The sequence below is a fragment of the Agelaius phoeniceus genome, chromosome 24, assembly GCF_051311805.1.
Source record: "Agelaius phoeniceus isolate bAgePho1 chromosome 24, bAgePho1.hap1, whole genome shotgun sequence".
Lineage (NCBI taxonomy): Eukaryota > Metazoa > Chordata > Aves > Passeriformes > Icteridae > Agelaius > Agelaius phoeniceus.
Genome location: NC_135288.1, coordinates 741,006 through 1,016,280, shown reverse-complemented (window position 1 = coordinate 1,016,280; position 275,275 = coordinate 741,006). Strand labels below are relative to the sequence as shown.

Below are 275,275 nucleotides of genomic sequence, written 5' to 3'. Positions count from 1 at the left end.
CAGGCACCCCCAGCCCTTCCCTCCAGGGTGACCCCAGGTCTGGGGGATGGCCTTTGCCCAGCCATGCCTGGCCAGGGTTTGGGAAGCTGGAATGCATTCCCATGTGGATCTGCTCTCTCTGGTGAGGCATTATCCCAGCTGTTTGCTGTTGGGAAGGATGAAATTTTGACAAGAAAGTCTCACAGATATGTGTGCTTAGCAGAAAGATTTTTGAATGTAGAGTCTGATGAAGGAATAGAGATGGAAGCAAGTTTTGATATAGAAGAAAAGAATTGCTGAGCCAGTCTCACTGGATAACCAAGGAGGCAAAGGGTGTGTTAGTTAGAAGGGGTTTTTATGGCTTAGAGCAAAGGATAAACCCACCCCAAACAAGAAGATGTTTTTACCAAGCTGAAAGAGAGCACAGGCAAACAAGCCTGCCAATGTGGCAAGTAGAAAAAAGGTCTCAGAATTTTCCACTGCAAGAAAACTGAAAAACAACTTCTGGTTTAAACTGTAATGTACTAACTTTTAGTGATTGGAGAACAGTAACATGAATATGGTAATTATAGCAGTTATGATGGGCTATAGATAATAGTTATGGTATAGATTGTTTCTACTGTATTGAGATGCTCAGCAAAAAAAAGTATATAATGCAATGTAACCAAAAGAAAAGTATAGAATGCATTGTGACCAAAAGAAAAGTCTATAATGCAATGTAACCAAAACCAAAGGGTCTCCAGGCCTGCCTGCAGCTGGAGCTCACAGCTGTAGGCACAGCTCTGTCACCCACAACCCTGGGCTGCTGTAACATCTTGGATACAATAAACTGCATTTGGGAGAGCCACCTGGAGTCCTGCATCCCTCATTTGGGCTCTTCCAGGTTGCCATCTCAGTGCAGGGCAGGATGTCCTTACACTGATTGATGGGCAGCAGGGAAGAGGCAGGAGCCTTTCCAAGCACCTGGACCCAGCTTGTTCCTGACAACCCATGAGAGGGAAAATCTCCTTCAGTGACCAGGAGAGGACTGTTTGGAGTCAGTGGGACAGAGATGGGGATGTTCTCTCATTTTCCCCCTCATAAAACATTGTTGCCATGCCAGGAGATGGTATTTTTAAGTCACAGGTGAAATATTTCATTATTTGTAGCTGTGTTCACTATTAACTGTAAACCACCAATCTAATCAAGTACCTGAGTTGTGTAATCAAACTCCTGAGGAAAACCTGAAGATTGCTCCAAACTTGGCGTGTAAATAAACGCCAGCAGAAAGAGGTGAGGCCCTCTGAGCCAGGATTTCCTTCTGAGCCAGGGGAGTTCTGAGCAAGGGGAGCTCAGGCTCTTGGAGAAGCTGAGGATGGAGTGGGATGATCCTGATGGATCAGTTATCTACTGATCCTATTGCTAAATACTCAAGTTTTAGCTACAAACAATATATAACTGATGTTTAGAGTTAGTTTGTCAAGCTGTATCTCTTAATTAGCAATTTACTCTGCGGTTTTTAAAACTCTAGGAGGGCAAACTGTAAATATGATCTCCAGCCAAGAAGAACAGCCCTATTCACCCTTCAAAAGCCATTCCTCCTGCTTCTCTGGAATCAGACTTTTTTGGATTTGGCCTTTTTTTCTCATTTCACCTGCAGATTTGCTCAGGTTTTCAGTAGTTTGCTGCCTTGCCTTGTGCACTGCACAGCAGGCAGTGCAGCAAGAAGGGTTAAACAAGCCTGGGAGTGTGCAGAGGATATGCTTGACTTTCATTACTGGTTATGGCACATAAGACAGAGAACCCAGCATGCTCTCTTTAAAGGAAAATTGTGTTCCTCTGCCTTCTTTGAGTGTGTCAGCAAAGCAGTTTTGAAGGATGCAATTTACTGAGTCTTTCAAAAGCCTTTGTCAAAGTTCTTCCCAAAAGTCACTGAGAACTGAAAGCATCTCATGAAACTCTGGCATATGAGAAAGTCCAGCCAGGCAGGGGCTGAGCAGGGATTCCCCTGGTGTGGTCTGGGGCTCACAGGTGAGCCAAGAAAATGAGAGGCTGCTCTTCAAATTAAATATTTCCTTCTGGGGTTGTTCAGCCTGGAGTAAAAGAGGCTCGGGGGGACCTTCTGGGTCTCCACAACTCCCTGGCAGGAGGGAAGAGCTGGGACTGGGGGGTTGGTTGGGCTCTGTTCCCAAGGGACAAGAGGAAATGGTTGGATGCCAAGGAAAAATCCTTCACTGAAAGGGTGCTCAGGCACTGGCACAGGCTGCCCAGGGCAGTGGTGGAGTCACGATTCCTGGAAGTGTTCAAAAACCAATAGACCTTTGTGCTGTGGTTTGGTGGCCATGGGAGTTTGTCAGAGTGTCGGGGGGTAGGAGGGTCAGGATGGATGGAGACCAGAGATCTCTGAAGCCAGGGCTGGGAACTTGGGGTTTATTGCAAAGGGCCTGGGTGCAGGCCCTGCTGGGAGCTGCCAGGCACAGCTGGAGCAGGGCTGAGAGAAGAGAGGGGGAGAGAGGATGAGAGGGTGAGAGAGTAAAAGTGCAAGAGAGCGAGGTTCCCATTCCAATATAATAAATCTTCTTCTGTGTTGAATATTCTATTTCTCACTAACCAATCCAGTACAAGATACAAATCCTACAGCATTTACATACAGCCTGTAAGAATCATTACATTACCATCCTGTGTTACATTTTAAACCCTAAAAACTCCTCTTTGGGCCCCTTCTGCCAAGCTGTAGGTTCTGCTCTGCCCCTTGGGCCTGTCTGCAAGCAGAGGATGTTGTTCCATCAAAAGGGGATCACCTTCAGCTGGCCACACCATTGTTTTCCAGTTGTTCGGTAACTGAGGGATCTCAAAGCTTGCTTTCATTTTAGTCTTGCTTATAGTTTCCATATTCTCAAAATCTTTTGCCAGACAATCATATTTATAAGGCTTTCCTGTTTCATCTTCCCCAACAGAAGTTAAGTGGTGTGAAAGTTGGACTTGATGATCTTGGAGGTCTTTTCCAGCCCTAATAATTCCCTGATTCTGTGAGATGCACCACCACCATGGTGTTCATCCTCCCTGGGCTCACAGAACGGTGGGGGCTGTCTCCAGGTGAGCACAGGCTGACTGAGGGGACGTGAGTGACAGCACAAGAGAAGAGTGTTGCTTGTACAAAGCCCAAGGCCCAGGTGACTTGGCAGCAGAAACCTGCCTCCCAGCAGCTCTGGCAGCCAAACACCACCTCATCTGTGCTATTTCTCATCACGTTATCCCAACAAACACACCAGATCCACCAGGGGCCCAAACAAGGAAACACAGGCAACAGAAATCAATCTCACTTAAGACTTACTGAGGGTGAGGCAAGAAAAAGTCCAAAGCAAAAGATCACACTGCAATAAATGTTGACTTCGGGGTCAAAACTACTTCCCAAAACCCCTCTTATCCTTGACAATCATGAGCACCCAGGGAGGGACTGTCAGGACACAGCAGCTGACACCCTTTTTGTGCTGCATTTGGAAAGTTGCTGTGTCCTGACAGTGCCTCCCTGCGTGCCTGTATTAGTGTGGAAAATGGATTTTGGATAACAATTTATTGCAGTGTGCCCCACCCAGGCACACATCCTGGTGTTTGTGCATGTGCATGTGAGGATGCAGGGGGGCAGGATCACTTCAGATCCTTCCAATTTTAATCGCAGTAACTTATGCTAGTAGAGCACAAAATCCTAAGCTACATACAAGGCCAAAAGGGCCCAAACATTGTTGGCTCTTTCGGGCTCCTGCAACCCCTGGCAGATGGGGTAAAACTATTTATCAAAGAGCCTATTTGACCATCAGCATCCTCCCCAATCTTATTCATCACAACCCCAATACTAGCCTTACTCCTAGCAATCTCAATCTAAACCCCACTGCCCCTTCCATTTTCCTTAGCAGACCTCAACCTAGGAAAGTTAAATTAAATCAACCCCTTTTCTGCTTCCTGACAGTTTCTCACTGAGTTTTGGTACACTCACACAGTCAGTCCAGACTCTTCCCTTGTGGGACAGAACCTTTCTCCTGCATTCCTGCAAAAGCTCCTCAGGGCTACTTTGCATGGCTGAATGGAGAGATTTCCTGCATCAAGAGCTCTGTCCCTCTTCCCTGAACCAGGGGGTGCCTGTCCCAGCTTGCATGTGAATCTCAGGGAAGATGTATTTCTGCAGCTGTTTTCTGTGCAAAGTGAGGAGTGAGCAGCCCCAGAGCTCCCCAGGGCATAGGGGAAGGCCTGGCTGTCTGGTCTGCAGCTCCCTGGCAGCACAGGGGGAAGGACTCAGCCCCTAGGGGGAAAAAAAAATTAAAAAGAGGAAAAAAAATCCCAATTCCAAGCTTCTATTTGCCTTTCTCTGCAGACAGCAAGTGTCTTTTGGGAGAGATGGGAAACAAGGACTTGGGGAGCAGGGAGGGAGGCAGAGGGCTTGTGAAGGAGGGAAACACTGCCAAAAATCTGTGTCTGCAGGCATCAGGAAGGGACAAGTTGAGACCTGAGGATGACACATCATTTTCTGTGATAAGTTGGTAGCTTGTGAAGGGGCCAAAGGCTGTAAGTCACAGACCTGGAGGTGTTTAATTGTGCTTCCCAAAGCTCCAGCAGTGCTCAGCTCCCTGGGGAGCTGGGTCTGCTCACCCCAGCTCAGCAGGCCTTTATGTATGCCCTCACCACCGTGCCCATCACTGGACAAAACCTGTCTTGGGATTCCAGGATGGCTTGGGGTTCCCTGGTGATGAAGTGGGGCCATGGGGATCCATACAATCCTCCCTCTGCACCCCTGAGCACATGATTTTGGGCATCTGAGCCCTCCTTCCTGCAAGATCCTGTGTGTTCTGCTTTGTTTCACTTGTGCAAAAAGGGCAAGGGAGCCGATGGTGGTGGGAGATTCAGCAGTGCTGTGATTAAATTACAGCCAAATGCAGCTTTGGTTCCTGCTCTGCTGTACCTTCCTTTCTCCCCTCAGGGCCAGAGGGAACCAGCACGTGAATGGAGTTCAGCTGCAGGGACAGGCTATGGCATCCCACCCAAATACCCTGCCCAGAGGCTCCAACTACCCCCTGTCTCCTCCAGACAGAGAATTCCAGTGCCCCAGATGTGGTACTGGGCACAGAGCAGTGTCCAAGCAGCAGCCAAGGCCCCTCCCAGCAGGGCATCCCTGACAGACATTCCTGGCTGAGCCCAGTGCCTGTGGCAAGAGGCAGCCCAGGAGGACCTGACATGGAAAATGCCTTTACCAGACCAGCACTGGTGGAAGGAACTCACAGAATCCATGGAATGACAGAATGGTTTGGGTGGGAAGGGACTTAAAACCCTTCTCATCTCACCCCCTGCCATGGCAGGGACACCTCCCACTGTCCCAGGGTGCTCCAGGTCCTGTCCAGCCTGGCCTTGGGCACTTCCAGGGATCCAGGGGCAGCCACAGCTTCACCCTGTGCCAGGGCCTGCCCACCCTCACAGCCAGGAATGCCTTCCCAATATCCCACCTAACCCTTCCCTCTGCCCATTTGAAGCCATTCCCTGTGTCCTGTCCCTCCATCCCCTGTCCCCAGTCCCTCTCCAGCTCTCCTGGAGCCCCTTTAGTCTCTGGCAGGGGCTCTGAGTTCTCCCTGAAGTCTTCTCCTCTCCAGGCTGAACAACCCCAGCTCTCCCAGCCTTTCCTCATAGCAGAGGAGTTCCAGCTCTCACCTCATGTCCCCTTTCCCTCTCTGGACTTACTCCTTACTTGTGGAATAATCCCAGAAGCCAGAACAAGGAGCACAGTGCTCTCTGAAGGAGGAGGAAGCTGCTGTGGGAAGCCCTCAATGGTGGCAATCAAGAGAGTTGAGCCCCAGTTATCCCAGTTATGTCACTAAATCCTCCCACAGTGGCGCACAGTGGTGAGGGGGCTGGAGGATATAATCACAGAATATCAGTAATGCCAGTCTGGCTGCACCCTGGGAATGCCACCTTGAATGTTCCCTATCCTGGCACAGGTGCCCAGAGCAGCTGGGGCTGCCCCTGCATCCCTGGCAGTGCCCAAGGCCAGGCTGGATGGGGCTGGGAGCAGCCTGGGATAGTTGGAGGTGTCCCTGCCGGATTGGAATGAGATTCACTTTGAGGTCCCTTCCAACCAAACCAGTCTGGGATTCTGTGATTTTCTGATTCTGTGGTTTTCTGACGGTGATTTTCTGACTCTGTGCTTCAGCCCCAAATCCCCATTTTCTCTGTGCTGGGTGATTTTGGACACACAGTGATGCCTGACCACAGATGCTCACCAGCTGCTCACCCAGTTCAATGGGAGCCAACTCTGATTTTTGTCTCTGTGCTGAGCTTCCCTCCTGGAGTGGGAAAACACTGACCTGTCACAAGATGCTTTCACCTGGGCTTGAGGCATCTGGGAACTGCATTTTCAGGACCGGGCAGAGCACTCTGATAAAGGCCACCTCAGTCTTTCCCACTGACTCAGATGCTCCTTATTGTGAAACACTTCCTTCTTTCCCAACACTGCAGTCCCAGCCAAGAGGATCATGCAAGAGCCAGGGAAAACACTGAGGAAAAAACAGGGTGTAAAAGAGTGTGTCTAAACAAGTTCCCATCACAAATCCTGATCCTTAGTTCAGTGGCAGTGAAAATAAAAATACAATTTCCTTCAGAGGTGAGATGATGGTGAGACATCCCACTGCTCAGCACCACTGTGAGACCAAGAGAGAACAAATCCCTGGAGGGGAGGGGGTAAGGGGGGGCAGAACGGCCAATAGATCCAAATTCAGCTGTTACCCAAGAGCAGGAGGCTCAGAACAATGACCTGCAATTGGGAACAGGTGAATATCTCACCCAGCCATCAGTGCTGCCAGCCAGGCTCAGCACCAGGGAGCAGGGAAGACAAAGAATTCCTGTGTGCAGCAATAAAGAGATCGGTGCTGAGGAAGGAGCTGCATCCATTCACACCTGGGATTACCCAAGTGCCCCACCAGGGCCAGCTGATTGCTCAGGTCCAGGTGAGGGGTTTCCCAGGCAGCCCAGAAAAGCTGCTCAGAAACATTTTGATGTGCTCTCAATTACTTCTGGAGTCAATCAATGAGGGTTTGGGGTCAGCTGGGAATCTGTGGGAATTTTCACAGCACCACTAATGGCAGCAGAGGGGCTGGAGCCTCCACTGTCTGTGAGTGCTGCTGCTCCTCCTGACCCTTTCTGGTCATTGTCCAGCTGCATTGTGTTTGCACAGAACTTCAAGATCCCCTCCCTCCTGTACAGGCCCTTTAAACACCTGTTTAACCTGAATACTCCCCCAGACCCCACTGTGTTTCTTGCATAGAGTCCCTCCCACCCCTTCTTGCACAAGCTCTAATATTCATCACCGAGCTCAGAAGTGCCTTATGGCTTAATAAAATCTGTCTCAGTCAAGGGAAAAGATTTAGACAGGAATCAGCTCACTCAGCAGAGGAAACTGTTCTCCTAACAAACTCATCAAGCCATTTCCCATAGGAAACCAGTTCCAAAGGCACTTTGGCAAGCAGCAGCCTAAGACAAAAGGAGATCAATTTGCTGGATAAATTGCACACTGCAGACAGGAGGGTGACATAATTGTGGGTTTTCTTCTTGTGACAGGTGAATTTCAGACCCAGGGCACCTTAGATCATACAAAATAATTTGTTAAGGAAATAAAGTTTTATGCTGCCTTACCAAACCCTAGACAATGTGGAAAAGAAGGGGATTTGCTGTCAGATGCCTCAGAGCTGCAAGGAGTTAATTGATTTATAAGCACCCTCTCTGCAAGGGACTCAGTGAGTTTGTGGAAGGTACCTCACAGATAACTCACTGTGCACACAGAGTCTGGAGCTGCCCAGCACATCCCAGTGCTGCCAGGGTCGGGGCTGAGGGCTGGGAAGTGATGGTCTCGTGGGGGATGTGAGGGAGCTGTGATAGCTGAGAGCAGAGATTTTGCCAGTGCTGGGTTTCAGCCCATGTCCTTTGGTCATTTGTAAATTGGTAATCAATATTAATGTTTACTGGAGCTTTCTGTGAGTGCAGAGGCTGCTGAGCATCATCATCAGAGCACCCTGGGGTCCTTCTCATGGCTCAGCCCTGGCTCTGCCTGGCTGCTGCAGAGGCTGGTACTTCCCACAACTGATTGTTCACAGCTCAGGAAAATACTGCACTTGGCACTGATGATTTCTTTGGTTTTGCTTTTACAAGGAGGTACCCAGAGCAGCTGTGGCTGCCCCATCCTTGAAAGTGTCCAAAGCCAGGCTGGATGGGGCTCTGAGCAACCTGGGGTGTCCCTACCCAGGAACTGGATGGGCTTTAAGGATCCTTCCAACCCAAACCATCCTCTGTTTCTGTGAATATGTTATTTCCAGCCTTGCTGTCTCTCACATAATCAAACTGTAAGTTAAAGTCACTGCTAGAGGCACCACAGAAATTCTGTGTAAGTACCTGAAAATCAGGCACTTATCTCAACAAATTTCCCCTGTGGCTTCCTGCTCGTGCTCTGCCGGTGAAATCTCTCCCTGTGTTTCCTGACACATTTTCATGCAAAGCCCCTGCTGCTCCAGCTCTTCCCCTGGAGACAGACCTGCAGCCTGGGGGCCTTTCATCCCCAAAGGACTGAAGAGAGGTTTTTAGTGGGGAGCTGTGCCCTGCAGCCCTGGCCCTCAGTGCTCCTGCTCTGTCCCTGCTGCCAGGGCTGCCAGGGCTGCTGGCACAGGCACCAGCCCCTGCCTGAGTGGCACTTCAGCCAAGGCAGGGTCACACGTGGTCATTGTAATTAAGGTCTATATTTTCCAACATGTTTCCCTGTCAGCCATGCTCCTGAACTCTTGAACTTCCCTGTCACTGGGCTGGGGCTCCTGGGGATGCCTTGCTGCCACGTTTTTATCCAATGTTGTTCCCATTTACCCCATCACCCTGGTGCTAATGGATACCCAAACCCCACAGCTGGTGGCTTTGGGCAGTGAGGTGGAAGCTCTGATCCTGGTGTCACACACAGACTCCTGGAGCTGGGCCTGGGATTTTTTATTCCCAGGATCACCCTCAGCCACAGGCAGCTGCATCCCACAGGTCCAGTCTAACCTGCCCTGCAGCCATGGGATTGCAGCCCCCAAGGGGTTAAATGCATCCAGAGCTGCACCTGGGCACATCTGCTGCTCCCACTCTGGATTTCTCCCCGCTAATGGCAAGGACTTGGCACTTTGCACTGAACAGCTGCCCAGGGAAGTTGTGGAATCTCCATCCTTGGAGATAACCAAAAGTAACCTGGAAATTGTCCTGGGCAACTAGGTGGCCCTGCTTTAGCAGGGGGCTTGGAATCACCTCCAGAAATCCAAAAGATTTCCAGAGATTCCTCCCTGCCCCAACCAGTCTGACATTCTGTGATTTTCTGCTGTTTCACTGGGGCTTTGCCAGCCCAGCCCTGTGTACAGATGTGCTGGTTGGGGCTCACCTCAGCAAGCCTGAGTGGCCCAGAGCCACATGGGACTAATTCAGCTGCAGAATTAACACCACAGGGTGCCTTTGTGCTGCAAGTTTTCTTGGGTTAAAAACACCATTAGGTGGGCTAATAAAATAATTTTAAAAAATTATTTTAAATAATTTAACAATATTTTTAAATATGCATAAACTATTTTTTAAAATATGCATTTAAAAATATGCATAAACTGCAGATACTGAGGGGAGGTTTAAAGAACAGTTTTATTCTGTTCTTGCATCCACCCCAAGGCCTCCCCTCCTGGTCTTGGTGGGAGTTGTGTGGGCATCTGGAATGTTCCTGCAGGACAGCAGGGCTGGAAGTTGGACTGAAGGGTGTCTACCCAAACCACTCATCTGGAAATTAGACTTCTCAGGGAAGAGTAGGAATAAAACATCTTCTTCCATATCAATAGTTCAGCTCCAGCAGAGCGAGCTGAAGCCCCGGGTTCTGTTGAGATTTCCCAGTGCTCCACCCTTTCCCTGAGGGATTTTCTGGACACTTTGTTCTGTGGCCTGGTCTCTCACTCTGAGCACTGCTGGAGGAGGATTCTCCCAGTTCTTCCCACCTGAGGCTGCATCTGCTCTGCCCTCTCCCTCCAGGAGTTCCCACACGCTGGGAGTACCCCTGAGCCTTCTCTCCACAGCCTTCCTCCACAAAGAGCCTCCAGGCCCTTCAGCATCCTCAGGGCTTTTTGCTGGCCTCCCCAGTGTGTCTGTGTGTCCTTTGGGTGGCCATGAGCAAGGGCTGGGCTCAGGAAGGGCCAGGGCCGTGTCCCAGGAGAACAGTGGTGCCCCTGGCATTCCCCCCCAGCTCACACCCCCAGCCATGGGCACCGTGCCCGGCCTGCGCTGGCTCTGGGGCCTGGCACCACCTCCAGGGTCCCCATGGCACCCACAGGGGGGTCCTGCCTCTCACTCAGGGGTGCGTCCTGTGCGAAATGCCTCCATTTGTGCAGTGTAACCTGTGAGTAACGTGCCTGGCAGCTCAATGCATCCTGGCAGTAATGCACCCTGGGAATAATGCAGCCCACTGCATGCAGTGCATCCTGTGAGTAATGCACCCCACTGTGTTACTATGAGTAATGTCACCCGCTGTGTGCAATGCAACCTCAGAGTGATGCCTCTCACTGTGTGCAGTGTATCCTGGGAGTAATGCAGCCCACTGCATGCAGTGCATCCTATGAGTAATGTACCTTGCTGCACACGGTGTATCTTCTAAGTAATGCAACTCACTGTGTACAGTGAAAGGTGTGCACCTCCCTGGGTGCATCCTGTGAGTACCACATCTCCCTGTGTGCATTCCTTGCGTACCACACCTGCCTGTGTGCATCCTGTGAGTACCACACCTCCCTGTGTGCATCCCTTGAGTAGCACACCCCCTGTGTGCATTGTATCCTGTGAGTACCACACCTTCCTGTACGTGTTGTATCTGTGAGTACCACAAATCCCTGGGTGTATCCTGTGAGTACCACACCTCCTGTGTGCATTGTATCCTGTGAGTACCACACCTCCCTGTGTGCATCCCTTGAGTACCAGCCCTCCTGTGTGAATCCCTTGAGTACCACACCTCCTGTGTGCACTGTATCCTCTGTGTGAGTACCACACCTCGCTGTGTGCGTTGTATCCTGTAAGTACCACCCCTCCTGTGTGCATCCCGCGAGTACCACACCTCCTGTGTGCTTCCTGTGAGTACCACACCTCCTGTGTGTGTTGTATCCTGTGAGTATCACACTTCCTGTGTGCATCCTCTGAGTACCACACCTCCCTGGGTATATCCTGTGAGTACCACACCTCCTGTGTGAATCCCTTGAGTACCACACCTCCTGTGTGTAGCCTGTAAGTACCACACCTCCTGTGTGAATCCCTTGAGTACCACCCCTGCTGTGGGCATCCTGTGAGTACCACCCCTCCTGTGTGCATCCCGTGAGTACCACCCCTGCTGTGTATATCCTGTGAGTACCACCCCTGCTGTGTGTATCCTGTGAGTACCACACCTCCTGTGTGTATCCTGTGAGTACCACCCCTGCTGTGTGTATCCTGTGAGTACCACCCCCGCTGTGTGCATCCTGTGAGTACCACCCCTGCTGTGTGTATCCTGTGAGTACCACCCCTGCTGTGTGCATCCTGTGAGTACCACCCCTGCTGTGTGTATCCTGTGAGTACCACCCCTGCTGTGTGCATCCTGTGAGTACCACCCCCGCTGTGTGTATCCTGTGAGTACCACCCCTGCTGTGTGCATCCTGTGAGTACCACCCCTGCTGTGTGTATCCTGTGAGTACCACCCCCGCTGTGTGTATCCTGTGAGTACCACCCCTGCTGTGTGTATCCTGTGAGTACCACCCCCGCTGTGTGTATCCTGTGAGTACCACCCCCGCTGTGTGTATCCTGTGAGTACCACCCCTCGCTGCGGGCAGCCCTGCCTCCCGCGGGGCCGGTCCCTGGGCCGGGCTCATTCCCGGCGGAGGCTCCGCAGCCCGGCCGCACCCCGCGGGTCCCTGCGCCTCCCGGGCGCACCCGTGATCCCGCCCCGCTCCCTGCGGCGGGGAGGGGAGGGGATCCGCAGCTCTGGCGCCCCCAGCCCGTGCTCCAGCCCGGGAAGGAGCCGGGGCTGCCCAGCCGAGCCGTGCTTGGGGCTGGCACCGCCGGCAGGCCCAGTCCTGGCCCGGTGTGACGAGCCCTGCTCGCCCCTTTCATCGCCTGGGTCAGGGCTGCTTCTCCCTGCTCAGCTTCTCAAAGGCTCCACATCAAAGTCAGCCCGTGGGTTCCTCAGTTTCTTTCATATATCCCACAATGGCCTTGTTAAATCACAGAAACCTTTGCAGCTTTTCTCCTTTCTTTCCTTTCTTTCTCTGCTATTTTTTAAAAAGAATCTTTTCATTTGGGGGGAATTGATAAGGGAGAGTGATTGTTGGGGGAAGGAAATTTCTTCTGTAGCATTTCTTTAAGAGTCTTGCTTATCAAAGCACTGGAAAAGAAGCACCAAGGAAAATGCAAGCAGATGGATGAAATGCTTTCCTTTTAGATATATATATATATATTTATTTATTTATTTATTTATTTATTTATTTATTTATGTAGCTTTGGAGATGTGCCTTTCATTTTCTCATTCTTCTCCTATTTGCCCCCAATATGAATCTACAAATTTCAGCTGGGGAACTGGCCAGAATCACCCCAGTGACCCGTGGAATATCCCTTTCATTTTCCTTGCCTTAAACTCCCACGTTACAGGATCAGAGAAAACTGTTAAACTCCAAATTCCCATATTTGCTGGGTCCCTTGAGCCCACAGGAACGTGATGCAGCTCCAAGAAGACCAAGTAATCCAGGGGCTCACACTTCTGTGTGAAAGGTGTGAGCAACTTGGGCCAAATGGGGCACACTGGGTTCTGTTAAGCCATCTGGGTGTCTGTCAGGAAATCCTGCCAGCTCCCACTCACCCATGACAACCCTGCCCAAATTCTCCAGGGTACCACCCTGCTTCCAGGTCCAAATCTCTTTGGAATTTACCATCCTTTTTTTTAACCTTCTCAGAATTTTCCTCCCTCCTGACATGAAAGTGGAGGTTTTCTCTAGGCTGTTACTACCACTGCACCTTCTACCACCTCAAGTTTTCAGTCTAAACTTACTCTGTGAATCCATCTCTATCTTTCCTTGCACCACTACCATCCAATTGCTTCAAACATCTGCTCTCCAGGCAGTCTGAGTGACCCAAAATATTTACAGAGAGTGATCTGATCTCCTTCAGATCACTATTAAATATTTACAGAGAGTGAGCTGATCTCCTTCAGATCCCTGTTTTGCTTCTGGGCCATGTCCTGCAGTCTGCTCCCTGGGTGTCAGCCCAGCTCTGGTGACAGCCCTTCCAAGGGAAGTCTCCTGGGTGGGAGATGCACTGGGAATGCTGATGGGCTGGACAGGTACAGCAGATCACAAAAACAGATTTATGTGCAACAGAGGCCCCTTCCCTTGGATCCCCAAAGGGCAGCGCAGCCCCAGCTGTGTCAGCAAGAGCTCAGCTGGAGGGATGGGGTTGTTCCCTCCTGCTCAGCATTCCTGGGGCTGCATCTGGAGAGCTGTGGGCAGTTTGAGGACACTCTAAGGAGGCCAGAAAAGCCTGCAAAGTCCAGTGGAGCATCACTGAAACATCCCAAAGTACTGAGTGTGTGGTGTGGGAGGGAACTGGGGCTGCTTGGTCAGGCTGGGGAAGGTCTGTGGCAAAGGTTTGATCAAAAATCTCTGGCCCTGGGAATTTTCAAAATTTGACTGGACAAGGTAATGAGAAATCACAGAATCAGAGAAAGGCTTGCACTGTAAGGGAGCTTAAAGATTATGCACTTCCAACCCACTTGCCATGGTACCCCCTACATGAAGGTTGCTTCAAGCTCCATCCAGCCTGGCCTTGGACACTTCCAGAGATGGAGCAACCACAGCTTCTCTGAGCAACCTGCTTTGACTTTGGAGTTAGCCCTGAGGACAGATCAGGATGTTAAAGGTCCCCAAAGGGTTTTTCCACCTTTCTGTGACTCCAAGAAAGTCAAAGCCAAGGTTTAGGGCACACTGTACTCCTCAGCCCCTTGCAAACTCACCTTCCCAGATCTTGCTCCCAGCTGCTTCACCACCATGTGCCACCCCGAGTGTGCCTGGCTGGAGGTGTGACACAGCACTGCTCCAGAGCTCCTGTTTCCTTACAGGTGTCTGGCCCTGGGCTGGCAGGAGTGGGAGGATTGCACCAGTCCTGGTCATTTCTCATACAAGTTCAGCCAAAGGAAGGCAGCAGGTGATCACCCTCTGGGAACAAGATTCCCTGTTTCCTACAAGATGTGCTGCTTGCATTCCTCTCCTGAACTCTCCCAGTGGCTCCTGCCAAGGTTCCTGTGCCAGCAGCAATTGCCACATCATGCAGGGACCATCCCTAGCTCTGCCTACACACCACACCTTTGCCTGACCCTGTTTTCCCTCCTAATAGGAGAGGCCATGCTGGGAAGAACACCCATGTCTTCCTCTGGTTCCAAGAGTCATGCCAAAAGAAGGAGCAGATGGACTGAAAGCAAAGCTTGGCAGGGCAGATGACAAGAATATTCTGTCTTTCTGTGCCATCTTGGGTCAGTTCTTGTGTCTGCACACATCAAGCAGCTGCTGGGGGCTCAGGGGTGGGGATCCTCAGAGTCTGTCTGAAGGGTCTGGGTTTTAAATCAGGTATCTCCAGGCTTGTGAGGCATTGCTGGATGTGGTGTGAGAGCAGAACAGTGTCTGCAAGCTTTCAGGAGGTGGGGGGATGTTATCACCTCCTTTGCTCATCACAAACTGCCTGCAGTGTCCTCCTGGTGTTCCCACCTGCAGGAACACAGCCTCTGGGTCTCCAAGTACAGCCCCAGAGGCTGGTCTGGATCCAGACTGGCTCTGTTTGTTCAGATATGCCCTCGAGCAATTGCTCTAAACTTGTCTTGGCCCTGGATCAAGCCCTGTGACAGCACATCCCAATCTCACAGCTCACCCCAGCCCAAACTGGTCCTGGCAGCAGAGACACCCCAGTGCTCCCTGCCCAGCACCCACCCAGCCCCTCAGTGTCCCCTGATAACCTGCTCTATCAGAGATCAAATGTTCTCACAGGTACACCAAGTATTTCAGAAGTAATAACCACTAGAGAAGGGTTTGGCAGGAATTGCCCAGCCCACTCAGACCTTCCTTCTCCAGGGCAGAAGCCAAGCACTGATTTCCCCATCCTGCCTGTTGTCACTGTCATATTTTCTGAAAAATCCCTTTGCCAGGATTTCTTCTCCTGGGAAGCTGAGAAGCCTCAGAGAAAAAATGAAAATAAGAATGATCTGATTGCTTCTCCTGTGTTGTGCTGCTTTGGAATGTGGTTGGAGATTGTTTATCCAAGAGGTGGTTGCTTGATTGGTTTCATATGAATTGTTTTGACTTAATGACCAATCACAGCCAGCTGTGTCAGGACTGGAGGGTCATGAGTTTTTCATTGGTATCTTGTTAAGCCTTTTGTATGTATCCTTTCTCTATTCTTTAGTATAGCTTTAGTATAGTATGATATGATATGATATTATTGATATAATATAATTAATATAATATAATACAATATAATATAATATAATATAATATAATATAATATAATATAATATAATATAAGCCTTCTAAGAACATGGAGTCAGATTCTCAATTCCTCCTTTGTCCTGGGGACCCAGCAAACACCACAGCCTGTGGCTGTTGTGCTGCCACTGCTGCTGCCATTCCCAGGGCTCTCACCCTGTGGCTGCAGTTTGCAGAGTCCATGGAATCATCACCAAAGAGTTTCCTCAGGCTGATCCCTGCAGGGGCTCCATGCTGGGGGCCATCCCCAGGCTGCCATGGACAGCATGGAGCAAGGACAGGCACCTCACTGTCCTCAGGGTCTGTGAAGGAACAAGAGAGATGGAGAGGGACTTGGGACAAGGGCATGTATTGATAGGACAAGGAGGAATGGCTTCCACTGCCAGAGGGCAGGGTTAGATGGGATATTGGGAAAAAATTCCTCCCTGTGAGGGTGGGCAGGCCCTGGCACAGGGTGCCCAGAGCAGCTGTGGCTGCCCCTGGATCCCTGTGAGTGCCCAAGGCCAGGCTGGATGGGGCTGGGAGCAGCCTGGGACAGTGGAAGGGGTCCCTGACCATGGCAGGGGTGGAACAAAAAGACCTTTAAGGTCCCTCCCAACCCAAACCATTCTGTGATTCTCTGTGTCTGTGATCCAGGAAAGTGAGTTGTGTGGGATGGAGTCACATGGGGAGTGTGGGGGTGGCACAACCTGCCAGTTGTAAGCACAAAAATGGCTCAAATTCTTTTCTGCCTGGATCTTAGATATCCCCCTGAAGCTGGAGTTCTCCAGTCCCAGGGCTTGGTTCTGTGCCTCACTGAAGTTGAGCTGGAGGTGGGGACAACACCCAGTGCCTTGTAGAAAAGCCCAGTGGAGAGAATATGTGAAAGAACACCAAAAAGCTGTGTGTGAGCCCCAAATCCAGAGCTGCCCTTCCCCAGGACAGTCCCCACCTACAAGGAGGGTGCAGTGATGGGGCTGATGCAGGGCTCCCCTGGGAATGCTTTGCTGGCAGGCTGGGAATTCACAGTGCCCCTGTGCAGGAGGACACAGGAACACAGCCCTGGGATGGTAAATATGAGTAAAATGCAGCATGGAAACCTTCCAGAGGCAGAAAGCAGAGGGAACAGCAGTGGGCTGGCAGCAGCATGGGAGGGTGAGGGGTGCTCTGAGGGAAGCTCATGCATATTCCCTCTCCAGAGCTGGAAAAGAGGCTCCAGCCTGGCCACCCCTGCTGCTGCAGCAGCCACAGCCACAGAGCAGAGGAGGCTCTCCTGCCCTCAGCCACCTTCCTGGGGAGAGCACCATCAAAAGCAAGGGATTCTTGTGCTCAAATGCTCAAATAGCATTTCCTATCAAAAAGGTTTCCTTGATTATTTCCCAGCAAAGTGCAAACCTTTGCAGTAGCCCAAACATCACAGGAGGAGACGGAGGGACTGGCTGTGAGGCCAGCTCAGGGCAGCCCCATCTCCTCAGGGTTGAGCTTAAATTGTTCCTCTCCCAGCACCAGCCCAGAGCACGAGGGAATCATCAAACACCCCCTGCCCTCCATCCATGGTCCCCCACCTGATCAGCTCCTCCACAGCAGTGTGGACAACACAGTGCTGCTTTGTGCTATTCCTGTGTCATGTGCCTCAGTTTCCCAATTCCAGCATGCTGAGGAACAAGTGGGATAACATGCTCCTGCTCCAGGAGATAACAAGCAGTGGCTGCTGGGCACACAGGACTCCAGATCCCCAAACAAGGCACAATCAAAAACCTTCTTTGGCATCAGTGTGTGCTCCAAAGCTGGGAACAGGAACTCCTCTGCCTTTCACAGAGCCATGGAATCATTGAAGTTGGAAAAGCCCTTTAAGATCATGGAGTCCAACCCTTCCCCCAGCACAGCCAAGGCCATCACTAGATGATGTCCCCAAGTGCCATACCCATGTGTTTTAACACTTCCCCACTGCCCTGGCAGCCTGTGCCAATACCTGACCACCCTTTGTGTGCTGAAATTTTCTCCAATATCCAACCTAATCCTCCCTTCTGCAACTTCCTGACACCTGTTGTAGATTCCATGTGGTTTAGAGCTTTTTTATGGAGATCTCACATCCAAATGAAGAAGAAACAGGAAATAGGATGAGATATTTCACAGAATCACACAATCATTTAGGTGGAAAAAGCTCTCTAAGACCATTTAATTCAACCATTATCCCAGCACTGCCAGGGCCACCACTAAGAAAAGAAGACATTGATGATTCAAAACTTTCAGGAGACATGGTCAGTGGGAATGAAGAATGAATTTGTTTATAGCCAGCCTTTCCCACCAGCTGTTACTGATGGCACCTGTGTCCTTGTGCTCTATCTCATCCTGCCACGTGTCTCTCCAGCACTCCTGCCTATGGATAATTTGGGTTTCCCTAATGCTGTGCCCCACTGGACATTTCTAGAGTCCAGTCTTCCTCCTTCCAGACTATCTGCCTTACAGCAAAGCTCTGGCTCTCACTCACTCTGGCACTGGTTTTTGAAGCAGATCTCTGGAGATGTCCAGAGGGGGCACAGCATTAGGGAAACCCAAATTATCCATAGGCAGGAGTGCTGGAGAGACACGTGGCAGGATGAGATAGAGCACAAGGACACAGGTGCCATCAGTAACAGCTGGTGGGAAAGGCTGGGGAATGGCTATAAACAAATTCATTCTTCATTCCCACTGACCATGTCTCCTGAAAGTTTTGAATCATCAAATTTGGAATATCCTGAGCTAGAAAGGAACTCACAAGGATCATCAAATCCAGCTTCTGGCCATGCACAGGACAGCCACCATTTGCCTGACTGAGCATCTTGCCTGTTATTAAAGCTCTTTTTTTAACCCTTATGGTTGCGTGTGATCCTTCTGTGATGGGGGTAAGGAGCCAGGGCAGGATCCAGCAGCAGGGTATGGAATTGCCAGTCCCATGAGCTGTCAGGAGTTAGGGAACTGGGACAGTGTGGCCAGTGGATCAGCCAGTGGAGAGACACACACAGGAGCAGAGTGCAGGAATGTGTAAGGAAAAGTTACCAGAAGAATTCCCTGGGAAGGACAGAGAATCAGAAAACTTCATGCCTAGCCCAGAAAATGAGGGAAAAAGAACAACTGAACAAGAAAGAAGGAATGCTCAAAGTAAGGAGAGCCAGTCACATGCAGGGCTCAGAATACAGGGAAATCATGTTGGCTGGGGTCAATATTCCAGCAGGAGCCTGGGCAGAGCTCTGAGAATTCAGCATTTCTGATCAGAGAGGAGACCAGGCTCTTCTCAGGTTTGGCTTTGCAGCTCATCACCCGTGGAGGGAGAGAGGGAAGGGGGGATGGATGGGAGTCAGGGATGGGAGCCCCTCTCCTGCACTGGGACCAAGGCAGGGCTGGCAGGAATCACCTTGGCCCAGGAATATGAGGGGTTCTCACATTAATGTGCTTCCCCAAGGTCTCTGTGAAGGTGTCAAGGTGAATATCAAACAGTCCTGAGGAGCCCCAGGAATTGGGCTAAGGATGCAGTTGCCATGGCAACAGAGTGGCTTTTGGTCGAGGATATTGAGTGATGTGTCACATTCATAAAGGCACAGAGCTGAGGCAGAGCCTCCCAGGAGCCTTCAGAGCAGCCCAGGAGGGAGCAGAGAGACCCAGGGCTGGGAATGGGGCTGGGAATGGGGCTGGGAATGGGACTGGGAATGGGAGTGGGAATGGGACTGGAATGGGACTGGGAATGAGAGTGGGAGTGGGAATGGGACTGGGAATGGGGCTGGGAATGGGGCTGGGAATGGGAATGGGAATGGGGCTGGGAATGGGAATGGGAATGGGAGTGGGAGTGGGAATGGGAGTGGGAATGGGACTGCTAGGACTGGGACTGGGACTGGGAGTGGAACTATGGCTGGGGCTGGGACTCGACTGGAGCTGAGGATGGGGCTGGGTCTGGAATTGGGAGTGGGATTGGAAGCTGGACAGGGACAGGGGCTGGAGCTGGGACTGGGGTTGGAGCTGGGGCTGGGACTGCTTTACCTCTTTCCACATGAAAGCTGTCAACTTCCATTGTTATTCCATACCATGTGGCATGTGAAGAGGTAGGGAAGTTGAAAAGCCAACAGATGGATCCAAACCACAATGTCCTATTTTACATTCACGCCATGACCTCACTCAAGATCAGCCTTTAGGACAAACCTTCCTGAAAATAGCTGAGTAGGGGCATTTTCTTGTGTTAATAGGAGGTGATAGAATTGTGGAATGTGCTGAGGAAGGGATCCACTGGGGTCATTGAGTCTAACTTCTGACCCTGCACAGACACCCCAGCAATCCCACCCTGTGCCTCAGAGCCTCGTCCAAATGCTCCGGGAGCTCTGGCAGCCTCGGGGCTGTGCCCATTCCCTGGGGAGCCTATTCAGTGCTCGACCACCCTCTGGGGGAAGAACCTTTTCCTAAATCCAGCCTAACCCTGCCCTGACACAGCTCCAGCCGTTCCCTGGTCCTGTCGCTGTCACCAGAGCAGAGATCAGGGTCTGTCTCTCCTGTAGCCCTCAGAGGAAGGTGTAACTGGGATGAGTCTCCCCTCAGTCTCCTCCAGCTGAACAGACCAAGTGCCCCCAGCCACTCCTTACAAGGCTTCTCCTACACATTCTTTGGACACTCTCTAAGAGCTGAAATGATACTTTAATGTACTTACCATGTTCCTGTTTCTCCTCCCCTCCTGGAGGGTTCAGGTGTTGGTTCCCTGAAGCCCTGGTTTCATTCACTACATGAGTCCAGAGCCTCTCTGAGCTGCAGCTGAGCCTGGCCCTGGACAAGTGAGCAGCCACACACAGAGATCCCATGGCACATCCTCCACTCTCAGCTTCCCTGGACCCAAACTGGGGAGCTGGTGCTGCTGGGCATAGATCTGGCAATGCAGAACCTGTCTTGCTCTCAGCCTACAGCACAGAACTGAGCTGAGTGCATCCTAGAAATCGGCTGTTGAGTCTCTGCCCTTTGGATGTTGTGGTTTTTTTCCTTACCCAGTAAATGTCAGATGTAAAACACCTAACAGTCAGAGCAGAACCTCACGGCATAGTTTTTTTCCAGCAGGTCCCACAGAAGAGATTTCCCACCTGCTTGTTCCATAACATGTGGATTTTATGCTCAGTTTCAAAACACACACACAATGTATTGATGCTCCTTTCCCAACTTTAAATGCTCACAGAGAGTGAGGGTGGTGGGGAGGTGCTGCTGTTCTCCCTTTCCCAAATGCTTGCAGTGATCCCCCAGGCCCCAGCAGGGATGGAGGATTTGCCCTCTGTCTCTCAAGCAGGTGCTCTCACCACAGGGTACAACACAGCCGTACGTGTTTTATGAGAAGACAGAGGTCTAAGTGTCTAAACATAGGAATAAGTTTCATGCTCCAAATCCCAATTTCACAAGTTGCCTAAGTGCTGCTCTTGGATAGACACATGAACTCATGTGGAAGAAGCTCCACACAACCTGTGTCATTGTCATCTCCAGGGCCATGGATATCCCTGTGCTCAGCATCATCCCTGCCACAAGCCCTGCTCTCTGTCCCCCCAACTCAGCATTGCAAATTCCATCCCTGGAACTGGGCTGCTGTTCCTCAGTTTGGGAAGAGCTGCACACCACAGAGCAGGAGTCCATCATGAATTCAGCCAGAAGAGCGTTGTCATGATGAGGGATGAGCGTGGAGGAAGAAGGAGTTGAACATTAATAACAGTGGACAAGACTTGTCTGCATTGATGGATGGTTCTAGTACCAGGAAATCAAAACAGATTTAGCCTGGACTTAAGATAATTTGCAAACTGGGCCAAAGCAAATGAACCCATGAGGACCTTTTTGTTTCTCTGTGCCCTCAAAACAGCATTTCAGAAACATGAAAGGAGACTTTTCCCCACTTGGATCCCAAATTGCTGTTTCAGATGACAGACCCCCTTTAAACAGGTGTCTGTGGGTGTTTGTGACAAGGTTTTGATGGGGAGAACTCCATGGCAGACCAGAGGTTCCCTGCTGCCCGTGCAGGACCTGCCCTGGAGCAGATGGAGGTTCCTGGCAGGAAGCACAGCCTGTGGAGGAGCCAGGCCAGAGCAGAGGAAGAGAATGAGAGAGAAAGGTCTGCAGCTGGGCTCCAGAGCTGCTCTGGCCTCTCGGGAGCTCAGCAGCTTGTGGGGCTGGGGACACATTGTAAACTCACTGATCAAGGCAAAGCTGGCTGGCCGCAGGGAGGGGAGGCAAAACACGGGGATGGAGGAGAGGGAATGGAGAAAGATGCTCAAGGAGCAATAAAATAAGTGCTGGACACAAAGAGAGAAGACAGGAAAACACAAAACACTCATTAAGAGGAGAAATATCCAGAGGTTAAAGAAAGTAAAGTGAAGCACAAGCAGCATGAGGTGTGAGAGGGTCTGGGATCTGGGAGAAAACACAATTCCAGCAACGGTGTCCTTCCCATCTCCCAAACATTCTTCAAATTGAGAATGATGAATGCCCCCATTTAATGAGAGAATGAGGTGAGGAACTCCTGCACAATCCCCCTGCCCTCGCTGGGTTTCTGGAGCACATTCCCTTTCCCTGCCCCACAAAGGAATTGTCTTTGCAGCCTATTGTAGACGATGAAAAGCCTCAGCCCGAATCCAGAGAAGGCATTGCAGCACTTTGTGCAATATGTGGAACACATCCCTGTGGATCCCAGAGCTCCAATCCCCCTATTCCCGTACTGAAAGATGGAATTTGTGCTCTAAGGCCAGTGCCTGCCCTGTTCCCTAATGTCTTCCCCTCCTTAGAGCCACAGAATCCCAGACTGGTTTGGGTTGGAAGGGACAGCAAAGCTCAACTCATTCCATGCCCTGCCATGGCCAGGGACACCTTCCACTATCCCAGGCTGCTTCAAAGTTGGTTGATCCAACCTGGCCTTGGACAATTCCAGGGATGCAACAGCTTCTCTAACATTCTTGTAGTGCTCTGCTGTCCTGCACAGATCCCCTTCCTTGGTCAACCTATGTTCTTCACCCTTTTCCCCCACTACCTAACATCCCTCTGCAATTTTCCTTACAAAAGATTATGAGAGGAACACCAACATCTGAGCCTGTCAGGGCAGTGGTGAGCCTCCAGCAAAGCAACCTGTCACAGACAGACACCTCTGGCCAGGAAATCCTGCTTGAAATGTGGCACACCTGGAACTGAGCCAGAAATTGGAACTTGCAACCAAAACCTGTGGGTCCAGAGTTGTTCCAGCTGCACCTGCTTCCCGTTGTGCCTGGTTCTGCACAGCTCCACACACAGCGAGTTATGCAAATTATACCTCCAGCTACTTCTATGTTTTCAGACTGTTTATCCACAGCTTTAAGCATAAAATTGTGGAAATGGGAAATGGGAAAGTTTCAGTTGGTTCATGGAACATCTGGATTCTGCACATGTTGCTCCTGTCTCATTTCTTAGGATGAGGACCCACTGCAGATAACAAGGAGCAGGACAAGAGGAAGCGACCCCAAGTTGTGTCAGAGGAGGTTCAGATTGCATAATAAGAAATTTTTTTTTCATGGAAAGAGTGGTCAGGCATTGGCACAGGCTGCCCAGGGCAGTGGTGCAGTCACCATCCAAAGCGCAAAAAATTTGCAAAACAATTTATAACTGTGGCATTTGGGGACATTTAAAAATGACCATGGCAGTGCTGGGACAATGGACTTGATCTTATAGGGCTTTTCCTACCTCAGTGATTCCACAATCCTGCAAATTCCAGAAGACAGCATATGCACAGGATAGCAAACATTCACATTCCATGTGGGAAAACACACACAGAAGGCTGTATCCCATCCCCTGACTGGTAGGGTGTGCAGGGTGTTTGGTCTCCTTTTTTGGATATTTAGTCCCAAAATCCCTGTGCATTTTGAAAAGTAGGACAAGGAAGAGACTTCTGCAAACAAAAGGTGCATCTGGAGAGAGGGAAGGGAAGAGGAACATGGAAAACAGTCACCCAGTCCATAGGAGGAATAATAAGTGTAATTGCCCTTTGCAAGCAGAACTTTCTGGGTTTTTTGAGGTCTGTGTTCATTGTTTTAGGTCTTTTTGTGTGGGTTTTTGTTGGTTAGTTTGGGGTTTTTTGTTGCTCTTGTCCTGGTTTGTTTGTTTTAATTTTGTGGTTTTGTTCCAAAAAGATGAACATGACCTTGAAAGAACTTTCAACCATTAAAACCAAAGCTATGGAGCTGTGAAAGGAGCTGCTAACCAGGAGCAATAGATATTTCCAGATGGGTTTTCAAGTAGTTCCTGAGGCTGCTTTACCAGTGGACTTTGCATCAGCCCTTGTATCCGAACCTGCAGCAATTACCAAGATTAGAAAGTTGCCCATTGGTGTCAGGAACAGCAGTCCCAGAGAAACAGTCTAATTAAGAATCAAATAATCCAGCATTTAGATAAACCCAGAGTAGCTTGATTGGGTCAAACCATCAGAGCTGCTGAAGGGAGAAGTGTGTCTTGTTAACCTGGAAAAGTTAATAAAATCAGAGAGAAAGGTGACCCAAGTGCGTGTCATTTCCTTGGATTTTGAAAACACTTTTTATAAGGTTCCTCATAAAAGACATAAGGAAAATAAATAAGTATAGGAGAGAGGGAAATGAGTCATAATAACTGATTTCATTAAAAGATACAAATCAAAGAACTGCAGTGGAAGTTTGCTCCCCAGAGGAGCAGAAGTTTTCTCAGCGTTGTTTTTTATGGTCTTTAATTAAATATTAAAACCAATGTTAATTATATTGTCAATGGAAAAGATGAATTTAAAATATAGGAAATACCAAACATCCAGCTGTCTTTTGTAACAAGACTCTGAACTGTCCCTGCCTTTCAAATGGATTTCATTGGTCCTTTTCCATAAACACCCAAAGAAACTTCTCTTAAAAGCAAAACCAACAACAAACCACAGAGATTTTATCTGAGAAAGGATAAGAACAAGGAGGATTATTTTTTTTTACAGTCTGCCTGCCAGATCCAACAACCTGATGCTGTTCTGGGCTGGAATATCCCTGCTCAGGAAAAGTCATGGCAGACACTGAGTCTGATGTCCCCTTTTGGCTTCTGGAGCTCTGAGGAATGAGGACTGTCCATGAATTCACACATTAAAAAAGTTGAAAGACACACACACACAGAAGTGTCCTGGGTAGTGCAGTTTCTCGTGGGTTCACCTAAGCAAACAGAATATTCTGAATATTGGGAAAAGAGGAAAGAAGATGTGTGGTTATCTGTGCTCTGGTCACTCATGGAGAAAAGCAGAATTCAAAGAGGGGCTGGTATGTGAGTGTTTCCTTTTACCTTCATTGAAGATTGTGAGATGTTGAAGCACAGCATCTTTTATGGCAAATAACAAAAGCCCAATGAGTCTGAAGTATTTCAGCTATCCCATCCAGGTGGGTGTTGTGCAACTTTTGGAATTCCTGGGGGAAGAAATGCAACAAAACCAAAACAACAAAAAATGAATCCCATAATGGTTTGGGTTGGAGGGGAACTTAAAGTTCATCCCATTCCACCCCCTGCCATGGGCAGGGACACCTTCCACTGTCCCAGGCTGCCCCAGCCCCATCCAGCCTGGCCTTGGGCACTGCCAGGGATCCAGGGGCAGCCACAGCTGCTCTGGGCACCCTGTGCCAGGGCCTCAGCACCTCACAGGAAAGAACTAGGAAATGACAGATATATCTCAGAAATTTTTCAGTAGAAATAGTGTAAATATGAGGCCCCTGCCTTCTCCATGAAGCTTGTCAACACTGTAATAACCATTCCCAGGCCACGAATGTTTCCTGAGACAGGAATAATGACAAATGGTCAATCTATTTTCATTTTGTATAATAATAGACAAATCCAGGGTTGGAAAGGACCCATGGAGATCTCGTGGTCACCCCAAAGTCTGAGCAGGTCTTTAAAGACCCATCCTGCTGCTCGAGTCCTGTCCAGCCATACTTTGACCACTCCCAGTGACAGAGATCCCACAGCCTTGCTGAACCCCCGTCCTGGTGTCTGGCCAGAGTTTGCTTGCCCCACTGCTCCTGGCAGGCTGCAATGGCAGGGATTTAGAGAAACCAGAGGTTTATGTGATTGGATGAAGTATCTGCTGTTCCTGCCCCTTTGCAGTGATGTTTTTACAGGAAGTTTCATGTCTGAATCCATCTGCAGAGTGACTGATACCAGCATGATCCCAATATTAGATTGTTGCAGTGTGATGCCATTTCCTGTTTCACCTATCCCAGTCCCCCAGGTGTGCCAACCTCTCCTTTCCCCTCCCCCTTTGCCCTCCTGCTAAGTGCTGTCAGTCAATCTCATCATTCCAGCAGGGTCATCGTGTGATTGGCAAAAGTTCAAAAGATGCCCCTCAGCCCTGGGCTCATTGGCCTGTCCAAGTGTCACTGTCCCCTGAGCCTTACCCCCCTCCCACCTGGTTGGTGGCTCACCTGTGCCTTCCCTCCCCCTGTCCCCGAGCTTAAAAGACACGGGGACCATGCGGTGGGAATTCTGTGGAGCTGTTACCAAGATTCAGACGAATGTGACTCTGGAACAAACTCTGGATTAAACCCTCTGCAGAATCCTCTCCTTTTCCTCTCCACCTAGCCCGGAGCCTTTCCACCAGAGGTAAACTGAGTTTCTACCATGCCTGGATTTGTTCCAAGTGCCTAACTGCAACTTCCAGCCGGCCAAAGGTGTCTCTGAGGTGAAACACCACAGCTGCTGCCTTTGGCCCAGCAGCAAGGGTCAGACAAGCCCAGGCATGTCCTACCCGGCAATATTGGGATTTTATTCCAATATTAGATGATAAAGAGGATAAAAAGGATAAAGAGACTGGTAACTTCCTCAAGTGCTCTCGGGAGATGTAACACAATTGCAGAACCAAACCCAACCAAACTAAGCTTCAGCTGAGAGAGAACCAAGAGAATGGAGCAGCCTGGGAGCCAAGAATGAGGGAACAAAACCTTCTGCAGGTGGCAGATTTTCAAGCATTCTGCTCTTGAGGGATGGACCACAGGAGACCTGGTGAGACACTGCCCTGCTGCCCTAGCACCAGGAGTCACAGGGCCTGCCATGGTGTTTCTAATCAAGCAGCATGAAGGAGTTTGTCAGATCTCCAGTGACAGTGAGGGAAGGCACAGCTGATGCCTCAGACAGATTAAAAGGTTCTTTTTCTCAGGGCACAGCTAATGATGCAGGGCTGCAGCAGTTTGACTGTAAGAATTACACTCACCATCACTGCTCGTTGTTTGTGGGGTGGGGATGCCTTGGAGGGGCCTGGGACCACATTGTGATGGTGCTGCATGGACATGTCTAAAACACTTTGAGTAACAGGGATATAAAGAGACAGGGAGACAGGGAGAGTGGGAGGAGAAACCGAGGCACAGAGGAAAGAAGAGCTTCCCATCGGTCCTTCAGGCTTTCAGCTGTGAGCTGGAGCCATCCAGGTGCCCACCCTCCTGGGGGTGATGCCTGAGTTTTTAGCCTTTATATTTTTCAGATTCTGTGCTGCTTTAGTTTGTGGGTCTGGGTTTCATATAAAGAGATGGTGAGCTCTTTTCACAGAGTAGGGAGACAAAACAATTCCTTTCCTAGCTTGGGACCAAGGACAACCGACCCAAATTTCAGACCCAAGAGCATAAACCATGTGAACTGAAGAGAGAAAAACAAGAAGGATTGGACTTCATGGGGTAAACCTGTAATTGGACAATTAGCTCCAATATGCAAATGGAACAGAACTTATAAAAGTGAGAGACCCTGTGACTGGTTGTGCATTTTGGGACCATTTTGGTTCATCTTGGGTGTAGCCCTGGCTGGGCTCTTGTGCTGCCCAAGGTGGATCTATTTGAGGCCTCCTAATAAATCCCTACTTTATTCTTTAGCTCCATCTAGTCTCTGTTCTAGGTCAGCCTTCACAAGACATCAGGGGAATGGACAACATCCCAGCTTTGAAAAAATTGCCAATTCTCCTAATTCTTTGGCCATGATTCTGGCATTTTAGGGCTTAGAATGTTGGTTTGGGGTTTTTTTGTTAGTTCTGACTGGAAAAGAACAATTTTTATATCCATTCTACATCAAAATACCATTTTAACGATCGTGTTTCTGGTTCTTTGACACTATTCATGGTGGCTTGTGCACTGGAAATAAGAATATAACACACCATGAAATTGCTAAAGATTGCACAGAATTTCTGAGCTTTGCTAGAAAGCTGAGGAAAATCCTTCCCTGTTCCAAGTGAGAAGAGTATGAAAAGATAAAAGTTCTTTAATTTTGTATGATGTTCTAAAGCCAAGGGCAATTTAAGGCATGGAAGTTGTCTTTCAGAGAGGATGGGTGGTTGGAGAGATGGAACACCCCGCTTGTGAGGAAAGGCTGGGAATGCTGGGGATGTCCAGCATGGAGAAGCGAAGGGATACTGTCCTGGATTGCCAAGCAAATTGTATTCTATTTGCCATCTGTATAGCAGTTGTCTTCTGTTCAGTGGACAAATTTCCTTATCTCTTCCACAACCACTCCTCTCTCAGGGGAGACATCTGCTGATAACAGGCTATTGAATGTCACTGCGTGACTGATAAGAACTACAGTATCCCATTGGGTGCTCCACCCAGAAGGAGGAGCCAAGCATTCCTACCCAGATATAATCTGGAGGTTCTGAAACACTAACAGGGCTTTCTCCACTGGATTTCCCAGAGGAACAGCTGCCTCTTCCCCTGGCTCTTCAGAGGAAGATGACACCTTTCTCCAGTATCCCTGCTCCAGCAGAACCACACCTGACACTGCAGGAGGGCTGAGCCACAATTCCAATGGGACTGCTACCAACACCCTGACCCACAGGGTGTCAGGTTGTATTCTGACTCTGTCACTGTTGTTTTGGTTTACTGTATTGTTTATTTTATCTTTTTATTTTCTTCCCTAAGAAAGAACTATTATTTTCTGCTCCCATATTTTTGCCTGAGAGCCCCTTAATTTCAAATTTATAACAATTCAGAGGGAGGGGGTTTACATCTTTCCATTTCAGGGGAGGCTCCTGCCTTTCCAAACCAAAACAGATCTTTCAGAGTCCCTTCCAGAGCCTAAAGGGGCTCCAACAGAGCATGAGAAGGACTTGGGACAAGGGCCTGGAGTTCCAGAACAAGGGGGAATGGCTTCCCACTGCCAGAGGGCAGAGTTAGATGGGATATTGGGCAGAAATCCTTTCCTGTGAGGGTGGGGAATGAGATTAGAGCACATGAGAGCCTTGCTTTCAGGAGGTTCCAATACCTCAGTAGAGTCTCCTGAGCTCCACGAGGCCCCACTGCATCACCCTGGAGTGTTGGTTCCATGAGGTTCCATGCTCTCACTATGAAATCCTTGGTTCAGCGAGGCTTTTCTGAGTCACACTAGATCCCTGGTTCCATTGGGTTCCATAACCTCACAGTGCTCTCCTGGGTTCCAAGAGGCTGTGATGTGTCACATCAGAGCCTTTGTTGCAAGAGATTGCATGGCCTCACCATTCTCCTTGGTTCTATAAGGCCTCCCTGACACAGAAGAGCCTTGGTTCCCTGGATGAGCAGAACGTCACAGCATCTCCTGGGTTCCCTGAGTGCCTGCTGTGTCCATTTAGAGCCCTGGTTCCTTGAGATTCCATACCCTCACTCTGGCTTTGGGTTCCATAAAGGCCCCTGATGTGTCACTTTTACATTTTGGTTCCTTGAGACTCCATAGTGTCAGTGTGGTCTCCTGGGTTCCATGACGCCCCACTGTGTCACACTGGAGCCCTGGTTCCGTGAGGTTCCAAAACCACACCATGGGCTCTTGGTTCCCTGAAGCTCCTCCGTGTCACATTTGACACAGAAGGTGTCACATTTGAACCCATTGGGTTCCATAACCTCACAGCAGTCTCCTGCATTCCATGGGTTTCAAATTTCAGCCCCAGTTTCATGAGGTTCCATATCCTCCTTGAGGTTGCCTGGCCCCCATGAGGCCCTGCTGTGTCACATCAGAGCCTGGGCCCCGTGAGGCCCCATAAGGCCCCGCTGTGTCACATCAGAGCCTTAGGCCCAAGAGATTCCATGGCCTCAGAATTGACTCCTGGGCCCCATGAGGCCCTGCTGTTGCCCAGAGGAGCTGTGGCTGCCCAGGATTTCTGGAAGTATCCAGGGCCACGTTGGACAGGCCTTGGAGTGACCTGAGATAGTGGAAGGTGTCCCTGACCATGGCAGGGGTGGAAGTGGATTGACTTTAAGACCCCTCTAACCCAAACCATTTAATGACTTGTAGGATTCTGATTTCTGGGAAGTAAATGGGCAGAATGAGGCCTCAGGCAATGGCCAAGGTGTGGACTGAGCAAATAATGGACCCCTGGCACAAAAGCCAATGTCAAGAAGTGAACCCAACATCCCAGGACGGCTTAAAGTTACACTTAGTGACAATTTAAGAAAGACCCAGCTCTGAGGGACACTTTGATCAGCTCCTGTACAGGACTTTGCAGGAGTCTAAACCCCAGTGAGGGTCGGTTTGGAAGTGACCACAGTGGTGTCCTCTGGGCCAAGCTCCCTCTAAGCAGGGTCATTCTACACCATGGCCTGTCCCAGCCATGGTGTGACCACAGGACCCGGGCAGTGATTGTCCCCTGTGCTGGGCACTTGAATCCTGGGTCAGTTCTGGATTCCTCATGACAGGAAAGACCCTGAGGGGCTGGAGCATGTCCAGAGAAGGGAATGGAGCTGGGGAAGGGTCTGGGACACCAGGAGAGGCTGAGAGAGCTCCTGGAGCAAAGGAGGCTCAGGAGGGACCTTGTGGCTCTGCAGAACTCCTGACAGGAGGGGACAGCCAGGGGTGTCGGGTTCTGCTCCCAGGGAACAGAGGCAGGAGGAGAGGGAACGGCCTCAGGCTGGGCCAGGTTTATATGGAATATTAGGGAGAATCTTTTCATTGGAAAGGGCTGTCAGGCCCTGGCACAGGCTGCCCAGGGCCATTCTGGAGTCACCATCCCTGGAAGCGTTCAAAGGGGTGTGACACTTGGGGACATGGTTTTGTGGTGGTGCTGTGGCAGTGCTCGATGATCTTCGAGGTCTTTTCCAGCCTTCATGGCTCTGTGATCCTGTGAGTTCCTCCTTGAGGGAAGCTGGCAGTAATCCTGCAATCCCTGTGCCTTGTGGGACACAGATGGGTTGGTGTCCCTTCCCTCTGCATCTCTTCATCCTTCTGCCCCACCTGCCTCACGTGGAACAATTAGTGCCTTTTTTCATGGGAACCTCAGGGGTGCTGGAAACCAGAGGATGGAGGGAGCTGGTGCCTTCTGTCAACAAGAAGAGTTTGGGGAAATGAAATGTTGAGCTGTGGCAGGGGCACAGCAGGGCCAGGGAGGAAGGCTGGACAGGGCAGGAAGGTCTCAACAGCCTCCTCTGCACCCCGAGCTCCAGCCTGATCTTGATTAGTCCCCTACAGTTACCAAATGCATGGGCATTGATGGGAATTACGGGAGCCTTTAGCGTTTCAAAAATGGATTGAAGGGTAATTACTGCTTATATTGGCTCAGATATTTTAGGTGATGGATTTCTTTGCAAAAGTCAAGTATAACACTGCTTTAAACCTTGTTCCTGTGTGGTTATAAAAGTAGTAAAATTTGAATAAAGTGCAATCTTGAGATGCCTTTTCTCACTTTAACTTTCAAAATGGGCAAAAGTAGGTCTAGAATAGGATTGGAAGCTTAGAAAGGCAAACTTTGAAATCTAAGGAAATGAATTATTGAGTCTGACTAAGCAGCTCTGGGATCTGTGAGCAGAGAAGGCACAGGTACTTAAAATTCAAAATTCAAAAGGGAGAGAGAGAGCAGTGAGAAGAGGAATGTTTGAGACGTTGAAACTGAAAAAGAAAGTTAGAATGACCAAAAAACCACCTCACATAGGAAATTAAAATTAATAATAGTAAATGGCACTTAAACCATAGAAACCAAGAGAAGCCAAGAGAAAATTAGGACAGGTGCACACTTGAGACAAAAATAGATCAGAAGTTACCTGTTGGCAAGCCCGAAAATCTTATTTACTACAACTAACAGCAGCACCAAGGTGGTATCAAGGGCATTAACAAAAATCCCAGGGTAAATTAGGGCGGTAATGAGGCCTGACATCATCTGAGGAGAAGCCACAATTTGGGCTGATTCAAGTGAAAAATAAACCACTTATTTCTACCTGGACCAGTAACAGCACTGTCTGAATAACAGATCGAGCAAGGACCATGGATAATGATTCTGGAAATCAGGGATAGTCCCCATAGTGGGGTAGCAGATAAAACATCTCTGTCAAGAACAGGGTGAAGCATGGTTCACACAAGTACAGACTCTTAGTTGGAAATCAAAGTTATGGAAGAAGAACAGATAAAGCCAGGGGAGCAGGGAGAAATATATAAAGTACAAGATAATTTAACAAAGCTAAATTGTTTCTGGATAATTTAGCAGCATTTCCTGGTAGGATCAGTGCTGCCATGCATAGGACATACATGAACTAAATCCCTCTTACTTTCTGTGATATCCTAATAAATTAGCCATGGATTTGGGCTCTGGAGCTGAAAGTGAATAAAAGGAGTCTGCAAATGTTCCCACTGAAGAGGGAATTACCACAGAAGGGAATGGGGGTGCTCAGAGACAGTTCTGAATCCAACAGGATGTGGACTCATAGGAAAAATTCTCTTGGGAGAGATCTCTGGAGAGAAAACTCCTCTTAGGGCATAGCTGACTGCAAAGGGAAATCTCTTTAGTACAGGATGGTGAGCAAAGACTAAAAATTGGTTCTGAGCTTCATCACTGGAATGTGGCGCAAACTGGGAGCTGCTACCAAGACTGGCAGAAGAGCTAGATCTCACTCTTTGAATGAGGAGACATTCAGGAACACAAAGCAGACTCGCGTCCTTAGAGTGTCTCAACCAAGGCTATTTTTTTTGATATCTGCTGAAAAATCGGGGGCCAAGAGTTAAGAAATAAAAATTCATGAACTACAGGCATAAAGCAGGTGGAAAAGTTTTAAGCATTTATAGGTTGCATATGGCTTTTTATTTTTAACACTGGACCAACCAGCTCTGACACTCATTTGAAACTTCTTGTACAGTTAAAGAATCCCAGAATGGTTTGTGTTGGAAGGACCTTAAAGCCCATCTCATTCCACCCCCTTCCACAGTGAGAGACACCTTCCACCAGGTTGTTCTGTCCCTTGTGTTCATAATTCCTCCAGGGGGAAGTGCTGGTGTGACAGACAGAACATAAATCCCATGTGTGCATCAGTAGGAACTGAGACGTGGGTCTGCAGCGATGGCTGGAGGTGGATCAGAGCCAGTTTGGACCGAAGGAGAACTTTCCCATTTCAGGAATAAAGTGCATCATGCATCATGCATGTCAAGTCAGCATTCACCTAAAATCCAGAGGCAGTTCATCATAGCCCAGTGGCAAACATTGGGATCAGAGTCACAGAGAATTTCCCAACTCCCTCAGCAGCTGCAGAGGTCTGAGAGCAGTCCCTGAAGCACCTGGGTGTTCTTGCAGCATGGTCTTTGTTACATGGCTAAAATATTACAACAGCATTGGCCAGGAAGGTCAAGGGCACCTGGCCTGTCCCAGCCATGGGGTGGCACCAGGACCAGGGCAGTGATTGCCACTGCTGAGGCCCCACCTCAAATCCTGGGGTCAGTTCTGGGCTCCTCATGACAGGAAAGACCCTGAGGGGCTGGAGCGTGTCCAGAGAAGGGAATGGAGCTGGGGAAGGGTCTGGGACACCAGGAGCAGCTGAGGGAGCTCCTGGAGCAAAGGAGGCTCAGGAGGGACCTTGTGGGTCTGCAGAACTCCTGACAGGAGGGGACAGCCAGGGGGGGCTGGGTTCTGCTCCCAGGGAACAGGGACAGGAGGAGAGGGAACGGCCTCAGGCTGGGCCAGGGGAGGTTTATATGGAATATTAGGGAGAATTTTTGCATTGGAAAGGGCTGTCAGGCCCTGGCACAGGCTGCCCAGGGCCATTCTGGAGTCACCATCCCTGGAAGTGTTCAAAGGGGGTGTGACACTTGGGGACATGGTTTTGTGGTGGTGCTGTGGCAGTGCTCGATGATCTTCGAGGTCTTTTCCAGCCTTCATGACTCTGTGATCCTGTGAGTTCCTCCTTGAGGGAAGCTGGCAGTAATCCTGCAATCCCTGTGCCTTGTGGGACACAGATGGTTTGGTGTCCCTTCCCTCTGCATCTCTTCATCCTTCTGCCCCACCTGCCTCATGTGGAACAATTAGTGCCTTTTTTAATGAATCATAGTCCTGTGGCTCAGTCATCCTCAGTGCCACACATGATACCAGGGAAGCAGAGCTCCTGGTGGAGCTGCTGGCAAAGATGGAATAAAAACCTTTCATTTTGATACTGGAGCATTTTCTGAAGCTTTTATAATTCAGCATCACTGTGAAACTGCTACAGGAGCTGCTCTGCTCAACCCATCAACCTGGAGAAAATGCTTTTCCCTCTTGAGTCACTTTTAGTGTCACGAAGCAGGAGCAAATGTTTGAGTGAAAATGCTCACAATAATAGAAAGGCATTTTATCTACTAGAAAGAGGTACAAGGTGGTTAGGCCATTATCAAGTTCTTAATGTAAAAAATGCTTTAGATAGAGGAAAACTGGCAAAAATGGGAAAATTACTCTTTATCAAGATTATGAAATGCTTTCCATTAACTGAATCCAACATATGCTCCTTGTTCTACACAATCTATCAGATTTAAAGGAAGATTTCTTCTAAAGCTAATAAAACCATTTTTGAAATATTCACTCTTTGCTCATTTGCATTTGCTTACAGAAAATTGTGTCTACTGTAAAGACAGCAAAGCAGTAATTATTTAAATTAGTTTGATAGATGTTTAGTAATGCTTTGATTAAAATATCAATTTTAGATACCAGTAAGTTTGTGAAAAGCAGAGGGTTTAAATGATAATGAACTTTTCTTCAAGAAATAGTTTCATTCTGCACAAATGATTTGGAATGAAAAGCCCTTTTCATATAAAAATTTCAGGCACTCAAACAATGGAACCAGAGCAGAACTGAGGTCAATCTGGTGACCCAGCTGGATCATTATAAGACAGAAAAGGGGCCCATCTCTGTCAGATGAAATATGGGTGGATCCCCCTCCACAAGAGAAGAGTTTTATTATGTGGGTGATGCCCAAGTAACACAAACTTGCCTGGAAAATTGTCCTGTAGGACTGAGCGGCTTTGCTCAGGGATGGAGCTGAAGGTCACTGGCAAAAGGCAAAGACAAACCAAGACATCCCTGGGAGCATTTCCTTTCCCAGGACACCCCAGGGCTCCTGTTCCAGCCTGCAAGGGATTGGTGAGCTCTCGAGTCAGAGAGCAGGAATTTGCAGGGATCTGCAGCCTGTTGGTCCAGCTCTGCACATTCATCTCCCCGGATAAATATTCATCTAATCTCTACATCATAATTTTCCACAATCTCCCTGCTGACTCTGACCTAAATCCTGTTATGCAAATGAAACTGAGTCGTTTCTGTCCTATCCATAATGGGTTTGGAACCAAGGCTATTTGTGTAAATCAGCTCTTCTCTGGATAAACATCTCAAATCCTTTTCCCCCCCTTGTAGTTCTCTATCCCAGTGCTCTGCCTCCCCCCAGCTCCCTAAACTGGCAGTATCATTCCCACTGTGATCCTGCCCTCTCTGAGCACAGCACCATGAGTACTGCACAAGCTGAAAGAAAGGCAGAGAGATATTTACCCTGAGCAGCTGTGGCTGCCCCTGGATCCCTGGAATTGTCCAAGGCCAGGCTGGACAGGGCTTGGAGAAAGCTGGGACAGTGGAAGGTGGCCCTGCCCATAGCTGGGAGTGGAATCAGATGGATTTTAAGTTCTTTTCCAACCCAAACCTTCTATGGGTTCATGATTCTAAGATATATAAATGGTTTTTTCCCCTGTGTTCTCTTCCAGCAGCAAGATGTTCATGCACCTCAGGACACACTACTGCTTCCCACGTCTCTTCTACAGTGTTGGCACCAAGCTGCATTTTTCCTGCCCAATGTTTTATGGAATATTGATTCTTACTTGGAAAGAACAGCATGTTGAATTGGTTGTATCAAACCATACCTATATTTTTCAGGGCCTTTTCTCATTTTCTCAGGTTTTGCTGAATTTTATGCTTTTTTCCCCACCTTCAAAAGGAGTGGGCAGAGGAAGAAGATATGGCGACACTGGTAAAATTCTCATTTGGAAAATGTAAGGCTTTGGTGGGAGATTTGAACTGCAAATGGGCAGCCAGGGGTAGATTTTGTCTCTGAATTAAAACAATTATGATTTGAAGTTCAGAAATGTTGTGAATGACAAACCAGGAGTGACCCCATCCTCCCACCTGGAATGACTTTAATGTAGAGGGACACAAGCCCTGTTACCTATTGCAGCCTGAGGAGTCAGCCTGGGAGCAGTAAAATAGATGTGGAGCTGGCCAGAAAAGCAAGATTTCTATCTTTTCTCAATAAAACTGTGCTTCTGAGACAATAAATTTCTGAGCAAACAGGAGCAGTAAAGGTGATGTAGGTGTCTGCTGCACTAATGAGCAACATGCCAGGCTCTGTGCCATGATCATGAACCCAGGCAGGGGTGCACCACGTCCTCACCAGAGATTTAGTGCAGCAAGCCTCAGATCCTCCTCAGCAAAACCCAAAATGGAAATATTTAGAGCTTAGTAGAGGATTTTTTGCTAACCAGACTTCATTTAATTAGCAAATCTGTGAGCAGGGCTGATCAGCTCAGAAAATCCTGTTTGGCTCTCACTGTGCTGATGTTTGCTGTCGGGTAGGAACACCAGGGAAGTGAAGCAAGCCCACAGCCAAGCTGCAGTAATCACTGAAAACTGTCTGAAAAACTGTCTTTGCCTGAGAAAAAGATGGGGAAATAAAATTCAGCTGTCTCCCACGCCAGTTTTCAAGTGAGGGCTGAGCAACATTTCACTGTTTGATCCTCCACAAACCAGCACCTTCAATATTTCTTTCACTGCACAGCTAAAGGCAACCTTCCTGCATCAGATTGCACCAAACAATTGTGGAACAGAGAGGAGCAGACAGATGCTAAAATGAAAATAATTCAGCAACAGCAAAGCCATTCCCATTGCCATGAGCTCGTTGTGAACCACTGGGAGTTTGTGCCAGCAGCTCATGTCTGCACAGTCCCAACCACAGCAGAGTGAGACTCTAAAGCCATTCAAGGGGAAATACCTCTATGGTGATAAAGGGCAGATTTAGATGGGATATTGGGAAGGAATTGTTCCCTGTGAGGGTGGCCCTGGCACAGGGTGCCCAGAGCAGCTGTGGCTGCCCCTGGATCCCTGGCAGTGCCCAAGGCCGGGCTGGAAGGGGCTTGGAGCACTCTGGGCTATGGAAGGTGTCCCGGCCCATGGCAGGGGTGGAAGGAGATGAGCTCTAAGGTCACTTCCAACCCAAATCATTCTGTGATTCTGTGACTCTAAGAGACGTCAGTGCTACACCATCCTCACAAAGGGCATCACCATGGAACATGGTAAGGGATTAATCACTGCTCTGTCTCAGAGATCAACTCCCACTGATTTGTCCTGGTTTTTTTTTCCTAGTGAGCTTTGCATTCTCCAGAAAAATCCATGCTGACGTTTTATTACCAAATCCACCATCTCTTGTTTCAGCTGTTGTTTGAAAGAGGCAAATTGGCTTTAACAGGCTCATTATCACAGCTGAGGAGAGGAAAGAAAGTCCAGCTTGTGATGGTGGAGCGAGACAACATATCTCCTCTTGACCTTCAGCCCCCTTCACCCCTCCACCCTCTGTCCCTGGAAAAATCCCCACCCATCATGCCATGGTGTGAATCAGCACCTTTCTCTGGAGCTCTCCAATTAAGATTCAGCAACGCTTGGAGAGCAGCAGTCGGCCCACACTGGACTAATTAATTTTTCCTGCCTGAGTAATTACAGTCCAGAGGTGACCATGAAAGCCAAGCAAATCAATTTGTGTTTTACTGAGATCCTCATCAGTCACGGAGCACTAACCAAGAAGAAAAAAAATGACCAGGCTGGCCCCTGAACAGCAACCAAAAAAGGTTGCTCTGAAACTGCTAAACTTTAGTGCTGGCAAATGCACTCTTCAAAACATTTGTTTTGTTTTCTCTTGTTTTGTTTTGCTTTTTGTTTTTGTTTTGATTTGGTTTGGGTTTTTTTTGCCCAATCACTCCGCTGCTCAAAAAATTTAAACTCCATCTCCCTCACTGGCACTCACATTCCCTGCAACTGGCTCATTCCAGCCAAAAATCCTTCAAAGCTCAGTTTATGAAGATGAGCACAATCGTTTTGCAAATGTCTCCGCAAGTGTTGGGAGTGAGTTTCCCACTTTCCAAACAGAGGCAATCTGCTGCTCTGCTGAGCCAGTGCGGTACCACCAGCAGCTGAACCTATCTCCCAGGAAAAGCTTTCCCAAATGTGCCAGGGATGCAAACAGACAGCTGCTCCACACACCACTTGTTGATACCCTTGTGAAATGTCTTTCTCAGCCACAACAGAGAACATCCCAGAGAAATCTTGTCTCCTGAAGCCAAAGATTCCCATCTAAATGTTTCCACAGGGTTCATGCAATCCTAGATGAGTGGTTTGACTGGTGGTATGATGGGGAAGATCAAGTTTTTCCCACACTGCAAAGAACTGGGACACAGGGCTCTCCCAGGGGTGTGAGGATTTGTGGATAGGAGATGTCTCACCTGGAATGGTGCAGATGGAGTGGAAGTGCCAGCTAAGAATGACCTTTAAGGTCTCTTCCAACTCAAACCATTTCATGATTCTGTGATTGTGGGATTCTTCTGCCCAAGCCAAAGCAGGTGGAGGAGTTCAATGGGGTGCACATGTCCCAGAATCACTCCTGAACATCCACTCAATCTGTGTTTTCATGGCCAGCTGTGGCAAGGACAGTCCTGCTGACCTGGTGTGTTTGGGCTGCCCTGAAGGCTGTCCAGGATGCCTCATCCCTCGATGGAGCCAAGAAAGGAGTAACAGCAGCTGATGTAGGGAGAGTTACTGTGGAAGGCAAATGTTCCAGCTCTTCTCCAAGAGAAGCAGCACCAGCAAACACAGAAGCAGCATCCAACCAGTGTCCCTTTTCCTGAAACCCTTGGGTACCAGCAGATACCTGCAGACCCTCCAATGAACATCGTTGCAAAAAGATTCATATCAAGGGAGATGTGAAGGTCCCTGAGGAACTGTGCTGGAGCCTATGACCTGTGCCAGGTCCAAGTGCAACCCCTTGAGCTCAGAAGGGGCTGTGAGGGCTCTCTGAGACACAGCACAAAGAGAACAAACTCAGAGAAGGGAGCAGGAGCCACCCTTTGTCCTGGGGAAGATTTGGGTCTGCCTGGCTGCACAGATGTTCTTGGTGATCTGACAGGAGCTGAGGTGTTGTCCAAACAACATCCCTGTTACTGTTGGTGTCCCTGTTGCTGTCACTGAAGGAGGGTTTGTTTGCAGGTATTGTGACCTGGAAGTAGAAATTTAGGAATGTGCTATCCCTAAGGAGCAGCACAGTCTCTTCAGGAGCACTCACAGAGGGAGAATGATTTAGATAAACACAAGGAGCTGCTGTGCTCCCAGTCAGAACTCTGTGATGTGGATGGTACTGCAAAGAGCCCAGCAGAAATCCCTGTTTCCAATACAGTGGTCAAGGCACATTCACCTGGGTCCAGAGGATACTGCAGGTGTGTTAAAGAAAATCTGATTGAAGAATAGGCCACAGACTGCAGAGATAGCCAAGTGAGAGATACAAGGCCTGGGTAATTGCATGGGATTGCATTGGGGAAGTTAAAAAGAGAAGTGCAAAACAGAAGATGGGATGAAATGGTGAATTTGGCACAAATGTGGCATTCTGGACTTTTCAGGGAGAAAGAGGGGACTGGAATGGGAGTCAAAGTGTTGGAAGAGAGTAGCAGGACAAAGCTTTGTCACACCAGATCTATGAGTAGCCAAAGGAAGATTTTGATGATCAAAGTTTTTGCCTGTCATGAGGGTGAGGCCCCACCTGCAGTGCAGGGGCTGCTATTGGTGTCCAAAGTGAACCACCTCAGCTCAGAACCACCTCAGTTTGGGCACTGCCCCTTGCTGTGTTGTTTAGCATCACTGAGAACTGGGCTCCATCCTCTCTGTAATAGCTTTGGGGTTGCTGCAGCTGCTCCTTGGAGTCCCCCTGGTTAACCCAACCCAGCTCTGTGCCTGCCTGTGGGCCTGGAACCTGGGTCTGACCCTTTTCATCACCCTCTGGCCTCTCCTTTTTCTCCATATCCCTCTGGAAGCTTGGGACAGTTCCTAAAACTGGCCACAGTAAGTCCAATTTGTCTTCCCCAGCAGTGGTCAGAGAGGAAGTTACTTTCCCTTAGTCGGCTGGGCACTTCCCTCTGATGTTGCCCAGGCCATGGTTTGCCTCATCTGCAATGGGATCAGGCTCTTGGCACACATCCCACACGAGGAGCACAGCTCCCTCAGCAGGACCTGTGACCTTCCAGCAAGACTGAGAGAATCCAGCACTGTCTGAACAGGGAGCTGGCCTGATTCCCCTCTGCCATGCTGCAGTGCATGGACAGACCTGAGCACATGGGCAAGGCTGCTCAAGGGCATCTGGCTTTACCTTCCCCTTTAAAATAAATGTGTGTGCCTGCAAACACGTCTGTGTGGTGTGGGATGAGCCTCACTCCCAGCCCCTCATGCAGGGGCAGATGGTTGTCTCTGCCAGTTACTTCAAGGTTTTGAGGGTGCTCAGATGTGGCATCAGCTGCATGTTTTATTTGGGCTGGAAGCAGAGCGCCTTTGAGCTGTTGTACACAGGACAATTGCTGCCAAGGCTTTCCAGGATGCTCCTGTCTCAAGCAATCCAGCTTCAGCCATTTCCATCAGGACTCATCAAAGGTCAGTGGCAGGGCTCTCAAAGCCAGAGTCAGTCAGGAGAGAACAGGATGGAGTGGGAAGAACACTTCTGCCCCAATACTGATCTCCACATTCCCTTGTCCAACAGGTATTGGGCAGTGGAGCAGCATTGGCCTGACAGATATCACTGGACAAAACCACCCTACTACACCCTGAACATGGACTGGTTCATGGAGAAAATGCCTCGGGTTTGTTGCTGAGGTCCCATAATGGGGCTAGATGATGATCAAAGTGACTATCAGGGGTTCTCTGCCCAGATTTGCACAGCATGATGGGGATTGCTTCATCCCTGGAAGTGTCCAAGGCCGGCTGGATGGAGCTTGAGCAACCTGGGATAGTGACAGGTGTCCCTGCCCATGGCAGGGCATGGAACAAGATGGGCTTTAAAGTCCCTTTCTAACTCAAACTGATCTGGGATTCTATGATGCTCTTTAATTCCGTGGCCCATCATCCAGAGAAGCCACCTTCTATAAAAAGCTGATCCTATTAACTACACTGCAGTCGGCACTTGGGTTTTTTGTTGGTGTTTTTTTTCTCCCCATGCACGGAATCTGCTTGGGCTTTTATTTGGCCACCCAAAATGATGGCTTTTTTCCAGAATGGACTTTTCCTGCCAACACATTTATTTTTAGATATAATTGCTCTTCAGTTCCTCCCGATGAGCGTGCTTTGAGGAAACGCTGCCTTTGGAAAGGCCCAAGCCCCAAGTTCGGCAAGAATTTGCAGAGAGAGATGGAATTGTTGGGGTTTTTTGCTCTGCTCTTTCTCCATGCTTCCTTCCCATCATGCCCGCTGCTGTCAAGGCAAAGACCTTGTTGTTTTGACTCTCCCAACCTCAGCAAAGCACAGACTGAGGGACCCCGAGGCGCTCTTACCGCAATGAATGGCGCACCAAGAGCTCTTTGTCCTTCAACGCAAGCGACTCTGAGCATGGCCGACCCACCCCGTGGGTCATGGAGGGTGATAAAAACATGACAAATAATTCATCAACATAGTCTTGTGAAAGCCAATTGGTGGTGACAATTACCAAAATTGCACCCCAGAATAATTATCTCTCACTGTAAGACAAAAATCTCCCCAAAATTCGCCCGCCCCTCACGCAATGGCGCCAAGAAGATGATTTCTCTTGACGCGCTGAACTTTTGAACCCGATGAAAAAAATCTTTTTTTTTTTACAAGAGAGTCATCGAAAGTTCATTGCCCTTTCTCACATTTGCACCACCAAAGGGACATAAGGAAAAACATCAAGTGTAATATCCGTCAATGTTAGTGAGGCATTCAGAATATATCACCGATGCATAAATAACCCCCATGAAACTCCAGTGGCAGGGGGAGGTTCTGGAAGAACGGAGATACACAACAATATTTAATTATAAATTGCATCAAAATTATTGTCTCTACTCATCAAAGGGCGTCTCACAAGCATTCCTTTGGTTCAGATGTGAGCCTGAAATCCTGGATGCCCCCATCCAAAAGCTCGGGATTTTTCTTGGTTGACTGGCTACTTTTTCCTGCCAAAGCTCATAAAAATCCAGACACCAATTTACTTAACACGAGGGGTGTGAAATCCCCACTTAGGGAAGGTGAATTTAATTGGAAAAGAAAAAAAATCATAAATCCAGGCCACTGAGCACTTTGAATTGGCAAACTCTCTCGTGACCTCGATTTGTTGTGGTTTTATTTTCCTGAAATGTTTTTCCCAACACATGTTGGGTGGAAAAATCCACTGGAATCACCAAACATTGGGTTTTCCTACCTTTTGTACAGAGCAGCGGGTGTGTTCTCTTTGTCCAAGGCAAAGGCTGATGGAAAAACTTCCTGGTAGGAGCACAGGACGAAGCGGGTGGGAGGAACCCCAACCCTCTCTAGGGATTAAAGACTTGGAAGCCTTTTGTTCTCTTCAAAGTAACATCTCCCACTGTCTTTTCTTGACTTGAGGCTGTCAGGGTCATCTGATCCTTAGTGCAAGACCAGTCCATGGCCACCATCCTCCCGTGCTCCCCTCAGCCTCCCCGGCGCTGTCTGTGTCTGGAATTGCTGCCCCACTGGGGTCTCTGGGGTGTGGAATCACAGAGTGGTTTGAGGGCACCTTAGAGATCATCATTCCCATTCCATCCATGTCTCCATGGGCCATATCTCTACAGCAGTTTTGTCTGAGAGTCTCCAGAGTCTCCCACCACAGACAATGTTGGCACCCAGGGTGTCACCCAGCTGCTGCTGCCAATTCCTGTGCAAGGAAAATTCTCTGGAGCACTTCCACGGCTATCCTAGGAGCTCTGTCAGGGATGACCCACACCATGGGCAAGGAAGAAGTTCAGGCTGCCAGGCCCAGTGCTGTCTGTGGTGGGAGCCTCTAGAGACCCTCAGACAAACCTGCTGCCCACAAGGCTGTGCATGGAATGGGAATGATGATTTTTAAGGTCTCTTCCAACTCAAACCCCTCTGTGATCCTACACCACAGACACCCCAGCAGAGCAGAGATTCCAGTCACAGACAGCTCTGGGGAGACTGAGGGAAGCCCAGGAGGATGCTGACCATGGTCTTGCACTAAGGATGAGATCACTCTGACAGCCTCTAGTCTAAAACAGACTGGGAGATGTTAATTTTTAGAAAGCTAAAGGCTTCCTAGTCTTCAATCCCTAGAGAGACTCTTCTATTCCTTTCAAACACACACACATGTTAAACCATGTGGGTAAAGCACCATCACATGGAACATGGAGGAAGCTGAAATTACTGCACCCCCCATTTCTGTACCACTGCTTGGACTGTTTGGGGAGGGACCCCTTCACTGCTTCCATGTCCTCACTGCCAGCAGCAGCTCCTACTCTTGCTGCTGAAATTGCACATGTGCTCTTTGCACAGCAACTTCCCTCCCTTGAACCTGTGAAAGGGAAAGGAGGAAAGAAACTGTCCCAGCTGGAGAAAGCCCCACGTTCCTGCCTTGTTGACAGACCCAGCTCCCAAGTCTTGTCAAAATATACCTGGATGGGGAAGATAAAAGTCAACATGGAAATCTTACCCACAAGGTGAGAATACTCCACTCTCTGGGAGTCAGGCACCACCTCCACGGCTTTCAGAGGGAGACTGTCTGGAAAAGGGGCAGGAGCAGCTCCAGGCTGTTTCCTGTGGGAGTATCCATGTGCTGGCCTGAGGCTGTGATCAGAAATCCTGTGGGGTCATTAAACCCCCCCTTATCCCCATCTTTGTGTCAGTCTGGGCCAGGCAGCTCTGACAAGGATCTGCTGTGGGAGAGGGGCCACCAGCACATTCACAGAATCAGCCTGGGATACCCAGCTGACATTCACAGCTCCATAATGAAGATAGGCAGTGCAAAAAAAGGGAAATAGAAAAGGACACAAATGCAGCAGAAAGAAAGCTGAGGCTCAGTGTGGAACACTGAATGATTAGAGAATTATCTGGCAGATGTGCAACAAGCAAAGTACTGAAATGGAGAAGCTGTGCTTGGATAGGGATGTACAGCAGAAGGCACAGGACAGGTAACACAGAGCCTTGAATAAACTCAATATTTTGATATAAAGAGCAAGACACCTTAAATCATTATATCTGATTGAGAGAGGTAAAACAAGTGAGAAGGAGAGTTCCAAACAGGAAAACCAGCTTCTTTCTAAGTGATACAGAATGTAACACCTTTTTTGGTGTTTTGAAAAGTTGCAGAATTTAAGTTAGGAAGGAAATAAAGTCAGAGCAGCGTCTCCAGACACCAAGGCAGCAAAAAAACCCAGAAATGTACACAAATAATTATTTCCTTTTTCCAGGTGTTTTAGACATCTTTTGTTTACTGAAAATCAAGTGCAAATTCAAACTTTCTTTCCATGTACCAGTGAAAAAATGAATTAGGTTTACATCTTTCCAATGAAAGAAATTAATTATTGTTTAATCTCCCTCCTCTTTTCCCCATCCCAAATAAATAGCTATAAAAAGGACATTTTAATCTGAACAAAAGGGTTTCCCATATTTAGTCCCTCCTGCCATTTTCACTCCAGCAGGCTGTGCTGTCCATGTGGATTTATTGTCACCCCACAGCTCACTGAGACTCGCTGGCTGTTACCAGGGTTTGGAGCATGTTTTCTTTGTAATAATCCACTGCCATTTTCTACACCATCCCTGGATTTATGACATTATTTATTCTCTATAAATTCCCATTGCTCTTTTTTCTAATGGCAATTTCACCCTTTGTTTCCCCCCAGCAGTCGCCCAGAACTGGGGGTGCAGCACTGGGGGCCTGTTGCACTCAGTAAATGCAATTATTGACACACCCAGCACACACATCCATATGTGTCCAGATTTGCTGCTGAAAATGCATTTTAAAAGGAAAAAGGAGGAGCTCAGGAAGGATGGAAATTAGTAAAAAAATTGCATTGTGTGGCAAATCTTTTCAACCAGAAAAAACCGAATTTTTTTGAAGTCCAACCAATCCTCCTCCAACCATTGCACAGAGAATCATCTGCCTGACCAGCCAGACCAGTGACTTGTGACATTTTCACATGAAATGATCTTACCCTTGACTCAGAATAACATCTGTAAGATATTTACATTTGGAAAACAAGAAGAAGAAATTACACTTGGAATTTTTTATTTTATTCTACTCTTACTCATGGGATACATGGATTTGTGGAACAAAAAAGGGTCCTTTTCAGCCTCGTTAAATTCTTCAGGGATGGTATGCATGGTTTTATTTTTAAAATTTTATTTAACAAAATAAATCTAGCAATATTTTAAAATCTTATTTAACAAAACCAACAAAACCCAGCCAAAAAAAAGGATTTAATTTTGATTTGAACATCCTGCCCTCTCCCCTTGGTTTGGAAAATGAACAATTGATTATTCTCTTTCTGCTGCACGACCACTGACACTGCATTTATTTCCCTCTCTGCAAACCTTCCCATTGAGAGCATTCCCAGCTCCATAAATTCTCATGAATAATGTACTAACCAGCATAAATGTGACACTTTCATATATGTGGCCTGATCTGATTAATTGAGAACCATAACATCCTATTATCTATGTTACCTCATCCTGGCAGTTTATATATATTAGATTGACCTGAAATACACTTTTAATTGATTTTTATCAACAAATCCAAAGAGCTATGGTTTGATTTTACTGTGCTTGTGGTGAGCCTGGATCTTCACTTAAGTTGAGCTGCATTTCATACTTTGATGGATTTTCTATTAAGATCACAAGAAAGAACCTTATTTAGATATTAAAATGTTAAACAAAACATGGCATAAAGGACTAAGAGAGGAGAATGCAAACCAATACAGTTAAAATTCTTACTAAAATAAATATATAACGACTAAAAGCAGTTTGATGCAACAGAAAATAATAATAGTCAGAACTGTGAAACAGCTAGGCTAGGAATTAAATAAAAAACAAGAAAAAAAGTCCAAATTCAGTGCTAATATTCAGTGAAAGTGTGGAAGGAAGAGGTTTGATAGAACACTACAATTCCTCGAGTCCCTCTAAAGAAAAATATTTATGTCTATTTATGTGAAGGCTGGTGGCCAAGGAGTGAAGGCTCAGAATCTGTGGTTGGAGTTGGGAAAGGGTCATTTCTGAGGGGGTGCTGCAGCCCCAGGGAGGGGGGTGTCCCCATTTGGGCTCCCAGCCTCACCTGCACAAAGCCACCACTGCCCTGGGGTGCCTGGGAACCTGTGGGAATTCATATTCACCATAAGGGAATTGCAGATCCCCTTGCAGATGTGCTTGGGAAGACCTGAGGAGTCAAAATTTCATCGTGTTTTGCCACCAAAAGTGCATTGGAAAGGAGTTACAGCTCCTAAGGCTGCTGTAGGAAATCCATGTGCACTTGGTCTTTAAGCAAAAACATCATGGAAAGGGTGAGCTCGTGGTGGAAATGGCCCAACAATGAGCCAAGATGCTCCTGGTATTTGGTTTGGCTGCTGAATGTCTTGAAAGCAAAGAATAAAGGACAAAAAAGCCTTGCTGAGAACATCCAAGGCCTTGATGAGAAGACCTGAGGCTCTCAGTGACTTCTCTGGGTGGCAGGGGGATGATGGAGGCTGGGGAGCACAAGGTAAAGGGGGCAGACCCAGAGTGAGCTGGAGAAAGCATGAAAATATCGGATGTCAGGAAGGAATTGCTATTCCTGTGAGGGTGGGCAGGCCCTGGCACAGGTGCCCAGAGCAGCTGGGGCTGCCCCTGGATCCCTGGCAGTGCCCAAGGCCAGGCTGGACAGGGCTTGGAGCAGCCTGGGACAGTGGAAGGTGTCCCTGCCATGGCAGGGGTGGCACGGGGTGGGCTTCAAGGTCCCTTCCCACCCAAACCAGTCTGGGATTCTACGCAGCAAAAAAAAGTGTCAAAACTCTGAAAAGCAAATAAGAAAATATACAAGAGGGGAGATAAATATGCAAAGAAGGAACAGTGCAGACAATGGATAAACTGCCTTAAGAAAAACGCCTTGTATCTAATAATAATTGGAAAATCAACTGTTACACAGGAGGCTGCAGACCAGAAAAAGCCAAGGAAAGAAAGCACAATAGAAGCAGTGCCTCAAAATATCAGATTTTGTACATTTATGACACCAGCACATTCCAAAAAGGCAGACATTTTTTTTTACAGCTCTGACTAGCACCAGATAAGGAAAAAAAACAGGCAGAGGAACACAAACAAGCAGGAAATTGCATGGGAAGTCAACATCAATGCTCTGTGAACGAGCAGAGCTACAAAGGCTTCACTGCATTGTGCTGAGGGAGAAAGCAAACCCAGAGCTAAGCAAACAGAAATTAAAATTTTATGCAGAGTCTAGGGCAGTGTAAGACACAAACACACCAGAAAGGATATTTATCAGCCAAACAACACAGGAATCGTTACTTTCAGCAGTAAATTAAAGGATTGCTGACATGAAATCAGAGAGAAATATTCCATACAAACCCACAGGAGTGAAATGGGTAAGCAAACATAAAATATTCAGTCAGGATGATGCATCTACAGCAAGGGAGAAATCCTTTCTGCTACCCAGAACTGCAGCTATTGGTGTAACTTCAGAACCAAGAGTTCCAAAAGGGAACCAATCCCCCACACTTCCCTTTGCACTAAGAGAACCCTGAATGAGGCTGTGAAAATCTTGAATTGATGTCACAGAGCATCAACCACAGCAGCTGGGGCACAGGGGGCCTGGGAAACCCACCAGGAGCATTGCTGGGATCTTTCCAGGGAACTGTGGAACTGGGAAAGCACTGAGAGAGGTGCCCAGGGCTGCCCCAGTCCTGGCAGTGCCCAAGGCCAGGCTGGACAGGGCTTGGAACACCCTGGGATACTGGAAGGTGTCCTGCCCATGGCAGGGGTGGAACAAGATGGGCTTTAAGGTCTCTTCCAACCCAAACCAGTCTGGCACTCTCTGCTTCCATGGTTATTGGTGATTCCACGTCTCAGCACAAATACCAGGACTGGAGGGTTCACTGCTGGCCTTGCAGGTGAGAGCAAACTGATCCCCTGATCCCAGAGAGGGGAAGAGGAACTCAGTCAGGAGCACAGGAAAACCACCCCAAGCTGCAGGCTGACCCTCAGGGTGGACTTGGTTATGAGAGGTAAAAGTGACCCCAGCAGTGGCTTCGTACTGGCTGGAGCTGAAGTCTCCAAATCAAGGCTCTCCTGGGGCAGAAATCTGGGTGCTTGAACTGCAGTTTTGGGGCTCGTGACTCAGCCCTTGGGGCCTGAGCTCACATGTAGGTGTCAAGCAGGGATTGCCGAGACCTAGAGCTGGATCCCCTTCAAATTCACTCTTTAGGTCTCTGTAACTTCTGGAAATTGCATCCCTACACTCCCAGGATAGATTCTGATTACACAGCAGTTTCCTCTCAGTGTTTTTCCACCCATTCCCACTGAGTTCTGCCTGACTTGCATCAGTGTGATGGGAGGGAATTCTCAACTACTCAGCACTCACTGCTGTGCCTTCCTGGGGTGTAGCAGAGAAGCTTGGGGGGGGATTTGGAGCTGCTGTTGGCACTTTTCAAAGCAGATCAGTTACTGGGGGAATGCATGGTAGGGGCCAGAACAGCACTGTGCTGTCACCTTCCCTTCCTGGAACAGGAAAGGAAAAGCTTACAGCCTGGGAAGTTTAAGATTTTACACCAGACCCATCCAGCTGAGATTCCTTTTTTAATGGTTTGCTCTGAGAGCAAGGAAGCAGTCTGGAAACAGCCCAGGCAAGAGCAGTTTCACATTTGGACAGCAGCAAATCCCCTCCCCAGTGTCACAGTACCACAGAATCATGGAATCTTCAGAGCTGGGATGGACCCACAAGGATCACAGAGCCCAGTTTCTGATCCTGCACAGGACAACCCAGTGATCCCACCCTGTGCCCAAGACAAGAGCTTTGTCCAAACACTCCTTGATCTCTGTGCCAGATATTTTGCCTGTAGCTACATGAAAGATCCATTGCTCTGTTTTTATTACCAGCTTTGAGTACAAGTGTTCCTCTGGGCTCAGGAGCCTCCCTGAACTGTTTGCAGGTTCTTTCCCCACTCAGTGCAGATGGAGGAAGGTGTGCAGGGCCTTGCAGCCCTGGACATCACAAAGGCACCTGGGAGAGGGAGTGACCAGGTGCTCAGGTAGGGCTGGGAGGAGAAATGGGGAGCTGGGAGGGCTCCTGGTCCACCAGGAGAGCCAGGAAAAACTGCCTGCCCCAGGCCAACGTGGCACCACCATTGCTGGATATGTGGCTTCCTTGGGAAGCATTTCAGGTGTGCCCAGAGCAGTCCTTGGGAGCTGATCCTGACCCCATCATCTGTTCAGTAGGTTTCCAACAGAGATCAGGTCTTACCCCAGATGAAGACAACACTGTTCCCTCATAAACTGGAGTGGCCAGTAGGGTGGGAGGTGAGCTTTAATTCAATTTAAGGCAATGAATGCCCTTAGTGCCTTCCTAGGCCCTCCTCTGTGCTTGTTCTGCTTGCAGGCCCAGGGTCAGTGTCAGGGGGGCAAACACCAGCTGCACCCACTTCCTACAGCTCAGAACCACCTGGTCCCTCTCAGGGATCCTTTGTCCCCAGCTCCTGCCCCTTGTACCCCTTGCTGCTCACCGAGGGCTCTTGGGAAGAGCTGTCCCTGCAGGAAATAAGGCTCCCTCCCTCCCCAGGCACCTTTAGGGCCTATCCAGGACCCCATGAAAAAGGAAGAACCCATGCCCTGCCCAGCTGCACGCAGCTGTGTGGTGCCAGCCCTGGGGCTGGTGCACAGCCAGAGAAAAGCCTTGCTGGGCTCACTGGTTTCACTCCAAGGCTTCCCATCCTTCTCTCCTGCTGCCATTTTGGGGCTGTGTGGGCTGGTCCTGAGCAGAGATCAGAGCTGGCACATTCAGGCCCTGACCCAAGAGCCAGGAGGAGCCCCCAGCTCCAGCTGTGCAGAAATATTTGCCTCAATTGCAAAATCAAACCCAAGCTTCTTCTGACAAATCCATGCAGAAATTCCTTTTTCCTTTGGAAAAGAAGTAGGAGGGTGACAGAACCAGACACACGGATCTGTGACTATAAACTAAATTATTGATGTTCTCTTCTTGTGAGTCAAACTCTTTATTGCAGCTGAATGTTGGATTATGACAGCCAATGGTCTGTGCAGACTGTTCACTGCATTATTTATATCAATCATCTGAGCTACACCTTGTTCTCTTGATGGGGGCTCTTTCAGGGTTGAAAGATCACTGCAGAGATGTTTGCGGATAGTAATTAAAATAAAAATTCAATAATGAATAAAACAATAAGTAAAATATAAAAATAATAAATATAAAATATATAAAATCATTAATAAACTAAAATTAATTTCCATAGGACTTGATCCTTTCAAGGATCCTAATTTACAATAAATCCTTATATATGTGATTTTCCTTTTTTTTTTTTTTTGGTTGTTTTGTTTTGGGGTTTTTTTGGGTTTTTTTGTTTTTTTTTTTTTTTTACACACAGAATTGTCAAGGGATCAAGATTCCCATGAAAACAGCTGTGATTTACTCCCAATATGGAGTTCAAGCTGGGGGTTGGTTGCTTAGACACTGAAATGCCTTGAATTTCCTTCTCCTCTTTACAATTGCTTGTCAATCCATTGGGCACTGATACCTCCATGAATAATGAAGAAAAGGAAGATCATCACTGAAGTTCCAAGCTAAAATACTCAAACATGTACACATATAAATTTGCAGCATATTTTAACTAAATAACAAGTTAGTGACAAAGAGAGTGGGTAATTTATTGCTACACTTGAGGGTTAATTATTCAGATTAAATGGTTTAAGTGGGGTAACAATGGTATCTGTTTATTTGCAGTCATTTACCAGGCACTAGACAAGTTCTGGGCATGTTTTCTTCCTTTTAAGTAATCAATACCTCTCTTCTTTCTTTACCTTCATATTTACACCCAAGCCGGATTATTGGGAAGGGGGAAAGTTGGATAAAGCACCTAGAAAGGAAAGCCACAAGCAAATGCTTCAAACTTTACAATTCACATTTATTTTGAAAAAATGTTTTGTTAAAAATACTCCTACAAAGGCATTGGAGCAGCAGGTTTCTGTTTCCTTTATAAATACATCTGATTTATTTATTTATTTATTTCTTCTCAGTAACATCGAAAGACATCTGACAAAGCCAGGGAAGCCCTGGGCTGAATGGAAGACACATCCCTGTGTAACAAGGACCTGCACATGATCTCCCCATTCACAATTAAAAAAAAATACAAATACTGTCATGAAAAGTGTTCTGTTGTCCTCAGGGTCACGGCCAACACACAGAGAGAGCAGGAAGCCAGGGCTGGGGACACCCAGCTGATGGATCCTGGCACTGGTGGCAGGGCAGGGCAGGACACAGTGCTGACACCCCTGAATTTGGGTGGCTGCAGGACTCACCATTTCCCCCTCCCACTCTGCAATTCCTTCCAGAGCCCTGACCACGAGGCCAGAGCCTGGCAAAGGCTCCTCTCCCTGCAAACCTTCCCTGTGCCATCAGCAGCTCCCCCACAAACCTTCCAGGGAGGGACATTTTCCAGCAGATGCTGCCACATCATGTTCTGTGGGAGGACCCCATGAGCAGGTCACAGGAGCCAATGCCCTGATGGACAAGAGAATTCCCTGCCACATCTCCCCCAGCACCTCACTGTCACCTCACTGTCACCCCTCCCTTCCCTCTGGGACCTGCTTGGGATTTGTTATCTGAGCCAGGAAAAGATATTCCCTGCAAGGAGTCCTTTGGAATGGGAGCATGGACAGCTACCTTGGCTCTTCAGTTCCTCAGAAGCCCATGGGTAGATGTTGGCACAGGAAGGAAGTTTGGATACCTGTGCCCAGCTCATCCCCAGAGGAGGTCTCTGAGCTCCCAAACTCTTGTTTCCTGCTCCCCAGTGCTCTCAGACCACGGCTTGGGAAAGTGAGAAGGGTCATGCCTTTCTTTGGGACATGCTTGGAAGCACCAGGCTCATTTATCCATCAAGAACTGTGACTCCTCAGCTCTGGCTTCAGGGGCTGGAACACCCCCAGGCTCCCCAAACTTAAACCAAGGTCTCAAAGCACTCCCTGGGTAGACTGAGCTCCCATCAATCCAAAGAGCATGGCAGGGAGTGACACAAGGTCAGCAAAGCCCTTCCAAAGCAAGCCAGGAAGTACAAACTGTGTTCTAACACTGATGGATGTGCTCCTTCTCCCGTGGCAGGGCTGGAGCCTTTCCCCTGAATGTCCCAGGGAACACTGCCCAGGGGTCCTGACACACCAGACCTGCTCTCATACAACTTTCTGCTGCTTTATCCAGGAAGATCGGTGATGTGAGGTGGATGTTGCCAGAAAGAAAGGGAGGCAAAGGGGGGATTTTTAATGGGGACAGATGTAGCTAAGCAGAGGTTCCCTGCAGAGATGTGCTGGGCCAGCTCCAAGGAAGAGAATCCCTGGCCTTGGCCAAACCTGAACAAGCCATGGAGCCCTTCCATACTGGGGAGGGGACAAAGGGAGAGAAGCAGCAGAGACAGAGCGAGCTGAAGGTGGAGGACAAGCAGTGACAAAGAAAAGGGTGCAAGAGTCACAGGCTAAACAGTGAATGGAGAATTCACTGGAGGAGGGCACCCAACAGAAATCTCCAGTGCAGGGGCTGCGGATCCACAAAAGAAGCAGCAGATGCAAACCCCCATCTCTGATCCTTGATTTCTCCCCCTCCATCTCCAGCAGGATGGCAGGGGATGTGCTGTGATGTGGGGTCCTGGAGGATCATTCTGAAAAGGGGAGAAGCAAAGCCAGGACCCAGGCAGGAGAACCTGGGTGATCCAGGATGATACCCACAGGGATTGCTCTCCTTGGCAGGGCATCCACAGCAGCTCCTGCTTAGTGTCTCCAACTCTCACCCTCCAAGGGGGCTTTCCTTCCTCCCCTGCTCAAACCAGGCTTTTCTCTGCTCAGATCCCACTGTTGGATGGGACAGGAATGACCACACGTGCCTGTCCCTCTGCCCATGGCCGATCCTGGGCAGGGGGAGCTGGGCTGTTTCATTTGCCTCCACTGTTGAACAGCTTGAAAGAAAACTCTGGAGCTTGAGGGATGGATGGTCAGTGCTCCTACAGACCTGAGGGACCCAGCCACACCTGACAGCCTCACCCTGAGCAAGTCCTCACTTCAGAACCCTGGAGGATTTTGGGAACTCCTGCAATCTGAACTTTATTTCTCTGTACTTCAGAGAATGGCCAACATGAAACCCGCAGCCCTGAACCTTGGCTGTCTCACATGAGAGCTGGACTGTCCTTCACTAGAAGCTGGGATTTTTCTATGATCCCAATGCTCCTGGCATCCTAGACACAGAAACTGGGACTTTTAGAGGAAAAAAGAACCATGAGGGAGCTCATAAACCCATCCCTTCCTCCTGGAGACCAGATCCCAGGTGGGGCCAAGCAAGAAGCACTGATGCACCAACCTGTCCCTTCCCTGGTCCCCTACAGCTCACAAGGGTCTGCAAGGGCCAGAAATCCCTGCCCGTGCCAGAGACCTCTTCACTCATGGCAGACCAAGCAACGAAGGCTTTTAATGTCTGCATCTAAGTTGTCCCCAGGATATAAAGAACAAATTCATCTTCAGAGTTGGGCCAGCACTCAAAACCAAACCTTGCACGTAATCCCTGCCTGGATCTTGTGCTGGAGCACTCAACACTCAGTGTCTGCTCTGGGGCCACTCTGGGATTTCCCTGCACTCCTCCATCCAGCCCTGAGTTCCTCCATTGCACCAAGAGCTTTTTGCCCAGTTTAGAAGCTTGTGCCAGTCTCCTTTCCTGCATTTTAACCCTTGAGGAAGCTCTGACACGTCCATTTGGACTCATGGTGAGATTCCCACCCAACCAGCAGGTCACAAGGCTGAGCCAGCCAAGGCAGAGGGACAAATCTCAGTGTCAGAAACCTCTCTAGAGCAGGGGAAGGGAAGGACAGGCATCTCTCATACCCAGCACTCCTAAGGTTCTCCGGGTCATGAAAGAAGGTTTGAGGTAAGAATACTTCCACAGAGAGCTTCCACACCCAACACATGATGGATCACTCAGTCAATCTCTCTTTTTTTGTGCTTTTCCGGTTTGAGGCACTGATGTCCCACTGCACCCCTGAGCCCCAGGGATGCCTTGGGATACACAAGAAATTGGGAGGAGGAAGGAAGTGGTTTCCTCTGACATGGGAAGCCCTCTGGCCCCACACAGAAATCCTTCCCCAGAAACAGTGAAAATGGAAAATCAATGATGCTTGATGGAATGCTTGGGCTTTTAAGAGATGTAGAATGTGTCAGTCCCAAGAATACGATCAAATAAAAGAATTTCTGCAAGAATCCTGTTATACACCCTGTGCCCCCAGGCATCTGTGACCCAGAGAAACTGGAAGAGTTATTTTTGTGTCAAGATTAGTCTTTTAGCAGTTTGTCCAGTCACCTTTTGAATCCCAGAATGTTTTGGGTTGGAAAGGACCTCAAAGCTCATCCAGTCCCACCCCCTGCCATGGCAGGGACACCTTCCACTATCCCAGGCTGCTCCAAGCCCCATCCAGCCTGGCCTTGGGCACTGCCAGGGATCCAGGGGCAGCCCCAGCTGCTCTGGGCACCCTGTGCTGGGTCTCCCCTCTCTCACAGGGAAGAATTTCTTCCTAAAATCCAATCTAAACTTATCCTCCTTTAGCTTAAAGTCATCTCTCCTTTTCCTATCAATCCATCCAGTGCTGGCTATCCATGTTCCAGCCATGAGTTCCACCCTCCAACCACTGTGCCCTGTGCCAAGGAATATTCTGCTTCCCCTGCCTTCGAGCTGTTACTGTCAGAAACAGTGACTGCTGCTTTCTCACCTTTCTCACATCTTTTCTGATTTAAGGGCATGAAATTTTTATCATTGGGGTTTACCTCTGCCAGAGGTAACCAAGAATCAAAATCTATTTATCTTTTATACCTCACACAGACTTCTGGCTGTTACAGAAGCCCTGATCTGGCTGCACCTATCTGTATATTTAGTTCTTCATGTCTGTGTATCCCTTTTGAGTGGAGGAGAACAAAAGCATCTCCAGCATTTGCAGAGCCAGCACATCAAAAATTCACTGGCTCGTGACCTTGTGTGAAGGCTCCTGAATGCCAATATTTGATGGCAATCAGAGATTTCACATTTATTCTCCACCAGCAAAGGCCAAGCCAGGCTGTGGGTTTGCCACACCATCTGTCCCAGACTGGTGATTTTATCAACCTCCATCTCCCAACCCAGCCCACTCAGCCTGGAATCAGTGAGCTGGAAGTGCAGACCAAAGGCATTTTAGGGAAAAGGGGGATCTGACTGCCAGCTTCATCCTCAGGTAGAGTAATAACACACTTCCCCCAGTCCTCCTGGAATCCTGGGATGGTTTGGGTCAGAAGGGACCTTAAAGATCATCTTGTTCCAACTCCCTGCCATGGGCACAACTCTTCCTTGAACCCCTCCCATTAGTTTTTCATAACACAGCTGTTTGGCTCTTAAAGACAACATTTATTCCTTCCCTCCCAGACTTAGTTGGAATAACCAAAGGATATGGCACAACATCTGTGCAAGAGCTCCAGACCAACCCCAGAGGTAGAAGTTGAAGCTACAGTTGAGGCAAGTGAAGAATTCCTGAAGTTTACTGGAACGAAAGAGCTGGAATGGATCAACCAAGTGTTTGTTGTTCTTTTTTCATGAAGGCAAAATGGAGTTCCTGATAAAAAATGAGGCACGCAAGGCTGAGTGTGGTTTGTTTGCAGGGCTGGCAATGGGGCCACTGGGATGTCCCAAGGAATCAGACACAGTGGCACTGCTGCTGCACTCCTGCAGAGCTCACAGAGGAATTTCTTGCAGAATTTTAAAAGGAGAAAAAAAAGGGAGAGATACTGCTGAATAGGTTTTAAGACAGCAGGAATGCAGATTCAGGAAAAGATTTGTGGGGAGAGAGGACTTCTTGCTTCCAGTCCCAAATTTCTGCAAATAACATTTGTCAGTGGAGTTGGCAGGAGTTTACACAGGGACAGCAAGGAGGTAAATTCCAGGAAATATTTGGAGAGTGCAGGGAGTTTTCTAGGAGAGCACTGGAAGATTGGAACACATATGGAAGCAAACACAGGCCAAGGTTGTGTCCTGGGAAGGGCAAAGAATTACAAGAAGCAAAGACATCCTGAACAAGTTTAAATAAAAAAAGCCAAAACGTGACTGTAGATTAAAAAAGTTGAATCCTGTATGTGAAGAACTTGCAAATATGTCACATTTTTGAGGATGGAAAAAGACCTACATTAAATCAGCCTCGAGTTAGACATGCAGGAAAGAAGATGATTTACATTAAAACAATAAACTCCACTAAACCAAACCAGACAGCAGTGACACTTCCAGGACTCTGTTGTACATCCAAGGCAGTCCCAGATTTATTGCATCATCAGAGGATACAACTGTTAACGATGCAGCAGAGTTCAAGCCCTGACTCCAGGGTTTATATAAATCAGCCTGGCAAATATAACAAGAAGTTTCCTCAGCTGCTCAAACCCTCCAAGAGGTTCTCTCTCCAGGCCACTGCTAATCCACAGCCTGGGTGAGGATTCCTGGGAAAGAACCTTTCCTTCAACCCAAATTCCAAGAACAGTTCAGGGAGTGTGGGAAAAGCCCTGTAGTCCAGCCAGCAGCTGATGCTGATGAAGGTCCCTCAGCTCAGCTCAGCTCAGGCCAGGAGGGAGTTGCTCTGGGTAGTGCTCATTAGCCAATGCAGGGAGCAGGATCCTGCTTTGGGGAAGGGCTCACAGGAGCCAGCAGTCCCTGTGGGCTGATCTTGCAAGGCAGAGCTCACAAGGATGAAGCTCTGCTGTGTCCCCAGCCCCTGCCCTGCACGTGGCTCTCCCTCACCATGAGCTGACCCTGCTGGCCAACTGCAGTGGAGCCACGGGATGGATCCCAGTCCCCCCTGGGATTAGAGCACTAAAGGAAGCCTGCAGCAGGGGGGAACCCTGGGACAGCCACGTTTATCTGGGGCACATGGAAGCCCCAACACGGGTTGCTGCCTTTGGGAGCTGCTGCTTGGCAGTGAGGATGTTATGGAGAGGAGAAGCTCCTCAGCTGCTGCAAAGCACAAATCCCCACTAATTCATGAAAGGCAGTTCTGAGGGTTTGCTGGGGAGGAGAGCAGATCCTTTAGGGATCCTTTAGGGAGGGGATGTGCAGCTCACAGTGCCCTGTTTTGTGTCCCCACAGCCACTAGGACAAGTGACTCCTCATGGCACTGCTGTGTCTTACAGGGCTGTTTTTCCTCTCTCCTTCACAGCCCTGGGCTGTAACTCCAGCAAATGGGCTGGTGGCAACAGCTGGAAATGACCCACAAAACATATTTTAACTTTTTACTGTCCACATATGCTTTGCTTCCTCTGCTCTGCCCTGTCATGCTCTGCAAGATTTGAACTTATCACTGTCCAACCCACTGAGAACTTCCAAGCTGCTCAGCATTCCCACTGAATGCCATCCACAGGCTGATCCTCAGCAGGAAATGGGAAGGGGAGAAGGGAAGGGCTGGGAGGTAGCTTGAAAGGTACAGGTGAAATGTGAAAATTGCAATAAGCTGCCTGAAAATCTCCATGTGATGATTTTTGTTACGTACCCACACATGCACACATGCACATGCACAACAGCATTTCACAGTGTCAATGTTAGCAAGTGCCTTTTCCCCTTTTCCCCTTGGAACACGCCGAGTTTTCCATCAGACCCCATTTGGTAGCAGTACATTGGAGACCCATGAAATAAATATGTCATTGTCACTCCAGTGCTCTGCCCTCACTCTGCAGCATGTGCCAGAGGCGTTTACAACCAAAGCACTTGACAGGAACTCGGTTCCTCGTGCTCCCAGGAGAGCTGAAGGATACAGAAAACTGCAGTGTTTTCTGGACCATGCCTGTTATAGCCCAGCTCTCCATTAGTCCTACACAGCCAAACACAGATGTCACAGCTGTGTCTGGTACAGACAGATGGGAAGGTGTTACTTTTAGTACCACCACCACCGTGTGATTTTTGGTCAGAAGAAGAGACAAGGATGTGCTTTCTCTGTCCTGCAGATGGCTGCCACAGCTCTGGGGCTGTGGCACTGGGACCTGTCCTTCACAGTGGGCTGGGTCTGGCAGGTAGATGTGTCTGAAGCAGCCAGCGAGGAGATTCAGTGCATTGAGACAAAATGTCTCCAAATGAAGAAGACCTGAAGTGCCCTTCCAAGGCCTGGGTGGCTCTGCAGGGATGCTGCCTGGGCATTGCTCCTCCTTAGTGTCTGCAGAAATGGAGGGGGTGGCAGAGAACAGTCAGGAATTGTCTGGGGAGGACAAGTGAGGGGCATCATGTGCTCCTTCCACATGGCTGCCCCACAGGAATCTGCTGGTGAGTTTTGTAGGCAGAGCTGTCCTGGCAGAGCTCTGGGGCACGAGGTCACTCCTGGCTGTGGCTGGACATTGGCACAGCACCATCCTGCCCCCACCCTGCACTGCCATCAGAGAGCTTCACTTGCCTTTGGGGCACTGACAACTGCTCCTTGTCAAAGCACAGCAGCCACAGTGTGGGACAGACACCAGGGGAGGCTCCCACACCACACTGGGACTGGGCACACCTGGGAGCTCCTGGTTTCCCTGTGTGCCCTCTGCAAACACTTCCTGTGGTTTAGTCAACTCCAGTGATTTTTTATGTCCTTTCAAAGCTGAGCCCATCACCTGACCTGGAGCAAGTGCTTTTTGGATACAAAGGCATTCCAAGTATCCCTTTGGATACACAGGCTAAACCAGGCTGGATTTGGGGCAGAGCTGCCCATCCAGGTACCACCTGCACAGCCCAAGCCCCTCTCTCCACACCACTCTGTGCCACCTGCCAGCCATGCAGGGAGATGCTGGGGCTGTCCCAGGGGATGCCCTGTGGGCACTGAGCTCAGGACAGGACCCTGGCACCCAGCACACACCTCCTGCCAGGTTCCCATCACTACAGGCAAGCCCAGAGCTGCAAACCCAGGGCTGGGCTGGATGCAAATATAAACACAACACTGCACTAGAGATTTGGATTAACAGGGGCTGGAGGGACAATTGAAAAGCCCCTGGGCTGGAGCACCTAACCCTGGGACAGGGCAAGAGCTCAGGAGAGAAGTCTCACTTGCAGGGACTGCTCTGATGCCACTCACAAGGGCTTTGTTGGATCTGGTCTGGCAGCAGAAAATGCTAGAAGTATTTAATAAAGGGCCTCGTATTTTACAAGCAGTCTGGGGAGATGATGTCTGGCCACAGAGGTCTAGACAGCTTGGGATTTTCATCCACAGCAGACACACTTCCTCTTGGATTCAGCTCCTGGAAAATACAGCCAGGCAGCTCCCAGTGAACGTGCCTTCAACACTCCTTGCTGCCAAAAACAAGAGGAGGAGCCCAGGAACGACATGGCAATGGCAGACAAGGGCTTGTAAACACCAGTCCTGAGGCCATGCCCAGGACATGGGTGGGAAAATGCCACGTGTGGAATGCTTCAAAGGATGCAAGGTGGTGCTGGGCACAGAGAACAACCCCATTCTCATCTGCACCTCCCTGCGCTCAGCTGGTGGCATTCACACATCCCAAAGACCTGGTCAGTAACTAAAGAATTTTTTTTCAGTTATTTACAAACCCATTGATTGATTCAGCTTCACCCACAGCATTTTGCCTCTGGAGAGCTGGGATTGGAGTTTTTGCTGTCCCAGGCTCTCTTTGACGTGAGGGGCTGAGCCTGAAGCTGCATCACCCAACGAAGAGACAGAGTCCCCAAGGCACAGGGCCCACCTGCACAGCCTGGCACCTGCAGGGACCCATCCCCACCTGGACATAACACAATCCCCTCTCCAAAATGCTGTGCCATGAGCTCCTCTGAGAGGGCTGGGCTTGCCCTGCCTTTCCCATGCACCAATCCAACACCTTCCTCAGCAGCCAGACACTTGCAAAGGGCTCTGAAGCCACCTGTGGAGTCATCATTCCCTCACAAAACCCCTCCACCCTCCCACATTTCCCTCCCAACCCCCTTGTGATGCTGCTCACCCCCGAGTTGAGCTGGTGGCCATTTCACTTTGGCAAACACCTGGAACCCCAACAGCCACAAACATCTGTCATGCCATGACCAATTGGAAAGAACAAATAAGCAAACGGGAGGAAATGTGCATATAAAAAACCTTTTTCTCCTGGCATATGGTCAATAAGCTGCAATTTTTCCTTCCAGAGGGAAGGGATTTGAGTTCTTGGATGATATGATGCTTGGAGATGTCATTTCTTTTTCATTAAAAAAAACCAAACCCCCAACCAACCGCAAATTTCCAACCCCAAACTCACAAACTGATGTTAACAAAACAATGTAAAAGGACAAATCTCCCAACAATGACAACCGAAAAATAAAGGTACACGTCAGCATTTGTAATCAAAAACTACTACATACTGTACTTGGGAAGTCTTCTGGGAAAAGATCATTGGCATCTAGAAAGGATATCACTAAAGTCTTGAGCAATGATATGTATGAGACACGATGCCATTGGAGGGTGGATGGACGGACCCTTAGGAAACTGTCACTCACAAAACTGTTCCATGACAAGAGAAAATAAGAGATGTAAAAAGGATTGGTTTTCCCCATCCCCACCCCCCCAGGCGTTACAGATTCCTTCTCATTTGTCGGAAACAGCCTCCTCTAGTCTTAGTTTATTTGTTGTGGTTTTGTTTTTTTTTTTAAAAAAAAAAAGTCTTCAGCTTTTGAAAGAGTCCATCAGTTTCTGAGATGCACTTGGTTTCACAGCACCAAAGAGCTTCAGCTCTCCCCCTCTGATCTGCTCACAGGAGCTCTGGGGAAGGGCCTGGCTCACAGCATTCCCAGAGCCCAGGGGAGGAAGAGATGTGCTTCTCGTGGCCTTTCCTTGCATTCCTCTTCCTGGAGAAGTCCCACTGCTCCAGAGGTGCCTGGGTCCAGCTGCAGCAGCCTTGTGCAAGAGGAAACACGAAGCTGCTCTTTTCTCTTCCTTTGGAGACTCCCATTGGTCTTGGAGCCCTTTTCAAGAATGCAATTGCTTTATTATTATTTAAAAATATTTTGTAGTTTGTTTGTTTTTTTCAAAATAGTTGTCTTTTTTTTTGTTCCCTTTTTCCATTGCTTAAATTCTAGAAGCTCTTGGCAACTTCTCATTGTTGAGGACGGGGTGTTCCCTCCTGCTGCCGTGATCCTCAGAGCAGCTGCCTGTCTCTGGTCCATGCAGAACACTCAGGAACTGGAGCTTGGACATACAGGGGCAAAGGGGGGCAGGGCCTTGAGGAGGAGGAGGACAGGCAGCTATCAAACCTCCACAGACTGGATTTGGTTCATCTGTGCTCTCATCACCTGGATACTGTTCAGAATTTTCTTCTGGTGTCCTGCTAAAGTGACCCCGACTCGCAGAATGTCCCTTTGGGAGGAAAGGAAACAAAAACAAATATCAGGAGGTATTTTCTCAAAGCAGAACAAGATCATAGACGGTATTTAAAATTATCTTTAAGGTCCCTTTCAACCCAAACCATTCTGGAATTCTGTGATTCTATGATTCCCTGATTCTGTGAGTCCATGAGAATGGTATTTAGAGAGCTGAAGTATCCACAGATTTCTTTCATGAATGCAACAAACAGATGCCAACCTTGTGAAATCTCTACTCTTTCACTTTTTCCTGCTTATTGTCCAATCTTTGCACTTTCTACCTACCTGCAGCACCCTCAGAGTCCTGAACCTCAACAGAGTGTGAAACAAAATGCCACAGGCTCTGCTTTCTGCTTCTGAGTCAATTTGTCTTAAAATTTTTACCCATGTACTGTTTTGGATTTTCTTTCATTTTGTGACACACTAACCCGTTTTTCCTACCCCTGGAGACACAGGACAGGGATGTGCTGCCCCTCTTCAGTGTAGATCTGACTCCCATGTGCAGATGATGCTGTTCTTGATGCTTTTCCTTTGAGCTGATAAGACCATGAAGTGATCAATTTTTGCACTTATCCTTTTGTTAAATCATGGTGATCTCATTTTTGGACAGCTTCTATTTTTTATAGATTTAGACATCTGAGAGAGATCAAAGTCATGCCGAGAGCAGGAGTGTGGCACTAAATTGGTCCTGTCTGTGTCTCCAGCTGAGTTTGCTCTCATCTCCCCCTTGGCAAATAAACCTCAGTCATGAAATCTTCAGATCTTCCTCTTCCCATCAGGGGATGGGAGGCCACGTGACCCAAACCTGACTTGGAGGAATTTCAGGTGCCTTTTGTCCTTGAGTGTTAGGAACAGACGTTTAAGGGGAAGAGTAGCAAAATCTTTGCCATGTTTGGAGTGGAGGTTATTGGACAAAGAAGGGTAAAGGAGAGCTCCAAAGGGTGGAAAAAATTCTTCACTCATGTCTATAAACCAGAATAAGACTGTAGCTCTGCACAACCCCATGATTCCAAGCCTTCTGCCCTGGACATTAAATATTTGATTGGATACTGGGAGGGAATTCTTTGCTCAGAGGATGAACAAAGAATTCCCTCCCAATGGTGAGGATGGTGAGGATGGTGAGGATGGTGAGGGCCTGGCTCAGGCTGCCCAGAGAAACTGTGACTGGCCCTTTCCTGGAAGTGTCCAAGGCCAGGCTGGATGGGGTTTGGAGCAAGCTGGGATACTGGAAAGTGTCTTAAAGCCCACGGCTTTAAGAGGAGCTTTAAGGTCCCTTCCAACTCAAATGGATCTCTTGAAAGATAATTGGATGTCCCAGGTGTCCCAGCCTGCAGACAAGCCAGTGAGAACCCTTTCCAGCAGGTCAGTGTTGAGACCATGTGGATTTGGGGAACTGAGTCAGTTTTCAGGAAACATTCACACTCTCCTGGCTCTCCAAATTTGGATGAACCAGCAGCTCCACTGACATTCCAATCAGCTTCTGCAAAGGCCAGTGAACATCAGGGAGTGGTGTCAAGTCCTGTTACACCACAATTTTCCAAGGAAAAAGGAGTTGGACTGTCCTTTCCATTGTACATTCAGCCAAGCAGGTGAGGAATGTGGAATGGAAGTCTGCCAAAACTAGTGGGACATGAGCTGAGGATGCCCTTGGAATTGTGGTGAAGGCTCTTGGAGAGGACTTGAGGGACATGGTAAGGGATTGGGAGAATTGGCATTTAAGGGACACCGAGGATGTCTGTGAAAGAACAGCCAGCATTAGCTGGATTGTCTGCATCCTGCCTGCTGTCAGATATTGCAAAGAGCAGAACTCAGGCAGGGGTGGGTTGTGGTCTGATACCTCTCTTTGATCTAAGTTCTTCCCTACCCTTCAGATTTTGTGGACTCTCTCTCTTTCTGTTGTATAAACCCAGCCAATACTGTGACAAAATCATCCCCAGGGCCTTGGGATTGCACCACAGATGTCCCCAAACAGTCAGAACTGCCATGGGAACTTCCCAGCAGCAAACAAGAACAAAAAGCCAGAGAAAGTCATAGTGGCTGTTTGAGTGAATGGATTCTGACTCACTGGTAAATTTAAGCATCTGGATTTAAGCACAAATCCAAAAACCTCCCTGGCCACCAGGCTCAGAGACATTGCAGCCCTTACAGATGGCTCTAATGCTTGGCCCTTTCTGAGGGCTTCTGGAGATACCTGCAGCCAGCCACAAATCTTTCAGTAGAGGCATCAAAGTCCCAGCCAGCCCCAAGGGATTTCAAAACCCTCCAGAAGTGGGATTTCAGCTGCCTGATTTCTCTGAAGAACTTGCTACGGATCAGGTGCTGATTGTCACTTGTCAATTGTCACTGCAGGATAATTTTTGTAGATGCAGGACATTTTTAGTGGATGCAGCACAAATTGAAACCACCCCCCACAAGGGGATCTTATCAAGGTGTGTGAGGAGATGTGGCAGAGGCTGCAGCCAGGCTCTGCTCCACGTGGCACAGCAACAGGATGAGAGGCAATGGGAAGAAATGAATGCCCAGAAAGATCCACCAGAACATGAGGAAGAACTTCTTTACTGTGGGGGTGGAACAGACTTCCCAGAGAGGGTGTGAAATCTCTTTCCACAGAAGTAATTCTGAGTGAGGAGCTCTAGAAGCTGAGCAGGAAGGTTGGACTGGATGACCTCCAGTGGTCCCTTTCAACTGTAACCACGCTGTGATTCTGCCTTTCTAAGGCAGAACTTTGCACCATGCTTGTCTCCATCAATACATCAGCCATCCAAGAGGAGTGCAGAGTTCAGAAGTGCTCTGGAGAGTTGTGTGATGCCAGTCTGAAATCTCAGTTTGTCCCATGAAGGGGTTTGGACACCCTTGGCGGGGGTGTTCATTTTCACAGAGTGGTAGTGGGGAGAGGAATTCTGCAGGTGCAGAGTGACAGACACATGGTCTGGAGACTGAATAGATTAGAAGTGGCTCCACAAAGCAACAATTCTATAAAAATAAAACTACATCATATGAAAATAAAATCGAATTCAATACCAATTGTTGCAAAACTGCTGGGACTTTTCCTTGTGCTTTGGGACTCAAAGCCTGGGCACTTACTCTACAGTCATCTGAGATACTACATCAAAGGTGGTGAAACCAGCACTGGCAAAGCTCTCCTTGTACTGGCTCATCTTGATGGCATCCAGCCATTCATCCACAGTGTTGAAGCTGGTGTAATCCGGGATTGTGCGGTCAAGGAGGGGGAGGTTCATCCTGAAACACAGAAATGGGCAGTGACAGACCAAGAGCTGCAAGCACAACTGTTCCTGACCCTCCAGCAGCTGAGGCACAGCATCAGCATCACTCACAGTGCAGACACTGCCCTGTAGTGTGGAATTCCACCCAGAAATCACTGTTCTGCCAGGGAAGGATTGTGCAGAACATCAGGGAAGCCCTTCTGGATCAGTTCCTGCAGGAGAGTCAGGAGCCATCAGAGATGATGGGATGCAGCTTTAAATCCTGGCTGCTCACAGGGAGAAAGCTCATTCTTGTACAGGGGCAGTGCTTCCCACAAACTGGTGCAACCCACCCAGCCCAGGGAAACTCCACATTGCCTCAGGGGCCTTATCTGCTCCCAGTGCAGTGGGACTGGAATACCAGAACAATCCCACCACCCCAGCATCCCCATGTACATGAAACCAAGGTGCTTCTCTATGTGCAGAATGCACTATCCAAGAGCTGCCTGTGCCCACCAGAGCAGCCCAAGAAGAGAGACCTTGACATCTGTATCCCTGTTCTGTGGATGTCCCAAGCCTGGAAGTGTCCAAGGCCAGCTTGGATGGGGCTTGCAGCAACCTGGGATAGTGGAAGCTGAGCCTGCCCATGGGAGGGGTTGAATGAGGTGGGCTTTAAGGTCTCTTCCGCCCCGAATTGTGATTCTATGATCTTTTAATACTCTCCCTATAAAGGATCAAACACAGGCCAAGCTCTAAAGAAGCTCCTGAGAGGTGCAGGGATGGTGCCACCAGGACCCAGAGGACACCAGACCTGTTCAGAGGAGCCAAAGGACAAGGGGAGGACAGAGACACATACCCAGAGGAGAGAGGTGCCATGGCTTTCAGGCTGTTTGGATTTCGGATCATTTTATCCAAGGTGTTGACAATTTGCCCAAATTTGGGCCTATGGTTCCGATCCTTCTGCCAGCAGTCAAGCATCAGCTGGTGAAGGGCATTTGGGCAGTCCATGGGTGGTGGCAGCCGATAGTCCTGCTCAATGGCATTTATCACCTGCAGGAAGAGAAAGAGGCATCAGTACAGCTGTAATAAAACCTATTTAATTCATAATGTGCCTTTTCTTGGATCCTGAGGGTGACTGACATGACTGATCCTGCAGCCTGTACTCACTGCTGCCTTCCCATCTCGTGCCCACCTCACACTGTAACTTCCACCCCTCAGCAGGTCAGGTGAGGTGTGAGGTGTCCTGGGAGGTGCCACCAGCTTTGGTCAGTACTCCAGCCTGGGTGGCTGATTGTCAGGAGCAGTGTCCTGATCTGGGGAAAGGAGCATCCCTGTTGCCCTGACAGGATGTGTGATCCCACAGCTGCAGGCAGGGGAGTCAGAGATGGCATCATGCTTTCCTTGGACACAGCATAACAGCTTGCTGGGAAAACATCTCCATCCAAAGAAGGGGGGTGAGTTACAGACAGGGAGCCTGTTCCTGTGTTTTCCATCCCCCAGTGGTGTTTTGTGCTCCTGACACAAACCAGCTCGTCCAGGTGACAGGGTTGTGCCTTGGCGTGGGTGGCTCAGTCAGCAGAAACAGATGGATCTTTCTGCAGGCCTGTGCAAGTGCAAAACAGCATGGGGAGGACTCAGACCCCAGTCAGCAGAGCCAGGCCCAGGAGAACTCGGTTGCAGTGTGCACAGAAGAGCTGCAGCACACCTTGACAAAGCTACATTACACCTCCAGGCTCATCCAAAAAGGCTTTGGTCAATCCTTACTGCTCCACACAATCCCGGAAAATGTCTGGTCTTGCAATGTCCACAAGGACTGGGGGATCTTCTGGAATGGAACAAGGGCTGGAGAATCTTCTTCAAGGGGAACTCCACCTCCCTGCCACTCTGCACCTGCAGCCCTCAATCCTCTCCTGGGTGACAAACGAGGATGAAGCTGCTCCACTTCTTCCAGGAACATCTGTTCCTCTGACAGGGGCCTGTATAGGCAGGATTCTCCTGCCTCCTTGGCCACACACAGCACAGGCACTGAAGGATGAGCAGAAGGAGCCTTGAACACCAGAGATGGGCTCGTGCATGGCAACAAAACCCAGAAGGACGGACAAAAACCAGAACTCAGGATACTGCAGAAATCAGGAGCAGATCTCAAAATGACAAAGTCTCCATGGGAATGATGGACAAGGGAAGGAAGAGTGCCAGAACCTCCCTCAGGAATCCTGAGGAAGAACCTCCATGTCTCTGGCTATTCTCACCATGGGAACAAGGCTGCCATGGCTTTGTCCAGCCATGTCTTGCACAATTCCAAAGAGAGATATTCCTGGTGGGATTCCCTAGGGCTGTGCCCCCATCCTGGTGAAGTCTAGACATACTCGTGGTGGTGGACATATTGTTGAGTAGGGACACTACACAGAGAAAATTAAGGATACTGGGAATGGGAACGGGAGAGAAGCAGGGAAGAGCTGGTGGCTGATCCATGCCAAACAATCCAGTGTGTGAGATGGGCATCTGGCAGGGCTTGAGATGGTCTGTGGCTCCAGGCAGAGAATGGACTGGGAGGTGCTGCAGGCACTGTTGTGTATGACCAAGGTGCTGGACAGGCTGACCTGAGACACGGGGCTGGCACTGCAGCTGCCAAAATTTGCCAGATGGAAGAGACCTCCCCCAGTTCTGCTGCCCTGGCTGGACATAGTGGTGGCCCCATGGGGCCTGTGAAGGTCTGACCAAAGGTAACTCCTCTACAAATCCCTGACAGGAGGGTGGAGCTGGGGAGTGCTGGTCTCTTCTCCCAGGTAACAAGTGGCAGGACTAGAGTAAATGGCCTCAAGTTGTACCAGGGAAAGTTTGGATTCAACAGGAGAGAAAGGGCTGTCAAGCATTGAAACAGGCTGTGCAGGGAAATCATAGGGAGTCACCATCCCTGGAAGGCTTCAAAAGGTGTATGGATGTAGCACTTGGGCATGTGTTTAGGGTGAATATGGCACCCAATGATGGCATCTAATTGATGGTTGGACCCAATGAACTCAGAGCCTTTTCCAGCCTCAAGGATTTCATGGCTACTGATGTGCTTTGTGCAGCTCAGGGAACCTCCCAAGGGGTGCTGAGCCCCAGCCCAGCTCCCTGGGTTCAGGTCTGCCCCGACCAGTGGCAGGGGAGGCACAGGGTGGGCACCAGTACCACACAAACACCAAGCACTCCTCTCTGTTCCCAGCGAGTCCTGCTGCCATCAGCCTCATCCCAGAGGCAGCCCCAGCTCTCTCCAAGTCAGCCACATCCAGAGGCAGCCCCAGCTCTCTCCATGTCCTTCCCAGCCGCCGCCCCAGGCGCTCACACCCGAGGGTCAGGAGGGTAATCTGCCCTCAATATCCGCCACGCTCCTCCACAGCAGGACCAGCTGTGCTTAAGTGGTGACAGCTTCTGGAGCACCGTGTCCTGCGGCACGGAAAGGGAGCAGGGGCTGGGGACAGCGACGCGCAGCGGGAGGTGCCAGGGACAGGCACAGCTCTGCCATCCCCAGGGCAGTGAGCAGTGCCAGGGACAGGCACAGCTCTGCCATCCCCAGGGCAGTGAGCAGTGCCAGGGACAGGCACAGCTCTGCCATCCCTGGGGCAGCAGGAGGTGCCAGGGACAGGCACAGCTCTGCCATCATTGGCACAGTGGGAGGTGCCAGGGACAGGCACAGCTCTGCCATCCCTGGGGCAGCAGGAGGTGCCAGGGATAGGCACAGCTCTGCCATCCCCGGGGCAGCAAGCAGTGCCAGGGATAGGCACAGCTCTGCCATCCCTGGCACAGTGAGCAGTGCTGCCACAGCAGTGCAGCTGTGGCAGGAGAAACCTCTGAGGGAAGAGCTCCCAGAGAAGGACAAGGGACAGGGAAGGTACAGAACATCTGGTGCAGGACATGCTTGAAACTCAGGTGACAGCAATGGCTTAGCAGGAAGGGAATTGTCCTTGCTGAGAAAGGCAGACCCCTAAGTCCCACCCCTCTGCCTCCAAGAACTGATGGAAACATTTTCGTGGTGTAGCAGAGGCTGTGAACAGCCAAAAGTTCTAAAGCATCATCCCCCTGCTCCAGGCTTAGGAATTCCTATTAATAAATTTCCCACCAGGCATTAGGGAGGAACTATCCCCACTCTGGAGAAACCTGATGTGGCACAGATGGAGATCTATTGAGATGGAAAGGTCTGATCTGCCATAGGGACAGGAGGAGGGACAGGAGGGGCAGGGAGCTTGGCTCTCGCTCTCTCCCTGTAAGACAAAGCCTTAGGAGCCCACAGCATGGTGGAGATGAAGTGCATGTCTGAAGGCTTCCAAGGGACTCCCCAGAGCTGCTCTGAGACTCACTGGAAGCCAGGCAGATACTGCAAGAGCCAGGACAAGCTTTCTGCATCCCCTAGGTCCACCCAGGACCTTGGTGTTACATCCTGAGTATTGATGACGTGAGGAAGGGCAGCTGTTCTGAGAGACAGACACAGGCCACAAAGGGGCCTTCTGACACACACATGCAGGTGCAGCATCCTCACAGCACTCACTGCCACTGGCCAGATGGGCTTTGAGCCCCAGGTACCACACCAAGAGGACCAGGGAGCATGGAAATGGCATTGCTGTGCTGAGGGCAGGGACTGCAGCCAGGGGCCATCCTTGCAGGAAACATCCCTGGAGCAAGGAGTGCATGTAACTGTTTGACCTGAATTTAGAGCAGAGGAATGAAATATTTAAAGTTGAGCATGTTATGAAGTATCTCATGGTTTTGGTTTCTAGCTGTGTCTAAGTTACTTGTGGTTCTTACAGACCACAGTTCAAGCTTCCCATGGGGGATTTAATGACCATCTAGCAGATGTCCTTGACCATGGCTGGGAGTTGGAAGGAGATGATCTTTAAAGGTCTCTTCCAACCCAAGCCATTGTGTGGCTTTGTAACAGACTTTCCTGGAGTGTCTGTGCTCCCAGCAGATGAAGCTCTGCTCCAGAGGCTCTCAGCTCAGGGACATCTCCTTTTTCACCCACCTGCTCCTTCCCTTCCTTGGCACCTGCCAACACCCCTGGGGTGCTCCCCTTAACCCTGTGCAGTGGGTGCTGTGCCATCCTCAATCTCTGCCACAGCAGCACCACGGGGCCAGAATAAATCCCCAAATTATTCCCATTACTGCTTCTAAAGGTGTTGACCTTGGACACATCTGCCACAACAGAGAAGGCTCTGGACATGCCATGGGCTGGGACAGGCTGTGGACACTCTTTGGCCTCGCAATGCTCCCCACTGCAGTGTTCCTGTCCCTTGTTTCCCAAGAACTCACATCCTGGTTGGTCATGTCCCAGTAGGGCCGCTCTCCATAGGACATCACCTCCCACATGACAATTCCATAGCTCCACACGTCACTGGCTGAGGTGAACTTTCGGTACTGAATGGCCTCAGGTGCCGTCCATCGGATCGGGATCTTCCCACCCTGCAGGACAAAACCAGGATGGTAACAGAGAGAGCAGGAACAACTGAAAAATAGCAGTGTCCACAACATTTGCCTGTGATATTCTAGTAAAATCCCAGAAGGAAGGAAGCACAGGACTGTCTGTCCCTCAGGGTGGAAGTGGACTGTCCAGCCACACTGGAAGCCTTCAATGATGATGATGATGATTCTCCCCATTTGGTGACCTGTCCCAACACCCTCCTGAGCAAGGAGCTTTTCCTGTTGCTCACCTTGAACCTCCCTAGCCATGTATTTGTCTATCACCTAGCTGATTTATTGTATCATCTGGTGCCACTGCAAAGAGTTTGGCTCTGTCTCTTCATTACTGCCCTGAAGGTCACTCAGAGGTTCCACTCAGTCTCCTTGTCACCATCTTAACCAAGGCCAACTCCTTCCCCTGCCTCCTGCTCCTGCATGGCAAAATGCCCATGTGCTAAGAGGGTCTTTGGTAGAAAGTGAATGGCCAGGAATGTAAAAAAACCAAACTGATCTCCCTCTATCCTTTTGCTGTCACCTGGCTACCTGCAGAGCAGAATAAAGGGAATTAGAACACCTTCCTCTTCAGCCATCTACAGCTTCCACTCTTTGAAGTCAGCAAGAGACCATTTCTGGCCTGAGTCCTGGTGTCCCACTCTGTCTGTGGATCTACACCTGATCCAGCAGGTTCTGATCCTTCAGTATGGGATGAGGGGGTCACTGGTGGGAAATGGGATAAGACTGGGTGGGAACTGTCATCCAGCTCTGGAGCAATCAGGATTCTCCACTCCCACGGAGGAGTTAAGCACAGGAATAGCACACACAAATGGGGACACGGGGATTGAAGGCTCTGCTTAAGCCCTTCCTGCCTCCTGATTTTCTACCAGGGGCTTTGGACTTGAGCCATTCACTCAAGGGACCTTCTGAAGGGAAAATCCTCCCCTGTGCTGAAAAAATAAGCAGAAGTGTCTGTGTTTTGTGGCTGAGAGAAGATTAAAAAACATTATATTTTGTCAATGAACAACTGCCATGTCTTATTAAGGGTCTCTCAGGACTTCATAGGACTCAGCCCCAGTACATGCCAGAATAATGAAAAAAGATAATGTTTCTTAATCTTTTCACAGCCACAAACCTCAGACAAAATATTGTTTTCTACAAAAGGGGAAGACGAAGGAATCCATACCAAACAGGATGTCCTCTCCATCAGGCAAACTCCTGACAGAACTCCTGGCAAGCAGTGGATTTTAAAAAGAAGTCCTAAAGCAGAAATTCAACTTTGGAAGATTCTTGTGGGAACTCACTTCAGTGAGACCTCCCATCTCTGTGGGGTCTGATCTGGAGCTTCACCACTCCAAAGACTTTCCTAAGGTCCAGCATGAACCTCCCAGGCCAGAACTTGTGGCTTCTGCTCACCTATGGACACAAGGTCACTGGGAGAATGATGATAAAAACCATTTTGCAGAGGAAGATACTTCTGATACAGTAGGTGCACATAATCTGTCATTATGGATAATAAATATCCTGCCCCAGTGCCCACAGTTCAAGGAGAATAAATGAGGGATGACAAATTTATTATTAGAGAGAAAAGCTACAGGCATAAAAACCAGGGATAGAGAACAGCAGTAAACACCATGTATTTAGTTAACAAAGGGAAATTTAATTGCCTGTAAGGGATATGAAAAATAAATGTTATTAGTGTTTGTAAAAACCATTGATGGCTGTGTGAGATGGATGAGTTGATGTCTGAAGCTACATGGATGAGAATAAACCCACACATTTTTAGGTGTTTGTTAGGTATTTAGCTACTGATAAAATTTACTAAGAGCTATGCCAGACATCTCATCACTGCCAGCTTCAAAAGACCCAGGAGAGGTGATTTCCTACAGGTCATGCCCCAGCTCTATCAGCACTGATTTCCAAGGATTCCTGACATGGGCATTGATCCTGATGCACTGTGCAGAGCATTTCTGTGTGGTATTTATGAGAACTCCTGGCTGAGCTCTCACTGAGCAAAACCAAATAATCCTCTGGTCCTGGGGCACCTTCTGCAGCCTGACATGAGCTACAAGTTCTTGGTGGCACTTGCATCTATGGCACCAAGGTATTCCTGGGAAGTTGTTACATGAACATGAAGTCATTTTTAGGAGTGTTTTTCTGTTTAAATTGGATACTCCCTGGAAGATCAGTATCTAGTACCTGGCACCCACCCACACTTCCTACACTTTCAGTCTATCCTTCCTGGGGCTGAGCCAGTGAGATGACATGAGGAAGGACAGCAGGGCAGCATGACTGGACAGTGATGGTAAGAGACCCAGACTTGCTGCCTTGGCAACAAATCTGTCAGGGCAGGTCACATCTCAAAGGATCCCAGGTGAATCATACGGGGAGGTGCAGAGCATGATCCCAACCAAGGGCTCTTCAGGGACATGTGTGTGTTTGCAGACATGTTTGGAGGAAGGCTCAACTATCCACAGGAATGACAGGACCTTGCAAGGGAAAATCTTCTTCAGTTTATTTCATTGTTCTTTCTCATCTGGAACCTTTCCACTGCTGACACCCTGAAAAGGTGCTCCCTGCTGTCAAGGGGGAGGTCCCTCCTTCCCTCTCCCACGCCTTGCTCCACCCCTGCCCCTCCTGGTTGAAGAGCAGCATTACCAGAGCACTGGTGTAGGTGGGGTCGGAGGTGTCGTCCTCCAGGAAGCGGGAGAGGCCGAAGTCAGACACCTTGCACACCAGGTTGCTGTTGACCAGGATGTTGCGGGCAGCCAGGTCCCGGTGCACGTAGTTCATGTCCGCCAGGTACTTCATGCCCGCGGCGATGCCCCGCAGCATCCCCACCAGCTGGATCACCGTGAACTGCCCGTCGTTTTGCTGAGGGACACACGGACACGGGTCACAGGAGCAGATTCACAGCCCAGGCAAAAGCCAGGAGCCTCTTTCCACACCCATGGCAGGATATGCCATGAGTACATTCCCTATGAGGGAGGGTGGGGAGTGCAGAGCTCACAGGGGTTGGGAGTCACCTCACACATCCCAAGGGCACCACTACGGCAGCTGCTGTCACTTCAAAATGCACCCACCCTGCACAGCAGAGCTCAGAAGGGACAATCTATTCCCATTGACCAGGTTACTTCCCTTCAACAGAGTCAATGACCCACTTCAAACCCAGAACTAGAAATATTTAGACAGAGCAGCTGGAGGTGGGGTCCTGGTGGGTTAAAGCTGTGTTAGACTGTCCCTCCATGGGTGTCCATGGGTCAGTCTGGACATGCACCTGTGGGCAGGCAGGCACAGCCTCTTGCTAGGATGAGTGGACAGACACATAAGAAATGACAGCCCTGGTGCTGCCAGCCCCAGCTCTGTTCCCAAAACACAGACCTCTGCACAATGCAGCAGCTGCCCCAGTGACAGGGAATGCCAGGCTGGAAGGCCACTGGAAAGGGAACCTTCCCCCCAAATCCCCTCTGTGCTAGCACAGCCTCTAAAGCTGCACACTCCCAGATCTCATACCCGCAGGAAGGAGTCCAGTGAGCCATTCTCCATGAACTCAGTGATGATCATGACTGGAGAGCTCTTGGTGACCACCCCCTCCAGGTGGATGACGTTGGGGTGGTCGAACTGCCCCATGATGCTGGCCTCACTCAGGAAGTCCCGTCTCTGCTTCTCCGTGTAGCCAGACTTGAGGGTCTTGATGGCCACAAAGATCTCCCTTTTGCCTGGAAGCTTGAGATGCCCACTGCACACCTCACCAAACTCCCCTGTGAACACAAGTAGGGCCTATGAGCCTTCCCCACCCCTGCTGTGCCCCCTGAGGGACCCCTGGCCCCAGCTGTGCCCACCCTGCCTGTCCCTGAGCTGAGCACCCACCCCCTGTCCCTGAGCTGAGCACCCACCCCAGACCCTGAGCTGAGCACCCCCCCCAGACCCTGAGCCAAGCACCCACCCCATCCCTGAGCCAAGCACCCACCCCAGACCCTGAGCTGAGCACCCACCCCAGACCCTGAGCTGAGCACCCCCCCCAGACCCTGAGCCAAGCACCCCCCCCAGACCCTGAGCTGAGCACCCACCTCCTGTCCCTGAGCTGAGCACCCACCCCCAGACCCTGAGCTGAGCACCCACCCCCTGTCCCTGAGCCAAGCACCCACCCCATCCCTGAGCCAAGCACCCACCCCATCCCTGAGCCAAGCACCCACCCCCAGACCCTGAGCTGAGCACCCACCCCAGACCCTGAGCTGAGCACCCACCTCCTGACCTGCATTCCCTCCTTCTCCACCCCTCCAGCTGCACTCATCTGTGAGGAGCACTGCCCGTGGGATCATATGCACATGGGAACTGATGGTTTTGATTCTCCTGCACTGGACTCCCCTACTCCTTTAGTGCAGCCTGGGGCTAAGTAAGGTCTTAATGGCATCAGTCCTAGTGGCATCAAGCTAAACCCTCCCAAATCCTGGCACTGTGAAGGAGCCTGTGCTGCTGAGGGCCAGCCAGCCATTCCCAGGTCACCTACCTGCCCCAATCACCTGCTCGATTTTGACACAAGAGATATCAATTTCTTTTGCAAATTCCCTGACAGCCTCATTGGGATCTTCGTAGGTGAAAGGATCAATATAAATCTTCATCCCTGGAGTCACTGCAGAAAGGTGAGGGAGAGAGTCAGAGAGATGGATGCAACTGGAATGGTTGGAATCAAGGAAAAGAGAAAACAGTTTGAGTGACTTGAGGTCTTTTACCTCGGCAAGTTGCATAAACAAGGCATGAAGCAGACAGAGAGAAACAGTTTGAGAAAGAACATGCAGAGCCAAGCTCCACAAGACTGTTAAAACAGATTTTCACGAACACTGGCCCACAGGTCATTGTTGGGGCAGTAAGGAGCTACATCATGAGCTTGGACTACAAACTACAGACTCCTCCATGGGGGATCTGTGACCCTTCCAGGAGCTGTGCAAGCAGGAGGGACAGACCAGTCTGCTCTGTTCTCCTGACTGGCATCCCTGCCCAAGGCTGGGTTCCCTCTTGGGAGCCAAGAGAAGTAGTGGGACATACAAGGAAAATCACAAAAGACAGTTTCCTCTTGCTAGGCCCAGCAGGGGACACAGTGACACATCATGGGAAAGGCAAGGGCCAAGGGATCTGGTGAGGCTGGACTGCTGCTGCCACATCCCAGCCACCTGCACTGTGGGACAGCCCTCACCTGTGCTTCTCCCCTTTCTGTACTCATTTTCTGGCCCCTGGCTCACTCCAAAATGGGCTATTTGGAGAGCAGAGCTCACAGCTCCCTAAATAAGGAGTCCCACAGAGCACCAGACTGATTCCCAGCTCCAGGATGCTGGTTGTGTTCAGGGGGTTCTGCAGGGCTCACAGGCAATTTGCTGCAGTGTCTGCACAGCAATCACTGCTGGGGATGGAGCAGGGACTGAGCCCTGGCCAGGTGTGTTGGGTGAGGAAGGGTCTAAAGGGCAGCCAGGCTCTATCAGCTCTGCTGCATCTCGTGGCACCAGGCCTGTTCTGAGTGGTGCAGGCACAATGATTAAACCCATCCCAGCCTGGAGCTGTCACATCCCACACCAGGCCCCGGGAGAACGTGTGAATGTGTGTTTGCAGCCCAGACTGACAAACAACTGAGAGCTGCATTTACATAATGTCTCCTGAAAAGTGTCATTTTTCCTGGTAAGTGATAGCGAGGCAGCCAGCACAGGCTGCTGGGGCACAGGGCTGCAGCTCTGCCTTTTGGGACATGTTTCCCAGGTAAAAGCAGGAGCAACAGAGAATCCTGAGTGGAAACACTACTGTGTTTTCCATGCTCTGAGCAAGGCCTGGATTTGTACAGGAATAAGGTATTAAAAGGGTAGAAATCCTGAAGCTGCAAGTAGAACATGAGGAAAATCACAACTGAGATTGGAATAAAGCAAGATTAGAACAGGTCTCCAGTGAGGGGGGAGAAAGGAATTTAAGGGATATGAAGGCAGGGGTTAATCATAGAATCATGGAATGGTTTGGGTTGAAAGGAATCTTAAATAACCTTATCTCATTCCACCCCCTGCCATGGGCAGGGACACCTGACATTATCCCAGGTTGCTCCAAGCCCTGTCTGACCTAGCCCTGGACACTTCCAGGGATGGGGGAAGAAGGATGCACTGGGGTGAGGCAGGGTGTGCAGTGAGGCTGAGCAGGAATGCTGGATGTGAGGGAGTGCCTTGCACAGGGATGTTGGAAGAGGGAGGCTACAAGAGAGGGCATGTTAGTTATTGTATTATATACCTATACATAGATATATCTCATATCTGCTGGCAATCTGGGAGCACTGGGATGGGCTCTGGAAAAGGTCTGTGGGTTCCTGCAGGGGGACAGCACTCTGCAGGACTGGGACAGGTCAGGGAAGGGGATGCCCAGGAGATGGGCAAAGCGCAGGAGCTGGAGGAGCAAGACGTGCTGTGGTGGCAGATGCTGCAGCACAGAAGACAGTGATGTTTCAGGGGGTGTTGGTTGTCACAGAGGTCTGGAGGACACGCTCAGGCAGCTGACAGCATGCAGGGCTGAGAGCAGGGCAGGGATCAGGGGCAGGGGGGATCTGGAGCTGCCCTGCCCACACACACGCCCACCCTGCCCGGAGCCCTCCCCCAAGGCCCGAGTGAACAGGAGCACGAACCGAGCAGCGAGCGGCCCCCCAGGGCCGGGGCGGGCCCCCGGTACGTACTGTGGCCACTGGTGTAGTGCTGCAGCTTGTCCGTGTACTCCGAGTCAGCCCGCTCGAAGCCCCGTCTTCTGGAAGGGAAGGGAGACCTGAGCACAGCATGGGCCCCTCGGGGCTGGGGCTGCGCTGTGGGGACACCTCTGTCCCCTCCCTGCCATTCCCTGTCCCCAGTGCCCTGCCCTGGGTGTCTCAGCCTGCCCTACCTGTTGCACACGATGCCGATGACCACCACGGCGATGAGGAACACCAGCCCCGCTGCCGAGGAGCCGATGATGAGCGGCAGCTTCTCCTGCACGCTGGTCTGGTACTCGGCTGGCACAGGGGAAAAGGGAAGAGGTTACTGTGGCACGGGATGTGCCATCCCTCACAAGGTCATTGAGGCCACAGCCCTGAGCATGGCCCATGTTTGATTCCTGGCATGGCTTTGGTCTTGGACAGTCGGGACTCCCCTCTGGCTGGGGGATGTGTCCCAGAAGGAAGGGTGGATGGAGCTATTCCTTTTGGGAGGAAGGTTTAGTCCTGTGGATGTGTACTGTGCCTTGTCCTTGGCCCCAGGACCAGAAAACTGGCTTGGTCTGTTTTATTTAGCAGCACAAATTTAGAAAAGTAAGACATGGCTCTGCGTTTGTCATCAGCAGCAGTGCAGGTAGAAAACATAAATTTTGCTTCCTCTACATCCAGCTGAGCAGACACATCCCCACAACATAAAGGCTGGGCAGAAACTGGGGCCTTCCCTGCATGGAACAAGCACCAGGCCTCTCTCCAGGCCTTGAATGTGATTTCTCAACACACCCTTGAAGGGACTGACAGCAAGGGGACCAGCTGCTAGTCTATCTCCACATCTCTCTAGACCCTGAGTCCCCTTCACAGAGCAGCTGCAGACTCACCTTCAGTCATGGTCTGGAAATACATCTTCCCACTGTAGCGGCCGTAGCCGGCCACGGTGCGCGCCCGCACCTGGAACACGTAGATGGTGCCAGCCTTGAGGTTCTGCACTGCCACAGTGTTGGTGGGGCTCTTCACTGTGGTCGAGTTCAACTCACTCAGATCCTGCCAAGGAAAAACAAATCCATCATCAGAAAAACCAGTCCAGAATCAGGCATTGTGCTTCTGGAAGGAGGAAGGGCAGGAGACCAGGGTGGAGAGACCACCAAGGTCTGAACAAAAAGGTCCTTCCTCCTGGCAGGGAGACACAGACTCAGGGATGTGAGTATGGATATCCCTGGGCTATTCACCACCTCTCAGGAAAGGCTCTAGAGAAGACAGTAGCTACAAAACTCACGTTGCTTCTCTAAGCCTTGAGGTCAATGGAGATGGGAAGATGGGAACTTTTTCCCTCTTCTGTGCTTTTCCCTTAGCACTTTCCTCCTCCCCCTACCCCTCCTGCTGTGCCTTAGCCAGCCTCAGCACAGTCCATCTGCTCTTCCCCAACTCCCATCTCCCTTTGCCAGGAGGTAAAGCCTACCTGAACACTGGGTTTTGGACCTCAGGAGAAGTTCTGCTTGCACCCCACTGCCCAGAGCCTGCTTCTCCAGGGGCCACAGCCAAGTTTCCAAGGCTGGGGACCCCAAGAGCACATTTCAAAGTGATAATGAGACTATATCCAAACTTTTGTTCTGCCCCTTGTCTCCAGTTTTCTAGCTGAGGACTGGAGCAGTCACATAGTGGTGCAGGTGATGGCTCCATCGAAGACCTTAGGAATTGTGCCCTTCATCCAGAAGCACTGGTGGATGGACAGGATTTCCTCATACAAGAGAACAGGTAGTCCCTGTCTGCCAGGGACATGGAGTCAACAGAGGATAATGACAGAGGGTCCTGAATATGGCCAGAGAAAGTGGCTGGGAGCCTGGCTGCCATGAAGTCCCAAAGTCAGAGCAAAACAGCAATGCCAACAGCACAACGCTTCTGGAAAACAAAGAGCTCTTAGGAAAGCCCAGCTGTGAGCAAGCACCCAAGAAAAGGAGGTGCAGGCACAAATTTTAGAATCCAGTGGCTGTAGTGACACTGAAGGTGCTCATCCTTCCTGGCTGCACGTCGGGTCTGGCAGGTCAGGCTGCCCTGGCAGATCACCAGATGCAACAGAGGAGCAGCAGCTTAAAATCTGAGCTGGCAAGTTCCCAGTGAGTCCCTGACTTCAAGTCACTGCACAGGACACCCCTGCACCCTCAGTGAGGAGGGGTCACCTTGCGAGACTCTGGCAGGGACTGGCAGAAAATGAGACATGAGGTTTGGGGAACTCCCTAAGTGTGACTGAGGGTGTGACCAAGGGACTGATCTCTGCCCCAGCTCTGAAATGACATGGAGATGGAGATGGAGGCATGGAGACATTTCTGCTTTTCCCATGGGAACAAGAGGTCAGTGTGAAACTCCCAGAAAAGAGAAAGCACCTCCTCACCAACTTCTGCAGTGGAGTGCTGATGGACAGAGGGTAATGAAGGGGCAATCAGGAAGAAGGAAGATCCCACAGAATCACAGAATCATTAAGATCAGAAAAGTCCTTCAAAATCAAGTCCAACCTTTGACTGATGCCCACCTGTCACCAGCCCAGAGCACTGAGTGCCATGTCCAGTATTTCCTGAACACCTCTGGGATGGTGGCTCCACAACCTCCTTGGGCAGCCCTTTCTAATGTCTGAGCACCCTTCCCATGAAGAAAGAAATTCTTCCTGCTGTCCAACCTGAACCTCCCCTGGCACAGCTTGAGACTATGTCCTCTTGTCCTGCTGCTTTTTCCCCAGAGGAAGAGACTGACACTCACCTGGCTGTACCTTCCTGTCAGGGATCTTGTGGTCATAGAATCATGCAACAGCTTCAGATGGAAGGGGACCTTAAAGCTCATCCAGTTCTACCCCCTGCCACAGGCAGGGACACCTTCCACTAGGCAAAGTGTCCAACCTGGCCTTGATGCTTCCAGGGATGAGGCAGCCACAGCTTCTCTGGGCAGCCTGTGCCAGGGCCTCCCCACACCATCCAACCTGGCCTTGAATGGAGTGAATTTCGTGTCTCAAGCTGTTGAGTTGAGCAGTGCTCTGGTGTGGTTGGTGGTAAGACAGGGGCCTGTCAGGAATGTGTTCCCTCAAGTGTGTGGCCAAACCCAAGGAGTGGAGATGCTGATGGCAAATCCCTCTGCAGGGAGTGCAGGGGAGCTCTGTGTTACATGTAGGGGCATGGAGGAATATGAGAAGGATGAATCGCTTTAGACTGAAGGAGAGCAGGGCTAGATGAGATATTGGGGAGAAATTTCTCTCTGTGATGAGGCCCTGGCACAGGGTGCCCAGAGCAGCTGTGGCTGCCCCTGGATTCCTGTCAGTGTCCAAGGCCAGGCTGGACGGGGTTTGGAGCAGCCTGGGCCATGTCAGGGGTGGAATGAGATGGGCTTTGAGTCCCTTCCAGCCCAACCATCCTAAGATTCTGTGAAACACCTGGGAGATCTCAACTATTAACCCTGTTCAGGAACACTTTTCCCTTCTAAAAACTACAATATCTGTTTTATGCATCTGGACTTGGTGCTGAAGGTTCTTGATGGTCACTGGGGTCTCTGGTAATTAGACTGATGACAGTGAAAAGCTCAAGTACAGATACACACACCCCAAGGAAAGATGAGCACACAGAAAACCCATGGCCTCGTTTGTCTGATCAGGCTCAGCACTCCCTTGGACCTTTCCCAGGCAGGCGAGGAGAGAAATAGGTCAGGAAATGTTTACAGTTTTAGAACTCAAGGGCTTGGCTGAATCCTCCCAGGCCCTTGGAGGGCACTAACAACACAGTTGTTTAAAAATCATTTGTCCAACTCTTTTGGAGAACTTCATCCCTGCTCCTGGAGGACTTTAAATGGAATGTAATGGCCAAGCCTACAAGGTGGTTGATAGCCTGGGAAATTGATGTCTGCCTGGCTGAGGAAGGTGTGCTTGTGATGTGCTCTCCTCTAAACCCAGACCACAAGGAAAAACCATTTACACCTCTCCACCCTCCCTTATCAAACTTGTTCTTCCTCTTTGGCATCACCTCTCCAGAACCTGCACATTCACCTCAAACACTTCTCCCCTTTCACCTCTCTGGGCTCCTCCAGCCAAGTGCATCCCAGGTGATTTAAAGCCCAAGTCCAAGCAGAGGTTTGTGGTGTTTGGGAGTTTTTTCCCTGCTGATTTTCTTTTGAGTTTGGAGATCCTAATTCAAAATAACACACTGGTTTGATTTTGAGTCCTCATCTGATTCTCCCTCCCATGAGTCAAGCTGAAGCTGAAAACAAAGTCTGATCAACAAAGAAAGAGTCTCTTGAAACATGGGTAGGCTGCGAGACACCCAAAGGATTTACAAAAATTGCTTCTAAAAAGTTGCATTTATAAAAAAAGAAAATTGAAAGTGAAAAAGCCAAGAAAAAAATGTCAACTGACTGAATTTGGCAGAGTTCCTATGAGCCTGCACAGTGACATCTGCCATGGCCCTGGGGGCAAACACAGCTGGACACAGACACGCCAGGGCCCGGTGCCAAACCATCACACAGCTGCATTTTGGGATGCCCACGTCTGGGAGCAGGGTCCTGCCAGCCACACTGGGGCTGCATCTGTGGCATCCACAGCACCTGGACACCCATAGGGATCCACCCTTGTGGGGGCAGCCCAAGAAGATTTGTGCCCCCAGCCAGGTATCCCATCCAATGGGACAAGGAGAAATGGCCTCAAGTTGTGCCAAGGGAAGTGCAAGCTAGATATAAGGAAACATTTCTTCATTAAAAGGGTTTTCAGGCATTGGCACAGGCTGCCCAGGGCAGTTGTGGAGTCCCTATATCTGGAAGTGGTCAAAAAATGAGATGCTGCACTTGGCAATGTAGCTTGGTGAAGGTTGGGCTGACCGATCTTGGAGGGCTTTTCCAGCTTTAATTATTCTCTGAGTGTTTGAATGCCTCTCCCAAGCCACTGAGTCCTGGACAGTGCCCAGTCCCAGTGTGGCCCTGGGCAGGGACTGGGACTGCAGGTGGACTATCCCAGGGCTTCCTGGCAGGGTTTCCTCTCCATGTCCTTGAACTCCCAGTTTTCTTGGGACAGAGACCCCTCCAAGGGTTTGGGCAGCACTGGGTGAAGGGGCAGCCCCACCTCACAATAGATGAGAAACACAGAAACACCAGGCAGCAGCTTTGGCTCCAGGCTTGTTGTGGTGTGTTTAATGCTTGTTCAGTTTTCCCCCCATTGTTCTCTCAGAAGGTCCTGCCCTGTTACCAGTTTGTCAATCCCCAAACCCCTCCCCAGTTGTCTTGGTTATCTTTCTTGTTCCCCACCCCTGGCAGCCTGCCTGTCACTCGACACCCCTGCCTCTTTTTCTAGAGAGTTCGGGCCAGGGTGTCGAGTGATTGGGTTAGGGGCCAGGGTCCCTCCCACAACTGTGTTTGATGGGTTCTCCGATCACGCCAATCCTTAATGTATCCCTCTCTGATTTGCTATCTTTCACCCCTCCCACCCTCTGTAAAACCGAGGCTTTCCCTGCCTCGGGGCCCTCAGCTCCTTCTACCTGAACCTGCACGTTTCCCTACCAATAAAACCGCCCCCCCCGAAGAAACTGAGGGTCGCCTCTTCATTTCATCCTGCGACGTCGGAGCTCTCTACTGCGGCCACACGTCCGCAAGGCTTGACATCGCCTTGGGCACAAAGCCCTGACTCCGGGTTGGGGAAGTGCCTGACTGGCTGGAGGTTGGCTGGACACTTATCTAGCCTGGGCGTTTCACTTTCCACCGGCCACTGCTCCACAGGCTCAGGGATTCTGGTGTCCTGCACTGCAGGACAGATTCTGAAAAGTCAGAGAATCATTGAACCCCAGGATGGTTTGGGTTGGAAGGGACCTTAAAGTCCATCTTTTTCCAACCCCCTGACATGGGCAGAGATGTCCCCTGAGTCAGCCTGGCAGCAGCACCTCCAGCATCCATGGGCCAAGTCCTGGGGACACCCTGTCCTGGGGTGCTGGGCTCTGGCCAGAAGCTACTGGACACCAGGAGAGCTCTGCTTCCACCTCCACTTCCACATCCACCTTCACAGGTCCTCTCCCTTCATGCCCCAGCCAGCCCATGCCCCTACTCCAGCACTGGCTGGAGACATCAAAGGGCTCCTTTGCCTCCTAAAGTCCTGCACTGGTGACCAAATTGGGCTGAATGTCTTCAAACAATTACAAAATGGGTGACTTTTAGCATCATCAAACCCAATCATTTTGCATAATGAGGAGGGCTAATTGCTCTGCTATGTCTGACACTGCAGTGGGTCTCCAGTTCCCACACTGCAGGATGAGTTTGGCAACTTTGGATAAAAACTGCTACGCCCTTTGTAAATGAAGACAATACAGACTTTTTAAATAAGACAAACACTGGCAGGTACCTCTTGGAAGTGAAAAAACAACACATTAAAGTGAGGGCTCCAGAGAGCAGCCACGTCAGGCAGTGTTTGTGCAACAATCTGCACAGATTTGCTCCAACTCCGTGTGAAAGAAACTCATAATGTTGCCTTTGTACAGGCATTTTTAATGGCATCTAAGAATAGCAGTGTTATAAATAATCTGTGAAAGGGAAACAAAAACACACCTTTGTTTCAGGTATTGTGAACTGTGCTTTTCTGTCAATGCTAAAATAAGTTCTTCTATTTTTTTAATTTAATGTCTGTATATAGAAGAGAATCCATTAAAAATGAAGAGTCAAGGTGCTTTTTATACACAATGTGTATGGTGCTTTTCTTCATTTGAGCTGTTTGCATGAAAATAAAATATAATTTTCTACTGGGGGAAAAAAACTCCACCAGAAAAAACTTAACCAGCTCCAGAGACCTTTGCTGAGCATTCAGAAGCACGTGGGACAGTTTTTAATGAAATATTTGGAAGGAAATCACCTCTGCACAGACTGGCAGTGCAGTGAGAACACACCTGGAATGTGTCACACACCACATCCAACTGCTGGATTGATGGGAAGCAGGAGAGGAGCGTGGCAGGGCCAAAGCCCTGGCACAGGGTGCCCAGAGCAGCTGTGGCTGCCCCTGGATCCCTGGAAGAGTCCAAGGCCAGGATGGATGGGGCTTGGAGCAACCTGAGACAGTGGCAGGTGGCCCTGGCCATGGCAGGGGGTGGCACTGGATGAGCTTTAAGGTCCCTTCCAACCCAAACCATTCTGGGATGCTTCTATGGTTCTCTGAAACCAGGACAGGGAGAACCTCAGCCCAGCTCTGCCCTCTGTGCCAGGCTTAGTGCTCCATGAACAGCACTGCCTGAGAGTGGGGCCACTTGTCCCCATCATCAGAGACATGTTGTGCCCTAACTCTGACAATGGGACAGGCAGATGTGCCTGCCTGCAAAGACTGGCCATCACCAGCAGCACTATGTTTTTTAGACAAAAATTCCCTTTATTTACAGCCTCCCTCAGAAAACAGAGGAGAGGGAAGAAAGAAAGAGGGTGAGAGACTAAGATAAAGTAAGAGGAGGAGAATGCACTCCCTGAGATCTTCTGCCTCTACACAGAGGGTCCCCAGGGAAAGGACCCCTCTTGCTTCCCAGATCTGTCTTGTTATCTACTTATCCATCCTGCCACGTATTCTGGGATAATTTCCAAGGGTCAAAATAAATGGCTGTGATTTATGCAATATAGGTCAGGACCTATTTAACAGCTTACAAAGGAGCCCCCCCTCCTCCCCATTCTCCCTCTGGCTCTTGGTGATGAGAAAATAGGTCACAGGCAGTGGGGGGGATTAATCATTTCTTCCGGCAACTGCTGGGAAAAATATTTTCAGTTCCATTTAATCATAAAGCTTTTTAATTAGTTAGTTTGCAATTTATAATGTATAGTTTATAAGCTCTTGTGCAAGGGGGCAGATTCCTGGAAGGAGAAGTCTCCTGCTCCCCATCTCCCCTGGGCTGCACAGATGAAGTTCAGTCTGGCAGGGCCTGGCAGGTCCTGGGACCAACCTCCACGTGGTCCTCAGGTCTCTGAGCAGCCACTGGTGGGATGGACACCCTGGCACAGTCCAGATGAAATTCCCGTCTTCCTGGACAGGGAGGTTATGGAAGGAGCAGGTTCCTCAGGGATGACAGGGCCAGAGCTGCAGGACCCCTTCACACTGACTCCATAGTGCAGCATGAACCCTCCATGGGAGCATGGGACACCTTCTCCCTGTACAACATCTGGGTTCAGGATGCTGAAGGGATGCCAAACTCACCTTTGGTGTAGATGCACCCATGGACAGCACTCCAGAATATCTCGAGGACTGGACACCCACTGAGTGTTTTCCAGCCTGGGACTGGATGTTCCCTTTCATTCCCATTTCCTACTGATGCCACAGTACACAAAAAGGAAAAATAGACCCTGGCTACCCTGCTCTCCCTGCAATGGGTCCACTTGCCACCAGTTCTGTGGAGGTGACAGGAGAAGCTCCTGAATGACCAGTGGATTTTCTACACTTGGGCCACTGGAACCATCACTGGACCCCAAGGATTGATGGCCACTGTCACCCACGTGACCAAATGCAGCAAGAGAAGTTTCCTACTGAACAACCACTGTGCACCCTTAAACAAAGTCTGCACCCCTCCTCTCCCCAAAAGCTGTGGGTGACCCCCATGAAGGTCCCTCAGTACCTTCTCGTAGTACTGCAGCTCATAGTCCAGGATGACTCCATTGGGCTGGTCAGGCTGGGACCAGGACAGGGTGATGCTGTCCACAGTGCGGCTCACCTGGTGCATGATGGACACGGCAGAAGGGGCTGGAAGAGAGAGGGGGGACAGACAGTCAGACACCTGCACAGGTAGGACCCTCACCCTGGCAGGAGGGTTATTGCTCTTTGGAGCTTTGGAATTCACCTCCTGCACTGGGAGAGCTGTGCAGCAGTCAGGAGATCCTGGATTCTGCTGTTTGTAGAGAGCAGTGAGGGGAAAAAAATGGTTCTGCTGAATTGGTAGTTAGAAAACATGTAGGACAGTGCCTCAAGCAGGAAAATGGCAAAAGGAGCCCACGTTGGAGGAGGGACAGCACTGTTCCACCGCAAAGAGCCCCACCAGCCCCACAGCATGCACTCCTCCCTGCCTGCCATGGGGAAATGGGTGGTTTTTACTTTTCCATTCGCACAGAGCAGCTTCCCAAGGCCCGGGCAGGCTGGGGCTGCACGCTGCACATGCCAATCACGGGAGGCGCATCCAGCGCTGAGCAGGCAGCACAAAGCTGACCTGACACGCTGACAATGGAGAGCAGCCGGGCCGGCCCCCGCTCCTCGCAGCGAGCACAAAGGGCCCCGCCGGCCGCACACACCCGGGCCGCTCCCGCTGCCGGGACCCTCGGCCGGGAAAGCCGCCCCGGGAGCTGGGCTGGACAGGCCCACGGGCAGGGACCGGAGCGGGGAGCTGGGCTGGCAGCCCCACGGGCACGGACCGGAGCGGGGAGCTGGGCTGGCAGCCCCACGGGCACGGACCGGAGCGGGGAGCTGGGCTGGCAGCCCCACGGGCAGGGACCGGAGCGGGGAGACCCTGGGAAAGGCCGAGCGGCCCCGGCCCGGCGGGCTGGAGAGCCAACAGCCCGGGCTGCCTCAGTCCTGAGGGGCAGGAAACTCCTCGGAGCCTGCAGCTTCCCCTGAGGGCAGCTCCCATCTCTGCTCTGTGAGCAGGAACAGCTCCCAGGGAATGGCTGGAGCTCTGCCAGGGGGTTTAGGCTGGATATCAGGGAAAGGTTCTTCCCCCAGAGCGTGCAGGCACTGCCCAGGCTCCCCAGGGAATGGGCACAGCCCCAAGGCTGCCAGAGCTCCAGGAGTGCTCAGACAACGCTCTCAGGGATGCACAGATGGGATTGGTGGGGTGTCTGTGCAGGGCCAGGAGTGGGACTCGATGATCCCTGTGGGCCCATTCCAAGTGGGGATATTCTTTGATTCCAGGTGCTGACAGCTGATACCCCTATTTCACAGCCCTGCTGCAGGGCTGACACCCACAGCTGCCTGTGCTGGCTCCTCTCCCCACATCCCAGAGCAGTGAGAGGAGCCCTCCCCGTGCCCAGCCTGCTGCTGGCACTGCCAGCACATCCACCTCAGTGCAGGGCTACCCCAGACTTCCCCTAGTGCCAGCCCAGCCCTGGAGACAGAGCTTGAGCTGCAGTCAGCGTTAGCCCTGGCACAGCTGCCAGCACAGGCTCACCACTGCAGCAGCTGCAGGGCACAGGAGAAGCCTCAGGGCTAGGAGAGGACTGGAGAGTGGTAGCATGAAAGTTTTCCCATCACTTGCATGCCAGGCCAAATGGATGCAGAGTGGTTTGCACTCAGATGGGCTTTTCCCAAGTCCAACCCTTACAATATTTCATGGAAGAACAACTCATTTGGCAGCTCTGAGAAACAGCCTGGAGGAGCAGCACCCAGAGGAAGGCACCTCTCACCCATCTCTAGGCTGGCTCCTCTTGGCATCAGGGGCAGTGACAGGAGCTATGCCAGCTGGGGTTGCAGTGGCAGGACCGCAGTGCTTGGACAAGCATGGCCCCAGCATGTTCCTGCACATCACAATAAATTACCACTGAGCAACTCCTCTCCAACACACCAACAAAAGCCATTTTTCTGGTCCGCCGTCTGCCTCTTCACTGCTGCTTTTCTGACTCAGAGCACCGCAGTTCCCAGGATGCTCAATGTCTGGGTGCCAAGGGGCTGGGTTTGGCTAACACAAGACCTGCACCACACTGCTGCACCATTTTCCTTCACCTGCCTGGGTTCCCCCACTCCTGAAGGAAGGTGTGATGTGGATTAGCCTCAGCAGTGTTGTTGAGCTCCAGTTTTGTCCAGGAGAACAAAACTAGAAGGACAGCAGAGAACTTCATCCCTGGAAGTGTCCCAGGCCAGGCTGGATGGGGCTTGGAGCAACCTGGTCTGGTGGAAGGTGTCCCAGCCCATGGCAGGGGGTGGGACGAGATAATCTTTAAAGGCCCTTCCAACCCAAACCACGCCATGATTCCAACAGATCCTGAGGCCACTCCTTCCATCCATTTCTGCTTGAGCAAAGCCCCATTACCCAACAGTCAGAAACCCTCTGTGTCACCTCAGCCCTCCCCTCACTCCATGGCACTGCTCCCCTCCCACCTTGACATCCCTGTCCCACTGCTTCAGGCCACATCTTTCCAAACTCCTGGGAAGAGTTTCTCACGCTGGCGTGAAGATAAAACACAGGTAATGTTTCTGGAGCCTGTCAGCTCTTGCCAGAGCTCACTGCTTCCTTGTTCAAACAGATTCTGTAGGACATCTGCAATTTTCAAGACAAACATCTCTGTCTCTAGAGACCAGGCTCAGAAGGAAGATGTGCTGCAGATGCCCTGTGGCAGGGATGGCACCGGACTGAGGGAAGCACACAGCCCACAGTGTCTCTGCCAGCTGCTCTGGGAACTGATCCCACATTTACACACTGGGCTTTTCCAGGACAGGGGCCATGTACAGCCAGAGCTGTCCCACCACAACACCAGGATGTGGCAACATCCCATGATTCAGGCACAGCTTCAGTGGCCTTGCAGCTGGAGAAGCTCCTCAGCTCCAGGTTCCTCCTGGTAGGAGTGAGGTCTCTGGGATGTTCTTCCAGTTCCATGCACTGCACCCCAGCCTGGGAGTACAGGACCTCCCCAAGGCATCTCCTGCCTCTCCTGAGGGAGATGTACCAGACAACAGCAACAGCAGGACGTGTGAGACTCATGTGCTGCTGGTACCTGGTGAACCTGCTCTTGTTTGGCTCAGCAAAAAACCCAAATGAATGAGGTGGGGCTCATCAAACATGAGGCAAATGTGTTGCATGGTGGGAGGAGGAAGGGGGATGAATGACTACAGCAACCTCAGTGCCTTTCCTGCACCTGGGGCAAGGGAGGGGCTCTGGAAGAGCAGGAACCTCCCCAGTGCATGTCCTCAGTAACTGCTGCTCTTATCACAGACACCAGGGGAGTGCACAGCAATGAAATCACAGCAAGGCCTAGCTCAGAAGTGACCTCTGGATGTTTCTGGTCCCACAGGCTGGCAGAGTAATCTCAAAATCAAATAATTTTGCTCAGGACTGTGTCCAGATGAGACCTAGTGATCCCTATGGATGGGGCTCCCACAGGCTCTGAGCAGCAGCCCCCAGCTGCCTTGCTCTTAGGGGCAGAAACTTTCCCTCACATTCCACTGGGATTTTGCTGGTTGTGCCTTGTGGACGTTGCCACCATTCTCCCCCTCAATGCCCCTCAGCCTCCTCCTCTCCAGGCTGATCAGACCCAGCTCTCAGCTGCCCTCACCTCTGATGCTCCAGCCCCAGCCTCAGGGTAACCTCCTTGTCCTGCTGGACTGCTCCAGTTTGTCCATGAGTGTGATACTGGGAGCCCCAGAGGACACAGGAGCCCAGGTGTGGCCCTGAGACTGCTGAGCAGATGGAAACAATCAATCTCTCTCCAGGACTTTTTGCTAACAGAGCACAGCACTCTGCAGTGCCACAAAACATAGTCCTTTGTCACACCCTTTATGCCAGGTGAGGGCCTGAGGTGCACAGAGAGGCTCCCAGGCCTGTGAATCAGGGATGGGCTGGCACTGGATATATGAGCTTGAAACCAGTTTAGAGGAGCCAGCCAGACTCAGAGTGACTTTCCCAGGTCCAGTCAGCAGGAACAGCTTCAGCTGTATTCTGACACGATGCCCAGGCAGCTGACTGTGCCCTGTGACACACAGAGGAGATCAGATATGGAGAGTCCCCACTCTCAGAGCCTTGATCACCCCGTGATGTCACCAGGAAGGTGTGAACAGAGGTGGATTTATCCCGATGGGGCATCCAGAGGTAGGTGTGTCCCAAAAGTGCAAAAAACAAACAGATCTTCCTTCATTCCATAGCTGATGGAAACACTGCTCCTGACTGAATCCCTTAAGCCTCAATGCCATTTGATTGCACAGATTTCACAGAATATTTTGAGTTGGAAAGGATGCACAAAGATCACTAGTCCATCTCTGAAGTGAATGGTCCATATGGGGATCAAACCCACACCCTTGGCATTATCAGCACGGGGCACTGAGGCAAACCCAACTACTGCAGTCCTTGAAAGGCACTTTCTGCATCCTCTTGATCAGAGATGGCCTCAGATTCCTCACAGTGCAGCGCTGTGGCTTCCTTGAATTGCTGGAGAAATAAACCACACCAAAACCACCACTGGAGTGTAAAACAAGCTTAATGAAAATCCACTGATGTACAAAGCCAACACATCCCACACGGTGACCCCTCTGGGGCAGAGGCACGGGAAGGATGCCAGGGACACTTCGGTGGTCACCACCCTGAGCCCTGCATGGCCACACAGCACTGCTCACAGCCAGCCCCCGGCCCAGGCTGGGCATTTGGCAGTTTATCTCAATCCAGGGAGCAGAGCAGACTTCTGTGGCTGGGGCAGCTCTGCAGGATCAGCATGGGGGTGCTGACAGCTCTGCAGCACACACAGAGCACTGCCTGGGCTCAGGAGCTGGAAACCCTTGGGAAGGATGGGGTTCAGGAGGTCCCACCATGCTCAGGTCTTGCCAGCAGAGCTGCATGGCCATCACCTCCCTGAAGGGATCACCCCTGAGCTTTGCCAGGGCTGGACTGGCAGAACACCATCTGTGTCCTGGGCTGATCCCACAGCGTGGGCAGCAGCTCCAGGGAGGGGATTCTGCTCCTCTGCTTGGCTCTGGAGAGACCACCCTGCACTTCTGCCTCCAGCCCTGGGGTCCCAGCACAGAAAGGATGTGGAGGAGTTGGAGCAAGTCCAGAGGAGGCTGTGGAGATGCTCCAAGGGCTGGAGCCCCTCTGCCCTGGAGCCAGGCTGGGAGAGCTGGGGGGGTTCAGCCTGGAGAGGAGAAGGCTTCAGGGAGAGCTCAGAGCCCCTTGCAGGCCTAAAGGGCCTCCAGGAGAGCTGCAGAGGGACTGGGGACAGGGGATGGAAGGACAGGACACAGGGAATGGCTCCCACTGCCAGAGAGCAAGGCTGGATGGGATATTGGGAAGGAATTGTTCCCTGTGAGGGTGGGCAGGCCCTGGCACAGGGTGCCCAGAGCAGCTGTGGCTGCCCCTGGATCCCTGGCGGTGTCCAAGGCCAGGCTGGATGGGGCTGGGAGCAGCCTGGGACAGTGGAAGGTGTCCCTGCCATGGCAGGGGATGGAATGGGATGTGCTTTAAGGTCCCTTCCAACCAATCATTCTGGGATTTGAAGACATCTCAAGACATTGTCCTTTCAAACCAGGATGGCTCAGTGTCACAAGGTGGACATAGCGAGGCAGGTCTCAAATCCCACTACACACATATTTTCCATTAAGGCATCCTTAAGGAACACCTGGGATCTTAGGTCCTGCTTGACTGACTGTCTCCCAGAAGGCTCCCATACCCACTGGGGAGGAAATGTCTGGTCCCAGTGGGGTTTGGCAAGGGAAGCACCAAAGCCACTAGGCTGGTTCTGACCTGCCCAGAATTAGTGTAGCAGCTTCAGCCTCACAGAGGCCAATGCTTCTGGTACCACGAGGTGGGTCTAGCCCGTGTCAGGGCAGGGCTGACATATCCTGATGCTCTCACCTAACAAAAGGGTAACAGCCAAGGAAATGCATCCTGTGCTCTTGGCTTGGTCCCAGAGCCATGCTGTGGAGTCAGTACCAGCAGGACACACACAGCCCAGGCTGTGCTGCTCTGACCTCTCTCCATGGCTAGGTGAAGCAGCTGGACTAGATGATTGTTGTAGGTGTTTCCAACTGAAATATTCTATATTCCATTCCATTCCACAGACTGTGCTGAGGAAAGGGATGACCCAAGAGGCCCAGGTGCCTCCACACAGAGCAGAGAAGAGCTGTGAAGGCTGACAAGACTGAGCCCTCCTCTCCCACTGCCCCCTTCAGTTCCCTAGAGCACCCAATCCCAGGAATGATACTGGGATGGGACTCCCAGAGCTTCTGGTCCACCACCACACCAAGGAAGGGAAGCTGTATTAGGTGAATCTTTAAACCTCCAAGGATGGGGCTTCCCTCAGTAGCCCCTCTGTATCAGCAGCTCTTAGCCTTTCTGATTAGCTCTAGATACAATCCCAATTTTTGGTCATAAATCACATTCCTTCTCTGCCACATCCCTGTAAATGAGCCCCACATGTCCTGCCTCACAGGCACTGTAGCTGAGGCACATCCAGAATTTAAAATATATCTTCTAAAGGAAAAAAAAAAAAAGAGATCACAAGTGATGGTCTGGGTCCTGATTATGAAGCTGAAGCCACCTTTATGAAAGAGCTTCTTTTTTTTTTTTTTTTTTGAAAGAGCTTTTGCTAAAGATCCCATCCAGGCACATCTCTCTTTACAGCTTTACATCTTTGACTGAAAGCATGTCCAGGCCTCCCTGTGGCAGAGCTGCTCTCGGAGGATGCTGTGACATGAGGATAACACCTCCCTGAGCATGGAACCAGGGAGCTCCATGGCTCCAGAGCAGTACCTCAAGGCTGCTTCAGCAGCCTGTGCTAAAGGAAACCAAACCCCAGGTGGCACAGATCCATCACACAAAGGCAGCTTAACCTGCACTGATCCTCCACAAGAGGCTTTGGGTTCTGTGAGTAAGGATTTGCCTGATCTCCTGAAGGGACAAAGGGGGGTGTTGGTTGCACCATGAAGCCTCAGGATTGGCATAGCCAGAATCTGACTTTCATAAAAATATTTGCTTCTTTGGGACTTGCTGGAAATGATGAAAAGTATTAAGGGAAAGAAGGAAATGGAAGTAGGAAGGAACAAAATGTGAGTTTTCCAGGAGAAACAATCACTTTTTAATCACAGGAAAACCTGAAGAAGGTCACACCAAACCCAGGGCAGCACGATGAGACAGCACAAGAGCAGAGCAATTTAGCAGAGAATTGGGAAAAGCTCCATAACACCCAGGTCTGAACATCTGCACAAACCCAGGCAGAGCTAAAAATAGCTGAAACACTTGTGTTTGACCCCCTGAGTATGCTACAGACACACCCCCTGCTTCCTTTGAGGACTTCAGATGATGCTGAGCCCATCATGCCCCTGGGGAGGTTTCCCTCAGGCTCTCTTTTAAAATGCACCTTTTATTTTCAGGTTAAAGTTTATGGACTTCAGTTTCCAACTGCAGAAACTTTTCTGGGTTTTGTAACTAAATGGAGGAGGAGTCTTGAAGAAGAATATTGTCATCATGGACAAGCTGAAAAATAGTGAAAGTATTTCCTTCTTGTCTGTGGAGTGTCGGAACTGGAAGATCTTTAAGGTCCCTTGCAGCACAAATCAGCCAATGATTCTGTGATCCCTTTCTGTTTCTCAAGTAGTTTCCTGAGCACTTCACACATTTATCAGCCTGATGACTCCCTCCTCTACCTTTTCTAATTTTTTGTTAATCTCCTTTTCAAACATAAACCTCAAAACTGAGTTCAGTACCCAGGATCCATCTCTCCAGAGATAGCATCCATCTCCTGGCTGAGGTTTGATATTCCTCTGAGTGTGTCCAAGGTGACATTTCCCTGCCTCAGCTCAGCCCTGCAGAGCTGCTCTTCCCTCTCCCCTGGGCACTTCCACGGGGTATTTTTGGCTGTGCCCCCAGCTCAGGGAGGGGAGGAGACTGTTCCTGCATTTCCTATCATCCCAGTTCTGCTGGGAGCGGGGTGAGAGATCCTCGATGCATCCAAAGTTCATGTGATTGGTAAAACTCTCTCTAAAGCTCAGGGAAATTCATTAGGAGAAAGCTGACAAATAGCAGCAGGAGGGCATCACACAATGAAGAATTGTTTTGGGGCAATGAGAAAGAAATAGGTCCATTTCCCCCCTTGCTTCTATGTCTCTGAGATGATTTGAGGGTTCTTAGGCAGCTCACGTGTTTGTCTCTCTGAACCATCCCCACAACACCGCAACTCTGAGCAGTTCCAGGAGCCCCAGGACATCTCCTAGGACATCTTCCTCTTTTATTCAACAAGAGCTTCCATCTGGGAGCTGTTCCTTTCTCCCAGCCCTGCTTTTTCAACATCCTGAGCTCACCTCCCTCCTATCCCACCTCTATCTGCCTCACCCCTGGAAGAGTCTAAGGCCAGATTGGATGGGGCTTGGAGCAGCCTGGGATAGTGGAAGGTGTCCCTACCCATGGGAGGGGGTGGAATAAAATGATCTTCAAGGTCCCTTTCAACCCAACCCAGTCTGGGATTCTGTGATTTTATGATTCAGTGTATTCTGGTTAATCCCATCCCAAAGGACCCATCAGGGCATCTTTGTCTAATAGACTTTGATAGCAGAGGCCAATTTTCTGTGTCAGGTCCTGACTCTTGGGCCACCACCACTGCCAGTGTTTTTTAGGAAGTCTGGCTCCAATAAACCAAGCCCACATCCAGCTACACAAATATCCATGGCACTCCAGGGCCACTTTGCAGCCTTGGTGCTGCTGTGACCTGGAAGGTCACAGTGTGCAGGCTGGGAAGCTGGACCACTGCTGTAAAGGGAATAAAATGGGAAAAGACCCTGCCACCAGCCAGGGCAGCACTGCAGGGAGCAGCCCAGGGGCTCAGACTCTGCTGGCAGCATCTTCTGGGAGTGTCTGGTGGGACTGTGTGGCTCCAGCCTGCAGGGGGGACACGAGGATCTTTCCACAGCTTCTCTTTCATCATCTTTAGACCCATTTAAAAGGCTGCCATGCAATCTTCCTCCCAGTCTGCAGCCAGCCCCCCCTCACCTGCCAGGCCCAAGGCTGAGCCCCTACTCCTGGCTAGTGGGGCAGCGCTGTCGAGATCCCGGTAAAATCAAAGCATCCATTCCTCTGCTGGCTTAGCTGGGAGAATCAGGTTACAGGCAGCAAACCCCCTATCTCTGATCACTTTAATTCCACTAACCCATGTCATGTCAGACAGAGTCAACATTTGCTCTGGAAAACACTCACGACTCAGAGAGAGCAAAGCCAGCCCAGCCCCTGGCCTCTCCCTGGCAACACTTTGAAATCACCCAGGGGAAAAGGCGAGGTGAACAGCTGGGAGCTTTCCAGCATCTCCTCGGAGCCCTCCTGACAGATCTCGGTCCCCGGAGTGTCAGGTTACTGGACGGGGTGGGGGGGGGGACGGACTGCTTTTATTATAGGAAGGTCAGCAGGGAATTCTGGCATTTTCAATTACCCCGTGCAGCAGCGGCTGTGATCGGGGTCAGGATTAACTGCCTGACCCGCGGCTGAAGAGAGAGTGGCAGGGAAATGCACCATGATGCTGCAAGGCACCAGCCAGTCCAGAGGCCACAGGACAGGGCAGGGAATGGGGAGATGTGGGGCAGAAGGCTCTGTCAGGGCAGAATTTCTGTCAGAGCATCTGGCAGGGGATGCCTGTGACTGTCCTGCCACTGTGTGAAGGGGGAGACTTGGAAAGCCTTGGGGGAAGGGGGCAAGCTCCCCTCTCACTGCCTTCACCCAGGGACTCAGTCTGAGTGGGAGACCCAGGCAGCTCCAACATGTGGGAAGCAGGATTCCCTGTGGGTCCAGAGCATTCCCTGTGGGTCCAGAGCAGGGCATTCCCCAGGACAGCGTTCCCACACCCTGTGCAGTGAGGCTGGAGGTGATGCTCTGCAGCAGCCAGGGCAGTGCTGTGATCAGTCACAGAGCAGGCACAGGGGTGGGGGTGAGCACTTTTTCTCCAGCATGGGCAGAGGGGACAGACAGGACAACTGACCCCCACATTCCCAGAGACCTGGAAGTCTCTCACCACTGTCTCACCTGCAGGACACCCAATCCAAAGCAGCCCTCCCTCCTTGCCCCATGGCACCCCAGTCCCACACAGTCCCCAGCAGGTGGGACAGTACAGCCTGTCACTGTACAATGGTCCAACTGTCCCCACTCCAGCTGCCACCACTGACCCCAAGGATCCTGTTTTTTGTGCTCCTGTTCAGCTCAGAGTCCAAACACATCCAGGTATTGAACTGAAAATCAGTTTCTCTGGTTAAAACCTCCCTCATTTTTTGCTTTTCTGGGTAAAACTCCCTCTGGCCATTTAAGCATCACAGGCTTTCAGACCATGGGCCCTCCTGGAGAATGCATTTGAACTCAGATGCCTTCCTCCAGCACGAGCACTGAATGCACCACAGTGAGGAATACCTGGATGAAGAAGGGAAGAAGGGAGGATTCTTCACCTGCCCTCCATGGTGACCCTGGTGACCCTGTTTTGCATGGGAGATGAGGCCCTCCAGAAGCCCCTCCACCAGCACTTGTGTGTCTGTGACCCTCCTGCTGAAAGGGTTCATTATTCCTTGGACTATTACAATATTTGTCCCCCCAGTTCCTTTCCCAGTTCAGCCCCTGTGATGCCATGTTCAGGAGCCACACACTTTTGGAGCCAATTGTCTCCAGCAGAAGCTGAGGAAAGCAAGGAATGGCAGCACTGGGGCTCTTTAATAAGCAACATTTGCCCTTAAAGGAGTAAAAATTCTCAGGTCTGGGATATTCCTGGACTTGCTGGAGCTCTGGAAAATTGGTGTTTCACAGTGTGTGAGGTTTTTGTTCCGAGGTGGCCCCATCAGTGGTACCCATGCTGTGTCAAGTGTCTGGAAAACTTCCCAGTGGGCCCAGCCTGCAGCTCCTTGAGTCTGTAACTACAAACGCTGGAAAATCTTAAAAACATGGCAAAGCAGCCCAAAGCTGGTCCTGGCTGCAGCCCCACTTAAATCAAGGCAGGCTTTGGTGTAGATTACAGCCTTAAAAGCAGTTGCTAATGCCACAAGCCCAGCGACTTGGCCCAGGCAGCCGAGGGTTTGGCTGTGTTTGAGCTCTTTGTTCAGTGGGGTTTGCAGTCGCATTTGCATGTGTCACCCGGCCTGCAGGGCTTTGTTCCCACACACAGGAGCTGCTCCAGAGGCTCCTGGCACTCCCCACACTGCTGCCAGAGCTGCTTTGGGGTCACAAGGTGCCAAGGGTGTCCCCACCTCCTGGACCCCACTGCACGTGGAAAACTCCTCTGCTCCAGATCATGGCATGTCCCCAGCAAAAGGCTGCAGGGACGCAGGAACACAGAGGGAGCCAGACCCCCCCCCCCTCCAACCTACCCCCCAGATTTTCCATAAAAATATACTTTCCCAAAAAGTGCCAATTAATTGCTGGCATTAATTGCATTAATTGCAATGATAACTGCCCTTAGGAACAACCTGACTTCAAAATTTCAAACATAGAAAGCTTAGAGCTATAGTCCTTGAAAGAAAGAGTGATGTCTGCTGCAGAGCATTCCTGGAATCACAGAATGGTTCAGGTTGGAAGGGACCTTTCCACCCCTGCCATGGCAGGGACACCTTCCACTGTCCCAGGCTGCTCCCAGCCCCATCCAGCCTGGCCTTGGACACTGCCAGGGATCCAGGGGCAGCCACAGCTGCTCTGGGCACCTGTGCCAGGGCCTGCCCACCCTCACAGAGGGGAATTCCTTCCCAATATCCCACCTAACCCTGCCTTCTGGCAGTGGAAGCCATTCCCTGTGTCCTGTCCCTCCATCCCCTGTCCCCAGTCCCTCTGCAGCTCTCCTGGAGCCCCTTCAGGCCCTGCAAGGGGCTCTGAGCTCTCCCTGGAGCCTTCTCCTCTCCAGGTGAACACCCCCAGCTCTCCCAGCCTGGCTCTGGAGGGGCTCCAGCCCTTGCAGCATCACTAAGTCTTGCTAATTTGTGACTGAACCTTTTCCCTTGCTCTCTTGCATGGCAAACTCCACCAGTTTCCCTGTGTAGGGGAAAGTTTTGGAAATCCCATTTTCTCTTGGGAAGAGCATTCCCTGCCCAGCCCCAGAGATGCAGCTGCCTCCTGCACCCTGCCAGGGCGGGGATGGCCATGGACCAGCCTGCGGAGGGCCAGGCACTGTGAGCATCTTCCTGCTTGCACAGGGGCACACAGAGACTCATCCCTTCCCACAGGGACCCCAAGAAGGACTGAAGGACACCCAGCCAGGAAGCTGCAGTAACCCCTTTGGAACAACTGCCAGCTTCCCCACCTGCCCCAGGGCACTGCCCCAGGGCTGTGTTTGCCAAGGGCAGCAGGAGACATGAATCAGCCATCTGGAACACAGGAGGAAAGGAGAGCCCTGGAGCCATCCCATCAGCTCCCAGCACAGCACAGAGCAGGGATGGTGGCACACTGAGGGAGCCCCTGATTTAGCAGAAGGGACTTTCCACCCCATCCATCATGGACAGACTGTTGTTTCTGACCAAAGTCAGCTCCAGCATTAGAATAGGTTTCTGAAGCCCCAGGCAGGTGTGGAAAAACAGTCCTCAAACTCATGGTGTAATTTATGCAACAGGGAAGCCTGGGAGTGAGCAGGAGGAGGAGCCCACAGAGATGGTGGTGGCAGGGAAGGGCATCTGCTCGGGAAGCTCCAGCAGTGCTGCCCATCCCCTGCTCTGCCAACATCCCCCAACTGCCCACCACAGGAGAGGGAAGAGGCTCCTGAAGAGCCAGCAGCTGACAAAGCTCCTGCCATCTGCTGCAGATGGTCTCCAGGGGCAGAGGAGAAGGGATTTGGGCACGGCAGGATCCCTCCTGGGCACTCGCTGCCAGCTGCTGCAGGCTGGGGGATGCAGTGAAGGCAACAGGCTGGGGCAACAAGAGAGGGGAGGAGGGCAGCAAAAGCAAAGCCACATCACATTTTGGTGGCCATCAGGGTGAAGATGGGAGCTGTGGGTGAGTGGAAGAGGGAGAGAAGATAGATGACAGAACCAGGATGGTGACACGGGTCCATGGAAGGCAAGGTCTGGAACTTTACTGGTGGAAGAGAAGCAGCCATGAGGATGTCAAGGTTTCAGGAGGTTTGGAGTGTGGGAGCAGGCTGAATTGTGACAGAAACACATCCAGGGAAGTCTCCAAAAGATGAAACCCGGGATTTAAGTGACCTCAGGACAGCAGCCCAGCAGATCCTCCAGTTTGCTCAGAGGAACAGGCTTTGTCCTGGCTCCTCCATGTGTGAGATGGCTCCAAAGCTCAGGAAATTTCTGCTTTTCCCACTTCTGTGTCAGTTTTCTGCACAAGAAGTACCCTACCAGGTCTTGAAACATCAAGAAGTATGAAAGTGCTTCTCATGGACCTCAGTCACCTCAGCTCAGCTGAGGCTTCCCCACTCGGGTCATTGTGGTCTCCCATTTCTGCAGTTCCTGGACAGACTTCACAGAACCACTTCCAGCTTGCAGTTTCCCAAATCAAATGTTTTACTGCTGTCCTGACAGAGTCTCCTGTATTTCCATAGAAAATCAGTGATTTCATTGGGAAAAAAGGCAATGATCTACATAGGCTCATGTACAAAGACCTGATGTGCTGCCTGTCTCTTGATGGCTCAGGACTAATTCTCTTCCTGAAAGGTGTTTTAGCTAAAGCCAGGACTGAATTAGAGGAAAATTCCCATCCCTAGAAGTGTCCCAAGGCCAGGCTGGACAGAGCTTGGAGCAGCCTGGTCTAGTGGAAGATGTCTCTGCCCATGAGAGGGAGTAGAATGAGCTGAGCTTTAAGGTCCCTCCAGCACAAACCAGATTCTGGGATTCTGGGATTTGAACTGGTATTCAGGCTGATCTAACACATCTCTGGGCTAGAACCTTTGAAACTTAGTCAAATGAAGAGCAATGGGCATAAATCATAGCTTGGGAGGGTCAGGTTGGCCATCAGAAGTTGTTCCCTCCCTAGGAGGGTGGTGCAGATCTGGGACAAGTCAGTGGGACATGGGGAGAGTTCTGCCTTTGGAGATAACCAACAACTGTCTACCCAAAGCCATGACTTTGCTTATGTACTGTTGGCAGCAGCCCTGCTGTAAGTGGGAAGTTGGATGAGGAATCTGAGATACTCAAATGTTACAACTTCCTGCCTTTTATTCTGGAACAAACAGGAAAGTGGAGTGTCAAAATCTTGTTGAAGTTCAAGGCCAGCTTGGATGGGGCTTGGAGCAACCTGTGCTAGTGGAAGGTGGCCCTAGCCATGGCAGGGGGTGGGACTGGGTGATCTTTAAAGTCCCTTCCAACCCAAACCATTCTGGGATTCTATTATAAACAAATACTCAGAGCTTTGAAGCTCTGGAAAGCTCATTCCAGCCCTTTGAGGTAATTTCTGCACTTTCCCAGGTTCTGGTTTCACAGACACTAACTCCTGGCTGCAGCAGGGCCCAGCTGAGCAGCACAAGAGAGAACAGGAGGAGCCACTGCTCCTGCTTGTGTCCAGAGCCACTGCTCCTGCTTGTGTCCACGGGCTCTCCTGTGCCTCCCTCCCAAGAAGGGAGCCAGACACATCCTCTGACACAGCGAAAGTGAGAAGATAAAAGCAAGGCTCCCTGTGCCCCAGGCAGTACAAGTCGCCTGTCCCTGTCTAGCCAGCAGCATCACTAATGTGACAAGCAAACAGCAGGCTGGGATGGCTGGTGAGAAGGTCTGGTCCTGCCCAGCTCCTCCCTTCACCTCACCTGCTCCCCGAGCTCTCCATGCCCCTCCTGCCTCTGCCAGCAGAGCTCCAGGGCCGTGGCTGCAAGGGAATTGTTTTGCTTGAAGGTGAGGGGGAAAAACCCCTCCTTTCTGCACAACCTGGGATCTGTCTCACCTGTGCTCCATCGCTCATGGATCAACTCCTCAAGGTTTGTAGCAGGATCAGGCTGGGCTCAGTCCAGTGCTAGGAGACCCCAGCAGAGCAGGGCCATGGCCCATGTCCTCACTTTGGACCGTGGTCACCTGTCCTTGAGCTCAGGGGCTCCTCCAAGGCCTGGCAGGACAGCCCTCCCCAAAAGACCCTGCGTGGCTGGGACACAACCTGGGCTGTGCCAGCCACTGAAATTCAAACCAGACTGATGCCTGGCATGCACCTGGGACAGAGCTGTGAGCTGCACATCTTCCTGGCCAAGAGACCTAGAGACATGGAAGGTTGGAAAAAACCTCCAAGATCATCAAGTCCAACCTTTGACTGAATGCCATTTTGTCCACTAAGCCATATCACCATGTTGTGACATACTGCTGGAAAATGCCACCCAGAATAATAATGCAAATAATCATAACAACTTTTCTGGATCTATAGAGGGGCAGAAATCATCTTGATGGGTTTATCAGGACAGTGGATTGATTTCCTTCACCACACACTCCTTGTATTCCCTCTGTAAGGGCCCTTTATGGCTCTCTGTGGCTCTGTTTGCAGCCAAGAGCCTCTGACATCAGCACTAATCCTCCCTCCTTATCCCCTGTGACAAGAGTTGCTCACAAAAGGGACACATTCCCAAGAGCCTGGATGCTCTCTTACCCCCACCACTGGGAGGTCTTGAATTTGTCTCTGGATACTCCAGAGCCCAAGGCTTCTTCCTCCCTCCTCAGGTCAGAGAAGCCAGTTACCAAGAAGTGCTCTTGCCACTGCTATTAACTCATCCCTGACCATGGAGCCCTTGCCTTCAGCTGTCCCAGGGCACTCAGCCTGTCCAAGGTGTGGACAGAGCCTGCCAATCCTCACAGCACCAAGACTCTCCCCACTCCCCAGCAGTCCCAAAGAAAGGCCACAAATTAGTAGTCAGGGGCTGCCAGCAAGAGCTGGTGCCTGGCAAGGCTCTCAATTAGTCAAGTGTTGTTATCCAGAGCCCTGGGCTCAGCTCCTTGACCCCTTGGGATGCTGGCACGGCTCTCAGCCACCCTCTTGGCACAGATCATTTGTTGAGGAATGGCTGGGAAAGGACTTTTGGTGGCACCCAGGCTCTGTCATGGTCCCTGCAGACAGGACTGTGGCACATGGACAGTCCTGGATTTCACTCCTGAAGGGATGCTGGGCTTTGGAGGACGAGGTACTGCTCAGCTGCAGGGTGTGAGAAGCAGCAGTGCAGGTGAGCTGCAGATGCACAGTGTGGAGCTGGAGGTTGAGGAGAGCCTGCTGGGAAGAGCAGAGAGAAAACCCAGCCTGGGCTCAGAGGTGACAGAAGGCATTGCCCAGGAAGGCAGGTGGATCATGTTTATGGGGATGCAGTTTGCTGGAAGGGGTCATGGCCATGGGATGATGGTCACCCAACCATCACCCAGCATGTGCCGCCCACCTGGCCACACTCAGGACCTTCCTTCCCTCTGGCTGCTCTACAGGGGTTGTTTTCTTACTCTCACAGGAGATTTCTCCTGGGATCCCAGAATGGTTTGGATTGCAAGGGATATAAAACCTCATCACCCCTTGCCATGGGCTGGGACAGCTTCTGCTATCCCAGGGTGCTCCAAGCCACATCCAACCTGGTTTTGGGCAATTCCAGGGATGGGACAGCTACAGCTTCTCTGGGCAACCTATGCCAGGGCCTCCTCACCTTCCCAGGGAAGAATTCCTTCCCAATATTCCATCTAGTCCTGTCCTCTGGCAGTGGGGAGCCATCCCCCCTTGTCCTGGCACTCTATGCCCTTATAAAATGTGGGTGCTGAAGAACTGGTGACCCCTGAAGGTTTTGGATGCTGTTGGTGATGGGGCATCTCTCCTCAGTCCTGCAGCACAGAGGGTCCCCAGCACACACCCTGTGTCCCTTGGGGAACCAGGGGGATTTTCCTTGCTTCCTGCAGGGCTGCAGGACCCCGAGGGGTGGTGGGCACTTTGCTTTGTCCAGCTGTGGCAGGAGCATGACCCCATCACACATTCAACAATGGAGCCCCAGCTGGCTCCTCCATGCAGAGCCAAGGCAGAAGGAGGCTCATCCTCCCTCTGCTCCCTCTCCTCTCCCCCAGCACCCCCCATTCTCCTGTCCCAGCTCTGCCTTTGTGTCTGCAGTTTCTGTTACCAACTGTTAATGATCTACATCAAGGCTGCCAGGCAGTGCCGGTGCGAGTGTAAGCAGAAGAATCCAGAGCCTCTAATTACAGAGGAATTAGCAAGCAGACAGTTAGTGTTTACTGCTAATGAATAGATACATTAAGAGAGACATCACACAGGCTGAGAAGTGTGAGCCCTGATAATAAAGGAGTGTCAAACCAGGAAAACACAAGGAGGAGGATGCAGGGGACTGAAAAGGATTTGCCTTCGACTCAGCTCGCTGGTTTTGCTCAGGTGGGAGCAGCCACGGGTGATCCATGAAGGTTCAAGCACAGCAGAGAAATGCAAGTATGAAATATGAGCATCAAATGATTAATCCATAGTACAGAACCACGGTGGGAGGGTGCAGAGCCCCTTCCCAGCTCCAGGCAGCATTACAGCCACCCCATCTCCATCAGGTAAAGGAAGCTCATCATCCAGACCCATTCCTCTCTCCTCCTTGGGGCAGCCCTGTCTCTGCCTGGAGCCAAACCATGGCTCAGCCTGTGTCAGACCTGCCTCCAGGGCTTCAAAAACACCCTGGCCCCACTCCCAAGCTAGCCCCAGATCACAGGGCACCATAAGAATTCCCCCAGACATTTCTGCAGGTTCCCTCTGTCCTCACACTCTGGAAGTGATGCCCAAGTGATGCCCACCTGCCCTTCTGCTGTTTTACCCCACCCACCACCCCTGGCATCCAGGACACACCATGGCCTCCAGGTGATTCACCCATGGCTGCCAAATTCAGCCCTGGGGGTCAGGTAGTGTCCAGGGCACTTCAGAGGGACCAGAATCTCTCCTGCTCCCAGCAGGGCTGTGCCTCACTGGCATCCTTCCAGCTCAATCCCATTCAGCCAAGCCGCAGCCCCGGCTGTGCCCAGCTCCAGATGGCTTCCAGGTGGGCTGGGAAGGCAGCCCCTGGCCAGCAGCTCAGTGGGGCTCCCTGCCACCAGCACAGCTGCCAGGGGGCTGCTGGGGACCCTCCTGGGAGCAGCACTAGCAGCCACTCTGACCATCCCTCCCCCAGCAAACACACCCTGCACAGAGCTGGAGACCCTGACTGAAACCCTCCCAGCTCTGTGCTTCAGCTGCTTCACCAGGTGACTCTGCAGTGGCACAGGAACTGGAGCAGATTCCCAGACCATTATCCCAAATATTCATCTCCCAGCCCCTCTCCTGTGCAGCTCTCCTTTGCTTTCTCAGTCTGGCCTGGCTCTCTTTATAGTCCAAGCAGGGACTGCAGCTCCCATCAAAATGCTGGAGCCACCTCACCTTCCCTCCCCAGGAACCAGGAGTGTGTCTGCAACACTCTGATGGTGCCTGCAATGATGCTTGGAGGCAACAGCCTCAGGCCCAGCCACACCCAGTGCTGGAGAGTGATGCTGTGACACCAGGGGACAGTGCCACCAGCTGTTCTGCTGCCATGATGGGGAGGCAGCTCTGCCTTGGGACATGCTTCAGATTTTCACTGAAATAAGGGATATTTTGACACCCAGGGCTTGGAATTCACTCTGGAATTGCCAGGCACTCATCACCACCAACATTATGGAATAAGCAACACCTCACCCCATTCTTGTCCCCTTCCAGCCCACAGGGGCTCAGCCAGCACTGCCCAGGGACACTGCCCACCCCTGATGCCTCAGGTTTTAGCTTTTATATTTTTCAGATTCTATTCTGCTTTAGTATGTAAGTCTGGGCTTCATATTAGGGGATGGTGAGCTCTCTTTACAGAATAGGTAGATAAAACAATTCCTGCTCTAGCTGGGGAACAAGGACAGCTGATCCAGATCTCAGGCCAAAGAGCATAAACTGTGGACCAAAGAGAGAAAACAAGAAGGATGGGACTGCATGGGCTAAAGCTGACAATTAGCTCCAATATGCTAATGGACCAAAACTTACAAAAGTGAGAGACCCTGTGACCTGTCATCCATTATTGTGGCCATTTTGGGTAGTGCTGCCCAAGGTGGATCTATTTGAGGCCTCTCAATAAATCCCTACTTTATTCTTTAGCTCTGTGTTCTAGCTCAGCCTTCACAGGGCATGCCCCCACGCCACCGTGGTGTGGGAGCTCTGAGGGAGGGCACTGGGCCTTACCGGCCTGGTTGGTGGTGATGTTCACGGAGGCAAACTGCGGGGAGAAGGGGCTCTGGTCGGTGACGCCGTTGACGGCCTGGATCTCGAAGGTGTACTGGGTGTGGGCCAGCAGGTCGCTGATGTAGATGCGGGGCTCGGTGAGGCCCAGCTGGCGCGGGGCGAACTGCACGTTGTCCCCGCAGCGCGTGCAGGCCCCGCGCCCGGCCCCGCAGCTCTTGCAGATGATGTTGTACACCAGGTCCTCGCGGCCCCCCGAGTCCCGCGGGGGGCTCCACTCCAGCATCAGCGACGTCTCGTTCACGCTGGAGATCACGGCCTGCGGGGCGGACGGGATGGCTGCAAAGGGAGCACACGGGAAGGTGTGAGCAGCTGCCCCTCTCCTCCTCCCCATCCCTGGGCAGGGCTCTGTGTGAGCCGAGCCCACAGGGGCTCACCCCAGAGGGGCTTCCAGCCCACAGGGGCTCAGCCAGCACTGCCCAGGGACACTGCCCACCCCTGATGCCTCAGGTTTTAGCTTTTATATTTTTCAGATTCTATTCTGCTTTAGTGTGTAAGTCTGGGCTTCATATTAGGGGATGGTGAGCTCTCTTCACAGAATAGGTAGATAAAACAATTCCTGCTCTAGCTGGGGACCCAAGGACAGCTGATCCAGACCTCACACCCAAGAGCATAAACTGTGGACCAAAGAGAGAAAACAAGAAGGATGGGACTGCATGGGCTAAAGCTGTAATTGGACAATTAGCTCCAATATGCTAATGGACCAAAACTTATAAAAGTATGAGACCTTGTGACCTGTCATCCATTTTTGTGGCCATTTTGAGTTGTGCTGCCCTAGGTAGATCCATTTGAGGCCTCTTAATAAATCCCTACTTCTGTTGGTGTCAGGGATGTGTGCAGCAAGCTAGACATCCAAATCAAAGAGGGGGAATGAAATCAGTTCTATTACCACAGGCTAATTTGGTTGTGTAAAAGTCCTGGCAAAATTTACCAGCTAGTTTGTGTAGTGTCCCCCAAAACCCCACTGGGACAGACACCTTTGTCAAGCATCCCTCAGTGCTTTGACTGAGGACCATGTCCTTTCCCCACCTCGTGGTTCCCTCCCAGCTGCCCAGACCCACATACTGGTGCACGGCATGTCCACGGGGTCGGCGTCTGCCCGGTAATATCCATTCCGGCACACGCAGTTTGTGGCCCCTTCCGAGGTTGTCCGGCTGTTGATGGGGCAGTGGACGCACCCTTCATCCCCCTGGCTGGCCTTGAATGTTCCTGAGGGGCAGCCTGGAAGAGAAGAGAGCAGTGGTGAGCAGTGAGAAGGGGGCTGGGGAGATGCTGGAGCCCAGCACTGATGCCCAAACGATCCCTGAGGCTCTGCAGAGTCCACAGAAAATCCTGACAACTGCAGGTGGGCACTGTAGAGAAGGAGCAGCTGGTGGGAAGGCCCTGAGAAGGCACCTGCAGAGATGGGTCCCTGTGTAGACACCTCTGTCCCTGTTCCCCAACCACGAGTGCAGAACAGGGACTTTAGGAGTGCAGAGGGAAATTTTAGCCACTGCCACATAAGAAGATGTCAGTGGCTGTACCAGGTGAGACCATGGACACCAGGATCCTCCCCCCAGTAGCGACTGTCGGGGGGTTAAGGCTGGATATCAGGGAAAGGTTCTTCCCCCAGAGGGTGCAGGCACTGCCCAGGCTCCCCAGGGAATGGGCACAGCCCCGAGGCTGCCAGAGCTCCAGGAGCATTTGGACACTGCTCCAGGGACACACAGGGTGGGATTGTTGGGGTGTCTGTGCAGGGTCAAGGGTTGGATTTGATCCCTGTGGGTCTCATCCAAGTCAGGATATTCCATGATTCCATTACTACCCAAGGAGCAGGGCATGAACCACCATGTTGCTGTTGCGTTGCCCACAACACTTCCCCACTCCCTTCTGAGATGCAGCTCCTTGCACTCAATACCCCACGTGGGTGTTTCTCCACGTTACCCACTCAGTTTTTTATTCCCTGCAGATGTCCTGCACCTGTTTTACCCCTAAAGAGCCCTGTGCTGTAACCACATGCTGCAGGAAGAAACTGCTGCTCTCTGCTTCGAAGCCAAGCTGCCATTCTTGATGCCATCCCACATTTCCATTGCTGATGGACACTCAGTCACCATCTGCCTTGTCCACAACCTCTAGAGTTGTCCAAATCTCTGTCATGTCCCACACTGCATAACAACATTCACTGTTATTCTCTTCTTTTTTCAGAAATGCCCACATTATTTTTTAACCACTGGACATTGGGCCAGCTCCCAGCTCATCTCTGTGCAGGTGTGTGGGAATTGGTCTGCTGGAAGATGCCCCATGGTCTTTAAGGCACCTCCAAACCCAAACCATTCTGTGATTGCACCGTTCCATGAACCTGGGGTTGTTTTCTCCCATTTGTATTGCCTCAATTCTTTTGAATTCCAATTGCCTTCTCACTCCCTGGTCACACTGTCTCATAGGGTCCTTTTGCAACTCTCCACAGAGTTATGTCTTCATGACTTTGTACATGTGGCACCTGGGGACATGGCAGTGCTGGGCTGATGATCCTAGGGGACATTGCCAACCTTAATGATTTTATGACTCAATATTACAAATAAAGTGCTGGTTCTGCTGAGCAGTAGCAGAGGGCTGGGCCCTCCCTCCAGGCTCTGAACCCCCCACAGGTGAAGAAGATGCTCCATAAGCAGCAGCCACTCAACCCCACGTGTGTGCAGCCCCACAGGGTGGGTGAGGGTGTGTGTGGTGCCCACAGCAGACTGGTGAAGACTGGACCACACTGTGATCCAGCACTAACAGATTCAGCACTGGATAAAAGCTTTCAACACCAGAAAGTCCCTTCCAAGCCCAGGGATCAGCAGTGCCCAAGGAAAGGCTCAGCTCAGACTGTTCCTCTGTGGTTACTCCTGTTGTGACTTTCTGTTGCTGTTAGTTCTTACACAGCCTGAAGAGCCTGGGGGGAGGCAGGTGGTTCCTGTGCTGAAACAAGTTTAACAAACTTCTCCTTCAGTCACCTGCCAAGGCTCCCAGGAATGAGGCAGATCAGAAAACAGCCTGGGACAAACATTCACTGGGGTTGCTGTGAGCAAGAGCCATTGCTAAGAAGTACCTATTTCTTATTTGGGAAAAAAGGAAAAAAAGAAGGTTGGTTTTTTTCTTCAGTTGTCATCTCCTTTCCTCCAGAATTAGCCTGAGTTTCCAATGAGAAAAGCTTGACAGAGAAATTCCATCAGCCTTCCTGCTTGCACTGTCCCTCCTTCCTCTTATGGCCAAAGGAGCTGTGGAGAACCAGGATCCTCCTCATGTTCCTGATCTTTCCATCGATCCCTCACCTGTTCCATTGCATTCCTGACCCCCTTCCCTCAGGACCAGCCCATCTCAGAGGGTGTTAAACTGTTGGGAGAGGCGATGGCTGGGCAGTTCTGCATTCACCAGAAGCAACGGGGACATGATAACAGGTTTCCTGCACTAATACCAATATTTGAGACACACAAAAGACCAAGAGATAAAATTGTTCTCATCTGACAGCCCAGGTGAAATACAGGGTCATTCCAGCAAGGATAGTTTCAGACAGGGGCCTCTTTCACCTTCCTGAGGTTTATTTTAAAAATTTGTACTTTCCTATAATGCTTCTTCTGCATCAAGACAGAGAGACATCCAAAAGTGCCCAGGCTGTGGAGTGTAGTGACTACTCCAAGGGATAAAAACATTCCCCACATTGGCCCTGGCACAGGTCAATGGCTGGAGAGGGATAAAAACTGAGGCTCAGTGGTTGTTTCTCAAAAATGCCAAGCTGGGACACTGAAACTCTTTGCATGAGCCACCAAAACACAGCCAGGAGTTTTGGCAAGTCCCTTCCTCCCCAGCAGGTCCCACAAGGGATAAAATAATCTGGAAAAAATCAGAACTTCTCCCAAGTTAAATGTTCTGAAATCACGTGTAAAGACAGGAAAATCACTGAAATTGGATGCAAAGTCCATTTTTCCTATTGATTAATTTTTCTCCAGTAATGAAAACCTCCAGGAGTAAAATAAATGAACATTGTCCTCAAAACTGTTCTGCTTCCTCCATGTCTTCCCCTGGGTGAGAAAACAGATTTTCTTTAGGAATTTCTTGTTTCCAGAATAAACACCAAATCAAAAGTGAAATCTTCACATAGGGGCTAAAACCTCTCCTGCCTGAACAATGGGAATGTTCTCACCATGTGCTGGAAGCATCACAGAATCATGGAATATCCTGAGCTGGGAGGGACCCACAGGGATCATCCAGCCCAGCTCCTGGCCCTGCACACACACTCCAACAATCCCATCCTGTGCTTCCTTCAGAGCCTTGTCCAAATGCTGCTGTGGAAGCCTCGGGGCTGTGCCCATTCCCTGGGGAGCCTGGGCACTGCCTGCACCCTCTGGGGGAAGAACCTTTCCCTGATATCCAGCCTGACACAGACATAAGGACACCCCAGTTTTCTGCCCTGGGAGGTGACAGCAGCTTTGGGACATTGCTGCTTTTCCTTAGGCTTGCAGCAAGGACATCCATAGAAATTCATGCTTGCAAAGAGGGAAATTAACCAGTGAAAGCACAGAAATTTCTACTTTATCCAAGCATCCTTCATCCCTGGAGGGTGATTTCGGTGCCAGTGGCTCTGGCCCCATCACTGCAGCAGTTTCCCCACCTCCAGCAGTGATGGGATGCTAACAGGGCTCACAGGCACCTTTAACTGCCTGGCTGCTGCACAGACCCATGGCTGGCTGCCCTGCTGGGGTACAGCCCTGGAGGCAGCCTGGAGCACTGCCTGTGGCTCTCTGCAGCAAGGCTGGGGGTGCTGAGCACCACTGGGGCTCCTTGTTTCCCACTCACTCACTCCTTCCCTCCCAGGGCATGGAAAGGTGCTTGTGCCTGGGAAGCCACGTGCTTTGGAATCACAGAATACACTGAGCTGGAGGAGACCCACAAGGATCATTGTGTCCAGCTCCTGAAGGGAAGGGAATGCCATGGGAAGGACCCACGGAGGATCCTGCCCTGGGAAGGCATGAGGAGACCCACAAGGATCATTGTGTCCAGCTCCTGAAGGGAAGGGAATGCCATGGGAAGGACCCACGGAGGATCCTGCCCTCCTGCAGAGGACCTCAGCAGGATGTGGGAGGCAGGGCCACCTCTGCTGCTGGCACCAAGCTTCCAGCCTCCTGTCCTGGGGCAGCTCAGCAGGGAAAGGCATCCCATGGCTCAGGGAAAGCCTTTGGCCAAATGTGCAGGAGGGGCCACACAGGGGTTCCCTGCTCCTTCGTGTCTCACTGCCTCTCTCTAACCAAATGTTTAATTAATCCAGTGTGAGCTGGGCAGGCTCCAGCCAGGCTCTCCTGCATCCCAAACTGCCCTGCCTTCAGAGTCCACCCCAGGCCTCTCCTGGAAACAGCTCTGAGCAAGCAGCTCCCTCCTGCAATAAAAGTTCCTAAAATGGCACCTTCACCCCGTGCTGAGGGCTCTGAGGGAGGAAGGATTCTTCTCACCCCCTCTGCCTGGCCCTGTTTCTGCTGGCAGCAAGGATCCCTGAACTCCAGAGAGGCATTTTTAAAGGCTGATGGAAGCCAGGCAGCCCTGGCTGTCAGGATCTGCCAGGAGCCTTAAATCCCCAGCCTTATCTCCCCCCTGGCTCCTTTCTCCCTCGGGGCCAGGGCTGGGGGCTGGCTCTGCAGCTTCCCTGCTGCTGCAGGACCCAGGGCTGCTCCCCCTGGCCACATCCTGCCTCCTGCCCTCCTCTGGGGCTATGGGGGTCCCTCTCCATGCTTTTGGGATTCCTCCTCCATGCTCTTGGGGTCCCAGCCCCACAGCCCTCCCTGCTGCCACTGGCACCCTCATCCCCCCACAAACCCTAGGTGGGTGCCTTGGCCCCACACCACGGTGCTGCTCCCACTCTGACCCCACATAAAATGAGTCCCACAGATAGGCTCTTATGGAGAATAAGGAAAACAATGTCCTGGGCCAAGCCAGGAGGAGCATGGCCAGGACACTGGGAGAGGTGTTTTCCTTTCCCTTGCCAGGCACTGGGGATGCTGCCATGGTTATACCAGGGCTGCCCAGTTCAGGGGTGATATGGAGAAGCAGGAGAGTCCAGTGGAGAGTGACCAAGAGGGTCATCCCTGGGGCACAGGGCATGGGAGAGGTGGGAAGAGCTGGATGGGGTAACTGGGGATACTGGGCTAAGGGGGGATCTAACTGCACCTGCTGAAGAGAGGCTCAGCCACTTCTCAGGGTGCCAGACTCTGCCACACAGGACAAGGACCACAAGTTCAGACAGGACATTATGAAAAGCCACTTCTCCAAAAGATGGTGCTGACCTGGGAGAGGGGCGGTAGAGTTCCATCTTTGGGGTAGATTGAGCACAGTTCCATGGCTGCCTTGAGCTCATGCTGGTGGCACCCCCAGTGCAAATGGACATTGGACATGAGACCCCAGACCCTCCCTGACCAGCACTTCTGGCTCACTGCAGTCCATGGTGTGTGGGGTATTTCATGGAATCATGGAAAGGGAGGAGGGTTTGGGTTGGAAGGGACCTTAAAGCTCATCTCAGCTTCAATTACCTTCCACTGTCCCAGGCTGCTCCAAGCCCTGTCCAACCTGGCCTTGGACACTGACAAGGATGGGGCAGCCACAGCTCCTATGGGCACCCTGTGCCAGGGCCTCCCCACCCTCACAGGGAAGAATTCCTTCCCAATATCCAAGAATTCCTTCCCAACATCCCATCTAAATCTACTCTGTTCCAGCTTAAAGCCTTTTATGATGTTCTGTGCAGAGCCATTATGTCTAACCAGCTCTGAATTTCCCCCTTTTTCCTTTCATCAACCATACCCTGCTTGGAAGATGAGGTGGCTGCTGCAATGACATTGTCACTTTGCCATATTCTGCTCCATTCTGTCCCTTGCACCTTGACCCTTGTTTTCAATTCTGTATCCAAACAGGTATCACTTTGTCTCACTTGTCAATTTTTCCCTCCTCTGCTTGTTCCTGTCGCCTGTCCCTCACCCGATGGGGTTTGTGCTCTTAGTGAGAGGGAAGCCAAAGCAGCCACTGAGCCTTTGGATCCACTCCCAATCCCCCCTGTGCCCCCAGCCTGCAGAGGGCTGCAGGGAAGAGGACTCAGCTGGGCCTTGGGGAGGCAGTGGTGACACCCTTGGATCCTGGAGCTGCTGCAGCTGGGAAGGAGCGAGGAGCTGGGACCTGCAGGTGCCAGGGGCCACACGGGTCCTTCTGCTTCCTGAGGGATAAATTTAATTAGCAGCCTGCTCTGTTACCTCATCCTCAGATAAGCAATTAATGCCACTGCCAGGTGCTGTCACTGCCAACAGCTCTGACAGCATTTGGACAGCAGGGGAGGGAAATACAGGAGGGAAAACAGGGTTAAATGAGATTAACTGGAGGGGAATCTCCAGGATGTGGATTACAGAATTGTCAATAAAGGGAATGGTCCCAATGCAAATGTTCTTGTTTAACCTCATCATTCTCCATGGGATGGCAATGGAAGCAAGACAGCATAGGCTGCATAGCATCCTCCTGGCCTACAGACACGTCCCCACTGACTGGGCCAACACCCTGCACCTCACCAGCAGCTCCAGGACATCACCTGTCCCATCACCCGCCCACAGGCACTGCTGCTCTGGCCTCACAGCTGGAGGTGCCAGCACTCCAAACCCCACATTCCCTGCACCAATGCTCCCCACCAGCCACCCCAGCTGCCCCCAGCTCCATCCCAGGCTCCCTCAGACACAACTCCCTCAAAAGTGCCCTGCCAAGACTTTCACATGTGCCCTGCCTGTGCACAGCTCATGGCAGTTTAGGAGCTCACATCTTGTTCTCAGCACCATCTCCTGTGTCCCTGGGTCCCCAGGCAGAGGGGCAGTGCTGGGACAGTGTGGGGCTGGGACAGGACCTTAGTGCTGTCCTTAGGGGTGTCACAGAGCTTTGGAGAGGACAGGGCAGGGCCGAGTGATGCCCTGCTCTGGGAGCTCCCCAAAACAGACCCCATTGGAAGGTCTTGCAAGGGGCAAACACACCCTGACCTCTGGCCAGGCTCAGCCCAAAGCTCCACAGACCCAGGCCAAGGACCAAGGATCAAGGATCCAGCCTTTGGACACCATGGGACAAACCAATAGTGCTCATGGCACACCAAATCCAGGCAGGTACAGCTCCCTGCTCTCCTGAGAGCATCCCCAGCCTCGGGCAGGAGCAGCCTGATCCCAGCCCTGGCAGCTCTCTCCCAGTGCTGTGCTCCAGCAGCAGAGCTGAGCTCTCACCTGGGAGAGGCTTTGTACCAGCAAATTCCCAGCAAATTCCCCCCTGCAGGTTCCCAGGGTTCACAAGGTCACCTCCCTTCCAGCACTGCTCCCAAGTTCAGGCATCTGGTGAGCCCAGCACACCTGTGGGCAGCACACCTGGAGTCCCCAGTCCTGCTGGGGGGAGGGCACATCCATCAGAGCTGATGGGATTCGCTGTCACAGAGAAATGCCTGGAATTTCTTACCTGCCCCATCAGCCTGGTTCAGCCTCCCCAGCCTGTCACAGTTCTTAAAGAGAAATGTAAAGTTTTCTGTCCCTGCCTGAGCATGTGGGACTGGGATGTTGCCAACATCCTCAGAGTACAGATGGAGAAGACCACAACCCAGCATTTATCCTGTCAGGGCCATCCACACACAAGGGGAGAGGACTTTCCTGTCCCTGTTTGGGGTCAGTCTCCTCTCCCATGAAACAAGCAAAAGAACAAGAGGAAACAGCTTCAAATTGTACCAGAGGAGGTTTAGATTGAATATTAAGGACAATTTTGTCATGGAAAGTATGGTCAGGCATTGGCACAGGCTGCCCAGGGCAGTGGTGGAGTCACCATCCTTGGAAGTGCTCTAAAAACACGTGAGTGTGGCAGCTGGGGACACGGGTTAGTGCTGGGTTAATGGCTGGATTCAATCCTAGAGAGCTTTTCCAACCTTAATGATTTCCTGATGCTCTGGTTCTGTCCCAAGGAGACATGGATCTGTGTGTCCATCATGCTGCTGCAGCCCAGCAGCTCAGCTCACTGCACACTTCCAGAGGCCTCCGTGGGAAGCTGAAAGCAGGCAGTGAGTTCAGAGCTCTGGAGCACAGTGCTGGTGGCAGCAGATGCCTCCAAACTCCTGGCATGTGCAGACATCTGAAGAGCAGCTCAGGATGCAGCTGCTCCAAGGCCAAGCTCAGTAGCTCAGTGCTCTCCTGAAGCAGGACATTCCCACCCCAGGAATGCCAGGTGATGCTGCCCAGGAGCAGTCCCAGTGCCAGGCATGGGGCAGCAGGAGCCTGCACAGTGTCAGCCTCCAAACCTTCTCTGGGTGCCTTGGCACACACAGAAGGGACCAGAGCTCCAGGGGCTGGACAGCAGCATTGCTGGGAGCCCTGGAGTGACTTGCAGGGAGCAGGGGAGCACTGGGGCACTGCTTTCATCCCTGGGGTCCCAGCACAGGAAGGACTTGCAGCTGCTGGGGTGAGGCCAGAGAAAGCCAAAGAGAAGCTCTGAGGGCTGGAGCCCCTCCAGAGCCAGGCCGGGAGAGCTGGGAATGTTCACCTGGACAAGAGAAGGCTCCAGAGAGAGCTCAGAGCCCCTTGCAGGGCCTGAAGGGGCTCCAGGAAAGCTGGAGAGGGACTGGGGACAGGGGACAGAGACACAGGACACAGGGAATGGCTCCCACTGCCAGAGAGCAGGGATGGATGGGATATTGGGCAGGAATTGTTCCCTGTGAGGCGTTGAGGCCCTGGCACAGGTGCCCAGAGCAGCTGTGGCTGCCCCTGGATCCCTGGCAGTGCCCAAGGCCAGGTTGGATGGGGCTGGGAGCAACCTGGGCTATAGAAGGTGTCCCTGCCATGGCAGGGCTGGATGGGGATGTGCTTTAAGGTCTCTTCCACCCCACACCATTCTGGGAGTCTACGATTTTATATTTTTATTTTAAACATGCTGCTCAGGCCAGCAGCACATCCCTTTTCTCTTGATGTAAACACTGAAGCACTGCAGACTCATGCTGTGACTATTCTGAGCCAGCTTTCTCCAAGAGGTCCCCTGAAGAATTTAGGCCCTTCCTATTTTGTTACTTTGTTTGGTCTTGTTTAATTGTTTCCCAAAGCTTCTGCCTGGGAGAGCTGTGCCCCCGGAGGGAGGCCCTGTTAACCATCCCAGGAACACTTCCCAAGGATTTAACCAGGGAAAGGAGCAAACCAAGCAGGCAAGTGGTGACATCAAAGTTGCACTGATGGAAAACCCCTAATCCTATAACCCCTTCCTGCTTTAATTGGTGTTAAAACAAAGATAATCTTATCTCAGCCCTATAAAAGAAGGGATAGGATGTTCTTTCTAAAAGCCTCTCTAAAAGCCCTCGTAAACTTGACAAACATTCCACGGGTCCAGCCCAAGGAGAGTGACTTTAATCCTGAAGGAAACAGGAAAGCAAAAAGGGAACTTTTCCTGGACAAGAGCCCCTCAAGTGTGCCCAGCCCCGCTGGTGCTGGTGCCAGTCTGGAGTGACACCCCCAGCACTGTGGGGCTGCTGGGGACAGCACAGAGCCGCAGGAGCAGAGCCAGGCTGGCACGGACCAGGCAGAGTCTGCACACTGCCAGGTGTGATCAGAGCCAGGGCAGATCTGTGCCTCCCCTCCAGGCACTCCCAGTGCATCTGGGGCTGCTCACTGCTTGCAGCTGTCTCGTCTGCCCTCCCTTGTCTCAGATGTTGGAGGAGCAGTTTCAGAGCCTGAGATGGGATCTCTGAAGGAATCCCCAGCAGCCCCAGTCCAGGGTGCAGCCATTGGCACTATTCCCAAGCTGCTCTGCCTTGGCTTCCCCCAGCACTCCTGGTTTTGATTGTTAATTGCTGCCCTGAGATGTGCAGGGTGTCTCTGTTTTGGCTCACACAGCTGAAGAATGAGTCAGAGCTCTTCACTTTTTGGTCTTGAGGTTGTTTATTAATTCTGATCTATAAAATTTTCTTTCTGCCCAGCTGAGATCTGCTCTGCAGGGCAGCCACAGGCACTCTTTGTGTTGTCCTTTTATACTACAAACTACATATAACATATTGACACTTAATTCCCAATACCTATCACCTGTGTTAGACAGTGCACTTCTACTCTAAACCAATCCCAAAGTGCCAACATCACTGCAGAAAATGGAGAACAAGAAGAAGAAGGAGAAAGGCTGGACATGCCCAAGTTCCTCCATCTTGTCCCCATAACCCCCATACCAAAAATCCTAAAATCTACATTTTCACCCTGTGATCATTTTATTATTATACTGTTTAAACTTCTGTGACTTTCATGTTCTCATACAAAGCTGGTAACTTGCTCCAGGGGTCACAATCAAATCCCCAGGTGCTCTGGGCTGTGTGCCAGGGTCTCTGAGCCCCCTGGCAGGGTCCTGGCAGCTCTGGACACCCGGAGGGATGCACTGAGTTCTGACACAGCACCAGCAGCCCTCACACCCCACGGTCCCCTCCCCATCTCCAACACTGCCCTGCCCACCCCCTCCAGGTGCCCTTCCCAGGGCACAAGCAGCTTTCCAGGTGGAGCTGGGGATGGCCAGGAACCCTTGGAATGGAAGGGGGCATGTTTAATCAGCACATTTTAATGCTCCTTAGCACCCAGGTGGGACAAGTTCAAAGTGCCAGTTGGTTTGGTGCCAGCACCACTTTCCAGATGACACTGCTCTGTGTCAGCCCTTGGTGCTGAGTGGAACTGGCAGAAGAGTGATTAAAAATGGGCATTATGGTGAGTTAAATCACTGGGGGAGCTCACAGAACCTTTCCTTCCTGGCCTGCAGTGAGCAGAGAAGCTGCAGTAGACAGAAAACAGGAAATAAGGGGAGGCAGCACAGCCTGGGGAGGGCACACACTGTCCACCTGTGCTTCCCAAAATGCCCTGAAGGAGACCTTTGAAAGGCAAAACCCAAGGAGAACCAACCTTCCTCAAAAAAAGCTCCCAAGTGCACTGGCAATGAAGAGCTGTTCCAGTTTGGGCTCCCCAGTACAAGAAAGGACTCCAGGGAAGGCTCCAGGCTGCTGGAGCACATGGTGGGCAAGGAGGGGCTGAGGATGGATGTGAGCCTGGACAAGAGAAGGCAAAGAGAGACCTTGCTGCTGCTGCCTGCAGGGTGAAAGGAAGGTGGAGCCAGACCTCAGAAGGAGGGCAAGACTCTAGCTGGCACATGGAAAATTCCAGCTGGACACAAGAAGGTTTTTCACCATGAGGGAGGTCAAGTACTGGAAGGAAGGACCAGAACACAGGGATCCACATCCTCAGAGGTGGTCACAGCCCCTCCCTGGGAACTGAGCTGCTTTTCTGGCACTCCAGCTGCCTACAACCAACTGAGCTTCCACTTCTCAAGGTCCAGGAATTGTTTGTAGGAGCAGACTGGGAATAAATTCCCTTTTGCCTTTGCTAAAGCAATCCCAGTTGAAGAGAGGTCCCTTCCCCAGAGCAGAGCCCTCGGTGCTGTCACCACCACGGCTCAGGGACTGCAGTGCCAGCTGAAACTCCAGCTCTGCTCCACAGCTCCATCTGGCCCTGCCACCTCGATTCCCTCACGTCCCAACAGCCTCACTTCTGCTGCTCAGACGTTTTCAGGGCTTCTCCAGCAACCTGAGCTGCGGCAGCTCCATCGGCACTGAGCTGAAACTGGAACACTGTGCTTGTTCCTGCAAAGTGAACTGCAAGGGTTACCCAAAATCTCTGTGTCTGCAGGCACCTGATCTGCCCAAAAAGCTGGGGCTCCACTGAAACAGGCCCCTCATGGCTGGGATCAGTAAGGCTGGAAAAGCCTCCTGAGATCCTCAAGTCCAAGTGTCAACCCAGCACTGCCAGGGCCACCACCAAGTGCCACATCCACAGATCCACTGAGCAATTACAGGGATTGGTGATTCCACCACTACACTGGGCAGCCTGTGCCAATGTCTGATCACCCTTTCTGTGAAGAAATTTTCCCTAATATCCAATGTCAACCTCCCCTGGCCCAGCCTGAGGCCACTTCCCCTTGTCCTGTCCCTGTTCCCTGGGAGCACAGCCTGACCCCCCCGGCTGTCCCCTCCTGGCAGGAGCTGTGCAGAGCCACAAGGGCCCCCTGAGCCTCCTTTGCTCCAGGCTGAGCCCCTTCCCAGCTCCCTCAGCCTCTCCTCATGAGACTTGTGCTCTAACCCCTTGACCAAGGAAGTCCATGGAAGGAAGACAAAATGCTGTAATCAGCACATGAATTTTTGACAGAAAACAGGAAATAAGATGGGGAGCTGTACAATGAAGTCTGAGAAAACCACTGTCACCTGCAACTCGTCCCAAAGAGCAGCTTGAACCATCCTGTACCTGAGAGCCACCAGCATGGCTGTGTCAAGATCACCCTGTGTCAGGGACGTGCACTAAGGAAAGCTAAAGTAGGGATTTTATACATTATTTCCTAGGAAATCTTTTATAAAGCCTCCCTGTGTTGCATGAGTGTAATGACTGCCACAATTCATGGCTGAACAAACACCCAGGAGCAATTCCCACTGTCTGCATTCCCTGTGCACTCCATGTGTCATTGGGCTGTAGTGCTCGTGCAGCACTGAGGGCTGTGAGGGATCAACATCAGAGGGAGGAGGCTGAGCCCTTGGTCCCCAGGCCCCCATTCCACTGATAACTTTCTCTAAAAGGATGCTCTGATGAGGGAAAAACATCAGCAAATAATTATCTCTCTAAATCCATCAGGAGCAGTGCTTAATGGAGGGATCTGAGAGCCAAGCATGCCAGAAAACAGATGGGAAGAGGCAATTTTCAACAGCTCATAATTCCCATTATTTGGGTGGGTTTTGCCTGCATCCATCAAAATGCACCTTCCACATCTGAAAGCTTTCTTCCACCAGATTTCATACTTCCAAACTCCCAGACTTTCCTACTCCCACTGGAAGGCAGTGCAAGGAACTTGAGCTGGAAAAGATGTGAGGTTGCTCAAAGAGAAGGTTGGGAGATGCTGGCTGGTGTCAGCTGTGGGAAGGCTGAACCCAGCCCCTGCCTTTGTGCATTTACAAGTAACTCTGTAAATCACACTAACTCTCTAAATCAGGCTCTTCCCTGCTCCCCAGATTTCCAGGGCTCTCCCACTGCATCCAGGGCTGGCTGCCAGCCCCAGCACAGAACAGGTTCCCAGAGATGCCAGCAAGGCCATCAAGGACAGAGAGTACAAATGAACCACTGTGAATAATAACCAAAATAGCCTCAAATAAAATTGCTGCTGCCCCCAGGAAAAAGGCAATTCATATTTTTACAATAAAAATTAATTCTGAAGCAAAAATGACAGCGAAGGAGTAAAAATGCATCTTAAAAAGTAATGAACTGGTAGCAGTGGCTTTAAATTAGTCAGCAGAAAATACAGCAGTTGGTAAAAGCAGTGGAAAGAACAGGGCCCTTAAGATTAACAGAAACAAGATGGAAATCAAGAACACAACAAAAATGAAGCCAAAATCAAGAGATTTCCCAAAATATGGGAAAATCATCCACTGTGCCACAGAAGGAAAGGGATATTTAATCACATGGTGTGTGCATAGAGAGGGATTCTTTCATAACCAACACTTCCCTAAAATTTTCCATTCCTCCTGAAGCAGGAGGAATATCAGCTATGGGCTCCCAGAGCAGGATTAGATACCTGGGATCCAAGAGCTTTAAGGCTCAGCCAAGGAAACTCCATGATGTGACTGCTGGTGTTGGTGCAATCCAGCCTTGTGAGGCCACTCTGGGGAAGCAGACACAGGGATCACTCCATGCCAAGGGAACCCCAAGGGCAGGGGAAGCAGACACAGGGATCACTCCATGCCAAGGGATCCCCAAGGGCAGGGGAAGCAGACACAGGGATCACTCCATGCCAAGGGATAGCAGACACAGGGATCACTCCATGCCCAAGGATCTCCAAGGGCAGGGGAAGCAGACACAGGGATCACTCCATGCCAAGGGATCCCCAAGGGGAGGGGAAGCAGACACAGGGATCACTCCATGCCAAGGGATCTCCAAGGGGAGGGGAAGCAGACACAGGGATCACTCCATGCCAAGGGATCCCCAAGGGCAGGGGAAGCAGACACAGGGATCACTCCATGCCAAGGGATAGCAGACACAGGGATCACTCCATGCCCAAGGATCTCCAAGGGCAGGGGAAGCAGACACAGGGATCACTCCATGCCAAGGGATCCCCAAGGGCAGGAGGTGCTCAGCTCTCCTGGCCAAGGTGATGGCACCACTGCCAGGGGGGAAAAGTAGAACAAGTGACTTGAAGTCAAGTCCCCTGATACATTTTCTTGGGGTTGTTTGGCTCTGCAGGGTGGACTTAGACACTCAGAGCATCCTCCCAGTCATGTTTTACACAACATGGTGTTGGCATTGTGTGCCACAGAGAAAGCAGGATGGGAAACAGTGAGGGGGCTGCAGAGACCAGGCTGAGTGTGAGAGCCCAGCATGGAGCTGCAGCAATGGATCTCAGATGGAGAGGACCCTCTGCTCTGCTCTGCTCTGCTCTGCTCTGCTCTGGTGAGACCCCACTAAATGCTGCCTCTGGCCCTGGAGTCCTCAGCACAGGAAGGATGTGGAGCTTCTGGAGTGAGTCCAAGGGCTGGAGCCCCTCTGCTCTGGAGCCAGGCTGGAGGAGCTGGGAGGGGTTCACCTGGAGAGGAGAAGGCTCCAGGGAGAGCTCAGAGCCCCTTGCAGGGTCTAAAGGGGCTCCAGGAGAGCAGGAGAGGAACTGGAGACAAGAGATGGAGACACAAGACACAGGGAATGGCTCCCACTGCCAGAGAGCAGGGATGGATGGGATATTAGGCAGGAATTGTTCCCTGTGAGGGTGGGCAGGCCCTGGCACAGGGTGCCCAGAGCAGCTGTGGCTGGCCTGGATCCCTGGCAGTGTCCAAGGCCAGGCTGGATGGGGCTGGGACAGTGGAAGCTGTCCCTGCAATGGCAGGGGTGGAATGGGATGTGCTTTAAGGTCCTCTCCTACCCAAGCCATTTTGGGACCTTTTGAAGGCAGAGAGTGCCCAACATCCTGGGTCAGGCCTGGATGTGATGTGAGAACTTGCACAGGCAGCATGGCACAACCAACAATTTCCCTCTGCAGCCATGTGAGAGCACAGAGAGATTTGGGCTTCTGAATCCTCAGACTGCCCAAGCACCAAGCTCACTTGGCTAAGAGGGGTCCCAGCAGTTCTCCAGGGACCTTCAGTGCCTTTGCCCAAGGTGCCACTCCCAGACCCACGGCACGTCTGGGGCTGACCCAGGATTTGCTCTGTCTGCAGAGGAGCAGGGGATGGCAGCCACGCTGCCTCCCTGGGAGCAGCTGGGATATTTGGAAGAGGGGCTGTGGTTGGAGAAGGGTTTTCTTCAAAGCACGAGGCTCCTGGAGCAGTTCCAGGCCGGGCTGGGAGCAGGACAGATGGCAGAGCCCCCCTAATCCAGATGGGCCAGCCCAGCCCAGCCCTGCACAGCTCCCTGGGATGGTGCCAAGTGCCAGCTCCATTGCAAGGCCCCACTTGCTCACACAGATTAACCCAGGCCCAAGAAGGGCCCGTGGGGAGGCACTCCTGTTTGGGAAGATTTGAGCTCTGATTGATGAAGGATGTGGGACTGGAGCAGAGAGAGGAGAGCAGAGCCAGGCTGGAGCAGGGGATGCATATCCCAGCCCTCTCCTGCTGTAATCCTCCCCAGCAGAGTGCAAACCCCTGGAACTGCCAACCTGACACATCCTCATCCTTCATCCCAGCAGGAACGTGCTGCAGTGCAGGGATGTTAACAAGGAATTGCCTTATTAGTAGGGGAGGACCTCACTGTTCCCAACACCTACTTGTAAGGAGGTGGTTGTAAGGGAGGGGTTGGACTCTTCTCCCAGTAACAAGTGATGGGACAAGAGGAAATGGCATCAGGTCATGCCAAGGAAGGTTTAGACTGGAGATTGGGAAAAATTTCTTCACAGAAAGGGTACTGGACCAGGGCATTGGTGGATTCACCTTCCCTGGAGCTGTTCAAACAAGGTTTTGATCAGGAAGGATCCCTGCCCATGGCAGGGGATGGAATGGGATGGGCTTTATGGTTGCAACCAAACCCAAACCACTCTGGGATTCTCTGGCTGGCCCCTCCAGGCAATGAGAAGCAAATCCAAGCAGGCACAGCTGTCCCAGGGAGCCCCTGCCTCTCCCTGTGCCCAGAGCAGGGATCACTACACCACAGAACAGGCTGCATGCACAGACCAGCAGCAGGAGAGGGCTGCAGGCAGCTCCTGGTGTATCCCCCAGCCCCATCCAGCCCACACAGCTCGGCTGGGGCACGGGCTGGGCTGGGGCTGTGCCCTGGGCACTGCTCATCCCTGGGAGGCAGCAGCACACAGAGCACAGCAGGGCCCTGTGCAGGCCACCACTGCCCTCCAGCCCATCCCAGCACAAGCAGTGCCATGGTACTGGAACCCAGATGCTCCCAGGACTGCTCTCGCTGGTCTAGAGCTGAAAATTAAATTAAAACCACGACAGGGACAGTTAATTAAAGCAGATTAGTGCGAGACTAATTAGGGACGCTGACACCGCAACCATCAAGCCCTGTGATGTTAATTAGCTGTTCATTAATGTCAGCTCCCTGTTCAGTACAGAAATATGAACTGCTGATCTCCTGGGCTTCACGTGCAGCAGAGCACACGGGATCACTCGGTCACCTCCTCCAGGGGCACGTCCTGCCTTGTCACCACCCTGCAGACACTGTCACAACAGCAGGGTCACCCCACCCCCTGAGACCCCCACCACCACCAACAGAGTGACCCCACCCCCTGAGACCCCCACCACCACCAACAGAGTGACCTCACCCCCTGAGACCCCCACCACCATCAACAGAGTGACCCCACCCTCTGAGACCCCCACCACCATCAACAGAGTGACCCCACCCCCTGAGACCCCCACCACCACCAACAGAGTGACCCCACCCCCTGAGACCCCCACCACCATCAACAGAGTGACCCCACCCCCTGAGACCCCCACCACCACCAACAGAGTGACCCCACACCACTGAGACCCCCACCACCACCAACAGAGTGACCCCACCCCCTGAGACCCCCACCACCACCAACAGAGTGACCCCACACCACTGAGACCCCCACCACCATCAACAGAGTGACCCCACCCCCTGAGACCCCCACCACCACCAACAGAGTGACCCCACACCACTGAGACCCCCACCACCACCAACAGAGTGACCTCACCCCCTGAGACCCCCACCACCATCAACAGAGTGACCTCACCCCCTGAGACCCCCACCACCACCAACAGAGACCCTCACCACCAGCCAGCACAGAGACACAGCCTGGTACCAGTGTGCTGTCCCCAGCCTGTGCCCCTGGCCAGGAGGTGCCCCCCACACCACCAGGCACAGCAGGACACCCCAGCAGCCCTGGGAGCACTGGCCATGTCCCTCATGGACACCATCCCCGTGCCACTGGCAGGAAACAGAGTGGTGCCCAGCACCCACCCACAGCAGTCCCTAAAACTGGCACCCACTGACCTCCACAGGATGGACAGACCTTGTTTCTCCTCATCCTACACCTTGAAAAGGAGATAGAACTGTGGAATTGTTCAGGTTGGAAAAGCCATCTAAGATGATTGAGTCCAGCTGTCAGCCTGGATCTGCCATGTTCACCACTAACCCCTGTCCCCAAGTGCCACATCCACGTGGGTTTTGAGCACTTCCAGGGGTGGTGACTCCACCACTCCCCTGGGCAGCCTGTGCCAGTGCATGATCACCCTTATCAAGAAGGAATTTTTCCAATATCCATCCTGAATTTCCCCCAGAGCAGTTTGAGGCCATCTCCTCTCCTCTGGGAAGAGGAAATGTTTCCTGGGAGCAGAGTCTGACCCCCCTGGCTGTCCCCTCCTGTCAGGGAGGTCCCCCCTGAGCCTCCTTTTCTCCAGGCTGAGCTCTTTTCCCAGCTCCCTCAGCTGCTCCTGGTGCTCCAGCCCCTTCCTCACTCCATTCCCTTCCCTGGACATGATCCCATCCCATCGTGGCCAGAGCTGAGACATAAAGAGAAAGCTGAAAGAGATTGGAAAACCACAGAGATCCTTGGTAGGGACCACACTCAGGAGTGCAGGGAGCACAGCTGGAGCTCCAGGGAGGGCTGCAGGCAACAACTGCTGGGAGAACACAGGGCATGTGTGGGGCACACCAGGAGCCACAACACAGGGGCTGAGCAGGCACAGGGCTCCAGGGGACACAAAAGGTCACAAGGAACTGAGAGAGCACACGCTGTAGGAACTGCACACGTGCTTCTAGGAACCACACACAGCTGTGAGAACGCTACACATGGTTGTAGGAACTCCACACATGATTGCAAGGACTCTACACATGGTTGTAGGAACTCCATATATGGTGGTAAGAACTCTACACATGGTTGTAGGAGCTCCACACACAGTTGTTAGGACTCTATACATGGTTATAGGAACTCCACTCACAGTTGTAGGAACTCTACAAGTGGTTGTAGGGGCTCCATACGTGGTTGCAGAGAGCCCACATGGTGACTGCATGGGGCACAGCAGGGCTGTATGGGGGCACAGCAGGGCTGTATGGGGCACAGCAGGGCTGTATAGGGCACAGCAGGGCTGTATGGGGCACAGCAAGGCTGTATGGGGCACAGCAGGGCTGTATAGGGCACAGTAGAGCTGTATGGGGCACAGCAGGGCTGTATGGGGCACAGCAGGGATGTATGGGGCACAGTAGGGCTGTATGGGAGCACAGCAGGGCTGTATGGGGCACAGTAGAGCTGTATGAGGCACAGCAGGGCTGTATGGGGCACAGCAGGGCTGTATGGGGCACAGCAGGGCTGCATGGGGCACAGCAGGGCTGTATAGGGCACAGTAGACCTGTATAGGGCACAATAGGACTGTATGGGGCACACACAGGGGTAGCAGGAAGCACAGACAGGTTATGGGAAGCACACACAGACTGTAGGGAGCATACACAGGGGTAAAGAGAGCACACACGGTGTGGGGAGCAGAGGTTGTAGGGATAACACACACAGGGTGTAGGGATAACACACACACAGGGTGTAGGGATAACACACACAGGTTGTAGGGATGTAGGGATAACACACACGGTGTAGGGATACACACACAAGTGTAGGGATAACACACACAGGGTGTAGGGATAACACACACAGGTTGTAGGGATAACACACACAGGTGTAGGGATAACACACACAGGCTGTAGGGATAACACACACAGGTGTAGGGATAACACACACAGGCTGTAGGGATACACACAGGGTATAGGGATAACACACAGGTTGTAGGGATACACACACAGGTTGTAGGGATACACACAGGGTGTAGGGATAACACACAGGTGTAGGGATAACACACACAGGCTGTAGGGATTACACACAGGGTATAGGGATAACACACAAGTTGTAGGGATACACACAGGGTGTAGGGATTACACAGGTTGTAGGGATACACACAGGGTGTAGGGATAACACACACAGGCTGTAGGGATACACACAGGGTATAGGGATAACACACGGGCTGTAGGGATAACACACACACAGGCTGTAGGGATAACACACACAGGGTATAGGGATAACGCACAGGCTGTAGGGATACACACAGGCTGTAGGGATAACACAGGCTGTAGGGATAACACAGAGGCTGATGGGAGCTCACACAGGGTGTAGGGATACACACACAGGTTGTAGGGATACACACAGGTTGTAGGGATACACACAGGGTGTAGGGATAACACACACACAGGCTGTAGGGATACACACAGGGTGTAGGGATAACACACACACAGGTTGTAGGGATACACACAGGGTGTAGGGATAACACACACACAGGCTGTAGGGATACACACAGGGTGTAGGGATAACACACACAGGCTGTAGGGATACACACAGGGTATAGGGATAACACACGGGCTGTAGGGATAACACACACCCAGGGTGTAGGGATAACACAGAGGCTGATGGGAGCTCACACAGGCCTGCAGGAGCCCAGAGGGGGCTGAGGGAGCTCACCAGGAGCTCTCAGCCTGCTCCCACTCACAGGGCAGCATGAGCCATGGGTACCATGCACCCCAGTGCACCCCCAGCCTGCTGATTTCAGCCCCTGGGAGCTCCTTGGCTGCCTGGTGTCACCCCAGCCACAGGGCCTGGCTGTCCCACAGCCCCAGCAGGGTCATGGGGACACAAGAGTGCCCCTGTGCCCGGTGACAGTCACAGTGTTGAGTGCTGAGCTGTCACCCAGAGGAAATGCAGCTGCAATGGAGCATCTCCCAGAGATATTCCAACTGCTGGGCTGTACCAGCCCCCAAACCTTGCACATCCCTCAAATACAGCCACATTCCCCACCACACACCCAGAACCAAGCTACACCTTCCCATCTCGCTGTGGAAAACACAGGAGGGTGCTCACACCTGCTCTAACCTGTATCCTACTTCAGCACCACCAGAAACTCTTTGGATGATGCCCCCAACACCAGCACCCTGGGCTACTGGAGGGTGACCCTGCACATGGCAGTGAGGGGAACAAGATGAGATTTAAGGTCCCTTCCAACCCAAAGCATGCTGTGATTCTGTGTTTTAGCCAGCTCTGGAGGAAAAAGGTGTCTCCCGTGGCTATGCAAACTGTGATGGGTGGGAGCCAAGAGGGGATGTCCTAATGGGAAGCAATCAGACTCCACTGCTCCTCCTCCCCCAGAGCGTATTTAGAGCTTTCAGAAAGAAACAAAACTTGTTTATCTTAACGCTAATCAATTTATAGCAATCAAAATAAAACCCATTAGGAGCCATTCTCCATTTGAATTTCAAAGAGGCTTCTGACCCCAGGAGGCTCCCAGCTGATTGATTAGAAATTTCTGACACTAATGTGTGTCTTCGAAGGGTCCAGTGTGGCTTTAATTCCTCTCTCCTGAGACACTGATCGTGTGTTAACATCTGTCAGCCCCTTCCTGCACTTAGGGGAGGGGAAATTCATGAGCACATGGAGTTGCCTGGCACAGCTGGGGAGAAGGCAGCATTTGCTGGCTTAAACAGCTTCCAGGAATCCCTTGGGGCAAATCATTTGCATGATCCTTTTCTCCTTGGGCAAAAAAAGAGCTGGAGTGCACCAAGAAATGAAAAGTAGTGATGCAGAGAGGGGTCAGAGAGTGGAGGGTTAGAGCTCAGGGCTAGGATTTGGCTTTTGCATCCCAGCTTTGCCCCTGATTCCTTGTGTCCCTTAAAGCCATAGGAAACACAGGATGGGTTGGGTTGGAAGGAACCTTAAAGATCATCTCATTCCAACTCCCTTGCCATGGGCAGGAACACCTTCCATTCATCCCTGTCTTCCTCCAGAAAAACTACAGATGGCACAAGGGAAAAAAAAATCTCAATCCCTAGACACCTTCACATTGTTCCAGGCTTTTCTTTTTAACCATATTCCCACTTTGGAAACTGCCATCTTCACTTTTGCTGGGCAGGAATTCATATCCTTCAAGGGTATTCCATGACCCAAAGTGGATTGGGGTCAGTCCTGGGCAATCCTGCTCCCCCTCTCTGGAGGGGAAACAGGGGAAGAGCAATGAAACATACAGGAGAGGTGATTTTTATCTGGAGAGGTGATTTCTGTCTGGAGACAGATGTAGAGAGCAGCCTTCATCCCCCAGGATGGAGCACACTTGGTCCAGCAGTGGTTTGTAAAGTGGTGATGAGCACACCCGTCCCCACTTGGGGACAGACTTAAAGCACAGAGCTCCTGCTCCTGGCATGGGGTCCTGCCCAGCTGGGGAACATTTCCTGTGTGTGCAGGCACCTGTGCTGCCCTGCCAGACCTCCTGCCTTGAGGGCACCATCCTGCTGACCACAGACCTGCCTGGACAAGAAAGGGCATTTTTTTTGGTGGGGAAATTGAAATAATTGACCCAACAAGGGAGGGATTTGACCCATTACCCCACAGCTCTTTGTCTGATGCAGAAAAGCTGAGGGTGGTCGAACACTCAGGCTCGGGATCTGTCCATGGAGGGAATCCATGGGGGGACAGCACTGGAACAGCATAATCCCTCAAATGCTTTTCATCTGCACAAAGGAAAGGGTGGAGAAAGGGTGGGAGGAGAAGGGGTAAATCTGTCCCTGCAAGAGGAAGCAGTGAGAGCAGCAAGCAGAGGCTGCCTGCTGCCTCCACCCCGCTCCCACTGAAATCCATCCCTCCATCCATCCATCCATCCATCCATCCATCCATCCATCCATCCATCCATCCATCCATCCATCCATCCATCCCCTGCTCGGTGCTCCCAGGGACTGAGCAACTCTCCCTTTCAGCAGATTAAAGCAGCTAATCTGGTTAATGAAGGCAAATCAGCCCAGTGCTGCTGCCCTTCCCTGCAGCAGGGCGGGCTCAGGGAGCAGAGCTCAGCCCTGCCAGGCTGGGCTGTCACTGCCCCGGGAGGGCAGCACGGGTGACAGGAGTGACAGGAGGCACCTCAGGCTCTGCCCCATCCCACTCTGCCAGGTCTCCCATCTGGGGAATTGTGGTGGAGTTGGTGGAGCGAGGGCAGGGATGCAGCAGCAGGGCTGGGGGAAGCAAGGGCTGTCCTGGGCTGCTGCTCTGGGTGTGCATTACAGATGGCACCAGAGCAAGGAATGAGATGAGCTTTAAGGTCCCTTCCAAGCCAAAGCAGTCCATGATCCAAAGGATGCTGTCCTCGGGCCCCCCTGCAGCCCAGCAGGCAGTGGAGGGGGGAAGTCTCCACCCTGGCACCAGAGGCAGGAACCATTGCTGCCAAGGCCATCACACCTGCCCATGGACACCTCCCTCCTTCCCCAGCAGCCGGGCAGCCCAGTGCCTGTGATGTTGATGGGACAGGGAGGCATGGGAAGGGCTGTGGCTGCACAGAGGTGCCTCAGTGGGTGCTGCCAGCAGGACCAGGGCTGGCAGAGAGGACACTGCTCTCACAGGCACTGCTGGCTCTTCTCAGCATCTCTGGGGCTGGGCCCTCCCCAGCCTGGCACAGATTTGGGGTTCAGGGTCCTGCCCCTCATCCAGGTGCTCTTTGATACCCCGATGGCTGCTCCTCAGCTAAAGCCCAACTCCCAGCAATGAACCATCTTGTCTGACATGCTCCAAAACGTGGAGAGCTCCCTCATCTCATTAGCTTGCTCTAGTGGTTAATCACTTAGAAACACAGGCCTAATTTTTTAATTTGTTTAGCTTCAGTTTAACCCTACCAGCTCTTGTTATCCCTTCCTTTGGCAGATCAAAAGCCCTTTAGAGGCTGGGCTTTCCTCTTGGTAATCATCTCACCTAATCTTCATTATGAGAAGTCACTGAGCTACTGAGCTTTTCAGTCCCCAATGGAAGAGCATTTTCCATGGCTCTTGGAACCACATTTATCTTTCCCTGCAGCATCCTCCAAGTTTATTTTTTGTATCCCACTTGAACCTTGCAGAGCAGGGTGCTCTGCTCACCTCGAGGCATTTCTGCTCACCTCGAGGCATTTCTGCTCACCTGAAGGCATTTTTCAGACCTCAGGCTACAGGACAGGCAAATTCTGCATTTAAATTCTTCATCTGAAATGTGGCTTGGCATGACCTCCAAAACTTCCTCGCTTGCTGCTCACTGTTTTATCAGCAGAATTTTTCCACTCTCTACAGTTCCAGCAGGTCTGGGTGCTGCTGACCCATGCTGGGCTACTCTGCCCCCTTATGCACCTGAAGATCATATTCAGAATCACAGAATAGTTCAGGTTGGAGAAGTCCTCTGAGATCACTAAGTCCAACACAGCGCTGCCATGTCCACCACTTAAACCATGTCCCCAGGTGCCACACCAGCAGTGACTGCCCTGGGAAGCCTCTTCCTGCTTGACAACCCTTTCAGTGATGAAATCTTTCCTAATATCCAATGTGAACCTCCCCTGGCACAATTTGAGGGTTTTTTCCCGTCATTTCACCACTTTTTACTTGAGGAGCAATCCCAAGAGCTCAACCTGGCCCCAGCACCCTACCAGGGCTCACTCTACCTCCAGGGCAGAGGTGGTGCTCGGGTCAGGTTGGCATCATGGTCCTGGCACAGAAGCATCCATGGCAGTCCAGCAGGGATGGTGGGAAGGCACATCTGAGGTCCCCAGGCCACTCTCCAGCTCACAGAAAGGCTCAGTCCTAAGGGCTCAGGGTAGCTGTCAGCAGCCAAGCCTTGGAAATCCCTGAGGATGGTGATGTTCAACACCTCTGGGAACTTCTCTGCTTTTCCAAAGCCCATCCTGAGCCTCTCAGGCTGCTATTTCTTCCTACAGGCACCACCAGTAAGGGCCTGGCTCCTTCCTTTTTTAAAAGCCCCACACAGAGCTGTGGCTGTGCTGAGATCCCTTCTTGGGTTTCCTTCCCCAGGTTCCCTCCCCTGCACTGAAATCAGCTTGGGCCAAGCTCCAGCCAGAGCAGCAGCAGTTCAAGCCACATCCCTCCACCATTCCACACAGCACATGATCCAACCCTGCTGCTCAGGAGTTGGGAAAGAACCTCCTGAGACACGAGATAAAGGCCTCTGGCAGCCCAAGAGCACTGAGATCTGGAACAGAGGCCAAACCATCCAAAAATCCCCATCCAGCCTGAAAATCACAGAATATGCTGAGCTGGAATGGACTCACAGGGATCATCCAGTCCCACTCCTGGCCCTGCACGCACACTCCAACAATCCCATCCTGTGCTTCTCTCAGAGCCTTGTCCAAATGCTGCTGTGGCAGCCCTGGGGCTGTGCCCATTCCCTGGGAGCCAGCAGCCTCTGGGGGAAGAACCTTTCCCTGATATCCAACCTAACCCTCCTGACAGAGCTCCAGCCGTTCCCTCAGGTCCTGTCAGTGCCTGCCTCTCCTCTGCCCTCGTGAGGAGTTGTAACTGTGCTGTGTCCCCTCAGTCCCCTCCTGTCCCAGTGGCATCCATCAGGCCCACCAAGGGTGACCCCACTGCACAAAGCATGGGTGGCATCCCCAGACAGGCACAGACTGAGCTGGATGCTAAGGATGTGAGTCCTGATGGTGCTGAACAGCCCAGGGTGACGAGTGCCACGGGACAGCCCCTGGTGTCCCCAGATCAGCCAGGCCTGCCTGGCTGCAGTCACCAGCACTGAGTGACAGGAAGATCTCCAGGTGAAGAACACGGCAAATGAAATTCAGCAGTGACAAAAGGAAACGAATGCACTTGGGGGAAAGAGCCCTAATTATACAAACACAATGATGGGCACTAAATTAGCTATTAACATGCAGGGAGGGGATCTCAGCAGCACTAGAGATAATGCTCTGAAAACATCAGTTCAAAGCTCATCCATCATCAAAAAAAATGAGAGAATGTAAGGAATTATGAAGAAAGGAGCCCAGTGCAGAGCAGGAATGTCATTAAGCCATGCATGGAGCCACGGCTCGGACGTGTGGCAGTGGCATCACCCCGAGACAAGGGCGTGGGGGAGCTGATAAAAATGATCAGGGACACAGAGCAGCCTCCATATGGAGAGTCAATCAACTCAGAGCTTCCACGTGAAAAGAGGCCACTCAGGGAGGGATATAAAACCATCAGGAATATGGGGGACATGAATGGGAATAGATTGCTTGCAATTTCATACAGTGTGCAAGGACATATTTTTTAACATGGTGCATAATTAAATTGCATAACTTACTGCCACAGGCACCCTGGGCACTGGAAATATGAACAGCACGGCAGGGGACAGGAGGAATCATCACTCATCCATCCCTTATTTCTCTACTGTCTGGCCAGTACAGAGCTCTGCAAACCAACCAACACCATAATGCTCCTGGAAAGGGCCTGTTTATCCCTCACACATCATTCTGCCCAATACATGGGGACCTCTCCCTTGGATGCCTCCTGGATGTTTCTGGGTCTGCCCAGACCAACTGCTTGGCACCCCTGGGACCTCCACCTGCCAAGAGCTGCAGCCAGCAGCTTCCCAGGAGACACAAGCTGGTGGATGTCCATGCCCCAGCCCCATGCACAGCTCCTGGTGAGCCAGGTCAACAGTGCCAACACCTGGAACTGAATGTGAAGGGTGCCAAGCAGAGACTGCAGAGCAAGGGAGAGATGCCATCTCCCAGAAGAGCAGCAGGACCCTCAGCACTATGGAAACTGCACTGAGGAAGCTGGACTCTGTCCCTGGAACCCCAGCATCCCATGATGTCACACTATGGAGTGCAGCCTATATCCCCAGACCCCCCAGTGTTCCCTGATGTCCCACTATGATCCATGGACCATGCTCCTGAGACCCCAGCATCCCATGATGTCCCACTGTCAAGTGTGGATTGTATCTCTAGACCCCCCCAGCATTGCATGATGTCCCACTATGAGCCATGAATTCTGTCCCTGGAAGCCCAGTTTCCCATGATGTCACACTGAGGAGCAGACTGCAGCCCTCAGCATCCTGTCATGTCACACTATGGACCATGGAGCGTGTCCCTGTCACCTCAGCATCTCACAGACATGATCAGCAGGATCTCTGGAGCCCTGGTCCTTGCCCCTGCACTGTGTGCCTGACCCTGCCCACCCACCCCCTGTGCTAAACACATTTAAACCTGCACAACCATTTAAACCTGTCCTAGGAGGCTCCAGTCCTCTGCTGGCCTGCCAGAGCCTTCTGTGGAATAAGAAACCACCCCAAAACAGATCAAAGATGTCCACAGAGAGGCTGTTTAAGGGGAAAGAGCTTCTGGGCTTCCCATTTGAGGGGTATGTTTCCCTTCATGCTCAGCCCAGTGATTAGTGCTCTCCAGGGACTCGGAGCTGCAGAATGAATTTGAGAAGACAGAGCAGTGTCAGGCTGTTAGAGGCTCAAAAAGGATCTTGGCTCCCCTGAGCCCCAAGGCTGAGCACTTACCATTCACATTTAACAACCAAACGCTTCCAAGGCAGGCAGAGGCCTCCCCGCTCCCTGTCCCTCCCCGAGGACACCATTAGCACCTGGAAAGGGAGAAGGCACGGCCTCGGCAGCGCTCAGGGCTGGCCCCGTGCGGGCGGGGGCTCCAGACAGCCTCGCGCGCCGCGCTCGTATTTTTGGAAACAGCATCCCAGAGGGCTGCAGTGGATGCTGCTTGTTCTCCTGCCAGCCCTGACTGCTTTGGAAAGTTTGGTCGAGCTCCCTTTGGCTGCCTCTGAGTTATTCAAGCCCAGAAAGGGGGTTATTGCTTACAGGGGGTTCAGATTGTTTTTTCCCAAGCGCGTTTGGGGTGAGGAAGCCCAGATTTGGGCTGGCCATGCAGCTCCTGCAGGAAGAGTCATGGCTAAGCCAGCAGAGCTGATGAAAAGCATGCATTGAGAGCTGTGGGTCTGCTCTGCAGCCAGGCAAGAGGCACCTCCTCGGCAGCCCAACCACGTCCATTCCACTCCCCCCAAATCCCTCCACGCCTCTGGCAGAGCCGCCGTGCCCAGCAGACGAAGGTCTGGCAGAAAAAGCTGGACAGGAGCAGGCAGGGCTGCTCCAGGCTGCACCACGAGCCACCCCAGGAGGCCGGGACACCCCCTCCTCTCCCTCACTGCTCGCCAGCCTAAGGCTGATCATAAAGAAACCTCTGTGCGTCTCCAGGGAAGCGGGACTGGGAGAGGGGCACAAAGCCTCCCGCAGCTGTGTGTTTGCAAACAACCCAGCTGAGCTGTGAAGAGGGGCTGAAAGCAGTAATTGTCTTTAATTAAAGGAGGTTGGAGGCATCTCAAGCTTTGACAAAAGACATTTCCAGTCTGCTAGCAGCTCCAGCACTCGGTGCCGCTGCAGCCGCAACCCGGCCGGGGTTCAAAGGCAGCGGGTGACAGTGGGGACAGGGGGACCTCACCCTGGGCTGCAGCTGCAGCAGGGCCAGGGCAGTGCCACACACCTCCAGGGCACGAGAGGAGGGCACACTGCACCCCAAGGAGGATGCAGGCAGCCAGCAGGATTTAATACCTGGGACCCCTGCAAACCTTGTGCCTGGCACCAGATGTGGGCCAGATGTGCCCGTGTGGGGACCCAGCAGCTGCCTGAGGCATCCCACCCTCCTGGGGGACCTGGCTGCACGTGTCTGTGTCCAGGGGTGCCACCTCAGCCCTGCTGGGGTCTCAGCCCTGTCCTGGTCTGCCCTGGTCCCCCCCAGTGCACACAGCCAGGCCACAGACCAGACACCAAGAGCGCTGCTGCTGCCACTCCTCCTGGGCTAATTAATGAATCCTGCTTATTAGTGAGCTCCCTGGGCTGCCATGGAGCTCTGTCATGGTGCTGCACCCTTGCAAGCTCATGTTGGGCTCCACAGCCTGAGAAGACACCACCAGAGCCCCACCCTCATGGATGCTGCCCCCACAAAGCCCTTTGCAGGGCCAGCCCTCGCTCCCAGCCATGCTCTGAGCACCAGGGAGATCACAATGTCTCCCTGAAGCTCAGGGTAGCAAAATGTCCTCCTTCCCTCCTCTCCTCCATCCTCTGGGGCTGAGGCTCCCCAGGGAGGGCCTGTTGCCCACCATCCTCTGCTTCCTCCCTCCCACCTTTGCTTTTGGCCTTCCAGCACATCAGCATGCAGGAAATCACTACTCTGGTTTCCACGGAAACCCCATCATGCGGAGGGGGCACCCCCAAAATGTATGAAACAGTTGGTCTGGTGCAGCTTTGGTGGTCCCAAGTGTCCTGCTCTCCCACCCCTGGCCTGGCAACCCCTCCTGAGCTCCCCCCACAGCCCCACTGAGCCCCTCTGGGTCAGGAAAGCTGGGATGGAGGGAGGAATTCTGCTGCCAGAGAAACATCACTGCCTCTCTTCTTGTTTGCCCAGAGAAGCTGCAGCTGCCCCATCCCTGGAAGTGTCCAAGGCCAGGCTGGATGGGGCTTGGAGCACCCTGGGACAGGGGAAGGTGTGTGGGAGATTACCTGGGACAGGGGAAGGTGTGTGAGAGATTACCTGGGACAGAGGAGGGTGTGCTGGAGATTACCTGGGACAGGGGAAGGTGTGCTGGAGATTACCTGGGACAGGGGAAGGTGTGTTGGAGATTACCTGGGACAGGGGAGGGTGTGTGAGAGATTACCTGGGACAGGGGAAGGTGTGTGAGAGATTACCTGGGACAGGGGAGGGTGTGTGAGAGATTACCTGGGACAGGGGAAGGTGTGTTGGAGATTACCTGGGACAGGGGAAGGTGTGTGAGAGATTATCTGGGACAGGGGAGGGTGTGCTGGAGATTACCTGGGACAGAGGAAGGTGTGTGAGAGATTACCTGGGACAGGGGAGGGTGTGCTGGAGATTACCTGGGACAGGGGAAGGTGTGCTGGGGATTACCTGGGACAGGGGAAGGTGTGCTGGAGATTACCTGGGAGAGAGGAGGGTGTGCTGGAGATTACCTGGGACAGGGGAAGGTGTGTGAGAGATTACCTGGGACAGGGGAAGGTGTGTGAGAGATTACCTGGGACAGGGGAAGGTGTGTGAGAGATTACCTGGGACAGGGGAAGGTGTGTGAGAGATTACCTGGGACAGGGGAAGGTGTGTGGGAGATTACCTGGGACAGGGGAAGGTGTGTGGGAGATTACCTGGGACAGAGGAAGGTATGTGGGAGATTACCTGGGACAGGGGAAGGTGTGTGAGAGATTATCTGGGACAGGGGAAGGTGTGCTGGAGATTACCTGGGACAGGGGAAGGTGTGCTGGAGATTACCTGGGAGAGAGGAGGGTGTGCTGGAGATTACCTGGGACAGGGGAGGGTGTGCTGGAGATTACCTGGGACAGGGGAAGGTGTGTGAGAGATTACCTGGGACAGGGGAGGGTGTGTGAGAGATTACCTGGGACAGGGGAAGGTGTGTTGGAGATTACCTGGGACAGAGGAGGGTGTGTGGGAGATTACCTGGGACAGGGGAGGGTGTGCTGGAGATTACCTGGGACAGGGGAGGGTGTGCTGGGGATTACCTGGGACAGGGGAGGGTGTGCTGGAGATTACCTGGGACAGGGGAGGGTGTGCTGGGGATTACCTGGGACAGGGGAGGGTGTGCTGGAGATTACCAAGACAAGGAGCCCCTTCCCATGGCAGGGTGAACACTGGATGAGGTTGTTTAAGGTCTCTTCAACCCAAACCACTCCAGGACTCTTTAGGCAGGACTGAGCAGCACCTGGGTTTGAAGCAGAGGTCTGAACCCTCTGCTTAGCTCTGCACACTCTGCTCCAAGTGTTTTCCCATGTGTTTCCTTCATGCCATGCCCTCACCCACTCCATGTCTGCCTCGCACCTGGAAGTGCTGAAAACCAGCCCTTGGACAAGGATAAATCCCTACCACGGCCCCTGCAAAGGTGCAGAGAGCCAAATACACCCAAAATCACATCCCAGAGGACCCATCCTGCCTGTTGGGCAGGTCCCCATGTGAATATTTTTGCCTGGGAAATCCTGGAAAGAGCAGCCACGCTCTAATTCAAGAGACACAAAAACAAACTGGGATCACTTCCATCTGTGCCAGACAGCAAAACTTTCAAGAAGAAGGAAAAAAAAAAAGACCAGTTCTAATTATAGGGTATCATGAAGATCCACACGCTCAGATTTGTCACTCTGTTTCCAGATTAGCCCTCCACATGGTGACAACGTGAGTGAGCACCAGGCAGAGTGACATTCCTCTCCTGCTTCATAATCCCCTTTGGAAAGCAGGAACACCAAGCAGAGTAAGCACTGACTGAGGGTGAACCAGAGCCTCCTGCCATTTCCTTTTATAGAATCCCTGTGGCTGGAAAAGCCCTCCCAGACCATCGAGTCCAGTCATTAACCCAGCTCTGTCAGATCACTCCCAAACATGTCCCCAAGTGCCACATCCAGCTGTTGTTTAAACACCTCTAGGGATGGGAACTCCACAACTGCCCTGGGCAGCCTGTGCCAATGCCTGACCACCCTTTCCATAAAGAAATTTCCCAATACCCAACTATATCTGCCCTGCCACAGCTTGAGTCTGTTTCCTCTTGTCCTGACCCTCATTCCCTGGGAGCAGAGCCTGACCCCACGTGGCTGTCCCCTCCTGCCAGGAGTTCTGCAGAGCCAGGTCCCTCCTGAGCCTCCTTTTCTCCAGGCTGAGCCCCTTTCCCAGCTCCCTCAGCCACTCCTAATCAGATTCATGCTCCAGACCTTTCCCCAGCTCTATTCCTGTCTCTGCACATGCTCCAGGAAGGTCCTGAGGCTGGGATTTGCCTGGATGGAAAAGCAAACTGGAGAAAACCTGGAGATTACTTTTCCTACAACACCTCCCTCATCTCTTATTCCTCAGTTGGTGCCACAGGTTCACTCCCAGGGTGTAAACTGAGAGTAAAGCACCACCATTCCTGCCTGGCTCCACGTGGCAGCTGAGGCAAGGGATGGTACCTGTGCAGGTGACAGGATGGCAGTGCTCACTGTCCCCATCCCAGGACAAACAGCCCTGCAAGGGCAAAGGAAGGCAGGCTTTAATCCATCACTGGGGTGCACTGCAGGGAAAGGGGAATGAGAAGCTTCTCTGTGAATGAGTCATTCCCCAAATTCTTCTATTCCTGTTTTCCCCTTTTCCTCATTCTGTTTTATTAATGAGGCTGCACAGATGCACTGAAAGGCTCAGAAATAATTTTGCTCACCGTGCTGCAAGGAAAGGCCTGCAGCAGAGGGTTTACCCTTTACTGGGATAAACCCTCCTGAGCTTCCTACCTCCAGCTCTGGGAACCCTCTGGGCGATGGCTGGCACAAGGGAGCAGCTCCAGCATCCACTGCCTGGGCAGCCTGAGGAATCACCTTCTCCTCCTCCTCCTCCTCCTTCCTTGAGATCTCTGAGAGCCAAAGGTGGTTCTGTAGGATCCCAAACCATCTTGGTGGGAGTGAACAGGGAATCTGCCAAAATAATCCTCTGGGATCCTCTGTGGTGACAGCAATATGGACAGACACTGCAGAACTGTCACCAGTACATGAGATGAGGTATAAGGTGAAAGGAAGGGGAGGGAAAGGGGCAGAGAAAGGCTTGGGAAAAACAGATGGTTTCCACTGAAATGTCTCAGGAGGGAGACCAGCCCCTCAGAAATTCCAGGTTAGGGGTCTGATGCCCAGCAATGTCCTCCATCCTGACTGTTCCATACACATGGACACTTGGGGCCACTGCCTGCAGCCCCTGCCCCCATCCATCCATCCTGCATGTCCCAGGGGATGCAGACACCCTGCCCAGGAAGGGCTGTCCTGAGGGGCACAAAGAGGAACAGTGTGATGGAAACCACTCCCTGCTGCCCAACATGGCCCTGATGCTGCACAGCCCCTTCCTGCCTCCCCCCGGAGCCTCCTGGAGAGCCTGGGCCATAAAAAGGCAGATCTGGGGCATCCCATGGAGTGTGCTGCCTGCTGCTCCTGCAGCCACTTCAGAAGCCACCACAATCTTTTCCAAAGCCATCCAGGCTGGGAGAAATGCCATGGGGAGCAAAGCAAGACTGTTAGCCTGCTCCATGGGCTCCACTTCAGGCTGCACTGGAACTCTGACAAACCTGGAGGGTTTGGGCATTTTGGTATGTGAATGATGACCCCTTTCTCACATGATCATTTATTATTCACTCTGCTCCTGTTGCTGTCCAGCTGCGGGTGTAACAACCACAGGACTCTTGGGATCACAATGTTTTGGGGGAAATTGCTGGCTGTGGTTTCAGCCTTAACAACAGTTTGAACACAGGGTCTCTGTGAGCTCCAGAAGTGCCAATAGTCTGAAAGTGCCAAGAGACTCTAAAAGTAGGAGGCTGTCATTGATGAAAACTGTCAGTGCCCAAATCCTGAAGATATTCCCTCCAAATGCAGTTGGAATTTGCTCCTGGCCATGGGAGTTATTTCCAGCCTGTGGCTCTCCAAGGGGGCCCTCACCTCAGGGTGCAGGGATGCCCATCCCTGGCTGCTGCTGCAGCATCACTGGGGTACCCACAGCCCCTCACGGAGCTGGGGCTGGTCCAAGTGCCTGGGGAGCAGAACCACACACTCAAGCATCAAGACTCCCCCTGGCCAAGTGACAGCATCAGTTTCTGCTAAGGTCTCTCTGGTTTCTGACACAAGGAGCAGAGCCAAAATCTCTGGGTTACCTCTAAGGACGCTTGAGGATGCCAACTCCTTGGCAGGTGTCATTTCAACATGCTGAGGAGAAGAGATCTCAGATTTTGAAGATCTTGTTGCAGAAACCTGAAAAGGCTTCACAGGTTGTCACAATGTGTTCACACAGGTCCCCTTTTGGGTGCCAGACCACAACCTTTTCCTGCCTCCCCCTCCCAGGCTGCTTTCCAGACCAAATGACTTCTACTTTCCTGCTCATGCTATTCCCTGCTCCCCATTTTCTATCTCCAGGATCTGCCATCATACAAACTACAGCTTCTCTGGTCCTTCAGCCACTTTCCCCACTACTTGGACTCCAGCAAAAGCATTCAAGCCAGGTGGGCAGGGGGCTGCTGCCCTATGGGAGGAAAACTCCTGCTGGAGCCCACAGGATGTGGTTCAGAGCCTCTTCTGTTTAAGCTCTTGGGAAGCATCCAAAGAGGGAACTCAAGGATGGGAAGGGTCTGGAGGGGAAGGCAGGAGGTGTTTAAGTTCCAACCACCCACACAAGGACTGGGCATCGCAGAGCAGCATCACCAAACTTAAGGTCTCCTTCAAATCATGACAGTAAAAGTGTATTTTCCTTGGCCAAACCTCATTAAACCTTGTTTGAAGTTTGGTCTGTGTTAACAGAGCCATTGTATGAGCTATGAACACTTTGATTCAATTTCCCAACCTTTATGGGGACTTTTCTGTGCACTTCCCAGTGACAGATTATGTTTCTAAGGCATAAGGGGAACAATAACAAGTTTCCTTGGAGCTAATTGAGCTAATCATGGTTTATAGATTAAGTTCTCTGCAAGGTTTTTACCTAGTGTGGCTAAAATCAAAGCTGTGCTCTAACTGAGCACATCTGACTCATCTGACATCAGAAAAAATTTAAATCAGTGCAGAGAATGTTGGAGGGTATTTCCCAAAATTAAATGTACAATACAATCTCTTGGCTTTGGCCCAGCATGCTGAAAAATTTCAAATGAAAAAGAAAAAAAATCCTCAAAAGCAGTATTTTCTCCAGTCTTCCTCAAGTTACATATGATGAAGAATATTCTCCTCTTGCCCCATAAAAATCCAGCACTATGAGGAGTTCAAGGAAAAATCCTCCTTCCCCCCCAAGATGTCTGAGAGCTTTCAATCAATCAAAGGAAAAAAACTAATGCAAAAAACTACATTCCCTTCATTTTATGGCAATAATGAGTTAAAATCCTGGAATCCTGGGCCTGAATCCCAGCTATTCATTCCAGCTCCTATTAATGTTTACCACTTTTCTCAGGAAAAAAAAAAAAAAGGGGGGAGGGGGGAAAGGGAGGCCAAGGAAGGAGAGAGAGGAATAAATGAATAAATGCTGCTCTCCCACCAGCACCAGCACACGATGCTGCCAGAGCTGCTATTCCCTGCTCACATGGGTGTAGCAGCACCAGGAATGCGGTGTTTGATCCAAAATGCTGTTTCATCTGTAAAAATAAATCAGTGAGAGATTTTCTCCTGGGTACACATCAGCTCCAGCAAAGCACCCGTGTCACTGGGTGTCCCTGTGCCCCAGAGGGACAGAGGGGACACCAGCCCCAGGTCTGCTTTCACTGCCCTCCCCACATCCCCTCGCTGATTCCAGCACAGTGGGATGGAGGGAACAGCCCATCCAGGAGGGGAAGGGGGCAGAGACCATCCTGCAGTCCTGTGTGATCTTCAAGGTCCCTTCCAACCCAAACCATTGTGAGACCTTGAGCAGAGGGATGAAGGGGCTGGGGCAAAGGCTGTGGGCAGCAGCAGCTGTGGCAGACAGTGGTAATGTAAAACTCCACCACGTTTCTCTGAGGAATGGCCATCATTTCCCTCAGGGCTTTGCTGGACCTGAGATCTTCATCCTTCCCTCCAACCCAAGGGATTTCTGACCTGCCCACACTGATAAATGAGAAGAGGCTGTTCCCTTCTGGGCTCCCATGGGCTGCTCCCAGATCACCTCATGCATCCTGCTGAGGTCTTTCCTGCACCATCACAGCAGGGCTGGGAGAGCTCTGCAATCTCCTGCTGCTCAAAATCCACTCTCATGTCCTCAAAAACCTCATCTCCTCCCTTTCTCTGCAGAGAAAATACTTCTGTGGAAGGTCTCAGTCCATTCCTTGTCTTGAAAGCAAAATGAGAAAGGAACTCTCATTTCCTTTGTTTCCCAAGAAGGTGTAGATCCTCAGAAGCTGCATTTCCTATTCAAGGTGAGTGGTCCATCTCCCTCCTCTGGTAGCACATCTTTTGCCCCACTCCTGGACCATGTGTGACCCTCCCTGTGAGATCAGCATCTCTTGGGGCTTCACACCACCAGCAAATCAATGCCTCAGCCCCCCTGTCTGACACCCCCTTGCTCTGCCAAGCTCCCCTGGGTCCTGTTCCAACCTCCCAAAGCCCAAACTCCAACAGGAATGTGCAAAGGACAAGCAGAAGGCAGGTGTGGAGTGGCTCCCAGTGAGCAGCTGCAGTCTCCACCACAGCCCTAATTGGAGTCACAACATGGAGAGGTCAGCAAGAAGAATCAAAGCCATGGAAAGAAAGACCCTGTATTCTTGCTTCCCAGACAGAGAGGGAGGAGAGGGAGAAGCCCCAAAAGCAGAATCCAACAATGCCACCGAGCCCCGGCCGGCTGGGAGCATTCAAATTGTCAACAAGCCTGTAGAAAAGGCAGACAAATTCCTGTTTTGTACTTGGGAAGGAGCCAGGTGATGTAATCATCTTTGAGGATGATGGTGGAATACTTTCCATTCCAGCAGTAACTCAAGATGGTTAATAGCAGCCACTAAAGTTAAACATTGCTAAATAAGCCTGTCAGGGCAGCACCTACCTAAGGGGGTGTAAGTGATGGACTGGGGCACACTCAATGCTCACTTTCCACACGCCGTGAGGCAGCAGGGTGTTTCAGAGATGGAGGAAAAAGCTATTTGCTAAATGAGGCAGTTGTGGCTATTTTAGGGTTGCAACATCAGTACCAGTCAAATAAGGCTGTGACAGCTCCAGGACTGGGTCAGTGAGGGATTAAAGGAAGGCAGGGATAGTAGTGCCAACCTGTGTGCACTCAGGGAAAACAGATTAAGGCAAATTAGCCTTGTATGGGTTTTTGATGCAATTACAAGATTGACTGGGGGGGAATGGCATTAATGTCACCCACCCAAACCTCTGCAGAGCCTTTCCCTGGCTAACACACGGGATATTTTGATTCTGAAATCAGTGGCTCCACCGACACCATGGGACATCCTCGATGAATTAAAACTTGGCAGGCAGACACGGCGCGGCCGGAGATGCGAGCGGGGCTGCTCCTGCTGCAGCCAACAAATGTGGTTCGTGCCTCTGGGCTGTTTAACATTTTTATCAATGACCCAGGAGAAAGCCCAAAGTGTTCCCAATAAAGTTAGCTGTTGACATGGAAGCTGTGGAGTGGTAAATACTGAGAATGATGGATTCCTGATACAGCAATCCCTGGGGAACTGGGCACAGGCAAGGAACTTGCATTTCAGTACAAACGTGTCAAATCACACCTACAGGGACAAGGATGCAGTCCCAGTTCTCCCAGTCCCACAAGAAAGGACAAGGATCCTCCAAAAGCATCCAGAGAAATGCCATTGCCAAAGTGGTTAAACAGAGGGGGGATGCAGGCAGAGGGAATCTCAGCATCCCCTCTGGCATGCAGCTGATTGCCATGAGTAGCCTGTATGTGGGGAACTGGATCTGCCAAGGGAAAGGCTAAAGCAGTGCCAAGGGCTGGGGAGAGCCAAAAAAGTTGGCTGAAAACCTTAGCAGAGGAGCAGGGGCCAAAGATTACCCTCAAACAGGCACAGAGAGCACAGAGGTGTGGCGATGGATGGATGGAGCTCTCTGAGGTGGGAGTGCCAGGCCCAGCAGAGTAAGAAAGCAGGGACAGCCTCTGGAAGCATTTAATGGGCAGTTCTCTGTCTCTGGAAACATTTCCAGAACAACTGGCTGTATCTGCTCCAGTTCAACCAGGAATGCTTCCTGGAAGAACTCGATTACCCCATGAGCCTTACAATTTATTGGCTGGGTCCAGCATTATCAGAGGAGGCCCAGACCCAAAACAGGCCCAGAGCCATAAATAGCCTTTTATCAGGAAAACATCATGTCCTCATGGGCTGTGACTATGAGACAGCTCAGACAGGCCCTGCTCCAGCACATCAGGAAGCTGCTCTCAGCCCTCAGCACACGCTTGGCCCCCTCCAAATCCCAAGTACAGCTTGGCTGCTTCCCACCCTCTGTGCTGGAGGGATGGCTCTGGGTCCTTGTCACACGTGCTTGTCACACCTGAGCCCACGTCACCCACACATGGTGGGGTGGTGGCAGATCTGCTGCCCGGGCCATCAAAATCATGGCAGAGAACGGGACCCTGCTGAGCCCTGGGGCTCCCCTCAGGGGAGGGCCAGCTCCACCTTAAGCTGCAAAATCAGAGAATCCCAGAATAGTTTAGGTTGAAGGGACTTTAAAGCTCATCCAGTGCCACCCCCTGCCATGGGCAGGGACACCTTCCATAGCCCAGGTTGCTCCAAGGCCCATCCAGCCTGGCCTTGGACTCTTCCAGGGATCCAGGGGCAGACACAGCTGCTCTGGGCACCCTGTGCCAGGGCCTAACCAGCCTCACAGCCAGGAATGCCTTCCAAATATCCCATCTGTTCCTGCCCTCTGTCCATTTGAAGCCATTCCCCCTTGTCCTGTCCCTCCATCCCTTTCCTCAGTCCCTCTCCAGCTCTCCTGGAGCCCCTTTAGGCACTGCAAGGGGCTTTGAGCTCTCCCTGGAGTCCTCTGCAGGTGAACATCCCCAGCTCTCCCAGCCTTAGCTGCAAAGCAGGGGGGTTCTAGTCCTCATAACATCTCTGTGGCCCCCTCTGGACTCACTCCAGCAGCTCCATATCCTGCTAATGTTGGGGACTCCAAAGCTGGAGGCAACATTGCAGGAGGATCTCACAAAAGCAGACTAGAGGGGCAGAGAACAGAGAAGAGAGCCAACGAGAAGACAGCTGCCAGCCTGAATCTGACTTGGTTTCTCCTCATCCCATCAGCTCAGCAGCTCCTCTCCTCTTCAGGAAGGCCTGTGACCCCAAGGGATGACACCAGATGTCTCTGACAGCCAGAGAGTGTCACCACCAGCTTCTGCATGGCAAAACCATCCCTTGTCACCCCAGCAAGACCAGGACTCCCAGTGCTCAGTGCTGCAGGAGCACAACAAAGAGAAGGCAGGAACCAGAGATGCCCTGCTGTGATGGAGAGGAGCTGCAGAAGGGATGAAGGGCTGGGAGCAGCAGCCATCAGCTCCTGTCCCTGAGCCCCAGAGCTGTGCAGGCAGTGCCCATCCTCTGTCCCTGAGCCCCAGACTGTGCAGGCAGTGCCCATCCTCTGTCCCTGAGCCCCAGACCGTGCAGGCAGTGCCCATCCTCTGTCCCTGAGCAGCACAGCCATGCAGGCAGTGCCCATCCTCTGTCCCTGAGCCCCAGAGCCATGCAGGCAGTGCCCATCCTCTGTCCCTGAGCCCCAGACCGTGCAGGCAGTGCCCATCCTCTGTCCCTGAGCAGCACAGCCGTGCAGGCAGTGCCCATCCTCTGTCCCTGAGCAGCACAGCCATCAGGCAGTGCCCATCCTCTGTCCAGCCAGCCCAAGGGCACACAATGGCTCTGCCCCCGCCGTGCCTGAGCGGAGCCAATGGGCACGGGAGGCAGAGGGAGAAACGCTCGATGTGCTGCATGGGAGGAGGGGAGGGGAGAGGAGAGGAGGGGGAGGCGCAGACAAAGAACAGGGAGATGGAGAGAGAAAAGCAGGCAGGGAGCAGAAGGTGAAGCAGGGAGGATGGGGCTGGGGTGTGTGCAGCCCCTCACAGCGAGGAGCAGCAGCCAGCCCCTCACAGGGCCTGCAGGAGCGGCAAGCCAGCCCAGCCAAATGAAAATCTCTTAACCACACTGAATTGTTAACTGCCCCCAAATCCTTTTGTGCTGGGGCTGCGAGCTTAGAAGAGCTTAAGCTGTTAGATGCATGAACTTCCTCCATAAATATCCCTTGTGCACACTGCCGCGAGCAGGCTGCTGTGTTATTAGCCAGATGAAAAACCCAGCAGAGAAAATGAGCAACTCCTTCCAGCTGCACACAGGGGTTGTCCATTCCTTAGATGCCCTTCTCCACCTGGACCCTTTGGTGGAGGAGGACCTGGCCCCCCATGCTCCCTGCCACGTCCTGTTTGGGCGCCTGAGTGTGTGAGAGAACTTCACCCCCAAAGCCAGCTCAGATTTGCTATTGTTTTGCTTCTGGAAAGGGGCCCAGAGTCCCTCCCACCCCTGGAAACACGAGCAAACCTGCCAGCCACATGTAGGAGTGAGTCCCCCAAGCCAGGCGGCTCTGCCGCTGCCTCTGCAGGGAGCGGGGCAGGGACCCGGTGGGAGGAGGGCAGGGATGCAGGGACACATCCCAAAGGGACACATCCTGCAGGGACATATCCTGCAGGGACACATCCCAAAGGGACACAGACCGCAGGGACACATCCCAAAGGGACACAGACCACAGGGACACATCCTGCAGGGACATATCCTGCAGGGACACATCCCAAAGGGACGCATCCCAAAGGGACGCATCCCAAAGGGACACATCCCAAAGGGACACATCCCGCAGGGACACATCCCAAAGGGACACAGACCACAGGGACACATCCCAAAGGGACGCATCCCAAAGGGACACATCCCAAAGGGACACATCCTGCAGGGACACATCCTGCGGGGACACATCCCAAAGGGACACAGACCACAGGGACACATCCCAAAGGGACGCATCCCAAAGGGACACATCCCAAAGGGACATATCCTGCAGGGACACATCCCACAGGGACACAGACCACAGGGACACATCCTGCAGGTCCTTCCCGAGCAGAGTGGGGATGTAGGGACACATCCTGCAGGGACACATCCTGCAGGTCCTTGCCAAGCAGAGCAGGGATGCAGGGACACATCCCGCAGGGACACATCCCGCAGGGACACATCCCCCAAGGACACATCCCCCAAGGACACATCCCGCAGGGACACATCCCACAGGGACACATCCCGCAGGTCCTTCCTGAGCAGAGCAGGGATGCAGGGACACATCCCACAGGGACACATCCCGCAGGGACACATTCCCCAAGGACACATCCCCCAGGGACACATCCCACAGGGACACATCCCCCAAGGACACATCCCACAGGGACACATCCCACAGGTCCTTCCCAAGCAGAGCTGGGTGAGCAGCCCCTTCCCAGCCCTTTGTGCGGCTCACTGGGAGGGCTGGGAGAGGACAGAGATTCCATGGCTGTCCTGCCAACTCTGTGTCTGGCTCTCCTCCCAGTCCCCACTCCTCTTCTGGGGGCTGCCAGGGAAAAATGGAGGGGCACAATCCCAGGGTGCCATCCAGCCCTGATTGCACCCCACGTGAGAAGAGGAAGGGAAAGAAGGAATGGGGAAGGCAAAGGCAAAGACTGAAGGGAAAGGGAAAGAAAAGAAGAGGGGGAGAAAGGAATAGGAAGGGGAAGGAAAGGGAAAGAGGAAGGTGAAGAGGGAGGGGAAGGGGAAACGGAAGGGGAAGGGAAACGGGAAGAAGAAGGGGAAAGGTAAGGAGAATGGAAAGGAAAGGAGAAAGGAGAAAGGAGAAAGGAGAAAGGAGAAAGGAGAAAGGAAAAAGGAGAAAAGAGAAAAGAGAAAGGAGAAAAGAGAAAGGAGAAAGGAGAAAGGGAAGGAAGGGGAAGGGGAAGGGGAAGGGGAAGGGGAAGGGGAAGGGGAAGGGGAAGGGGAAGGGGAAGGGGAAGGGGAAGGGGAAGGGGAAGGGGAAGGGGAAGGGGAAGGGGAAGGGGAAGGGGAAGGGGAAGGGGAAGGGGAAGGGGAAGGGGAGGCAGCCCCGAGCCAGCTGCCCCATGGAGACGATGGGCTGGCGGCCACCGCGTGATTAATGAGGGCGGGGAGCGCGGGGCCGGCGCTCGCCAGCACCGGCTGCAGGAACAGCTGCCGAGGTACCGGACCTCCCAAAATCCTGCTGCTGCTGCTGCGGCTGCTGCTGCCCAGACAAAGAGGGGACCGGCCTCTCCCTCCCTCCCGCTCCCCGCCTCGGCCCCCGCTCCTGCCGGCTCTGCTCCCCCAGCCCAGCGGGACAGGGCTCTGCAGGAGCGGTCCCGGCAGCCCCTCCCGGGCCATGCGCCGGGGCTGCCCCTCGGCTGGGCTCGCAGTGGCACCGGGGGCTCCCCAAGAAACCCCGGCTGCATCAGAGCAAAGCACTGTGCGGGGCTGGCTCTGCTCCGGGAACAAACAGGCTGAGACGGAAAAGCTGCCATGAATCACTGGGGCTCTCTGGTGTTGCTACGAATGCTTCACTTGGGAGTTGTAAAAGCCCCGTCTGCCCTTCGAGGCAGGGATCAGCCGGGCTCAGTTTCCAGCAGTGCTTCCTTGCTGCCCCCATCCCCATCCCTGCTACGGCTGTAAGACACTTGATCTGCCCGAGCTCGGTGGGAAGAGGCGTTCAGTGGCTAAGCATGGAGTAGCTGAAATAATGGATATTAAATGATCCCCACAGCACATCAGGACCTGATTTTTGGTGCATGAGCAGCCCAGCCACTAGCAGCAGACATGGAGCCCTCTCCAAGGGGACGATACAGCCTGCAGTCCCTACTGAGCACAATCAGATTGTCCATTCCCCTCTCCAGTGTGTCTGTCTCCCACTACCAGCACCCTCCCCTTGCTTTGGTTCTACCTGGCCAACCCTTCAGAGCCAGAAGAGAGGAGACACAGCTCCTCCCTTGGCTCTGCAGTGGCCACCAACATGTCTGTAATGGATCTCAGAAGCCCTGGCTCTGCTTGGAGTGTGCCAATGCTATCGGAACTGCAGAGGGATTTGGAGGTTCAGCCAGGACAGGGGAAAAAGATCCTGTTTGCCAAACTCTGTGGTTTGCTCCGTCCATGGCACAGCTGCAGGTGCCCACCACACAGCTCTGGGGTCCCCACCTTCTTCTGAGCAACCCCAGGAGCTCCTTTCTGAACCTTCCCGAGCCCATGTATGACTGGACGGGGGCACAGACATCAGCTCAGGGAGGGGAGTGCTGAGCCTCTTGCTGGCCTGGGACCAGGCTGGCTCCATGGTGCCCAGCTGAGCTCAGCAGGCACTCACAGAGTCTGCTCTGAACATCTATGTGGGAGGAGAACATCTAGAGAGGCAGAACATTTATAGGGCAGGAAACCTCCGGCTGTTGAGGAGTACAGGGGCCAGGTATCTCTGAAGAGGCCATGACCATGTCCTGCCCTGGGCCATTTGTACCTCACCAGGAAAACACTGTAGACAACTTGCTCCCTCCCACTGCACCCTTTTGGGACCCTGCCTTCCCACTCCCCTCATCCAAGAAGAGATTCAGCCCATGCCAAAGCACACAGCAAAACCAAGAGCATAACAGCCCCAATATTTTGGGAAGCAACTGCAGATTGGTGACATGCACCACACGTGTGTGCCTCCAAAACCTGGAGAGCATGGATGGCACCAGCAACCGGCGCCAGCCCTGAACCCAGTGACTCTGGGGACCCGGAGGTCATGGACAACCTCTGCAATGGACGGATGAGCCTGGGGCAGGAAGTGAGCAGCTGGGGAAGGAGTCAGCCTCCACACGAGCCCCTCAGCCACCCCTGCCCAAGGAGGTCCCTCCCAGACGGTTCATGCAGATCCCAGACGCAAATCCCGAGTGCCCCCAGCAGAGGAGAGCCCGTGGTTACCTCTGCAGACGGTCCCGTTCTCCACGGACTCGTAGCCAGCCCGGCACATGCAGCGGCCGATGGGCACCAGCCACTCGCCGTCACCGTTGCAGTACAGCTTGATGGGCACGTCCACCTCCTCAGCATTGGCAATGCACGTGCCCCTGGCTGCCACCAGCGAGGTGCTCTCTGCTCCCGACAGGGTTTCTTGGAAGACGGCCCCGTTCTGGATCACACGGGGACATTTGCGGTAGAAGACACGGACGGCAATCAGGGACATGCAGCCCCCATAGTCCTGGAAGGCCAGGTAGAAACCATTCTTGGAGACGGGCCCAAAACTGCGCACCTCAGTGTTGATCTTCATCACCCGTCCACCTAAGTCCACCTGTGAGAAGCTCTCGTCAGCAGCGATCGTGTCCACCTTCATCCAAGGATTCTCCATCCAATTAGGAAAAGTCTTGGTGGCCGAGTCCAAGTCTGACTCGAAATAGTACAGGTTAAAAGTCTCCTTACAGGAGCCTGGGACATTTGGGATGCTGCTGCAGTCCCGGACAGAGAATTTCATCTCCACGTGGATGCGGTGTGCTCCTCGCCTGCGGATGTACTTGGTGCGGAGCCAGTTGTTCTGGCTGGACTCAAAGACGTTGCACACCTGGTAGGTGCGGATGGTGTTCATGTTCTCATCGTACCCACTCACCTCTTCCCACTGTGGGAAGGACACACACAGTCAGGGGCTGCTCTGAAGGGGTGCTCCCCACCCTGCTCACCTCTTCTCATCCCCACAATGTGCCATGTAGGCTCTGCCAGCCCCAGCTGCCCCTCTCTGTGCCCACCCCATCCCACAGGCTGTCCCAGAGTGCCCAGCACCTCCCAGCACCCCCCTGCAGGTGCCCTGTACCTGCCTGGGCAGGGTTTGACCCACACTGTGCCCCAGGCAGGCTCCACACTGTGCAGACAAAGGGGTCCCTCAGGCCACCTTGCTGGCACTAGCACCATGCTCCATGCCTGGATTCAGGGTCAAGCCTCTCTGCTGCTGGAGGGACAGCAAGGCCACTACTCTGCAGAAATGGTTTTAGTAGGGACTGTGCCCATGGCTGCACTGCACTGCTGTGCCTCTGGCAAAGGAACACAGTGCCTTTAGCACAGGGATTGCCACCAGTGCCACTGGTTACAGACATGGCAACAGGACCTGCTTCCTCATAAGCCATGAAACCTCCTGCCTGGCTGCAGCCAGGGCCTCTTCCCAGGGGCAGGATGGGACCATGGCCAATCCTGCTGTGTTCCCAAAAAGGGAGGTGCTGGGTAAGTCTCACTGGAGCCCTCATCCCTGCCCCTTTGACAGTCAAATGCTTTGGGGCTCCTCCAGCAGGTGCTCAGGTCCCAACCCCAGCTGTCCTGAACTGGATCTATGGGATGCAGACATGCCTATGAGCTGTGCCATGACAGCAACATCCTTCTCAGCAAGACAGCTCAGAGCTGACAGATTTCCCCATGGGAAGCTCTGCCCAGCTCTCCCCAGCTGACTGACTCTGTCAGCTCTGGAGGAAGCTCCATGGAGTTACAGAGAACATCCTGAGCTGGAAAGGACCCACAAGGATCATCAAGTCAACCTCATGGCCCTGTACAGTCATCCCAACAATCCCACCCTGTGCTTGAGAGTGGTGTCCAAACATTCCTGGAGCTCTGGCAGCCTTGAGGCTGTGTCCATTCCCTGGGCAGTGGCCAGCACCCTCTGGGGGAAGAACCTTTTCCTAACATCCAGTCTAAACCCCCTTGACAGAGCTCCAGCTGTCCCCTTGGGTCCCCACAGAGCTCAGGGCTGCTGTGATATCATCTGGCCTTCTCCAGCTCTCTGCCCTTTTCCCAGGCTGTTTTTCCCAAAATCCTCCAGTGCTTGTTGTCTCCATTCTGTGTAGGATGGGGACATTTCAGAGGGGGATGCAGGGCATGAGCTGCAGCCTGTAACTGGCCACTGCTCCTCTGTAGGGAGCACCAACAGGGAAAGATCTTTGTGGGAGGAGAACCCTCAGCTCACAGAGCATCTCCTCCTGCTCAGCCCCTGCCAGAGTGCAGAGCATCTCCCTGCAGTCCCATCCCCACCCAGGGCACCTGTGTAATGCTGGCAACAGGGACCAGAATCCTGCTGGCGTGTGACACAGTCCCAGCCAGCTGGAACTGCTCCTTCTGAATTTCTTCAGAAAACTGTTCAAGTGGAAGCCGAGCTGTTTCCCATGGATGTTACACCCCAAGCAAAACCCTGCCCTGGATGCAGGATCACAACACCCAGCATAGCCCAGATCCAGCACCAGTGCCAGGACCAAATCCAGGGAAAATCCTGCAGGAGCAGAGCACTCCCAGCCCCTCAGGTTGTAAATGGCCTCACAAGGGCACCCAGGACTGGGGAAAGAGGCTCAGGAGATGGGAGACAGATTGCTCCTAGCACATCAAGGCTCACAGCCCAACAGAAGGCTGTCAGGGAAGATCCCCAACAGCTCCAACCACTTCAGATTGGCAGTAGCTGTAAATCTGCTGCCAGGGCTGGGGGACAAGAAGAGCATCATCGCAAAACACAGCCGGAGCATTTGCTTTGTTTTCCAGAAATAAATTTGGTGTGTTAGTGGAAAATTGCAGGATCTCCCTGCTTTTCAGGGCACTGGTTGGGAGGGGAGTGAGGGAATCAAGGACAAAGCATGTGGAAGCAATTCCTTCCCTTGCCCTGCCTCTGATGTGGCTCTCCCTCACCTGGACCACTCCAGACCCCCACCTTGGCAGCTAGCAAGACCAAGGGACCCCCCCCCCACACACCTGCCCCAGCCCCCAGGAAGGGTAAGGACACGAGCCCAGAAAGCTCAGCCTTGGTCAGGCAGGAGCAGCACATGGTGGAATGAGAGTCTCCAGGGCTTGGGACGAACAGGAGATGGAGGGAGGGCTTGGGGACCTATATAAATGGTACAAGAGTTTCAGAGCCAGACATAAAGCAACTGTTTGGGCTTTGGGGTCTGTAATAATCCCCAAAAAGGAGCACAGGGCAGCTTCTGTCTTCCAGGTGATGCTGGCTGCATCCAACCTGGCCAGCCACCTCTGAGTGGGATGCACTGCCTTGTCCTGCCCTTGGAAATGAGGCCATGAAGGCATCGCAGAATTGTCACCCATGATGAACACAGAGCAGGACATGATGTGCCCATATCCCCCCTCAGGGCCCTGCTCAGAGGTGGAGACAGGAGGCGATCCCACCAACCACTGGGACTGCATGGCATTGTCCAGATGGGCATCTCCACCCTGATGGGGGTCCTGGGAGCACCCTGGGGGCCAGGCTCAGGATCCCCAGCATCCTCCCACATCCCTGCCACAGCAAGTGGCTGGCTCCAGACTTCCCTTTTCCCAGATGGGAGAGAAAGTCATCCCCGTGCACCAGCCCCTGCGCTTCCTCGACGCTTAATTAGAAGCCTCTCCCTTTCTCTTGGCTCTCTAATTAACATGCCGGGAGCTCAAAGGAAGGCAGCAGCACAATAACCCAGGGAGAGGCTTCCAGCAGGCCCCGGCCTCATTACGGCCAGGCTGGGGAGCGGGAGCAGGGCGTGCTTCACATATGGAAACACCGCAAACAAGAAAGGCTGGGCCACGAGAGAAAGAGACTTGACCTCTTCTCCCCTGCATTGTGTGCCCGTCATCCCCCTCGGCGGGCACTGGCGGGGCCGGGCAGCTCTGCCCTTTCTCATGGTGATGGGCAGCGCCCGTGCCTGGCGCGGCACTGCGGCCACGCTGCACGGCTCGGTTTAATCTCCCAGACAAGGCTTTTCTGGGCTCTTTCTTTTCTTCTGCCAAGTCGGCTCAGACTGGGGGCATGCTGTCAGCCTGGGGGTGAGGGCCACAGAAACGTCTTCATCCAGCCCCTGCAGAGGGTGGATGGAAGGCAGGATGGAGCTGAGCCACCGCTGCCATGCACGGGCGTGGAAGCATCTCCAGGCTTTGACCAGGCTGGATTGGGCCATCCAAATGCAAGGGAGCAGGTCTGGGGGGTTGGACACTGTGGCTGCTGCTGGTTACCACAGCCAGAGGTGGGCAGGATGCTCTGAAGCACCTTGATGCCCCACGTGGGACACAGAGGGGGCTGCACTCTGGTTTTCTCCCATGAGCGGAAGGGTGCAGAAATCACAGAGTCACAGAATGTTCTGAGGTGGAAGGGACCCACAGGAATCATTGAGTCCAACTCCTGGCCCTGTACAGACACCCCAACAACCCCACCCTGTGCATCCTTGGGAGCGTTGTCCAAATGCTCCTGGAGCTCTGGCAGCCTCGGGGCTCTGCCCATTCCCTGGGAGCCTGGGCAGTGCCTGCACCCTCTGGGGGATGAACCTGATGCACTGCCTTGCCCAAGCTCTTCTTTAAAGGAGTTTCTTCAGGGTGATCTTTGAACATGTTTCAGGATACACCTGGTCCTGGTAAAGAAGACAGGTAGTTCTGCTGAGCCAGCAAACATCTCTCTGTGGGATGCCAGTCTTTTCAGGACCTGAGCCTAATGCCCTCATCCTGCTACAGGTGACAGGCAATGGAATAACAACTGAGACACTGGGGACAAATGATGGTGGCCTTGGCATATTGTTTCTTCCTCTTCTCATTTTTAGGTGGCTGCATGCCAGCTCTATGGAGACTGTGATTCCTCTAGCACCACACTGTGTGACTCTGTGGGGTGGGAACTACATCCCACCAACACCGGGGTATTTTTTGGAGTATCATCTCCTAGAAAACTATTGGAAACCTCAACTGTGCTCTTTCCACATGGCCAAGGCACTTTGCAACAGTGCCTGACTTTTCCTGGGCCAAGCCTGCCACATTCACATGCAGAAGAGACCCCAGAGCAGCTGCAGGTCCTGTCAGGTGATGCCTTACCCCTGAGGGAGGATGCACCGTCCAGCCCAGCTCTGCTGTCGCCGTGGTGGAGTCCATCAGTGTCTCTGTGGAAGGAAGGGGAAACAAGGAGTCACTGGTTGCTGATGAAAGGACTGAAGATGGAGACAGGGAAAAAGGTGGAGAGGAGCTAGCCCAGGGCTGCAGGGCTGGAGCCCATCCCACACTGAGCCTTTTGACCACATCTCAGCCAGGGGACCCAGGCACTGGTCCCTCCACCCAACTGCTCCCCACCCACTGCCCACTGCTCCCTGGCCCCCATGCAGAATATGGAATCAAAAAATGTTAAGTTTGGAACTGACCTCCGAGATCATCAAGTGCAACCATCATCCCAGCACCAAACAATGTTCATCATTAAATCATGTGTTCATCATTAAACCATCATTAAACCACTTGTGAACCACTTGTTCACAGGTGCCACATCCACACGTGTTTTTTAACATCTCCAGGGATGGTGATTTCACCACTGCCCTGGGCCAATGCCCAGCCATCCTTCCCATGAGGAAACTTTCCCTAATATCCAATCTAACCCTCCCCTGGCCCAGCCTGAGGCTGTGTCCTCTTGTTCTGTCCCTGTTCCCTGGGAGCACAGCCCAACCCTCCCCCAGCTGTCCCCTCCTGGCAGGAGCTGTGCAGAGCCACAAGGTCCCCCCTGAGCCTCCTTTGCTCCAGGCTGAGCCCCTTTCTCAGCTCCTTCAGCCCCTCCTGGAGCTCCAGACCCTTTCCCAGCTCCATCCCCTCCTATGAAAATGCTCCAGTCCCTCAATGTCATAATTTTCATTAAGGGCCCAAAACTGACCCCAGGATTTGAGGTGGGACCTCAAGGTGCCCAGCACAGGCAATGTCTCCTGCTGTGAGTGAGGACTCTGCCATTCATCAGCCAAGCTGGATTTTCCTCCTCTCAATCCTAAATCCAAGTACCCTCAGCCCAGTTCTACTGCAGCATATGAGGAGCAGCCTGAGCAGGGATCCTCCATCACCTTCTAGTTTCCTTTGCCAAAAGCAGGATTTTTTTTTCTCAGCACTTTGCATAGTAGGGAGAATCCTCTGAGATGCAGTAGGATGTGGGGAGGAACAGCACTTTTAGGACTTAAAAGTACTAAAAAATTAAACCACTGTTAAAGCTGGTTTTCCAGATGATTTGGGCTGAAATGGGTCAGGTGATGCTACCACCGACCAGCACAGACAAGTCCTGCTCAGCCTTTCCTGAGCTGCAGGAAGGCCTCCTCACCCTTCCTGCAGCTCATGATGCTTCCCACACTGGAGTTCTTTTCATCCCAAATAGCTGTACATTGGTTTAACTCCACTGATGGCACAAGGAGGGCTGCTCAGGTGATGGTACCCAATATCTGGGCCAACATGAGCAGCTGAACGTGCCAGCCAGCCCCATCAGAAATAAATGGGACAGACTCTTGGAATCGTGGTTCAAAAAGCCAGCTAACATTGAGTCCCACCATTACTGCAGCACTGCCATGTTCTGCACTAAACCATGTCTCTAATAACCACATCTACTCACTTCTTTAACACTTCCCAGGAAGTGCTCAAAAGTCTTTTTTGGACACTTCCATGAGTGGCTTGCAGAGTCTGGGTAACTCTCTGCTCCTCCAGGTCTGCAGCCACATGCTCATGGCAATACAGGGATTTTTCTGCACCACACCCAGGGCTGACAGTTTAAGAAAATAGGACAATATTCCTGAGTTTAGGAAATGCAGTTTAGAAATTCTGCCCAAAGGCCTCAGAACACCGAGGCTGGACATGAGGGGAGTGTGGAGGGACACACTGCACAGGGCAGCACATGGCCAGTGATTCTGTGCTGAGATCATGGTCATGCTCAGAGGGGAAATTCTGTCCCTCTGTTCTGCAGGGACAATGTGAATCCCCTGATTTCAGCACATGCCCTGGGGATGCCAAGTGCACTTGCAGGGATGCTGGGAAGTGTGCATCCCATACACACTAAGAGTCCCAGAATTGTTGGGGTTGGGAGGGACCTTCAAGACCATCCAGTCCCACGCTCCTGCCATGGGCAGGGACACCTCCCACTATCCCAGGTTGCTCCAAGCCCCGTCCAACCTGGCCTTGGACACTGCCAAGGGTGGTCCCAGAATGGAATGGAGAGTTACTGGGTGTAACCATGTCCTTCTGCTGTGCTTCTCCCCACCAGAAAAACAAGCACACTGCCACAAACCCCTCAAGAACATCTCCACCTTCTCCGCTTTCACTCCATTGAACAAAAACAAAGGAAGAAAAGCTCAGCCTTGAGCAGATCCATCACTGAAGAGCCAGGCCTGGATGCAGAGGTGACAACTGCTCCATGCATGTGACCTCCTGCTCCCCACTGGCACCCCAAAAAGTGCCTGGGCAGCACTGTGCTCCTGCACCTACTCCTGGCAGTAAATCCTCCTTAGACTGTGGCTTGTTCATTACTCCTGGTTCCAGCCAGCGGTTTCCAGTTCACAGGAAACCAGGATTTCGAAATTTGGTTTTATTCCAAGAGTAAAAAGCACTTCTTTTCAATTTTTCCCACTAAGAAGAGTTCTGGAAAACAGCTAATCCCGAAATGTTGTGGGTCAGATTTACAAAATTTCTTTTTAAACTGAGTATTTGTTTACATAGGCCAATAATAGTGTTTACTTTATCAGAGGATCTTGCTTTTTCATTAAAACACCAGTGGCGTTTGATCTGAAATGAAAACAACATTTTTCACACAGTGCTAGCAAGAAGCTTTAAAAACCCCCTGAATTTGTTACTTTATCTTAACTATCAATGACAGTGGTGCATAGTAAGTACATTAATAGCAGTGACTAAAATGGAAAACAAGATATATTCTAAGTCATTACAAATAATTCCCCAAATAAAGTTCATATTTTGAAGCATTTTGCATTTTTAAAAACCTTTTATTTAATGAAAACTCAGTGCAGTGGAAATGTTGTGCTCAGTACACCACTGCTCCCACCCCCTTATCCTCAGCTGAAGGATCTCCTTGGAGCTCTGCATCCACTCTGGCTGGCCCAGAGAGAAGGAGGAGAAGAAATTTGCAGGTTTTAAGCAAGTTTTTCCAACGGCAAATTATCTTCCCATAAAAAACACCAGATATTCCATTAATTTTAGTCTGGATTTACACCATTTAGCTGCCAGCTATTGGATTTCCTTTTCCTTCTACAAAGACTCTGCAGTCCAAAATCCTTCTCTCTTGTGGTGCTCACGGGTGGCAAATGATCCATCTCCAAGACAACTAAATTAGCTCAGCTTCCTTCTTCTTCCTCCCTAAACCTGGTTCCTGTTTGAGGCTCCTGTTTATCACCCTTCACAGTGCAGGGGGTCCCAGGGCTGTGGTCCCCATCACACACAGCTGTAACGCTCCAATGTGCCCCTTCTGGGGCAGTTTTTGCACCAAGCTGCTGCCCAGGCTGAAATCTTTTTGGAGATGGGGTTACACTGAGCAGAGAGCACCTGAATTATAGAAAATTGGGAATAGCTGGTCCCCATGAAGCACAGTGACCCTGCAGGGTCAGCACAAGGGGATGTGAATCAGAACCTTGAAACCACAGAATGATTTTGGGAGGGACCTTAAAACTCATCCAGCTGCATGGGCAGGGGCACCTTCCACTGTCCCAGGCTGCTCCAGGCCCTGTCCAATCTAGAATTATAGAATCATAGAATAGGCTGAGCTGGAAGGGACCCACAAGGATCATGGAATCCAACTCCTGGCCTTGTACAGGGAACCCCAACTCCCCCAGCCTGTGCCTCAGAGTGCTGTCAAAACACTCCTTGAACTCAGACATGCTTGTGACCACTGCCCTGGGGAGCCTGTTCAGTGCTCAACCAACCTATGGTTGAAAAACCTTCCTCTAATATACAACCTAAACCTCCTCTGACTTAGCTCCAGATGTTTCCTCAAGTCCTATCACTGCTCACCAGAGTGAAGAGATTGGTACCTGCTTCTCTGCTGCCCTTCAGGAGGATGTTGAAGAGCACAATAAGGTCTCTTCCAGTCTCCTCCAGGCTGAACAGACCAAGTGACCTCAGCATCTCCTCATATGGCTTTCCCTCCAGACTCTTCCCCATCCTCATGGCCTCCTTTGGATTGGATGCTGTCTAACTGCTTCATGTCTTTTTAATATTGTGGTGTCCAAATCTGCTCCAGCACTCAAGGTGAGGCTGCCCCACTGCAGAGCACAGCAGGACAATCCCCTCCCTTGCCTGGCTGGCCATGCTCTCCCTGATGTCCCCCAGGACACGGGTGGCCCTCCTGGCTGCCAGGGCACTGCTGACTCAGATCCAGCTGGCCATTGACCAGGATCCCAGGTCCCTTCCTGCAGCTGCTCTCCAGCCTCTTGTTGCCTGGTCCACCCACACATCCAGGGTTGCCCCATCCTCAGTAAGGAATCTGGCACTTTCTCTTGTTGAACTTCACATGGTTGGTGATGGCCCAGTCCTCTGTTTTGTTGAGGTCTCTCTGCAGGGCCTCCCTGCCTTTGAGGGAGGCAACAGCTCTTCCCAGTTTTGTATCTTCTGTGAACTTGCCTCATATTCCTTCCAGTCCTGTGTCCAAGTCATTGGATGCTGAAGAGCGCAGGGCAATGACAAAGCCCTGCAGTGACAGGTCACCAGTCTGATGTCACCCCAGTCACTGTCACCCATTGTGCCTGACTCCCAGTTTCTCACCCATCACGTGATGTGTTTATCTAGCTGGGGGCTGGACAGGTTGTCCAGAAGGATCCTGTGAGAGACAGTATCAAAAGCTTTGCTGAAATAAAAAAAGATTCCATCTCTTGACTTCTCTTGATCAACCAGGTGGGTTTACCCAGTGAGAGAAGGAAATCAGGTTTGATAAGCAGGGCTTTCCCTCATGAAGCTGTGCTGGCTGTGACCAATGACTACATTGTCCCCCAGGTGTTTTTCAATACTTCTCAGAATAATGCTCTCCCTTGATTTTACCAGGCAATGAAGTGAAACTGCCAGGCCTGTAGTTTCTAGGGTCCTCCTTCTTGCCCTTCTTGAAAATTAGGACAATGTTTGCTGACTTCCAGTCAGCTGGGACCTCTCTGAAATCCCAAGACTGATCAAAAATCACCAAGAGAGGCTTTGCAATGACATCAGCAGCTCTGTGAGGATCTTGGTTCATCCACAGACCAGAGGAGTTTGGTTTGAATGGGACCTTAAAGCTCATCTCATTCCATCCCCTGCCACAGGCAGGGACACCTGCCACTATCCCAGGTTGCTCCAAGCCCTGTCCAACCTGGCCTTGGGCACTGCCAGGGATGGGGAGTCTGGGCAACCTCTCTGGGCAGCCTGTTCCAGATGTTCATGGACACTTCTGAGTGACAGGTGACTCCAGGCCCAGGGACATCATTTGGACAAAGTTCTGCCACAGGTGTGAGCTCCACGCAAAGTGTGGTAAGCCCCAAGGCATGGGAACCCATCATCTACTGAGGCAGCTCCTCCACCTGCAGTTTCCACCGGGCTGCCCTGCCCTGCCACTTCTGTGCCCAGGGTGACCATGGTGGGCTGTCACAGCCACATCTCCCCCAGCAGCTTCCCTCGTCCTACCTGGGGCTGCCTCATGCTCATACAAGCACATGGGCACATAACAGGACCAGCTCCTGTGCTGGGGACAAAAAACACAGACCAATTCCACCATGGGCAACCCCAAGGCCAGCTGTTAATGCCTTGACCACCACCTTGGCAACTTCACTCACTGTCACAGCCACTTTCATGGTGCCATCCTGCTGGTCTGGCAGCACCAGGTAGCAGGGTGAGAGGCTGATTCCTTGGCAGCCTCATGAAGATAGATCCTGTGGCACCCAGGCCATGGAGCAAAGCCATGGGGGAGTGGCAGGGGTGGGAGCCTGGCCCCTGGCCCACCGCTGGTGGCTGCGATAGCTGCAGCTCAGTGCAGCCCTCCCTGCACAGCAGCGTCTCCTCAATGTTGTTGCTTCTGTTCTCCCCTCCCGTGTGTTTATCTGCAGCTCCACATGCTGCCCACAGCATTCTAAATAAATCTGCAGCTGCTCCACACCAGCAGACACAGCTCTGTCCCACTTCCCACAGGGAACCACACTGCTCCCCACGGGACACCCGGGGACCAGTGCCTGTGCTTCTCACTTTGGAGATGTTTTCTCTGAGCAGCTTCCCCCAGGCTTCCCCCAGCACTGGGGCTGTCCCCAGCACTGCTGCCTGCTCTGAGGGCACACCGTGGCTCTGGAGGGACACTTGGCATCTCCAGCCACACCATCACCCCCACCCCACCACTTCCAGATGCTCGAAGCCACACTAAGACAGCGTCGTGCAGAGGATCTGCTGTGACAATGCTGTCACAGCATTGACAGGGGGTTCCTGTGCTTCCACATGGTCTTCTTGCTGCTCAGCCACGAGTGAGATGAGTGTGGGGTTCTCAGCTGCAGCAGCTTTTCCCATCTGGCCAGATCAGGAATGAGACTGGTGGACAGAACTGGGAGGGGAGGACTAGTCTGGGATCATGCTGGGTCCTGGTGGCAGCAGGACGGGCTGGCCAGGAGTGGGGATGGAGGGTGGCAGGACCAAGGGGCAGGGGCAGAGGCTGGAGGTGGAAGGGATTAACAAAGGAGCTGTGCATGTTGCAGACACACTTCTCTCCATCCGGAAAAATAACTTGCATGGAGTTTTGCCAATTCAGACCAATTTGGAGTATCCGGACCTGAGCTTCTCAGAAGTCCTGGCAAATGCTTCACATTCACAGGCTCCAAGCTCATCCAGATAAAGAAACAGCTGGGCAAATAAATAGCCCCACAGATAGCTGGAGCCTCCACCCTCATTTTTCCACCCACAACTTTTTCCCTTCCCCTTTCACTCCTCACGAAGGCTCCTCTCTCAGGGTAGGACACTTGCCAGGATTGTAATCCTGGTCCAACATTATCAACACAGGGAGCAAGCTTCTCGTGAACCCATGACCACATCAGCTGTGGCCAGTGCTGGATGTGCAAAGCAGGCAAGAAGCTTCCAGCTCACTCTGATGGGCTGGGAGCAAAGTCACCCTAAGGCAGAGACAGTGGGAGATCATTCCCTGTCACCAAGTCTTACATGACCTGGAAGCCCACCTAAAATACCTCATCAGCTCCAGGCTGGAGGGACACATAGTGTTAGAGCCCAGGCAAGGGGAGCAAGATCAGGATCTGCACTGGAGACACCACAGGTCAGGATGAGCTCCTCCATGCAGGAACATGTGCTTCAGGAACCATGTACCCACCCTGGCCTCAGGCACAGCCCCCACATCCCGGGGCAGGGGGTGGCTAATGAGAAACGCGTCTGTCCCCACCCCAGGAGCCCTCAGCACAGATCCCTGCCCTTCCCCACGTTGAAAGGCCCCTCTCTGCCTCCTGTGCTTTACTGGAGCCTGATCATGATATTTTTGCCAGCGTGAGCTGAGCGGGGCCGAGCAAAGCCAGTGGCCCTTCCCTGCAGCCCTGAGCTTTGCTTTGCCTGGCCAGAGGCCAGCGGAACGAGCTGAAACCCAATCCCCCCCCGGCCGAGCCCTGGCGCGGGAACAGCTCCCTGCATTGTGAGCAGAGGTACAGGATCCTTGGGATATGGCACTCAGGGATCCACTCAGACTCCAAGGGGGACAGTGATTGATGGGGGAGGTTGACTGAGCTGAGATGGGGACCCCGACACGCCCCACTCCCCCCAAAGGGCACCCCAAGGTCACACTGGTGCCCCCGGTGCTGGGAACCCAGCACTGAGGTACCTGCTCATTCAGCACCCTTCCCTGAAAAATTAGGTCCAGCCAGACTCAGAGACCTAAGGATTAGGATGATGTCCATCATCTCCATTGCACAGAGTGCCTCTGACCAGCCAAACAGGATCCAGGCTGATAGCCCATGGAGCAGGGAGAGCTGACCCCAGAGATACCACACAGCACGGGCAGGGGAAAGATATCCTCAGTTTGGGGGAGTCACGGAGCCTTCCTGGCTCCTCAGGTCCCTAGGACATCAGTCACAGCTCCTGCAAGCCCTGTGAGGCAGGAGCCAGCCCCAGAGCCAGCAAGGGAGCAGGGGATGGAAGCTGGTGGGGCTCAGCAGAACCTGCTGGATCACTCTCACCCAGCTACTGGGTGGTGCTCAGCTGATGAGACACTAGGGTTCAGGACTGGTGTCAAACAAGGGGATGGCCCCAATGCCCTGCCCTTGGTACAGCATTGCAGCAATCCCAGGTGGAACTCCCCCTGCATTTCCATGAGGGAAATGCCACGAGCTGGGCTATGCTTTCCCATTCCCACCAAAATCTCTCCCTTACTCTGATTGCCCACACCTTGTCTGGACCATTCTCAGGGGACCAAACCCAGGGCTGACACTGCTGAGCAGAAAGAAACCACTGGTCTTTAGCTCCCAGCCTTGCTAGACCAGAAAATATGGAAAGCTGGGCTTGGGGCAGAGCTGCACCTGGCACGGGGGCCATGGCAATGCCACTGGGTGAGCCAGGAGCCAGGGCTGAGCACGGCCACGGCCCAAATCCAGCAGCTTCCAGACCCTCTTCCCAGCTCCTCCTCTCTCTGTGAAGGCCTGGCTGTGCAGGCACTGCCCTGCAGGGTGCTCCACTGCTGGAAAGCTCAAAGCAAGGAGAAGCCAAACTCAACAGCCCATGGGGTCCTGCAGGTCACCCCAGCACGTGTCCTGCTTTCCAAGCACTCAGTGACCCAGCCAGGATTGTCCCTCTCACCTGCCTGCCTGCGAGGAGAATGACAGCTCCAGGATTCAGAAGGGAATTCTGATTTTGTGACCTCTCAGCCCCTGCTGAAGAAGCAGGTGAGGCTGGATGTGAGGCAGGACCACTCTCCATCCAGCTGATACATTATCCCACTCACAGCTGCAGATTCATCCTGTCTGTCCCAGTTTCCCCACACCAGCTGCTCCACAGGTCAGCAGAAACAGGAAAAACCCACCAGAGCTCTCTGGGAAGCTGCTCCAGCAGCACCAGGGACCCACTGGCAGCATCTGTCCCAAAAGGAGCTGGGACTTGTAGGTGGTCTGAGTTCAGGCGAGGGCAGGCTGCTGGCAGGACACAATGCAGATGCCAAATGCCAGCAAGCAGAGGCCCTCCTGCTGCTGCTGGGAATGCAGGAGCCACACAGAGGAGACACAGATGAAGGCGTTTAACAGCCACTGCTACTGTCACTGCTGATGGCTCTCCTTGGTGGCACTGACCCCATGGGCTGGGAGATACCTGAGGGAGGGAGTCCCAGGGTAAACTGTTGCATCCAGTCTCATCCAGGCCCAGCAGAGACTGAATTCCCCAGCAAGCCTTTTTCCAAGAGGATAGAACAGGGCCATGTTCCTTCTGAGAGCCTCCAGGTGTCTCTTCCTCTCCTGGGGATGGACACAGGGGTGCTCTGGGAGGTTGGAGTCCCATGCCCAGAAGCTCCTTCTAAAGGTGCCCCAGCCCCAAAGGAACCATCAGCCTCCACCACGCAGTGCTCTGGTCCAGCTGAGTGTGGCACAGCCACCCCATGGGGGACAGACACTGGTGTCACCACTAGTGCCCAAACACACAGCCACTGTCACTGGTGTGCAGGAGCAGGTGCCATGTGCAGCTCCTGGCTGCAGCATCCTGGCAAAGAGCTGCTGTATAACACATTAACCTGCTCCCACCACTGTGCCCTGCAGCCACTGGGACAGGGTGTAATGCCCAGGGTGCTGCAGCACTGCCCAGCCCCCTTCGATAGCCACAGCCACTCTCCTGTATCCTAGACACAGTATCCTGTATTCCCAGACCCACTGGCCTGTGCTCCCAGGCACAGGTGGCCTCAGGAGTCCTGGGATGCAGCCTGGAGGCTGCAGAGCATCACTGGGTAAGGAGCACATGCTTGGCTCTTGGACAACATCACCCCTTCCTCACTAAGCCCTGCCCATCATCTGATGTGAAGAGCATGGAGGGGACCAGGAGGGGTGACACAAACCCAGGGCATGGCTTTGTGGCCAGCTCTGTCCCTCTTTTCCTTGAGGCCACCCCCACCCACAGTGGGGACAGTGAGCACAGCCAGTGCCACCTCCCAGCACTGCTGATACTAAATGAGGTTTTGTCACCCTGCTTGGTGGCACAGGCTGCAAGCAACTCACTCCCAGCAGGCTCCAGAGTCCTGCTCAGAATCCCAACTGAGCTATCCTTAATGGGCTTCAACTTTAATTTGCTTTTATTGGAAAACACAGATGGTGACCCCCCCTCTCTCCCTGGCCCAAACATATACAGGATAATAACATTTACAGGGAAAGATGTTATCTCCAAGCAGCCAGAGCTGCAGCCACACAGCCCCACCGCCCTGCAGTGACACACAGCTGTGCCCCACAGCCCTGCCTGGGCCACCCAGAGCCACTGGGGGGGAAGCAGGACCAGGGGCCAGTGAAGAACAATTAAAGAGCAGGATGAGTCCCTGGTGCACCCAAGCTTCTCAGATTGACCTGGGCAACTTCCTCTGTGACTGGGTCTCTGCAGAGCAGCAGTAGGCATCCCAGAGCAGAGGGATGCCCACAGCTGGAGCCAGCCCCTGCCTGCAGCCCAGCCAGCTGCTCCAAACATCCCTGACTCCAGGCATCCCTGCAAGAAGAGCACGTCAGAGCCCAGGATGGCTGTGGGGAGGGACGGCAGTGCAGGGACAGACAGGGACAGGCAGTGCCACAGGCATCAGGCTACACCTGCACCAGGGACCCAGCATCAGGGTTCCCCAGCAAACAGCAGGCATCAAACACCTCTGGGCTTGTGCCACATTAACCCAGGCACCCAAACACCAGAGCCTGTGCATGCTCCTGCCCCTCTGGCACTGCTGGTGCCACGCAGAGCCAAGCCCCCTTGTGCACCCCCCAAACCCGAGCATGGGGTGAGCAAGGATGCCCTCTTGTCACAAACACTGGCTCTCTGGATCTACCTGACATTCCTACTTCTGCCTGTTGCTACTGACAAGTTGGAAATGTGCTTCTAGTTGGCAGTTCCAAGCAGGAATGGCTTGGGAGGAGCTGCTGCCTTTTGTCAAGCATGGAAGGGATCCTCTGGGCAGCAGAGGGCTTCAGTTCAGGCTCCTGGCTGGAGTAAGCTTCTCTCCAGGATAGATGCAGGAAAGCCCAAAACTCCTTCAAGGAGCTGGGCTTCCCTCCAGTCCCTCCCAAGCCAAAGCATCTCCCCACTGCCATCCTTTTCTATCTCCAGGGGTTTGCTAGGAATGCAAACTCTGCATCCCCTCCATCCCCGCTATGGCAGATAAAGCGCCAGAGGAGCCAGCAGCTGCAGCTGGTGGGAATTTTTAGTCAGAGGCAAATGTTTCCTTCCTTGGAAAAACCCCATCTTCAACACCTAACCATGGACAGGGCTTCCCTCCTCTCCTCTTACACACTCATTCACCCTCAAAAGCAGTGGGTTGAACTGAAGGATGCTCTACTAGAGGGTGCCACTGTGCTGGTGGTCCTGCTTGGGCAAGGGATGTGCTGCATCCCTCCTATCCATCCATCCATCCATCCATCCATCCATCCATCCATCCATCCATCATCCATCCATCCATCATCCATCCATCCATCCATCTCCCATCCATCCATCATCCATCCATCCATCCATCCATCCATCCATCCATCCATCCATCATCCATCCATCCATCCCCCATCCATCCATCATCCATCCATCATCCATCCATCCATCCCCCATCCATCCATCATCCATTCATCCATCCATCCATCCATCCATCCATCCATCCATCCATCCATCCATCCATCATCCATCCATCCATCCATCTCCCATCCATCCATCATCCATCCATCCATCCATCCATCCATCCATCCATCCATCCATCATCCATCCATCCATCCCCCATCCATCCATCATCCATCATCCATCCATCCATCCATCCCCCATCCATCCATCATCCATTCATCCATCCATCCATCCATCCATCCATCCATCCATCATCCATCCATCCATCCATCTCCCATCCATCCATCATCCATCCATCCATCCATCCATCCATCCATCCATCCATCCATCCATCCATCATCCATCCATCCCCCATCCATCCATCCCCCATCCATCCATCCATCCATCCATCCATCCATCCATCCATCCATCCATCCATCATCCATCCATCCATCCATCCATCCATCCATCCGCTGCCTTCCACTGGAAAAGCAGCTCTGAAGCAGGCAGGAGATGGGCTGTGGGACCACAAGGAGAGAGAAGCCCCTCTGCCACTACCCCCAGGGGCTGAAGCAAGGAGCTGTGGGACCAGGGGTGCACAGGAGTGGGGAATGTTCCCTCTGGGATGCAGCTGCAGCTCTCCAGGCCAGCCTGGCCAAGGTGGCAGCAGCTTGTGAAGCAGCTGTGCAGCTCTGGGAGCTGGAGGAGAGGACACACAGGGTCCAGGCTGACGCTGGGATGGAGTCCTGGAGAGCCCAGGGCCTGTGGAACCTCATTCCCTTGGGAGAACAATGGATGTGAGGAAAGCTCCCTGTGAGCAGAGGAGGAGCTCTCGTGCAGGTACAGACAGCCCTGAGCCGGTTCCACGGCTCTGGGAAGGGATTTCTGCATGCATCAAAAGAAACACACCCGGAGGTGGAAAAAGGGCAATTTCCACAAGTTGAAAGGGATTATTAGCAAAAATTGATCAGGGGGGAAATGTAAACAAAAACAATGAAGAGTAATTACAGCTTATGGCGGCTTTGCCAAAATCTCATAAATCTGCGATCATAAAAGAAGGCGTCTTGAGTTCAAAATTATCTTGGCTTGGAATAAAAGGAAAAAATTGCAGTAAAAATAAACATATTGTATAAATTAAACCCAGGGGAAGTTGGCAGCAGCGAATTAGCAGCTCTAAGATGCAGACAGTTGCAAAAGGATGTATCAATGAAAAAACTGACTGCCAGGAGACAGAAAGGAGGGAAAAAACTGAAATTTTAAATACACCAAAATCAAACACAACCAGAGCGGTGGGAAGACAAGTCATGGGGATGCTCAAGTGTGAAGGCAGCAAACACAGACACCCCAACCAAAACAAGGGCACAGCCAGGAAGGATGAGCAGCCGTGGCAGCTCCGGGGACCTGCAGTACCCAGGAGATGCCCAGAGACAGACCCACCTGAGACCCCTGGCTGGCAGCACCCCACTGCAGCTGCCCATCCTGCCCCACCCAGGAGCAAGGGCTGTGAGATGGTGGGGTCAGGACAGCAATTCTGGAGTTGTTTCCTGATCACATCAGCCCCAGAACAACCATTTGCTCTCCAGCAGCAACGTGGTGTGGTCAGCAGAGCCCTACAGACCTGTGGGGCAAGGACAGCCCAGGACCAAGAGCTGCCCTCTCCCCCCTTCCAACACCTGGTGCCAGGCACCAAGCAGGGACAGGGCACTCCCAGGATGGGGAATGGTTTTGTAGCATCCCATAGGGCTGGTGGAAGGAGCTCGGGGGCCTGGGTTCAGCCCCATCTCCACCACAAAACTGGGGCAGCTGGGGCTCTGGGAGAGCTCTGGGATGGAGTCCCAGTGCCTCAAGGACTTGCTGCCCAGTGATGTGGACACATCCAGCTGCTCAGCAAACCCTTCCTGGACCAGGAGGATCCTAGAGCACCAAGTGCTGCCTGCAGAGAGGCCATGGTGGCTCTACAAGCACTGCTGCAGGATCCATCCTGGTCCCCCTGGAATGATCACCAAATCCTGGGAGGAGAAACAGCCCAACAGCTCTGTGAAAGCCACAGCAGACACCCAGACAACTCAGCCAACACACTGGAAGGTAAAACCAGAGAGATGACCAGGGCATTAGCCAGGATACAGGACAGCAGAAGGAGCATCAGGGAGGGCAGATCCAGTGCCGAGAGCTCTGCAGGTCAAAATCCAGGTGGTTCACACCCTCCAGGCTGCACTGGAACCTCCCTGCTCTGCATCTCAAGTGCTTTGTGAAGGTGCAGCAATGGACCCCCCACCCTGAACAAGCTCTGAGGATAAGGCAGCAGAGGTATCAGATGTAGCCATGAACCTGTGGCTCCTCTCCATGGCTGGAGCCACCCACAGTAGCACAGACACAGGATAGCAAGGACAGGCCATCAGGAGTGTGCTATGGGCAGGAGCCGAGGTGGGGAAGGACAGACCAGGGCCACTTTCTGTCCCTCTTTCACTGCCTTTTCTCACTGTGGGTAAATGCTGCACCTGTGCCAGGAGGAGAGACTGCTCTTCTGCAGAGGCTGCCAGTGGAACTGGGGCACAGAGCCCCTGGCAGTGCCTGGCTGGAACAGGCTGTGGAGCCTGGAGCACCCTGTGCCCTTGGCACCACCAGCACCACTGGGCACTGCCAGCACAGGACACTGAAATAACACCACAGGAGCTGGCACTGCCTGTGCCCAGAGACACACCCAGCACCTGCAGCTCCTGCTGTGATGTGTCCTTGAGCCAGGCTGTGTCTGCAGCCTCTCCCTGGCACCCCAAACCCCCAGTACTCTCTGCATGGATGCATCTTGGGCACCCTGGAAGGATCCTCCAGTTGCATCGCTGCTCCCTCCCCACTCTGCCAAAACAGAGCATCCCTGCATCTTCTGAGGATGCACAGGATTCCCAGACAACCTCTAACAGACTTACAGAATTTAGTGTTTGCTGTCTGAGCCTCATAAAAGTACCACACTTCCAAAATTCAGCTTACAGGGTGACCAAGGCATTACCTGACATCAGCCTTGACATGGGAAATCAGGTGAAAAGTGCTGTGCAGTGAATGCCCCATCCCCCAAATTCCCTACTCAGCATGAAACAGCCTTTATAAATCAATGTCTGCAGGAAGAAAACACGTGAGGGAGCAGCAAGTTTATCCTCCCCTTGCTGCTGCACTCCCAGTGATCCCTGAACCCCACAAGTGTGATAGAAGGCATCTCTCCAGGGCTGGTGCACCATCCACTGCTCAGGGACAGACTGAGACCTGTGGGATGTGCTTGAGTACCCAGGGATGCACCCAAATCTCAGGGAGCAATAAAACTGCTCTTCTCCCATCTCCTTCAGTCCTCTGGCACCTCAGCACCCCCATCCTCTCCCCTGCTCCTAGGACATGGAGCTCCTGGGAGCATCCTACAGGTCCTGCTGCTGCTGAGCCAGCCCTGGTGGCCAAGCCATGGGAACCCCCAGCACCCTGCACTGCTGTCAGTGATGCTGGAGCACGGGAATGCACAGGGAATTTGTGACAGGAATAATGTGCAGCCTGGGCTGAGCGGCCACACTGATGTACTCAAGACCAGGCAGAGCAGGAGGCTGCACTCAGCTCCCTGTGTGGGCATCACTGGCACCCCAGCACATCCCAAAAACATTGATGAGCCACCAGTGCCAAGGAGAACCCAGAAGCTGCAGTGCCACCACAGCCCAGATGTGACCCTCTGGTCACCTGTGCCCAGGGCAGGGTGCTGACAGGGCGAGCACAGCCTGGGGCTGCCAGTGCTGCCAGCCCTACAGGAGGTGCCTCTTGCCATAACACAGCCCCAAAGGCACAGGGCAAGGCTCCCCAAAGCCCATGTGCTTAGTAGGCAGAGAAGGGGGTGCCAGCCAGTCCCAGCCCTGCCAGAAGGATTGATTTAATTAGAGATTGAGAAGGAATTCTTCCCTGTGAGGGTGGGGAGGCCCTAGCACAGGGTGCCCAGAGAAGCTGTGGCTGCCTTGGATCCCTGGAAGTGTCCAAGGACACTGGAGGACAGGAGTGGACAGGGCTTGGAGCACCCTGGGACAGTGGAAGGTGGCCATGGCACAGGGTGGGACTGGATGAGCTTTAAGGTCCCTTCCAATCCAAACCATTCTGGGACTCTATGTCTGCACCCCACGGCACTGCAGCAGCCTGGGCAGTGGAAAACATGTCCATGGGTGAAAAACACCTCCTTGATCCATGAGCAGCACCCTCCCCTCCTGCAGGGGATGCAGCACTCCTCCCTGCCTCCTGATTTATCCTGCCTGGAGAACAGAGGCGCCAGGGCCAGTGGGATGCTCTGGGCTGCTGGCCCCCTCCACCCTCTCACACTGCCCAAGATTTATAGATGGAGAAAAATCCCTTGGCTGAGCCTTTGTTTACTTTGCTCAGAGAAAATAACTAACTCTTAATGCAGTTCTGGTGTCCCTTCCCATGGCAAGGGAGTGGAATGAGATGAGTTTTAATATTCCATCCAGTCCAAATCATTCTGGGATTCTCTGATTCAAGGAACTTGGTGAAGCCTATAAGCTGTTCCACTCCCAGCAGAGCACACACTATCATATTCCCTGTATCCCAACATGGCAGTGCCAAGCTCAGCTCCACACTGTCCCCATGCCATGATGTCCCCAGGCTGGGGCTGATCCCAGGGATGGTGTGCAGGGAGCAAAGCCCTGCACCCTGAGCCTGGGAAAGGAGCCATGGAGAGATGGGAGAGGTGGGGGCTGGGGGAGCATCCCTGCAGGAGTCAGCTGGGATGGCTCTGCAGAGCCAGCTGGCCTCCAGCACAGAGCAGCTGGGAGGGTGTCAAACAAGACCATCAGACCTCTGGTGCCTTCCATCCCTGCTAACTTTTTTGCCTGCAGATATCATGGATTTGCTCAAGGTCACTCTTGTGACAAAGTTCCCAAAGCAAAATGTTGCACTACAGAAACACAGGTGACAGGAGGGGACACCCAAGGAGTTCTGCCACCGCCAGCCAGGTGCGTGGTGTGAAGGAGACCTGGGATGGAGCTGAGCAGGGAGTGCCTGCAAGCAGAGCCCCCCAGCATTCCCTACAGAGATGGCACAAGGCTGGCAATTCCACTCAGTGCTGAGGGAAGCACTTGCTTGAGCCAGCCCCCCAAAACCACGATGTTTCTGCTCCCTGCAGAGCAGAGAAACATCAGACCCTGAAAAACACCACCCTGAGCATCCCCAAACACACATGAACTAAACAGCTCTGTCCCCTCTGTGCTACAGGGCAGGGAAGCACCAGGCACTGACCCACCCAGGCTGGGGCAGCAGGAGCTGCTGGCAGCAGGTCTGGCTGTCCTGGCCAGCAGCAGCCACAGGGACAGGGGAACAAAGGCCAGTTCCCAGCTCCATGGATCCCGAGGTCACACGGGTGAGGGGGAACATCTGCTCCAACCCTGCCAAGGATTTCCCCATGGTTATTCAGGCAAGGGTGAATTTTCAGAAGGAAGCAGCCAATACTGCTGTTAAAATTCCCAGCATGGAATACCCCAGCCCCAGTTTGTGCCCAGGAGCAGCCCAGGGGAAGTGCCAGTGATTCCATAGTGGCCAGGATCCATGTGGTTGGAAGATGACAGAAGGATAACCCAGATCAGCAGCTTGTGTCCAGGTATCTCCAGTCTTCCACTTGAAGTGTTCAAGGCCAGGTTGGACAGGGTTTGGAGCACCCTGGTCTGGTGGAAGGTGTCCCTGCCCATAGCAGAGAACGTGCCTGGGATGGCTGGAGATGGAGGAGCATTAGCCAGAGGGAAGAGCCCCGGGGGTCAAAACCAGTTTATGAGAAATCACCTTTGATCTATAGATTTGAGCAACAGTGAATCAACTCCACCCCTGGGTGATCTGCTGTACAGTTAATTAGACACGTTATTAAAAATATGCTCCTCTACCAGGCTGAATTAGTCCAGCTTCCAAGCCACAGAGTCCTGCCCTGTCTAATTAAACAGAGCTTCCTCATTAATAGTCCTTCCTCCAGGCTGCTACCAGCAGACACTCCTCAGTCTCCTGAATAAGGCCAACAATGGGCAGGATTCCACACCTTGAGTCATGACCATTAATGGTTTATTTTTATTTTGATTCTCCTTTGGCTGTGGACACCAGAAGCAGATCCAGAGGCCCCCAGGGCTGGCCTCAGTATCACAAGGACAGAAGATGCAGGGATGTCCTGGCTCACCAGCCAAGGACCTGATCAGCTCTTTCACTCCAGGAGAATCCCATTTCCAAGGTGTTTTCAGAGCCAGAGATCTCCTGGTTGCCCTGGTTATGCCCCATAGCTGAGGACCACACTGTGCTCCCAGAGAATGTGGCCATCCTCAGACCCACTTCTGTTCCCTGATGTGCCAAATTCCCTCAGCTGTAACCAATTCACCCCTGAGCCTTTACTGCTCTCCCAACACCGGCAATTGCTGCAGGTGGGAATCTCCCACTTGGAGTATTTTCCTCTGACCAGCCAATTTTAAGTCCCTCCAGGACACACCTGTAAATCCATCTCCTGCTGGAGAACAGTGGGAACCCCTCCTAACTCCTAATGCTGTGGAACTGCACATTAAAGGTGTGAATCCCCTGCTTACCTCTGCAACAGCTCTTGGGCTGGTGACTCATCTGTTCCCTGGTTTGAAAGCACCAGGTGCTGCCCACGTGCTTTTCTCCAGGCTGAAGCCCTGTGCATCCCACATCTCCATGGAATCCCTTTCCTTAGGCCAGCCTGAGCTGCAGCTGTATCCTCAGAGCAGCTGTGTGTCCCACAATGATGCAGAACACATCCTGCTGCTACCCTGTTCCCCCAAACCCCACATCTGAACCCGAGGGAATGCCTGAGGCTGTGTCTGGGAGGTGTAGGTTGGGTATCAGGAAAAGGTTCTTCCCCCAAAGCGTTCTGGGGCACTGCCCAGGCTCCCCAGGGAATGGGCACAGCCCCAAGGTTGCCAGAGCTCCAGGCACAGGGTGGGAATTGCTGGGGTGTTCTAAGCAGGCCCAGGAGTTGTACTCAATGTTCTTGTGGGTCCCTTCCAGCTCAGGAAATTCCATGATTCTGTGAACCCCATATCTCCACTGGCACCACAGAGAAAGTACAGCCCCTCTAGGAGAGCATTTCTGTGAATTTATTTTTCCCCTTGGTTCACAACCCTGTGGGTTTTCAGAGCTGTTTCCAAGCTAGCAGCTCCCCCTCACAGGGGACAGCCCAGGTGCCCAAGAGCCTGGTGGGGACCAGGCAGGCTGGGCCCAGCCTCCCCAGCACCCTGACCCTGCCAGCTGGGAGCCCCCCTCACTCCAGAGGCTTTTATTAGAAACACACAGTCACCAAAGGTTGCAAGTGGAATCCATTACACAGCCTTTAGTACGAATCATTTGTATTTCACAGCCTGCAATCCTTCTGATTTCACAAGGAAACGGCTGTTAAAGACCCTGCTGCAGCCAAAGGGGAGGGAGCAGGTGGGAGCAGGGATGGGGGAGCATTCCCAGATCTGGGATGGACCTGCTCCCACACCTGGGCATCATTCACAGCTGCATCCTCCGTGTGTGAGATGCTTTGGAATGTGGGAGGAGGCAGCTCTGCTACCTGCAAATAATCACCCTCATCTGAGTCAGGAGATTTTGGAAGCTGGATAAGATTTCTTTGCACTGCTCCAAGAAAAAACAATCATAGAATCCCAGAATCATTTGGGTTAGGAGGAACCTCAAAGCTCATCCTGTTTCACCCCCTGTCACAGGCAGGGACACCTTCCACTGGCCCAGGCTGCTCCAAGCCCTGTCCAGCCTGGCCTTGGGCACTACCAGGGATCCAGGGGCAGCCACAGCTGCTCTGGGAAAGCTGTGCAAGGCCTCTCCACATTCACACTGAAGAATTTCTTCCCAATATCCAACCTAATCCTTCCTTCTGGCAATGGGAAGCCATTCCCCCTTGTCCTGTCACTCCATGCCCTTGTGAACAAGACCTCTGATGCTTCCAGTGTTTAGAGTAGCATTCTGGATGTGTGCAGACATTTCCAGTTTGTGCACACACAAGGGTTGTGAGCCATGCCTTACAGACAAATAAACCTATGGATTAGCTCCTTTCCCACCTCCTCCCATGTGCTTCTTTCCCCAGCCTTTGCCGACAGGTTCCTTGGGGCAATGGGGATCCATGGTCAAATGGGATTGGCACCATCAGGCAAAATTATTTGTTTACCATCAGCACCTGGGATAGAATGAAAACCAAAATCATGGTTTAAACCCTGAATATGGCCATTCCCAGAGAGATGCAATTTCATAAAGGAAAAAGCTGGAAGTAATGAAGGGAAAACACAGCCCTCACCCACACTCAGCTACGTAAAAGGGATCTCATCCCATAAAACAAGAATAGTGACTCATCCCATAAAATGAGAACAGCAAGTCACTCCAGGGTGGACATCTTGACCCACGAGAGACCGTTTTAAAATATAAATCATGACCTGGGATGTTCAAGTTGGATATTAACTGATCATTTAGGACATTGCTTCCCCAGGAAGGCTGTCCAGCCCTGAGTTTGGCCACCAGGGACCTGGGGGATCTCCAGCACTGGGGGTTTCCAGGAACTGGCTTCCCAAATCCACATCACCTTGATCACTGCTACAGCTGGGGCAGGGTGACCTTGGGAACAGGGGGACTTTGGGGACAGGGAACCAGAGCTGGACACCTGCTCTGATCACAGATGGAGCTGATAAATCTTGCTCTTCTAGAAGGTGAGACACAGCAGGACCCCAAACCACTGCTACATAATGATCCCAGCCACTATCTCATTCAAACACTCAGTGCTCCCTTTTTCTGGCAAATGGAACTACAGCTGCAGCTCTACATTCTGCCCCCAGGAAGGCCTGGGAACATCATTCCTACACATCTCCACATGAGCCACCTGAGGATGCAAGAGCTCCCACAACCCACTGACAACACCTCTCCTCAGCCTAATCCAGGATGTTCATCTGCTGAGTATCAGAACTTTGGTGGGGGAAAAAACAGCATTGCTTCCTCTTTATTGTGTTTTGGAGCAAAAACCCAGCAGATGCATTAAGCCAGTAAGGCAGGAGGGAGGCAGGGGCTTCCTGGACTAACACCAGGCTGAGGGACACAAGCAATTCTGTGCCTTGGCATTCCATCCCAAAAATCCAGAGGCTCAGCCACCCTCCAGTGGTGCCAAAGGGACTCTCCCTCCTTAAAAACAGCAGCAACGCATTGAGACAGCAGGGCTTGCACAGCCCAAAACCAGGAGACACCTGCAAATATCTGGCAGGTGCCACCTTCACAGGTGAAGGCTGGTTTTGCCAGGGCAGTGGGTCCTTCTCCAGCAGGACATGATTCCTGCTGACAAAGGTCATTGCATGTCCTCTCAAATCCACCATCAGTGGTCTTTCCTCAGTCCTAAAACATCCTGTTAGCTCACCTGATACTGTGCCTCACCTGAGGCTGAGGGAGTGTCCTGGACTCCCCTCAGCATTTCAGCAGGAAATCTGGGCAGGGCTCCTGAGGAGGAGGATGGTGAGAGCCAGGAGAGGTGAATGCAGGGTGACCAGCATGCCTGACCCAAGCTGCCACAGACTGCACTGCCACCTCCCCACACCATGTGTCCTTCAGCTCCCTGCAAAGGATGGGATCCACCCGCGCCATCACTGGCACATCAATCCATCAGCTGGGACTGCTCTACACTGCAGGCCTGGAGCAGCTGAGGGAGCTGGAAAGGGGCTCAGCCTGGAGAAAAGGAGGCTCAGGGGGGCCCTTCTGGCTCTGCACAACCCTGCCAGGAGGGGACAGCCGGGGGGGTTGGGCTCTGTCCCAGGGAATGAGGGACAGGATGAAGGGGAATGGCCTCAAGCTGTGCTGGGGGAGGGTCAGGTTGGGTATTGGGAGAATTTCTTTCTGGAAAGGGTGATCACACATTGGCACAGCCTGCCCAGGGCAGTGGTGGAGTCACCACCCCAGAAGTGTTCAAAAACCACGTGGATGTGGCACTGGGGCACATGGGTCAGTGGTGAACATGGCAAAGCTGAGTTAGTGATTGAGTCTGGTGATCTGGAAGGTGTTTCCAACCTCAGTGATTCTGTGATTCCATGAATTGGGAAGTTCAGCAGGAGAAGATGCTGGAGAAGACCCCTCAGCTCCTAGAGGTTCAGCTGAGCCCCCACTGCACCAATACAAATCACAGACCTGCTCAGGATGTGCCCCTCACAACACGCAGTGACACATGTGATGGAAAGCCAACACGTGATGACACAGCGCCCATGACCCAGCTCTCACCACCACTTTTCTGCCTCTACCCTGCCTGGAGACCCTGGTACCTGTCAATATCTGTCACTGCTCCACTGGATCACACCCTGCCAGCGGTGAGGACAGGCTCGTTACATAATTTTAATGCACAGAGCGCATCAAAGACCCTGAGGTCTCCAATTCTGGACCTCCTAATGACACAGAATGAGGGCTGAATCACTGGACTGGAAGCAGGAGCTGCCTCAGCACTGATGACCTCAGTGTGTGTGGGCCAAAGGGAGAACAGGCCAAACCTGAAACGGCTTTGCCTGTTCATCCAAATGTATCAGTTTCCAAAAGCTCATCAAATTTACAATCAGAGTCAACCAGGAAACAGGAGCAAAAGTACAGATGGAAACCAGAGGGGTTCGGGACTAGATTTTTAAGGTCCCTTCCAAGCCAAACCATTCTATGATTCCGCAACAAAAGTTTAAACTATTTTACATATATATATAAAGGCAATCCAGGAAAACAACAACTTCAACCAAAACCAGCCTGAGAGGAACAAAGTGTTTGTGGCAACCACACACACAAAAGGCAATGCATAAGAAATGGAAGGAGAATAAGCACAATCCATATTTTATTGTGACTGGCAGGAAGTGAATAAAAGAAACCTCTGGAAAACCCACGTCTGAAGACAAGAAAAAGTTATGATGATGTTCTTTTCAGCACATAGAAAAAATGCTAAGTAAAAATGTTAAAATTCATAGAAACATGGAGAAAAGCATTGAGACAGCCCAGGGCTGGAGGTGCTGTCACTGACTCGAGCCCTGCTCCACTCCCAGTGTGATTAACAGGTTTTTTTTACTCTAGGCACAGTCAGAGCTTCCCCCACTGCAGTTCCTGGTGTGTGAAGGGTGGCCATGGTCAGCCAGTTTGTGTCTTTATTAGGAAAGCGGGATGTTATTCCACAGCCCTCCAGAGGACAGGGCTGCTTCCTCCCCGGAGTACCCCGGATTCCTTAGCTCATACATAACTAACGAGCCAGGGAACGTCTGGCTGCAATTCCTTAAAAATCACACACGTTTGCAAGCATCTAGCAAATAACTGGGACTTTGGAACAGATGCAGCGGGGCCACATGGTGCCCAAACAACTCAGCTGTTTTCTCCACAGACAGTGGCCTTGTGGAGGTGGGAGAAGCCCCAACCATCGTTTATCTTCATTTCTGGCCATTTCAGTGATGACACTTCCATAAACAATCCCAAGAAACCATGACCACATCAAATTCCTGTGTGACACTTCCACAACAGAAATGAAAAATCAAATTCTGGGACAAGCCATTATCAAACTGGGAGAAAACCACAAGAAAACTTCACAGCCTGGTTCCTGTACTGGTCAAAGTCTGCAGGAGTAACTGGGCAGTGGAATAAACCTGGGTAGCTCTTTCCAGCACTGTTTCCAGAGAGTACCAGCATTTCCTCTGTCACCTCTCCTGTCTGAGTGACCATCACAATAGACAGAGCACAAAGTCATAGACCTCACAAACTCAGTGGACATTTTCTGGACAATTGTGGACATTTTATGGACACGTTACAGGGATGGCCCATAGACTAAGGGATCAGAAAATCACCAGGGTTGGAAAAGTCCTCCAAGATCATTGACTCCAACCACTAATCCAGTACTGCCAAGTTCCCAACTAGCCCATGTCCCCAAGTGCCACATGCACATGCCTTTGAGTACTTCCAGGCATGGTGACTACATCACTGCCCTGGGCAGCCAGTGCCAGGGAATGCTATCTGTGTATTATATCTGTGTGGGGATGAGCTGCCAGCTGGGGTTAAAGCACAACAAAAGAGAGAGAACTAAGAAAATCCAACACATTTCACAGTGACAGACCCAAGAGACTCCAAAGATTAGGAAGTAAGAGCCCATGAGGGGATGCCTGGAGAAGAAGAAAGCTGGGAAGTCCTTGAAGACACTAATGCAGGGCATCTCAGAGCAGAGGGATCACGTCTAGTGGATGCACCAGGATTACAACGTGAGGGAATGGCAGGCACTCAAGGTCTCGCTCGGTTTGAAATCACTTCTGGGGAAATAATGAAAAAGCTGATGTAATTCCAATCATAAAGAATTAAAGAACAGGAGTATAATTAGCACCAGTCAACATACTTCTACAAGAAACAGGTCTTGTCAAACAAATCTGATTTCATTCTTCACTGAGATTACAAGTCTGATTGGTGAGAGGAGCTATGTACGAGGCAGGGGAGTGTCTGAGTGCTGGAATCAGGAGATGTGAGGGCAGCCTGGGGAACAGAGCCACTGTGCCAGCCACTGCCCGCACTCCAAATCAAAAAACATGCTACAAAGGGTGTTAAGAACTGATTAGGTGGCCTGTTCCAAGCAAGAGTTCCCAGTGCTGGACCTTGGTGGGCTCCACAGGAACCAGCCCTGGATTCATTTCTGCCTTAGTCAGCATGCTGGAGAGGGATGAAGGAACCCGCTGCTCAGGTGGGTAATGCCCTTGCAGCCTTGCAGAGCATTCTCAAGTGAAGGATATGGGATTCACCTTCTTTGGCATTCACCATATGAAAAAATAATGCTCCCACTTTAATGCAGTTGTTAATTTTCTCCAGACAGCAACAGAGAGAAAAGGGCCTCTGAGGACAGGCTGATGATCGAGACCAGCCAGGCAGGTGAGCTGAACTGCCCTCAGAAAGATCCTGAGGGGGGGGTTGCTTCCAGCTTACATTAGAAATCTCATTTTTGTGATAATGATTAAATTGTTCAAATCATCTTCAAAGAAAATTTAGGGGGGGAAAGACCTTAAAATGAATTAAACTCAGCGGTGAAAAGCACTGGAAAGCCTGATCACCTCCAGCAACTGCCCTGGAGCTGGTGTGGCTCAACAGATGTAAGCACCAGGCAGGCAGGAAAAGCTCCAGATGGTCTCAGTGACATGGTGGCACTGATCAGGGACAGCCTCTCGTGCCCAGCTCTGGCACCACAGCACGGATGCAGTGCCCACCCCACAGACGCTCGCTGTGCACCAACAACCGTGTGGCTTCAGTCCCTTTCCAAGCAGGCAGGTGTCACCCACAGCCCTGCCACCACAGCTGGGACCTCCTGGCAGCCAGCAGGGTTAGGGCTCTTCCTTCCCTACACTGCTGGCAGAGCAGGAGCATAACTGTGGCTTTAAGGTTTCCAGGAGAGAGATGACTTTTCCAGGCAGGAGCATCTATCTACATTATCCCACACATCACCAGCCCCAAGGAATGACCAAGGTGTGCACATCTGCCTCAACAGTGCAGCAACCAGGATAAGGAACACCCTCAGCATCACCTAAGTCTCCCACCTGGGTATCCATCCATTCCCTGCCCCTTTGGCTCCCCAAAGGATGAGCAAAACTCAAAAGCACATCAAGGAAGTCCCGTGGATGGTGTTAAACTAGGAGCCCTTCCATGGCTGGCATCACACATGAAGGGCATGGTGAGGAAGGTGAAGGTGGGAGCACACCTGAAGCTACAAAGAGACCACTTGGTCCCCAGACAGCTTTAGGTTTTTCAGAGGGACTGGGGAGCTTTAACTCTGGAGCATTACTCAGCTACAGCAGAGACAAGACAGGTCTGAAGTGTGCTGGGAGATGGGAGAGTGGGACCCAGGTCCTTGCCTGCCCCAAGATAAGGGAAAATCCTCAGACACCCCAGCAAAGAGCAAATCCCCGCAGAGAAAGCCCTCAGTGATTGGGAGGGAGGAGCTGCTGTTGTCACTGCCTCAGGGCAGCCTCCCCAGCCAGATCCTCTGACATCCAACACCGCCTCTGCCAAGCCAGCCCAGTTGGGTTCCCCCACTGAAGCAAGCAAAAACCCATTCTTTGGGGGCTGCTTTATATCACTGCCTCCCCCCAAAAAAGGTTTAGTCAAAGCAAATGTCAGAGCCATTAAGTGTGAAGGACCTCACAGCCAACACAGGAATGCTGGGGCTTGATGGACTGTTTATAGAGTCTTTTATAGGAAGGATGGGTAACCTAATCCCAACTACAACATTTTTTATGCTGCTCTGTGAGGGTTCAGCTGTGTGCTGGCACAGTCCCATGCCACATAAAACCATGGAGACCAGCCATGTCTCATCCCCAGCAGAGCCCTGCAAACAGGCAGCAGAAGTACTCCAAGTATTAAAGGCTGGCAAGCCCCGCTTTGGGGATCCCTGCTCGCACCTCCACTGGCCTCGTGAGCCTGAGACACCAACACAAAATTGAATATTTACTCTGACTGCAGCCCAGAGCAGGGCAAAGGGTAACCACGCCTGCAGGACTTGGTCTGGGTACAGGAGATGCAACAAAACCACACTCTCAGCAGTAGGCTTCAATGTCTTCCTCTCCCAGAAGCAGCCCCAGGATGAGCACAGAGCCCTCCACCAGCCTCCTAAAACAGTGGAGAAATCCCACAGCAACATTTCCTGCTTCGTTAAAACACTTGATTTTGAGCCAGCCTCACTAAACTGAGATGTTCCAAGTTGTGGATCACCCGCTGTCTCTACCAGCTCCATGGCTGTAGCAAAGATTGCAGTCCCCAGCACGGGCAAAGTCCTCCCTGGGAGAGGACATCCAAACGTTCCAGCAGACACTGACCCAGGAAACCAAGCCCACCCAGGCCAAACCACGGGAAGGGTGTGCAAATTTAACTGTCTGAGAGGGAAACAAAGATCGGAAGGTGGGGAGATTGGAAGGGTGGCAAATGCCAGCCCAGGCTTGGCACAGGGTGACACCAACTCCGTGCTGCAGGACAGGCAGGTGTAGCAAAGCCAGGCCCTGCTCCAGACCCTCATCTTAGCTTAAAAGGGAAGAGCCTGGGGGGCTGGAGCAAGGGCAGAGCTGTAACACATTGATGAGGACAGCACAGGGGATGTGCATCATCAGAGTCTGATCGCTTGATGTTGGACCAGCAGGGTCTCCCCAATGCTGCTGGTGGGTGGGATTTCTTCAGACAATGTGAGCATGAAGTTTGTTTCATTTTATTTTTATAGAATTGAAAGAGAAGCCAGGTTTGCCTTTTTCTTATTTCTATTTTTTGGGTCTGTTGACTCATCCATCAGTTTGTCTGCTCACCCCCATGACACTTCCCTGATATGATGCATCGTCTCCCTCATGGCCACCACACACCCACCTAGGTGGGCTCTCACCACCCACATCAGCCCACAGCCCTCTCAGGAGTTACAGCTCTGGAGCATGCCAAGCATGCCAAGCTGACCAGTGACTTCTGCACTGAACAGAAACCACCAGCACCTCAGAAGCCCTCACTGAGCATCCCCAGCACAGCAGCCAGGAGAGGAATGTGTTCTCCCCAGGCTTTTTCTCTCAGATGAGACTTGGGCAGCAGTTTTATTTTAGTCCTGGACAAATGTATAGCACATTCCTGCCACCAAAGGGAAGGAGACTCCAGAGCATGTTCAGGTGTATCACCTGAGCCTGAGCCTGTGCACTCACAGGGCTCCTCTTCCAGCACAGACCCCGACATGCCACCAGGGAAATGGGCACCTTGATGGTGACACATGGGGTGGGCATGTCACCACAGCTCCACGACCTGCTGGCATCCCCAGGAGACCCATGGAGGGCTGAGCCCTTCTCCACCCCTCTGGCCACTGAGCAGTTCAGGACTGGTGGATGACACACCCAGAGCTGACCTCACAAATCCCTTTTTTTCCCTTTTCTCTATGTAGCCCACACACTGAGGACCTCCCAAACACAGTAAAACACCAGGTCAGCTTTCCAAGGGCTCAGCACCCACAAGCAGGAGCTCAGGTCATATTTAGGCCACCCAAATTACAGGGCAAGGTTTCTGCTGGAGGGTGACCTGCTTGGTCTCCCCCAGCACAAAACCCGATGGGCAGACCCTGTCATCCCATCCAAGACACCACAGGGACGTCTGGGCTCCACTGGTCCCTCCTGTTGGTCCCAAATGTGCTACTCCCAAACCTACCACAGCCCCTGGCAGTGTCGCCTTACACATCCCTTACCTCCCAGTCCAAAATTCAGCTCCCCTCCCTGCAGCCCCACCTTTTCTTATGCAGGGACCAACAGAAACTGGGAGAAGCAAAGCAGCACTGTGGGACCCAGACTGGAAAGACTGAACTTCACCCCCAACCCCCCAGATAAGGAAGGATGGGCTCCCGGAACAGCCGGGGATGAAAGGGAACGCCGCAACGGTCGAGTTTGGCTCAGCTTTGGGCTTGTGCCCATTTTCCTGCAATGGGCACACCCACGAGCCATGTCCTGCCACATGGGGACAGCCACCTGCCCAGCAGCCCAGAGGGACCAGCCTGGCAACACCTCATCTGCATGTGCCTGCACCTTCTGCCTGTCCCACAAACCATAAACCAGTGGAGCTCCAGAGATCCCCCGAGCCACTGCTCAGAGCATCAGCAACCTCCTGAGTGATGCCAGGCTTAGCCAAAGCTGGGAACAGGGAGCAGGCAAGACATGGGAGCAGCTGACAGTAAACTCAGCATTTCCAGAGGATTTGTTTGAATCAAAAACTGCTGCTCTGAAGCCAGAACAGGTGTCAGTCACACCAAAATCTCATGGCAGCTATTCAATGTGATGGCATAAGTTTGACATTAGATTTAAAAAGACTCCAAAAGCAATGTGAGCAGCTCCTCTACTCTTTATTTCACCTACAGCCATGGAAAAAGAAAGGTGAGGAGCCAAAAGGAGGTTAAAAGCAGGTGTATCAGGGCTGTCTCTGCAGCAGCAGCACAGCCACATGAAGGAAGCAGCTCCCCATCACTGGGGATGCTCCCAGCAGCCCCAGGACAAAGCCACGTCAGACTCTCACCCAGCCGCCCTACGTGGGCTCCAAGCAGCACCCACCCACCCCTGGATGGCTCCATCAGCCCTGAGCTGGCCTTGTCCCCCTGCAGACTTGTGAGCAGCCTGCTGCCCTGAGTTTTGTACCGAGCATGACACGGAGCAGAGCCCACGCTGCCTCTTCAACACCTCCCAGCAGCCAGACACCAACCCCTGCTAATGCTGCCAACATCCTAATTAGCACCTTCCTTGTGCCTGCCCTGCTCCCGACTGCTCTGCAGCTGTCCAGACTCTGAGAGGTTCACCAAAGGTGAGAGGGGATGGGGACGAGTCCTGGAGGCACTGGGCACTCTGTCCCCTCCAGCCCATGGCAGCCCCACTGCCCTCCTGTGAGTCTGTGTCAAGGCATTTCCACACAGCGTCACACCCAGCCTGAGTTTACCCTTCCAGAGCCTGTGGGACTCCCCATCCCCTGCAGGGCAGGCAGGAGTGGGGCTTTCTCCAAGCTGCATCAAATCACAGCATGGTCTGGGCTGGAAAGGACTCTAAAAACCATCTCCATTCAACCCCTGCCATGGGCAGGGACACCTTCCACCAGATCAGACTGCTCCAAGTTCTGTCCAGCTTGGCCTTAAACACTTCGAGGGAGTGGACAAGGCATGGACAGGGCAGCTCCAGGCTCTCTCTGCCTGGGGAATGCATTTTCCCATCCATGCATTTGCAGCTATTTCCATGGCTGGAAACTATCCCTGGTGGGGCTGCTCTGCTCTGCTCTGCTCTGCCTGATCCAACCCCTCAGTGCCCCGTGCCAGCAGCCAGCTTGGGGGAGCTAGCACCTCCATCCCACCTCTCAGCACTGGCTGATCAATACCCTGCCACCAGCCATTCCTCACATCCAGGCAATGAAAATATTGGAATTGCTCCCCAGGCAATGAAAATATAACATCCCCAGCTCGCTTTCCCTCCCAGAGCAATGCCCAGAGAGCCACAGGCCTGCTCCCATTTTTACCACAAAGGTGTCACAAGGTGCATACTAAGGCTGGAGGCAGAGAACCAGTGCTCAGACACCTGCAGAGGCACTCTGCAAGCAGCCTTGGAGGTACTGGGATCCTGCAGGAGAGATCCCTCAGCAGAGATCCACAGGAAATGCCTTCCCAAGTTAAGTCCCTGCAGCCTGGCCAGCCCCCATCCCTGCAGGCTCTATCAAGCCTGGACATCTTGTTTCACTCCATCCATGCTGCCCCCAGGTCATGCATTTCTCCTGCTGGCTTTATCCTCTGATACCAGACAGGCTTAAAAGTAAAACAAGGCCAAGATTTATGAAGTGAGGCTCCCCATAAAGGTTTCTGAGTCGCAGTGCCGGAGCCTGAAAACGGGATTACAGCAAAGCAAATCAGGGAACGCCATCATAACCTCGGCACGGGGAGATGTGACCCTCACGTGCTCCAGCCCAGCTGTGCACTGCCTGGGGCTGCCTGGCCAGCACAAACCTCCTGGTGATGGCCCAGGGCTTCTTTGACGTCCCCTCCACAGCACCCAGCTCATTTGGGTGGCCCAGTCCTGATCCTCAGCAGACTTTCTGCCACACCTCACCTCAAACCAGCTGCACAGGCATTTGTCAGAGCAGAGCACTCCCAGCTCTTCAAGACCACAAACAGGTGCTTTGGACACATCTCATCATTCCAAAAAATCATTGGTGATTTTATTCCAGCCTTCCAGTGCCTGAAGGGGCTCCAAGAGAGCTGGAGAAGGACTTTGGTCAAGGGATGGAGGGACAGGACAATGAGGAATGGCTTCCAACTGACAGAGGGCAGGGACAGACTGAATATCAGGAACATATTCCTCTTGGAGAGGATGTTGGGGCCCTGGCAGAGGCTGTCCAGAGAAGCTGTAGCTGCCCCATCCCTGGCAGTGTCCAAGACCAGGTTGGACAGGGCTTGGAGCAACCTGGTTTAGAGGAAGGTGTCCCTGCCATGGAAGGAGTGGAACTGGATGAGCTCTAAGGTCCCTTCCAACCCAAACCAGCCAATGATTCTGATGCCAGGACCAAGCCCACCTCCTGGGCCATCACTCCCACTCAGAAGTCTACTGCCAAGGCAAAGCTTTCAAGAAAGATGGATCTCATGAGAAAGGCTTGAAGCCAAACTCACAGAGGCATCATCTGGGGGTGATGACTAGCAAGTGATGGGAGCCAATAGCAGGGAATGATGATGCCAGCTCCATCCAGGAGTACCTGCCATGGCCACACACCTGGAGGCACCTCAACAGCCCATTCCTGCCTGGTTTGTCCTCAGACACATCCTGTCCCACTCTCCAGCCTTAAGCAGCCCAAAGAGTGTAGGTTCAGTGGCCACTTTGAGGGAACTAGTGGCCTCCTGGGAGGCTCAAAGAGCAGCATCTCCTCTAGAGACCAGGGAGCATCCAGAGACTCCCTGTCCCCTGCTCCAAGGCAGAGTGCTCCAATCAATCCTCCCCTGCCCTGGGAGACTCTGGGATAGGCAGAACCTGCACTGTCTCATCACAGTGCTTCTCACCCATAGCCTCTGCATGAGGACTACACAGGATGGAGATGCCTTCTCTCTCTTGTGTCCCTCTTCTGAAGTTGTTCAGGTTCACAGAGGGTCCTGACAGGAGATATGGAGAATCCAGCCTCCTCTCTGACCCTCCTCACCCTCCCTGATTGTCCTCTCCTCTGCTTCTCAGCAGAGCAGCACTGAGGAAGCCTCCCAACACAGGTTCCTGCAAGCCATGACATGGACATGCAACCAGAGCTCACCAGGCTCCCGCAGGGCTCTACACACTTTGGGGACATATTTAGGGAGCTGGGAGTCCCATGGAGCAGGACTCAGCTCAGCCTGCTGCTGGACAGACAGCCCAGCTGGGCACAGCCAGCAAGCTGCATCACCAGCATTACCAGGGGCACAGCTTGTCCTTCAGCCTGCTGCAGCTGGGTGTCCCCATGTCCCCAAAGCCTGGCTGGGAGCAGAGGGGATCCCAGACCTTTTGCCTGCCCCTCCTCTCCTGGGCTGGGGGCTTGGAGCCAGCCACAGGCTACCCAGGAGCCCAGCAGCCGAGCCCATTGTTCCCTTTGTCTGGCCCTGGGAGCACCAGCCACGGCAGCTCGAGGTGTCCCCCCTGCCCAGGGAGGTTCACATGCTCAGCCACATTTGCCTCCCCCAACTCTCACAGCTGCTGGGTAAGGGCCCAAGCACCTCCCCTAACCCAGCCAACAGCCCCCAAGGTGAACCCAGGGCTCAGGGAAGCTCCTCTCCTCCCCAGTTCCAACCAGATGCTCTTGGCCTCTGAAACTCCGAGGAGGGCAAAGGCAAGCACCAACAGGTATTTTCCAAGGGACCTTCCTTGGCCATCTGGCCAAAATCAAGAGCCTGTGGAAGGTTAAAGGTGTCCCCAGACACAGAGGGCTCAAGGCCATGAGCACCCAGAGCGATGCTGACCTCCCCAGCACTTTGCCTTGGGAGCTGCAGATGATCTTGAAAGCCAAACTGGGAGCTTGGGGCCAGTGGGACCTCACCAAGCCTGGACATTCAGTGTGGGAGCCCAGAGAAGGCACCTTTCCCTGTTTCCTTTCAAATACCACATCTGCCATGCGAGGCTGAGCCAAAGGGATTGCTGGTTTCCATCCCACCTCCTGCAGTGCACCAGGATGCTCAGGGAGCACACCAGAATCCAGGGTACCCAATGGCCCTGGTACCCAGGATGGGGGAGGGCTGGACTTCACCCTGCCCTGCCTCCACCCTCCATTACTCCTGGTGTGAAACCCTCTGCTTGAGAACTCCAGAGAGAGGGGAAAAATATAAAATAAAGGATCATCACCCTTTCATCACCCTCTTCTTTACACCTCCCACAGTGCAATGCACCTCTGTGCCCCCTCCCTCCCCAAGCTGCATCTTTCCCCGAGCCCCTCTCCCCTCTACTTCTCCTGTACAAGCATCTTCACTCCCTTTCCCAGTCTTTCCCAGGTCGGAGCTGATGCTTTCAAAGAGCCATCCACAATGACTTTAAGATCTCTTTCTCAAAATGCTAATAAGTAATTTAAAGACTGCCACTGTGCATGCATGGGTTTAGGGTAATTTTTTCCATGTGAATCCCTTTTCATTCATCCCTGACTACATTTAATCTGCCACTTTATAGCCCGCCTATCCAGTGTCATGAGAGCCTTTTGCAATATTTTCAAGACAACTGTTGTTTTTATCATCCTGAATAATTTTGTATAATCTGCAAGCACTCTTTGCCTTCCCATTCCCACCCCTCTCTACTTTATGAATACATCACCAGCGCAAGCCTCACGCTGACCCTGTCCAGTGGGAAAACTGACTCTTTGTTTCCCCTTCTTTAAGCACATTTTAATCCATAAGAGAGCCCTTCCTCTAAAATTACTGCTCTGGAGTCTCCTGGATCACCCAGGGAGATCTTCTTAAAGGATGCTCGTCCCATTTACTCTGGCTCAAATATTCATTTTATTGACTTATTGTAAAATACGAGTTCTCCTGCCATCACTTCAGAACAGTCTCCCAGCCCTGCCCTGGGAAGCAAAGCTCCTTGGCAGGAGTCCCTTTGGCCACTTGGGGTGACACTGAAGTCATCCCCCTCCATGCCAAGGGCTCCTGCACATTTAACTTCCCAATATCCATTTGTTGAGGGAAAACTTGGGGGATAAACAATTTCTTCTCTCAAGTTATTTTTCAAACTCCTTTCAGCCTGCCTTATATGGCTTCACGTTCACCAGACCACAATTTCTGATTTTTTTATTTTCTCCTTTTAGATACCACTTCTACTTTATGAGGAACATTTTTTTACCTCCAATGACCTCCTCCAATTTACCATTTAATCAGGTTTGGTTGGTTTTTGGTTACTTTTAGGAAACTCATGTTAAGTGGCTGCATGAATTTATTCTGAGGTTTAATTTAATTTCCTACATCATGGGCAAGTATTTTCCTATTTTAGCTTCTCCCTTCAGTCAGCTCCTTCACTTTGCTTTACACAGAGACCATTAAAAACACCATTACTATGTGGTGTTTTTAAGTGCTGGCTGCTTTATGGATGCCATGGTCCTACTCTGAGAGAGGTAATGTGGAAGGAAGGTAATTTATTGGATCAACTGAGAAAGCTTCACCAACTTGAGGAGCTCCCCAGCCTCTCCTCATGCCCATTGGGAGATTGAATCTGCTCCTGTGGAGCAGATCTGATGTCAAGCGTGGTTGCTCGGGTCTAAATCCAGAGTTCATACTCCTGTGAGCTTTCCAAAGAACCATAACTGTTCTCAGCCACTAAAACCATCATTTCTGAATGTGACATTTAGGGAGGCACACACCAGCCCCAATTACAGCTGTGTTTTCTGCCCTCATGGCCTGCTCCATCTTTCTTTAATGCTTGGCAGTCGGTGCCACACTTCCTGTCAGACCTGATACTGCTCTCTTCATCCCAAGCAAGGAAATTCAGGGAGGGGCAACCAGCATGATCCTCACTTACTCCTTTCCCTCATCCTGATTATCTCAGGGGGCTGGCACGCCCTGCACAGCCACCCGTGTCTGCACCCTGGCACAACCTGCCATCCATCCAGCAGGTTCCTGAAACATCTGACATTGATATAAAGGCATTAACAATCTATGCCTGCACAACATCTCCAGGCACCTCTCCTTCCTCACACCCTCCCTCCTGCTGTCACCTGGCCTCCAAGGGGTCCCTGCCCACCTTCAGCATTCCCAGAGCTCCCCAGTGCTCCCCCATCCCTGGCTACAGGCGGGCAGAGCCCCTCGGAACTCCCCCTGCCCTCCCTCCTCCCGCCCAGCCCATGCTGCACTCAGCCCCTTATCACAGGAGGCCCCATCCTTTCCCTTATCTAACGGCTGAACTTTTGCCTCTGAGGATCTCCCTGCACCCCCCATCCCAACGAGATCCAATTGGCAGCTGTGCTTCGCCCCAGTCTCTCTATAAACCAGATCCAGGTATGGGAGGGATTACAAACCAGGGTCGGAGCTGACGGGGCTCTTCCTCGGTAAAAATGGAATTGTGGCAGGATGGGAGCCCCACTCACAGCCAGAGCCACCCTCATTCTTATCCCAGCAGGGCTGGTGTGCAGGGAGCAGGCACCTTTTGGGGCAGGGGTGGAGGGTCAGGCTCTCGTTCATCCCTCGCCCCAAAGCACTCAGGCCGAGGAGCTGTCACAGCCCCCACTATTTACCCAGCTCCTCGGGCAGTTTCCTGAGTGCCCACCCCTCTTTCCAGCAGCTCAGGTATGTGCACACAAAGGGCCCTGACTAGTGCAGGCAGGTCCTTAGCCCGTCTCCAAGGGGACGGCTGCTCCCATCCCTGGGGACAGCCCCAAACCCCTCACAGCATCCCCAAGGCACAGCTGTGTCCCCTTCACACCCTCTGTGGGGTGACCCGAGAAGCGGGGGCACATCAGTGGCCACACCAACCCCGAGCCCTTGTCCCCTACAGCATCTCCTCCCTATGCTTTTGTCACCCAGAGAAGCTGGAAGTCAGCAGGTATTGAGAGGACTGCTGCTCCCGCCTGGAAAAGCCACAGAACAGAGTAGGAAGGGCAGCTACATGGATGTTTAAATGAGGCACTGATTTATTTGGTCTCCAAAATGAGCTTTCCCTTTTGCTGCCCCTACAATGCAAAGGGCAGGTGGGTGCAAGGAATGTGCCTTGTCAAAAATTAACCCAGGAAATGGAGGGGAGGGGAAAGCAGCAGGAGGGAGACGGATGGCACAGGGCCAGGCCAAAACCACAGGCTCTGCTCTGCTCCTCAGTCCCACTTGTCCCAAAACATTTGGTCCCCTCCCATTCTTAGGAGAGTGTTTGCAGATCTGGAGCTCAAGCTTGCAGGAAGGATCAGCTCTTAACAGATCCTGTGTTTCTCCCTGGACTTGATGCTCTGCTGCATCCCTCTAGAGCATGCTAGGCTTGCTGGGAGGTTCCTGCAGCTCCCATGCTTCTGGCACACCTGGAACATCCACCCCCATGGAGCACCAAGGTCAAAGCAATGCTCTGGGGTGACTGTAACCCTGAAGGGATGGCTCAAGTCTTCCTCTATGGACACAAAAAGATGGATACACAAAGGCCCAAACCAACCCTGTGTCCCTGGCATCTCCCCGCACCCCATGTGGAGGTGCTCAACATAGGTACAGGAGCAGAGACTATGTTTTAACATTGCAATATGTTACAGCATAAGTGAAATTAAATATACTGTGTACTACAGAATCACAGAATATCCCAAACTGGAAGGGACCCACAAGGATCATCCAGTCCAAATCCTGGTCCTGCATAGGACCCCCCAGCAATCCCACCATGTGTCTGAGAGTGTCGTAAATATTACATATATTATAATTCACTATTAAATACACAGAAGCACTGAAGTCCTGTCTCCAGCTTGCTTGGACAATGGGCAGGGATGTCCATGTCCAGCACCTCAGCCACAGCATGCCCTGGGAATACCCACCCCAGGAGTGGATACAGCCCTCCTGCCCCAGCATCCCTTTCCAAGCCCAAGACTGGGCTCAGGATTAGGATTGCTCGGCACAGTTGTTACTCAAAATCGAGTCCCCTCACCCGTGATCTGTTTCCCAGCAAAACTCGTGCCGAGCAATTCTCCATTGCCCATTGGAGACTGTCGCTGCCTCCGTTCTGCTGGCTTCGTGCTGCCCACACCCTCACTGATAGCAGGGCCATCTCGTGTCTCCTTTTGCATTTTTGGCACAGGACTGGCTCTCCTCCAGTCCTCGGGAAGCTTGCCAGCACCGCAAGGTTTGTGAAAAGTTAACTCCACTGGGGTGAGGAGCACCATCGGGTTGGTTTTCCCTCCTCGCACGTGAGTTAGCCAGGCTGTTGATTTTAAAATACCTCCGTGTCCTTCCCAGCTCCCCCCAAAATACCTCGGGAGCGTCAGTCCTGCGATCGGCGCGCAGCCTACGCAGCAGGAATACAAAGCGGGGCCGTTAGCGATAGCGGCGTTACCAACTGGTGTGGGATCCAGACCCTTCCAGGACTCCTTTGTTCTTGACTTTCTGGTTTGGGTTTTGTTTTTTGTTTTTTTTTTTTTTTTTTTTTGAAAAACACACAAAAAACTTTCCTTTGAGAAGCCTGAACTTTCTCAGCTGCAGACACATTACCTTCCAACCGCCTTCACAACTATAGGCAATTCCTAACCTCTGCTTTATGTATGTTGTCATCCACCTCCCTGTTTTCCATACTGATTTATGTTTCACGTTCTTTTTACATTTCCTTTTAACAGAGCCGGTTTTAACCAAACAGCCTTGCCTCCCAAGCCCGAACCATGCATTCTGCTGGCCAGTGAGCAATCAACTTCCAATTTCCAAGCACACTCCTGTTTATATTTCCTTCCCTATCGGCTTTGTTTCTAATTAAGGTTTGTTAAATGCAAGTGAATATATAGTGCACAGAGAAATATAAAGCATGTAGATAAATAAACACCCCACACACAGCCGCACTGACTAAGGCTGCGCTTTCAACCACGGATCCCAAAGCACTTTGTCATGTTCATTAACAAAACCTCGCGGCTCCCTTGGGAAAGATGCTTGGATTATTTTACGCCTTGTAATTAGGAAAACTGAGGCACAGAGGAGACAAGTGAAATTACCAGCAGTACTGAAACGCTCTGTGACAAAGCCGAAAACAGGACTCAAGAGGCAGGATCCTCCAGAATTGTAGTTTTCCCCTGAACAAGCTTTTCTGCCCCCATTTTGGCCCTGGAATATGCTGGGGCTGGTGATGGAGGGCATCGCCACCGTGGAGGTTCCCTGCGGCTGCGGGAACATGGTGGATCCAGCCACCACCTCCATGGCCAGCAGCTACTGTTGGGTCCATCTGTCCACACCAAAGAGATCCAGAGCATTCAGAGGTGCAGGTGGACACCACAGCCAGGCACTTCGGAAGCGGTGGGAAGAGGCAGTTCCAGAAAGGAAGGAGCAGAGGCACGCCCAAGGAGCTGCATCCCACACATTTTCACCTTGCCAGCTCTCCAGAAGCCTTTTCCTGGAAGGCTAGATTAGGGATCTGGCTGCCCACATCAACCCTGAGAGTGACCATCACAGCCCCGTGATGCACACAGGGCAAGAGGCAACAGCAGGGGCACGGGGGGACCACGCCAAAGCCAAAGCAACACAGTCAGCCCCGGCTGGGAATGGCTGCTGGAAGCCCACTGACCATCTCCCTGAGAGCGTCCGCATTCATGGAGGAGCACACCTTAGAGCTATCATCTCGGGTGTGTGAAACACCCCACCTGCACTGGCCAGCCCCCCATTCCTAGATATTCTCCCCATCCCTTGGCACTCATGCATCCAGCGCCTGCCACTCCTGCCATGATGGTGGGAAAGTCACTCACGTTCCACAAACCCACGCAGGAGCCCCAGGAGCCAGCCCCTAACCCACAGCACCGGCCAGCAGCACCTCCTGGGCAGCAACAGGAGCAGGCTGGGGTGGAGGTGTCACCTCATGCCTGCCCAAGGCACTCGGCATGCCACAGTTGGCAGCATCAGCTTGTCATGGTCAAGTGCACATGGGCCCCGCTGGCCGAGCCCAGAGCCCGTTGGAAGTGTCAAGGCCACCAGCGGATGGGGCCAGACGTCCTGCATGGACACGTATGCTCTCACAAACACGCTCCTCACCCCAACCCTCCCCCCCATAATTAAAACCATGCTGGGCTCATTTGAATAGCAGAGCTGGCGAGCGCTCTCCGCTGCAACGTAAATAGTCCTATTTATGCCAAGCTCCCATATTGTAAATATCACGATGTATAGCTGGCCAACCCATGAGTCATCTCCCAAAACTCCAACTTAATAAATGGTGCCTCATCCATGTTCCAGACAAACACCGTCCGAGCGGCTCCCACCGCCCCGCACACACAGGGCCAGCACTGGCCACCCAGCCTGCCCACCAGCCCAACGGAGCCACCCAGCCTCTCCAACACAACCCTTCCACAATGGACAGGCATCCCTGGACCATGCCACTCCAGGACCAGCCAGTTTTTGGCCTGACACTTGGCCCTCGCCCCTGCCCAACCCAGTTCTCTGGCACTTGCCAGGGTGTCCATGCAGCGGGCGGGTGGGAGCAGGCAGGAATGGCTGGGATCGTTGGGGAGCAGGAGAACGAGTCTCCCCTTGCACAGACCCCACCGTGGGGCTCCCACCCAGCGCCGTCCCCGCACACCCAGCCCTGGAGCTCCCCACCTGCCGCCTCACTCTGCTTTGTCTGAGCACCGGGGACCTCGGCGGGGAGCTCGGCTCCTCCTGGGGACGCCGGGAACGCCACGGCGCCAACGGGGAGCCGGCCACCAGCTCCAGAACGCCGGTAAGGCCTGGCGGAGGGGCACCCCAAAGACTGCCGAGAGCAGCAGCGGGCACGGGGCGGCGAATCCCGGGCATCCCTGGGGGACCCGCCGCGGTACCCAGGGATGCCCACTCCGGCGGAGGGATGGCGGGGAGAAGGGCGGCCAGCGATCGGGAGGGTCTGGGGGCGGCGGGGGGGGCACACACGACACACCGGGCTCCGGCGGCGACACCTCCAGCCGGGGTAGCACTTCCCCAAACTTCGCCTCCCCTCCGAAGGGCGTGCGGCGGGGAGGGGGGCAGGGGGCAAAGTGCCACCCCCCAAAAAACGGGGAAAACCCGGAGGGGGCTCGCCCTACCCGCAGGGCCCCCGCCCCCCGCGCGCCCCCCTTACCTTCCACGGCGGCGAGCAGGGGCAGGAGGGCGAGGGGCAGGCAGCAGAGCCACAGCGGCCCCATGGTGCGCGCCGGGCCGGGCATCAGAGGCGGCGCGGCCGGCGCTCCATGGAGGCGGCGGAGCGCAGAGCGCAGAGCCCAGAGCCCCTCGCTGGGGCCGCCGCCGGCGCGGGCACGGCCGCGGGCACGGAGCGCTCCGCCGGCCCCGCCGCCGCGGCCGGGCCGAGCCACCGCCGCCGCCGCGCGGGGGACGCCCCGCGCCGCCCGCCCCGCCCCGCCCGGGCCGCGCTGCTGGCGGGGGCGGCCTGAGGGGGCCGTGAGGGGGGGCGGTGAGGGGGGGGCGCGGCGGGGCCGGCGGCGGGCGGGGGGCGGCGGGCGGCGAGCGGGCGGCGGCTCCCCCCGGCCCGCCGATGGTTTCTCCCGGAGCTGTCGATCATCCAGAGAAAGCCGTGATTTCAGCCCAAATCCGCCTCGCCGGGGCTCGCTGCGCCGCCGGCACCGGCGAAGGGGCGGAGGGGCGGGGGGTCCCGGGGGGATGCCCCCGCCGCCGCGCCCTTCGCGCCGCCCGCGGCCACGGGCCGGGCATCTCCCCCGTGGGGCTGAGCCCCCGCAGCTGCCCACCGGAGCCGGGGGCCGGGGCCGTGAGGAGATTCCCGTCTGGAAGAAGGGAACGCGTACAGCAGGATATAAAGAAAGAAACAAAAATCCAAGGAGTTGGTCAATCCGAGGCTCGTTGTGGGCAGCCCTGAGCCCCCGCACCCTTCTCCTCCACCATCCCCCCGCAGCCAGCCAGGAGAGAACAGGAATCCCCCCACTTCCCACGTGGAGCAACTGTGACTTGGTCACAAGCCCCATTGACACTGCTGGGGCCAAGCAGGACCTTCCTAGAAGGTGCAAGGTGAGACCCAGCTCCAATTCTGCATCGCAGCGCTCAACAGGCCCCAACTTCCCCGATGCCTGGGAACCACATCTGCCCTGCGGGCACCTCATGATCCACACCCTCTTCAGGGCATGCCAGGGAGGTTGGGACCACATGGTCTTTAAGGTCCCTTCCAACCCAAACCATTCTGTGAATCTATGACATGTGGCTGCTGGCAGGACTCTTTACCCCAGCAGGTCCCCCTGCCACCTGACATCTCCTCCTCACCTCTCTAGTATCCACCTTGTACCCAGCAATGCCTTCTGCTCACCCCCCATAGCTGTGTCCCAATTACTGCTGGTTGGGCAGAAGGCTCAGGTTCATCCTGCAGGAAGCACTTGTGTCCTGGAAGGTCTTCCTAGGGAGGTCACACCCTGCACATGGATCTCTGCACAAGCTGTGCCAGGTTCATAGGCCAGGAGCTGAAGACCCACTGCACTTCAAGGATGGATTCCTGTCCCTCAACTCCCCATGGAAGGACATGGAAAAAACAGTCTAGGCTCCACTGTGCTCTTGCTTATCCCTTTGATGCATCAGCAGCTTGAGCACCTTGGGTTCTCTGCCTTGACCCATGACAGGAAATGATTCCACAGGAGTGGTTAGTGGAGGTCACAGCTCTGTGATGATGTTGGCCACATGCATGAGCCAAATGGTCTTCCCAGCTCAGGCTCTGGTTTGCTTTGGGAGTTCCTGTCACTGCAGAGGTTGCTGCTCATCCACATTGGCCCCGTGTCCAACATGAGAACCCTGTGGCCCAGCTCCATCGTGTGTGGAGAAGCTTTCATCTTTAGAAGCTCTTTCGGGGTCACTCTTGCATTGAGGAAGGAGGCTGAAGGCCAGGACAGCCAGTGGTCTTGCTTCTTCTTCCTTCAGATGTGTTCTTCTCCAGGGCAGGGATCCCAAGGATCCCCAGCAGTTACCTACCATTCCAGCCCTGTACTAGGCTCCCCCACTCCCAGCCTCCCCTCACTCCCTGCTGGTCTGGAGCAGCCAGCATTTCCCATTAGATGGCTAAAAGCACTCACCATTTCCAAACTCACCATCTCCTCATTTCAGTCCTCCTGGATCCCAGGGTCGTGTCCTGCATGTTCCCGAGGATCCATCAGTTCTCCAAAATGGAAGCCTGGAGTCCAAGAGCAGCAGCCCTGTGTGTTTGCCAGTGCCCACCCAGACCCTCAGGATTTTCTTGAAGCTCTCCAGGACTGCACTGCCAGACACAATGAGAATTTTGTCCCAAGGGAACAGTCACTGGAGACCTTCTCTCTTCTCTTTTGAACTCCCCCTTAGGCTGTTGCTGATGGAGATGGACCTTGGGCTACGCAGGCTTGTCTGGCTGCTGCACTGACTTTGAAGCTCTTTCATGCTCCCTGGAGTCTGGTTTGTGCCCTGAAGATGCTCTTCACGGCCAGTCATGAACTGTGAGCACTGTCCCACCTCACACCTTCACTCTGCTCCCAGGAAGGGCTTTCTATGACTGTTGCATTTTTTGGCATCCATGGGAAGGCTTGCCAAGGTTCCACTGCCACCCTCACACAGTTGCTGTTCCCAGTATCCACCCTCTGACGTGAATCCCACAAGCTCCTCTGGTCACCATGCCTCAGTATCTGAGCAGGCCAGAAAGTGCTGCAAAGCACCATGCCGTGACAAGGGACTCCAGGCCTCCTCCAGTGTCCTTCTCTGCACCTTCCACTCACTCTGCAGCAGATTTAGTGGCTTCAGTGGAGGCTGGCCATGGACCAGGGAGCACTGTGCATCCTCACTGCTGTCCTCAGCCACACTGTGAGCTGATGCTCTCCTTGCTGCCATCTGGTGACAAGTGGCCTTGGAACTGTGTCACATGGACATGGCCACCATCAGGCAGCTTGGATGTGGCCATTTGGAAGTCAAGTTACACTGGTTTCGCTGGTCCTTGCTGCTCACAACCCTGGGGCAGCACTGCCACAGGACACTCAAGCCCTGTTGCAGAGAGCATCAGGTACAGCCTTGATGGGGTCACAAAAATGGGACAATCACCCCTCCAGCTGCACCCACATTTTGGTTTACATCAAAAGATCATTCCCAAGCTGACAGAGCCAGGAGAGATGACATCTAGGGGGACATTAAAACAGGTTTGATGGTGACATATTTAATGCTGCATTTTCAGTTCCTGATGCAGAAAGAAAAAGGTCATTTGCATATGAAACTCTTGGCTCATCACACCTGGAGGAGGTGGCTCCCTCTCACCCTCTGTGAGGTTAAAGAGGTGCAGCAGGTGACAGCTGGGAGTCAAAGGAGGCACAAAGGAAAGCAGCAAGTGGTGACACAGAGCTGTCAGGCACAGACTCAAGGCTCAGTGCAGTCATCTTTGGTGATTCCAAGGAGCCTCAGCTACCAGAAAGATTCAGGAGATGCTTCTTTGGTCCAAGGAAGTTACTTGGTCAGTCTCAATGCCCCAGCTGAGGAAGAGGGAGGTTTATGTGGGATGGGAGAGATGAGGAGTGAGTCCCATGCTGGCACCTAAAGTCCCACCAAAAGCAGACAGGGAGCTGGTCCAGGGCCACTGAGAAATGCCCTGCAGAGAATCAGCACCCTTGGTCCTGAATCAACACCCTTGGTCACACCTCTGCATGCAAGAGGAAAGCTTTCCAGGTCCTGGCTGAATCCCTTGGGCTCCAAGGAACCTCGAGCTTACAGGGGCAGGTTGGGAGGAGGAAAACATGAGCATATTTTTAGAGAAATTGGAGTCTCCCTGCAGCAGAAAATCCAGTAAAAGCAAAACCCAAGTGAAAAGCAGCTTCAGCTGTTCTGGCTGTGGCTGTGACGGGCTTGGCCCCAGGCCAGTGAGTTAATTCTGCCTATTAACTAATAGTATAGTATTGTCGGTAAAGATTCATTGCTAAACTTATGTTTTTAAGATATCACTTATCATTTAAACACTTAACTCCTGATCCCCAAACATGTACAGGCACCATGTAGCCCTGCAGCCATGCTGCAGATAACCAAAGCCACCACTGGCTGGGGAGGCCGGGCAGTGTTTAACCCTTTTTCCCCTCTTTGTTTGAATGATAAATTGTCTGGAGTAGCACTTTCCAGGGAAGAGCAGGCCCTCCCACTCAGGGACCACTTATTATCACCTACTTAATGTTCCCCAGCTCAGCAGGGATGGAGGAACTGTTCCCAATAGGGGATTTTTCTAACCTCTGTGAAGGGTGTGTGAACAGCCAGAAACCCCATGGATATCTGTGATTGCAGCCTGTCACCACCAAGGGCCTCCCTCTGTCCTTCCTTGCCTTTCCCAGTCACCCCAAGTGCTCTGCAGGCTGGGGACAGGCAGGTCTGGTCCTTCAGGAGGAAGGGTGAGAGCAACAGGGGCTCCTCACTGTTGTATTGCCCTAAATAGTTTATTTAGTCTTACACCCCACCTCCAGGCTGAGCCCTCGGTGCTGCCCAGCACCTTTCAGCTCAACATCCCCACTCTGATCTGTACCATAACTCGGCAGTTTCCAGGATCTCAGAGCTCTCCTGCAGCATCCCAGAGCAAACCAGCACCTTTACCAGTTACACCAGTCACCAGCACTGGCTGCAGCCCCCACCCTGCCCACCCCACACTGTGGGGAGGTTTCTCTGCACAGAGTTAAATAAAGATTAACCTTTTACATCCCTGTATGCTTGCTGAGGGTACCTGGCCCTGGATGGCTCGTGCTGAAACGTGACACGGGACAGCTCCACCTCACTCAACCTGTTTGTCCTGTTGCAGGGACCTGAGGAGGGGGAACAGCCGCTCCTCTCCCCTTCAGCTCTCTGCTCCGGCATTTCTGAGCCCTGCACCTGAGGGATTCTGTGTGTAGGAACCCCGAGCTCCCGGGCACCAGGTGAAACAGAGAGGAGGAAGGGCAGAGGGTGGCACTGGGCAGCCGAGCATCCTCCTGCGCTGGGAGCCCAGGAACGAGCAGAGGCACAGGACAGCTCCAGGCGAGGATTTCGGCTCTGCGGGGAGGGGCTGCGCCGAGCATCGAGGATCGAGGGCTGGAAGGTAACCCTGTTAATGTGGCTGCTGCAATGTCTATAGTCTGAGGGTTTAGAGCCTTCAGCTAGATTAAGAAGGAAAAGTCAACTGGTAGATTGCAGTAACGATTTGGAGAGTTCTCCGCTCAGAAAATGAATGAAACTTTTGAATGGTAGCCATGGGAACAAATTAAAGAGAAGAGGCACTTTTGAAGCATTTAAAATAGATTTAGAACTGTAGAATTGAGCAGAAAATTTGGGATATTTTGTTCAACAGCTAATTTGAACCCAGGTTCAGAATTAAAAGTAACTTTTGGGAAAATAAAGTTCATAAAAGAGTCTTCTTGGGGACTGCAAAGATGTCAGGTCTTCTTGAAAAATTTGTTTTGGTAAATAAGCAGGATCATAGAGAGGCAGGAAGGAAAAAAATTAAAATAAGGCAAATTTAAATAAAACAATATATTATATATTTATTTTTAAATAAAAACAAGGATTTCCTGATTTATAGACTTATATAATCCTTAAGGTTGGAAAAGATCTCCAAGATCACCAAGTCCTACCTTTGACTGAGTACCACTACTTTTCCAGAATGTAGAGAAATGTGACAATAAAGTAGATAAACTATTACTCTATGTTTCAAAAAAAAAATGTTTAAAAGGCTATTTAGATATACAGCAAATAAAAGGTGGAACCATCACTAGAATATCATGTTATTTATAGAAACGTAATCCAAAATACTTTACAGCCATGAGGCATGACTGGCAGAAGATGGGGTCTCTATTCTGGAAAATATTTTCATTTTAGTGCTTGGTTATAGCCAGAAAAAACAATGTTAGAGGATAAATCTGCCCAGGAGATAACCTGTGATGAAAAACTGCCAGGCATTACCTACTGACAGGGGTAACGACATAAAAGGATGCTCGATTTAATTGCTGTCATTTGTAAAGGTTTGTAAAAGAAAAGGATGTAACCCAAGCTATTTTGTGGCAGGGAACCCAAGGTCCAGAAGTCTTCCAGAAAACAGTTTTAAAGTTGTTCAAAGGAAGGTGGAAAAGCTGAAAAGTCAAACTCAGGTCTGTGTTTAATACTATAAAATTACAGGGTAGCATCCTTGAAATTGAGAATGCTGAAATGGCATTTAATAGGAAACTGGGGAAACCGGGGAGAAAACTACCTGGGTTTTGTCAATGCTGGTGTTAAATACAGGAGCTTTGCAAATGCTTATGGACACTATGAAAAAATGCAACATTATGTGTTACATTGAAGGCACTCGTGGGCAAAATCCCCAGTGCTCTGAGGTAGCAGGGGTTTATGAGAAGGCAAATACAGGATCAGAGGCAAAGGTCTGGTGTGAAACTGCTCTTTCCTCCTCAGAGGTGCTACAGAAAGACAGACCTGAAGGAGGCAGCCACATCTCCTTGCACAGTAGAGGGTGGAAAACACTCAGGTCGTCACAGCCAAGTTGAATGGGGGAGCCCTGAGTGGAAGATGTCCCTGTCCATGGCAGGGGGGTGGAACTGGGTCTCTAGGATTCCTTCCAACCCAAACAATCTGTGACTCTTTGCTTCTATCCTGGTATTTCCAAAGGGAAGCAAGCTACAGGAGATGTGGTGGCACAGAGAAAGCAGAGCTGTGTGCAGGCAACTCCCCCTGCCAGGGTCTGGAGATGAAAGGTCAGGAGTCAGCAGGAACGGGCCTTGTGCTCTATGATTTGCATTTCCCATTCTCCCTTTGGGTCTAGGAATATCCATATCATTAAGGTCTGGGCTGAAATGGGACTGAACTGGAACAATTCCTGCAGTGATAGCAAATGCATGCACAGGCTCCTGACTCTGGTATTACTGACTTACCTTTTATTTTATTGAAGATTCATGAGAATAATAATCTCTAGCACCAAGGTATCATAGAATCATGGAATTATAGAATGGGTTGGATTGGAAGAGTCCTTAAACCACATCCCATTCCACCCCCAGCCATGGGCAGGGACACCTTCCACTCCCAAGTTGCTCCAAGCCCCATCAACCTGCCTTTGGGCATTTCCAGGGATGGGGCAGCCACAGGGATGGGGCAGCCACAGCTTCTCTGGGCAGCTTGTGCCAAGTCCTTACCGTCCTCACAGGGAAGAATTCCTCCCCAGTATCCCATCTAACCATTTCAGTGTGAAGGCATTCCTCCTTGTCCTGGACATGCCTTGTCCAAAGTCCCTCTCCAGGTTTCCCCCAGTCCCCTTTCAGGTCCTGTGTGGCAGTAAGGTCTCCCTGGAGCCTTCTCTTCTCCAGGCTGAACACCCCCAGGTCTCTTGCCCAGGGACATCTGAGGGATGAAGATGGGGTGTGGTAAAGAAGCTCAGGGCTACAGGGCGAGGAGCATGGTGGGAAGGGACAGGCAGCACTAATGATGCATCAGCACTGTGGAGGTGGTGGACACATCTTCAAGGAGGGAGAGGCAGGGGCTTGTACTCAAAATGTGAGGAGGCTTGGGGGTCATTTTGGGGCTGGGCAGAGGCAGGGGACACATCAGGGCTTGAGGAGTGCTGGCCATGGCACAGGAGCAGGACCTGCTTTGTGTCTGTCCATGGCTCTGGCAGGGAGTGGGAGGAAGCACTGCCCAGTTAACCAGCATGGATGGAGCACAGCTGGCCCTGGAGCAGCCTGTCCTGCTGCCCTTGGGGCTGCTGACCTGGCAGCAGAGGGACCTGCCTGCCAAAGCGTGCTCAGGTGCCTGCTGGCACCCTGGCACAGCCAGGATGGGGCAGGGATGGTGGCACTGCTCCCTGCCAGGAACACCGGGCACAGGTGGGGTATTTTCGGGGTCCCTCATCATTGGGAGGAAAGATGAATCTGACTCCATGTTCTCAGAAGGCTAATTTATTATTTTATGATATTATATTATATTAAAGAATGCTGTACTAAAACTATACTAAAGAAAAGAGAAAGAATACATAGAAAAGGCTTAACAAGATACCAATGAAAAACTCGTGACTCTCACCAGAGTCCTGACACAGCTGGATAGAGATTGGTCATTAAGTCAAAACAATTCCCATGAAACCAATGAAACAACCACCTGTTGGATAAACAATCTCCAAACCACATTCCAAAGCAGCAAAACACAGGAGAAGCAAATGAGATAATATTGTTTTCCCTTTTCTCTGAGGCTTCTCAGCTTCCCAGGAGAAGAATTCTGGGCAAAGAGGATTTTTCAGAAAATATGATGGTGACACACAGGGGACAGTGATGGTCACAAAGGTCATCCTTTCATCCAGCCCTGCAGTGTGGCTCATTGAGGAGGCTCTTTGCAGATCTGCCCCCAAGACTTGGTCCTTGCAGCTGCTGGGAGCCCGTTGGCCCTGGAATCAGCATCCTGCTTGATCCCAGTGGAATTTCTCCTGCAGTGCTCCTTTGGGGATTCTCATAAGCACCTGGGACTGCTGATTCCTCCTGCCCTCATTGAGGTGTCCCTGCTCCTGAAGGGACCAAGGGCACAGCATCAGGGCTGAGCCCTCACCATCCTGTCCTGGCACAGGAGGGGATGGGGTGCCTTGAGGAGTGCTGTGGTGGCCATATGAAAAGTTCCTGGGAGACATAAACTCCATGTATTAGAGGGCAGCTGAAGACCCCTGGGTAAGTGCTGTCTGCCAGAGGAAAGTCCATGGGACTTCTCCAAAGGGGAATCCTGCTTCACAGCCCTGTAGAGCCCTCCAGAGTGGCCAAACACACATGGTCAGTGCCATCTGCTCCTGGCATCTGCTGGGGGTTCCAAAAGCTTTTCTTTGAGTTCCTTGCTGAAAGTTTTTTAAGGAAAGCAGGAAGCCTGGGAGAGTCAAGGGAGTTCCTTGTCATTTTAATTGCATAAGAGATGGTTGCAGAGAGAAGAAAGCAGAGGGAGGTCACCAGCCTGTCCTGCAGGAACAGGGGTGAGCAAGGAGGTGACAAAGGATAAGTGATGCCATAGGGAAAGCATCCATAACTTCACTTGCACAGTGACAAGCTTGCTCCCTTCTCTGTCTTCTCCCAGGAATAAACCAAAGCCATCAAATGACACTTGTGTGAGGTCCAGGGCCAGGGTCTAAAAGACTGGGGTTTGGGATCAAAGGAGGTGATTCTTCTCATGGATGGAAGGTGAACTGTTGACCTCCTCAGCAGAGCTGGGGACACAAAATTCACAGGGATTCAAGTGCAGGCTGGAAAAGTTCTTGGAATGGAGATACAAGAATTTAGAACACACAGGAAAATCCATGGAAATTAAAATAGCTGGAAAGTCATCAGTACAGATTTTCCTGGACTCCTACAGCCCCCCAGCCTGTCCTCTTTCTTCTGTTAAAATCCTTCCTGGCCCCTTGGGAGATGCTGTGGATGCTATAGACTTGTCCCATGAGCTGCACCAGCCTCTGCACTGAGCCCCTGCAGGGGCTCCCTGCCATCAACACGGCACCAGTGCAGGATGGGGACCCCCAGCACAGCCCTGCCAGTTGCATTCATGCACCCAAGAGGTCTTTAATTTGGGTTTACTTTGCTTTTTTCTTTCTCAAGGTGTGTTTTGTTCTGTCTGGAGAGCTGGGAATGTCAAGAGCTGGAGTTGCTATGCCAGTGCTGGGGTGGGGACTCCAGCAGGAGCTGAGGGAGCTGGCACAGGGCCCTGTGAGAGGGAGCAGGAGCCAGCTCCGGGGGGAGCTGAGGGGTGCCCATGGGTGCTCCAGCCTTGGGAGCACAGCAGGCACAGAGCCTTCCAGCCTTGGCATATGGAGGCAGGGATGTGTTGGGCTGGCGCTGTGCTGAATGCATTGCTCAGCAGGAATACTGGGGAGGAAATAAATCAGCCCCTGATTTACCTGGGAGGACAGATACTTCTTCTCAACTGGTTTTTAATTTGGACTCAATTTCCAAGCCCGGCTGTTCAGATGTCTCTGAGATAAGTGATCTGTGTAACGTCTGAGTCAAACAGGATTTTCCTTCTTTTCAGACAGCAAAGCTGTGCTCTGTAAGTGGATGTTCCAGCTAATGAGGTGTTAAGTGTAGAGAGAATCACAAGTACTTGAGGGCAGGATCCAGCTGGTAGTAAAACCAACAACCAGCACCAAGAATGTCCTCAACTTCCAGGAACATCTTCAGACAATAAAACTGTACTGAGGGCAGGAGTGAAGGAAAACCTGGGAAATAGAACCACAAAAATACAGCCACGTGTCATGCATCACATGTTGCCTTTCCTTGGGCCAATGGAGGATGACAAGGGAGAGGCAGCAACAGTGGCTTTTAGCTGGCAACCAGGGGCCAAGTGTGAGCATTCCTGAGAGTCCTGAAATCCCAGCGTGTGCTGAAGAAATGTCCCCAGAAGATGCAGTGAATCCTGCCAGGGAGGTTCAGCAGAGGTCTCTGCTCCCAGGGAGAAGGGATTGCTGTCTGGGCCTGAGCTACTGTGCCTTGCACCGTGCCTTGCAGTGCTGAGAGGAGCACGGTGAATCCTGAAGCCGAATTCATCATCTGCCCATTTTGTTTGCCTTTGGGGCGGCCCAAAAGCCCAGCTGCATGCACACTCAGTAGCCTTGGTGTCCGTCCCTCCACAGCAAAGCCACCTCCATCTGTCCTTTTGCCTCTCTGGAGAGCAGGCGGCCCAGGAGCTGCAGGACCACCTGGCACAAGGACAGAGAGGATGCACAGGCTCCACAGTGACCTGGTCTTCAGGACACTTCCATGCCCCAAAACCAAAGAATCACAGTGATATTCTCTGAAAGGGATTTTCTTCATGTTCTGTTGTGGACACAGGCTCAGCTGGCACATCAGATGGACATCAGGGTGAGGGAGCAAGCCCATGAGGAGGCTGGAGGAGACCAGGTGGGGCAGAGAAGCATGAATATCCTCCAAATGCAGTGTCAAGATACATAGATATCTTAGCAAGGGACTGAGCAGGGAGGATCAGAAACGGGTAGGAGAAACACAGCAGGTTCCCTAGAACAGCAACCCATGGCAGATGTCCTGCTTTGGACATTCCAAGTGATGCTGAGAAGGACCTCATGGCAGATGGTAGAACACTATCAGCTGCAACACTCACTCAATGTAAGAAACCTGGGGTTGCAAGAAATCCCCTAGAGGGTTTCCAGGACCTGCCACATCCAGCCTGACCTAGTGCTGATGGCACTGCAGGAGGTTGGCTCAGAGACCCCACATTTGTTCCCACCACCACCTCCAGGATTTATGGGCATCTCCTGAACTGGCCTTCTTTGGGACACAGGCTGTGTTGCAGCAGCAAAAGGAACAACCTGCAGTCCCTGGAGCAATAGGGATATAGATATGGATATGGGTATGGGTATGGATATGGATGTGGATATGGATATGGATATGGGTATGGATATGGGTATGGATATGGATATGGATGTGGATATGGATATGGATGTGGATGTGGATGTGGATGTGGATATGGATATGGATGTGGATGTGGATGTGGATATAGATATGGTTTAGTGGGCATGGTATTCAGTCAAAAGTTGGACTTGATCTTGGAAGTCTTTTCCAATCTTAATGATTTTGTGATTCTATGATTCTATTGCTGTCCCACTGCAGCAGGTGGACAAAGATGTATCTCTGGAGCAGGACAGATCTCAGGAGCAGGGATGGGAGAGCTGGGAGAAAGGTTCCAGCACCAGGACCCTCCCTGCCATCCAGCATGGGACAGCACTTGGTGCTGGCTGAGCAAGGTCACCAGGGGATGGAATAACACAGGACTGGCAGCAAGCCAGCATCCCTCACAGCCCTGGAGCTTATCTTAAACAACAACAACGGCAGCAGCCCCACTTTGCTGGAAAATACCTGCCCAGTGCTGGGATCCTGCATCCTCAGGCAGAGCCAGGCATCCTGCGGGAGCTGAGCCGTGTTATCTGCCCAAGGGGGATTACGCTGTGAAAACGGCTCGTTGGGGATTGTATATTAACAGGATATGCTCGGCTGGTTGACAGGAAGCAATAAAGTAATTTGAAAGAGACTGGGAGAGAGTGTGTGAGTTCCTGCGTCTGTGTTAAATCATGGCTCTAGATAAGCAAACAGCGGCCCCGGAGCGGGAGGAGCGCTGCCAACAGGGACACGGCCAGTGCCAGAAATCTCCGGGAGCTGCCGCAAGTCCATCTCGGGGGCAGCGTGGAAGCCACTGGGATGCGATTACAGCTCTCCCGTGCCCTGCTCCGGGCTCCAGTCCTGCCGGGTCCCGTCCCTGTCACCCCAGCTCTGCCGGGATGCAGGAGTGCAGGGAGAGAATCCCTGGGCAGCGCAGGGAGCTCCGTGCCTGCAGCTCATCCCACCCACCTTCCGAGCTCCGGGAAGGAGCCGCTCCTCCCAGCAGCTCCAGGCCTGAGGGAAGGGGAGGAGAGCCAAGAGGAGAAACCCGTGCGGCTGCAGGGAGCGACACTGCGAGAGAAGGGCGAGGCAGAGGCTGCAGCGAGGCTGAGCAGAGCCGGGGCCGAAGGCACCGGCGTGGATCGGAGCCCTGCTCGCATCCCGCCCGGGGACAGCGGATCCTGCCGAGGGTGTCAGCCAGCACAGCACCTGGCACCCCGCTCTGCCTCCCACATCCTGCTGGAATCACACACGCAAAATGTCTGCAGTGTTTATTGCTCTCAGAGAGGCTCCGACAGGGGATGTTTGAGGTCTTCTGATGCAATCTCTGGTCTTTTTTTTTTAGGGATCCGCTTTCACAGACTGAGTGATTGCCCAGAAGCTCCCTGCCACGGGATATGAGCTCCACGGGACCAACAAAATGTGTCTGAGTTTGGTGGGGACTGAAGACACTCAAAGCACTGTCTTCAGAATAATAGAAATAAAAAAAATCACATATGCTGCCTTCCACCAGAGGCAAAAAAATCCAACCTAGGGCATGGATGAGTGTTGAACCTTTTTTCCCAGGTGTCAAGTGCTCCTAGATGGGTGATGGGCAGGAAGTGGGATGGGGCTTGGAGCAACCTGGTCTAGTAGAAAGTGTCCTTGCCCATGGCAGGGGAGATGGAATAAGATGACCATTAAGGTCCCATTGAACCCAAACCATCCTGTGATTTTATGAAAGCTCCCTTGGCAGTAGTTGATGTCAAATGCTGTATCTCACTCTGAAGCACCTCACACTGCCCTTGTCAGAGAAGATCTCCTGGTCCATAGAGCACTGTCCAGGGTGCCAGGGTCCCACTGGGCACCCCTGTGCCTGACCAGCACCTCCTCCAGGCCATGAGTCCTCACACTCCTGCAGCTCTGTTATGAGAAAGCTTCCCTGGAAGCCGAGGCCATGATGCATATGGACACCTGTATACTTTGGAAAGTAAGTCCACGCCAGCAATTTTCACAAGCATGTTTATTGCATTCCTTGGGACGTCACAAGCCCTCCCTGCTGAGGAGAACATGGTGGCTGGGACAAGGGTAAAGATGCCTGGAGCAGAAATGGTCTGTCAGAGACTGTGAGGTAGTGCCATGTCCTCCACATGTTCCTCATTTGCCTTTTCAACATTCCCTCCCTGATCCCTGCACTAATTCTGGATCCCCAGTGGAGTCACTGATGATGTTTTTGCACCCCTCCTTTCTCCCACGCACCTCGCAGAATTTTTGGAATATCCAGCTGGGACAAACACAACTTGTTCCCTGCCTGTGCAAGAACTGCTCCAGCTGGCTCTTCCAAATGCAGCCACGCCAGCCACAGCTCAGAGTTATCTGATGGTCACACACAGCAGCCAAACCCCTGAGCCCTTCCCACAGACCTTTCCTGCCGTAACTGGAAGGGCCTGGGCTGTGCTGGGGAGCCAGCTGGCACCTGGCTGGCTGCGTGGGTAGTCCCAGAGCCTGAGATGTCACCAGAAGCTCAGGTGATGAGCTGTGCAGCCCTTCCCACGGCGTCACTCAGCAGACTGGCGTGGGTGGCCCATGGTGGCCTCTGGAGAGGCGGTGCCCTGCACCCTCCTCTCCCTGGGTCTGCCGCTGTTTCGTGTCTCACACTGTCTCACCTTGCAGAGCCTCACACACACTGTCTGACCTTCATCACCAGCTTGGCACCAGGAGTTACCTGACCTGCTCCTGAGTCATCTCTGCACGCAGCAGGGAGCAGCAGCCTCCAGAAAATGGATGTGCCTGCTGCTGTCCAACCCAGTCACACGGCTTGGGAGCTGCTTTGGAGCTCCCCAGGTGGGAACTGGCTGCCACTGCTTCAGTCCTGCACAACTTCCTCAGCACATGCTTGGAAGCCTGAGGGACCCTGATGGAACTGGCCAAAGCAGCCACATCCCAAGCTCAGCCCCACTCCTGAAGAGACCTGGGACACCGTGAACCTCTTCGCCTCTCCAGCATTTTGTCCTCCTTCCCTTCCACCCCCAGCCAGCTGCAGAAAAGAGATGATCTCCCAGTGCATGACCCAACCACCTCACGGCAGAATTGGAAGGGCTCCTGGAGCCAGGCCACTGGAGAGGAAGGACCACTCCCTGTACTGGACCTGCTCCAGGCTGGAAGGAGAGACAAGTTGCCTTGGCTGCAGTAATTAAATCCTTCGCCCAAATGAGAGAGAACATCCCATCCTCCCCACTCTCCCCACAGAGCTGCAGTGTGCAAGTCCCTGGCATCACTAGACAAGCACATCAGTCATCCCCCAGGTGGATTAGGCTGGACTTAAGTTGCTTGGGCTTTGTCCTTGCTGTGTCTGAGACTAGGCAGGGCTCCCAGCTCCTCTGGGTCAGCTGTCCAAAAACTGCCACCACACTGACCTAACCTTTTGGATCTGCTAAACCAGGTCTGAGCACCTCAGCCTGGCTGCTCTGAACTGGGGGGAGCAGGGAGAGAATCTCTGGTGTAGACTGACCTGGTTTAGACACATGCTCGTTCTCACCAATGCACAAAGGCTGCAGGAAGGGCAGAAAAAGAAGAGGCAAACCCATGGGAGACAGGACATTTGCCATCCTGCAGCACCAAGAACTGGGTATCAGTGTGTGTTATTTACTGAGCCAGCACCTCCTGCCGGGAAGGGACAGGTGTTTCCTCCAGACCAGACTAAAATATCCCTGGCATTCCCCTGTCTTGGGAAGAAACTCTGGTCTTGTTAGCTTGGCTCAGCTTGTGTGGGATCAAGCACCATTAAGAGCTCATTGGCTGCACACTGGCCAGGTCACCTCCATCCTCCTGCAGCCCCAGCAGTTCCCAGTAGGTCTCCACTGGTGCAGGAACCTCCGTGAGGATTCCTCTGTGCCCAGGGTGCCAGCATGGCCCTGCTGCCCAGAGGCACCAGGCTCTCTCCCTGCCCAGCCTGCTCCCATCTCATCCCCGGGGACCCAGGGGTGTTCAGGACTCCCACAGCCCCCCCAGCTCTGCCCCATCCCCCCAGGGCAGCCCCCTCCCCGGCAGAGCTGCATTCCCCCGCCTCTGCACGGCCCTGGCTCGGCCTTTCTTCCTTTTCATGCCTTTCTCCCTCCCTGAATGCGCTTTGCTTGCTTTGGCGGCGGGGCAGGGAGAGCCGCGCTCCCCCCTCGCTCCCGGGGATCCCCCCGGCAGATGGGGCCGGGATGTGAATGTGCACACAGTGAAGCCCCTAAGAGGATTTGCTGGTGCCCCTTTCATTGCGAGCCTTTGTGTGCTGCTCCGCTGCGGTGGGACGCCCCCGAGATCTCCCCCGGCTCCTCTCTCTTCCACTCCAGAAGAAAAGAAAGTGCCTATAAAGGCCTTGTTTGTCCGACTCGTTTGAGAGGACCATATTGCTGTAGGTGCCGCGGGTCCCGGCTGACAGCGTCGCCCCTTTGAGCGCGGGTGACGCGCGGCTCCCTCCTGGGAGGGTCCGAGCGGGCGGCTTAGCCAGGCGCTGGGAAAAAAGGTTTCAGTTGCATTTCAATGTCCATTGAACCCTGAATCCCCGGCGATGGTTTTTCCAGAGGCTCTGCAGACAGACAAAGGCACGGAGGAAGAGGCTGGGAAGATGCTTAGCGTCCAGCCGTGGGTGAAGGAGCTGCTACCCCCCAAAATCCCATCCCGGAGAGCTGAACAGGGCTTGCAATGCTGCTTTTCCAATGACATCTAGTGGTAAAGCCAGGCAAGGAGGAAAACGTCGGCTGGGTTTTCCTGGCTTGAGCGCGGCGCCTCCCGCTGCGGCGTTTTGCCCTTTGTATGGCAGCAGACAGCCCCCAGCGAAGAGCGAGGCACAAACACGCGGCACAGCAGCCTCGGCAGCCCCGGGATGCCAACCAGCCCACCCTGAAACCTGCGCTGCTCCCTGGGCCTCGTCCCGGATTTTCAGGGCCCCTGGAGCAGATGTCTGGGCTGGGAATGTAGGTGCTCAGCACACACTGCTGTCCTCTCTGCTCCCTGCTCCAACACGTCCCCATGCGTGCTGCAGCTGCTCCCAGGCAGGTATGTGACACACAGGGCAGGCCTGGAAATATTTCCAGTGCAGGCAGAGTGCTCACAGCAGCAGGCACAGGCAGTGACACTGAAGCACAGAATATGGCTCCAGGGATGCTCACAGGGCATCTCACCCCAGCTAAGGTGGTTCCCCAGGACCTGTGGTGGTCCTGACAGGGGGGTGATGGTGTGGCTGGGGCTGAATAACAGCCTGGGCTGCTCACTGTTTAACCAAAGTGTATTAAGATGTCAGGAAGGGCTTCCATACCTCACCAGACACTGAAAACCCCACTCTGGAGGGCACACACTGGAGAGGTTGGTCATGAATGTCTCTCTCAGCATTTCAGAGCCATTTCTTATGGCTCACTGCACACTGGAGCACACACACTGCTGGACCATGAACTGCTGATGGATATTGTCCCAAGCCAAAATGGACCATGGAGCCTAAATCCTCTCTTGCACAGCCTCTTCTGCAGCAGATCCCTGCTACAGGGTACCCAGAGCAGCTGTGGCTGCCCCTTCCCTGGAATTGTCCAAGGCAGGGCTGGATGGCACTTGGAGCGAGCTGGTCTGGTGTGGGATCTCAGCACATCGTTCCCGATGTCCAGAGATGCCAGGAGAACCCTTGGGGGTCTCGAAAATCCTGGAATGTTGCCAAGAGTGCTTGGTGGCTTGATTTTGATCCATCCACAGAAGTAACAAGAGTTTGAGGGCATGAGAATCACTTTAGAGTGAGAGGTGTAAAAGAGACACATTTAGAGGGTGAAATATAAACTTTAAGGTTTTTGGTACAGGGGGGTTATGGAGACAGGATGGAGGGATCAGGGCGTGTCTCGTCCTTCTTCTTTCTTCTTCTTGTCTTCCATCTCCTGTGGTGATGTTGGCACTTGGGGATTGGTTTATGGTAAAGGTGCACTTGCTAACATGGGTGAAAAGCTTTGGGAAATAAAGGTAAATATTGTGTACGTAGATTTTAGTATAAAAAGACATGACCGCCCCGTGGGTGGTCAGAGAGTGCCTGTGACTGCTTGCAGATCAGACCTCTGTTGGGCAGACAGAAAATTTTGTAGATAAGAAATAATAAACAACCTGAAGACCGAAAAGCTGAAGAGTCCAGACTCGTCCTTTGAATCGCGTGACACCCAAGAACCACCCTACCCGTGTCCAGGCAGAGACAGACAGCCGGACCCGACAGTCTGGCAGAAGGTGTCCCTGCCCATGGCAGGGGATGGAACAAGTTCTGCCCCAACCCAAACAATTTGGTGGTTCTCTGACTCAGCACACAGGGCGTGCAGGAAGGATGCACCTGAGGATGCATCAGGGAGTGAGAACTTCAGGACCATGCTGACAGCAGGACAAAGAGATTGGAAATACAGACACAGGAGGTGGCTTTGGTGGTCCTGCACAGAGGCAGAACAGCTGTAAACCTCCATGGATTCTCCCCACTTGTGCCCAGAGCCTGTGCCACACTGTGAGCAGCCAGATGTGCAGCTGAACCCAGCCCATTGGGCTGGAGGGTGATCTGCAGCTGGAGGATGAAAATTGCAAAAGGAAAGCCAGGAGGACATTCCCTGTCTCCTGTGACAGTAATTCCAGTCCCTCTGAGCAGTCCTATACAAAAGAGATGCCACAGCAAAACCAGGATCAAGGAAAAGCCCACCCACCTTTTAATGCTGGGAGAGAAAAACTGAGTAAAACCCAGTGCACAAGCAGCTTTTAAATGAAATACATTGAATCCAGAGTCACAGAGACCAAAATGGGTTAATAATAAATTGATGGTGCTTCCATCTTCCTGGGCTCAGGGTGCTCCAGTGCTCTGGTGGAGGTCCTTGAGGTCACCTGTGCACAATGTTGAGGCACATCCAATGTTCCTGTGCTGGATTTTATCAGAGGTGAAAGAAAATGAGGGGGAAAAGCAGAAAAAAGGGAGACAGAACCACACAGATCATGAGAGATCACATCCTTTGTGGGCCATAGGATGAGGGAGAAGCCTGTCCAAAGGAGCAGAACAAGCCTCCTGGATAACCTTCAGGTCACCTCTTCCTTCTCTGTCATCCTCTGAGGTCTCAGCCTGGAGATCAGGAGTGTCCCTCTTCATGGCCTTTTGGGACAGTCATTGGTTGGAGATGGGAAGGAAGAGCTGCTATAACATTTCCCAAACTCTCCTGGCATTAGTTTCTCCTTCAAAAAAGCTTTTCTTTCCTCTCTTTCCCTGCTCAGTGAGGACACAGGTCTGAGCAAACACTGGTAGTTTCAGCTCCTTGCTCTCCAGCTGTCTGAGGGACCTGTGCAATGGAGGGGGAGACTGAAGGACTGAGACAGAACTGCCTGGAATCATCCTGAGCCTGGGGACAGAGTTGGAGCAACTATGGTGGATCCACATGGATGTCAAAAGGAGAAATCCATCTACTCCTGGCCATCCAGCCCACCCCAGGAGACCAACCAGTGCTGGGGAGGGCCAGCAGATCCTTGCCTTTCTCCAGGAGGAGGTGCCCAGGGTGACCCATGTTCTTCTCCCACACCCTGAGGGACCAAGCTCCTCTGCAGGCAGCTGGTGACAGCAGTGGCAGCACCAGTTTCAGAACAGGAGCAGAGTCCAGGTCTCAGTGGCTGCTGGGGATTTCCCACTGCTGGTGCCAAGCATCACCTTGAGATCTCCAGGAGCCAAAACTCTGCCCAAAGCCCTCATGTTCCCAGAGCCTGCCTCTCTGCCCAGCCCTCATGGACACCCCCAGGCTGCAGGGCTGGATGTGTGACACAGGGTCACCTCACACAGCAGAGGACATCAGGCCATGCAGCCCATGGCAGGGGTGCATCCCCAAGAGTCACCACTCAGGGATGTGCAGGGCTGTCCAGCTCCATCCCAGGGATGTGCAGGGTTATCCAGATCCATCCCAGGGATGTGCAGGGTTATCCAGATACATCCCAGGGATGTGCAGGGTTATCCAGATACATCCCAGGGATGTGCAGGGCTGTCCAGCTCCATCCCAGGGATGTGCATGGTTATCCAGCTCCATCCCAGGGATGTGCAGGGTTATCCATCTCCATCCCAGGGACGTGCATGGTTATCCAGATCCATCCCAGGGATGTGCAGGGTTATCCAGCTCCATCCCAGGGATGTGCAGGGTTATCCAGCTCCATCCCAGGGATGTGCAGGGTTATCCAGATCCATCCCAGGGATGTGCATGGTTATCCAGATCCATCCCAGGGATGTGCAGGGTTATCCATCTCCATCCCAGGGATGTGCAGGGCTGTCCAGTTCCCTCCCAGGGATGTGCAGGGTTATCCAGCTCCATCCCAGGGATGTGCAGGGTTATCCAGCTCCATCCCAGGGATGTGCAGGGTTATCCAGCTCCATCCCAGGGATGTGCAGGGTTATCCATCTCCATCCCAGGGATGTGCAGGGCTGTCCAGCTCTATCCCAGGGATGTGCAGGGCTGTCCAGCTCCGTCTTAGGGATGTGCAGGGTTATCCAGATCCATCCCAGGGATGTGCAGGGTTATCCAGCTCCATCCCAGGGATGTGCAGGGTTATCCAGCTCCGTCCCAGGGATGTGCAGGGCTGTCCAGCTCTCTCCTGGCTCCCCTGGAAGCAATGACCCATTGCTGTTCCAGAGAAAAGCCCTCCTGGCACTTCATGGGAACAGAAGGGAGCACTGGGCAGACCACACATCTCTTGGGGAGCTGCCACCCAAGCCCTCACCCCAGAGCTCCAGTCCCTGCTCTTTCTGAGGAAGCCAGGACAGCAGGCTCACAGATATTCCTTGTTTACAAACCAGATGGGAATTCCAGGTATGTGTCCATGCATGCTGCATACATTTCCCTGTGGACCCTTCTTCTGCACATGGCAGTGTCTTTGCTGTGCTGTGGGCCTCAAACTGCCTTACTTGATTATTTTTTCCCCTTGTGAGATTTTAGGGCAGAGTGAGGCTGTTGAGTGCAATCCTGGCCTCTTCCACCCTGGTACTGCCTGTCCACCGTGTGCATGGCTCTGGCCCTGGCTGCTGGAAGCGTGTTGTGTGAGCTCTGCACGGTGTTTGTGTGTTTTGTGTTGGTGCCTGTGCCCTGTGTGATAATTCAGTGAGCCTGCAGCCTGCCCTGGGTGAGGCACATGGATCCATTTGTGACAGGATGGGGCTGGAGGCTCATCTCAGCCTCTCAACCTGCACAGCCAACTGAGGGCTGGAACCCACACACGGCTCCAGCGGGGCAGACAGGATGGGGTGTGGAGCAGAGCAGGGCTGTTCCCTCTGTGGGGAAACTGAGGCATTTGGGGGAGAGTGTGGGTGGGCCACTGATTTGTCCCCTTTGTTCCTGGACACTGCCAGAAGCCAGTAGTGGAAGAAAAAACTGGTTTTTTCCTTTTTCTTGGAGAAAACCTTTGGAGAGGAGAGCAGGGCTGTGCGAGGCTCTCCCAGACCTGCATTGTCACAACTTCAGCGTTACTTTGGGGATTTTGCCAAGAGTTTGGTCCTGCATTACAGCAGAGGATGCCCATCATGGCAAAGCATCCCCATCCCGGCACAGCATTCCCAGAGTGACAGAAGATCCTCAGCCCAGCAGAGCATCCCGCATGGCTCCTGGTCTTAATGGCTGGGGGACAAACCTGAGTTCATTGTGGTGCATCCCCCAAGGGGTTAAGGACATGCACGGAGCCACGCAGGCCCAGGCTGTGGTCTCACCCTTCCATCCCGCATCCCCTCCTCATCCCCTCCGCATCCTCTCCTCATCCCCTCCTCATCCCCTCCTCATCCCCTCCGCATCCTCTCCTCATCCCCTCCTCATCCCCTCCGCATCCCCTCCGCATCCTCTCCTCATCCCCTCCTCATCCCCTCCTCATCCCCTCCTCATCCCCTCCTCATCCCCTCCGCATCCCCTCCGCATCCCCTCCTCATCCCCTCCGCATCCTCTCCTCATCCCCTCCTCATCCCCTCCTCATCCCCTTCTCATCCCCTCCGCATCCCCTCCTCATCCCCTCCTCATCCCCTTCTCATCCTCTCCGCATCCCCTCCTCATCCCCTCCTCATCCCCTCCGCATCCCCTCCTCATCCCCTCCGCATCCCCTCCGCATCCTCTCCTCATCCCCTCCTCATCCCCTTCTCATCCTCTCCGCATCCCCTCCTCATCCCCTCCTCATCCCCTCCGCATCCCCTCCTCATCCCCTCCTCATCCCCTCCGCATCCCCTCCTCATCCCCTCCTCATCCCCTCCTCATCCCCTTCTCATCCCCTCCGCATCCCCTCCTCATCCCCTCCTCATCCCCTTCTCATCCTCTCCGCATCCCCTCCTCATCCCCTCCTCATCCCCTCCGCATCCTCTCCTCATCCCCTCCTCATCCCCTGCCGCCGCTGCGCGGGGCGGCGCCGGGGCGATGCCGCTCGGAGCCGGGCGCAGGAGGGCGGGAGGCAGCGGGAAGCGGAGCGGAAGGAGCCGAGCGCCGACGTCCAGGCGATCTGTGCCTGGAGCTGAACCAGGCCAGGCTTCTCATCCCGCACATCCCCATGGAAACCTCGGCCCCGCCGCCCTGCCCTGCACCCCCGCCCGGCTGTCGGTCACCGGTGGCCGCGCAAGCCCGGGGGACCAGGGGGGCTGTCCGGGGGCTGCTCCCCGACACCCAGGGGTACCTGCCGAGCCTGCCAAAGCTGCAACAGCAGGGATTGAGCTCTTCCTCCCATCCCCGCCTGCACCCACCCCTCCCCGCAGCATTAGGAATCCCCGGCAGCATCCCCAGGCAGCATTCCCGAGAATCATTCCTAGGCAGCATTCCCGGAGCTCATCCCCAAGCAGCATTCCCGGGGCTCATTCCCAGGGATCATCCCCAGGCAGCATTCCCGGGGCTCATTCCCAGGGATCATCCCCAGGCAGCATTCCCGGGGCTCATTCCCAGGGATCATCCCCAGGCAGCATTCCCGGGGCTCATTCCCAGGGATCATCCCCAGGCAGCATTCCCGGGGCTCATTCCCAGGGATCATCCCCAGGCAGCATTCCCGGGGCTCATTCCCAGGGATCATCCCCAGGCAGCATTCCCGGGGCTCATCCCCAGGCAGCATTCCCGGGGCTCATCCCCAGGCAGCATTCCCGGGGCTCATCCCCAGGCAGCATTCCTACGCCTCCGGACCCAGCCCCGGGAGCGTCTCTGCCCCCGGTCCAGCCCTGGCAGCATCCCAGCCCTTCCCATTCCATCCCAGTCCCTCGATGGAGCCCGGGGTGCGTGGGGTGCCCCCACGGGGGCTGCAGCCGCGGGATCGCCCCACCCCACCCGGTTCTTTCCTCTCCTGCGCTCCCCTCCCAGCACGAGTCCCCTGAATGCTCCATTTGAAGCTAATTCCGGCTGAAATCTGGTTTGCTTTCCAACGTTGCTGCCTTAAATTGGAGAGATTGACCTTGTAGCAGGAGGTGACATGCAGATGCACATCAGCAGCCCGTCAGAGCTGCGGCGGGGGCTGGGGGGGTACGGAGCCGCCTCGGGGACACGCCAACTATTTTATGAGTAATTTAATATCTGGAACACAGACTTTTCATTCCCAGAGATCTGCTGGGGAAAGAAAGAGCCTTTCTGCAGCCCCGAGAAGGCTGTTCCTCATAAGGAGGCAGAGCAGGAAAAAAGGGCTGGGATTTAACTCCTTGGTGGCCAGCCAGCACAGAGCCTCCCGGCTCCCGGTCCCTGCAGAGGGCCAGGAAAAGCAGGAATTCCCTGAGCACCTCTAAGTGGAAGACAAGCCAGGCTGTGTTGCTCCAGGCAAAAGAAGCAATTGCTCCTTCCCATTCAAACCCAAATGCAAGCCTGGGTGAGGATGGGGGGAACAAACTTAACAGCAGCCTTGAAGTGAGATTTGGGGTGGGAGCTGATGTCTGAACTCCCTTCCCTGTCCCAGACTGGTTTCTGCTGTATCAAACTCTCCAGGAGTCTCCCTGGGGTTAGGACCACCCTCCAGTGGAACCAGTGCACCCAAGGGACCCAAGCAGGGAGCTCCTGTCACCTGTGTGACCTCAGTGTCCACCAAAGCTGCTGTGTCCTGTTGTGATGCCTGTGACATCCCAGCAGGAACAACCCAGTGCCCTGTCCCAGTAATGCCTCTGCCCAGAGCATTCCAGCACCTTGGCACAGCACTGAACCCACACAGGGATTCCCGTATGGCTCCTGATTGATATTATGGTTTGGAGAAGGGGAGGGAAGGAAGAACACAAAAAACCCCAATATTTCACTGCACAACCTGGCCCAAGGGCAGAGGAGATGGTGGAGAGCAGCCACAGCCTGGCAGCAGGAACTGTGGCTCAGAGCTGGAGGCTGAAGGGAAGGAAGCACTCAGGGCTGTTCAGGAGGGAGCTGCAGGGAAGGGAAGAGCCTCCCTGCACTGAGGAACAGTGGCATCAGCTACATGGGAGAAGAGCTGTTCGGAGGGGCTGGCATGGGAAGCTGATCCAGGAGGCCCTGTTGGGCAGCCAGGTTGTGGCTGGTCCTGCCAGCAAGGACCAAAACCAAACAAGGATGGTGTAGGAAGGGCTCTTCCTTGGTTATAGTAGGGACCAGGAACTCCTGGGCTCAGTGCAAACACCTCTGCAATCTCCATCATGTTTGCTGGTGATGTTAGACCACACCATGGCACTGACATCCATGGCTCCATCTCACTGACAAACAGCCTGGCTGTGCTTTGATTCCTCCAGCCCAGCTTCATCTCCATGAACACTGACAGGCACACCCATTTCCACCACATCAGATCCAACCAGAGTCCTGCTTATGCTAAGACTGGAGCTTTGGCACAGAGAAAACCTCCAAACCCCCAGTTAGATAATGTAGGAGAAATCCTGATTTGATTTTCTTGCTGGTCCCTATTGCTCTGTGCCTCGGAGCAGGGAAATTTTATTTCAACTCCCTGAGAGCTCTGTTGGTGCCTTTGCCCACAGCTGTGCTCCTGGTTCCCTCCCTGTCCTGCTCAAGTGGCCTCCAACACCAACAGACCAAAGCCCCCCACGGCTTCTTGGCAAAACACTGACATCCCTAAAACTCCTGAAGTCACCTTGAAACACCTCTTGCCCCAGCTGCGCATCTGGGGGCCTCAGCCCTGCCCTGGTGGTTGCCTGACACCAAGGTGAGGGTCACAGCACTGCCTGGTGAGGGAAGGGCTGTGGCTGGGCCCCGGGGAGGGACTGTAGCTGCCTTGAAAAGAAACCCCAAAGGGAGTGACAAGGAGCAGGACGTGCGTGTCAGGCGACAGCTCGGAGCACACACAGAGCACAGGGAGTGGGCAGGGCCAGGGGGAATCGCACAGGGCTGGGTGTGCACAGGGGGAGTGTGCACACGGGGGCGAGTGAGCACACACAGCACAAGCAGGAGCGTGCCCAGAGGCCCAGGCCAGCTCTGCCCACCCTGGGTGAGGACAGATCCTGCAGGTTTATTCCCCGGTGCAGCCATGCCAGGTTGAAACACTGGGCTCAGGCACCCATGGGGAAGGTGTAAGGAATTAATTAAATATACAAATTGGCTCTTTCCTGGGTGCCAGTGGCCGTGGTACTGCCCTGGCCCACCCTTACCACCCACAGCACCTGCCCCCACACAGGCTTCTCTCCAGCTCTCCTGTTAATGGTTGTGCTGTTCCAAGATTGCCCTGTTTCCATGGAATAATGTATCCCCGACCGAAAAGCAGGGCAGGAGATTCAGGAGCAGGGCTAGGCTGGTCCTGCTGCTCTGGGAACAGCAGACAGGACAGGTGGGACTGCCAGCACAGCACCCAACCCAGGTGCTTTTGGGTTTTCCCCTGTGGCCCTAAGCAGCACAGGGGGCTCGGCAGGGGACTGACTGCTGCACACAGGAGGAAGCAATGCCAGCTCCTGTGCAGGGAGCCATGGCAAGGGACACTCTGCCTCTGGCCTCAGTGAGTGCCATAACAGCTTGAGAGGAAGGGGCCTCTCCAGCTGATGGGGTGCAGGCTGCGGCTTTGGGGCTTCCTACAGGGTCAGAAGGACCCTTGAGCTGCCTGGGAAGAACTGAAGGGTGGTGTTGTATGGAGCAACAACAGCTCCAGCACCCTCTGGGCCCCTTATCCATTTTGGATACCCAGAGGGTGTGAGTCTAGTGGCAGCCTCAGGGGAGTTGCCATCTCATGGGGCCACTGCCAGAGGTGGCATTGCTGGGCACTGGCTGAGACCCATGGGAGGAAACGATGCCCTCTGCATCTCTGGGCAGCAATTCCCTCTGCACCTCTGTTTTCCAGCTGTGTAAGCACCGTGAGCTGCACTTACAGCTGCTGGTACCTGCACTGCCCTCTGACTTTCCCCAGGCACAGCCAAGCCCTCAGAACCCTTTTGGCTCATACTGGTCAGACATCTCTTTTAAAAATAACCAGCCTTTGTCCTTACACCTTTTCAAAAATCAAAAATTATTATATCCATTACCTGGAAAGGCAGAAAGCTTCACCTTGGTGTCTAATAACATCCCAGGTCCCTTCTTACAGAGTTTTCTGCTGCCAGTGCCTGTCCTCTGACATGGGATTGTCCCATGCCAGAAAAAGAACTTTGCATTTGTCTCCATCAAATATCAGTGGGCTTCTGCCAGCTCATTTCCCAGCCTTCAGGGCTCTCGGAATGGCAGCCCTGACCTCCAGTGTATCTCTGTTCCTTGGTACAGTGTCTCCTGCCTGCTGAGGCTTCAGGAGGCTCAGACAGTGTATGTTCCCAGCCCTCTTTTGGGTGTCAAGCACCTGCTCTTTTCCCCCACCTGCCTTGCCCAGCTCAGTTTTATTTGTGATGCTGCATCTCCAGCTGTGAAACACCTGGGTTTGGTGGCTGCACTGTAAAGGCCATCCAGTGCTCTGGCACAGGGGAACCTCAGAACACAACACCCAACACCTGTGCTCAGACCTTCTGAGAGCAGCAGAGCCTGGGGACACGCGTGGCTGCACCCCGGGGGACCGAAGGCACAGATTCTGCTGCAGGAAGGATAAAGCTGCGAGGTGGTGGGGAGGAGGAGGAGGAGGAGGAGGAGGAAAGAACCGGGCTAATCCTGCCCCCTGCCTCCTCCCAGACCTCGCGGGCGCTGCCCGTGGCTCGGAGCTGTGCCCGAGGATGCTGCCGCTGCCAGGCGAGGGCTGAGCCAGTCTCCAGTGCCACCTGCCGGCAAATGGCCCTGGACAGGAGCCTCCGAGCGGGTCACAACAGCCTCGGTCACTGTCCTGCGCTGACACCTGAGCAGCCCAGAGCTGGGGGCCTGGACTCAAACAACCTGGAGACCTCAGGGGTGACGCTCCATTAAATCTGCCCATGGCACACTCACCTCCCCAAGACCTTTTATCATCATCCTTTCCATCCAGACCCTTTCAAATCCCAGACTCCCACAAAAATTCCTGAATGCCCCTGTCCAGGCCCACGGGATGGGCTGGGGGCTGCAGGCAGCCCACCCACACGGGTGCAGAGCTGGGTTGTCACCTGCCCCGGGGCCAGGGCTGTCCCTGGGCTCCTCAGCTTTAATTCATCTGATCATTCCTGGGTCCACAGCTCTGCTATTGATAAGGAGCAGGCTGGGAGGGCTTGGCTGTGCTCCAGGACATGGAGAACAGTTCTGTGCTGGGGTTTAGAGGCTGTAGTGGGGGTGTCCTCCACACCACCCCCATCATGGCATCTAGTTGTTTGGCCCACGCTGACCTGCCCTGCCTTGACAATCTTCTGTGGGTATATCTGTCACCACCACCACCCCAAAAAAAGTCTGAGAGAGGTTGGTGTCCCCAGATCCTGCCACTGCCAGGACTCTCCAGTACAGCACCACCTCCAGCATCTCCCTACCTACCAGCAGTACCCAGTGGACTGTCATGGTCCTGCCCCCTGCTAAAGGCTGAGCTGCCTCTCCAAGTTTTCCTAACTCTGGGCTGGGACCCTTTGGGTGGCTCTGGACAGAGATACTTGCTGTGGTCTGCAGTAGGAACTGCATGACTTGTGTGGCTCTACTCAGCAGTAATGAGATGCTAATGATCCTGGGCTGCACCCAAGAGGGCAAGAACCAATACCCTGGTTGTGTGAAAATTATTTGTGAGGAAAAAGGCAAATCATATCCAGAAAGGGACAAATAGTGCGAAGAGCTGTCATTTATTGTGCAAGAATGGCAGCAGTGTGCTTCAAGCACCAATTTGGGAGCAAAGAGCTTCCAGGGGAGTCCTCAGCACTGCAGGGACTGCAGAGATTGGCCACAGATACATTTCCAGTGGGCTAAGTCTTAGGGAAGATGAGAAAGCCAGAGAAGATGCTGTCAGACCCTTCCAGCCCCACCAAGGAGTTCTTCTCTGTTGGTTCCAGCCAGACAGACTCATTCATGGCCATCTTGAGGACCACGCCACCCGTGGTGACCTGGAAACTGTTATGCACGTAGTCACAGAAGGTCACCACCCTCTCGCCCCTGCTGGCACCCTGGCCCTTTTTGATGTTGAGGCACAGGTTGCCCCGGGAGGTGACATGGTAGGTGAAGTAGTAGGTGCCGGGCACACGGCAGGTGAAGCGGCCGTAGCGGTTCTCGTAGTGGCCCTGCTCGTTGGTGAGGACGCGCTCGAAGCGGATGGGCTGCTCCCGGCGGGGGTAGGAGCTCATGCTCCTGGCAGCCGAGAACCCGGACTTGAAGGTGACCTTGTAGTCACCAGGTTCTCCCACGGGGCCAGGCGGTCCCACGATACCTGGTAGGCCTGTTATACCTGGGATGCCAATGGGACCGACCTTCCCAGGCTGTCCCGGTGCTCCTGGGACTCCTGGCTCCCCTCTCCATTCTTCACTCTGGACAGAGGGTCCTAGGAAAGAGGAGGAAGAGTCATTGTGGTCACAGCCAAGCCCCATTTGTGTGCAGAGAGAGAGCATGAGCAAGGAAACCTGTGCTGGGTGTGGGTCAGTGAAGACCCTGCCCAATGGGCAGGTGTGACACACCTTCCCCCTACTTCCCCAGGTTCTTTGGGGTGCTCCATCATCCCCACCTGACAAGACCTCAAAGAACTGGTGGAAATGGGTTGCTTTCCCAGGACCATGTGGTTGGCACTATCTTTCTCTGCTCTTGGCAGTCACAAGACAGTGTTTTACCCACCTGCAGCCTCTTCCTTACCTTGCTCACCCTTTGGGCCGTTCTCCCCATCCCTGCCATCGCTGCCAGGCTGTCCTGGTAATCCTGGGATGCCTGGGATGGTGCCGTAGGTCCTGCAGAGTGTGGCACTGGCAGGCTGCCCTCCGGCCAGGCAGATCAGCATAGCCCACATGATCCACATCTGTGGGAGCATGGAACGTTGTTGGGGGCTTTCCTGGGTGGTGGGAGGGCTGGGGAAGGCACTCTGAGCTGCTCTGAAAGATGGTGACTGCAAGCAAGTCTGGGTAATACGATCAGGGAGGGAAAACATCCTACCGCAGAGCCAAATTCACGCTCCTGCTGGCCCTGGAGCAAAGAACCATAACCCTTGGGCAAGGCAGGGTTTGCAGTCTCTCGTCATTCTTAAATCCCCAGTTTCCAAATGCCCACAGCTTCAGCCACATGAATATTTGGGACAGGTTATCTCAGAGATCTGATGTCCAACGTGGCCATGCTGCTGCCTTGTGGGAGAAATTCCCCATCTCATCTCAGGACCATACTTGCAGGGTAAAATCCTTACCCAACCAGAGCAGTTTTGTCATCTGCAAGGGAACAGGTCTTGCCTTCCACCAGCATGTCTAAGGGACAGTGTCAGTCCTTGAAGATGGCAATGAGCCCCCAAGCCTCCCTCCTCCAACCCACCGGTTCCCCTTGTGACCTGTCACACAGCTGTTCAATGCCAGAGGCATTTCTGTATCTCACAAGCCTCACTGGGACAGTTATCTGGGCTTCCATGCCTGGGGTCTTACCTTCTTCCTGCCCTTCCTACCCAACTCCTTCCCCCAGATCCTGGTGTGGGTGCATGTGGATAAGCACTGGGCATTTGGGGGCTGGATCTGGACATCACAGCACCCTAGCCACAACTCCCCCATCCCAGGTGGATTTTCCCAGTGCTGAAGCTCTGGTGCCAGCAGGACAAAAGATGGGTGAGTTGGATCCTTCAGCCACAGCCATTCTGATTTGGGTGCAGCAGGAACAAAAACTGATTCACAGTTTCCCAGCCATCAGAAGACAAGAGCTTCACACGGCAGGAGAGCACCCCGAGGGCACCTTTCAGACTGATGCACCTTTCAGTCCCTGATAACCCTTCTGGAATCTGCCATCTCTGCTTTTATGTTTTCCTTCTTCCAGGTGGAACAGGAAGGGTCAGGGTCCCATCAGGGACCTCCACCACCCCCAGCCCAGCACCTCCACCCCCAGTTTCTCTCTGCCCCAGGCCACGGGGAAGTGCCAGCAATGCAGGTGACTGTCACCCTGCCAGAGTTGGGTTCCCCACGTGCTCCTGCCTATGGGGGGAACCTTGGGCTCAGTCTTGCTCTTACCTTGAGCTCCTTGTTCATCAGGTGGGGAGACAGAGCAGGGCACCCCAGCGTCCTGCTCGGAAATGCCTGAGAGGAGAAGCAGAAGTTTGCTGCAAGGGTTATTGTGAAAGGATCTGGGACACATCCCCTTTTTATCTTTAGCTCCTGTCCTTTTTCCGTGGCAGTTTCAGATCCTCCATGAATGCTGTTGTCAGCTGAGCAGGACAAGTCATCCCCAAATAGCACCCCGAGCCCCTCCAGCCACAGCTCTGCCCTGCAGGGTCCCTGGGTCCTGCTTAGGGGTGTTTGCTATGAGGAATACTCTTTGGAGCTCCAGATGAGTTTAAGGTAACCCAACAGAGCTGCAGAAATGTGCAGCATTCAGGCAGCACCCCTCAGGCTGCTCCACGTGCTTCCAGCTCTGCAGGCCCAGGGGATGCTGCAGGGTCTCAGCATCCATCACCTTGAGTCCATGCATGGGAAGTGACTTTGCCCTGTGGGAAAAGCATTCCCTGCTTTGGCTACTGCCTTGTGGAAGTGAAGTACAGGACATTTGGAAAGGAGACTGTCTTGTTCCATCCTTCAATGTGTGACACCAGGAGAAATCCCTGCTGGGTTTTGGTGGGCTCTGCATCCTCCACAACCACAAGCTCCTCTGGTTTGGCTCAGGAAAGCCAGAGCATTTCCCCTGCCCCATCCTGGTAGGGACCCCAGGGATGTCCCAGCCATGGTGTTGGGGTTTCCTTTGCAGTCTGTGCCCCTGTAGAGCTTTGGAGAGAAGGGGAATATCAGGGTCCTGCTTGGATGAGTCTTGGTGCCCTCTTGATAGGGGCTGTGTGGGGACACAGGAACCATCCTGTTCCTGCAGTAGCCAGGGGTCCCACCCCCAGTGCAAAGCCAGGTGTGGGTGGGGTGTGGTGGTCTCTGATGCTGGTGAGCCTTGGTGACATGCTGATGCCACATAGATGGCCAGATGTCACGTGCACATTTGGAGGAAACAACACACTACACGAGGTGCACTGGGGAAGGTTTTATTGACACTTTCCACAGCCAGGTCATGGCAAAGGGGCTGCTGCAGCCTGCTGAACCTGAGGCAGCCCAGGTGGGAAAGGGAAAAACACAGGGAGACCCGAGGTAATGTGGGGTTAGCAGGGGGGATGCACATAGCAGTGCCAGCAGGACCAGGAGCTCAGCACCATCACTCTGGGTGCAGATGTAGCAGATGTTCCTGTTCCCCCTGTGCAGCAGCTACCAGGGCTCAGCCCCCAGACTGAGGGGGGGGTCTGGCTTCTGGGCTTGATGCCCTCCCTGCAGAGAAACTGGGAGCATCAGGAAGAGCCCAGCAGCGAGCAGTGAGTTCAGGGCAGGTGGAAGGCGCTGGGGTGCTGGGGTGAGCTCTGCTGATCCTCTAGTCTGGGAAGAGCAGGAAGCCTGAGAAGATGCTGTCGGAGTTGGCAATGCCCACCATGCCGTTGTAGTCGTTCACTTCCAGCCAGACCTTGTCATCAGCAGCCAGGTGGAGCAGTGCCCCCCCCGAGCTGACCTGCACCGTGTTGGTCTTGTGGTCACAGAAGCTGGCCATCCTCCTCTCGTTTTTGTGCAGGATGACACAGAGGTTGGCTGTGTGGGAGCTGTGGAAGACGAAGTAGTAGACACCAGGGAGCCTGCAGGTGAACTTGCCCGTGGCAGTGTCGTAGTCGTGGTTGGTGTTGGTGATGACGTTGTTGAAAACCACGGGGACGTTCTTCAAGGGGTACTGGCTGGTCTGTCTCGTCACTGAGAACGCTGACTGCTGCTTCTGCATGGAGGTGCCTGGCATTCCCGGGGGGCCGGCATGGCCTGCCTCCCCAGGGATTCCCATTGGACCAGGGGCCCCAGGGGGGCCAGGCTTGCCTGGAGGGCCACGTGGGCCTGGTGGCCCTTTCACACCCTTGGGCCCCAGCTGTGTAGAAGGAGCTGGGATACCTGTGGGATGGTGAGGAGTGAAAGGGAGTCAGTGTCAATGGCAGGATGTGGGGAGAGGCTTCTCTAGCCCCTTCCTTTAGGCTGGAGAGTGCTGTTGCCTCTTCCACCTGACTACAGAGGATGCTCTCCACATCCTGCAAACCCAGGCAGACCAGCCATTGAGGACTCAGTGTAGCCCTATAAGAGCCCATGTGGTTTCCCTCTTTGCTCACTCACCTGGCTCCCCTTTGGCTCCCTTCAGTCCATCCCGGCCATCCCTGCCTGGTATACCCGGCATGCCTGGCAGGCCTGGAGCTCCATAGCAGCTGTGAGGGTCCTCTACAGTCACAGAAGAGCCCACACTCAGGAGGAGGACAGTGAGGGCCAGATAGAGCTGCTCCCAGAATCTATTCTCCATTTTGGTGTTCTGTAGCACAGAAAGTGAAAGAAAGTGCTGGAGTGAGGGGTCACAGCAGGGTGGCTTGCAGGACATGGAGAAAAGGAGCCTGGATATACCAGGAACACTTGGATGCCTTGTGTGTGTCCTCAATGTCCCACCTATACACACTGCAGGATAGTGGGGAGGTGGATATGTGGAGATGGGCCCCAGGCTCATCTCCAACACCAGGGCAGCCCGATGGCACAGCGTGCGTTGGACTTTCAGTCAGGATGGAGCCATGAGTTCTGAGGTGCCCATGGCCAGCCCCAAGCCCTCTGAGTGCAGTGTCCCCAAACCCTGGAGATGCACACACCACTGCAGACTGTCACCCCGTGCTGCACTGAGGCTGGAACTCCCTGCACATAGCTGATCTTCCTCCTCCTCCAGCAGCAGCCTGACTGTCCTGGTTCTGTCCATCGGGATCAATCCTTCCATCAGCTGGTCCATCCTGTCTCCATCACACGCTTGCAGCCCGTCAGTGCCTCTGCCTTCGTCCTCTCCTCCTCCTCCTCCTCCTCTCTCATCCACATCCTCCTCTCATTCTTGCCCTCTCCAGCAGTGTGGCATGCTGCTGGACCCCCAGTCCCACCCTCGAGACAGGGACCCTGCAGCACCTCTTACCTCTGGTGGGGACCAGGCCAGGGATCCCAGGCTGCCGGTCCCGCTGGGCGCGTGGTCACTGCCAGCACAGCGCGGTGGGCGCGGCTCCCTGACACCCTCATGGAGGAAGTCACAGAGTTAGGAAACAGTTAAGGGCCCTTGTGAACACAGAACCCGAGCTGTTCCTAGCCAAATTTCACATCCTCCTGCCTGATGCTTTCTGCTGAAACAGCACTTTCTTGGCTCTCCAGTGAAACCTGTACTGGTGCCACTGCAACAGGAAGGGCTGCAAGGAAAGAGATGTGGCACAACTCCCCAATGCAGGGAATAGCCCTCCCCAGATCCCTTGCTTTCCCTCTTACTTCCCTTGTTTCTGAGCAGAAGGGCAGCTTGGGAGCAGAGCCTCAGGCCAGCTCCAGTGGGCTGGAGATGCCTGTGGCACTGAGGGGCTGCTGCAAGGTCACTGCCTGGCTCTCATGGAAGATGCTGCACCCCTAAATAGGACAGGAAGATGCTTCCCTTTAAGAGTTTCTGACCTGCACCTTTCCCCATGCCCCACCAAGTTCTGCTGGGTGCTAGACTCAGTGAGGCCCCAAGATCCCTCACTGGGGTGTTGCTCCCTGCAGGATCGAGCCTCCTCCTCATTGCTCCAGGAATGGGGATATTTGAGTGCCCAGTGCTTGTGGAGCAGCTCCCCTGAGGAGCAGTCCCAGGGTATGGCATCTGATGGCAGCTCCACCACCATCACCCCACAACCCCATCCGTGTTCCAATGTCCCTGTCCCTCCTTGCTGTAATGCCAGAGGACCACAGCTGCCTTCTGCCTTCCTGGGAGAGTCTGGGTGCCAACTTGGGACCATGTGGGTGAGGTACAGGATCTGCTGCCTGTGTTTTCCCCTGCAGGATAGTCACCTTGGGCTCAGCAGAGGACACATATAGCCCTGTCCCAGATGTTTCTTATTCCTCCCTGGAAGTGTCAGCCGTGATTGGACACTCCACTCCTCCCTGTCGTTCTGCATTTGCAGTGCCAGGGACAAGCTGGAATCACTTCTCTCCCCAGCAGCTTGGGAAGGGGTCCAGGATATTGATGGTTTGGGAAAAATGCATGAGTAGAAAAGAAAACCCAAGGAGTAGTAGTAGAAGAAGCATTTATTTATACTGATGAGGAGGTTGTGACATGATCTGTCCCAGTGCCAGGAAGGCTTTTGCAGTGGTTGGTGGAGCAGAAGCAGCAGCAGGCAGTGATTTCCCACTCAGAAGCAAAGAGCCACAGCTGGTGACAACTCGGAGTGGAGCTTGAGTGCCCAGGAGGAGAAAGGGATGAGAGTCCACAGCCTCCAGGACAGTGCAGGCAGGCTCAGCATGGAGGTGAGCACTGCAGTGGTGACCCACAGCTTGGCCAGTTGTGACACTGGGAAAGCACAGAACACTTCTGGATGATCAACCTGCAACCATCCCCATATGCTGTGGCACTAAAGCCTCCCACACACCCAGAGGGGAGCAGCCAGGCAGGCAGACACTCCACGATGCTGTGGGAGTCCCTCAGGCCGTCTCTGGGGACACCAGGAACCCGCTGAAGACGCTGTCAGCCTCGGAGCCACTGTAAATGGAGCTGCCCTGGACAGGGTTGGTGGTCAGGGACACGTGGTCACCCACAGCCAGGCTGAGCACGCTGCTGCCCGAGTTGACCTGCAGGATGCCGCGGCTGTTGTTGTCGCAGAAGCTGACCACGCCCCGCCCGTTCTTGGTGATGCTCAGACACAGGTCTCCGCTGGACACCACCTGGAAGCTGAAGTAGTAGAGCCCGGGAATGCGGCAGGTGAACTTCCCGGTCTGGGGGCTGTAGGAGTTCTCCTCGTTGGTGATGATCCTGTCAAACACCACCGTGGTGCCTGCGTGTGGCGGGGCCAGCCTGGAGGCGGAGAAGGCGGGACGCGGGTGCTCCAAAGCATTGCCAGCTTGCCCTTTCTGCCCTGGTGGCCCTGGCACCCCTGGCATCCCCCGAGGGCCTGGTAGGCCAGGTAGGCCACGCCTGCCTGGTGGCCCAGGATATCCTGGTTCGCCTGCATCCCCTTTGGGTCCCTCAATGCTCGAGCTCAGTGCTGCATTCCCTGGGGAGAAGAGGGGAGGAGAAGAGGGGAGAAGTAGTTCATGCCCATCTGGCATCTCCTGAGCTGCTCCCACAGCCTGGGATGCTCTGACCAAGAGGCTCCCAGGCCCCCAACATCCCCGGCTTCCTCTTACCTGGCTCTCCCACGTCACCCTTCTGCCCTGGCCTCCCATCACGGCCAGGGACTCCAGGGGAGCCATTCTTGCCATCCGGTGCCCTACAGACTCCGTCCTCCAGCAGGGCCATGCCCAGCACTGCTGCTAGGATGCTGGCTGCCAGCAAGAATCCAGGTTGCATCCTGCTTCCTACAGCACAGGGATGAATTGGGGATGGAGGCAAACACACACAGATATGCAGGTGCCATCATCAGATGCATCCACAGATCTACTGAATTGTCCAGTATGGATAACCAGACACCACATGCAGGGAAGGGTTTTGAGGCTGTGTGATCCGAAATCACTGGTGGCACTGAAAATCTCTAGCATGCCCATGGCAGAGCTCTGGGATTGGAAAGCCCAGGACATGGAGCATGGCACATACCCCTTCCTCCACATCCTGGGCATGGGTAGGGGCACCTCAGATGCCTGTAGAGGATGTTTATTCCAGTTTGCGGGGTGAAGCACTGCTGTGTGGGGCAGTGGCCCCATGGGATAGAGAGCACAAGGGAGGAAAGGATGCAAAGACACAACAGTGCTAAACGGGAAAGGGAAAAAGGGAAAATTATATCCAAACCTCCAACATGCAGAGCTGGGAGAGAGGACATGGATCTATCCCAAAATCTGAGGTTCTCAGCCTGGGACAAGTCTGCAGAGCCCAGCGGTGTCCACAATCACACAGAGCAAGGACAGATTCCTGCAGGTTCCTCTTCCCCCTGCATCAACTTCTCCCTCCCTCTTTTTCTACTTTAAACCCTTGTGGAGGGGGAAGTGAAGAACGAAGGAGGACAGGGAGCAAGGACTGGAAAGTGGTGGCAGAAGGGGAGAGTGTCCCCAGCTGTTTGTGGTGAATTACCTTGGTGCAGAGGCTGAAGACAGGGCAGTGTGAGCAGCTCTGTTTGCTGGAAGGTCTTCTCTGGGAGTAGGAAGGAAGAGGAGAGGGGTGGGAAGGATGAACTTGCATGCACTGCGGTTTGCCTGGTTGGAGAAGGGATGTGTTGAGTTTCATTTTCTCTCTAAGAGAAAGAAACTTGTTCCTCTTTCCATGCTTGACTCTGGCTTTACTGGAAACAGCTTGGTCAGGGAGAGTGCAGCACCACTGGGTGCCCAGCCTGGCCCAGCAGCAGGGGGTGGTGGTGACTTGGCACAAAGCAACATGACTGGAGGATGCCCACAGGCTGCTGAGATGACAGGAGGGGACAGGTGATGGGAGTACCAGGTGTCACAGCCACCCAAGGGATGCTCAGGGCAGGAGATCACCCTTGGAGGCTTCTGCTCTGGCTGATGGGCAGAGTGTCTGTCACTTTGTCATGGTGCTGCTGGGTGCTGACCCCTCCAGATGCCCACCTTGGCACTGCACTTGGATGGAGCAGGATCCAGCAAAAGGATCATCAGTGCCTGTGTGGCTCAGCTGGTCCTTGAGTATTTTGGTTGGATATTAGGGAAAGGGGAGAGGTTCTTCCCCCAGAAGGTAGTTGGGCACTGCCCAGGCTCCCCAGGGAACAGTTATGGCCCCAAGGCTGCCAGAGCTCCAGGAGTGTTTGCCAATGCTCTGAGACACAGGATGGGATTGTTGGAGTGTCTGTGCAGGGCCAGGAGTGGGACTGATGATCCCTGGGGGTTTCTTCCAGCTCAGAATAGTCCGTGGTCCAACAATCTCCTTCCCGCTGTCCTCACTTCAGTGCTTTGGGGACCTGGTGTCTAGAATAGAGTGGGAAAAGATGAGGGTGTCTGGCACTGATGATGCTCTCAGTTCCCTTTGGGTAGCTGTGTCTTGCACCAGCCAGATTTGGGCAACCCCAGGAACTGAGTGTGGCCTCAAGGTTAAACACCAGCACCTCCTATCACTGAGTGCAGGGAATGAGTCCAGGGGTGCACATTCAGCTCTGCTGAAAAAGATCCCCAAAATGCCACCAGACCCCAAACCCCATCACATGGGCAGGGGAGGTGCCACAATGACTGTAGCAGGTGAACATCCTTGGGACCCCGGGGACCACCCAGGCCCCCCCCATGGGGGACACGGTGGGCAGTGAGGAGGGGCCTTCTCATCCATGTTCCCTTGAGTATCCTTTCAGGAGTCCTGTGGCAGCTGCCCTGGCCTGGAGCTGGGGCTCAGGGGAGGATATCCAAGGAAAGAGGACAGTAAGCAGACCTGGGATTAGATTGACTCCAAAGTCCAGGGGGGTTAACAAACCCCCTATCCCCTCTGCCTTTTGCTTCCTACCTTCCCAAGGGAGGTGTTGCATCATTTCCAAAACAGCTGAAAAAGGCAAGGACCAAAACTCAGTCCAGAGTCCCTTGCCAACAAAGATTTGTCACTGAGCTGGTCTTTAATTCATTGACTAGATGCCTGCTTAATGCAATATGTTACACATTTTTAATCAAAATGTTACCCCATAATAAATCAGATGCCCAGAAGAAATGTGATTTTATTTTATCAGCAGAGTTCACCTATCAACTCGACCTGTAACCATGTCAAGACAAGATGACAGGTAAGTTGAAAGGATCTACCTCTGCCAAATGGTGTTTCTGGACAGTAATTGTATTTCTGTCCTATTGCCCTTTCTTAATATACAGCCCAAATTAGACCACTCCATCATTTCATCCAGCATTGATTGATGGCTGTGTCCTCATACGCTGTGTCCTTTGTCTTCTGCTGTCCCCTTAACCCCATTTAAATGCTCAATTACAGGGGCTGGCTGTGGGTTTCCAGCATCTCCGGGAAGCTGGTGTTGGTCCAGGTGTTCCCTCCCCCAGATCTCTGAGATTTCTGAGAAGTGCTTAGTCCCACTCACTTGACTTTCAGAGTTGCCGTGGTCAAGCCACCCTTCCTCTCCCATCCTCTGAGCAACTCCTCCTCCTCCTCCTCTGGATCTGCAGCTGAGACATCCCAGGCTGGTTTGGGTTAGAAGGGACCTTAAAGCTCATCTTGTTCCACCCCCTGACACGGGCAAGGACACTTTTCATGTCCAACCTGGCCTCGGACATTTCCAGGGATGGGGCAGGCACAGCTTCTCTGGGCAACCTCTGCCAGGCCCTCTCCACCCTCAGAGGGCAGGATTTATCCCCAACACCCCATGTGACCCTGCCCTCTGGCAATGGGGAGCCATTGACAGCGACAGCCATGGCTCCAGAGGTGCCGGCCGCAGGGAGGCAGCCCGAGCACTGCACGGCGCCATCGCGGAGGCTTCTGCAGGCCGCAGCTGCAGGCACTGGAAGGCCCAGCCCGGCAGCCTGAGGGTGTTCCCTCCCGCCGCCGGGAGCGGGGCTGCGGCGGGCCCGGCACCCTGAGGGTGTTCCCTCCCGCCGGGAGCGGGGCTGCGGCGGGCCCGGCACCCTGAGGGTGTTCCTCCTTCGCCGGGAGCGGGGCTGCGGCGGGCCCGGCACCCTGAGGGTGTTCCTCCTTCGCCGGGAGCGGGGCTGCGGCGGGCCCGGCACTCTGAGGGTGTTCCTCCTTCGCCGGGAGCGGGGCTGCGGCGGGCCCGGCACCCTGAAGGTGTTCCTCCTTCGCCGGGAGCGGGGCTGTGGCGGGCCCGGCACCCTGAGGGTGTTCCTCTTTCGCCGGGAGCGGGGCTGTGGCGGGCCCGGCACTATGAGGGTGTTCCTCTTTCGCCGGCAGCGGGGCTGCGGCGGGCCCGCAGCGAGGGGACGCGCCGCGAGATGGCGCTGCTGCCTCGGGCAGCGCGGTGCCACCGCCGGCGCCGCCCTCAGCACGGCGCGATGGCCGCAGTGAACCTCGGGTCCTGCGGCCTGTCCGGCTGCAGTGTCCGCCCGGACACCTCTGCCAGGCACCCCGCGGGCGCTCGTGGGCCGGGATAACCCATCTCCCCAGAGGCCCCAAAGCCCCTTTCCCCGGGCTGGGGCGGTTTGGCGCTCCCTGGGACGGGGGGACGAGCGGGGTTTGCTCGGGGGCGATCAGACCGTGGCGGGAGGTGCGGGGCCCGTACGGCCCTGCTGGGCTCTACCTGTGGGGCAGCTCCAGCAGAGGCCCCGCAGCACCGCGGCCAGCCCCCAGCATGGAGCAGGGGCTGACACCATGTAGGGGACCCCAGACGACATGGAATAGGGCCAGGCGCAATGCAGAGATTAGCTGAACTAGCCAGAGGATGCTCCATAGAGCCCCAGGTATCACAAAATCATCCCCTAAGAGGACGGTGCCTTGGTACTTGGAGAACCTGAGCACTCAGGTGAGCATGCACATGATTTAGGGCACCTGTTATGGCCTCTTGGCACTGCTGCACACCCAGGAACTCTGCTCCCGATGATTTTTACCCCAGGTATCCCTCCTCCTTTCAGCATGGGGCAGCTCCTTCTCCTCTGGCTGCCCTCCCAGCTGGGGGTGCCAGGCGAGACAGGTCAGTGTGCCCCCAGCCCTGCAGCCCTTCGGGGAAGGGAAGTGACCCCTGCACAGCCTCCCCCTGTCCCCAGTGCCTGCAGGCACATAGGAGTTGCTGGTAGCAAACAGGGAGAGATGCTGCTGCGCTGCCTTCCCTGCTGGGCATCCCTGGGGTGCCGAGCTGACAGGCAGGAGCTGCCAGAGGAGAATAAATCAGGCACTTACCTGTCCTGAATGGGAGGCAGTGCTGATGGAGATCAGCAGTACTGGCAGGTAGCACACCCCTCTGCTGCCAGTCACCAGCATCCCAGTCGGCCACTTGCACCCACTGGGAGGTCAGGACAGCTCACAGCATCCACCTTTCTGCAGCCACTGCTGGCTTAATGGTGCTTGAATAACCAGGCAGATGGATGTTGCAGCTGTTGAGCTGGGCTGTCCCAAATAGAATCAGAGAATTACGGAAGCATAAAGTTTGGAAAAGCCCTCTAAGATCTTGGAGTCCAAATATTAATGCACCAGGTTAATGCCAGGTCCATCACTGAACCAGGCCCCCAAGAGCCATATCCATATCTCTTAAATCCCTCCAAGGATGGTGACACCACCACTGCCCTGGGCAGTTGTACCAGTGCCTGACAGCCCTTTCAGTGAAGGAATTTTCCCTAATATCCAGCATAAACCTCCCCTGGTGCAACTTGAGAACATTTCCTCTTGTCCTGTCACTTGTTACCTGGGAGAAAAGACTGACCCCCACCTAGATCCATCGTCCTGGCAGGGACTTGTGGAGAAAGATGGTGCCCTGGAAGGATTTCATGAGATGTCAGGTGAAAATCAGGCTGCAAAGCCACTTGCCACACTGTGTGACACTGTGTGGCACGCTGCCACGTGTCTGAAATGTTTTTAATTGCTGTCCCAGGGGATGAGTTATTCCTATGATGGATGCTTGCACAGAGCAGGTGTGAGGAAGAAACACAGGTATGTGGTTTAAGAGCCAGGATTTCAGGCTCCAGCCCTTGCTGGCTGTCTCCTGTCATTGATGCACATCTCTGTTGGCTCATGGGACAAGAGGAGATAGATGAGTGCAGAGCAGCCCTGGGCAATGCTGGGAAAGCTGGTCCCATCCCTCTCTCTCTTGTTCCCTGTTGAGGATGTCAGGGCTTGTCATTATTCGACATCTATTGGTTAATTTGGCTGATTGTTCCCCATTCTTTAATGTATCCGTTATTTATTTATTCTCTGGTGTAACAAGCAGTTCCAGATTGATCACTTTGGCATGTAAATGAGCTGCTCTAGTGCTTGTCACTGAAATTTGTAGATTGGGGGAGTTTGCAATCAAACACAGCCGGAATCTAAATTACAGCATTTCAGGCAATAATAGCAGGGAGAAGACAGGAAGGATGTGCCATAAATAAGATGGTATCAGAGCAGGGTGCCCTGAGCTGTGCTGACAACACACCAGGAGCCCCAGGGTGAGCAGCAGGAGTCCTTGCCCTGCAGAGTTGGGCTGTCCTGGCAGGGCTGGCTCCTTCCCCAGGGGAGAAGGGCAAACAGAGGAAGCAAAAGGCTTTTGGGAATGGCAGGGCATGGCTGGGGACCAAAGGCTGCTCACGCTGGTCTCTGAAGAGCCCAGCGTGGGGCAAGTGTTTTCAGGACTACAGGCTGCAGGGAGCCTCAGGACTCTAGCATAGAATAGATTTGATTGCCATCATGGATCATGTTTGGCATCTTCCCACCTCCATCAAAAGTAAATGGATGCATCCAGGATGAGATTCTGTCCCTCCTAAGGTCAGTAAGAAAGATCACACCAGGTAAGTAAGAGATCCAAGTGCCCTAGGCCTTCCTGCAGGCAGTGGGCACAGCTGGGATGGGATCAGGGAGCCAACCTGAACCTTTGCAAATCAGGGGAGAAGAGCCTGTACCCTTCCATGCCAGGGTATACCTGGAACAAAGTCCTGCCAGCAGTGATGTCCAACAGGCAGTGTGCTATGGGTCTCAGCAGAGCTGCAGAAAGGACCTCAGGGATCCCCACTCCAGCTCCTGCTCATGGCAGGACTATTCCAGCATTAAATCAGGGAGGATGTGGCTTTGCCTCCCTGAGTCTGGAACCCCCCAGGGACAGAGATAGCCATGGCTCCAGTGAGCTGTCTTAGAGCTGGACCAGACGCAGGTGAAGAGATGTTTCCTGATGTCCATCCCGAATCTCTGAAGGTCCCCTGTGTGCCCACCATCCCTAGTTATGTCATTTGGCATCACAGATGTGTTTGGCTCTGTTTCCGTGCAATTATTCCCAAGCAGCTGCAGCAGAGATCAGCTCCCACCTCACCCTCCTCTTCCCCTGGCTGACAGTGAGGTGGTTTCCCCACTGCTGATCATAAGGATGAACAATTTCCCTTGAATTGGCCACACCCTCCCCAGTGCAGCAGTTTAGCTCATCTGAGCTTTGTTCACATTCAGCCTGGTGCCCACTGATTCCCACCCTAACCCTTTCCCTACTCCAGCAATGAGTCCTGAGCCTGTTCACCCCTTAAGGAGAGTCCATGGTAGCTCCTGAACACCCCTAAAGGTTTAAAAATAGCTTGAAACTCCATTTTTACAAGGCAACAACAACAACAACATCTCAATTCTTGTCCTTCATCTCCCTCTTGGCTTTATGCTACGGGTTCAGGAGATGAGGCTCTGAGACACATCCTAGACATGGTGGGATTCCCTTCAAACCCCATGTGATGGCCATACTGGAGGGGAGGCATAGGGTGCCACTCTCTGGGCTGTGAGTTTTGCTGCCTCAGTTCTGGTTCTGTGGGGTTTGGACTCTTTGGGGCCTTTAGGCCATGGTGACACCATCAGGAATCTCTCCACCAGGCAGGGATGTTCTCATCCCAATGGATTGGGAACCATCAGGCACTGGTTTGCAGCAATGTTGTGCCTCCCCACTGGGCTGGGATGACCAGCACAGATCCTCCCTGCACCCTGTGCCCAGACAGTTTGGAAAGCTGCTGGAGCATCATGCCCCCTTCCCAGACTTATCTCCATCCTGTGACCTGCTTTCCCTGACATCAGGCCTTGAAAATGCAGTGGCAGTTTCCTGCAGGTGAGCATCAGTGTTAACTGGGTCACAGCAGCTGGAGGTCTGTGCTGGCTGCAGCCAATTACACCTCATTTCTGTTCAAGCTCACTTTCCACAGGGGCTTTTCTGGCAACTCAGCTCCCCTCTACCTGCCCTTGGCTGCCGGATCGATGGGAGCTCCCAGGCTCACTTGTCTGTCTGCCCAGTTTGGAGGGAGGCTGATTGCTGATCCTGAGGCTGATTGCCTCTGCCTGTGGCCAGCAGGGCCCCAGCGTGTGCCTCAGGCTCCATCAGCCAGCCTTGCACTCAGCTTTCCCAGGGAATACCCCAGCAGTGCTGAGCACAGCTGGGATGGATGTGTCCAAGACAGGAAAGTGTTCAGGCTGCATTAGGCTGGAGGCCATGGTGCTTCCCTGTTCCTGTGCTCTGACAGCCACACACCTCGAGTGGAGGGGCTCTCAGCCCATGGCAGGGGCTTGGAAGGATGGAAGGAAGTGGTCTTTAGGCTGCTTCCAATCCAAGCCATTCCAGGATTTGATGATCCTGGTCTGATGAATACAGACCTTCAGCAGGTCTGATTTGGGTGGCTCTCTGGCTTTGCTCCCAAGCAGAGGGCAGCACTACCTGTATCCTCAATCCTGGGGTGGCCCACATGCTTCCAACATCCTCTGAGGCACTTCCATCAGCTCAACAGCTCCCTGCCCTCCATGGACAGATCCCAACCTCTCTGCTTCTGTTCAGAGCTCACCCTCCTCAGCCACCTCCACTGCTTCCCACCAGGACACACCACCTTCCCAGCTTGGACAGACACTTCCCCTTGCAGTGGCATGAGCCACTCAGGATTCACTCCTGTCCAAGTCCTCTCCTGCATGCAGAGGTCAAACCCATGTTCTTGCTGCCAACTCAGAACCAAATCAATCAACACCTCAGAGGCCTCTCTACACTCTTTGTGTAGGGGCAATTGTGTGGCAGCCCCAGTACTGACTCCCTGGTCTGGAGTTATTCTTCACCTGGACTTTTAATTTCAGAGCTGCAATGAGGGATATGAAGAATCCCGGCTTCTAATTAATTACTGACTTCCCTGTAATTGATGCAAGTTACTGCCAGTGTGTCTGCTTAATTGCACTATGGGGAAGGTCACTCTGAACACTGTTTTTCCAAACACCCCAGTGGGTGGCCCAAAGTCCTGAAACAGCTCCACTCTTCAGATCCTGAGGGAAGTTTGCACTGGTGGCAGAGCATAGCTGTGATCCTCTGGCCTGTGTATGTCACCAGAGCAGAGGGAAACCACAGAGCATCCTGGAAGGTGGCTACCTCTCGACAGTGGGTCTTGGTCCTCTGGATTTTGGGAAGGAATTCTTCCCTGTGAGGGTGGGCAGGCCCTGGCACAGGCCGGCCAGAGCAGCTGGGGCTGCCCCTGGATCCCTGGCAGTGCCCAAGGCCAGGCTGGGCAGGGCTTGGAGCAGCCTGGGACAGTGGGAGGTGTCCCTGCCATGGCATGGGGGGGGGCACTGGATGAGCTTTAAGCTCCCTTCCAACCCCTCCATTCTGGGATTCTAGGATTCCATGGTCTGATCTGGTGGACACAGAGATCCCAGCATGAGGCCAAGCACAAGGTGATGCATGCAGGACCCTACAGCTGGGCTTCATGTGGCATTTCACGTGACAAAAAGACTGCATTTTTATTTCCAGGTCAGATTCATCCTATAATGGGACATATCTGGTTGCATTAGCCTTCATGATGAGGATTCAGGGCTGGGCAGTGGGATCTCTAAGGTGCTCTAATCCTTCCAGTAATGTCTGAATTTTTTCAATTTAATTTACATGTAGAAGTCAAATGAAGCCTCTCATTTGCCACAATGATACAAGGAGATTACAGCTTGTGCCTCCCATTCTCAGTTCTGAGCTGGATGAAGCTCCCTAATTCCCTAAAAGCCCATATTATTGGGATGTGTGTTTGTTCTCAAGTGTCTCCTACGCTGCTCTGATGTAGGATCCCCTGGGTAGAGCCATATCCTTGCACTTGGAGCTGGATGTGCCTCACCAGGGCTCAAGAGGGGATTTACTGAGCCTTTCAAATTGTCTCCCTCACTAATTAACGACCAGGTTTCAGGTTCAAAACATGCACTTAAATAAACTGCCAAAGTGCATTTCATTAATCTTAATTAATGATTTAAATACTCGGAAGCCTCTGCTTAGGCCCTGTGATTGATGGTGGCTCTGTCACCCTTCTTGTCACCCCTGCCTGTACAGTGGGGACAGGGACAAGGACCTGTCCCATTGCCTGCTGCCTCGACATCCAGGCTGGGCACTATTCTGGAAGGTTTTAAGTGCTTGATCAGAATGAACAAGTGACAATTGTTGCTCTACACAGGACAACTCCCCTAAATATAAACTCTGTGTTTCGGTTGTGCAGCCACGGCAGCAAAGCGTGCCAATAGCCAGGGCTGGTGGAAAACAGGCTTTGCAAACCACTGGAGGGAAGAACTGGGCAAAGTGGGCAAGAAATTGCACTTCAGACCCCTGCAAAGATCTGTCCACATCCCTGCAGGGCTTGGACAGCTCCGGGGGCACAAAGAGTCTTCAGTGCCATTGCATTGGAGGTGGCACCAGGAGCATTTCCCAGTGCTGAGATGCTGAGGGAACACTTTCCATCAGATGCACACATGGAACTGTGGAACTGTGCAGATGGTCATGGAAACGTGAATTAAAGGGGGAAGGACCCTCCTGCATTGCCAAAAAACTGCTGCTGAGTCTGAACGTGGAGGCTGCACCCTGGACTTGCTCTCTGCCTGCTGGAGGATCTCTGCCAAATCTCCCAGGGAATTAGGGTAGAGATAACTATCAATTTAGAGTCCAGAGGATGTGATAAAGGCTTGTTTGCACATCCACAAAGGTGCAGGAAGAGACAATGGTGGGAGCGGGAGCTCAAACACTACCCTGAGGCTACCCCGATACTCCCCAAAGGAGAACCATCAGCTCACCAAGTGTCCAGAAGTCGTGGTGGGCACAGGGACACAGTGCCAGGTGGGGACCCAGACTGAGGACTCCCGAGGAACAACCACCTTGTCCATGGCCCCTTCCAGAGGTGTCCCAGCAGAGCCATCTGTTCCAGTGTGGAGGTGTGAAACCATCACTGGAAGTAGCTCCCGGGGTCACCTTTTGGACCAAAGACGTTGCTGCCCTGGGGTGTGAGACCCAATGTGGGGTGGGGGGGAAGAGCATTTTTTGTGGATAAACTGGGTGTCTGAGCCCAGCTGCTGGAGGGATCAGTGCTGCACATAAATGTGTGTGTATTTATGTTCCCTCTATCAGACCTGCTCAGCCCCAGGAGCAGCAGGATGAGGCTCTTTGGTGCTGTTGATGTTCATGTGCGTGCTCTGAGTGTCTGTCTGTGAGCTGTGTGGCCAGGCAGGTGTCCAGGTGTACACTTACACAGGTATAGAGGTGTACATGCAGTACAGGTGTGTGCTGTACACATTTCAGCTTCACTACTGATAGACCTGGGGACAGGCAGCTGCAGCAGCCTCACGTCCCTCAGCTGCTGGACCCAGCCTGATGTGCTCCCACTAACTAAAAATATTGAAGCCAACAATTTAGTGAATAAGAGATTGGGAATCAGTGAAGGAACTACCTACACTTGTCACTGCTGTGTCCCTGCTGCAGACCCTGAAGTGCTGCATCTCTGGATGTACAGGCAGGGAGAGGAAAAAATAATCTTTTTGGAGAGAAGACCAAGAAACTGTGCCCATGCTGTTGTTCTTCCAGGAGACGAGCATCCTGCCGCTCCTCTGGGATCGCAGCAGCTCCGTGCCTGACACGCAAAGCCTCCCTCAGCATCCCAGTTACCCTGGGGTTTGGAGCTGGAGGTGAGACAGAGCTGTCTGCACAACTGCAGTGCTACCCTCTTGAGTTTTCACTGAGACCTTGCTCCTCAACAGCAAAATCCTCGTTTCCTCTCTGGCCATCCCCTTCTCCCAGACAAGAATCAGGAAGGGATGCTCCCTGGCTTTCAGGAACTCTGATAAAAATGTGTTTTTTAAAGCTCCACTTCCCTGAGTGATAACATTAAGCATAATACTCGGTTTCTGCCTAAAATAGTTTTTTTTTTTTTCATCTGGCGAAGAAAGAGCCTCAAAAACATTATTAAAAGGCTACTGCCAGTTTAGACATCAAAAGCTGGGAGTGACAATCCAAAATCAATAATGGTTTTTAATTCAGACCTGATCTGAAGTTGGAATAGGTTTGGGGCAGAACATGTGGTTTACCAGCACCCCCAGGGTGATGCTGAGAAGCATTTCTAAATTTCTGGGAGGCTTAGGGACACTAGACTATGGATGTCATGTAGGGCGGCAGCATTTCCCAGGTGGCTCTGGGGTCCAGATGTGTCCTGAGCAGCAGCTGTGACCTTCTGTCAGCCCAGTCCTTTGGCTGGGTGGGGATGGGGTCCCTTCCCTTGTGCTGTGCCTCAGGGCTGTGGCTCTGACAGCCTGGTCCCCAGCCAGTTCCTCACCCTTTATTAAATATCACACTTTGCTTCAGATGCTGATTAATTTCTAATCAAATCTGTTTTCAAGTGGCCATCTTCAAGCCCCCAGGGCTGCACTGCTGAGGATTCTGTGTCTCTGGCACCTCTGAGGCAGCATTTCTGCTGTGCCCATGTGCCTCAGCCGCATCCTCAGCAGAGCTATCAGACAGTCACAGAATGCCAGACTTGTTTGGGCTGAAGACAAACTTAAAGCCCATCCAGTGCCCCCCTGTGCCATGGCCAGGGACACCTTCCACTGTCCCAGGCTGCTCCAAGCCCTGCCCAACCTGGCCTTGGACTCTGCCAGGGATCCAGGGACAGCCACAGCTTCTCTGGGCAGCCTGTGCCAGGGTCTCTCCACCCTCCCAGGGAACAATTTCTTCCCAAAATTTAATCTAAATTTATCCTCCTGCTGCTTTCTCATCCAGCGGTACAGGGTCTCTGCAGGGTAGGACAGATGGGAACCATGACTGTGACATCCACCCAAGGGAGCACTGGCCAGACCACAGGCTGCAGGGGAGCACGCTGAGGTGCCTGCCTTAACCAGACATCCTCCTTTTCATTACTGTTCATATTTGCACTACTGTGACATATTTGCACTTCCCTGTGCTCTCAGGGGGCCTTGCTGTGTGCACCCCCCAGAACCCTGTGGGAAGGCTGCAGTCCTAAATGATCCTTCATGGGATGGAGGAACATGGGATCATCATGGATCAGGCTGTTCAGTCTGGAGAAGTGAAGGGAGACCTCAGAGCCCCTTCCTGTGCCTAAAGGAGCTCCAAGAGTGCTGGAGATGAACTTGGGACAAGGGATGGAGTGACAGGACAAGGGGGAATGGCTTCCCACTGCCAGAGGGCAGGGATAGATGGGATATTGGGAAGGAATTCCTGGCTGTGAGGGTAGGCAGGCCCTGGCACAGGGTGCCCAGAGCAGCTGTGGCTGCCCCTGGATCCCTGGCAGTGCCCAAGGCCAGGTTGGATGGGGCTTGGAGCAGCCTGGGACAGTGGAAGGTGTCCCTGGCCATGGCAGGGGATGGCACTGGATGAGCTTTAAGCCCAAACCAGTCTTGGATTCTGTGATCCCTGCAAAATGCAAACAGTGTCCTGGAACCAGGCAGTGGGAGGACGAGCAGTTGCTGCCTGATTGTGCTCAGGGGGTGTATTTGGATCAGACTGAGGACAGATAAATCATCTGCATTCAAAATGCTTTCCTTGTGCACAGCTGGCTCACATGACAGATCTGGGAGCCAGGAGCCAGGGGAGGAGGTTTATCATACCTGAGATTAGAGAAGTGTCTGACAAGTGCTCACTCTGTCAGCCAGGAGTAAAGGACCCCTGTGTGAGTGAGCAGCCGCACTGCTGGGACTTGCTTTCCTTGCAGACCCAGGACCTGGCAGCACTAATGGACCAGTGGCCAGGGAGGAGCTGGAGGATGAGGGTGGTGCCTATGACACCTGCACAGAGCTCCCAGCCTGTGTCCCCTCTGTGCTGAGGCACCTGCCTGCAGCCCCTTTTCTGTGTCTCCCAAACCTCCTCACCTGCTGCTTGCACCCGTCCCTGCCTCCCTTCCCTGCCCAGTAACTCCTGTGACAGATGCAGACATCACCAGCCAGAGAGGAGAGCCAGCTCCAGCTGGGTGGAGGAGCTGGAAATAGCCTTTTGTTAACCATTTTTAGCAGTTCATTTGGAGATGCATTATTTTGCCAGCAGAAACTTCAGCGTGCTGTTTATCCCTCTTAGGGGAAGGCTGTTATTAGTGCAAAATGAATCAGCGTGGATGCAGCTCCTCAGCAGCTCTGAGCTGAGAGTGCAGCAGGAGGGATGCAGCAAGCACAGAGAGAGCCTTCAAAGTGCCATTATTAATTCATGCTCACATTCATTGGAAGAACACATTCAATTATGGCAAATTCAGCTGCTTTAGCCACTTGGTGCAAGGGGGCTGGCAGGAAGGAGCTTTGTAAGTGCAGGTCCAGGCTTGGCCTGCAAAGACAGAGTGGAATGGTACTGGTTTGACTGGGACCCTGGCAGGGATGGTGCCCTTCACATCCCACAGCTTGCAGTTACTGGGCACAGAGTCAGAGTCATTGTGACCCTGTAGGCAGGGATGGCTCATGGACATGGATATTCACAGAACATCTCAGATCATCTCCCCCAGCATTCACAGCCTCCTTCAGCTCTCATTTCACAGATTGCACCACATAAACAGGGTTATATAACACCCCAGTGCCCCCCAGTCCAGTTCCCATCCTGTGGAGGCTGCATGGAGGTTCCCACTCCATAGTAGGGCATCCTGGTAGCACAGATGGGTCCTGGTCCTGTGCTGACCCCAGTCCCTTGTGCCCTGACTGAGGGACTAGTGCAGGGCACAGCAGGAAGGCTGCACATACCTGATGGGAACAGGAGGTGTGGGAGGAGCTGTGGCACCCAGACACACAAACACTCTTTAAATGCAGATACAGCACAGACAGGCACCCACTCCCAAGCACAGATACGCCACTTACTGTTCTCTGCATTTGTCACCCAGGATTGTAACTCAAACTGGAGAGGGGTTTTGTCTTTTTAACAAAAAATGTGCCCAGGGAAATAGGTCCATGACACTGAGAGTGTTTGGTGCAGGTATTTTGGCAGCTGACCTACAGCTTCTCTTCCTGCCTGGTGCCTGACTGCTCTGTCAGCAAGTCTTGATGGACAAACTTTGGAAAATTTAATGGCAGCCCAGGGATGCAGGATTCCCGACACTGGAATTTTGGATAGTAGCAGCAGGGTGTCCATGCCCACCCTCTCCAGGCCAGCCATGGAAGGCACCTCCCATGTGCTCCATGCTTTGCCCTTTTTGCCTGGAGTATCACCCCAGCAGCACTGGGGATGATCCAGCCTGGTCCCTCATTGCCAGCAGCAACACCAGCACTGCACATGAAAAGGGAGGAGTATCTGGAAGATTTTCCCAAGTGGTGGTGCTCAGCAGGAGCAGGGTGGATTAAGTGACACCAGAGCTGTCACAGGGAAGGGACAGCACATCCCAGCCAAGCCCAGAGTGATGCAGCTGAGGAAGGGAGGAGAAGGAGGAGGGAGTGGGAGACATCCTGCATCCCACTGGGGTTTAATCCTGCAGCCCCATAGACACAGGGCTTTGGGAACATGCATGGACCACATGAGAGGGGTCTCAAAGAGGAGGGAACTTGGTCAGAAAGTTGCTCAGACCTGTGGCTGCAGCAGCACTGGGCACACAGAGATGCTCTGGATTCAGCAGAGCCAGGCTGTAAGGATGGCAAACCCTTCCCACGGGATGATTGGAATATTTGCTTTGTTTTCCTGGCCTTTGCTGAGGTACTAAAGTGCTTGGAGGCACAGCAGCAGTGAGGGTGATGGCTGTTGGAGGGGGCTGGTGCTGCATGGTCAGTGCTGGGGTCTATTATCTACAGCAGAGAGCCAGACCTGCACTCAGCTGCACAAACAGGCATTTAACAGGGCCAGAGGCAAGGTCACAGCTGTCAGACAGGCTGTGTCCTGGAGAGCAGGGCCCTTGGCAGGGGACTGCAGGACAGCACACCTCACAGACGTGCTGTTGGTGTGGCCACCAGGGCAAATGAGGTGCTGGTGTGAGTAAGAGGTGCCACAGAGGGGAATGACCTCCCTGTCCTTGTGTCTGACTGAGCCCCAGAAAGATTTGATGTGGCTGATGGATTTCTCAGTGTCCAGCAGAGGATGTATCTGGTGCTGTGCTGGGTGCTGCAGGCAGATGGCTGGTGAAGGTCAGGCATGAGTGACTTTGTCACAAAGACAGATCCTCCAGACCCAGGCAGATGCCTGGTATTGCCTGAGGTGTCACTCAGACACCAGCTCCACAGAGGTGGGAGCTGAGACCCGCTGCCCAGCTATCCCATCACTACCATCACTTCATCCACAGCACAACCAGAGCAAAGCAGGTACTCATTCATAGAATGGTATGGAAACATGGTCAGGAAGAGGCTCAAGGACCTGAAACTAAAATGTGCCCAGGGGAACAAAACATACCATGTAAATACAGATATTCTTATCTTCAGATAGGTTTGCTCCTATAAACCTCTGTGTGCTACTCACCCACTGTCACAGGTGATGTGAACTCTTTCTTCTGATCCCACTACTCCTGCTCCACGTGCTGCCACCATAACAGTTCAGGGGGTTTTGGGGTCTCCAGTAAAAGGAGGATATGGACCTGTTGGAGAAAGAGAAAGGCCCAGAGAAAGGCCACAAAGATGGCTGGAGCCCCTCTGCTCTGGAGCCAGGCTGGGAGAGCTGGGGGTGTTCAGCCTGGAGAGGAGAAGGCTCCAGGGAGAGCTCAGAGCCCCTTCCAGGGCCTAAAGGGGCTCCAGGAGAGCAGGAGAGGGACTGGGGACAGGGGATGGAAGGACAGGACACAGGGAATGGCTCCCACTGCCAGAGAGCAGGGATGGATGGGATATTGGGAAGGAATTCCTGGCTGTGAGGGTGGGCAGGCCCTGGCACAGGGTACCCAGAGCAGCTGTGGCTGCCCCTGGATCCCTGGCAGTGCCCAAGGCCAGGTTGGATGGGGCTTGGAGCAGCCTGGGATAGTGGAAGATGTCCCTGGCCATGGCAGGGGATGGAATGGGATGAGCTGTAAGATCCCTTCCAACCCAAACCTGTCTGGGATTCTATGATTCCTTCTCCAGATCAGAGCAGAGAGTGGACAGGATGGGTGAGGGGAGACCACAGAAGCAGGAGTGAGGGCAGGGAGTGAGGGCAGGGGACAGCACCTCTTGATCCCCATGGCTGGAAGGATGAAGGGATGCAGGCCATGCAGGGAAACCCCTTCCTCACCCTTTATCTTCCCTGTGCAGCTGGAGGTTGTGTGCTGTGCTGGGTGCAGGGAAACCATTGATCTGGCTGTTTGGGCCTGGAGCCAGCACTTAGGATCAGGATGTCACCTCCGGGGAGATGTGGGTGACACTGATCAATGACTGGGAAGCTCTGGCTTGGCCTCAGTGTTGCCTTCAGGCACCTGGAGCTGCAAGCATCTGTCCATATAGAGATGCTTTGCTGTGGTGGAGTCCCTCCTCTGCCACCAAGGAGGATCTGCATCCCTTCCCTTCTGTGACTCCACGTGCAGGTCTCTCCTCTCTGTCCCATTTCTTGCTGCCTGAGCTGAGGAGAGCTCCAGGTCCTTCTGCACAGGGATACAGCTCAGCTCTGCTGCTGCACAAGTTTTCATGGCAAGCTAATTCTGGAGTCACTAATTTAATGATGATTAATGACAGGTACACCACCTTTTCCTTCCTACTTTTATCGATTGGGGAAAAAAAACTGGAGCAGAGCCGGATATTAATTAATTCTCTCAAGTGGAGGGGAAAGTAATCAGACTGAAATCAGATTGAATTTAGGACTTGTGGGTGAGCAGGAGGATGTGCTGAGTGATGAAAATGAGAGATGCCCCAGTCTGGCTGGGCTGGGAGGGACAAGGCTGCTGAGCTGCTTCCCCTGGAAAGGGCTGGCAAAAGTGGATGTAAGGGACAGGTGTCCAGGCTGGACCTGCCCACCTGGGGCACACAGCCAGGCCCCACACTGGGAAGGAGTGGAGATGATGGGAATTTGGTGCAAAGCCTGGCATGGATTTGGCCTGGGTGGCCTTATCTCTGCCCTGCCTCCCCTTTGGCTCTCTTTCCTACAGGCTGCATTACAGCATCACATTACACCTCACTGGCAGTGTCCCAGGCCAGGCTGGATGTCGCCTGGAGCAGCCTGGGACAGTGGAAGGTGTCCCTGCCATGGCAGGGGTGAAATGGGATGAGCTTTAAGGTCCTTCCCAACCTAAACTAGTCTGGGATTCTGTGATTGTATGAGCATCCAAACCAGCTGAGCTGCCACACAAAGCCACATTTTGCGAATCTCTATGATTGTAGATTTTTTGCTTCACCTGGGAATGCCAGAGCAGGGCTTATCAAGGCTAGGGACTCAATCTGCCAAAGCATCTAACTGTTTTAAAATCATATATCCTCCGAGAACATCCATTTCACCTTGAGAAAACACCTCCTCCCCTCCTTCCCTGCAAATCAGTTCAGTAGCAGGTCAGGGCTGAGCCTCACAGCTCACTAAGGCTTGGGGCTCCAGCAATCTCCCAAGTATTTAAGCATGACTAATTGGCTTGTGCCTACCATACAAGGCATTTAAAGCCTGTATCCTATTCAAGCACTGGTCAGACCAACAACTGCCTAATTTCTAATAGCATGCACACTCAGCCATCAGACAGGAGACATTCCAGAGTGCCCTTTCCCTTTGCAGTCCAGTGCAGTGTCACCTCACATTAGGAGTGGAACCATGAATCCTAAACCTGTGACCCCAGTGAAGCAGTCAGTGATGCCATGTCAAAATCTTTTGACATTATGCTTCAAAAAAGAATCTTAAAGAAAATGAACCAAATTAAATAAATGCAATTAAACAGACATTTTTCATCAGAAGAGGGGTTACTGACTGGGTCCACTCCAGGATGTGAGCAACCTTGTGTTCATAAAGGACAAGAGAAAGTTTTCTGCTGAAATCTCCAGTTTGGGCAAGGCTTTGTGGGTCCGGTTGGGTTGGACTGAGCCAGCAGTGAGGGCTGTCCTCCAGCTCTACAGGGGAATGCAAGGCAAACACAGTCTTTGGAATGGCTGGAAAGAGAAACAAGAGCAAACCAGCAATCCTATTACTGCTCCTGCACCAGCAGTAGAGACTTGTTAAAAGAATCATGGAGTATCCTGAGCTGGAATACCTCATAAGGATCATCCTGTCCAAATCCTGGCCTTGCACAGACACCCCAGCAATCCCATCCTGTGCCTGAGGGCATTGTCCAAACACTCCTGGGGCTGTGGCAGCCTCGGGGCTGTGCCCATTCCCTGGGGAGCCTGGGCAGTGCCTGCACCCTCTGGGGGAAGAACCTTTCCCTGATATCCAACCTAAACCTGACATAGATCCACCCATTCCCTGGGTCATTTCATTGGCTACCAGAGCAGAGATTGGAGTTGCCCTTCCACTTCCCCTGGGAGGAAGCTGCAGACCCCAATGAGGTCTGACCTCAGCCTCCTCCAGGCTGAAGAAGTCAAGTGACCTCAACAATTTAAACACACTGCCTTTAATGCCCTGGAGACAAGATGTGGGAGTTTGCTGGATGTCTGCCTCAAGGGCAGGACATTGTGGAGACAGCAGCATGGAGGGAGCACTTCCAGCAGGCAGCAGACAGGCACGGAGATGAGGAGAGGCACAGCTTTTTATAGGGTGGTACTACAGAAAATGGGCCCAAGCCAGAGCCCTTATGTCCCATTACGTGCGCCACCACCTCCAGAGACCTGTGTGATAATGAACAAATAATTTTCTCCTGTGTTTTGTGGAAAGAGCAGAATGAACTCAGCCTCTGAGCCAGGTGCTGCTCTGCAATCCCCAGGCCAGCTCTGGGGATGCTCACTGCTGTGTGCCATGGGCTCAGTGAGTCACAGAGGACTGTCACAGCAACCCTGCCCTGCCAATGGCCACACAGCAGCAGGAACTGCCTTTGAGTTATGGGCTCTCTGAGAACCCCTCACCAAGGTTCTGAGTGACCCAGTGCTCAGTGACCTCAACTGCAGAGGTTCAGAGGGTCTCTCAGGGGATGTGGGCTGGCATTTCTGAGCTGGACATGGGCCAGGATGTGCAGGAGAATCACAGAATCATTCAGGCTGGAAAAGACCTCTGAGATCATTGAGTCCAGACACCAAGAAGGGAGCAGAGGGCAAGGTGGGAGAGAAGGAAGGGAGGACCATCCCTGATCCCTGACTGACATCCCAGCCTCCTGCCAAGGGAAGGAGATCAGTGGAATGATGGCACTAAGGGGCAGAGGCAGGACCCCCTCTGACCACCTCCTGCAGCCCTGCCCAGATGAGAGACAATTGTTAAGGGTTCTGAGTAGCCTGGTCTGGTGGAAGGTGTCCCTGTGCCGATGTGGGTTGGAATGAGATGACATTTAAGGTCCCTTTGCAATGCAAACCATTCTGGAATTCCATGATTCTGAACGTCCAGAAGGGGTATGTTGGGGTTGACTCAAGATGAAGATGAATGAGAAATAAAGCCATGGGAAAACCCCTCAGACCTATAGAAAATCATAGAAGTCTGTTCCAGCATTCCCCAGTTGTTTTATGCAAATTTGTACCAGAAAGTTCTCTGTTCTCTCCCAGTTGATTTGCTTGCAGTTACCTCGATGCCCTTGATTGGTTGATGTACCCCTGCAATGTTTTCCAAATCCTTTCCTATTTGGCCTTACCCTCAGACCCTGCTGTAACGCTGCCCTTCACCCTAACCTGTGTGTACCCTTGTGAGAGCCTGGACCCCCAGATGCAGCTGGCTTTTCTACTGTGCCTCCATGTGGTTTGTTCATTTTCCACTTTGTTATTTTCCAGTTATTAAAGTGTTTAGTTTCCAAGCCACTGGACTGGATACTTGTCTCTCTCTTCAAAGTCACCCTATCAGACTCCCAACATAGTTGCCATAGGTCCAAAGCTGTCTGGACCTAGGACCATGTTATAGATGGATGAGATGATTTGCTCTAGCAATTAAAATACAACTATTGTGTTAGTATTAAAAAAAGCTTTAGTGATGTGTAGTTATGTTATTATAGTTTAGATGTCCTCTGTTCTCCCCATAGTTCCCTTTCCCCCCCTGTATTGTTGCCGTCAGACAGCCAGGGGTGTCTAGGACAGGTACAAAGAAGGCTGCACATGTGCCCCTTGCATGGGGCAGTTGGGAATGGAAAAGCTTGGGGGTGCTTAGGAGGTGAGGTGTAGCAACACCTGACCTCCAATCCAGTTACAAGAAAGCAGTTTCCACTGATAAATGGCAAAGAAGAGCTGACTGACAGACTTTGGGAGGGGCCAGGGTTGGCTGATGCAACCCCCCCCCCCCCCCCCCCCCAGGGGTAAAAAAGACTGAGCATCCATCTTGAAGATGAATTAGCCCTGTGGTATGCACGAGGGCAGCTCCCAGCCCTGTGCATTTTTCCTTATGTAGTCCTTTTTTTGTATTTTTGTCAAGGTTTTAATAAACCTTTTTAAATTTTCAAAGTCAACAGTTGTTTCTCACAACCGGGATGCAACAGGAATGTGTCCTGATGCTCTGGAAGCACCAGGAGCACATCCCTACGCTGCCCCGAGCAGTGACACTCTCGGAGGGGCCGGTCCCCCGGCTGTCTGTGCTGCCTCCTCTGCCCGCAGCATCCCTCCCTTCCAGCACGGAGGCTGTGCCCGCAGGCAGGGCTCCTTCAGAGAGCCTCGGGACAGGGGCTGTGCCCGCAGGCAGGGCTCCTTCACAGAGCCTCAGGACAGGGGCTGTGCCCGCAGGGAGGGCTCCTTCACAGAGCCTCGGGACAGGGGCTGTGCCCGCAGGCAGGGCTCCTTCCTTGGGGCCTCGGGACAGGGGCTGTGCCCGCAGGCAGGGCTCCTTCACAGAGCCTCGGGACAGGGGCTGTGCCCGCAGGCAGGGCTCCTTCCTTGGGGCCTCGGGACAGGGGCTGTGCCCGCAGGGAGGGCTCCTTCACAGAGCCTCGGGACAGGGGCTGTGCCCGCAGGCAGGGCTCCTTCACAGAGCCTCGGGACAGGGGCTGTGCCCGCAGGCAGGGCTCCTTCACAGAGCCTCGGGACAGGGGCTGTGCCCGCAGGGAGGGCTCCTTCACAGAGCCTCGGGTCATGGGGCTGTGCCCGCAGGCAGGGCTCCTTCTGAAGTAAAGGGCAAGGAGACCTGCTCCTCTTTTACCGCCTTTATGAAATCAGCTCTGGGTGGGGGCCCAAGGGGTTGCGCACACCACCACTGCTCCCTTGGGAGACGTGGAGGAGGAAGCAGACAGCTTTGCCATGTAGCAAAGCTGGTGTTTCCATCCTCATGAGTGTGCCTAGGAAGACTCCTTTGAAAGTTGTGGTCTGAAGTCCGCACCCTGGTCCTGTTCTCTTGGGTTACGGTGACTGCCTGGAATTACGCTGATTGAACAAGAAAACTGTTCCCGAGTGAGACATGTCACTCAGTCTCTTACACTGCAGGTTGGCTTGTCTTTTAAGGTGTTATTCTTTCAAATAGAAGCGGATGTCTCTCAGTTTACACGTACACCAGTGACATTGCTCTCTCCTTCATAGCTCAGGCCATCTTGGGAAGCAGCTGAGGCAATACTCGACTGAAAAAAAAGGTACAGGCAAGGGAAGGGACTGCTGGGTGATTAAAATATTGGTAATCAACAGAACCAACACACTAAACTTGGTGATCAACATCCAGTGTTGCAGTGTGATTTCATGGTTCACCCCAGAACCCCGGGTTTCTCCCCTGAAGATTCCTTCCCAAGTGTGTCAATCATCCCTCCTTTCCCCACCCTGATCCCTGCCGAGCACTGTCTGTCAATACTGGAATTCCAGAAGGGTGTCGAGTGATTGGGCAGATTCAAGGGATGGCCTCTACCCATGGGGAGCATTGGGCCATCCAGGTGTTCTTTGTCCCTTGAGACCTCCCCACCTGTACCAGGTTGGTGGCTCCCTACCCCTTCCCTCCTCCCCTCCCCTGGGTAAAAGAGCGAGCAAGCACATGGTCTGGGAGTTCTGTTGGAGCAGTTGCTGGATTCAGAGGCCTGTGGGCCAGAATAAAAGCTCTTGATTTAAACCCTCCATCAGAACCAACTCCTTTCCTTCACTATCGCCTTAAAGCTTCTCTGCCAGACGTAAACCTGAGGAGTGGCCCCTCCACGGGAGGAAGCTCCATCCCGCCACCACCAGAGCCCTGGCATGCCTGAACTTGTCTCCACACGCCCAGCTGCAACATCCAGCTGGCCAAAAGTGTCTCTGGGGTGAAACACCACAGTTGCCGCTATTTGGTTCAGCTGCAGGGGCCAGACAAGCTAGGGCACATCCCATCCGCAGTATTGGTAATACCAATAATCCAACAGCCAACAAACACAGTAACTTGTTCATAACAATTCCATGGAGTCTCGGCACAAGAGGCTGTGCCTGCAGACCGGGCTCCTGCCTCGGAGCCTCGGCACAGGAGCAGCCGTGCCTTGTCCCTGCAGCTGTCCAGGAGCAGCTGTGCCTTGTCCCCATGCCTTGTCCCCGTGCCTTGTCCCCGTGCCTTGTCCCTGCAGCCTGTCCAGGAGCAGCTGTGCCTTGTCCCCATGCTTTGTCCCCATGCCTTGTCCCTGTGCCTTGTCCCTGCAGCTGTCCAGGAGCAGCTGTGCCTTGTCCCCATGCTTTGTCCCCATGCCTTGTCCCCGTGCCTTGTCCCTGCAGCCTGTCCAGGAGCAGCTGTGCCTTGTCCCCGTGCCTTGTCCCCATGCCTTGTCCCTGCAGCCTGTCCAGGAGCAGCTGTGCCTTGTCCCCGTGCCTTGTCCCCATGCCTTGTCCCTGCAGCCTGTCCAGGAGCAGCTGCGCCTTGTCCCCATGCCTTGTCCCCGTGCCTTGTCCCCATGCCTTGTCCCTGCAGCCTGTCCAGGAGCAGCTGTGCCTTGTCCCCGTGCCTTGTCCCCGTGCCTTGTCCCTGCAGCCTGTCCAGGAGCAGCTGCGCCTTGTCCCCGTGCCTTGTCCCCGTGCCTTGTCCCTGCAGCTGTCCAGGAGCAGCTGTGCCTTGTCCCCATGCTTTGTCCCCATGTTTTGTCCCCGTGCCTTGTCCCTGCAGCCTGTCCAGGAGCAGCTGCGCCTTGTCCCCGTGCCTTGTCCCCATGCCTTGTCCCTGCAGCTGTCCAGTGGCTCCCCTCGGAGCTCAGCTCCCTGGGACCCAGCCGGGAGCCTGGGCCCTGCACAGGGCAGGGGGAGTTTGTAATTTATTATTGATTGTCAGGAGCGGGGAGTGCTCGGCAGGACACGGAGGACACGGGGAGACAGGCTGCCTCTGCCTGTGCTTCTGCAGCAGCGCTGCTTTGTGATAAAACTTTAATAAATTGAAAGACACAGTTTCCATTCCATTGGTAATTAACTTCTGCTGCTGTGTTCCCTCCTAATTGTCTCTATTACTCCAGATAAAACTGAGATCAATAGAAACCAAAGTCTGGAGGCTGGGAAAGTTGCAATTAATTAATTATCTCTCTCTTGCATGCATCCTCCATCTGCTGGTAATCAAACGAGACAGGCTGGTCCTTGTGCTGATTCTGGGCCCTCCATGACTGCTGGAGTCCCATGGGGACTTGGCAATGGGCTGAGCAGTGTGACCATGAGCAGAAAAGGGCAGAGGGACAGCTCTCACTGTGCTATTGCATTCCTCCTGGGTGTCTGGCTCTCCAGGATGGGTTCCATGAGAGACCACTCCACTTCTCCCAGGGTGGGGGCAGCTTGTCATTCCCTCAGGCTCTGCAGTTTGTGCTGGGGCACAAACACCTTGAAGCACCTGGAAGGCAATGGTGTGACACATCTGTTAAGGCCTATGACTGTGAACAAGGCTGAGAAGAGCCAGACTGTTTCTCCCATGGTCTCTGAGAGCCTCCAGCAGTCTTTGGCATGCTCCATGACACACAGACTGAACCACCTGTCCCCAGAGCCAGCTTATCTCTGGATCCTCTTTAAAGACTGGAGTATTTCTCACACTCCTCCTGTTTCTGCTGTCTGGGGAAAGTGCTTTTCTGGAATGCTGTCAGCTCTCCCAGCAAAAGCTCTGTCTGCTGGAGTGTGTCCAGAGATGGGAACAGAGCTGGGGAAGGGTCTGGAGCACCAGGAGCCATTGAGAGAGTTGAGGGAGCTCAGCCTGTGGAAAAGGAGGCTCAGGAGGGACGTTGTGGCTCTGCACAACTTCTGACAGGAGGGGACAGCTGGGGGGTTGGGCTGTGCTCCCAGGGAACAGGGACAGGAGGAGAGGGAGCAGCCTCAGGCCGGGCCAGGGGAGGTTTAGGTTGGATCTAAGAAAGGGTTTTCAGGTGCTGGCACAGGATGCCCAGGGCAGTGGTGGAGTCACCACCCCTGGAAGTGTTAAAAAACCATGTAGACGTGGCTCCTGGGGACGTGGTTTATTGGTAAACACATGAATGGTGGACACGATCTTAGAGGGCTTTTCCAACTTTATTGACTCTGTGATTCTTTATGATTTTATACTCAGCAATGCCCTGCTGTGAGGCAGGACAGTAGCAAGTCACATCTGCAGCCTATGCTGACATGGTGCCCAGGCCCTTCTTGTGTCCTGTGTCCCTTGGGGCTCTCATAGGAGACAGCTGCTGCTGAGAGTGGACACTTGGTAAGGATTTGTATTGAGTTATTCCACTGCTCAGAGAAAATAACACCTTACCCATGAAGGTGAACCCATCAGGCCTCCAGAAGAGCTGTGCCATGGCCACCATCCGTCAGTCACAGATGGTGGGACTTCCTGGCCCAGCCACAGGTGCTGAGTCCTGCTGCTCCACTGCCAGGCACTCCTTGGAAGCTGGAGGATTCCTTCCCATTGTGTACCAGTGGGTGCTGTCACATTTGCAGTGTCCCTAGCCATGGCAAGAGGTTGGAGTGAAATGATCTTTAAGGTCCCTTCTGACCCAAACCCATCTGGAATTCTGTGGCTTCATCTTTCTCCATGCTTTGAATGGCCTGTGTTCCAGGGTGTACAGGGAATCCCTGCAGGAGGGCTGATGCAGGGTCCCTGTGTCCCCACAGCCCATCGATATTCCCCTTGCAGAATGGCTCTCTGTGCTTTTCATAGCATCTGCTGGGACGTGGGTGCTGCTAAATTGAGAATTTAAGAAGCAGCACTCAGGTGTGCTGCACTGAATTTCAACACAGCCTTCCCCTTCCACCAGTGCCAAGGACCCCTCCCAGCACTCGTCTGTCAGAGGAGCCTTTGCAGGCACAAAGCTGCTTTGGGAGCCTTCCCAGCACAGCAGCTCCATGCCTGAACCACTCCCATGTGTGAGGAGAAAGGTTCAGGAGTTCCCTGGCTGACATCAGTCTCCAGGGGACAATCTGTGGTCTTGTACTACTCTTGGTGCAGACCCTTTCAGACAAAGTGAGTCTTTGGGTCACCCTAACCTCTTAATTTTCCTTTGGCAAGGGGATCCTTCCTGGTCTCGTGGGTTTATTTTGGTGTCTCATGAAGATGTGGGATGCAGGGAGGAGCTGGCTGGAGTTTCAGTGTGCCCAGCCAAGTCCTGCAGTTCTGCAGCTTCTCCTATGGCACTTTTTGTCTTCTTTAGGCCTTAAACATCTTCCACATTCTGGATTGCAGAAACTATCCCTAAGAACACTGGCTGCAGCTCCACCCTATTCCACCTGTGGATGTGATTTCTCCTCTCTCATTGTCCACCTATTCATCCCTGATTACTTCATCCAGACCCCTGAAAGTCATCCTTTGCCCTCAGAGGTTCCTACACCAAAACTACCCTCTCAGAAGAAAACGAGGGGTCAAGACACAAGAAACCAGGTGTCAAGGAGAGACTGGACTACCTGAGCTAAGCCCAGTTCTCCACAGTCATGGCAATCACCAGAATGGTTTGGGTTGGAAGGGACCTTAGAGATCATCTCCTTCCACCCCCCTATAACGGGCAGGGACACCTTCGATCAGACCAGGCTACTCCTCATGACTTTGCTCCAAAAGCACATTCACTGCACTTGGACTTGTAAAATATTAAGGAAAAGAAGATATTTTTGAAAAGCTTGACAGGTATCAAGGAAGAGAACTGACAGCAGGCAATTTCTCTGGAGAAAATTCTAGCTAATCCCAGGAGAAAGTCTACAAAACCTATAGTACTGAGGGAAAATAACAGCATCTCTGGCTGTAGGAGCTTCATCCAGACCTCAGTTACAATGACAGATGTGTCAGGCCTAACTGATCTTAACCTGTGCATCATTCCAGCTGTTTCAGTGCTCTGGCAGGGAAGTGAACCAAGAGACTGTGTTAGGGGAAAGAAAAAGAATATAAAGATGGTTTCTGGCCCTGCAGGTGGCCAGCAGGAACTGACAAAGAGATGCTGGCAGGCACTGATGGACCATCCCTTTGAGCCTCTCCAGGGGATGCTGTTATTCTGTGTGTGATGCAGGCCAGCATTTCCAGCACCAGGTTGACTCCTTCCTTGACCCTTTGCTTTGGAATTAATCCCAAACTTCTCTGTCCCATTCTCCCTGCTTGGGAACCCATTCCCCTTTGTGTGTTTGTGAATCTCTTAATTTTCCATGTCACCGTGGTTACAGGCAGTTTATGCAGATTTCATATGCTAACAGAATTGTCTCTGAAATCGGATAATCCCTTTCCATATTTAAGAGATGGTGATCTCCTTTCTAGACCCTGGTTGTGTCAGGCCAAGGTCCCTGTGCTCCTGCACTCCCCAAATCCTCCCAGCACTGCTGCCAAGCACTGTAGCTGGAGATAATGATGTGAATAAGATCTTAACACTGCCTTGTACGTCCCTGTCTCTGCTGCAAACGCTCTGTCTGCTGCATTGTGTGCCCGCATTAGCCACAGACTATTGGGAATCAAATTAGATTAGAGGAAAAAAGAGATATCAACTACCCTTGATCTCTGAGGTTTGAGACCAATTGTTTGTGACTAAGATCTTCACTAAGCCTGATTTGAGAGGCACATATAATTTGCCTGGAGTGAAACAAATTAATGGAAAAGCCTCTCAAATGAGGTAAATCCATTTTGGGGTCTTGGTCATGGTTGTTAGTCCATAACTGCCTCTGCTATCTTTCAGTATGATAAACCCCACTTTTAGGGCAACACCAGGCTGCTTTATAAACCTATAAATGGAAGGAGTGTTTAAAAATCTGTAAAACTTCTGCACTGCTGTATGTTAAGGAGGAGAAATGCTCTTTCAAACACTGCATCACAGCATTGCTGGTTTGAAACATCTACCATGGTTAAACTGCAAAATGAATCAGTTTCACAGAAATTAAAGGAAAATAAGGTCCAAATGCAGAAAAGAAAATTGTGGCCAGACCTGGGCAAATTAAGTGTCAAACCATTATGAATGGAATTAAATATTTTTAAGAGCAACTTCTTAGCTCAGCAGCTAAGAATTCAATTCCCCCCACACATTAGATCACGCAGTCAGGAGTGTCACCTCTCCTTGGTGACATTCTAGTAGAGGACAGTGGGAACACATGGCTCCACAGAAAAATAAAGTTAAACCTTTGCATGATATTCTGAACACCCTTTGATCAAGGAGATTCCTTCACCACAAGGGCTTTTCCAGGTGATAAACACAACAAGCTGCCTGGGAGAAGTGTCAGAGGAGGTGCTGGAGCAAAATGTGCCTGACGAGTTCCAAACAGTCAGGACTATGTGGGACTCAGACAAGAATTCAAGAAGAATCAAATCAGCTACAAGCTCCAATGTGTAACCTCAAAGGGGTGTTGAAGGCAACATGTAACACTGAACCATACAGATTTCTCTGTGGCCACCTAGACAGCTTATCACCAGCAGGTCTAAGTGTCACACCAAGCAACTGGGGAACTGCAGCGAGGAACAGAACAGACACCTTGATGAACAGAATTTATTAAGAAAATGCCTGAGATTTTCTGTAGATGGGAGTCAGGTCTCTCAGACCTTGGAGAGATCTTTGAAGTGGTGAAAAGGAATGCGGTAGGACTATGAGGACAACAGCAAGTCCTTGGTCTCTGTGTCAAGGTACTGCAGAAGAGATTCCTGTGCTAAGGGGCTGTGGCTCGGCCCTGTGGACTGATAACAAGCTCAAAATAGAGAAAACCAGAACTGGGCTGAGATGTCCAGATACATGATGGGAGAGCTCACCATCAGGCCTAGGAATTCTGGCAGAGTCCCAGGCTTGGTAGTATGTTTGTAACAATGAAAGGAGATGGTGAAAGCTGAGGCAGCAATACAAGTTTATTGAGAATGTTTGGATCTGAAAGGGAATATGAAAAGCTGCAAAGAAAGGCAAAATAATGATTGGCAGGGAGATCAAATGACTCTGAGTCCATGCCCCAGACACAAAGCCATTCAGGTGGAAAGGAAACCCAAGCTGAATGCAATAACGGGCTCCAAACTAGAGGCACACAGAAAGAATCTTGCAGCTACACGAAGCTCCCTGATTGTACCTTGAAACTGTCCAGTAGCAAAGTGAAAGCAAATTCATGAAGTAAAACATTGAGAGCAACAGGGAAACTTTGCTACAGCTCCGGTGACCTGAACAACACAGGCAGTTCTGGCCTTGGCACCAAAAACTGGTTTCTTAAACAGAAACGGGGCCAAAGGAGAGAGATGGGATGGTGGGAGAGGCAGACCAGGAACACAAAGAGAGATGGAGGGGCTGGGAAGGTAGGTTGAGGGAGACGGATGCTTTGGAGATCTGTGCAGTCCTGCTGGGTGTGGGATGATGAAGGGCTGTCAGCTGGAATTGGGAAGGGATGTGTTTCTGGAGGACGGATTTGCCAGAGGTGGGGTGCTGGCTCTGGGGGTCCCTGTCCTGCCAAGAGCTGTGCTGCTGTGGCCACTGCAGCGTGCAGCAGCAGGCCCAGCCCAGGCAGAGCCTGTTAGTTCCATGCTGGTCCTGGATTCAACTGCTGCATGAGGGACAGCTTGGGCAGGCAGCCATAGCCTGCTCAGGGCCCCACCATGAGCTGGAAAGGGACTGGGAAAACACACACCATGAGCAGGCAGCAGTCCAGTCAAATCCAGCCACTGAGTTTGCTGGAAAATTGATTCCCTGAATTGCTCCTTTGCTGCAGATAATGAAAATTAGAGAAGGGATTGTAAACTGCTAACAGGAGAGAAGGGCTGATTTGTTCTGCCTTGGGTTTGCTGGAGCTTGCCAAACCCACGGAGCCTCTGCTCCCCTCCAGGTGACACTAGGGTGCACTGGCACCATCCCAGACTGGCAAAGATGTTTGTAGGGCTCCACATGAGAGGAGTCTGATCTGAGCTGAGCTGCTGCTGGCACAGGACAACTTCTCACAGGCTGGAAGGGATCCTTCAAGAACCTTCTTCATGGATCCTGATCTTCCCTGGAGCCAGGGCACACCCACTGGGACACAGGCCAGCAATAATTTTCCTGTCCCTGCTGTGCCCACAGACCCTGAGGTGGCCAGGACGAGGTGCCAGAGCAGCACAGGAGGTGCTCCAAAATTTGGGCATCCCCAATGGCCCATACAAACCTGCCCTAGTCCTGTCCCCATCTCCGACTTTGTGCACCCATATGAGCACCAGCTCCATGTCTTTTAAGTCATGGTTGTGAATGTTATGTTAATTCCTAATTTGAAATCCTGTATCTTTTGTGCTCCTGGTTCCCATCCCTTCTGTCAGCTGTACCCCATCCCCACTCAGCCTCTCTGCTTTCCTAAACAGGGATATTTCTGTCTGGCTGTGCCCCAGACACCTGGTTTGCCTTATCCAATGTCCCATCTCATCTCTGCAGGCTTTGTCAGGCACTTCATCTTGTCTAAGGCAGAAATTCACTGTCACAGCCATTTTCAGGTCTGCTGTACCTGTGTCTTCCTTTGCTGCTCCTCTGGCTGTTCCCTTCCTGCCTTTGCACTCACCCCCTCCTGTCCATCTGCTGCCAGGCTCTGAATTCTCCTTGTTCTCTGTTCCCCCAACCCCTGTGGACGTTCCCCTCCTTTTGTCTCGCACCTGAATCACAAACCCCTAATTACTCCCACTGTGCTGCCCTCCTCTGATCTCGCTGCACAATGCCCTGCCCATGCCTTCTTCTCTTTCTTCCCAACAATTTCTCCTTCTCTTCTCTTACTCTTCCTCCCCACTGCTCCTGACAAATATTCCCTTCAGATCCTGGAGGTTCTGAAGGCGTTGTTTGGCCTTGCCTCACCCACCCTCTCCACCTCTTTGGGACCACCCTTGCTCCCTGCTGCCCCATCAGTAACAAGGCTGGGGCTCATTAAAGCAACAGACCCACAGACCTGTCAGGAAATACCCTGTAAAGAACAGGCCAGAACCTGGCAGCTGAGCTACTGGCAAATACACAGTGGATTGTGGAAACAGCAAAGCCCTTTTTTTTTGTTTCAGTGTCATAAATTGATTCCACTTAGGGGCCTTTAGTGCTCTTCTCCCTTTCCCATCACCCAGCCAGCATCTCCTGCAGTAGAGTCCTGCGGAGCAGCACGGTCACTGACCTGTGTGGGGATGCCATGGCATCCCCTGAGGACCCGAGGCCATGGGGCTTAGTGCCAGCTTAGAATGAAGCAATTAATTTTCACAGCTGAAAACCCTTCACATTTCATCTCATTCTGCAAAAAATGCTGATAAAGCCACAAATTCCACAAGGAAAAGGGTTATCTTGACAGTCAGTCTTGTTTGCTCTCCTCCCGTGCAACTCCCCCATCTCTGACAGGGCAGAGCTGCATCTCCCCTGGCACAACAACTCCAGCGCAGAGGATGCTGAGGAGATGTCTGTGGGAAGCAGTGCCTGGTCCCATTGTGAACTGACAGCACGTTGACATTTCCCCTCGGTGCTGGAAAGCTGCAGCTCACCAGCCAACCCCTCCCATGCTGCCAGGAAAGATGAAACCTCTGCAGCAAAACTGGGGCTGTTTGTTCGCAAATATTCTGTTTTGCAAGGGAGCTGAGCAGGGAGTGGGGATGGGAGTACTTGAAAAGCAAATGAACTTATGTTTTATGCTTTTTAAGATGTCTAACAGAGTACAAAAGTTCATCTTTAATAGGAGGGCAACACAGGGTGCTTAGAGCTGCGGTTTGACACAGATACAGAGCTCAAATGCCTTTGAAGTATCTTCTGATTCCTCATTCTGCCTGAAGTAACTTTAGATTTATGCAGCAGATGGGAAATAGTCCCTCGTTACGTGGCTCTCCACTTCAGCGCTGACTCCAAGATAAGGCAGCCTCGCTGCATCTGCACTCCTCAGAAGCACTCTTAGTGCTTTAGTCTTCAGGGGCCTGAGTTTGTAGTTTGCATATTTTTTTCCTGTTTTTCTCTAAAATTAGTCTTGATAAGTCCAACATGTTGTGAGACTCTTCAAAGGAGAATGAGGAGGAGAAAAGTTTGTCTGCGGAGTAGAGGTGATTCATTTCAATGCGTTTGAAAACAGTTCTGTGTGTTTGGGGGAAGAGCTTTCGGAGAAGCGCTGGGGAACGGCCTCGCGGTGACCCCAGCCTTGCACACGCCGGCTTTGAAGGAGTCACTAAAAAAGCTTTTGAGCGACTCTCAGCGCTGCAAACCCTACCCTCAGCCTCAGCGAGATCCCTGAGAGGGGGCCGCTCCCCGAGGGGGCTGCAGGGAGAGGCCAGGCTGTGCCGGGGCCGCGCTGAGGACAAGGCCGCGTTCAGCTCCGCTGAGGGAGAGGCCAGGCTGTGCCGGGGCCGCGCTGAGGGCAAGGCCGCGTTCAGCTCCGCTAAGGCTGCGTTCAGCTCCGCTGAGGCCGCGCCCGGCCGGAGACCGGAGCCGCCCCTCGCACGCACGGGCTGGGCTGCTCGCACGGCACCGGGGCTGCCGAGACAGAGTCAGACAGACAGACAGACAGACAGCCTCCTCCGGCAGCCTGCTGGGCTTCCTTTTCCCCTGGCCCTGGCCAGCCTTTCTCTGGGGTTCAACGCTCCCAGCCCCACGTCTGTCCCTCGGAAGGGAGGCAGAGCCCCGCACTCGCTCCCTGCCTTGCTCGGAGATGCTTCACCTGCTCGAAGCCGCCCGCTGCACCGCAGCCTGGAGGAGAGGAGGCGCGGGAGGGACCTTCCCCCCTCTACAGCCAGGAGAGAGAGGGCTGGGCTCTGCTCCCAGAGAACAAGGGACGGGATGAAAGGAAATGGCCTCAAGCTGTGCCAAGGGAGGTTTAGATTGGATATAAGGGAATTTTTTTTCACAGAAAAGGTTGTGAAGCATTGGAACAGGCTGCCCAGGGCAGTGGTGGTTTCACTATCCCTGCAAGAGTTCAAAAAATGTGTGGATGTGAGACTTGAGGTTCAGTGGTGAGCATCCTGGTGGTTCTGGGTTGATGGCAGGAATTGATCTTAAATGCTTCTTCCAACCTTAACAACTCTATGATTCTATGATTTTCATGCACTCCTTAGTTCATTCAGCATGGTCAGGGCAAGGCTGATCAGTCCTAAGGGCTGACCCCACCTCCTGCCAACTGGTCCAACTCCCAGCAAAGCCCAAGCTAGCCTGACTTAGGGGACCTTCCCCACAGGGCTCTTACTGCTCCCAGAGATGGTTTAGGGCACTCAGCGTGCTCTCCCAGGGCTTGGATCGGGTTGTGCCTGGCAGGTGCTGGCTGGGGCAGAGCAATGATGCCATGACAGTTGTCACCAGATGTCCTAGGGTGACGTTATGATGCTTGTATCCCCAGTCATCTGGTCTGTTAATGCTGGATATTATATTCTGTGCCTTCAAGACTGGTTCTGAGAGTGGAAATCACCAGGAAAGCTTGTATATTATACCACAAAGTACCTGCAGTAATTGACATTGTGCAAACACCATTTATTCTGGCAGGACTTGCAGCTATGATGGAATTGTTTCCAGCTTTGAAGTTTTCCCCACTGACCAGATGCTGAGGGTTGTGATGTTTACCCTCCTGCATAAAAGCCTTCTTTCACATACAGCTTGGCATTTCTGCTCCCTGCAAGACTCCCTGGAATGCACCGTGCTGGAGCATTGCCCTCCTCAGATCCTGCCCAGAAACTTCCCAAGTCTCCAATGCCCCTTGCCCCCGCAGGGACCCATCCAGGCACAGGAATCCTCTCCCTGGAGGTGCTGCAGGAGCTGCTCAGCCTGGGCAGTCAAAGGTGTCTGGCAGCCTCCTGAGGCTCAGTCACCACTGCAGAAGGCAGGTGGGGATGTTTAGGACAAGGCTGCCTGACACCCTCTCAAGCATCTACTGCTGGCCCTTCTCCTGGGGTGCCCTGCAAAAACTCCAGGATATATCTGTATAGATATAGATGCCCTATATATTTATATATTATATTTGCATTAAATATAAATATATAAAATATTCCTATATGGCATGACATCATGCTCAGCATCGTGCCCTGGGCTACAGGACCAATCATAGAATCCCAGAATGGTTTGGATTAGAAAGGACCTTAAAGCTGATTTCTTTCAACACCCTGCCATGGCAGGGACACCTTCCACTGTCCCAGGTTGCTCCAAGCCCCATTCAACCTGGCCTTGGACCCTGCCAGGGCTGGGGCAGCCACGGCTTCTCTGGGCAACCTGTGCCAGGACCTGCCCACCCTCAGAGGGGAGAATTTATTCCCAATATCTAGTCCTAATATCCTAATATCTATCCTAACATCCTAGTTCTTAATATCTGGGATGGACACTTTTCCTATTTATTGCTGCCCTGTTCCAGCCAGACTGTTCCTGCCTTCTGCCCTTGGTTAAAATCCTTGGAATCCATCTCAGCCCAGGTACCCCAGGCATCCCTGAAATTGCCTGTGTGAGTGGGGAGAAGATGAGGGGGCTCCTGTAAAATGGGAAAATTCTTCTCTCAGTCCATTTCCTGTGATGTTTATGCCTCTCTCTTTGTCTCAGGTGTTCAGAGCTGGCTGATTGACACAGTATTTGTGACTTGTTTGTACAGTAATTGCTGCTTAAGATAAATGATTCATAAAGTCCTACCATAGTCTTGAAAATGGTGTAAACAGGGAGAGCAGCTGGAGGACAGCAGTGGGATGCTAATGAGGGACCACCATGGGGAAGGAAATGCAAAAAGACTGGGGAGGAGGGGGATTAAAGCAGCCCCTGATGCTGAAGAACCTCCAGGGCTCATCTGCAGCATGGGGCAGAGCCCAGGCTGCCCCCGCCCCAATCCTGAAACAAGGGGTCTGTGAGAGTCACTTTGAGCAGTGAGGGCAGGAAGGATCTGAGCACAGAGCCAGGAGTGGCAGCTCTGAGATGGCAGGAATGAGCAAGGACATGGAGGGGACAGGACTGGAGAGCCAGCCCCAGGCCCCAGGAGCAGGTGGGACTTGCAACACCAGGCATTGGGATCAAAGACAGCCAGCTGAGCTGAGCTGGAGCAGTGAGGAGCAGGCTGCTGCTGAGCAGGAGCACAGATCCCCTGCTCAGCAGCTCTGCTCCAGCCACTCTGCCTGGCTGTCACCAGCTCCAGCTCCAGGTGTAACATCTGCATTGACAGGACACAACAGATGGAGTGGAGGGGCAAAGAGTAGGGACAGCCCTGCTGCCAGGTGCCCAGAGGACACCTTGGGGAGTGGGAAATGGTTAGCCCATGTACCAACATACGAAATTCTGTATGTCTCCTGCTAAGAGTGTGAATCATGGGGGGTGCTGGGTGGGAACCCTGGTCCAGCCCTCGGACCAGTCTGAGGACAGGTTACAGAAACAACCTTCTGGGGTCATGTTCCTTTGACAGGAGGCAAGAGCCATTTGAGCATAGCCATCTGAGCTACCTCTGACTCACTGCTCTCCTCTGGCTGCCCAGGGAGTGTGGGCACTCAGGAGGGGTCTCCAAAAACATTCTTCTGAGTAACACTTGGAAGAGACCAGCTCCAGGGCAGCATCTGGAAACAACTTTGAAGATTTACATGTGCTGAACATCCCCCATGACCACCCTCAGCTCCAACACAGGTGGTCACCCCATGGAAAGGCAAAGGGTTCTCCCTGCCCACTGCTGTCGAGGCACCATTCACTAATAGCACAGAGGCTGCAGGGCAGGTGTGGTATTATTCAGCCTCTCGTTGAAATTAAAAAAGCTCAAAGTGGTCACTCTCTGATCCCATAATGACAGGAGCAGAAATACATTCCTTTACTTTCTACACAACAGCTTCAGCAGGCTGAGGAAGCCAAGCCCAGCCCTGTCAACACCCATCCCTGAGTGCTGGCTGTGGATGGAAAGGCAATGCAGTGTCAGTACTGCAGTGGCTGTTCAAGGCACGTTGTTGTTGAAGAGCAGAAGTTATCATTTCATCCCCTGGGCAGAGCAGCTTGGAAGTGGGGCAGAAGGATGAAAATGTCAATGTGTGGGGCAATTCCATTGTCTCTGACTGTGGGGCTGCTATGGAAGGGTCTCTGTAGGGTGTGAGCAGAGTGCTGCACCCAAACATAGCCAGAAATCCCCTCAGTGCTCACCCCCTGCAGGCTCATCAGTGGCTGGATAAATAAACACATGTAGGAAGAAGATGGACTACAAATAACAAGCACCCTGCAACACTCAGGTCAGTGACACAGGACAGCAAACCCCTCCTGCTGCAGCACATCACCTTTCCTACCTTGTGCTTGCTGGGTGTTGGGATGGTGTGGTGCCCCAAAAGGAGGATTTTGGGCTGTATGCTAGCAGGATACCACACACACATCTCTGCAGCACCACCCTCTGATAGTAATGCCTCCAGAATTTTTCCAGTCTCCAAACCTCAGTGCTTTGCAGAGCAGCTGGGACCTCCTCACTCCCCAGAGAAGCCCTTGGAAGTAGCCAGGACATGGCCAGAGCAGACAGTGATGGTGACAGGGCCAGCCCTGGGCTGCTGCAGGCTGCCATGCCGGGCCAGAGTGCAGGCAGAGGTGAGAAGCCAGGGTTGATTGCCAAGAAGATCTTGCAAACCAGACTGGGGGCTGGAGCTTGGATGCAATGGAAGAGCTGAAGTCAAACTCTTTCAGACTGATTCCCATTTTTAAGGGCTCACACTGTCAAGCAAACATGTGATGTTCAATGGCTGTGTGTGAACCCCGGGGCCGAGGGGGAGGCAAAGCATGGAGCTGTGCTCCTCAACTGCCCTGGGACCAGAGCTGGGATGGGCTGAGGCAAATGAGTTTGTTTTCAGGGTGCTCTGCCCTGTGCCCAGCTGAATATGCAGGATTCCAAGATCACAGGGACAAGACAAGGGGAAACGGACTGAAGTTGCACCAGGGGAGGTTTAGGCAGGATATTGGGAAAATTTCTTCATTGAAATGTTGGTCAGGTGTGGCACAGGCTGCCCAGGGCAGTGGTGGAGCCACAGTCTCTGGAAGTGTTCAAAAACCACGTGGATGTGGCACTTGGGGACATGGTTTAATGGAGAAGATAGCAGTGCTGGGAGAATACTTGGAGTTGATGATCTTAGAGGGCTTTTCCAACATTAACAGTTCCGCGATCTTATGAACAAAATTGCTTCCTACAGGCTGCATCCCCCTGCCACCACCAGCTCCCTGTGTCACCAGACCTAGTATTAGGAGACGACAGGAGGTGGCAGCAGCTCTCAGCACTGCCAGCATCCCTGTGGGACAGCCAGCCCTGGGCACCCCAGTCCAGGCTCTCTCAGCACCCTCCAGCCTGAAGCAGAGCTGGGAGCTGCTGTGAGGGGACACACTGCTGGAGGTGCAGGCAGGCACCAAGGCACTGCCATGTCCCTGTGCCTTTGGAAGGACTGGAGCTGATGCTGAGCTAGAGGAGCACTAATTATCCCAAGGCAGCACCGGCCTGCAAATCCAAGACTTAGCTGAGCTTCCAGGGAACCTGAGAGCCCAGCCAGCCACCATGATTTAGCCTGAGGAGAAGGGAGTAAGCATCACGCCTAGTGCTGGCTCTGCTGGACCCCAGGAGCTGTGGGACAAATGAAGAAAATGACAGACTAGAGGGAAATTAATAGAGCAGAAAATTTGAAATGATGTGGAAATAATTTCCCCAGCTTAAGGAGAGCTCCTTGTATGTTTAATTTCAGAATGCAACTGTTTTCGTGTTGCTAAATTACAGTATCAAAGCGAGGGGCCCTGCCTGGAGCTGATGGGACATGGGGACATTCCCATGCCTGTGGTGAGCTCTCCCACCTGGTGCAAAGCAAGGGCTGGGGTGACCTATGTTTGCCATAGGGTAGGGGGCAAGGAGCTGTCACGGCTGTTTTGGAGAAGTCCAAGTGCTGCTTGTCACCTCCATGAAGATTTGTCCCGTTAACCTTTCATCCCTAATTTGGGGCTGCCAGAAGCATCTGAGGGGGAGGCCAAGGGGCTGTGGGGGCTGGGAGATGTCTGCTGACTCCTTCCCCCACTCGCACACTCTGCTGCCCCTCTGCATGGGGATTTCTGCCCACTCTGCTGTACACAGCCAGGCTTCGGAGCTGGAGGAGCCAAGTGGGATGGAGGGAGCTGCTGCAGTGGAAAGGGAGGAGAGGGACACTCCTGTTTCTTGGAAGCCTCCTGAATCCACCCGTTGTGGGGGTCTGGCCCCAGCTAACAGGATGCTGCAATGCCCTGATCTGCAAAGTTCTCCACCCTCCTGCATCCACCTGTGGGCTCCATCCTGGGTGTGGAGCCAAAGAGGGGGTGAGCACCCAGGACCCAACTGCCTCTGCCAGGACCTGAAGGACTTAAGTGAAACTCTCCCTGGGCACATCCCCCTTCTGGGGTTATGAGCTCACCTGGGCAGGGGCCACAGAAAGCAGAGACTGCAATCACCCAGTGAAGAAACAGATCCATGCCAATGGTGCTCCCTGCCTGCCTGCCCAGCACAGGAACCCCCTGCTCAGGCTTGGTGGCAGCCATGGGCTTACACTGCCAGTGAGTGCCTGGGGAAGGGGGCATAGGGAAGATGCTCTTTCAGAGGCTGGAAATCTATTGGGAAGTCCCCAAGGAGCCTCAGGTAGTGAGGAATCAGCTTCTTTCCTGACAAAAGAAGTTTTCAAGGTGTCCTTTAGGCTTCAGAGCACAGAGTGAGATTGATCTGTGCTCAGCCCCCCAGAGAAAATCACCAGTCTGGATTTTCTCTTTCCTCACACATAAATGGGCAGGAGCTGCCCACATGTCCCTGCCAGTGGAGCCAGGAGCAGGCAGCCCTAGGAAGCAGGGAGAAAGGAGACAGATGGGGTGTCAGAGCCACATCCAGCTCTGTCCCCCTCTTTGTGGCAAACACAAGTGGGGACAGACTCCTGACATGCAGGGTGTGTGGGGCATGGGGGGACAGAGCCCTGGGCTGTGGGCAGAGGAGCAGGTGTGTCCCGTTTGGACATGCGGCCTCTGATTTCCCCGGGCAGGGTGCTGGGAAAAGGGACAGCAGCTTTTTGCAGCTAAAGCCCTGCAGTCCTGCCCTGTGCGTGTTCCAGTGCAGCCTCCACTGTGCATGCAGCACCCACAGCCCTGCTGGGACACTCCCAGTCAGCACAGGGGGTGGGGAGGCAGCTGCTCTGCCCCATCCACCGGGCACCTGCACAGAAAATGCTCATCTGTCATGGGGATGCTGCAGAATGCCCAGGTGCACGTGCATCCACAGCCCAGTTCATCCCTGTCTGTTCTTGTTTCTGCCTGCTCAGTGCTGCGCGTTCCCCCAGCGCTGGGAGCTCGGTGCAAGCTGCAGAAATTCCACTTTTGTTACAGCAGATGGAGTCCGAGGAGAGGAGAGAGGGAGAGGGAGAGGGAGAGGGAGAGGGAGAGATCCTCTGCAGCCACAGCCTGTGTGGGGCTTGCAGGCATCCCCCTGACCACAGCAGGGCACACAGGGAGTGTCCTCCATGTTCTCTGGTTGAACATCTCTGCTCTGATAGCCTGGACATGGGTAACCAAAGGTCCCCCCCTGTCACCCCCTTGCACACACCAGCTTTCCCCTTTGGTATACAAACCTCAGCCACATGGGATAGTGCTTCCCCTCTGGTTAGAACATTCCCCATTCCAAACCCCTGAATTTCCTGCCTAGATGGAACCTCTGGGGCATCTCCTGTGCGTGGGTGTCTGCTGCTGGTATTGTCCCACCTGTGTGTCTGCTGTCCTTCACTTCCAGCACTTGTAGCATGGAGAGGTGGCTCCCTGGCAGAGTCACTCACTCTGTCTGCAGGGGTGTCTGTCTGTCTCTCTTCCCTGGAATTCTAAGCCCCAAATTAAGCTTGCTGGGGAGCCCTGGGTGAGTGTGGTGCATGGCCAGCACATGCACATGAACTGCACCACAAATGCATAGAGAAAAAAACACACAGTGAGCCCTCTTTTCATGTAAATGGCCCCAAACTGAAGTGCAGGAGATGGAAAAATAGCCTTGGATTTAGGAACACCGTGTGACAGAGTTTTGTCACCCCTGAGGCTGGGTCTGGGAGAATGGGTGAGGGACCACAAGGAGCTGCAGCTTCCAGGGCAGGAGCACTGCACCCAATTGCTCTGTTTCTTGGCCCAGAGCAACACCAGCCACTGTCAGCTGTAACTGGAAGAAGACAGACAGACCCTAAAGCCTGGCCACAAGACCTAAGAGTGACAAATTCAAATTGAAAAAGATTGTTTAAACCATACTGGTGAGGTGGGATTGCTATGGCTGGGGCAGTCTTCTCCTACCAGTGATGCCAGTCCAGGAGATGCTGCAGGGGCAGAGCCATGAAAGCCCATGGTGGCCTGGGGCAGGTGGGCAGTGAGGGTTGAGAGACAGAGTGAAGAACCTGCTTGTTGGAACCCAGGACATTCCTCTGACTGCCCTGGAGGACTTGAGACCCTGGCAGGGGGCACGGAGTCAAAGACACCTGTGCCTTTGATTTTAGCCCATGGCAACAATTTCCAACTTTGTGCGAGGAGTTACAAGCCACAAGGGTTTGAATAGAATGATAGTGAATTTACCACAGGGTGAAAATGTAGAATTTTGGGGTTTTTAGAATGGGGGTTCAGGAGGCAAGATGGAGGAATCTGGGCATGTCCTGTCCTTCCTCCTGCTCCTTCTTGTCCTCCATCTTCTGCTGTGATGGTGGCATCTCTGGATTGGTTTAGAATAGAGACAGACTGTCTAACATAGGGGATAGGTATTGGAAAATTATTGTAAATAAAGTACATGTAGTTTTTAGTATAAAAAGATAACACCACCCTGAGGGCAGTCAGTGTGCCACAAACTGACCTGCCAGACAAATCTCAGCAGGTCAGAGAAAGAATGTTATAGATAAGGAAAAAGAAACAACCTTGAGAATGAGAGCCAAGGAATCCCGTCTTCTTCTTTGGTCTCGGGGCTGGGAAGAAGAGATTTTCTAACACCTCGGGGTCATCTCGACACCAGAGACCCCGTCAGCTGCTCTGCCGCCGCTCCCTGCCCGGCACAGCCCCTTCGGCTGCCCTGCAGAGGCTGCCTGGGAGCAGGACCAGCCCTGGGGGATGCAGGGCGAGCGGGGCTGTGTCGGAGCAGCCGCCGGCCGCTCGCTGTGTTGTGGCAGCAATAGCGTGTAAAGCGCTGCCCGTGTGAGAGGAATCGCGTGTCAGGCGCTCCCCGGGGCCGCGGGATGGCAGAGCAGCGGAAAGGGGCTGGGAGCGGCATCTCCGCAGGCAGCCCACCTGCCGGGCACGGAGGGCACAGCCCGGGCACAGCCAGGCTCCCCCAAACTGGGGACATGCTCCCAAAACCAGCCCCGCCCAGCCAGGGGGGGCAGTGGGAGTTGGGGGGAAGAAGTGGGTCAGTGCATTTAGGCTGCTCATCTCAGCTCTCAGCCTGTCAGAACTCCCTTTATTCCAGCACACTGGCTTGCACCTGTAGCGTGTTGGAGATCGCTCCTGCTCCAGCACATGGCCTCCCCGGGGCAAGAGGTCGTGGAAACCCCTGTGCCCTTGGCTGAAGGCATGGAGAGCTGGGGGACATGATCCCCCCTGCTAAAGGTGCCACTGCCACATCTTGAGCTGCACTCAATTGTCACAGCACATGCAGGCAGACTGGAAAACCATCCCTGGAGCCAAGGGATAGTCTCTGAACGGCACTTGTTGAAGGCCAATGAGTCAACCTGTAAGAAAGGCCAGAGCTTTTCCCAGAGCAAAGAAACCCTAGAGAGAATGGACTGGATTGTTCCAGCAGGGAAAGAGCAAAATCACACAGTCCAGGGGCTTTATGGTGCTCGGTCTGTGAAAAAGGACTCAGCCAAAGATTTTTGTTGGAAAGGCTCCCTGGAGATCCACAGTCCAGCCCCCAGCTCAAAGCATGGCTACTTCAAAAGTAGATCAAGACTGCCCTTGAGGTGAAAGTCTTCACCAGTGCAGATTTTTTGGCCCTCACCAGCACTGCTTTGGAAATTTTACACATGCACACAATTAACAGCACAGGTGCCTTTCAGGGGGTCAAAGGCAGAGGAGAGTTTTCACCTCACCTGCAGAATAACCCATCCCTTTTCAGAGACTTGAGCATTTACATTTGTGCAGTATTCTGGCACCTTGGATGCGTCCTGTGAAGAAGACTACCAAGATCCTGCCGTGCATGAGACATACACCTGAGACATGTTCTCAGGTGTATGGATGGAGCTAGGAAGGAATGGCTGCTCCTGCAAAAGAAAAGCTGAGGCAAGTTGGGATGCACAGTTTCAAAACTGAAGGTACACATCAGCTCCAAGGTTACCCTGGGAAAGCACAGGGACAGAGAGAGGCACAGGAGCACTGCAATCTCTGCTGTGTCCCCTTCTCTCAGCCCCTCAGAGCAGCTCTGGGAAGCTGCTAGCACTCACCAGATAAGTGAAAATTTGAACAGTAGGAATGTCCTTGCTAGGTACAATTAGCTGCCTGAAATAGCCCAGCGGAATTCTCCAGAGCCGGGCCTGGTCATTAGGAAAATCATCAGGATCTTACTGAAGAGAGAGCATTTATCAGCCTGTTTGGGAGCTGCCCCTGTGCCCCTGGAGCAGAAAACAAGAGCTGTGTCCTTGGTGTAGGAGGTCTTTGGTTGCACACCTTGAACTGCAGCCTCCACCAGGCAGGGTCCCCACCTCCTCCCGAGCAGAGCTGCTCCACGTCCGGCCCTGCCCAGTCCCAGCACGTGGGAAAACCCCTCTGCATTTGTCTGGGATGAGCCCTGGGAATGCCAGCTCAGGGACAGGGAGGCAGGCAGGTGGCAGCTCAGTGCAGAGCTGGCAGGGCACAGCGGTGGCAGGGCAGGGGCAGCAGAGGCCCGCCTGCAGCAGCAGCGGGGGGTTAATCAGCCGGCTGCTTCCGTGACTGAGCTCCGAGCTCACAGAAAAGAGCTCCAGAGAGAAAAAGGCTTCTCCCTCATGAAAGAAACATCAGGGCTAATTGAATCCGGGTCCAGCCCAGCAGCACGCGACAGACCACGCTGCCTCATTCATATTTCATGCCTTGCTCTGCTTTGGCAGCAAAAAGCACAGTGCAAAAGGCGGGGGAGCCCTGCCTGGCATGGGGAGAACCCCAGGAGCATGAGGAGTGGCCAGGGGAGAGGGGAGCCAAGGGCTGAGCCACATGTGGGCTGGGGCTGTGGGAGGGACTTGCCAGGCAGTCAGTGATGTCCCGGGGAAGCTCGGGGCAGCGCTCACCCGTTTCAGGTTCTGGCCCCTGCAGGTCAGTAAAGCACGTGGGTGGAATGGGAGTCTGTGGCTGCTGAAGGCGTCTCCTGGCCCCTGGATTTGGGCAGTTGCTCCTCAGTGCTGCTAGAGGTGGGTGAGAGCCCAAAGAAGTCCAAGCAGATCATGGCTAGCGAGGTGAGAAGGCAGCCCCTATGACAGACAATGACCGAGGTCTGTTTGCCTCCAAGGCATCTCTTTAGGGGCTTTACCCTTGTCTGGAAGGGACTGGGGGGGACCCTACTGATGTGAGGTGGGGTGTGAGCACAGATCCCCTCAGCAGGCACAGGGACACTGCTGGGGCTGGAGAGGCAGATTGCAGGCAGGACCCTAAGCCCATGGCAGGAGCTGGACTGAGGTGCTGGAGCATATCCAGAGCAGGGCAATGGAGCTGGGGAAGGACTGGAGCACAGGTTTGAACAGAAACAGCTGAGGGAGCTCGGGCACTCAGTTTAGAGAAAAGGAGGCTCAGGGGGTCTCATCACTCTCTGCATCTACTTGAAGGGAGCTTGGAGCCAGGTGGGGGTCAGGTTCTGCTCCCAGGTGCCTGTGCCAGGGGAAGTTCTGGTTGGATATTACTGAAAATTCCTTCACTGGAAGGGCTGTCAGGCATTGGCACAGGCTGCCCGGGACAGTGGTGGAGTCACCCCCCTGAAAGTTTTCAGAAACCTTGCAGATGGTGGCACTTGGCTACAGGGCTTAGTGGTGGCCCTGGAAGTGCTGGGTTTAGTGGCTGGACTCGATGATGTTGGAGGGATTTTCCAGCCTTAGTGTTTCTATGATTCCAAAGTTTCTGCTGTGCAGCAGCAGAGCATTTTCTGTGAGGGAGTAGCTGTGGGGGGACTTGGCTGCAAACTCCCAGAAGGAATGGTGGAGGGAGGCATGCAGGGAAGGCTGATGAACCCATGATCAAGGCTGATGAGCAGGAAGAGATAAAGCAGGATTAAAGAACACACAAGCTGGAAGTTAGACAAATGGGCAGGGAGCCATCCCCACTCCTCTTGGAGCTCTGACAGAAGGCACAGAGGAACAAGACAGGAAACTCCCATTTTAGCTCCACTTGGCCCATTCCTGGTGCCTCTCCCCAGCGTGCCCAGGCAGTACAGCAGCTGGTGGCAGCTGGTGAGCCTGTCACTGGGAGAGCCTGCTGCCTTTCCCTTTCCTGTGCCAGGTTTCCAACTCCCAGCAGTATTTCTGCTTTGGCCTTTCATAGAATCACAGAATCATTAAGGTTGGAAAAGTCCCCTAAGACCATCAAGTCCAACCATTAACCCAGCACTACCAACTCTATCACTAAATCATGTCCCCAAGTGCCTCATTCACACATCTTTTAAATCCCACCAAGGATGTTGACTCCACCACTGCCCTGGGAAACCTGTGCCAATGCCTCACCACCCTTTCAGGGAAGAAATTGTTCCTCTTTTCCAACCTATGTTCCTCATATCCTCCCTGGCCCAATCTGAGGCTGTTTCCTCTTGTTGTATCCTGTCCTTCCACGTGGCTCAGGGATGCCATGGAGATTGTGTGGAGAAGCAGCTGATTTTGGTGGAAATATCGCTGGTGCTGGCCTAGAACAGCCCGTGGTTGTCTGCAGGACATTCCATCCATCCCACCACTGTAGGAATGTGCCCCCTGTTGACAGAGTGACTAAATTATTCTTTGTCTGCTTAAAAAGGCAAAAAGCCCAGAAGTTTCTCTCCCAGATTGGTACAAAGACACCTCATAGGACCTTTGGGACTTCACCTCAGACCTGGGGCTGCCAATTGGACAGAGGCCAAGAGGTCCCACTTAGGTAATTCACTAGAAAAGGAAGAGAACAGAACTTGCCCCTGGCTCAGTTTTTCTCTGTAAGAGCTTTGTTATTTTGTCTTTTATTAAACCTTTTTCTGTTTCCAACACTACCTCAGAAGCCATCCTGCTAATTTTATGGCATTTGGGGTAGGTGGGCTATCTTGGATGTTACAGGTTCTCTGAGAGCTCATAAAAGCTGGCTTGAGGAGGAACCCATCACACCCCCTTCCAGCCCTGCCTTACTTCCACCCCTAGTCCAAGCCTCTGTCAGGAGCACAAAAAGCAGCAGAGATCCTCCTGCAGTTCAGTGGCAGCTGGTGGGTCCTGCCCTCCCCAAGGTGTGTCCTGGCCACCAGCCAGGTATCCTGAGCCCTCAGGCTGTGCTCCAGGGGTGACCAGGCTCCTTGCTGTGGCCAGATATGGGGTGGAAGCTTCAAGAGTAGAGTGCAGGCATGTGCCAGGGAAAAACCTGGGGACCCCTGCACAACACTGCTGTCTCCCTGGGACTGCACCTGCTTTCAGCCAGAAGGCACCTCCTAGGCTCCCAAAGCTTTCCAGCCAAAACTCATTTTGGCACCAAGGGCACTGCCAGGCAGCTCCCCCCAGCTCTGTGGTGCCAGTGGGTCAGTGGCAGGGAAGACACCTTCTCCCCAGAGCAGATCAGATCAGATCAGATCAGTCCTGCATCAGGAAGACACTGAGGCAGGAACTTTGCCAGTCAGGGGTACCAGAGCTGTGCAGGAGCAGGAAGATACCATCGGGGGAAGAGCAAAGGAAGGACTGGCAGGAGCAGCCACCGAGGCTGGGGTTCATCAGGGATTGCAATGAGGCTGTGGCATCCCTCACCCTCCTCCCAGGGCCACAGAGGATGCTAAAATGTTCAGGGGTAGTGGCTGAAAAGGTGATTGAACACTCCAGACTCCAGGCCTCCCACTGGTCTGGGGTGTTAGGCAGGATCCCACACTGTGACCTGTGCACAGGGAGAGGGCTGGAACTGAGAACCAACAACCCCACATGTAGCAGGGGGCTCACTTGAGGGCAAACCCAACCTCCTGGAGGTGACCAGGGCAGGGTGTACCTGTCTTGGCCCCATAAGCTGCAGGCTTGCATCACCAGCTCTGCCCCAAGGGAAGATACTGAAACCACAACAGGGAAAAGAAGGATTCAGGGCAAACAAACAAAAATACCAGAAATTTCCTCCATGGCCTCTCCAGATGGAGCCTTCCCTACCTCCTCTTCCCACTGAGTGTAAACTCACGACGTGTCTGCTCTCATGTCCTGCTTGGAGCTTCCAAACCCACACAAACACACAGGCACAGGGAGAGAGAGCCACAGCAAGATCTGTGGGCAGTCAGCACAGGTGCCTCCCATGGCCACTGAACATTATTTAAAAGCTGTGAATGTCACCCCAGCTGTGATGCTGGCCCTTGAAAACCTGCCCTGGGTGCCAACCCTGTGTACCAGTGTACCCTTTCCACTGCTCCTAAATTCCACAGTGTCCCCCAAGCCCCCCAATACCCCTTGCAAAGCTCTGGGATGTAGAGAGGCTTGAAGAGTAAATGTGGATACAGACATGGTAGTGGATGTGAATACAGCCATGGTGGTGCACCTGGAAAATTGAAACAAATGATGCAGGACTAGAGAGCAGCAGCTGGTACAGAGCCTCTTGTCTTCCAAGGCTGTTTCATCAGGCTGCTGGAGAACTGGGCCTGGTGCTGCTCATCCTTGAGTTGCTTCTTTTCACCCCAACAGCTTGATCCTCAACACAGGCCCTCCCCATCGAATCACTGACCCAAAGAGAAGTTTGGGTTGGAAAATACCTTAAAGCTCATTTCATTCCACTCCCTACTGTGCACAGGGACACCTTGACTGTCCCAGGGTGCTCCCAGCCCCATCCAGCCTGGCCTTGGACACTTCCAAGGACAGGGCAGCCACAGCTTCTCTGGGCACCCTATGCCAGGGCCTCCCCACCCTCACAGGGAAGAATTTTTTCCCAATATGCCATTTAAACATAGTGTCTTTCAGTTTGAAGTTTTTCCCCTTTGTCCTGTCACTCTCTGCCCATGAAAAAAGTTAAAATCCCTCTTTTTTTAAAGCCACCTTTGAGCACTGGAAGGCCACAATGAGATGTCCCAGTTACAGGCTGTGAGAATAAAGGTTTTTTCAGACTGCACCGGAGCTCTGGAATGGAACAGGATCCAGTTGTGGATTCTCAGCAAGGGCAGGGTGGGCAGAGAGGGCTCAGTCCCTGTTCCAAAGCCGTCATGTCAGGGGAAATGAGGGTGTGTAAAGGCTGAGGATGAGATTTTGTCAGTGGTGAGGAGAGGATCAGACTGAAGGCACAGCTTTGCAGGGGCAGGGAGCTGTCAGCTGTCAGCTCTGGAGGGCTCATCAAAGCTCCCCGAGCTCCCAAAGCACACCCTGAGCATTGCTCAGCCCAGCCACGTCTGTCTGTCCATCCTGTCCTCCCAGAGGGGGGCGTCTCTGACAGGCACTCTGCAGAGAGAAAACAAAACCCAGCTCCCCCCAGCCCAGGCCCCTCCTGAATACATGTGCAGGGAATTTCAAATGTGCTGTAACTGTGCATTTGCCAGGAAGGAGCTCTGTGCTGCCATCCTCTTGCAGGCAGTGTATTGTCCCTGTCACAGCTGTCCTCCTTGGGCACTGCCCTGCTCACAGGACACTCTCAGGGAGGCTAAACAGGACTCACAGAGTCTGAGACTGGGAGAGATCCTGCCATGGAGAGGGACACCTTCCACTGGCCCAGGCTGCTCCAAGCCCCATCCAGCCTGGCCTTGGACACTTCCAGGGATGGGGCAGCCACAGCTGCTCTGGGCACCCTGTGCCAGGGCCTCCCCACCCTCAGAGGGGAGAATTTATTCCCAATATCTAGTCCTAATATCCTATTATCTATCAGAATGTCTAACATCCTAATTCCTAATATCTGGAATGGGCACGTTGCCTAACCCTGCCTTCTTTCACTTCAAAACCAGTCCCCCCTTCTCCTATCCCTAGGTGAGTACCATGGAATCCCTGAGCACCCCAAATGTTCTCCCACCCTGCCCACTGCCCTCAGTGGGCTGTGAGGAAGCTGAAGGAGAGGAGGTGGAAGGCTTTCAGGGAGCAGCTGAACACAGGGTCAGGAGAGCAGGGGCAAG

General features: G+C 52.9%; 4 protein-coding genes and 1 long non-coding RNA gene across 8 annotated transcripts; 1 reads left to right on the top strand and 4 right to left on the bottom strand.

The window, feature by feature from the left end:
- Nucleotides 1-56,224: 56,224 nt before the first annotated feature.
- EPHB2 (EPH receptor B2) lies at nucleotides 56,225-192,682 on the bottom strand. Of its 4 annotated transcripts, none has more exons than XM_077190107.1 (16): nucleotides 192,455-192,682; nucleotides 153,072-153,136; nucleotides 148,203-148,887; nucleotides 105,514-105,669; nucleotides 104,392-104,727; nucleotides 85,216-85,340; nucleotides 77,509-77,671; nucleotides 76,825-76,933; nucleotides 76,577-76,692; nucleotides 74,438-74,560; nucleotides 73,441-73,688; nucleotides 72,586-72,801; nucleotides 69,787-69,936; nucleotides 65,357-65,550; nucleotides 64,382-64,537; nucleotides 56,225-61,292 (listed from the first exon to the last, which is right to left on the bottom strand). In XM_077190107.1, the coding sequence occupies exons 1-16, from the start codon at nucleotides 192,537-192,539 to the stop codon at nucleotides 61,184-61,186; spliced, it is 3,036 nt and encodes a 1,011-aa protein (XP_077046222.1). In that variant the 5' UTR covers nucleotides 192,540-192,682; the 3' UTR covers nucleotides 56,225-61,183. The 4 variants fall into 4 exon arrangements, with proteins under 4 accessions (XP_077046222.1, XP_077046223.1, XP_054503619.1 ...); XM_077190108.1 differs by having other exon boundaries at nucleotides 76,577-76,689; XM_054647644.2 differs by having other exon boundaries at nucleotides 76,625-76,692; nucleotides 192,455-192,681.
- On the top strand, nucleotides 191,992-204,430 carry LOC143695660 (uncharacterized). The gene is made up of 3 exons (XR_013185088.1): nucleotides 191,992-192,082; nucleotides 197,111-197,386; nucleotides 203,913-204,430. It is a non-coding gene; the product is annotated as an uncharacterized LOC143695660 (long non-coding RNA).
- A 15,322-nt stretch (nucleotides 204,431-219,752) lies between these two features.
- On the bottom strand, nucleotides 219,753-222,216 carry C1QB (complement C1q B chain). The gene is made up of 3 exons (XM_054647802.2): nucleotides 222,103-222,216; nucleotides 220,763-220,922; nucleotides 219,753-220,457 (listed from the first exon to the last, which is right to left on the bottom strand). The coding sequence occupies exons 1-3, from the start codon at nucleotides 222,118-222,120 to the stop codon at nucleotides 219,889-219,891; spliced, it is 747 nt and encodes a 248-aa protein (XP_054503777.1). The 5' UTR covers nucleotides 222,121-222,216; the 3' UTR covers nucleotides 219,753-219,888.
- An 880-nt stretch (nucleotides 222,217-223,096) lies between these two features.
- C1QC (complement C1q C chain) lies at nucleotides 223,097-225,218 on the bottom strand. The gene is made up of 3 exons (XM_054647755.2): nucleotides 225,086-225,218; nucleotides 224,263-224,452; nucleotides 223,097-224,046 (listed from the first exon to the last, which is right to left on the bottom strand). Exons 2-3 carry the CDS (start codon nucleotides 224,441-224,443, stop codon nucleotides 223,490-223,492), a joined length of 738 nt encoding a protein of 245 aa, XP_054503730.2. The 5' UTR covers nucleotides 224,444-224,452; nucleotides 225,086-225,218; the 3' UTR covers nucleotides 223,097-223,489.
- A 976-nt stretch (nucleotides 225,219-226,194) lies between these two features.
- On the bottom strand, nucleotides 226,195-228,060 carry C1QA (complement C1q A chain). The gene is made up of 3 exons (XM_054647828.2): nucleotides 227,906-228,060; nucleotides 227,308-227,478; nucleotides 226,195-227,174 (listed from the first exon to the last, which is right to left on the bottom strand). The coding sequence occupies exons 1-3, from the start codon at nucleotides 227,934-227,936 to the stop codon at nucleotides 226,606-226,608; spliced, it is 771 nt and encodes a 256-aa protein (XP_054503803.2). The 5' UTR covers nucleotides 227,937-228,060; the 3' UTR covers nucleotides 226,195-226,605.
- Between the last annotated feature and the right edge of the window lie 47,215 nt (nucleotides 228,061-275,275).

Excerpts from the sequence above, each read along its gene's own strand:
- EPHB2 (XM_077190107.1), bottom strand. The coding sequence starts at position 192,539 with ATGCCCGGCCCGGCGCGCACCATGGGGCCGCTGTGGCTCTGCTGCCTG. Across the intron at positions 148,888-153,071 it reads CGGTGCATCCTCCCTCAGGG|TGGGAAGAGGTGAGTGGGTA; the intron begins GTAAGGCATCAC and ends TCCTTCCCACAG. Across the intron at positions 104,728-105,513 it reads CGTGGACATGCCGTGCACCA|CCATCCCGTCCGCCCCGCAG; the intron begins GTATGTGGGTCT and ends CTCCCTTTGCAG.
- C1QB (XM_054647802.2), bottom strand. Across the intron at positions 220,458-220,762 it reads CGGCCCAAAGGGTGAGCAAG|GACCCTCTGTCCAGAGTGAA; the intron begins GTAAGGAAGAGG and ends CCTCTTTCCTAG.
- C1QC (XM_054647755.2), bottom strand. The coding sequence starts at position 224,443 with ATGGAGAATAGATTCTGGGAGCAGCTCTATCTGGCCCTCACTGTCCTC. Across the intron at positions 224,047-224,262 it reads GGGAGCCAAAGGGGAGCCAG|GTATCCCAGCTCCTTCTACA; the intron begins GTGAGTGAGCAA and ends ACCATCCCACAG.
- C1QA (XM_054647828.2), bottom strand. The coding sequence starts at position 227,936 with ATGTCCTCTCTCCCAGCTCTGCATGTTGGAG. Across the intron at positions 227,479-227,905 it reads CCCAGCTCTGCATGTTGGAG|GAAGCAGGATGCAACCTGGA; the intron begins GTTTGGATATAA and ends CCTGTGCTGTAG. Across the intron at positions 227,175-227,307 it reads GGGTGACGTGGGAGAGCCAG|GGAATGCAGCACTGAGCTCG; the intron begins GTAAGAGGAAGC and ends TCTTCTCCCCAG.